The 252,844-nt window shown below is 36.9% G+C and overlaps 1 protein-coding gene and 1 pseudogene across 1 annotated transcript; both read right to left on the reverse strand.

Annotated features, from left to right (window-relative positions):
• Positions 1–4,709: 4,709 nt before the first annotated feature.
• On the reverse strand, positions 4,710–234,373 carry CAMK4 (calcium/calmodulin dependent protein kinase IV). Its single transcript, XM_021006993.2, is given in 12 exon segments — positions 4,710–6,658; positions 6,660–6,922; positions 18,894–19,046; positions 22,207–22,333; positions 26,071–26,146; positions 45,969–46,043; positions 48,047–48,137; positions 126,882–126,954; positions 154,302–154,384; positions 155,964–156,026; positions 177,021–177,099; positions 233,639–234,373. Coding segments are annotated over 12 exon segments (1,305 nt in total). The 5' UTR covers positions 233,794–234,373; the 3' UTR covers positions 4,710–6,591.
• LOC110223739 (actin-related protein 2/3 complex subunit 5 pseudogene) lies at positions 96,224–98,177 on the reverse strand (annotated as a pseudogene).
• Positions 234,374–252,844: the final 18,471 nt, after the last annotated feature.

Consider the following 252,844-nt stretch of genomic DNA (forward strand, 5'->3'; position numbering starts at 1 on the left):
TGAGATGAAGAGGAAATGCATTCAAAGCAGGAAGGACAGTTTATGGAAACAGGAGGTGGTATGTCAAGTATGGGGAAAATCTAGTAGTACAGTTTGGTTGGAATGTAGAGTATATGAAAGTGAGTAATGTAATCTAAGGTTAGAAAGGAAGGTGGGTGTCATACTGTGGAGGGAGGGTCTTAAGTGCCAGACTAAATTTCTATCTGAAACACAGATTGTTTTATCCTGAGCATTAGAGCAGCTGCATGGCATGGTCAGACCTGTCCCTTGGGAATACTATTTTGGCAGTTACGTGGAAGATGAGTTGGGGTGACGGAATGAGATATCATTTAAGAGACTATTACCATAGCCTAGGCAAGAGAAATAAACCAGGGCATCATTTGGGTGGAGAGAGGGGAATGGATTTGAGAGATTTTAGAGAGGTAGAAGCAACAGGATTTGACTCGATGTGGGGAATGAAGGAGAGGGAAGAGTTAAGGATGAGACTACAAACCTGAATAAATGGGAGGATGGTAGTAACCTTGGCAAAAAGGGAATTTTGGAAGAGGAGCAGATGTAGAGGGAAAAGGTAATCATTTCTGTTGAACGAATTGGGTTTGAGATGTTTATGGGATATGAAGGAGAAGTCCAGGAGGAGACTGATTCAGGAATTTAAACATGAATTTAAAAATAGAATTCAGGAAATTAAATATGAGAACCTAGATTTAGGAGTCATCTGCATGTTTTTGTGCAGGCAGTTGTTTCAGTCATATCTGATCCTTTGAGACGCTGTTTGGGATTTTCTGGGTAAAGATACTGGAGTGGTTTGCCATTTCCTTCTCCAATTCATGTTACAGATGAGGAAACTGAGGCAACAGGGTTAAGTGAATTCCCCAGGGCCAAACAAATAGTGTCTGAGGCCAGATTTGAACTCCTGACTCCAGGCCCAGTACTCTATCTATTGTGCCATCTAGCTGCACCCAAGAAGTAACCGAAGAAGGATTAATCCAATTTACACAGGGGTGGGTACCAGAGAAATGACATACAACCCACCCACCACCATCCTCACTGATATATACACACACATGCATACATATACATATATAAACATATATGCATACATGTATATGTAGATATACACATATCCACATGTGCACAAATATATCCATATACATGCATATCTATATATCAGACTACCCTGTAGCACAATTACCTAACAATGGTGAGATCTTTGGTCTGATTAATGGTTTTATAAATAGGATGACAGATTTATGTAGGGATAGAAGGGACATCAGAGGCCATGTAATACAATCCTCTTGTTTTATATATGATAAAACTGAGGCACAGAGAGGTTAAATAACTTGCTCAATGTTATATATAGGTAATGAACAACAAAGGAAATAATGTGCTAGTTGATGTATGAGTGAGTACCTACCATCTTCTGGATAGCCAATTGAATTTTCTAGTCACCTTTGAGGACATTGAACCTTATCACAAGTCTGTGTGAGAAAAATTCCTTACGTTTTTCTGATAGAAAAAACATATAATACATTTCTGTCTTTGACAAGGCTATTAATATAACAATGTAGCTGATCCTCCACATACATGAATACTTTCTTTAAAAAAATTGATGTCATCTCATAATATCTAATCTGCAAACGTACACTATTTTCAATTTCTCCCTATCTACTGGCTCATTCCCTACATGCCTACATCTTTCCCAACCAAAAAACATCCTCATTTGCTTCCATCTCTGCTAACTATCCTCCTATGTATCTTGTACCTTTTATAGCTAAATTCCCTGAAAAGATCAACTACAATAGGTGCCTCCACTTTTCTCCTTTTCTTCTTACCCCCCTTAGAATCTGGCTTCTGACCTTATTATTCCACCAAAACTGCTCTCTCTAGATTTACTAATGATCTGTTAGTCAACAAATCTGATGGCATTTTCTCAGCCTTCATTCTTGACCTCTCTGCAGCCTTTGACACTGTTGACCAGTATCTCCTCCTTGATAGCTCTCTTCTGTCTAGGTTTTGGGGATACCACTCTGTCCTGGTTCTCCTCTTATCTATTTAAACTGTCTTCTTTGCTGGATACTCTCCCAAATCACACCCTCTAGCCTTCTAACTGTAGATGTCCCTCAAGATTCTGCCCTAGGCCCTCTTCTTTTTTCCTTTCACTTGGTGAGTTCATTACTCCTATAGATTTAATTACCACCTTTATGCTGATGATTCTCAGAGCTACTTATTCTGCTCCAAGCTCTCTGCTGACCTCCAATCTAGGATCTCCAATTGCTTTTCAGACATCTCAAGCTGGATAGATATCCAGTAAAATCTTAAATTCAATGTCTAAAATATTATCTTTCCCCCTGAGCCTCCCCACCTCTGGCCCTGCCCAGCTACCTTCCCTATTACTGTAACAACACCATCTTCCCAGTTCCTCAGGCTCACAGCCTAGTCATCCTGGATTCCTCTCTGTCTCTCATCTCACCATATCCAATCTATTGCCAAGGCCTGTCAGTTTCACCTTCGCAAAATCTTTCCAATATGCCCTTTTCCCTCCTCTGACATCGCTACCTCTCTAACGGAGAGCCCAGCAATTCACACCTAGATCATTGCATCAACTTGCTGGTGAGTCTGCCTGCTTCAACTCCCTCCCTCCTCTAATCCATCTTTCATTTAGCCATGAAAATGATTTTCCTAAAGCACAAGTCTAATCCTGTCAGACCCTGCTACTCAATAAATTCCAGTGGCTCTCTGTTGCTTCTAGGATAAAATACAAAATGCTCTGTTTGGCATTCAAAACCCTCCACAATCTATCCCCCTCCTAACTTTCCAGTCTTCTTACACCTCACTCCCCAACAGGTACTCTTTGATCCAATAATACTGGCCTCTTGGCCAGTTTTCACGAACATTCCACTTAGTTTCTCAGCTCTGGGCATTTTCTCTGGCTGTCCCCCATACCGGGAATGCTTTCCCTCCTTTTCTCGTTTTAAGTCCCAAATAAAAACCCATCTTTTCCTGGAAGCCTTCTCCAACTGCTCTTGATTCTAGTGCTTTCCCTCTGTTAATTATTTCCTGTTTATCCAGCATATAACTTGCTTTATCTATACTTATTTGCATGGTGTCTCACTCTTAAGACAACTCCTTGAGTAAAGGGACTGGTTTTTGGTCTCTCTCTCTCTCTTTTTTTTTAATCTCTAATGCTTAGCACAGTGCCACATAGCAGGCACCTAATAATTCTTTATTGATTGGTTGATTATAAATCTTTTGCACCACAAGTTTTGTTTGTAATCCATGTCCTTTGGCAGCATTAACTGACATCTACAAATTCTGACAATACACTAACAGATTAACTCCTGGTTTAGCAAGAATGAATAACCTAGTAAATATTTGAACTCTACCAAATTGAATAATTTTCATTCTTCAGCATGTGTAGGAGTTGTCAATAAGAAATAAAGTGCACAATTTTTACCTAAATTAAGATTACTGACTGAATAGTCAGATATTATTTGGCTAAAGGATACTCTGAGAGAAATATAGATATCTAGTAAATTATGATTTGAAATTATAAAATATTATATATTTAAGGGGCTTAAAGAAACTTTGTTGGTTACATTCATTCTCATATGTTAAAAAAATTCCTTCTAAACAAGGTTGCATTTATATAGTTTCATCACCAACCATTTTGGCTGAATTTATACATTTTTTTCTGAATTGACTGACATTGGCTATTTCAGAATTATTTAGATACTGTCTTGGGAAAACATTGTAAATGGGAAAGAGGCTAAATTAAAACCATAATTGATAAACTACATAATTGATAAATTAATAGTAGAGTATACTATTAATGACAATTACATATATATGTGTATATTTATATATATATATATATATATATATATATATACGCACACATACACACACATATATACATACTTGTGTGTATGTGTAGATTTTAAAAAAAGTAGATCACTAGGGATTAATCCAATAGCTATAATTCTTGTCTTGCAATTTTTGTTCAATCTCACATTAAACTACACATAAGGTGAATACTATGGGTCAATTATAATAAACTCCAGTATGTTTAAGGCTAAGATGGAAAGGGAGTAAAGGGGCAACATGTATTTGGGCATGGCTGCCTCAGGATGATGTACTAATAGTGATTAAGGTAATGAATGGCGGTGATTCCAGTAGGCTAATATATTGGCGTATAGCTTGATGCTCTAAGTGTCCATTGCTCCTTGAATGTAGGATAGATATGACATTTCTGTTAGATAACTTTATTCAGAACAAACCATTAGAAAGACATTTTCCAGATGATATTTAGTCTTTCTAAAATAAGTGTTTTTCTTATTGCCCAGTGATGATGACTACTACTATTCACCCAGTTTAGAAAATAGTGAGCTTCTATGTCATGAGGGAAAAAAAGATGGAATACAAGAAGTACCATTCATAAATCATTGCTGCCACACTTGTGTAAAGAACTCATCCAGCTTACCTCGGTCAAATCAAATTAAATCAAGAAGCAGTAAATAGAACTATTTTCACCTACAACATATACCATCTCTCTCTCTCTCTCTCTCTCTCTCTCTCTCTCTCTCTCTCTCTCTCTCTCTCTCTCTCTCTCTCTCTCTCTCTCTGTTTACCAATAGGCACCTTTTTCTTCAGAGTGGAAAAAGAAAGAAAGAAAGGAAGAACTTGGAAACATACCTTCAATAAAACTCTAGTGACCTTCAGAAAGTGAAGTGCTTTTATTTTCCAATGTAGAGGAAGGGGCCAAAAGAAATGAAAATTACGTACATCAGAAAACTTATTTGAACATTCAACAAGGATTTTAAAGTTGTACTTAAAGCCAAAATTTAGATAAGAAAGGTATGTAGCCATTTGAGGTGAAATATGAAGTAAGGGGCACTTTTAGTATTACTTTTTACAAATACACATATTCTTAATGCCATAAAATTCTGCTCTTCATGTGGGGATTTACTTCATAGTAATATGTATTATTAACAAAAAGACTCAAAGCTGCTAGTGAATGGTAGTAATGCAGTAAGCAGGGGTAACAATTTCTAAACCATCCTTTGAAAACACAAATATTTCATTACAGCTCTAGTTGTAGTCAATTGATTTTTCAGTTTTACAAGAAAGATAATAGATTATAATAAATAAACTTATAAAATATATAAGCATTTGACTTGATAGAAAATTTAATTTGAACTTAAAAAATTATACACATGTTTATTAGCCTGATTTATGTGAATCACTGGGGTCTATGTTAAAAAGGAAAAATGTACTTTTAAACCCAAAAAAGAGTTTATTTTAAAATGAAAACAATCAATAAAGGAATATTGAGATCTCAATTCTCTAATTTAAGATCAGTGTTTCAATAAAAAAGTAAAATAATGTATTGTCACATATCTTTAACATAGACACTTTAAAAATACTTTGTTGTGAAATTTAGGAACTACTAGTTTGGAGCATAAAAATGCACAAAATACCTTTGTTGAAGATACTTTAGTTTATAAATGTTATATCTGTTTAACAAACAAGGGAAAATGACTTTTAATGGCCAAAAAAAAAGGTTTCATAAGCTATAGCAAAGTTGATAATGACCCTTATTTTTGAAAAATTACTTTCATAAGATTTAGCCTTGGAAGATTTTTCTAAGTATTTAAAACTTGGTAATTATAGATTTTATCCATAAAAATCAGTGCTTTTCTTTAGCTACATAGTTTTATAAACTACTGGACAAGTATAATTATATCTTTAAAAAATGACAAGAATCCTACTATTTTTTGCTACTCTACACAGGCTTAATTCTCATTACCCTCTGAAGAGTTTTTCTTCAAAAGGTTTCTTATGAAAGAGAAAGTGAGATTCAGAAGGGAATAGGGACCAACCCAGTTGTATTGAAAATTTGCCAGGATAATGAAATGGCAGAATTCTATGAAAGAGTTTTTTGGTTATTAGTAATATAGAGTATATAAACAGTTAAAGGTATAGTAAGGCATTCGCAACACAAGCTGGAGGGGCATATAGCTTCATGGCCCTTGAAAGTAATGCTTCAATTTCTTACCAGAATTTATGGAACGTTTTTGCATATACTGTACATCTATTTGCTATCGTCTTGTAAACAGTTTTTACACATGAATAAAAAACCATTTAAAGAGTTTTATGATGACATGTAGCAGATAATCAATATGCCAATAGAAATAACTACCATTCAGAAGAAATTAGGTATCTCCCTTAGAAGGCTAAGTTTTGCAAACAGAAAATATAAATATGATTCACTTCAAACATTAACTTTTGCCCTCTGCAAATATACATGAAGTTTAAGTGTTATGCTGTGTTTGCTCACTATCAAATTTCACTTGTTATTAGATAACATTACATGTAATCCATTACATGCCTTTAGAGGACACTACTATTCATAAACAGTCACATGCATTACAGTTAGGGTCACCAGCTGATGCATTATTACACACTGTTTTGCACCTCAAAATTAGAACCACTACAGTGAGAGTCACGCTTACAAATCTTCCTGGCTGAAGGAAAAATTAGCCCATGCATGAAAGTGACTAGCTTCAGCCCTCTATTGGGAAAGGGGTGATTTTAGGACTCTTGCAGCCCTTCCCCTTCTTGCGCACTGACTCCCGGGGTTTCTCCTTCTCCAGGTAGGGGCTTCTGCTGCAGCCTCAGGTTCTGTTTGGGGTTCCTCTTTGTTACTCATTTCTACTTCATCTTGAGCTTCTATTACTGCAATTACTACCTCAGTTGAGCTTTGTTCTTGACCTTCTGTTTCCTTCTGAGGTGCATTTTCTTTCTCCTCATTGTCTTCATTGGACATTGGAGTAATGTTGGACTGACAGCTTTCCTGAAGATAGTTACTGTGGCTGCTGGCACTGCCCAGTCGGCTGGAGGCCACCACTGCTTTCACTGCAGCCTGATGGAAAAGAGAAAAAGCAAGAGTTTTAGCTTGCTTTGAAAATGGATCAGTAAAGATAAGTCTGTTGTTAGGGAATGATGCTAGGGGTAAATATTCATTCGTTCTTTCAAGAAGTATTCCAGACATGAATCCAAATGAGTTTTTAAATATCATTTTGAAAATGAAAAAGTTAAGTAAGAATAATAACTTATATTTATGTTATCTTAAAAAGTGATCTGTTCGCAGCAACCCTTTGGAGTAGTTAAATGTTATCTCTGTTTAAAAGACGAGGATACTGTGGCTTAGAGAGGTGAAATGAATTGTCAAAACCTCCTTAAATAGCTAGGAAGTGTCAGGCTGCCTTTTCTTTAAAAAATCGTGAAAAGTTTTATTTTGCACATAACGAACAAGTAAAATGACCACCTCTCTATATAAGGTAGAATTAGAATAAAGAGAAGATTTAACATAAAACCACAAATCTCTATTTCTAACAGCTTGCTTTTCTTTTCAGAATATAATTAATTCAGCATGTGACTTTCAAAGTTGTCCTGATTTTCTGTATTTCCCTCTGACTTTCTTCCTGTTCTCTTCTGTAAATTTTTGGGAGAAAAATGTTTTAATGACTCTTTTTTGGCAATGCCATCTGTCCCAAGATCCTTCTCTTCCCAACTCCTCTCCCTACCCTTGCTGAACAAAACCAAACAAAACCTTTGAAACAAATACGTGCAGTTCAAGCAAAACAAATGCTAACATTTTCAATGCCCAAAAATATGTATCTAATTCTGAATTATGAGACCTTAAGTCATTCACAGTTGTTTTTCTTTACAATATTATTTTTGAATGAATGAGTGAAAAAGAATTTAAGTGCATTTTTAATTAACAAATTATGTGCACAGTTTCTGCTTTCAGAGAGCTCACATTCTAATGGAGGAGACAGTTAGAAAGGTACCATGGTCCTTAGGGCTCAGCAGCAAAGCAGATGGTAATGTGTCATCTTTAATGTTATTTAATATGATTTATTGATAAGATCATATTAGTCTCTGATATTGAATCTTTTGGCAGTGCCAAGGACTTTGCAGGTAAGAATTTTCTTTTCTGGAAGAAAGTTGCTGGTTCAGGAAGAAGTTGCTAGTCCATATCTCCATCAGGGTTACTTCCCTGAGCAATGGCTGTGTGGGGCTAGGCTAGAAGCAAGGGCAGGGATAGGAGTAATGGGTTGGGGAGGGTGACCACTACTCCTAGGGATTTTGGACTTACCTTGCTATCAGCGAGGTCTTGGTGGTGGCAAGAAATATAGTCCCCTCTCCATAGTGATTCATAGCCTCATGATGGAAACAGGACCTTCAAGGCTAGAGGTCACTACCATTCACAAGGTTCTTGGTTTCAGGGTTCTGGTCTATGTCTATCAGGGTATGAGGACAGGTAGTATTCAAGATAGTGGCTGAGGTAGCAGTAGTAGTGTGACCTATCTGGCACAAGCTGCCTCCTGTCTCTCCCTGAGGGTGCCCTATTGTGCAACTAGACTGGCTTTCCTGCCCCATAGGTGGCAGTTTATATTTTTGTATAAACCTCTAGGTTCACTCTGCATCAGTTCATACAAGTCTTTCTAGGTTTCTCTGAAACTGTCTATTTTATCATTTCATACTTCGTAAATCTGTTATGTTGACATGCTTTAATTTGGTTCAGCTATTCTTCAATTTATAGCCATCTCTTAGCCTTCCATTTCCTTTCTATAGCAAAAACTGTGTATTTTCCTTTTTCTTTTATGTCTTTAGCTATTTTAAATAGAATTTCTCTGTCTTCCTACTGAGTTTTGTTGACATTGTATAGAAAGGCCAATGATTTGTGTGTGTATGGGTATTTTATGTCCTACACCTTTGCTAAAGATTTTTATTGTTTCAATTAATTTTAGTTGGCTCTCTAAGGTTCTCTAATCAGCTCATCTATATAAATAGCTTTGTTTCCTCTCTGCCTATGCTTACTCCCTCAATTTCTTTTGTGCATGTGTGTTATTGCTATAGCAAGTATTTCTAGTACTATGTTAAATAATAGTGATTATTCTGGACATAAATTAGAAAAGTCTTTAGTCTTTTTACATGATATATAATATTGGGCCTTGGATTTAGATAAAGACTATTTATCATAGTACAGAAAGGATAATCTATTTGCTTTTTGGAGTTTTTAACAGAAACCATTTTGAATTTTATAAAAAGCTTTTTCAATATCAGTTGATATATACATGTAATTTTTGTTATTGTTATTAATATTTTCTAGTATGAATATAGTTTTTATGTATAACCAAATATGAATTGCTTTTATAAATACAACTTGACCATAATACATACCCCACACCCAAACACACACACACACAGACACACACACACACACATGCACACACACACACACACAATCTTTCAGGTATATCATTGTGATCTCTATATTAGTACTTTTATTTTGTTTGCATTGATGTTGACTAGGTCTATAGTATTTTTTTTTTGTATTTTCCTTCTCTCTGATTTAGGCATCAATACCTTATTTGTACAATAGTGTTTTGCACAACTCCTTATTTTTGCATTTTATGTAATATTGGAATAATTATTCTTTGAATGTTTGAAGGAATTAACTTATAAATCTATCTGGTTCTCCCTTTTTTCCGAGGGAATTTATGGATTGTTTTTTTCTCAAATTGAATCAAAATGTCTATTTCTCATTCTATAGACCTAGTATTTTATATTTTCTAAGTATCCATCCATTTCATTTCATTTTTCAGCTTTATTCTCATATAATAGGCAAAATAATTTTTAATAGTTTCCTTTATTTTATCTTTTATCTTTGTAAATTCTTTTTTTTTCATTTTGATAGCATCAATGTAGCTTTCATTATCCTTAGCTAACTAATTTTAGTTTCTTTAAAGCTTCTAGTTTTATCAATTCATTTCTTTACTTTCAGTCTTATTAATCCCTTATTTGATATTTAGAATTTCAAATTTAATTTTTAGATGCTTTGCTTTTCTAGTTTATCTTCAGTTGAATTGATCTGTTCTTTTTCTTTATTTTTTTTTGTGTTAATAAAGGCATTTAGAGATATAAATGCTTCCTAGGAACTATTTTAAAATTTTTTGTATGCTATCTAATTATTGTCATTTTATTTGCTGACATTTTCTAATGCTTTGTTTTTGTTTCTAATGCTGTTTTGTTTTTGACCCAGAAATTTTGTAGTATTAAGGTATTTGGTGTCCAATTAAAATTTTAATCCTCTTTTCAAAGGCATCTTTGAACAGAATTTTTTGTGTGTGTGGTTAGTAAAAGATTTTTTTGGTGAAGCAGTTGAGGTTAAGTGACTTGCCCAGGGTCACACAGCTAGTATCAAGTGCCTGAGGCTGGATTTGAACTCAGGTCCTCCTGACTCTACAGCTAGTGCTCTATCCACTGTGCCACCTAGCTGCCCCACATTAAAGGAATTTTTAAAATGTTTCTGCTATATTCGTTTTTGAAGTTCTTAATGCTCTAATAATTGTTAATTGAGTAACAAAGTGCAACAATGCATAACTAAGAAATATGTATAATCCTTTATTTGCCAGAGCTCTATCATATTTAACTTTTCTAAAATTTTATTCAAGTCCTTAATGATTTTTGATGATCATCTCATAAGATTTGTCTAGGTAAGAAAGGGATACATTGAGATCCTCACTATGATAGTTTTGTTGTGTATTTCTTTCTGTAATTCAATCAATTTTTGTCTTTAAGTATTTGGATATTATCCTATTCCATGTCTATCTATTAATTATTGATTTTGATTCATTACAATGTGGTCTCCATTTATATCTTTTGTATTAATTTGTACTTTTGCCTTATGTGAGATCATTGGTTGCTAGACCCGCTTTTTTGAGTTCACCCTTCTGTATTACATTCTGCTCCAGCACCTTATCTTAACTCTGTCAATATTTATATTTTAAGTGTTTATGTTATAAATGACGTATTGTTGGGTTCTGCTTTTTATCTGTTCTGTGATCCTCTGTCATTTCATGGGTGAGTTCATTACATTTATGTTCATAGCTCTGACTGTTAATTGTGTTTGTTCCTTTATGCTATCTTACTACATTTTTCCCTATATTGCACCCTGTATCCTTTAATGATAAAGAAGAATAAGATGGTGAAAGAGGATTATGCTTAATACTAATGATCTCTAATTGAGATGGCCTGTTTCTATACTGCTACTCTTCTCTTCAGCTCAACCTCCCCTCAATCACTGGTTTTTACTATTTTTTTCATGATTTAAAATTCCCCCTTCAAGGTCTAACCTCACAGTGGAATTTGTTTTGCTCATAATGAAATTCGTCATGAATTTTCCTTTCCCTCTTAACTCCCTCTCCCCTATCCCTGTGCTTTCCTATTTTCCTTCTGAGTTTAATGTATTTTTAAACCAAACATCTGTATGTATGTGTGTATGTATGTATATGCATGTGTAACCATATGTTGTGTGTTCAAGTTTTTGTGTGGTTCAGAAAAAGTCAGGCTGATGTGATGCCCATTCCCCACACTTCTTCCTCCATGTTTATATGCTCTTTATTTAGTGTACAGGTGTGAAACTTCCTCCTTCTTTCTTCCTTGCTCTCCCTTTTCTTTCTTCTCTTTGGACCATCAGAACAGAATAAAACCACCTTAGACCCTCCATTTGCCTTATGATTCTTGAAGAGATTGGTGCCCTGAAGGCACATTTATTTCTTCTCTTTATTAAAATGTAATTAGTTTATCACTAAATAGGTTCTTCCAAATCAATATGTGTTTCTATCTGGTCTTTTCATTAGGAATGCTTGAAATTCTATTACATTAAAGGTTACTTTTTTCCCCCTGTAGGATTATACTCAATTTTGTAAGATGTTATTCTTTTTTGTAAGCTATTGCCTTTTGGAGTGTAATATTTTAAGATCTCTTCTCTTTTATACAGTGATAGCTGCAAAAAATGTGTGATCCTGACTGTATTTCCTTTGTCCTTGAATTCTTTCTTTTTGAGTGGTTGTTGCACCTTTCCTTTTATGTGGAAGCTCTCAAATTTGGTATAACATTATTGGGAGTTTTCATTTGGGGCTTTCTTTCAAGAGGTAGCCAGTAGATTAATTTCTATTTTTACCTTGCTTTCTGGTTCTGATAGAATAGCTCCAGAAAAATTTTGTTCATTATTTTTTAAACTATATTATCCAAGATTTTATTTTTTTGGGGGGGTGTCTATTTTTAGTTAGTTGATAGTTCTCATATTATCTCCCTTTGACCCATTTTCCAGGTTAGTTGTTTTTGATAATATATACCTTATATTTTCTTCTGTCTTTTCAATCTTTTGATTTTCTTTGAATATTTCTTCTTGTCTCATGAAGTCCATGCTTTCTATCTAACTCATTATAACTTTCAATGTATAGATTTTTAGGGATAAGATTAACTTCCCGTTCTAAACTGTTAATTTTCCTTTCCTTTCCTTCCTACAAAGCTATCTTTTTGTTTAAAATCACATTAAAAAAAAACACCTCTTGCTTTTTTTCTTCCAAGCAGTCTTGTAGTCCTTATAGTCAAGTCAGTCTTTTCTCTAAGGCACCACTTGGACTTAGTCTATAGCTCTGAGTTTTCCTCTAGGGTTTCTCTCAATTGAAAGTACTCATTGTGCTTAGTGGCTTATTTGTTTGTTTTGTTTACTCATTTGAAGCCTCAGTTTCTGGGTTAGAGCCCTGGGTCTGGGTCAGACTCTGCTCTATACTCTCTGATAATTGGGGTAGGCCTGGCTTAATCCCGGGTGTGGTGCTTAAGCCTAGGCCTTGCCTTCTGCAGGAATTCCTATATTTTGGTTGGCTCAGTCGCCTGGTGGCTTAACTTGAGTTTTGGCCACAGCCTTTCCTCTCTCTCCTTTTTTCAGAATCACCAACTCGAAGTTGGCTTTGCTCCTTACTGTGATGCTGACAGGTCCCAACTAATTTTATTGATAACAGGTCTTTCGTAGTACCCCTGCTGCTGTACTGGCCCTTTCTCTTGCCGTGACTGAACGCTAGGCTGTCCAGGTGCCCTGTCTTCTTAGTTGTCTCAGGTATGGCCTGCCTGGATGCTGGATTAGGTTGCTTAAGTCCTGGTCTGCCCTGTCTCCTGCTACGGGTCAGATTCTGTGTTGAACACTAGTCTGTCCTAGTCTCCTGATGTCCCATCTGTCTACTTTAGAATATCTCTACTCAGAGTCTCTGAAGCTTTCTGACAAACCTAACAATCTTGCGCAGTCCTAGACTTGATGATGAAGCTTATAGCTATTTCTCTTTAGGTTTCTTCATTATTTTCCCTCCTGGTGAATTTCTAGAGCTTTGCTCAGATGTTTATGGGGGATTTGAGGTTTTCTAGGTCCTATTACACCACCATTTTAGCAGTAAGTCCATTAGAACGCCCTTTCAATATCATTCACACATATTTCTTGGCAATTTAAGAAAATGGTTTTTAAAACTGATCTAATAAAAAAATTCATTTAAAAAAAACCTACACAAGACTTAATTCATTCAAGTAAATTTTCCTTTGTATTATAATGATACTGAGATCTTAGTCTCTGTGAATCATAGTTTGCTCATCTAAAAGTAAGGGAGTTAGGCCAGATGATTTCTAAAATTCTTTCTAACTCTATGGCCCTTGCAACACAAGTCTTTCAGTGGTGTTAATGATGGAACAAGGAAGGCTTCGTGATGGCATTTGAGCTATGGTGTCTTGAGGGAGGGAAGAATTTTGGAAGGTGTAGCTGAGGAAGGAGTGCATTCCAGGAATAGGGGATGGTCTACAAAAATGCATGGAAGAAGTCAATGAAGCAGGAGAGAGCATGTGAAATTCAGATAATACATTTTGGATGGAATATAAAATGTATGGAGGAGAGTGAATGTGAAATAAGGTTGGGAAGATAGGTTGGGGCCATATTGTAAAGAGCCTCTAAGGCCAGACTAAGATGATTGTTTGTCCCATTGGAAAGAGGAAGCCACTGAAGGTTTTAGAATAGTGTAACGTCATTGTTAGACCCACAAACTAGCAACTGTGTGAAATGTAGGTTAGAAAAGGAAGAGAGAAGAAGCAGATGGATTAGAAGCCTGTTACCCTAGTCTGTGAAAGAAGTATTGAGGAACTAAACTATTACGATGATGGTTGTTTGAGTGAACAAAAAGGGATAAATTTGTGAGAGTTCATGGTTGTAGAACTGATAGGACTCTGTAACTGGTTACATATGAGAAATAATGGAGAGAAGAAGCAAAGATGACTTCAAGGTTATAGTATGTACCTGGGAGATTAGAAGATTATATAGATCAATAGAAATATGGAAGTTGGGAGGAAAGGCCAGTTTTGGAGGGATACTTGAATTAAGTGATATTTAATTTAAGTGATTTCTCATATGTTTAATTCTTTAAAAATTAGTGATCCGAAGAACACTAGTTTTTTTTTCAATTAGAATATGAAAAAAGTCATTTGACACTGAAACCATATTAAATATAATTTAATTTGGAGTACTGTTATAGTAGGAATATTGCTAGATTTTAAGTCAGAAAAAGTGGATTTGATGTCCATCTCTGCTCCTTCTATGACCTTAAGCAAATCACTCACTTTGCCTTTCCAGGTTTTAATTTTCTTATCTGTAAGAATGAAGGGATAGACTAGTGAACACTCAATGTTCTAAATCTATGATCTTATAATCCTAACCTTTCCCTAAAGAATCAGAAGGCACTTAAGGATCTTGGAAGTCCTCAGAATTATCATTCTGAACATCAATAATCATTTCATGGCATTGTTAGTGGTTAAAAAAAGTATAGGAGACTGAACTGAAGCTATACTGACCCAGTAACATACTCTAAAAATTGATATTTTCAATACATCTCAGGTAAACAGGCTTACTGATCTTTTTATATTTTTTCCATAAAAGTAGAATACAGTAAAATAGCTGCTTATCTGAATATTTTGATTATTTGTATTCTGGATAGATAGGAATTTATGTTCTTTTTAAAAAAAATACCTACTTTCTTTTATGTAAAAAAAAGAAAGCAGTGATGTGAGTACAACTGTTAGAATGAAAGACAAAGATTACCAGTGCCACCACAGCCCTCTAATCTTTGAATTAAGCTCTAAGATAATTTTCATCAACACTGGGAACATGATGGGAATTGAAATGAATTTTCTCACCTAAAAGCAAATAACAGTCTCCCCACTTGGTGGTGGTGGGGGCACTGAAGCAGAAAAAAAGTATTTCAAAAAATAGATGATTTTTTTGCTGGTTGACTGAATGCAGGTGTGGGTTTGATTCAGAAAAGAGACAAAATAAATTATTTGCTCGGGATTATCTCAGAGATGCACTTTGTCCCTTACTCTTTGGGAAAGGGGTAATGAATCAGCTGAAAATGGCATTTTATGGAGCAGACATCACAGTAGATAATACTAAAAACTTGTAGCTCAGAAAAGAAATCATCTCAGCAGATGACTTCAATAGATCATACTGGTAGAATATGATAGAGTTTATCAAAAGAAATGTAGGAAGCAGCAAGTAGGAGCTTTGGAAACAAGGAAATGTTCTATGTGGGCTATAGCCTGAGGAGCATGAATTGTTCAGATTGCGCACATTCTCTCTCTCATTTGGTTTCTTCTGGCTGTGTGTATTCCCTTCACAAGTTCCCTCTTCTTTCTCTGATCCTTGGCTATGTACATTCCCTTTCTAAGTAGAGGCATAAGAATATTTATAATGTGCCTAATGGTGTGTGTGTGTGTGTGTGTGTGTAGGGCAGCAAAATAATTTTCCTTTCCATTTCTTTTCTTGTTCTGTTTTAATTATATGCCTTTTGCTTTGAAGAAATATGTACTTTGGTTTAGTTTAGTTTAAAAAAGAGAAACACTAGATGAGGGTCTGTGAACTATGCTTTTGAAAATGTATGGAATAAAGAATCAGTCAGTCATTAAACAATTATTAAGCATCTATTACGTGCCAGACTTGATACTAAGTGCTGAAAATACAACAAAAAGTAAAAAAGAAAGACAGACTTTGTCCTCAAGGAACTTACAGTCTAATAAGGAAGTACAAATGGAAGCTAAAGAAATCACCTTAATTTCTGAATATTTTTCATCCTTCCCGACCAAGTAAGTCACTTCTTCTGACAAAGATTTTTTTAAGAGTTCAATAAAAAAAAAATTCAATACATCAATTGTGTTGATGCAATAATCCATACCCATAATCTTCCACTTCTGCAAAGAAGAGAGGGAAGGGCATTTTTCTCAACTTCTCTCTAGGATCAAGCTTCACCCATAATATTAAAAAAAATTCAGGGTTGTTTTGATATGCTTTTTCTATTAGTAATTTAGAACATTACATATGGTTTTTAGTGCTTTGTAATTCTTTTGACAAGTGTTTAAATATATCTTTTGACCATAGGGAATGGATTTGGGTTTTATATTTCTGTCCCTTGTCTATTGGATAGAAAATTCTTATCTAAGAAAGGTGATACAGATTTCCTCCCTCCTCCCCCAACCCAATTCAATCACTTCCCTTCTTATGCTACATTTTTAATGCAAGAGCTTAATGTAGGAGTTTGTATAGAAACTTTTTAATTTCATATAATCAAAATTAGCTATTTTATCTGGTGTGGGAAAATTTTATTGTGTTATTTGAACCTAGCTCTGCATGACTGAAATCAAAATTGTTTCTTAGAGACCAGATAAGTTTAATGCTTAACTGAGGAGCTGGGTTACACTGACCAGAAACTTAGATCCAAAGACTAATACAAAGGAATGTGAGTAGTTTTCTCCCTTTATACATCTCAAGCAACACATGTCTTATCTAGAAACTGTTTCTGTGCTGGCCAGTCAGATACTATTTCCTTGTTCCTTTGTTTGAATCCTATATAATGTGTAACTTACAGACATTGGGGGGAGAGGTGGGCCACCCCTTTTTCAGGTCTCTTGAAAAAGATGACTTAAATTTGCTTCTCAGTTACTTTAGTACCGGATTTTGTTCTCAACTAACACTGATTAAAAATATGTTTCCTCCTCACTGCTGTGAAAGGTACATGATCTACTTTTCTTCTAATTTTTTAAATGATGTGATCTTTAATATTCAGTTTATGTGTCCATCTTGAACTCATTGTGGAATATAGTGTAAGGTATTAGTCTATGCCTAATTTCTTCCATATTGCTTACTAGTTTTCCTAGCAATTCTTGTCAAAGGGAGTTCTTTCCTCAGTAATTTATATTTTCAGATTTATTGAATCCTAGTTTCAAGATCTGAATTTTTATTAACTTCCAAGTCTCTGAAAGGCTAACTGTCAAAATGTTATGCATAACCTTAGAGATCCAGATTAGAAGAATTTCCCTGAAATACATACATACACACATATATTTGTATATGTGTGTATGTTGTCCATTTTATATATAATAAGTATATTTAAGGTGGACAATTCTGTGTTCTTTGGCAATTCTGGACAGGGAAGGTCCTGGTCCAAGTTCCACTTTATGGTAACTCAGAACTCTGGAAATGCTTTGAAATAGAGCTGGCTTCCTCTGGTCAACCACAATACCTTTTTCACTATAGTTGTGCTGCTTACACTTAAATAAAAGATACACACCTATAAAAGATTTTTCTTACAAATGCATTTCTTTACTTTGCCTTGGAAGCCTTTAAGAATTTTCTCAGTCAAAAGAATGAAACTCTATCTAAAACTCTATTATCTATCAGCTATATCTACAATATGGGGAAATAAACCAAGAGAAATATATATACATATGTGTGTATACACACACACACACACACACACACACACACACACACACACACATATATACACACACACATATATGCACACACACACACAGTCATCCTTCCACATGGTGACTTTCCCCATCGAATTTTCACTCTATTGTGGGTCAGCATAAGAAATTAAATGGGAATTTTGGGGGAGTTTTGCAGAAGCCACAGACGACACGTAAAGGCCAGCAGACAGACAACACAGAGCCTATGATTAAATACATCATCCAAATATCAAAATAAGGAAATGTAAACACCCCATAAAAGAAAAAGAAAAACATCAGAATATTGCTCTGGTATTAAAGGAAGGCTAAAAACTTTTAAGTGGATTATCCAGATCACAAGGGTGCCACACCCCTAACACCTATGATGTGGAAGGAATAACTATGTATGCATGTGTATGTGTGTGTGTGTGTGTGTGTGTGTGTGTGTGTGTGTGTGTATGAATAGGCAGTATTTGAGTTACGGCTGTCTCTTCAACATTCTGACAATTCCTCATCAACTTCTTGGTTAACAAATCATTTCTAAAATTATTTTGTGATTAATGAATACATGAAGCTATTATCTTAAGAGTCAGTGAAATCTGGGGAGTGATTGTCCATAAAGTGTTTTATAATATTTTAGTTACAATGAAGTGGAATAATCATTTAATTTCATTTGCTTAGCAAGACACATTTGCTTCATTTATACACATCCCCCAAAATGACTGTAAAATTATGTATAAGTATTATTTAACTAAATGTTGATGTTTGAACCATTCTCCTTAATTTTTGGTAGGTGAAAAATAGAAATAATCTGCTTAGGTTTTTTATGTAATTTATCCTCAGTAGAATGAATGTAGGAAAAATTTCTCATTTTTAATAAGCAATGTCAGAGGTGTAGCAGAGCTCTAAGAGAAAGGATTAGCATCCTAAACCAACTTGAGTTTTCAGAATTTCAAATCAGTTTGTACCGTGGTGGAAGCTGGGACCAGAAATTTTCATATTACCTTGATCAAGTCACTTCCTTTCTCCGAACCTCAGTTTCCTCAAATATAAAATGAGCGGATTAGATAAGATGGCGTCTAATTCCCTTCTAGCTCTGATGTATTATAAAATGCTTAATACATAATATTTGATGAGGAATGCTGAAACTTTAGCATTTTTACTTATTAGAAGATTTCTGAATTTCCTAGTAAAATGAGTCACTTCCCCCAGTGATTTCTTACCTTAAGCTTTCTCCTTGCATTGAATTCTTGGAGTTTCTTTTGGGCAGTGTCCATATGTACAAAATTAGCTGCCTTCCCTGTGACCCAAGGGTGCTGCAGAGCTTGGAATGTGGTCAAACGCTTCTTAGGATCCAAAACAATCAGTTTCCTCACCTATAGCAACAGAGCATGATAGGCTCCTTAGTGGGGATATTAATTTCAAAATAAACATGAGGACAGACAGAACCCTATTTACAAAAACTCTATGATGTCAAAATGGGCACTGGCATGCCGCCTGGCCTGCAAATACCAAAGGCCTGTCCATTACTTCTGGCTATACCTCTAAGAGAATACACACACACACACACACACACACACACAAAAGGATAATGTGATAGAATGAAAAGAGCTAGATTTGAATTGTGGGTTGGCCACTACTACCTACGTGACCTGGGACAAGTCACTTTATCGCTCAAGGTTTCAGGTCCTTCATCTGTAAAATAAAAGGATATGCTCTCAAGTATCTAGATAAAGAAAGAGAAAAAAAATTTTAAGCACTTAAAGGTCATAAAAGACAAATGACCTCTTGTGGCAACAGTCATAGGGTCAAGGAAGGCAAGTATGAATACCATCTAGGGCTGTAGCACTCTTGTTTGTTTCCCATCTAGGGGTCAAAGAAACAGGTCCTGGTTATATTATCATTGAAATTATATTAATGTAGATTAATTATATCATAATGCTATGTTATATGATGTAATGTGATGTGTGATATGGTACAGTTACGTCATGTCGCTATGTTGTTATATCATTTCAGGTCTTATCTCATATCATGTCATTTCATGTCCTATTATATTATAGTCCTTCAAGTCAAAGATGATGCTTATGTAGTTCTCTTCTATGCCTATCTAAATAACCATACATATTGATAAATTTTTAAATATATTTTTAAAATAATGAGCCTACTAATAGTTCAGAAGAAATACAGCTGTGGGTAGAGTCACTTCACTATTCTGGGTCTCAGTTTCATTTGCAAAATGAGAAGTTTAGATGAATTTAAGGACTCTTCTAGTTCTAATTTCTGGTCTCTAACAAGTGCTACATACTTTCCTATGAGGAAAAAAATCCATTGAAATCAAAAGAAATGTTGTTAGTAAATGGGCTAGGATTAGCTTTAATTACAGGAATGTCCTTCATCCCTGGGGCTTCGGCATTATTTAGGAGGAGTGAGCAGTCACTAAAATGTAGATAATCTGGATGAATTCCAACAAGCTTGATGGGCAGTAGTTGTCCTTGGTCACTACAGAAGCAGCTTTGAGCCATGAAAAAAAAAAGCATTTCACTAGAAGTACTGGGTTCTAGCTTTGTGACTTCCAGAAAATTACGACTGAATCATCTGTAAAGTAACTTCCAACTCTAACATTCTACAGCTAATTCTACAAGAAGCCTTGATTATTCTTACGTGTTGCTGTTTCTTTCAGAAATGGCTCATGGGGAAACTTTTCAATATCACGCTATTATCTCTGTTTTATTTAGAACGCCTGAACCATCTTTCCAGCTATTAGTTGAGGTGTTTATTTAATGAATTCAAATGCATTTTATACTAAACTAAGCAAAATATAATCAATAAAAATTATATAATCCATTGTAAATAGGAGGGAGCCTTTTTTCTGAGGTTGCTGTAATATATGACTGATAAAATTAGTGACCTTTCATATTCCATTATTCTTTAATTTCATAAAAAGTCATTCTTAAATTATGATAATAGCATCCTAATTGTCCTTCTTTCCAGTTCCCCTCTCTCCAGTCCATCTTTTATGAAATTGCCAAATTGAAATCCACAAAGCATAGGTCTGATTACATCACTACCCTACTTAAGAAACTCTAAAAGGCTTCCTCTTACATCTCAGATAAAATGTAAATTTAGGCTTTTAATGCTTCCCCCAATCTAGTTCTAGCCCCAGTGTAGGTTTATTGTATATTGCTCTCCTTCACCAACTCCATGTTCCAGCTATGGTGGCCTCCATACTGCTCCTCACTTGTGGTGATCTATCCTTTATCTCTGTGCTCATTCCCAGAATACTCTCTCTCTCCTCACTTCAACCTCCTACAATGCCTAGCTTCCTTTAGACTCAGTGGAGATGCTACTTCTTTCAAGAGGCCTGCCCTTATTCCTCAAGGGGCTCATCTCTCACACTGGAAATCATTTTGTATATATTTGTATTTACCTACCTGTGTTCAAGTTGTTTACCTTCCAGATAACGTAAACCCCTTGAAGGCAGTGACCATTTCATTTGTGTGTTTGGATCCCCAGTGCCTGGCACAGGGCGAGCACTTAATAAATGCTTGCTGAATGAAGGAAGTAATTCTGTTTCTACAAACATTATTTGTATGACTTAAAATATAGCTGAATAGTGAAAATTAATGACTTGCTATTTAAAATGCAAAGCCCTTCATAATAATCTCGTAGTAGGATTATCCTCTTTTTCATAATAAGAAACAGGCCCTGAACATTTAAGTGGCTTGTCCAGACTCACAGAGCAGAACCAGAATCTAACTGAATTCTAGAAGAAACTTTAGCTCTGATGGAATGTGTTCACAGCCGCATCTTTCTCTTAGTATGGAGAGTGGAGAATTGAGTACTTTAAGGAATTTATGAAAATTCAGATGAGGCTTTTTCTTACCTAAGATGAAAAGGTTTCTTATAGCAAATTAGCTGTCCTCAGAGAATAATGCAGTTATGAAAAAGAAGCCTTAAGAACCCTGAAGCACTTTGTAGAAAAATTCATTTGAATATGTTAGCTAAATATAATTCCTTGTCCATTGATTAAAGGACCTTTGTTAGCATTGAGTTATTACTGAATGTCCTTGAAAGTAATAAAACTGAATTTACTTAAACACTCTATAATCTATGCTTTTTACTTATTTAGACTGCTGTTCATTTTCAGAATTATTTACATTTTAAAATAATAAATGTTGGAAGAGACTCTGAGAAGCATCTTGTACCCTGCTTTACAGATGGAGAAATGAAAACACAAAGATGTTGGGAGCTGGGGAGTGGGAACTTGCCCAAAATAACAGTTAATGGCTGAGCCTGAATGAGAAAAACAGATCTCCTGCAGTTCAATGCTCTTTCTACTATTGCCTCTTTAAATTCTTGCAGTCAAATGACAAATGGATAAGAATGTTATTAACTCACACTAAAATTGCTTAACTGAAGAAAAAACATACATGAATACATACGAATGCGAACTTAAACCATGACTGACAAATAATATGTTATTTTCTTCCTTAATCTTATTTTTAAAAAAGAGATTTTTTTTTTGTTTCACCTTACCAAATCCTTGGCATTCAAAGACACATCATCCCACCAGGGGGAGACAAAACGATAGTGACAGTTCAGAATTCTCTTAAACATGTACTGATCTCCCCTTTCATCATAGAATGGTTCAAATCCACAAAGTCTGAGGAGGAAAGAGATAATGAACAACTTTACTAAATAATTAAGCACATTTTGCTCCTGAAGAAATGCTCATCCTTCTCTGTTAATGGTGTTTTCCTCACAGTAAGCAAACTCCTAATGGGCAAAATATCGTTTTGTTAAACTTTTCTTTAACTTCATAACAGAAATTTATAACAGAAATTTGATGTTCTTATGAAATAAGAGTAGGAATTCAAGCACACAGATTGCTATAATAGCTATTCTTATGCTCCTCAGGAAATGAGAAAAAAAAGGAGAGAGAATTCAGTATATTTCCTGATATACAGGGTATGTATGCCGAATGCAAGAAAATGAAGATGCTTTTGAAAAGAAATTTGATCAATGGGAAAGTGAAACTTTTTCCAACATTTTCATTCATCCCAATCTCCAAATTTTAGAGATGCTAATCAGTTAAAATATCATCATCCACACAAAGTTACAACTCCATTTCAAAAACCACTGAAAGAATAAAGACCTAGAAAAATGAAAAATGGCATGGAAGGTGATTGAAAGGAGAAACAAAATAACCAATGCCAAGATTTATGTGACTTTTCCAAAATCATGTAAATTATGTTTTGGGAGGCTGAGATTTTTTTGCTGGCTACAGCAGTTGTACTTTACTGCTAATGTGGGCTACTGAAAATGGAAATCAAAGCCTTCTGTTACAGAAAACTAATAGGTTGAGATATTCATGATCTGCTCTGGTTTAACAGGTAAATGAATTAAACAGTGAGGGAAAATCATCAACAATGCCTAAATCCATAAAAACTAAAATTAGGCAGCTAAAAGATTCTCATTTTGCTTAATTCTTTCCCAGAATGCTGTAGCATGTTGTCTACATTCTTACAATAAGAATTAAACTTTTTTTTTGGTAGAACTTTAAGGCTTCCAATATCTTTTATAATCCACTGTTCTATTTGATGCTAATAATAATGCTATGAGGCAATATAGTTATTATAATCTCCATTTTCATATGTGAAAATGAAGCCTCGAAGAGATTGAAACATATAAGTCCAGGATCACAGTATCGAAGATGAAATTTGAACTGAGGTCCTTCTTGACTGTAATATGACATTCTTTTCACTATATCACACTGGTTGGGGCGACCACATACTGTAGAGGTAGAAAAAAAAAGATCTCTGTCCACTAGGGGCATGAGAAAACAGAGTAAATGTTTTCTCTTATACTTCAGAAGTATTCTGGAGCATAGCCTGCAAAGGAAATGAATGGCTTGTGGGTATTAAGGATAGGATGGAGGGGAGTCATCTGCAGGATGGCTGAGGACATTATGTCAACATGCCCTTTGTACTCTTGTTAGAGCAGCCTGCATGCACTAAGGTCACTGCTGCTTACCTGGCATTCTGAATGTAGACCTGGGCAGGAGCAATGGAGAAGGAAGGAAGGGACAGAGAATTCCCTTTATTCAAGACCAAGCAACAAATTTATACTCTATAGTTAATGAAAGAAACATCCAGTACATAACTGTGTATTCAAAAGAAAAAGAAAGGACTTTGAAGGAGGAGTGATAATAATGTCACCTCAATTCAAAATTTCTTAAATTTTACTAGATTTGCTTTGCCAAGCAGCATAAATAAAAATGTATTTAGTCCTCATCAATCAGCCTTTACTGGGTGAATTCTCTTCATGGTCTGTGGGAAGGAAGGTGCTTCTCTAGTAAAATAGGTGTTGTTATCCACTGGCAGAATTATCACTCAATGAGTTCATTAATGTTTTATGCTTTTATTTTGACACAAGCATGAATCTGTCAAGATGATTAATTGGTTCAATCTATGTTGCTTCCTAGCTGCTAAAATATGAAAGGGAAAATAACAAATAAAGTAGTTATGCTGTTTGAATGCCTCCTCCCTATCTCCAGTTGTGTCAGGCTCTTAGTATTAGTTGGGACAGAGATAAAACATAAAATTGATAGGGGGACAGAGAGGCAATAAAGCAATCAGATGCTACAGGCAATCAGAAAATTATAATGTTGGAAGGAATCAGATGTGCAGCAGTAGGATTCTGTCATTAAAACAACTAGAAAAAGTAAGAATCCCCCCAGACATTTTAATGTTAAAATATTAACCCTTTGCCTGGTCCCCTGAAGGTAAAAGTCCAAGATGCTAATGCTAATGATAGTAGTTGGTTCGTGTGCAGAACTGTTAGGTCATTCCAGAGTTGGAGATTTTCCATCTCTAACAAATTCATGATTCTGATTGGCATGGAAGGCAAAAAGAAAATTAGCCTGTATTGTCTGCCCTGACTCCTTGAACTAGGAATAGTTTGGCTCTTACCACCGACCTTCCACTGTGCTAGAGGGATGCACAGAATAAAGCATTGCTGTAGGAACAGACTTTTAAAAGGAGGATGGTGGGAAGAAGGGCTAAAAGCAATGAAATAACATGAAAGGTGAAGTAGAAAGTCCACAGGTGTGGGACATACATATGTTTTCAAATTTTAATATATTGATTGTTTTTGCTGATTGCTTTTTCCTATTTCTCCTGTTTCTGAAAAAGTTTTTGTTATAAGGAAAGGGGGATAAAGAGGAATCCAAGAAGAAATTTAGATAACTTAAAAACAAAAAGCATCAATAAGATGTATTTTTTTAAAAAGAAAGTGAATCAAGCTATAGAATAACATGAATATAACTTCTGTAGGTATTTTTATTCAGAGAAAAGGTAACAAAAATAAAAATAAGCATCTAAAGTCTAATAATTGGAATGAGTAGAAGAGAAAGTGCTTTCAATGAATGGCCACAACTTAGTATAACTTTAAAATGTCTGAAATGCTACTAGATTTATTCTCACAGAGTATAAAAGAAAAAAAAAAGTTATATTCTGCCTTATCAGCCAGAAATTATTGAGCTCACGGGGTAGTATAAAATGGTGGAAAGGACACTGTATTTGTAGTCAGGAAGATTCAGGTTCAGATCCTGCCTTAGACATTTACTAGTTGGGTGACCCTGAATAAGTCACTTAATCTCTTAGTTTCTTCATCTTAAAAAAAAAAAAAACTGGGGGTAGTGAAAGGGTTTTGAATTTGGCTTCAAAGGTCCTTTCTAGCCCTCTATGCTCCTAACATCTTCCTCCTCAGGATGTCATTCTATTAGAATCCAGTGCTTTGCAAACATTTTTATAAGATAGGAATAATGGAGGCAAAGAAGAGATAGGCAATGTGCTTTAGGAAAATTTGAAGAGAAAAATAATTCTTGAACCTGGGGATATTAGGACTTCATGGAGGAAGTGGTAGTTGAACTAAGCCTAGAAAGAAGAAAGGGATTTTGACAGGTAGAAATGAGGAGAAGATAAATTGCAGGCACGGAAGCCAGTCTAACTAATCAATTAATTTAGTAAAAGTAAAACGTAAAAGTAAAGCAGTATTAGGGTAAAAAACCAATTTGACTTTAATTTTAATTATCTTCAGTACTAAATGATTACTCCCAAAAGTGAAAAATATTGAACAGGAAGAAGAACAAACAAGAGGAGCAGTGCCTTTACTCCTCAGGAAATTACAAAGACTGTCTGTATTTTCTTGGTCTGTTGTTCAATACTGATTAAATTTGAGGTATCATTTGGATTTGCAGAAAATCCTCTCCTTGAGTATGCTTAGGGAGTAATGAATGTGTCACAAGAGGCTACTTTGTGGGATGGCAGACCAAAAAGGATGGGGCCTAGGGTCTCATAAAATGCTGTAGCCCAATGCACTTTCGCTTTCTTTACTTACAAGATATAGGTGATTACTCCCAGGGACCACATATCCACTTCAGGTCCATAGGCACATCCTCTAAGAATTTCAGGTGCTGCAGAGATGATAATACATTATTTCAAACAAGAAGTTCATTTGTAAGTCACATTTTAGATACAATGAATTAAAAAGAAAAGAACATGTCTCCCACCACATAAACTGAAACAGCTTCGTACCAAGTTTTCAGATAATAACTAAATTGCTAAGCCAAGAGCATAATGACATAAGTTCCTGAATTAATTTGAGAGAGAGTAAAAGGAGAGAAAGTGTGTTAGGGGTATATAAAAGTAAATACTCTAGACATAGCACAATATAGTGGAATGTAACTTCATCATCTAGTCTGAACTTTTCATTTTACAGATGCAGAAACTGGTCCAGAGTTGGAAAGCAATTGGCCAGAGGTGAACTATTGATAAAGGTAGGGCTGCCATCCACTTTGCTTTTTTCTACTTCTTTTCCACTGTGCCTTTAATCTTAGAAATTATGGTATTGCCAATATCATGTAACAATTATGAGAGAGAGAGTACTGAATCCAACATTTACTAATCGAGATATCACTGGTAAATAACATTACCCCTCTGACATTCGATTTTCTCATCTGTAAAAAGGGGATAATACTCACACTACCTACCTGATGAGGTTATTATAGGTAAAGTGCTTTGTAAACCTTAGGGAACTATATAAATGTGAGTTATAATTATTATCTTCTCATATTTTTCAATGGAGTTCAGACAGAGTTCAAGGAAAAGTCATTCTCATGCTATTATTGTTTTATATTTAATGTTCTATGGTACAGGTGGATAAGAAGATTGCTTTTTGTAAATTTGAAGTGCTATGTTATTGGATCATCTGTAGTCTCATTGAGAGCATCGTCAGGACAAGAATACTAGACAGGATGACATACGTCTCATTTTGTTCTTATTTAGTTTTGATTCTTTCCACTCAAGTGCTGTATTTTGAAAGCTTTTATTTCATACGATTTGGAGAGTACAAATGTTCAAAATACTGACATCTATTAAAAACAATGTTGTTAAATGTTCATAAATCAATCTTATGTACAGGACACTTTAGCAGGCAACAGCATTGTCTGTAGTAATGCTTGAGAACCAGTGTGTTGTATTAGTTATCCATTCTTCTCATTTTTTACGACATTCAGATAGAGACATTCTTGAGACAAGTTTATATTCTATTATTCTTTTATAGTTTGAGGTTCTATGAATTATTGCTTATTATTTCCATGTTTGTATGGAAATATTTCCAAATTTCAAAGTATGTTTTGTGATTCAAGGAAGAAACAATAAAATGGGAAAACAGCTTTCTAAAAAAGAAATAAAAATATTTCCTATAACATAGGACAGGAGACCTTCTATAAGAACAGCAAATAGCTCAATTTAACAGAATTCTAAAGTGCTAAGAAATTATTCTTTCAAGAAATTCATACAGAGCCCAGGAAATTAATCAACTCTAAATTAGCCATGTGAATCTTACATTTAAATTTTTAGTATCACAATTACAAAGAGTTTGTGAGAGAATTCAATGTTGACAAAATTCACTTAACTTTGAAAATTTGCTCTTGAAACCTGCAGCTCCTTATAACAAAACCTCTAATTATTGCCCTAAAATAGTAAAAACGTAAAAGTCCAAAGTAAATTCTGGTGCATGGGGCAAAGGGAAGAATTCTATATAAAAATGTAGAGTGGAGAAGCTAGATTCATGTTTAGCTCTTTCTGAGTTATGTCTTTATATCATGGTTTCCCTAACTGCTTGAAGGATTATGAATTCCAAAAACATTACACTTATTCTTACTGAAATCTAAGTGCAAAACTATATTCCAAAGCCAAATATCACAAATATTATTTTTTACCTCTTCAAAAGAACATAGACCTTGGCTACATTATACCGTATCTGGCCTACTTAGCCCACATTATAGTAATGGTGATAATGTTAACTAATAAAAATAGCAAAAACAACAAAAACAAGAATAATAAAGTTATAACAATGAATTTCAATAATAAGAACAATAATTTCTAAGATGGATAAAACAAAAAGCTTTTACAATATAGAGATCTAGCAAAAGAAATAAAAATAACATTGAAATAGGATCATGACCATTGTTCTGTTTGCAACTGAAGCTGTATTACAAAAAGCCCTATTATTTTCTCTCTTATCAACCCATTGTAATAATCCATAGAACACTAAATATAAAATAGCAGTGTAATTACTTATCACTAGACTGTTTCTGCCTGAACTTTATCACTCAAGATGAGAAGAATGAATTTTCAATAAAAGTAAGCATTGCAACAACAACAATAATAATAATTTTCAAAAAGGTGAGAATGAATTTTTTTTCTATCAGCAGTAGAATCACAAGGCTTTTGCCTCAGCTTCATGCTCATGGCTTATTCAGATATTTCAAATATATAAAATATGCACAAGTATAGTGAGTATGCTAGAGGATATTGTAATGTCAACACAGAAAACTGTTTTCTATTTAAAATATATGATCAGTACAATAACGTCAAAAGCAATTGATATAAAATGTGGCATTTTCAAGTGATAGTTTAAACTTATTATGGTTCTTTCTAGACCAGGGGTGGGGAACCTAGGGCCTCGAGGCTTCCCCTCCCCTAGCCTAGTCTAATTCTTCATTATCTCCCCATAATAGAAATAAATATGGTTTCTAAATTCAAGAGGGAATCAAATTAAAACATCTTATTAATCACTGGTTCTATGTAGATGGCATCAAGCTTTTAACTCCACCAAAAAATACCTTGAATAGCTCTTCCATCTTGTAGAATCTTTCTCCAGCGACATCAAAATGTCATTTTGACTCAATAAACATGATATCTTAATGTAGACCAAGGAAAGATAGAGACTAAAGGCATCCAATTTGGAAACAAAAGTCAAATTGAGCAAATAGACAAAGCTAACACAAGAGTTAAAGATGATACTTGGTCTCCTTCATTCAAGACACATTGAGGAGTGAAGGAAGGAGAAAGCTGTGGCTAGAAATATTAAAAGACTTACTGTCACCTGAAATCAAAGTTCAATGGGAAGAGGATATTTAAAATAGTTAACACCTATGCAATGCCAGCCTTAATATATACTTTCAGAACTGTAAAATGAACCATAATCAGTTTAGAAATCATCCCAACAAAAACCTGCGCAAGAGTAACAAAAAACAGGACTTCCTTGCCAAAAAGGTGTCAGAAGACAGACATTCTGACAGACTATGATCAATAAGTTAAAAACCTACAGAAATACTTTTGGAATAAGCAGACATCATTTCACTAAGCTACAATAAATGCTAACTGCAGGAGTACCCTACTGGATTGGTATATTGAAGAAAATGTACCTCCAGATGGAGCCTGTGAAATGACTGAGGATCTGAGGGTAGAATCAAAAGGTCCTCCATGAGTAGTATCTGTGAGGACTTAGCCAACAATATGTCAATAGGGAGGCATAAACCAAATGACTGTCAGAACAGTTATGGAAATTGAAGGGTTTGGGGCACCAAACAGAAAGATTATCCTTAAGAAGCCCACATTTAGTAATGCAACTGTGCAGGAACTGTGCAACACCATTTCAGGCTGCAAAAATTTAGCACCTACTGAATATTGAGTAAGGAATGATTTGTTTTTTCATGGACCAACATGACAAGTCCTCATTCTACAAATACAGACCTCGAAATATCCTTAAGAGCTCAATGACTAAACTTTACTGGAATAAAAGCATTACCACAGTTTCAGCTGTTGCCCATGAGTACCTGGATATAACACTGATGCATAAACATTTAATAAGATTTTAAATAAATGTACGTATACCGAATATTCACAATATCCATGTTGCATTGAATGAAAAACTTTCAAGATACAGAAACTTAGCAGAAGAAATTAAAATCATGTGGCACCAATATACTTCTATATAAATATGTACATATGACATATTCATATCATCCTTATCGTTTTGTCTGTTATTGGAGTTGTACCAAGGATTCTTTCAGTTAGCCTACAGAGAATGTTTGTATCCTTTTATTTAACTACAAAAAGAAGTAATTTTATCTACTTATGAAGTAGTCCCTAGAACATTAAATATAAAAAAAGAATAGCAAAACAGTGATTTGTCCCAAGGACTGTTTCCATCCGACTGAAAATGATTTTCTTTAATAATACTCCTTATATGTTACATACCCCATTTAACATTTTCACACATTAGCTTATTAGATCTTCAGAATAATCCTCAGAACAAGATGATCAGCTGTTATCTCTATTTTCTAGTAAAGCAACTGAAGCACAGACAGGTTAAGTGACTTGCTGAAGTTCACACAGTAGGTCTCTGAGGCAACATTTCAACTCATATTCCATTTCATAAGATCAATACTCAATCCCTTCAATATGTTGTCTTATCCTTCTTTCCTACTCCAGGGTCTCAAGAATAATTATCAAGTTGGAATACTCCTTATGCTATGGCATAAACTATGGCCAAGAACCCCAAGATTTGTGTTTACATGGAAAAGGTTCTGAGAGGAGGGATATGCCTCCCAAATCATAGTTCTTTGACTCATTTTGTATCCCTTCCCCACTCAACTTTCTTCTAGGAACTTTAGAATAAATCTTGTCTAGTTTTTCCCTGGTATGAGTGAAAAGGGTCCCAGTTTTTGTGCAAGAATAATAACAGTGTTGTGGTCACTATCCCAATAATATAACACAATATGTGGGGTAGCTAGGATGTCTCTTCAATGTCACTCCTCACACCGGGTGTGTAGACACCAACTCACTCTTTGGGTTAATTCTTTGGGTCATTCCAACCTGTTCTTCTATGGTAGGACTAAGTTTCCAGAGAGAGGACTACCACAATTATAATCAGATTCTCTCAGGGGCTGAAGGGTTACTGTTGAAGGGAAATATACCACCACCACCCCCTCTACTCAGTACTCTAACTTTAGAATCCCTATTGATGTGTTCCTATTTATAAAACCAGCCATTCAAACTGTAACACACTATACTGGGACACAGTGGATATCCTATAACCCATGTACTGAGTGTTACATTTGCACAAACCAGTCACTCACAATAATGACACTTTTGTATCGTAAATATACTTTAGTAATAAGGCAAAATTAATAAGTATAATACAATAGCTATTTGTATATCGAAGCAAGTACAGAAACAATCAAATACATCACAAACCACATATAAACCTGGGTCATACTCTCCCATCAATTCACTCAGTATCTGATGGAGATGGGGGAATGGGACAGGGAGCAGGTACACCTTACCAGCACCAGGAAGAGGAGCACTCCAGGAAGAAAAATACATGTTCTGAGTGAATTCTTCCCACACAGATCTTATAACCCTGTTCTACAGACATCAGTCCTGAAAATCCAGGAAAATGTGAACTGAACTTGGAATCAGGAAAACCTGAGTTTAAATTCTGCCCAGACACTTACCAGTTGTGTGACCTTGGGTAAGTCATTTCCTCATATAAAATGAGGGGCTGAACTTGATAGTCTCTAAGATTGCTTCCAGTTCTGTTTATGATCCTATGATCTATACCACATGAAACTGCTTCTTTACTATCTGCTTGTCCATTGGCTGTCATTGCTCTCCAGTTGGGCAAAGCCTCTTCTCTTATTTTCTTGAGCATGACATTTACAAGTTCTTTCAACTTGCAACTTACCTTTAAATGGGAGTTTACAAAGTATTACCTCTTAATGAGAACAGCAGTTCCCTTTATGCTGAAGAACGGCAAAGCTTACCAGGTTTGAGAACTCTGGGCCATATAGGCCAGACCAACCCATTATTCACTCATTAGGATGCTGTGTGGCCAATTAGAATAGATCTCACACCAACCAGCTCAGGTTGACTCTGAACCAGGCAAATCAGCCTAGCCAGTTCTTCTTATACAGCAAAAGGAGCTGCAAGGCATTGTTTGGGCCTGATTGACTCAGAATGAATGCAAATGGCAATTGTTTCTGTTTGTGCCAGAAACTCTGAGAGTCTTCCTCATCCTAGACTGATTTTTTTTGGCTAGGTATAGAGGCCATTCTCTGCCTCATTTCCTATTAAGCCTTAACTGCTGAATGGTTTATTGCCTCAGTCAAACAGAAACCTGTTAAATAAAGACCTTAGCTTGAAAAGGCCAAGGTCTCCCACTGCATCCTGGGCCATCTCCTGTCATCCTGATCTATATCGCTCCACTGGATCTAGATGGCTCCAGAGGACAGAGTGAGAATGGAGACCTTACACAGCCGTTCCCTCACTTAAATCCAATACATTTGCATGTCATGGCATCATCTCCTCCAAGAATGAAGGACAAACAATAACAACAGCCATAAATAGTCTTGCCCCCATCAGCTTTTCCTTCTCAAACCAGAGGGGGCAGAAAAGGGCAACTTAGATTTGTGAGAAGCTTCTCCTCTCTAAACTTCATTCAGGGAGGACGGAGCCAAGATGGCAGAGTGAAAGCAGTGACTTGATTGAGCTCTCCCCCAAACCCCTCCAAATGCACATAAAAAAATGGCTCCAAACAAATTCTGAAGCAGCAGAACCCACAAAAAGACAGAGTGAAACAAATTTCCAGTCCAAGACAACCTGGACAATTGATCAGAAAGGTGTATCGCACCAGGCTGGGAGCGCAGTCCAGCAGGGCGTGGGTGCCCAGGCTGCAGTAAACCTGGAGCAGGCCTCGAGGACTGAATCGTGGGCAGCTGTGGAGGTTTCCAGACTCCTCAATCCACCAATGCCAAAGACAACTTAGAAGGTCAGTGGGAAAAGTCTGTTTCTGCCGGTGCTCAGAGAGGAAGGTAGGGTTTCAGCTCCATTCCCCAAGAGCGTGGCCCTGGTGGGGGGCAGCTGCTTCCTGAGCTTCTGGCCCACAGACTGAGGGGGAATCTGATGGCTGATCAGAGAGGGACTGCAGGGATCTCTTTGCCAGTGCTGAGGCAGGAATCTCTTGCTTTGCCTGTGTTTGCATCTAGGCCACAATTCTGGGCAGCGGTGAGGAGGAGCGCTGGCATGGTGGCATGGTGGAGCTTGGAGTGGCTGTGGAGAGGAACCCCTCCTCACAGTTACAGGACAGAAAGGAGTACTTGTGGTCACAGGCCAGGAAAGGAGTAAACACCTCGCCCCTTATCATACCACCTTGGAAGAACTGAAAATTTACAGGTCCCTACAAGTATCTCTGAAAACAGCTACACAAACCCCTGAAGCTTGGGACAGTACACTCTCCACATTGGAAGCAGACTCTTACCTTAGCAAGGAGTTTAAAACTCAAGTAATTGGCTGGGATCATGAGCAAGCAGCGCAAAAAGAGTCAGACCATAGAATCTTACTTTGGTGACAAAGAAGATCAAAATATACAACCAGAAGAAGACAACAAAGTCAAAGCTCCTACATCCAAAGCCTCCAAGAAAAATATGAATCAGTCCCAGGCCTTGGAAGAGCTCAAAAGGGATTTTGAGAAGCAAGTAAGGGAAGTAGAGGAAAAACTGGGAAGAGAAATGAGAGTGATGCAAGAAAATCATGAAAAACAAGTCAACAGCTTGCTAAAGGAGACCCAAAAAAATACTGAAGAAAATAACACCTTAAAAAATAGCCTAACCCAAATGGCAAAAGAGGTCCAAAAAGCCAATGAGGAGAAAAGCCCTAAAAAGCAAAATTGGCCAAATGGAAAAGGAAGTCCAAAAGATTACTGAAGAAAATACTTCCTTAAAAATTAGAATAGAGCAATTGGAAGACAGTGACTTTATGAGAAATCAAGACACTGTAAAACAAATCCAAAAGAATGAAAAATTAGAAAACAATGTGAAATATCTCATTGGAAAAACAACTGACCTGGAAAATAGATCCAGGAGAGAGAATTTAAAAATTATTGGACTATCTGAAAGCCATGATCAAAAAAAGAGCCTAGACATCATCTTTCAAGAAATTATCAAGGAAAACTGCCCTGATATAGTAGAACCAGAGGGCAAAATAGAAATTGAAAGAATCCACAGATCTCCTCCTGAAAGAGATCCCCAAAGGAAAACTCCTAGGAATATTGTAGCCAAATTCCAGAGTTCCCAGGTCAAGGAGAAAATATTACAAGCTGCCAGAAGGAAACAATTCAAGTACTGTGGAAACACAATCAGGATAACACAAGATTTAGCAGCTTCTACATTAAAGGACCGCAGGGCATATTCCAGAGGGCAAAGGAGATAGGATTACAACCAAGAATCACCTACCCAGCAAAACTGAGTATAATCCTTCAGAGGAAAAAATGGTCATTCAGTGAAATAGAGGACTTTCAAGCATTCCTGTTGAAAAGACCAGAGCTAAACAGAAAATTTGACTTTCAAATACAGGACTCAAGTGGAACATGAAGAGGTAAACAGGAAAGAGAAATCATAAGAGACTTATTAAGATTGAACTGTTTACATTCCTGCATGGAAAGATAATATTTGTAACTCATGAGAACTTTGTCAGTATTAGGGTAGTTGAAGGAAAAAAATTGTCTGTATGTATATATAGATAGATATATAGCACACAGTGAGTTGAAGATTAAGGGGTCATATTTGGAGAATAAAATTAAGGGATGAGAGAGGATTATACTCAGAGAAGAAAGGAAGAGGTAGAATGGGGTAAATTATCTCACAAAACAAAAACAGAAAAGAAAAGTCTCTCACAGTGGAGGGGAAACAGGGGAAGGTGAGAGGGAATGAGGGAATCTTATTCTCATAGGATTTGGCTTAAGGAGAGAATAACATACACATTCAATTGGGTATGGAAATCTGTCTTACCCTACAGGAAAATAGGGGGAGAAGGGGACAAGAGAGCAGGGGGGTGATAGAGAGGAGGGCAGATTGGGAAAGAGGGTAATCAGAAGTAAATACTTCTGAGGAGGGACAGGGTCAAAAGAAAGAATAGAATAAATGGGAGGGCAGGATAGGATTAAGGGAAATAGAGTTAGTTTTTCACAACATGTCTACTAAGGAAGTGTTTTGCATAACTGCACATGTACAACCTATATTGAGTTGCTTGCCTTTTCAATGAGGGTGGGTGGGGAGGGAGGAAGGGAGAAAATTTGGAACTCAAAGTTTTAAAAACATATGTTTTAAAAAAATGTTTTCACATGCAACTGGGAAATAAGAAATACAGGAAATGAGGTACAGAAGTCTATCCTGCTCTACAGGAAAATAGAAAGGGAAGGGGATAAGAGAAGGAGGGGGGAGAGAGAAGGCAGACCAGGGGAAGGGGTATTCAGAATGCATGCCATCTTGGGGTGGGGGGAGGGGTGAGAAATTTAGAACTCAAAAACTTGTGGAAGTGAATATTGAAAACTAAAAATAAATAAATTTATATTGAATAGCAAAAAATTAAAAAATTTTAAAAAATAAAAATATATTGGTAGTGTAAAGGGTTTAGAAAGTGAAAAGTAGATGCCAAGGCTCATGTTCTCCTATTAGATAAAATTATTTTAAAATAAAATACTATTTAAGCTTTCAAACCAAAAAAATAAAATAAAATAAACTTCATTCAGCCAATCAATAATCATGTAGCTGAAGTCATCTGCTCCTTTTTCGTTCTCTTCAAACTGTGCCAGAAAGTGGCTTTTCAAATCTCGTTGTTGCTCTTCTGCTATTCTTTGGTTTTCAATCTGATCCTCTTATATACCTACTCTAACTCCTATATTCCTATATCTTTCTTTCTCTCTCTTTTGAAAAAGGATTTATTTAACCTGATAAAAATTGCAAGGCACAAAGAATTCCCACTTGAGCCCATAAAAACTCAGACTGTTTCCTTTGGCCCCACCTCCCCCACACTTACAGAACTACCTAAGTTTACTTAAGTACTAAGCCGAATTCCTCACCACTTAGAGGAGAAGTACTTGAGATTAGAGAGTTCACTCTGTTTACTCACTGACATGCAAACAGTCTAGGTAATTTATGTTATCAACGAATCAATAAAGGTCCAGGTTTCACTCTCCACATTGTACAAAGCTGGGCCCGAATTATAAATTTTGAACCATAAATGATCATCTGATCTAATTCCTTTACTAGAAAATTGTGGTCCAGGGAAGTGACTTATCCAAATCACTTGCCTATCCTTGGCTCCAATTCCCACTTTGTTCAGTAATTCCTATTTTTGGTCCATTTACTTTGCCACTGGGTTCAGGAAACTTGGTCCAGAAACTCCTCAAAACTCTTCTACTGCTGCCATTTGTTATCTCTGACGCCAGGCAGATATGAAGATTAATCCCCATTAGACTCTTCTAATAACTGAGTGCTTTTACTTGTTAAAGTCAAAAGTCAGAGGAGGACAAGATGATCATCTGGTTCAACTGGTATCTAGAAAAGAATGTTCTCTACAGCATTTCTTCCTGAATGGCAGGGAACATTTTCCTTTGGGGTTGGATAATGGGGAATACAGGAATTTTCAAGTGCTTTGTGGTCCAGTAGTATCACTGAAGTTACGGTTTTACCAGGGCTTTAGTGTCGTGGTATGTAAAGTATTTCTGCGACACTGCAGGACTTCCGGACTGCTTTTTGTGTCTTTCCTGGTTTTCCTGAGTCTTAATTTCTCTTAAGGAGAAAGAGCTTATCAGAAAAAAAGACCTTTATTTATTAAAATTTATCTCTTCTCTGTCATTTGGAGGCATGTCTGGTAAAGAAAAGGTCTTCTGAGATGATGTAGTTGACCTTCTTTGAGGAAGAGGAAGAAGAGTAGGAGGAGGAAGAAGAGGGAAGGATTGCCTCCCAGCTGATTCATGACAGTCTCCGCTGCCTCCTTCAATACCATCCATGGTAGATGTCCTTTCATAATCACCAATAAGCTCATTCTCTGATATATCTGGATCATGATTCTTTTAGGATGGAAGGGCTGCAAACAAGGCCCTTCAGATGAAGTTCTGTACACTTTTCTTTGATGATGCTCAGTGGTCTTGGATGAGAAAGCTGTAGTCACTGGTGTTGCCTGCAGAGGAAGGTCTCTGAGATCAAGAAGATTCTCTTCTGCTTGGCTTTGGGCAGCCTGAACCATGTGGGCAGGGCCCCGAGGCTGAGCACCTATGCTTGCCTTTCATCTTTATCAAGCAACAGAGAGCTGTGGGAGGATGACCTTAACATTGTCCAATGAAGCAGAGATAAAGTATCCTTATAGCTTTCAATGGCTTAAATCAGAGGCCAGCTCTCAGAGACTCACTTAACTATCTGAAGTGTATATGAGTTATCATTTTTTAAAAAATTGACCTCCTTAATCATTAGCAATCATATGCAAATTAGATCAGGAGCCATAATGCCTTGCAGCTCTAAAGTCTTCAAGGTGAACTGCCAACTCATTTTGTGACTTTGAACAACTTCTTTTGCTCCTATCTTTCTGGGTTTTAGTAAATGAAAGTTTTCTCTTTCCCTTTAAACCACCAAACTATTAACACATATGAGGCATCACACTTCTTTGTCCACAAGGTAATTTGAGTTTTTATATTTACATCAAGGTTCATTTAACCCCTCCCCCCCAAATTGTTCAAATAAAACTAAAAGTCATTTCTTCATACACATATTTTAAGTTTCTATTAAAGCAAAGTTCTTTTCCCACTTTTATCAAGCATCAAAATGTTCACCTAGACAAGGAAAATATCTTACATTCTTTGAGTCCATATAACTTTTTTATGTAAAAATACTATTTCTGTCCTTTTTCCTTTTAAACTATTTCATATGAACAGAATAATGTCTTAAAGAGACATTACATTACAAAAAAATGCAACTCCTTCATGCAGTTTCCCTTTCCGTGGCTGTCAACTTTTAGGCTAAGAGGTTCAGCCATTGCTTCTTCATAGCTATGTCCAGGAACTCAGGGAAAAGAACTCTTGCTACCCCATTACTGTTCCTAGAAACTACAATCTCTTGGGTTAAGAAACTCTGCAATCCTCTTTTCAGGGATGCCAGAATAGGGGAACAGGGTCCTGTTATTTAGAAGCTTTGCTTTACCTCCTCTTCCTCCTGTCCCCCAAACTCCAGGGACCAAAGTTTGGTCTCATTTTTTTTCACTAAAGGGCTCCTACAGTTGTATGTCTTTTATAGGCCCAATGCAAATGGGAATCTTAGATCTACAACAGTGTGAGCTATCATTCCCAATGCCATCATTTAATTGCTAATCCTCAGATATCCCAGGACCAGGAAATGTCCTTATCTAGGTATTAATGAACATGTCCACACTGTCCTCAGGTGGATGTAGTCAGCATTCCAAATAATACCCTCATCCTTGTAACTTCATCAATCAGATCATGCTCTCCTGAGCAATTTCTCTATAACTCATGCTACCCTAATTTTAGAAGCATATTTGTTATTTGTTATTCTGCCAAAATCTAAGCTTATAGAACAAAAGTTCTTGGCACCTTTAAGTGGCTCAGTATTGAAAACGGATATGAGATTTTTTTTTTAATTAATGGAAATTACTTCTGCCTTGTTGCCCACTAAGGACAACTGTACCTTTTGATCTTTATATTTACTTTGTCTCTCTTTATTAGAAAGTAAGCACCCTGAGAACTTTTCTACTTGTGTCCCTAGTGCTTAGTACAGTTCTTTGTACACAGTAAACATTTAATGAATGCATTCAAAGAACAGTACTTTTTAATTTTAAATCTATCATTGCTCGCCTCAGTAAGCAGTGGAAGATAAAATGGTGACTCCTCTTGTGGCAGATACAGGATTGACCATCATTCTTCCTCTATTTTGCTCTTCTCTTCATTCCCTCATAAGAATTGGGAAGTTTATATGACCTCAAGTCAAGGTTAGCCAAATTAGGCCCAGGAAAGGCCATACTACTTTCAGTAATAATTGTGTGCCTTATATTTTGTTGCTGAATCATTGATTATTGTTGAATAGTATATTATTATGTGACTCATTTTTCTAGATTATCTGTTACGAATTTCCATTAATAGCCCATGTACTTAATTCTACCCACTAAATCTCTCTCTCTCTGTCTGTCTCACATATACGCACACATACGCATGCACACATGCACGCATGCATACACACACACATGCGTGTGTACACACACAGAAATTGTATTCATCTCATGGGCTGCAGTTCACCAGTTGCTCTAGTGGTTTCTAGTTGAAAAGAGGTAAAATAAGTGCTGGCCTTTAATTGATTTGAGGTGCTGTAGCCCCACCAACAGATAATGGATAGAAAAATGGAGAAAGTCAATGACAAGTTGAAAAAAACCTAGAAGCCTGTTAACATACTTGAAGAGAGAATTAAACCCTGTAAGAGACCTTGTGCTTCTGTAAGATGAAACATATGTACATGATATTTATATATATATATACTATATAATATGTATGTGTATAAATATACATGTACATATAGACATGCATATATGATTATACTATGTGTATGTAGTATACTATAAAATTATACTATTATTATATTTTTAACTAAAATTATACTATTTTAGCCTCTCCTGAGAATGTCTTTGTTTCATGTGATGCAATGATTCTATTATTTCTTTGAACTCTTCTCATCTAGTGGTAGTGACTGTTCCCTCAAAGTTCATTCAAATTGTGTCTTTCCCAAGGAAAAAGACAGTTGAACTGAGAGAGAATCCAGTGCCTTAGTGAAATCAAAACCTAGTATCAAGTTGTCTTTAGTTGAGCAAATACTTTTTTATGAATTGGATAGACAGTTCAAATGTTATACTAGTGCCCACAAAATATTGAAAGAACATGAGGAAAATAACTGATACATTCAGTAAATTGCTCAAGAAGACTTTGTGGAAGAACACGGACATGGGCTAAGAAAACATAAGGTGAGTTGTCATTTGTGCCTGTTGTTGGAGTACCCACCTCCATCAAAGAATCAGAGTGGTTTATGATGAAGAACAATTCTGAGCAAAATAACCCAGTATTAAATATGTGAAAACCTGAAATAACCCAATATCAGGAAAAGAAATTAGACCAACCATAAATAAGCTCCCAAAAAGGTAGAGGACAGTGGGGGGGGGGAAGGGCAAGAAGACAAAGACAAAATGGATTTACAAATGAATTCTATCAAACATTAAAAGAACAATTAAATCTAATGCTACATAAACTTTTCCATAAAAGAAGATGCCCTTCTAATCTCTTTCTATAATACAAATGTAGTCTTGATATCAAATCTAGGGAGAAAAAAATCAGAAAGAACTATAGATCGTTGTCACTAATGAACATTGATGAAAAAAATTTTAAACAAAATATTAGGAAGTAAGTTTAAAAAGCATATTAGAAGGAGTATGCAATATGACAGTATGTATTTATACCATGAATTCAGGATTGGGTCAACTTAAGGAAGACCACAAATACAATAAATTATGTCAATAATATAAATAATATAAAAACTATATTATTGTATCAATGGATTGTTTAAAAAGGCTTTTGACAAAACTTAAAATGTATTTTTTTATTTAAAAACCTAGGAAATATATGAAATCCTTAATAGTGTAAATAAATTCAAAATATAGAAAATAATATCTATCTAAATCTAAAAGCAAATGGGTTATAAAGTGGAGAAAATCAGGTAACAAGAAAAGTCTTTTCAGCAAGTTTCATTGATAAAAATCTAATTTTCAAACTAATAAGAACAAAATTTATCCTTCAATAGATCAATGGTCAAAGTATTTGAACAGGAAGTTTTCAAGGGAAGAAATCCAAGTTATCAAATAATCATATAAAATACTTTAAATCATTAATAGAGAAATGCAAATTAAGGCATCTTTGAAATTGTACCTCATACTCATTAGACTGGAAAAGATGAAAAAAGAGGAAAGTAGATGTTGGAAGGGCTGGGGGGAAAACAGGCACACTGATACACTGTTTTGGAGTTGTGGATTGGTCTAGTCATTCTGAAAAGTAATTTGGTCCTATGACCCATGCGCATGTGCTTTGACCCGGCTATACCACTATTAGGCCTATGTACCGAAGACATTAAGAAAAAAAAGAAGGGGACCTATATGTGTAAAAACACTTAGAGCAGCTCTTTTTTTACTAGCCAAAAATTGGAAACTAAGGAGTTATCTACCTATTGGAGAATGGCTAAACAAATTATAATGTGAATGTAATGGAATACTATTGTGCCATAAGAAATGATGAAATACACAATTTCAGAAGAAACCAGGAAGATCTCTCAGATCTTATGAAGAATGGAGTGACCTGAACTAGAACAATTTATACAATGTCAACACCATAGAGAAAAATAATTACATAGAGTGTAGAAGAATGGTGGTAGGGCAGGGAATTTTATTCTGGGAATGATGAATTGAGCCATAGGGGAATATAATTGGTAATCAGAACAGCATACTCCCACAAGGTAAGACACAAGAAATATGATTGGGAGGGTGCAGTGGCAGCAGAAGTAATGGCAGAGTGGTATGGAAGGAAAATGATAGTAAACTTGGTCAGATAGATAGGGCTGAATAGATAGGGTGAACTCTTACTAATCAGGCCAGCATGACCCAGGGGTAGCTTATAGAGGTGACAGTGGCAAGGCAGCACTATACCTCACTCCTCTCATAAGAGGGAGGGATTATGGGTGTGGAATATTTCATATACTATCAGATGAGATCAATACATTTGTTATATAACCATTATACTCTGTTCTCACTCTCTAAGAGCAAGGCATACTACATTTCCTTTTCAGGCTTCAAGGTTTTGAGTGGTTTGTTCCTACTATCTGGATTCCCCCAATGGTAAGCATCACTGTTAGAACCTCATTTTCATTTAACCACTTGATATGAATTAACTTTTATAAAAGGGGTATTTATTTCAAAGATATGGCAAGAACAGAAATAGAAACAATTCTGCCTAACACTTTAGGGCCATACTTTCTCCTATCTCCCTTAGATTTTAGCGGGGGAAAGTGGGATCACTCTTGGAAAAGTTTATTGGTCCCCCCAAGTTCATATTCAGATGTAATATGACTGCCAGATGAGTTATCATCTCTGCTACCCTAGGCTAGGTCCTGAGAGTCACTCCTTGCTCTTCAGCATATTAATGGTAAAATGGCTACAAAAACCCAGACTCAGTATGCCTGAATGCTATTCTCCCTTAACCTCAAATGAAAGAACAAAGTTAGAGGCAGGCAAAGAACCACCTCAGGGCCACTTGGCAGCCTCAGTGATGAGGGTATAAGACCTCTCCCCTTATAGTGTTGTCTGCAAAAGGAGTCCAAAAGATAAAAGAGTAGCCAAAGAGACATAGCCAAAGAAACTAGGCTGAGGCAGACTCAAACCTTTCTGAAGTTGTTCCCATTTCTGACAATGCAGCCAATCAAATAAACAAACAAAAAAATTAATGAATAAAGGCTTCTCTTAATCACATGGTTAACAGACCAAAAACAGGAACAGAATTTATACCCATGCTCCACAGTCTCTCCAAGACACTTCCATTCCACATCTAAGTGCTTATAAAGCATTTTAAGGTTTGCAAAGTGCTCTACAAATGTTATCTCATTTGATAGCCTGTGAGGTAGGTGCTATTATTACCCCCCACCTACAGATGAGGAATCTGAATCAGACAAAAGTTACATGACTTACCCAAATAGCTAGGTAGTGTCTGAGTCAGGATTTGAACTCTGGTCTTTCTGATGCCAGATCCAGCATCTGTTCCACCAGCTAGCTACCTTATTATATCATCACAACTCTCCTGGAAGCAGGCTCCTCATACTTTCTACCTCTATTACAATTAGTTTTGCTGAAATTTTTTTCTACTTTAAAAATCATTGTTATAGGGGCAGTTAGTTGGCGCAGTGGATAAAGCACCAGCCCTGGACTCAGGAGGACCTGAGTTCAAATCTGACCCCAGACATAAAACACTCACTAGCTGTGTGACCCTGGGCAAGTCACTTACCCCCATTGCCTAGCCCCCCCCCCAAAAAAAAATAATTGTTACAAGAGATGGTTCATTGGAGAAAGAGGTGGAGAAGAATATATTTGGAAATGAATGCCAATTGATAAATAATCAAAAGACATGATAAAATAATTTTTCAGAACTACAAACTATATGGGAAAAACTTTATGGGAAAAAATGCTCTAAATCACTACTATTCTTAATGCAAATTTAAAGAACTCTGAGGTGCCACCTCACACCCATCAGATTGGCAAAGTTGACAAAAAAAAAAGGAAAATGACAATTGCTGGACAGGCTAAGGAAAAACAGGTACATTAATGCACTGTTGAAGAAGCTGTGAATAGGCTCAACTATTTTGTAAGAGGATTTGGAACTACGACCAAAAAGCTTTCAAACTGTGCATAAGATTGGAGACACCACTGCTAAGTATATACCCCAAAGAAATAAAAGAAAGAGGAAAAAATCATATATACAGAAATATTTATAACAGTGTGTGTGAGTGACTCTGGGAAAGTCACTTAACCCCATTGCCTAGCCAAAAAAAAAAGGAAGAAGCAGTGTGTGGGTGTGGGTGGGTGTGCGCACACGCACAAAGAATTGGAAACTGAGGGGTGTCTATCAATCTGGGAATGGCTGAACAAGCCATGATATATGGATGTGATGGAATCCTACTTTGCTGTAAGAAATTATGAAGGGTATGGTTTCAGAGGAATCTGGTAAGTCTCGTATGAACCGATACAGAGTGAAATGAACAAGCCAAGAAAACAATTTATACAGTAACAGCAACATTGTAAAGACAAACAATTTTAAGAGACTTAGGAATTCAGATCAACATAGTGACCAACCACTATTCCAAAAGATTCACGATTAAACATGCTCCCTACTTCCTGATAGAGAGGTGATGAACTCACAGTGCAGATTGAGACATGCACACACACACACACACACACACACACACACCATGCACACACATACGTGTATATATGAAATGATCAGTGCAGGAATTTGTTTTGCTTGACTATACTTGCTTGTAACAGGGTTTTTTTTTTCTTTTTCATAGAGGGGAAAAAGGGAGATAGGTGGAGAGAATGTGGATCTGGAAAAAATTGAATTTAAAAGTAAATAGATGCCTTTATGTCAGTGGAAACAAGGGCACCAGTCAAAACAAGGATTCATTTTAAAAATTCTGATTTTTCCAAATCTTTCCAAAAAGAATTTCCCAAAATTGGAAAATATTGACTGTTTTTTCTATTTTAACAAACTGCATTTTTCACTCCTAGAGAATCATAGAATTCAAAGCTGAAAGGGATCAGAGCTTAAAGAGGATCTCCTCTACCTCACATCAGACAAGTGATAATCCAGAGTTTATTTGAAGATGTCCAATTATTTGGAACTCATCACTTCTCAAGGCTATCCTTTCCACTTCTAGATACCCCCAATTGCTAAGAAATTTTTCCTTCCATAAAACCTAAATTTGCTACTTTATAATTTATACTTATCTTCTATTTCTGCCCTCTGACCATAAACAGAACAAATCAAATGCCTCTATTTTGTGGTAGACCTTTAAATACTTGAAGAAAGTTAAAATATCTCCTCAAGTCTTCTCTTCTTTAGACAAAATACCCCCAATTCCTTCCACTAACATTCATATGACCTAAATTTGAAGCTTTTCTCCACCCTTCTTGCCTTGTTTAAGATCATCTGTAGCTTAGCAATATTTTTCCGAAAATACAGTTCCCAGGAGTGAACATGGTACTCCAGACATACTTTGGCCAAGGCAGAGTACCGAATGAAAATCACTTCCTTATTACTGGAAACTCTGAGACCGTATTAATGGATCCCAAAATTTCATTTGCTTTTTTGACTGATACATTATTACTGCTGACTCATATTGAATTTGTATTCCATGATTCTCCCTATCAATTTTTTCAAATTGTTGTTTAACTATGTTTCTCCAAACTTATACTTGTGAAGCTGAATTGTGAACCTTGGTGTAATAGCACTGAGGTAACAAATGTAGACATGTGCTCACTCACATTGCCCAAGAAAGGAATTCCATGGACAGTGTTCCCAAATGGCCAGTGTCCTGTGTAGAAAATATGGAGGTGGGATTGATCATGAAAGAGATTTGATCCTGATATCTAGTCTTCTAGCAGAAGAAGAAGGATATTTTGGACATTGCTAGCCCTAGACTGTCTCAAGTGTAACCCCAAGTCTGAGATTTCAAGGATCAAAATTTCTGGGAAAGAGAAAGGATATTTCTTGAGTAGTGTACCTCCTGGAAAGAGAAGAGGAACATCCACAAAGTCCCTGTAGCCAAAGCAACAGGTAAGATATGTAGCCACATCATGGAGAAACAAGAGATCAGGACTTTGCTTCCTGTCCCCTACTATTACAGTGAGTATTTTTAAATAATGCTGGTCTGATGTGATGAGGATTGCCTGTCAACCAGTTAGAAAGTGTGTGCTTTCGGGGATCCCAAACCCAGAGGGCTTTGTAAATCTCAAATGAACTGTGTAGGACCTTGTGGAAGGGCTAGGAATTCACTAGAATTTGGAATGTTGCCCCAGTAGAAACTTCATCAGATTTATTTGCTACTGTGAATCTTCTTCATTTTTGGCTCTATTACCCACATTTATGGAAAACTAGCTTCTAGGATATTTGGAGATTTTCTTGGAGGTAAAATCTTGGTGGGAACAGAAAGCCAAAGAGAATATGACTACTTTTGGCTAGGGCAATGTTTATTTTATGGTGATACTACCCCTTTGGCCAAAATGTCTAGCCTAAGCTTACTTTCCCACCATCTCATTTCTATCACTTTCTCCACCTTGAATTTTCTCTACTGATCTTGAAGAAAGGATATCTAAGACACTGGCCTTTCTTCCTCCCAGTAAAGCCCTCTCCTTCAGAGGTAAGATGGAGAAACTGAGAGAAAGTGATGTTGTATCCTCTAGATTTAATTCTTTCTCTCCCCTGTGCCTGTCTTATCAGCCCCTAATCAGTAAGAGAGAACATACCACAGTATCCTGGTGTTCCACAAACAGTCTTCATGGTAACTTGATCCTCCACAATTTTAGAAAGCCCAAAATCAGCTGTTAAAATAAAGGGAGCAAATCACAAAACAATTCAAAATTTTCACATCTGCTGTGCAATGGCAGACTATTCTTCTGTACACATGACCCTCAATAAAATACTTTTTTTGTCAGTGGAAGGCTGAGGGCAAAAAAAAAAAGTTATAGGGAGAAAAGTTTGAAGCTTTTAATAATAGAGAAAATTTTAAAAAGTAATCTTATGATCATCTTCTCATCAATCCATGCCAGAAGATCTTAATCTTTTTGGGGTCATAGATCCTTTTGGCAGTCTGGTGAAGACAGCTTCTCAGAATAATTTTAAAGTAGTTCACATGTCAACAATCAAATGAGTTAAACATGTCAAGGGTTTTGTAACCCTTAAAGTGATATATAAATGCTAGCTATTTTTATTTTTATGATCACTGTTTTAAGTGTATAAAAAATATATAGAGAATTTCAACAGAAACCAATTATGTTCAAATACAGTTATCGAAGTATTAAAAAAAAGTTCATGGACCCCAGGTTAAGAATCCCCAATCTATGCCAATGTATTAAATACTTCTTTCAATGAAATAGACAAGCAAAATAAAATAATATCGGGTTACCAGTCCTGACCTTAGTGAAATGCACAATTATTGACAAGAATAGTGTCGATAAATAGAACAATTCGGAACTTCTGAATTATTTAATGAGAATGAAATGCAAAACAAAAAAACTTCATAACAAAGTTTGGAGAAAATGGTCATTAATGAACAGAAATATGAAATATCTGTATTCTGCCAGAATATAGACAGCAAATTGCTAGTAGATATTTTGGGGACAATAATCAATTGCTATCAAAAAAGAAAGAAAAATAGTTTTTCAAACAAAAAAAACTTCAGTCAAATATTTCATTTGAGCTAAGCATTGCTTAAAGTTGTTATCATTTTGAGCCATTTGTCAAGCTAGAATCATCTGACTCAGGAAACACATGAAGCACTTTGTTGGAAATATTTTATTTCTAGAACCCGGAGTGAAATTTTTGGCATTTTAACTTTAACAATTTAACTACATTCCCATTAAAGGTGACTATGAGTTGGAAGTATTTCAAAATGCAAAGTTCTATTGCATAAATTATTATCTATTAATCTATCATCAGATAAACTTCCTTTAGGATAACATTTCCAAAAGAGAGGTCAAGGAAAATGAGATCTTTCCTCAGGTCCGTTGCCTTTTGTGTGGTTTTTCTAATGGCTGTCCACAGCAAATTCTAGATGACTTTCACCATTTTCAAAAGAATTTCTTTTTAGTGACTACATTCATGAAACGGACCTTACCATATGTATGAGCTCATTTTCAGTGGCCAGAGATAAATACATAGATTAAGGACACAGAAGGTACCACATGCTCATTACAAAATGAAGTGGTATTTAGGGAATGTATTGACATTTTTATGATATATAGTCTACTCTTGGTTAGCTGGAACTTAATTTAAAAGAAGTTGAATCATTCTGGTTTTTTGTTCTTCGTGTTTCTCCTTTCTCCCTTTTATCATAGGACCACATCTATTTGGGGGGCAGCAAATGATAATTGTGTTAAAAATAATCCCTTCTACAGTAAGAGAAAAAACAAAACCAAGAGATGTTCAGTGACTAACAAGTAATAAGAATTTGCTTCAAGATTCATGGAAGAATAATTCCAAACACCTTTACACTGTCCAGCTGTTTTTTTTTTTTTAAACAGAGTACCATTTGGAAAACTACCAATATCGGGAGATGGACAATTCACTCCTTTTGGACCAGGCTGAGTAATCTTGGGCTAAATTCTTGTTTGCTTAAAATCAAGTCTTTACTATAGCAATCACTTTTCTATATTTAATAGCACAATACATGGCACAATCTCTTGAGACAAAATGCATTTTTCATTCCTTTTAAGCTTCAAAATAATCCAGGAACTACCAGAAAGAAGAAATATTTTACATCCTACTAAAAACATTTATCCACCTATAAAAAGAGGAGTGGGTAAGTCATTAGGTTGTTTCTTACCTATTTTGAGTGGTGCATCTGGTTCTGGAGTTGCATAGAGAAGATTCTCAGGTTTAAGATCACGATGGACAATTCCATTTTCATGTAGGTACTAAATAGGAAAAATCATGTCAGGAAATTCAGAAAATTGTATTTATTGTATGCTCTTATGATATATATGCATATGTATATATGATGAGAAATTTTACTATTTGCATATAACATGAATAAAGAAGTTAACCTAAAAAACAAAATTTTTTTCAAACTAAGAGTAATCAAATTATCGACTATAATGGTTATCTGAATGTGAAAGGCAGTTTCAATGGCGTGGCATCAAGTGGGTAGACTTAGATAATACCTATTAAGAAGCAGTATTGGCTATTCTACTTATATATGCAGCTATAATAATTTAATTATTATTACTTAACATCTTCAAAGAAAAGAGAGTAAGGAATTCAGTGGCCACAAAAGAATATACATATGACTTGGTTATCATTTTAATAGCATAATAACTATATCAAATCATGAAAACTCATGATAAAACAGAGCATATACCATTAAATGTCCCAATTTTCAAAAAAAAAAAAAGAAGAGAATGGAGTCTACACCATTATAGACCAGAGAGTTTGATTTTGATTCCTAGTAAAATCCTAAAATGTGTTATTAAAAGGATAGTAGTGAAATATAGTTCAACTAAATTGATTTTTTTAAATAATGAACTTGCCAAATGTCAATAAACATGGACATTGCCACATAGAACTGTAGATATTCACATGGATTTTTCTTGCCAGAAAGGAAAAAATTCTGAAGCCTAACTGAACTCTGGAAATTGGATTCTTGTAGTGTTTCCTACTACCACTGAGGAGAAAGGTAGCAATGATGGTGATCAAAGAGAACAGACTAGATTTTATGTACTGTAGGCTTGAATCCTACAATGAATGCTCCACTAAGGAGAAAATAATAAAAAATATTGGGAGATATAGGGAAACTGTAACATTCTGATAGATGCTAAAGGTGATCACTCACTGAAGATCAAGACAAGAACCTTAACTCTGCTCCCATGTGCCTCTTGCCACTGGTACTTTATTTCTTTAAACTGTTTCTATTGCCTGAATTTTTGTCTTCTCTAAAGAATGACCAATCATAAAGAATCTGTGCTTCATGTCTATTAATGAATTGTGTGTAAGGGGTAGTGCAGTAAAAGAGGCTAGTGACTACCTAGAAATACCGGAACTAATATAGGACAGTGGTTTGAACCACTGTCTAAAGTAGTCAGTATTTCAACTTTGTCATTTCTTATTGCATGATAGTAACCCATTATCCCTGGCTCAAGGAGTCACTTGCATTTGATTCTCCTTTTTGGTGGAAATTGATTACTCAATGCTCCATGCCTGCTTGAGGGGTGGAGTTGGTGAGAGCTAAAGAGAAGAGACAACCTCATCTTCTTGCTTCCAGCTATGAGAGAGAAGACACATGATTCCAGACTTTCTTAAGATACTTGAAGGGAGAGAAAGACTCTGGGTTGAAGCCAAGATGCAGAGTAGCTGGCAAATTCAGTCATTTCCCTATCCCCAGCTTACTATACTACTGATTCCTTGGATGAGATCTGAGACTCTCCCTCTTCATTGATCTGTTGTCTTGCTCCCAATGGGAAAACTCATTTACTGTGTATTTTCTAGTATGTATTCTCATGTATTTTTTTTTCTAGTTTCTGTTTGCAATTTATTTGATATAAGTTGGCTTATTTACTGTTTGCTATGTATGTTCATTATAGAACTGGCATCTCATAAGAAGGGTCAAGCCTTGGATAATACAATTTGTGGAATTCCTTTCCCATAGTAATAGTAATCAGGACTATAGTTTGAACTGAAAAATTATTTGCCCTAGATTCATAATATTTAAAGGAGCATATATCTATGTCTAATCTATATCTGGGGCTAGACCATACATATATGCACATATATGAATGAAAGTGAAGTATGTATGTGCTATATATATATATATATATATGTATGTATTTCTATACATTTATATATTTCCATAAATATTTCTGGGCAGTTATGTAGTGCACTGGAAAGAGTGCTGAGCCTAAAGTCAGGACGACTCATCTTCCTGAGATCAAATCAGACTTTAATAGTTGTGTGACCATGGGCAAGTCACTTAAACCTGTTTGCCTCACTTTCTCATTTGTAAAATGAGCTGGAGAAGGTAATGGCAAACCACTCCAGTATCTTTGCCAAGAAAACCCCAAAGCGGGTCACAAAAAGTGGGACATGACTAAAATAACTGAACAACAACAATATAAATATTTCTATAAAATTCTATATGTATAATCTTAGTCCAGTATTCCCTCTCTCTCTGAAAAAATAAGTGGTCTTCCTCTGGCCCCTACCTCCAGTTTTACCTTCTCTTAGGAATCAAAGTTTCTCTTGGAAAAGGGGAAAGGAAGGAGACTCTAGACACACCTATTCTTGCCTCCCTGTGACACATATCTACACAGACCCATTTGGACACACATGACCTTGGACCAAAAACACAACATGCTCATGCATGACCTGCATGAGACTCTGTTTGCAAGAATATCACTAAAACTCTTGGTTATTATTTTTTTTGCAAAAATAAAGTGTTTTTTTAAACTAGTCCCCCCCCCAAAAAAAAGCCGTGGAAATTGTTCTTTTACTATCCTGTAGTTCTCCAGTATTTTTCCTCAAGAGCAGTCCATTGTTTTCTGAATGGAGTACTAAGTACAGCTTTTTCACTCAAATCACTTCTGGTTTGTATTGAGTATTCAATTTTATGAGGCCCGTGTTTTTAGGTTCGTTTATACTTTTGCTGGCTTGGAATGAGTTTAAATAGAAATTATTTTCTACAAACCACCTGGTTTATTTACAGTTTAAATTTCCATATTAGCTGATATTTTATTTTTGGTTTTTGATAGCAATTTCCCAGAAAAGATTATCCCCAAATGATTTTTTTTTTGCTGGTTAATCCTGAGGGAATCTCCTTTGACTCAATGAATCATTTTTTTTTTTACCCAGCCTTTCAGGCAAGCAATTTGGGTGATGGGAGACTTTTTTTGATTTAGAAAGATTTTGGCAAAAATTTCTGTGGCCATCTTTCTTTTTTTGTCTCAGAAGGACATTTTGGCTTTCCATACTGGAAAAAAATCATTTTGTTTTCTTTTCTCTTCATAGGAAGCAGATTTTCTTTAGATTCATACATAATTTCATTTCATCCTTGTGGCATCCTGGAATTATTTTTTAATGTAATTTTAATTTTGGTCTTATTGGGTTTTTTTGGAAGTGTAACAAGTTTATCTAAACTGGCTTGGTTTCATCCTAACATGATGTTAACATAAAAATACTGCTGTACATTTCTTGAATTTGTTGATATTGTGTATCTCTTAAAAGCCTGAATGCTACTGTAAGCACAATTAATTGCTTTATGTTGATATATGAAAGTCATTGGCACACTTTTTACAATTTTAATTGGTCTTGTTTTTACTATTGTATTGTTTAAGCACAGTATATTAATCCAATAGACCATTGTTGCAATACATTTATTAATTGTATTAATATTTGTGCATTAATATGGACACACATGGAGCAATCTTTAGAAACAATGAGAGCCAAGGCAATTGAGAAGCACTGTCTTACTTTTATAGTTGAAAAGCATAGATGTTTCCTAATAGTAGAAGTAGACTTAGACCTTCAGAAGGAGTTGGACAGAAAAGTAGAAGGATTGGAAGAGAGTACAACGAAGGCCACTGATGTTAAGGCAGGTGAGACAACTCAGGAAGCTTTTCTAGTCCTGCCCAAGAATTTAGATCATGGAGATATATATATATATATATATATATATATATACATACATACACATATACATACATATACATATGTACACACATATATGTATGCATATATGCATATATACATACATATACATATATGTATGCATATATGCATATATGCATACATATACATATATGCATACATATATATGTATATAGGTGTATATGTATATATACATATATGTGTGTATGTGTGTATATGTATATATACATATGTGTATGTGTGTATATGTATATATACATATATGTATATGTATATGTATATGTATGTATGTATACATACTGACAGCAGGGAGTTATTGGTGGGAATTTTAGTCCACCCTCTGAGGATGGGGAGTTGCCAATCTAATTAAAGGAGGCATTTTTGAATGTAATAATTAAATCTAGGAATTCTACTTCATCTATGAGTAAGGTTGAGGCCACATATCCTATGTTGTCATTATTTAGTCATGTCCAACCCTGTGTGATTGTTGGGGTTTTCTTGGCAAAAATACTCTAGTGCTTTGCCTTTTCCTTCTCCAGCTCATCTTACAGATGAGTAACCAAGACAAATAGGATTAAGTGACTTGCCCAAAGTCACACAGCTAGTAAGTGTTTGAGATCAGATTTGAACTCATAAAAATGAGTCTTCCTAACTCCAGTCCTGGAACTTTATCTACCGTGCCACCTAGCTGTCTAATATATCCTATAATAGACAGATACTGTAAGCCTAAAGTTTGCATTTTCTTTAGACATGTGTCATGTCTGTAAGAACAATACTGGGAAATTTGCATTGGATAGTCAAGAAAATGCCTGGAATGGAAGGTCCTTAAACCAGACAAAGTGATGAGACTGACAGATAGCCTAGGAGGGGGTAACTGCAATAACAGGGAACTCCTAGAGTAAGGCTCGCTGTTTCTTGGCATTAATCTATGCACAAACTTTCGCTTAGATGTTTGAGGGGTAGATCATAAGATATCTGTGATAATTTTGTCAGTCAATAACTATTTATTAAGGGCTTACAATATCAGGAACTGTGTTAAGAGCTGGGGATGCAAAAAAAGAGGCAAAAGACAGTCCCTGCCCTCAAGGAGTTCACATATCATGTGGCCGGCGCAGACAAGAAGCAAACACGTATATACACACAAGCTATATACAGGATAAGTAGGAAATAATTAAGAGAGAGAAGGCACTAGAATTAAGAGGGACTGGGAATGATTTCCTATATGAGGATGGGATTTTAGTTGGAACTTTAGTTGGGAAATAAGAGAAGCCAGGAGACAGAGATGAGGAGAGCATTCCAGGCATAAGAGACAGCCAGAGAAAATCCCCAGAGCCAAGAGATGGACTATCTTGTTTTTGGAACAGCAACAAGGCCAGGTAGGGGAGCCATGTGTAAGAAGACTGAAAAAGTGTGTGTGTGCTTGTGACTGGCTGGTTAGGTTAATGAAATCTTTGAACATCAAACATAGGATTTTGTATTTAACAGGGATTCATTGGAGTTTACTGGGGGTGTAGGGAGATGAAATGGTCACACCTGCGGTTTAGGGGAATCACTTTGGCAGCTGAATGGAGGACATATTGGAGTAGGGAGAAACTTAAGGCAGGCAGACCAACCAGAAGCCTATTGCAATAGCCCAAGCATGAGATGATGAGGACCAACCTGGATTAGGGTGGTGGCAATATCAGAGGAGGGAAGGAGGTATATTGGAGAGATGCTGCAAAGGTAAGATTGACATGCCTTGACAACAGATTGGAGGGAGCTGGGTTAGATATAATGAGGAGTTGAGGATGATACTTAGGTTATGATCCTGGGGAACTGGAAGGATGATATTGCTCTGGATAGTAATAGGGAAGTTTGAAGGTGGGGAGGGTTTAGGGGAAAAGGCAAAAGAGTTCACTTTTGACTGTTACATTTAAGATACTTTAATACTATACAGCACAAAGGAGAAAAGCCTGCTCAGTTCCTCCTCTAGATGGAGTAACAAGTATAAAGGCTTTTACAGGCAAGCATTGTGGTTCCTGAGAACGCAGGTAAAATTGCGTAACAGAGATTGAGCCAGGGCTTTGTACATGATTCTCATATATTTAATGTCAACAGAACCATGCACACACAGAAACCACTGCCAATGGTGTCCAAAGTGAGAACAGGTGGTCCTGAGTTTTGAGGATCAATATAGTCACCCTAACTGATATAGTCAGCCTAAGAGCAGATAAACAAAACTATAATGATCCTGATGCTAAACCCACAAAGAATACTAAGTCAGGCGTAGGAGTCAAGAGATCAACCAGTGACAAGAACTAAGCCCGTCAGACCAGTCACTAGGCCAACTTATTTCAGGTAAGCTTTAAAAATATACATGTATCTAGGCAACAATACTGGTATCATAGAAGAAGACTAAAGTTTACTTCCCTGGAGCGTGATTCCTGATTATATCCCAGCATTGCTTCAAGAATCTAGAGGCAGATATCAGAGCAGAAACCATGATATTTCTGGAATATTTATCCAAGGCAGAGTCACCCAGAAAATTCCAGTAAAATAAGAAAACAGTTTGATTCTACAGTATTCTGAGGTTTTTTTTTTACTCTATTTAAAAGGATTATGAGATAAATTCAGCTTTTTTGGGAACTATTCAGTAGATTCAAATTTCTAGAGACAACTCACACCTTGGATTGTTTCTGGAAACAGACTATCTCTTACTTCTATCCCAGGTCCAATGTACATTCTTAGGATGACCCTAAAAGTCCTGGAAGTTCTGAATCTTCCTGCTTTCTCTCTCTCTGAGGAGGTCTCAGAGCTCATTGTCCTTGATTAATTATTTAGCTATATCATGGAAAAAAGAGGAAAACCATTCACAGTACTTAGTTGCAACCAATTGCAGCATGCCTTCAGCTTTATTCTGGAAATTACAAATTTACTCCAGACAATTTTTGGTTGTGCCTACAAAAAAGCATCTAAAAAAAAAGATATGTACCAATTTGTAGCAGTATCCCCAGTGGTCTCAATACCAGTGACCCAGCATTTCTACTTTATTCTTTAATACCTCTTTGAGTCCTCCAAACTGTCCAAAGAAAATGAGGTACTATCTTGCTATGCTGTATTTACCACCAATATTTTTTCCCTCATCATGATCTCTTGAGAGTATTTGAGAATAGATCCAGATGTGAAACAGATCCAAAATTGTAGAAGTGTAAAGAATAAGCATGGAATCAAATAAGGTATCTAGTGACAATAATACATGGTTTGGAGATAATGCCTTTGATAATTCATAAATCTATGGTATGGAAGACTTTAAAGAACTAAAAAGTCTGGAAGGTTTTCTGTGGTAGGAAAATAAATTCATTCTATTGTGTTCATTATCTCTAAAACTATCAGCATCATGTTACATAATAGGTAGCTATTTATGAAAGAAATCAGGTAAGAGCTGATGGAGTAAAACTCAATACCTTTCCTAAAACAAAAATATTGTAAGTAAATCAGATACATAATTATCTTATGATTTGATCAGTGGAACTTCCTGTCTAAAGAATGGATATATGTCCATTTAACCTACTTTCAATATTAATAACTTTCTAAACAAATAATATTATGTAATAGTTTAGAAATTAAATGAACAGTATTTTGCCTACATGCATTACAAGTTTAGATATAAGGGATACCATGACAAAGTCACAAAGTAATTACTTTTCCATTTATGTGGCAAGTAATTTTTTAAAGCAAATTTTATTTTGTTTTCAGATGAAGATATACCTTCTCTTCCTCCCACCTCTCTTCCTCAACCATACAACACCCCTCCCATCAGAAGGCAAGAAAAACAAAACCTTTGTCACAAACATGTCAAGTAAACAAAATTTCTGCATTCTTCTTGTTGTTGAGTCATTTCAGTCATGTCCAACTTTTTGTGACCCCACTTGAGGTTTTCTTAGCAAAGAGAGTGGAGTGGTTTGTTATTTCCTTCTCCAGCTCATTTTACAGATAAGGAACTGAAGCAAATAGGGTCAATTAAGTCTTACTCAGGGTCATACAGCTAATAAGTGTCTGAGGTCAGATTTGATATCAGGAAGATCAGTCTTCCTGACTTCAGGCTTGGCACTCTATCCACTACATTACACAGCTTCAATTCCTATGTTGGCCATGTCTCACACACACACACACACACACACACACACACACACACACAGAGAAGGTGGGCAAAATGTTTCTTTATGAGTCCTCTGCAATTGTCAGTCCATCAGTCAGTCAATAAATATTTATTAAGCACCTAACTGTGCTAAGCACTAGAGATACAAAGAAAGCAAAAGATTGCCCTTGTACTCAAGGAGCTCACAATCTAATGGGGTAAGAAAATATAAAAAGCTGAAAAGGGGAATAGGGCTAGGGTATCTGACTACTGGGGCATGATGAAGTGCTGCAGCCAAGTGGGAAGTGATGAGGCGGCTCCCTAGGTCCCCTTCTTAAATAGAGGATCTTGGAGAAGCCCACTGATGTCCACCCTCTACCCTTTCCAATTAGAGGGAAGGAGGAGCCCAAAGGACAGGGAGTCCTTTGGTGTGAGTTGTAGAGCTGATTTGATCTTTCAGGAGGATGAGCTTCTAGAGACAATGGTGAATTTCAAGTGAATAGCCAGGTGGGACATGTATTGTGGTTGTTTATTGGGTTAATCAGAGTTTCCATGTCTTTCAAAGTTGTTTGTCTTTACAATATTGTTATTATTATATGATTTTTCTCCTGGTTCTTTCAGCTTCACTCTGCATCAGTTCATATGTCTTCCCGGGTTTCTCTGAAACCATCCCCTTCATCTTTTCTTGTAGTAAAATAGTAATCTATCATTTTATATACCATAACTTATTAAACGGGTCTCCAATTGATAGGCATCCCTTCAGTTTCCAAATCTTTGATGTGGCAAGGCATTAAATAAATGCATCATTGTGTGCTTCTGTGACACTTGGCACAAAGAGGCAAGAGGATATTTTCAAAAATGAAGTTTGAGGTTAATGTTTGTATATAGGATCTATGATTCTAAAATTTCTAAGCAGAACAACTCCTACATAATTTACCATCTATTAAAAGCCAAAAGGTATGGAAGTTGAAGGTATATTCAGCCTTAGTAAAAATCATTTTAGATTGTACAAATTCTAGGTAACTGAGAGATCCCAATAAGAATTAGTGAATGAGAGAACATTACAGTTCCTAGAAAACATGATTTTAAAAAGTGATTCCAACAGTAAATTTCAGTTCAGTTCAGTAGAACTTAGTGATATTTAGTTTTTTAAAACTGCATATATCCAATAACTTTTAAGATCCAAAATAATTCTCTCCTGAATTTCAAGATAGCCCGAATCTACTTTGCCTCTGTGTTCCTTATTCTTTCCTCTGATGGTCTCTATGGTTTCTACTTTTACCTTTGGTCTATTTCACTCTGGTCTAAATAGTTTGAAGTAAACTCACAAGTCAATTAATGGGATTATACAGTCCCAATGAAGTAGGTGCTTAACCCCATCTAGGACATACACATGTCTTTCCCTGCCTCATTAAGCATTATGAATGAGACAGTATGTCCACTGAACCAGGAAGAGTAGTCCATTCAGTAGATCTTAATAAAGCATGGTTCTTACCTCTCTCCTCTCTCTTCCCATATATTGAGCTTGTGGGGTCTCTGAGATTTTTGGACTTCCTACGGAGGTGAGTAGCTCCTTTCTTCTCCCTCCTCCAGCAGCTATGGTGGCTGCTCAAACACAGTAGGGAGAACACATGTGCTGACCTAGATGGATCTGAAACTGCACCTGCAGTTTCCAACTTCTGCTTAGTTTTTATTTCCCTGAACATAAACAATGATAGAAGATGGACTTGTAGAGGTGTGGCGGGGGGGGGGGGCTATTTTGGAAGTTTTAGAGTTCCTGGATTCTTTAGTTAGAGTTGACAAACAGCTGGAGGAATTTTCTACAACTACACCCTTCTCAGAGAAGTTGACCACTGCCAGGAAGATGAGCCCAAACCATGACCTAGCTTGCCAAAAAACATAGATGTTAAGGGAGCAGAGCTTGGTGTAAGGTGAAATGGCTGTTCAACAGTCTCATTGTTTCATGTCTTAGTTTTTTTTTTTTACATAGCAACCACCCAGGGAAGGGAAGTTTGTATTCACATATCGTGTTTTAAAATCTTTCCAGTGGAAAATGGGAAAATATTTTATAACAAGTTTCTCTGCTAAAGATCTCATCTCTCAAATATATAGAGAACTGAGTCAAATTTGTGGAAATATGAGTCATTCCCCAATTGATAAATGGTCAAAGGATACGAATGAGGAGTTTTCAGAAGAAAAAATCAAAGCTACCTATAGTCATATGAAAAAAAATAATCTAAATCAAAATATGGAAGAGAAATTAAAATTAAAACAGCTCTGAGGTGCCACTCCACATCTACCAGTTTGGCTAATATGACAGAAAAGGAAAATGACAGATGTTGGGGAGGCTGTGTAAAAATTGGGACACTAATGTTCTATTGGTGGAGTTGTGAACTGATCTAACCACTCTGGAGAGCAATTTTGAACTATGCCCAAAGGGCTATAAAACTGTGCATACTTAGAGAATGTTATGAAATTCAAAATGGATAATTTTGATTACCTTAAAATGAAAAGTTTTTGCACAAACAAAGCCAATGCAACCAAGATTAGGAAGGAAACAGAAAACTGGGAAAGAATTTTTACAACCAGTGTGTCTGATAAGGGCCTCATTTCTAAAATATATAGAGAACTAAGTCAAATTTATAAGAATACAAGTCACTCACCAATTGATAAATGGTCAAAGGATATGAACAGGCAGTTTTCAGATGAAGAAATCAAAGCTGTTTATAGCTATATGAAAAATGCTCTAAATCACTAGTGATTAGAGAAATGCAAATCAAAACAACTCTGAGGTACCACAACACACCTATCAGATTGGCTAACATGACAAAAACAGGAAAATGATAAATTTTGGAGAAGATGTGGGAAAGATTGGAACATTAATGCATTGTTGGTGGAGTTGTGAACTGATCCAACCATTCTGGAGTGCAATTTGGAACTATGCCCAAAGGGCTATAAAAGTGTGCATGCCCTTTGGCCTAGCAATACCACTTCCAAGGCTGTATCCCAAAGAGATCATAAAAATGGGAAAAGGACCCACATGTACAAAAATATTTATAGCAGCTCTTTCTGTGGTGGCAAAGAATTAGAAACTGAGGGGATGCCCATCAATTGGGGAATGGCTTAACAAGTGTGGTATATGAATGTAATGGAATACTATTATGCTATAAGAAAAAGATGAGCAAGGAGACTTCAGAAAAACCTGGAAAGACTTGTATGAACTGATACTGAGTGAAGTGAGCAGAACCAGGAGAATGTTGTACACAGCCATGTTCTGCAATGACTAACTTTAACAGACTTAGTTCTTCTCAGCAATGCAAGGATCTAAGACATCTCCAAAAGTCTTATGATGGAAAATGCTATCCACATCCAGAAAAAGAACTATGGAGCTTGAATGCATATTGAAGCATACTATTTGCTTTTTTTTCTTCTGTTTTGTTTTGTTTCTTCTTTCTTATATTTCCTACTATTGGTTCTAATTCTTCTTTACAAATGAGAATGTGAAAATATGTTTAATAGGTATATATATAGAGCCTATCTATGTCAGATTGCATGCTGTCTTAGGGAGGAAGGTGGGGAGGGAGGGGGAGAAAATGTAAAACTCAAAAGTTTGCGGAAGTGAACATTGAAAACTAAAAATAAATTAATTAATTTTAAAAACTGTGCATACCCAGCAATAACACTACTAACCAGGTCTATATCTCAAAGAGATTGCTTACCTTTTCAACAGGTAGGGGAGGGATGGAAGAAAAGGAGAGAGTTTGGAACTCAAATTTTTAAAAAATGAACACTAAAAATAAATTAAAATATTTTTTTAAAGAAAGAAGGTTATTTTCATAACCTATCTGGAAACAATGGGCATTGCTTCTGATGATGTCAATGGGAATAAAGATAAAGGAACAAATGTAAGAGACAATGTGGAAATAGGACCATCGGTAATTGGCAAGTGATTGACCATAGGGGCAAGGGATAAGAAAACTCAAAAATAAGGTTTCAAGACTGGGTGATTGGAAGGATATTGTTCCCATGAATTGAAAGAAAGTAGTCAGGAAATCAAACAAGTTTGGGGACGGTAATGATGAGCTTGGTTCAGGACATGGTGAATTTGTTATGTTATCATTTTATGCCTTTTCTTTGCCCATTTCAAAACTTTCCTGACTTTTGGACTGCTAAGTTCTTGTCTAACACATTATGCCTGATACCTCAGTTCACTAACAGTCATAAGCCTAAATGATCTAGCCCAGTCACCAGAGTGGACCACTTATAGGTTCTCTTAAGAACTTATCATCACTCAGGTACTCCTCCCCAATTGTGACTCAAGGAGCAACCTTTGGAATCATATCAGCAGTTTTAGAATATGAAAATATTTTTATGTTCAGTATAAATAGAAAACATACTTTCTACTAGAGAAAGAGGAGTTACTCTATGCAATATTTATTATATTAAACAGTGACAAGACTTAAAAGTTACCATTTCCTTTAATTTGTTAAGGGACAGTGACTTGTATCCCAATTCCATTTAATGACTTAATATAGATGGATTTTACATAGAAATATTTTATTTACTTCACAAGCATAGTGGGGACAAATGGATGAACATTTTTCCAATTCCCTATATCACCTCAGTCTCTTAGAAGAGTAGGTTCAAAACAGGTCAGTTCCTATATAGCATCAGACCCAAGAAGTCCATGTCCAGATGCAGCACAACGTTGGATGGATTGCTCAGCTGAGCTAGAGTCCCAAAGGTCACTCCTAAAGAATGTTCCTTATCCCTCAGGGTATTGAGGTCGGGCTGGCTACAACATTCCACTTAGATTCCAACTCCTGGATTCTTGTGACCTGTTCTCCCATAGTCAGAGACTACACTCCTTGTATCTAGAGTGGACAAGAATGAACAAAAAGGCTAAGGAAGACCTATTTCTCTGAATCCTTAGAGAAGGCCCCAGATGTGGCAGCTGATGGGGCTTCAGAGCAAGAAGGCACAACACCCCTTCCTCTCATAGCATGGTTTCTCACTAGACGCCATCACACCATCCGAGCGCAGCTGAAGGCAATGAGGTAAAGCAACTGCTGAAGCTAACTCAGGCCTTTTGGAAGATGCTAAGTTCCAGCTACACAGTCACATGGTTCCTAACCAGAGCCAGTTACCACATGTCTACACAGCTTATATCGTCTCTCCAAAGCACTTCCTTTACATATTTTTATAATTCTCCTGGAAGAGCTCCCTAGTCTCCTCAACCTGAAGAACTGCCATTTGCAGTTCCTCAATATGCCATTTGCATATTGCATATTGAGATGATGCCATCTGAAGCACCCTACATGTGCTCCCATTACATACTCCTTGTTGACAAAATTTGTCATCCTCAGCATTGATCATCCTTTCGCAGCAGGGTGCATCTTGAATACAGTGTCCATTTCCCCAATCTAAAATTGTCCTTTGGGGTCTCTGTAGAGGTAAAAGCATCGTCCTTTCACATTTCTCTAGTGTCATATGGGATAAATACTTAGGACCAACGAGTTGGGAGTTGTGATAGAACTATTATCTACCAGCATTTCCCCACAACATGGGTAGGTCTACTTCTCCTCTTTCTCTTCTGAAACAAGGATTAATTTTCCCTAAAAGGAGACAAAGTAGCTCCAGAAGCTGATTGGCCTCTATTTCCCTAATGCAGCTTCCTGGTCACTTAAATGCATAAAAACTCCCATCCATATATAGTCAGGTTCCCCTCCAATTTGATGGATTTCTGAAGACCATGAGTTACCATGTCCATCACCACATCCTGCCCTGGTGACTAGATGCATTTGTGAGAGGGGCTGCATCTAAAGAAGCCAAATGCTGCCATTATATCCTTTTTTGCATATTCTTGCTATGTTAGGGCAAAGTAAACCTCCCTTTGTTAGTTGTTCAATGGTTTAAGTGTCAATTTATTCCAATGTTGAATTTGAATTAAGAGAATGCCAATGTTAGAGCCACCTCCAACAGACAATATCTCAGAATCCATCTTGCCCAAAGCATACATAGGAAGGAAGCAACAATAAAAAAACAATTTATTAAGTACCTATTGTGCTTACTGTGTGCAGAGATCTGTACTAAGTACTGAAGGCGATATAATATTTAGGTAAATCATTTTCTCAACCCTCCTAAAGCTCACAATATGGCTTAATAGGGAGAAAAGACCTAAAAACAGATGGCTATAATACACAATATTACATAATAAGTTGCATGACCTTTGGTAAGTCACTGAAACTCTCAGCCTCAGTTTACTAACCTAAAAAATGGGGATATTTATAATATGTACCTTACAGGGCTGTTTGTGAGAAAACACAAATCCTAAAGTGCTATAGAAATGTGAGTCATTCTTTGTTGTGGGCAGGACACTTATATACATCCTGAGCAGCTTGATTTGGTTCCACCCACCCACCCAGCGTTATCGTGAATTGGCACTGTGAAACAGACCTGAGCACATTTTGAGTTAATGTGACTTCCAGGTGGATTGACTTGAAATCCAGCTGTGAGCTCTTTGCCAAGGAATATATAAATCCAATTCTATGGATTCAGTGACAGGCTCCTAAAACCCCATCTATGATGCTTTTACATCCTTTTTTGTCTACTTTTATGTGGGGGTCACAAAGTATGTCTTACGGAAAGTGGAAGAAAGCTGTGTTCATTTGTACGTCTCTTTAGTAAAAAGTTTATCTTTTTATTTGCTTATTTATTTATTTTAGTTTTCAACATTCACTTTTATAAGATTTTGAATTCCAAATTCTTTTCTCTCTCCCTCCCTCCCTCCTCGCATCCTCCCTAAGATGGCAAACAATCTGATATAGGCTATACATGCATCATCATATAAAACATATTTCCACATTAGTCATGTTATGAAAGAAGAATCAGAACAAAAGGGAAAAAACATAAGAAAGAAAAAAGAGAGAGAGAGAAAATAGTATGCTTTGATCTGCATTCAGACTCCATAGTTCTTTCTCTAGATGTGGATAGATCATGAGTCTTTTGGAATTGTCTTATATCATTGTATTACTGAGAAGAACTAAGTCTATCAAATTGGTTATGGCACAATGTTGCTGTTCCTGTGTACACTGTTCTCCTGGTTCTGCTCAGTTCATTCAACATTAGTTCATGAAAGTCTTTCCAGGTTTTTCTAAAATATGTCTGTTTAGAAATGATTGTTTATCTTAACCTTTAGGCTCCAAGCGGTCCATTGCACCAAATGAGAAAACCCTTCCAGGACAGTAGCGGTTGTGGTGGTGGGGATGGCAGTGACAGTTGTCTTATCATTCTCGTGATAGTCATCTTCATAGTAGTCATAGCAGTGCCCAGGTATGGGGGTGGTGTACATTGACAGGGAGGGAGGGATTAGGAAAATTTCACAGAGGAGGTAGCATTTGAATTGGAGTGAGTAGGTACCACATTTTCAGGTAGAAATGAAAGTGAGAAATATAGAAGGCAAAGTCAGGAAGGTAGAAAATTAGAGGGTGTGTTCAGGGACAAAGAGTAGCCTCATTTACTGCAGTATAGAGTTTATCAAGGGGATAATATGAATGAAAGCAAAAAAGGTTGGGTAGTGCCAAATTGTTGAGGAACTTGAATCCCAGACAAAAAAATCTTAACTTTACTAGGGAGTCATCCAATAGCCACTGACAACTTTTGAGCTGGAGTGATATAATCAAACTTAGTCGAAATGGAGACAAATTTGGTTGGATTGGAGCCTGAGTGAGCTGCCTGAAGATGGGCAGTTTGGGAAAAAGGAAATGTTTGGAATAGTCCTGTTTCAGACAAGTTGTTAATCAACTCTGCTTGAAGACCGCCTGATGATGATGATTAACTTAATACCTATTAAGGAAATCCATTTCACTTTTGTAAAGTTCCATTCATTTTTCATTTTATTGTGGTAAACTCTTATCTGCATTTAGCAGTTAAGTAAAAAAAAGTCTAATCCCTCTTTCAGGGTAGCTAAGTGGCAAAGTGAGAGAGATAACTGGGTCTGGAGCCAGGAAGACTCATCTCTCTGAGTTCAAATCTGGCTTCACTTATGAGCTGTGTGGATATAGAATACAAGTGCAATTTAACCCCATTTGTCTAAATTTATTCATCTGTAAAATGATCTGGAGAAGGAAATGGCAAGCCACTCTGTCAAAAAACAAAAAAACAACCAAATGGGGTCAATGAAGAGTTCGACGTGATTGAAACAACTGAACGACAACAATCCCTCGTTCACATTAAAGACTTGTAAATACTTGATAATAGCTCCATCTAGTGTCTTCTTCAAGCTAAAAAATTCCCAATTACTCATAACTGTGTATTCCTACTTCTTCACGTGATTACCTTTGTTAGATATGAACACATTGCTTATTTTAAGGGATGGCTCTCTCTCTCAGCAAGGGAAAGTGGAGGAATATATTGGGAAATAAAAGTTATAGGAAAAGGTGTCAATAAAAAGTGAAGTGATAATAATTAGAGCTATCCCAAAGTGGAACAGGCGCCCTCAGAAATTAGCACATTTTTCCTCATCAGAGGCTGTTAACCAAAAAACAACAAATACTTGCATTGTAGTGGGTATTCTTTTGGGGTATGAGTTGGATTAGATGGCCAATGAAGTCCTTTACAATTTTGAAATTCTATAATTCTACATCCTTTTTCTTTCTTAAAAGATTTATAAGTATTTCAGGCAGAAACAGAAAGAACAATTTGAGGTCAGGATTCCAGGAAACTACTATTTCTTGTGTGTATGTGTGTTTAATAAACTTTTAATGAACAAGTAATGTTATAAAGAACTTTTTTATGATCCTTCACAGAGAAAACAAAATTCCATAAGCAGGTAGCCATTTAGCTGGCCCTTTTTACGTTAATAGTCTTCCCGTGGTAATAGTCTATCCACAGAACTGATGAAGCATCTACATAGCAGCTACTCTGAAGTTCGGTAACAAGAGTTGACATCTATATGGCATTTTCTTTAATTTTTGGCTCCTAATAAATGTTAATCAAGTTGAAATGAGTGGAATTGAATTCCTTTTGAGTATCATAACAATTTTGTTAGGTAGGGATTATGAATATTATTATCCCCATACAACAAAGAAACTCATAGAACTTCAGAGAGGTTATTAAGTGACTTGCCCAGGGTCTCATACCTAGTAAGTGTTGGAAACAAGATTTGAACCCAAATCTCTTCTGACTCCAAGTGAAAGACTATGATAATATCAGAGCCTGGTACATGTCCCATCAGTATTTCTGCTATAATATTCTGGTTACTTACTTACCAGGGTAATAAGCAAGAATTTGTCTAAATGAGAGAACTTTCAAACTCATTTCTCTGGAATTATGGAATCAGAACTGGATAGAACATTGGAGACCATTGAGTTCAATCCCATTCCATAATTTTACAGAAAAGATAACTGAGGTAAGAAAGATTTTTTTTCAGGATTACCTTGGCTTCCTTTAATTCCCAAATAAAATCCTACCTTCTACAGGAAGACTTTCCCAGCCCCTCTTAATTCCAGGGCCTTCTCGCTGTTAATTATTTCCAACTTATCCTGTATATACCTTGAGATATATATATATATATATATATATATATATATATATACACACACACACATACACACACACATATTTCTTGCACGCTGTCTCCCTCATTAGATTATAAGCTCCTTTAGGGCAGGGACAGTCTTTTGTCTCTTTTTGTATCCCAAGTGCTCAGCACAATTCCTAGTACATAGTACATGCTTTATAAATTTTATTGATTGATTAATAAATATCTCAAACAGAATTTGAAAGTAGGTCTTTATGACTTCACTTCATTATTCACTAAGCCACCCTGCCTCTCAGCTAAACTTCCAAGACGAGGACAAAAGTCATCAATGCCAACTCACCCCCTGATTCTCTATGATTTTCTGCTCAGATTGGCTCAAGATGGGCAATTAATGACAAAATAACACACACTGGAGGGGCAGAGCTAAGATAGTGGAGTAAAAGCAATGACTTCCTTGAGCTTTTCCCTAAACCCCTCCAAATCCCTATAAAAAATGGCTCTAAACAAATTCAGTTTAGAACCTACAATAGAACCCACAAAAAGTCAGAGTGAAAGAACTTTCCAGCCCAAGACAACCTGGATGGTTGATAGGAAAGGTCTGTTGTGCTGGACTGGGAGGGGAGAGCAGTTCAGCATGGGCCTTGCAGGCAAAGACCAGGCCTCAGCGAACCTAGAGCAGGCCTCAGGAGACTGAATTACAGGAAACTTTGGTGGTTTTCAGACTTCTCAACCCACAAATGCCAAAGACAACCTAGAAGGCCAATGGGAAAGTTCGGTCAGACCTGGGTGAAAGAGAAGTGTGGTCCAGTGTTGGCTCTAGCACAGCCCCATGGGAACAGCCACAGTGGCAGTGGTTGCTTCTGGAGCTCTTGGCCCACAGATGCTGGGGGGATCGAGTGGCTGATCAGAGGAGGATTGCAGGGATCTCTTTGCTGGCACTGAGGCAGGATTCTCTTGCTTTGCCCATGCTTGGATCTGGGTCACAGTTCTGGGTGGGCAATCTTGGGGCAAGGAGGAGCACTGGTGTGGTAGAACTTGTAATGGCAGTGGTGAGGAAATCCTCCTCACAGTCCCAAGGCAGAAAACAGTGCTTGTGGTCACTCATAGAGCAGAGCACAGGCCAGGAAAGGAGTAAATACCTCGCCCTTGATCATACCACCTTGGAAGAATTGAAAATTTACAGGTCCCTAGAAGTATCTCTGAAAACAGCTACACAAAACCCCCAAAGCTTAGGACAGTACATTCTACACACTGGAAGCAGACCCCTACCTTAACAAAGAATTTGAAACTAAAGTAATTGTCTGGGATCATGTGCAAACAGAAGCAAAAAACTCAGACTGTAGAATCTTACTTTGCTGACAAAGAAGATCAAAATATGTAACCAGAAAAGGCAACAAAGTCAAAGCTCCCACATCCAAAGCCTCCAAGAAAAAATATGACTTTGTCTCAGGCCATGGAAGAGCTCAAAAAAGATTTTGAAAATCAAGGAAGAGAAGTAGAGGGAAAATTGGGAAGAGAAATGAGAGTGATGCAAGAAAATCATGAAAAACAAGTCAACAGCTTGCTAAAGGAGACCCCCCAAAATATACGGAAGAAAATAACACCTTAAAAAATAGACTTACCCAAATGGGAAAAGAAGTCCAAAAAGCCAATGAGGAGAAGAATGCCTTAAAAATGGAAATGGAAAAATGGAAAAAGAGGTCCAAAAGTTCACTAAAGAAAATAATTCTTTAGAAATTAGAATGGAGCAAATGGAAGCTAATGACTCTATGAGAAATCAAGAAATTATAAAACAAAATCAAACAAATGAAAAAATAGAAGACAATGTGAAATATCTCATTAGAAAAATAACTGACCTGGAAAACAGATCCAGGAGAGATAATTTAAAAATTATTGGACTACCTGAAACCCATGATCAAAAAAAGAGCCTAGACATCATCTTTCAAAATATTATCAAGGAAAACTACCCTGATATTCTAGAACCAGAGGGTAAAATAGAAATGGAAAGAATCCACCAATCACCTCCTGAAAGAGATTCCCAAAGGAAAACTCCTAGGAATGTTGTAGCCAAATTCCAGAGTTCCCACATCAAGGAGAAAATATTGCAAGCAGCCAGAAAGAAACAATTCAAGTTTTGTGGAAACACAATCAGGATAACACAAGATTTAGCAGCTTCTACACTAAGGGACCAAAGGGCTTGCAATATGATATTCCAGAGGGCAAAGGAGATAGGATTATAGCCAAGAATCAACTACCCAGCAAAACTGAGTATAATCCTTCAGGGGGAAAAATGGATATTCAATGAAATAGAGGACTTTCAAGCATTCTTGATAAAAAGGCCAGAGCTGAATAGAAAATTTGACTTTCAAATGCAAGACTCTAGAGAAGCATGAAAAGGTAAATAGGGAAGAGGAAATCATAAGGAACTTGTTGGGGATCTGTAAGGATGTAGAGGGCCACAGGCTGTTCATGAGGTCTCACTGATGGGCGGAGGCCCCTCTCGGGTGCTGATCTATGAGCAAAGGTCACCTGGTTTGGTGCTCCATTATATGGATCTTTAACAATCTTTAACTCCCCTAGTTATTGTATGGGCATTAGCAGTTTATCTGTGATTGGAGTCAGATAAGTGCACAGGATGTGCATGCACTGTCCTTAGAACAGCATGGGCTCTACATCATTGTAACTTGAGAAGAAGTTCCTCTTACTTTACTACTTAAGTGAATGCTTTGTTAAAATTAAACGGAGTTGCTTCCATCTTGTCTTCCGCTTCATCAATGCGCATTCGAGATAGAAGGTTAAGCTGGCCTTATCCCTTCAGAGTTAGTATAGGATCCTTGCTCTTGTGGTGAGCTGAGTTAGCTGTGCACAACAGGAACTTATTAAAGTTGCACTGTTTACAATCCTACATGGAAAGATGATGTTTGTAACTCATGAGACCTTTTTCAGTATTAGGGTAGTTGGAGGGAATATACATTTATATACATAATATATGTTACACACACACACACACACACACACATACACATATATATACATCTATACATACATACATAACACATACATATACATATATATGTGTGTGTATGCATATATATATGCATATATGTGTGTATATGCATATATACATACATATATATGTGTGTGTGTGTATATATACACAGAGGAGACAGGGTGAGTTGAATAGGAAGGGATGATATCTAAAAAATAAAATTAAGGGGTGAGAAAGGATTATACTGGGAGAAGGAGAAAGGGAGAGGTAGAATGGGGTAAATTATCTCACATAAAAAAGGCAAGAAAAAGCTTTTACAGTGGAGGGGAAGAGGGGGGAGGTGAAAGGGAATGAGTGAACTTTACTCTCATCAGATTTGGCTTAAGGAAGGAATAACATGCACACTCAATTGGGTATGGAAATCTATCTTACCCTACAGGAAAATAGTGGGTAAGGGGATAAGAGGGGTGGATGATAGAAGGGAGGACAGATTGTGGGTGAGGGTAATCAGAATCAAACACTTTTGAGGCAGGACAGGGTCAAAGGAGAGAATAGAATAAATAAGGGGTGGGATAGGATGGAGGGAAATACAGTTAGTCTTTCACAACATGACTATTATGGAAGTGTTTTGCATGATTACACATAATTACCTATATCGAATTGCTTGCTTTCTCAATGGAGGGAGGTGGAGAGGAAGGGAGAGAATTTGGAACTCAAAGTTTTAAAAACCAATGCTAAAAATGTTTTTTACATGCAACGGGGAAATAAGATATAAGACAAAGGGGTATAGAAATCTATCCTGCCCTACAGGAAAATAGAAGGAGAAGAGGATAAGGGGGTAGGGGTGATAGAAGGGAGAGTATTTAGAATGCACACCATCTTGGAGTGGGGGGAGGAAAGAGATGGGGAGAAAATTTGGAACTCAATCTTATGGAAGTGAATATTGAAAACTAAAAATTAATTAATTAAAAAAGAAAAGAAATTAACACACACTGGAAGTGTGGAATAATTCCTAATGTCCTAGTATCTCTGCTTTGGACCACTCACTCCTATTTGGCTCTGTCATAACTACCAGTTCTTTCACAAAGGAAATTCTTGCGTGAACCCTTCTTTATATTATCCTATGCTATCCATTCATATTAAATGTGTAGGGGAGAAAAGGCTCTTGGGATTTTGGAATCCAGATTTTATGGAAATGGAAAGATCTTAGAGGGTGGAATCAAGATGGTGGATTAGGGTCAGCAACCCATCTGAACTCTCTCAATATTCTCCTCCAAACAACTTTAAAATAATGCCTAAAATCAAATTTAGAGGCACCAGAGTCAGCAAAAAAAGTCGAGGTGAGACACCTTTCCAGCCTAAGAAAACTTAGGAGATGAGTAGGAGAGGCTTGTGACACCAGGGTGAAGGCTGGTCCAGAGGGTATGCCAGAGCAGTAACAGTGACAGTAGTAGCAGCAGTTTTGGTAGCTCTCAGCTTAGAAATGTTAAGGGGGTCAGACAATTTTTAAGTTTCTAATTAATTTTTAATTTTTAATCTGTTCCTATTCAGATTTCTTCAGAAATCTATCATATCTGACTCTTCTAGAATTTTATTCACCTCCTTAACTTTTTTCTTGTTTATTTTTTGGTTAGATTTATCTAGTTGTGAAAGGAGAAAACTAATATAGTTTTACCATCTATTTCCTCCTATAATTCATTTAGCTTCTCATTTAGAAATGTGAATGCTATACTATTGATGCACATATATTTAGTATTTATGTTACTTCATTGTCTACGGTATCTTTCAGCAAGATACAGTTTTTATAGATCTATTTTTGCTTTTGCTTTGTCTGAAATCATGAGTGCTACCTCTGCTTTTTTTTAATTTCAGCAGAAACATAATAGATTCTGATTCAACCCCTTACTTTTACTCTGTGTGTGTCTCTATGCTTCAAATGTGTTTCTTGTAAACAGCATATTATAGGATTCTGGTTTTCAATCCATACTGCTATCTGCTTTCATTTTATGGGTTGACTTCAGCCCATTCACATTTATAGTTATGATTACTAATTATGTATTTCCTTCCATCCATTTCCCCCCATTTATCCTTCTCTCTCTCACCTTTCACCTTGTCTCTCCTCACAAGTATTTTACTTCTGACTACCCATCTTCCCCCTTCACTTATCCTCATCCCTTCCTACTTCTCTTTAGGAGAAGACAGATTTCTATACCCCAACTGAGTGTGTATGTTATTCCCTCTTTGAGCCAATAAGGTTAAAGCATTTCCTGCCACCCTCTTTTCACATTTCCCTCCACAGCAATGTCTCTTTCATGCCTCTTTTATGTGAAATATTTTACCCCATTCTTTGTTAATTTGGATCACTCCATCATAGTCAACTTATACCTGCACTCTCTGTGTATATTTTTTCTAACTGCCCTAATAGTGATAAAGTGTTAAAGAAGTACCAGTATCATTTTCCCATGCAGGAATATAAACAGTTCAACCTTATTTGATCCTTACATTTTTCCTTTCCTCTTTACCTTTTTATGCTTCTCTTGGGTGTTGTATTTGAAGGTCAAATTTTCTGTTCAGCTCTTGTCAGAATGCCTGAAAGTCTTCTATTTCATTAAATATCTAGTTTTCCCCCTGAAGGATAATACTCAGTATCACTGGGTAAATGATTGTTGGTTGTAATCCTAGCTCCTTCTTCTTTTAGAACACCATATTCCAAGCCCTCCAATGCTTTAATGTAGAAGCTGCCAAGTCTTATGTAATCTTGACTGTGGCTCTATGATATTTGAAATTTCTCTTTTTGGATGTTTGCAATATTTTCTCCTTGACTTGGTAGCTCTGGAATTTGGCTCTAATATTCCTATGAGTTTTCATTTGCGGGTCTCTTTTAGGAGGTGATCAATGTATTCTTTAAATTTCTATTTTATTCTCTGGTTCTAGGATATCACAGCAGTTTTCCTTGGTAATTTCTTGAAATATTATGTCCAGACTCTTTTTTGATCATGGCTTTCAGGTAGTCCACTAATTCTTAAATATCTCTCCTCAATCTATTTTCCAGGTCAGTTGTTTTTAATTTCACATTTTCTTCAATTTTTTTTTCATTCTTTTGGTTTCATTTTGTCATTTGTTGATGTCTCATGGAGCTTCCACTTGCCCAATTCTAATTTTTTAAGGAATTATTTTCTGCAGTGAGCTCTTGTGCCTTTTTTTCCATTTGGCCAATTCTACTTTTTGAGAAGTTGTTTTCTTCAGTGAATTTTTGTCTTCTTTTTACATTTTTTATGCTTCCTTTACCAAACTGTTGACTCTTTTTTTCATGATTCTCTTGCATTACTCTCATTTCTTTTCCCAAATTTTCTTCTACCTTTCTTATTTGATTTTTCAAATCTTTTTTGAGCTCTTCCCAGAATTCCTTTTTGGGCCCAAGACCAATTCATACTTTTTTTTGAGGCTTTGAATGTAGCCATTTTAACATTATTGTCCTTTTCTAAGTTTGTGCCTTGATCCTCCATGTCACCACAGCAACTTTCTGTGATCATGTTTTTTTGTTTTTTGTTTCCAGCCTATTTCATGGCTTTTCACTTTACAGTACTTTAATGGAACAACTCTGCTCCTGGAGTGGAGATGCAAATGCACAATTAAGGGAAACCTGTTGTCTTACTAACAGGTCTTGCATACCCATGTTCAATTAAGGAAGATCTAATATCTCACTAACAAGCCTTGCAAAATGCAGGTGCCAGAAACTCTGTTATCTCTGTTCCACTAACAAGACAGACTTACAGATTGACTCCATAAATCAATCAGCATTCCTTGACAACAAGGGGTTGTCACTAGCCTCACATTCTGGATGTCTGGCCAATTATGTTGTCTCCCACATCTATGATTCTACTAATCACATTGTTTTCTTTAGGCTTTGTAACCAATCATAACTTGTTTCCTGGCTATGAAGTCTCACTTATGAAGTCCTATTCTTTGTTCTGTGTTTCCCAGAAAAAGGTTAACCTGCCTCACCTTGTGGTCTCAGATTTTCTAAGGAAGCTAAGATCCTATTTATTGGTAAATTCATGATTCACCAATAACTCTAACATGATCAGAGCTTTGTACCTCAGTTGACCTTAATTTCAACCACAACAATTGGCAAGTTAAATATGAGGTGGGAGAGGGAGCCTGGTCCCAAGGCAACCTCTTCAGGAGTTTCCCTCACTCAGTGAAATTTTCATTGAGGGAGGAGACTTCTCCACAGATGGCTGTGGCAGAGACCCGAGTTTTCCCTTGATCCCAACTTCTCCTACATTGGGGAAAAGTTGTAATTTTGTTTATCTTGGTTTTATTGTGTTTAGTGTGTTTGGAAATAATTAGGAAAGAAACCCAGGAAATCCCTTAAGGGACTCAAACTTTAGGAGAATTTTTTTCTTTCTTTAAGAGAGGATCTTGGTACATGCTAAGAGGGATTATCAATGTCCTTTCAGGGAAATCTAATCCCTTGGATATTTTTTTCTCTCTTTAAAGGAGGATCCTGGTTCTATCTAGGAGGGATACTAAGCCCTTGAATTATTTTTCTTTCTTCAATGGAGGCCCTCAGAATAAGCTGGGAGGGGTATCTACCATTCAAGAAGGAGTTCCGGAAACTGGTCTTCTCAGTCAGATAAATTTGGTCTAAATCAGCTAAGGATTCAGCTAATAATTTTTGGCCTGAATTTGGTACCTAAATTTGGCCTAAATTTACTCGTTAATTAAAGGATTTAAGGCTAGTCATATATAAACATCAAAGCCAGATAGAATTTTGGTTTAGCTGGTGTGCCCTAAGGGCATATGCCCAACAGCCCCCAGAAGCACTTTCTTTCTGCCCTGTATTGCCAGTATCTCTTCTTGCTTCTCTACCTTTCCCCAGTTCTTTATCTCTTCCTGCTCCTCTGCAATCCCTTTCAGCTACTTCTTCCTCTGTTGCTATAGTCTTGCATTCCCCACCAGATACTCCTTCTCCCCTTCCTCTTCATTCACCACCTCTTTATTCTGCACACCCATCTTATTCTCCTTCTAAATCAAATGATAACTTAGTTCCTTCTAAAAGTGAGGAACAACTTACTGGTATGTTACCACTCTAAGAAAGGTTAGTTATGACACCATGGGACACATAGTTATTCACAGATACCATCAGCCTTTCTGTCCCTTTGATCTCTCTATCTGGAGAAAGGATGCCCTCAAATTTGATGAAGATCCTTGGGCTGTTATTTCCCAATTTAAGGCTACTTTAGAGATTACAACTCCCTTGGGGAAATGTTGCTGACCTTATGGAGATTTACTTTCCCCTGGAGAAAGAATTGCCATCATAGAGGTGACAAATAGAATCCCTTTTATTGGAGGGGACCCTCAAGGCCCTGTAGGTCTTCCCAATTGGACACTACACGATCTCTGTTGGGAATGCTAATTTTCAGGCTCATTGTACTAGATCGTTGCAGACTAGGAATACCTTAAATGTGGGCATGAAGGTTTGTGCCACCAGATCTGAAAACTGGAGTAAATTCCAAGAGAGTTCAGGAGGAGAAAGACACCCCTAAGCATTTCTATAATAGATTATGTAAAAGTGCTGAATGATATGCAAGATTAGACCCACTTAACCCATGAGATGCATACATCATTATCACATATTCAGCTAATCATTCAGTGTCAGAAATATGAAAACATAAAGATGGAGGGCATGAATGGCATGGCTAGCATGAAATGCCTGGAGGCCAACTTAAGAGCATTGCCTATACATTTATGAAGGAATGGACAAGGAATAAAGGACAAGTAAAAGGGGAAACCTAAGGAACAAGCCATCCTTACTCCTATACTGGCTGTTTCAGGGGCCACATGAAAAAATTTGCAAATCTCACGAATGTTTTTATTGCAGAAAGAAGGGCCACATTGTCCATAATGGTAGAAAGAAACAATGTTGTTGAGGGCCAGCTCTGATGAGTCAGAAGATTCAGGCCAGTCCAGGATTTCCCTGTTGATTTCCTCTATCTGATGGCTGCCTAAGTCAGGAATGTTGGATCTCCAACCCCCCTTGCTCTGTCTTTCTTGAGAACAGAAGGACCTTGAAGATTACAGGGAGGCGAGGAAATGGTTCAGGGGGGACTCCCCCTGGTTACTGTTCCCATGAGAAAAATAATTGTTGATACTTTGCCTTTGCTACTCTGGGTGCTGTTCCCATGAGTGAAGTATAAAAACCCTAGCCCTCAGATTAATAAATGGACTGTTCTCTACACCTCCCACCTGGCCCGCATGTCTTTTATCTCTTCATATTCGACCATCACTTAAACACAGCCATGGATGCAGGCACCCGTGGCAAGTGGCCCACAAACAGGGACCCTAATGGGAACCAGAAACTGGGTCCCTATCAGGGGCAGGGAACTTGAAAGAGAGCCTTCCCCCAGAGAGTAGCCCTGGGACAAAGTGGGCTATTTGGCCATCAGCCCTAACAAGGAGCACTCCAGCCGTCTGAAACAAGATGGTAAACAAGAGGTCACCTGAAAGAAGATGACTCCAGCTGTTTGAAAGAAGATGGCAAACAAGGTAAGGGTGGTAATTTCTTCTTATGTAGTTTTAGTTCACTGGGGTTAGCGGGGAGGGACTGCCATTTTTTAGTGTCTCCAACTTAAAGTGAAAATAAACTGCACAGGCAGAGCAGTGTTCTAGAAAATAGTTAAACAATAATAAGAACAAGAATAAATAAAATATAATCAGTTGAGAAGGGGCAGAGCTCATCAGCTGAAAAAACAGAGAGTATTATTTAAAAGTGTTAAAATCATTAGTAAAAGACAGGGGATTATTGATCCCTTCTGGACAGCTGGTCGAATTTTTAGAAACAGTGGAACAACGCTGTCCGTGGTTTCCCAGAAAGGGACAACAGATATGGAAACATAGGAAATAGTAGGTAAACAATTAAGTGAATATTCAGGGATGACCAGATCCTTGGATGGGAAAGCTATTCTGCTCTCCTTTAAAATGAGTCAGATTCAGTTTAAAAATAGAAAGCAACACCTTCAAGATTTCTTTCCTTTCATTTGGTTAAAGTGTGTTCTCCCTGAAGAAGACTCATTCTCCAAGACCTTAAGAAAAATTTTGCCTGCTTTTCATAACATCTGGAAAACCATGAAAAGAAAACATAAAAATAAAAATAAATATTATTTGATTTGTGTAAGGAATTTCTAGCAAACCCCTCTGGGCTTTTGGATTTTCCCTGTCATTGTCGTGTTATCTGTTCTGTGTGTGTCCGTGTGGTATGAGTAATGTGTCCGTGCATGTAATCTGATAACCTTTACAACCAAGCAGTAAGGATAGCATTCCAGGGGAATGCCGTTTTCTATCTCCCCTTCTCCTTCCCTAATACCAGCCACCTCCCGGGAGAGGGTGGATGGGAGAGAGAAGGAGAGAAAAATATTTCATTGTTTAGGTTATATGATTGGTAAAAGGCAAGAAAGTTTAAGCATGCAGGAATGAGAGGAGTAAGGGTAAAGAAAAGCATAATCTGTTTGCATGAACAGTGTGAACAGAGGGTTTGAGAGTAAAAGATTTGGAAACTTTAGCAGAATTGATAGGAAGAAATTCTCTTTCTTTTTACATTCTGAACTCTGGCCAAAGTTTTGAATGTAGATTGAAAGATTACAAAAGATAAGTTGTTGGAAAATATTCTCTTCCTTTCTCTTGCATTCCAACCTTGGCCAAGTTGGGGTGCGGGAGGAAAACTGAGAAAAAGGAAAGGAGAGTGAATTTTTTCCCCTCAGATCAAAAAGAAAGTTTTTATGTATTGGAACATAACCAAAGGATAATTTAGTTCATTCAAACTGGTAATGCGTTTGTTTCAAATTTTTAAAATCTAGTATTGTTTCAAATTGGTAAACTTTTGTATTGTTATATCAAACAATTTTTAATAATTTGGATGTTATTAAAATGTGAACTAAAAGAAACTGAAGGACAGTGGGGAATTGTGTAAAACCAGTTAAATTATTTTATCAAGCCTGTTAATCTTGTTTTATAATGTTTTATAACTGTCAATTAGAAAATCAGGTATTTCCATCTTTACCTGTAATTAAAAAACAGCTAAAAGTTAAAACAATTTGACTATCACTTATGAAAATTACCAGATTGTTAATCAATTTATTTGAAGTTACTGTTTTAATGTTAAAACCTAGAATTTTTAATTACTTATGAGTGAAAAGGAGGGGCACAAGGCAATTCCCTTTACTTTGTAAACTTGCCAAGGCTCCTAGAAACCATCTGTGTGCGCAAGGTCATCTGCCCTGAGAAAAGAACTTGTTAGGATTATGCAGTTCCTAAACAATTAATTTGGCTTGCTGAGAAGTTGCAAGTTTATGTACAGTAGATAGAAATGAGTTCTAATGATTGGCTTTTGAACAGGACAAGTTTAAATTTGAGAAAGGAAGATGTTAAGTGAAATCTCTTATATGTGTGAGTCCTGGTAAATTTTTATTGCTTATTACATCCATGAGAATAAAATTAACTGTATCTGGTTTTAAGCTGTGATTAGTGAAACTTACTGTTTGAGGTAAAAGATTCTTAGGACTATAATTAATTTTAAGTTTGAATTTGAGTATAGTTGTCTCCATTAAATCAGTATGTGAAGTTTCCCTATTATGTTCCTTTAAGAAGGAATGTTTCATACCATGTGTCAAAATTTTGTTCATAACACTATCAAACCTGTTAGGCAGAGACATTCCCGGGCAAAAAGAATTCAATATATGGATGATATATTTTGCAGTTATTCTACTACTAGTGAACTCTCCTTATTAATGTCTGAGCTTTAACAAGCCCTTCAGTCTCATAGATGTATAATTGCCCCTGAAAAGGTACAAAAGAAATCACTGTTTGCTTACTTTAGGCATATCGCTTCACAGTCTACAATTAGACCCCCCCCCCAATATTACAAATTAGGCAAGATTCCTTAAAAATTTTTAATAATTTTCAAAAAATTTCTTAAAGATATTTATTAGCTTCAGCCTGCTGTCCTTCCTCAAGGCATGAAAACTGCCTTACAGTGTATCAACATTTTGTTAATAAAGCTATACAACCAATTAGGAAAAAAATTGTTCCCAATGCAAAAATAATACACTATATGGATGACATCCTTTGTAGCTGTTCCACTAAAAATGAACTCACACATTTATTACCTCAGTTTTAATTAGCTTTACAGGAATAGAGGTTTATTATTGCCCTAGAGATAGTCAAGAAAAATCTCCATTTTCCTACCTGGATCACACTGTCACTGAAACAACAGTGAAGCAACAATAAGTACACTTATGCTTTAATTCTTTAAAAATGTTTTATGATTTTCAAAAACTTTTAGGGGATGTTAATTGGCTTCGACCAACACTACAAATTACTACAGAACAATCGGCTAATTTCTTTTTAACACTTAGAGGAGATCCTGATCTAAATTCCCCTAGGACATTAACTCCTAAGGCAAAAAAGGAACTTCAATTAGTCAAACAGAAAATTTCCGAAGCTCAACTCACCCATATTTCTTTAAATGAAGAGGTACCAGGTGCTATTCTTAGTATTCCAGTGTCCTCTACAGGAGTTTTATTTCAATCCCAATTCTATAACTCCTTATCCTACAATGGTAGCTTATCTAATAATAAAACTTCATAAAAGATATCTTCAACTTACAGGAAATTTACTTTCAGTTATTCATCAACATTATAATAAAAATCAAACAGACACTCCTGTTTCCTCTCCAGAGTATTGGCAAAATGCTATTACTATTTCTTCTGGCTGTATTGATAATCACTTACCATCTCTTAAGATATTAACCTTTTTTTACTAATTATTCATGGGTATTTCCAAAAATTGTTAGATCTAACCCCATTCTTTCAGCACCCACAGCGTTCACCGATGGGTCAAGCACAGGTATGGTAGGATGTTATATCTTGCCAACTCAAAGAAATTAAAATCAGATGCCTTACTCTTCTGCACAAAAGGCTGAATTAACAGCTCTCATATTATTACTTCAGAATTTTACTGAGCCTATTAATGTTGCTTCTGATAGCAAATACTCTGTTTATGTCTTTCAAAATATAGAGACTGCAAAGTTAAAATATATTCCTAATACACAATTATATACTCTTTTTCAACTTCAAACCTCACTTTGTTCACATTATTACCTTATCTACATTACCCACATACAAGCACATTTTAATTTGTCCGGACTTCTTACTGAAAGTAATGCCATTATTGATTCTTAACTACAATTCTATCCAACCCTTTTAACCCCTACCATAAAACAAGCTATTAATTCTCACTTCCAGTTTCACCAAAATGCTAACATTTAACTTTTTATTAAGCTTTTATTGAGCCTTTTATTAACTATATTCTACCAATGCAACAACCTTAACTGTAGAGAGGATAACATTTTGTGAGTATTTTTGAATAAACTCCTGCAGTATTAGAAACATAGTATGAAAACTATAATTAACCCTCTTTCTTTTGCCATTAATCCCAGAGGCTTTTCTCCCAAACATTTTTGACAAATAGATGTAACTCATATGCCTGTTTTTGAAAAGCTTTCTTATATTCATGTTATAGCTGATATTTTTTTCTTCTTTCATTTTTGCCACTTTACAAACAAGTGGAACAACTAAACATGTGATCAATCATGTTTTACAAGCCTTCGTAATTATGAATGTACTTACACAAATTAAAACAGATAATGCTTCAGCAAAACATTTTCTTCCTTTTATGCTTTTTATAACATTTTTCTGATCACAAGCATTTTATATAATTGATATCAAAGATATTAAAACTATTCTTCTTAAATAAAAATGGGGTATCTGGGCTATTACCCCTCATCAACAATTGACTATTAATTTTTGACAATTGGCTATTAATTTTTTAAATATTAACAAAGATAGGTACAATGTAGTTGAAAAACATCTTGAGAAAAATAAACATTCAGAGGCCTGGATCCGAAGCCCAGATCCATTACTAACGATGGGAAGAGGGTATGCTTGTATTTTTTTAGAAAACTTTGATAAATCTGTCCGGATACTGGAGAAAAATGTCGGAGCGTGTACCACAACTCACAGCTCGAATACAGAGTATGAGGATTTGGGAAAGTGCAGAAAAAGCCGATCTACAGTGACGAGTCGCCTTCCCACATGGGGTCAAGTGAAATCTCCCTCTCATCAAGCAATGGAAGACTCCTGAACTTGTATTTTTAGTAATAGTAGCTTTTCTTTCTGCTCAAGTGTGTAAAGTACAGAGTGCTCAGCACTGGACTTATTTTCCTTTTCCATCCTGGTTACAACCCATCACATATATGGACAAATTGGGGACTATATATATACCAATAACATCCTTATATTTGGAAGACAAGAATATCCCTTTCTCCAGAACAGAGCCAATGTTACAATTACCCTCAGATCTTTAGCATCCAGGATACCTATATGTTTTTCAAAATTTAGTAACAACATTGAACCTTGTCTTTTTCTTGTTATATCATTTTTTAATACCAGTTTGTCTAATGGATATGTAAATTTTATTCAATCTAATACTATTTTTGAATAGAATGTTACTTGTGTTAATTGTACTCTCAAACAATATATTGATAATAATGACTACATTGTACTTTTGGTAGAACAATCATCATTTGCTATTTTCCCTACTAACATCTCACATGAATAGTTCCAGAACTCTGGTGAACATGCTCCTCAAATTATTACTTCCTCCTTAAGTCAATCAAAACAATTTATTGGTCTCCTTATTACTGGTTTAATCATCGTTGCTTCTCTTATTGTATCTACTACTGTTTCATCTATTGTGCTACAATCTGAAATTTAAACTGCATAATTTGTATATGATTTAACAAAAAATATATGTTTAGCACTTAAAGCACAAGAAGCTATTGATATTGATATATTGATATATATAATGAGTAAAAGTGATTCAGTTATAATGAGTAAACATATATGGATATGTACCTCTGTTGGGTCTTTAAATGGTGTTGGGATCTCAGGAAAACCTCAGAATATTCTTAGGTTGTCTCACTACATGGTATTTGTTGGCCCCCTGCCTGTTGAACACTCTTTCTTCCTCGTGCCCAAATCCCTTATACATCTATTGGTGAGAGATCTCCTATGCAAACTTATAACTACTATTTCCTGGTCTCCAGATGGTACTCTGTCCTTACAGATACCCAAGGACTCTTTCTCCTTATTTACCATCCTCATTTAGAACAATCCAGAGAAAGTCAGGGATGCATTTAGCATCCCATCTGATATCCCAGCCACCCTATGGGCCTCTACATCTTCAGAGTGGGACTTCTGAAATCTGTCAACCCTATTATCACCAGAGTTAGGGGAAGCCTTCTACCATCTATTTCTCAGTACCCTCTACCTAGGGGGCTATTGAGGGCATTTCATTCATCATTGACTCTTTAAGGGATCAAGATATTTATGTGCCTTGAAAATCATCTTGCAATACATGTTTTCTGTTAAGAAGCCTAAACCAGATGTCAAGCCTGCTTATTGCTTTGTAAAGATTTACATGCTATCAAGGCTTATGTTAACCCCAGGTATCCAGGGGTGCCCAATCCTGCTACTATCATTTTCTCAATTCCTTGCTATTTTATGGTGATAGATCTTCGCTCAGTATTTTTTACAATCCCCATTCACTCAGATGCCTAATATCTATTTGCCTTCACCTAGAAAAACACATAAGGGGCCAGGGCTTGTCCATCACAAGAGTATGTAGAGTCCCAGTTTATTCTCTTAAATTTTACAACAGGACTTAGCTTCTATCACTTTCAAGAGCTTATCTCTGATCCAATATGTTGACAACTTCCTGCTAGAGTGCCCAGTGCTGAAATGGTTGTCATCCCCTGTTACAGCTTCACTAGAGGGGTCATAAAGTCTCTAAGTCAAAAGTCCAGCGATGCCTTCCACAGGTGGAATATTTGGGAATTATTTTGGCTGCTGGGACTCATTCCGGCTTTCCAAAAAGCATTCAGGTTGCCAGCAGCTCAGTGCATCCACCACTGAGTGGCAGTTGCGTACTATCTTGGAACAGTCAGGTACTGCCCTCAATGGATTCCTTCAGTTGTCCAAATAACTAAACCTCTTGTCTCTCTGACTAAAGACTCTGTCCAGAACTTTTGTGGCTTCCTTATCAGTACCTTTACATCAGCACCTGCACTGGGACTCCCAGTTTACAGTAAGTCCGTCTCATTTTTTTGGTACACGAACAAAGAGGAGTAGCTTCTGGTGTCCTTACCCAAACATCTGACCCACTCCATACCCAGTAGCTTATTATTCTGCTTAGCCTGCTTCTGGGGACAGCTGGAGTTATCGCCCTATATCCAGGCTGCAGCTCCTACCCTTTTGGTAGAGAAAGCTTGTGATTTCCTTTTGGTTGCCTTCGTGAGGTTGAGGCCCTCTTACTTCATTACTGAACTCAAGCCTTTCTTGTAAAATCCTGACTTTGTTTTGTTAATGAGAGATGGTGCTTACTACACTGACGCCACTGTTGTTTCTGACTGTGACGCTGTCTGGGCTGCTTCACTGTCCTCCTGTCTCAGCGCCTAGGCTGCTGAGCTCATGGCCCTTCCCCAGGCATGTCAGCTAGCCAAAACCACGTTCTATACTGACTCACGTTATGCATTTGGTATCTTCCATAGCTAGAATACTTTGGCTACAGAGAGATGTTTTTCACGTCTGCCAGTAAAGTCATTGCTATTGTGAATTTTATCAAAGATCTCTCTTCTGCTCTGAAACTTGCTGCTGCCCTGGCTGTTGTCCATTGTCCTGCCCACACTAGTGGAACTGACCCTTTGTCAAGTGGGAACAACTGTGCTGATGCAGTTACCAAGCTTGTTGCCGCTGAAGGCTCTGCACATGTTTTTAATCTCTCTCCTTTTTATGATGATAAAGTCTCTTTTTCCAACAAGGAGGGGTCTTACTAGCCCCACCTGTTATCTTACTAATGAGCATACCCATCTACAATTAAGGGAGATCTGTTAACAAGCCTTGCAAGATGCAGGTGGGTGCCAGAAAGTCTGTTTATCTGTTTTCCACTAACAAGCCCTGCAGGATACAGATGGGCTCTATAAATCAATCAGCATTCCTTAACAACAAGGAGGGGTTGTTACTAGCCCCACATTCCCAATTTCTAACCAATCATGTTGTCCCCCACATCTATGATACTACCATTCATACTGTTTTCTTTAGGCTTTTTAATTAATCATACCTCATTTCACGCCTATGAAGTCCTGGTTTTTTTTTGTTGTTGTTTTTTGTTCCGTGCTTCCAGAGAAAAACCGTAAAATGTCTAGCTCACCTCACGTCATGGTCTTAGCTTTTCTGAGGAAGCTAAAGATCCTTTTTATTGGTAAGCTCATGCTTTCTTAGATCGTGCTTGAAGTTTTGTGCCTTGGTTTACCTTAATTTTGACTGCAAAAATGGCTAACACAGTTGCTATTCTTGACACCCTCATACTTTACAGAATCACTAGTACTTTACTACCAGATAAAGCAACCTAGACAATTTCCTTCATACTTGTTATTGCCCTCATTTCTATCCAAAAAAGAAGTCCCCAAAGTGTCATTATATAAGCAAATACAATTGGTGTATATTGTACAATTATACAACTCTGTTGTACAACTGTATAATTGATCCACAATCCAGAAAATGACATAGTGTTACACTTCGGATTTGACTTATGTCATAATTATGAGCATGAACCAAATACAGAATTGAATACTGTATAGATCCTCCTCCCTGTTTTCTTACTATTAACTTTTCTGAATCAACTTTAGGTGCCTTTGGTCCTTTCACAAATGAACTGTGGTGCAGTAACAATCTAGAAGTTATAACTATAAAGCTATTGCTCTTTTCTCCTCCCCTTTTCCTAAAAATGAATATGCTAAAAACCATTCCTGTAATCTTTATTTACTTGACACAGATTCCATTTTGAGTTTTATGGCATTTCACCACATAATCACCATCACATAATCATTGCACCCAGTTTTTTCAGTCTAAGAATTGTTTTATAACCTCATTGTGTAATCATCACACAGTAAAATTCTATTTGTCCTGCCTCTTAACAGGTAAACAGAGCAGCAATGTGTTCACTAGTGGCACCTGGATACACATTTATCTCTCAAGCATTGCAAGTACAGGCCTAGAATTCTCAGCATAGGGGCATTGTCAGTATATTTCCAAAAGCTGACTTGCATGGTTTGTTTAGAGAGCTTTTAGTACTTATGGTTTTGTCACTCAATGCAATGAAGAGCTGTAGGCACAAGGTGAGCTCGTAGGTAGGCAGGAAAAGCTGCCATGAGTAAGTCACGTGATATGTTCAGACTCGCATCTTCCCAATTTTAACATGTATTTCCATGCATCCTAATCTTGCACCAAAGAGAGCTTAGTATTAAACGATTTTTAAGCAATACCGGTACATTTTTAAAGTTTCACATAATGGTTGCACCCCACTTTTTTTGCAAAAAAATTTGGCCTAAAATCTGCAACAATTATACAGTGAAATACAGTATTTATTTTGATGGTATTAGCATTACCTTTCTAGCTGGTAAAAAAAAAATAGCTTCCAAGGACTGAACTTAAAGTGTGGGAGAAAAACATGCCCACAAAGAGAAATGTACCTGCATGGTATTTAAAGGTGACATTCAGAAAGTATAAAACTTTCTACCCTGTGTTATGTTTTTTGGAACTTTTAAAGTAGGTACCCCTAAAGAAAGCAAAATTGACCTTTCAGCCAACACCCAGTTATAGGATTGATTATAGATTAAGAGTTGGAAAGGACACCCTCATTTTACAGATGAGGAAGGTGAGGCCCAAAGAGGTTAAGTGACTTACTTAAGGTTACACGAGTGGAATTTGAACCCAGGCCCTCTAACTCCAAAGCCAACACTTTTTGCGATGTACCATAATTTATAATCACCTCTTAATGACAAAGATATCTTTAGTGTATGTATTACCAATAGCTATGTTGACTCTGTAGTATCCACCTCTGACACTTAACTCCAAGCAGCTAAGACAGAGCAGAGCAGATATAGATCTGCAGTAGGAGAGTTTCTTCACCAAGAGCTCCCTCTGCCAATGAAATCACAGGTTTGGGGCCAAATTCCAAATACTCTGAAGGGTAATGTGAGGCAGCTAATTTTTCTCTTTCTTTCTCTCTCTCTCTCTCTCTCTCTCTCTCTCTCTCTCTCTCTCTCTCTCTCTCTCTCTCTCTCTCTCATACCCCATGCTTAGCCAAAGAGCCCTCTTCAGCAAGAGCAATGACAGCCCATAACTGCCAGAAATGTCTCCTCTTTGACTCCCTCAGGGCCTCACCTTTGAGGTTGGTCACCTCTCATTGAGACTCAACCTTCACCTATGATGACCACTCCAAATATACTTCCCAGACTCCAGTTGGATTTTGTGAGTGAGTAGGGATAATAAAGTTATTGAAGCATTCTACGTCTTAAGGCAAATTCATTGTCTTTCTGGCATTTTCATATGCAGTTGAGCTAGTTAAATTTCAGACCTAAAATCTGAAGCCCTTTCTGAGGTCTTCTTAAATCTCTGAAATGCTTCTGTCATCAGGCTTTACATATGTGAATCACCTAAGACAATGTGGGGGATGGCAGAGACCTGCTTCTGGAAGAAGACATCCTGCATTCCCTGACCACATGGGTAGGAGTAGCTTCCTTCCATTGGTTTTGTAGCTGGAACTGGCTGCATCTTTAAAACTACCGCACTGTCTCTAGCCCCTAGACTCTCTGATCTCACTCCATCTTGTCAGCTGTGTCCAGAGGGCAAAGATCCTGTTCATCCACTGAATGGTCATAATGAACCCATATGGTGAGAAGGGTTACCTCCTCCTTGCCCTCCTTTAGGTTCTTTGGCCATGTTCAATAAGCTTGGGGTTTTGTTCTGGGGTTTGTTTGGGGGTTGGGTTGTTTTGGGGTTTTTTTTTTTGCCTTTTTGGGTCTATATAGAGTCTCCAGACCCAGAAGCTCAAGCCACAGAAACCTTGGACCAGCCCAGCAGGGAAGCCTGGAGAAGTCTGGGTCCTGGGACAAAAGCCCAGAGGTGACTCAGACTTAGAACTTGGTGGACCATGCTACATGAGAACGAAGTTAAGATGTGAACCTAATTCTCCTCCTCTTCCAGAGCCTGAAGTGGTCTAACAGTGGGATTATTCTGTCTAAATTTTTTTGGAGAGGGGTGTTTTTTGTATGTTTGTTCTTGCTATACTTTAAAGTAAATATTCTTTTGTAAAAGCCAATCTGTTAAGTGGTAAAATGGAACTAGGGTGAAGGGAACCCCTAAAAATTCAAAGAACACAATGAATTGGGGCTTGATTAAATGGCAAAGAGACTAGATAACCCTCAGATCCCTTAAGGGTTCAACAGTACCTTGAAGGAGGAATAATATGTAACATACTTGGTCCTCAGACAGTAGGAGCTGGAGAAATCACTCTTATACTTCCCTTTGATGTTTTGATGCCTTTGTTTTTGACTCTTACAACTTTTAACCTTAAGGTCTGAAAGGGATATAGTCGATGGGTAAGGAGCCTGCAGCCTTGAGGCCACATGTGGCCTTCTGGGTCCTTGGGTTCAGCCTTTTAACTGAGTCCAAGCTTTACAGAACAAATCCTTTTATTAAGGGGATTTGTTCTGTGAAGTTTGGATTCAGTCAAGAGGCCACACCTGAGGACCTAGAGGGCCACATGTGGCCTCAAGGACACAGGTTTCCCACCCCAGGGATATACCTTCACATAATATTAAAAGGATGATAAACGAAATGGTGACCCAAAGAGTTAGCATGACTTCATCAAAACTAGCTCAGAACAGATTAACTTTATTTCCTTTTTTGGATATATTGACAGATAAAGGGAATTCTGTAGTTAGCTAGATTTTTGTGATATTTGACAGCCATGAAATAGCATTACTTGTAAGAAAAAATAGATGTGGTCAAATGATAGAGAAATGAGGTGGATTCAGAGCTAGTTCAATCATGAATGGTTATATGTCAATGTAGAAGTGGGTCTCCAGTAAAGTGAATGCTTAGCCTTGTGTTCTTTAACATTATACTCAATGAATTGAATATAAGATTAGATGAAATATGTATTTACAGATTAGGCAAAGCTAGGAGGCATAGCTGATGACAAAGTTAGGTTCCAAGAATAGTTTAATAGGCCAGAACATGGGGATGACTCTAATAGGCTGAAGAATAAATATAAAATTATAATGGCATACAGAACTGGAAGGGACCTTAGACTTCATTTAGGACAACTAATTTTACAGATGAAGAAACTGAGGCCTAGAAAGATAAAGTATCAAAATCACCCAGGAAATAAAAGGCAGAGCTGGTTTTGAAATCGGGTCTCATTGTTCCAAGTTCAGCATTTTGTTTTGTTTTTTCCAATAAGTCATTTCAAAAAATCAACTTCAGAAGTACAAGATTGGGGAGGTATTGTTAGACAACTGGCTGTCTCAAAAAGATATGGGAGGCAAGCCCAAAATAAATCAACATCTAAGCGGATGGATGTGATACCATTTGGTGCATACATTTTTAGTACTGATATTCATTGTCAGCATATGTTTCAGTTTCCCTATTTATCTCTTTTAGTCAATTATTTTTTGTTCATGCCTTGTCTGTGATCAAGATTTCTGTGTCTATATTTTTTGTTTTAAATACTTCATCTGAAATTTGATAGATTTTGTTTTAACTGTGTGAATATGTTCCAGGATATGTTTCCTGTAAAAAAACAAAAACAAAAGCAAAACCAAACCCAAACACATGGGATTCTGTTTTCTAATCTATTCCACTATCCTTTTCCCTTTTATGGGTGAGTTCATCCCACTCACTTTCACAATTATAATAATTATATGATTCCCTCCAACCCATTCTCTTATACTTTTCTTCTCTTTGTTTCCTATCCCTCTTTATAAAGAAGGTAGTAAGCACCAATGCTCACCTGCCCCTTTTCTCTTCCTGTTACTCACAGTTCAATTACAGATTCTCACCCTTTCTATTCTCCTTTTAAATCCTGCTTCACAATGTACCCTCTGTAGTCAGAATTTGTTTGGCTTATGACCAGTCTCCCTCCTGAATTTATCACCTTTCTAATTTCTCCCCTCTTATCTCTGTCTCCCCCCTTTTTCTTCTGTTTCCCTGTTGAGTGAATGTATTTCTACAGCAAACTTTGTGTGTATTCTCTTCTTTGACGGCTTCAGATAAAAGTGAAGTTAAGGTGTCAGCCACTCCTCCCATATCTTTTTCTTTGATTATAGTCTTCTACTTACATATGAGATTTATTTGAGATAATTTCCCTCATTTTTCCTTTTCCTTCCCCCTCACAATATATTCCTTTTTCAATTTCCTTTCTTCTTTTAAGATCATCAAAACATAATAAAACCACTCCTAGGCCATCTATCTCATTTAATTCCTTCTATGATTCCTGACATTATTGGCATTCTGAGGAGACACTAGTATCATCTCTCCCTATTAGCATGTAAATACCACATGGTTGTTTAGTCCCTTATGATGGCTTACTCCTATTTACCTGCTTATGATTCTTCTGACTCCAATGTTTATATTTCAAAGTTTCTATTCAGTTCTGTTCTTGGCATGAGGAATGCTTGGAAATCCTCTTTTTCATTAAAGATCCATATATTTCAATGTAAGATTATACTCAGTTTTGCTGAATAAAAATATTCTTGGTTGTAAACCTCTATCTTTTCCCCTAAGGAATATCATGTTACAATCTCTCCATTCCTTCATACATGTGGCTACTAAATTTTGCATGATCCTGACTGTGATTCCTCAGTATATAAATTCTTTATTTCTGGCTGTTTGCAGTATTTTTTCTTTGACCTGAAAGCTCTAGATATTGGTTATGACATTTCTTTGAGTTTCCATTCTGTAGTTTCTTAAAGGATGTTATCAGAGGATTCTTTCTATTTTTATTTTGTCCTCTAGTTGTAAGATATTTAGGCAGTTTTGTTTCTTTTCTTGGGTCATGATTTTCAGGTAATCCAGTGGTTCCTAAACTACCTCTCTTCGATCCATTTTCCAAGTCAGTTATTTTTCAGATTCTCCAGGTTCCAAGAGACAGAGCTGCAGATTGTCCTTTGGCCTCAGTTTCCTGGCCTGGTTATTCAACAGAAGATTTAAGACTGGGTTAGGTTTTGCTTCCTTCTACTCTGCCTGTTGGCTAGTCTCCCAAGCTAATGCAATCTGGGCTGCATCAAAAGAGGCATGGTGTCCAACATTAGGAAAGTGATAGACTTGCTATATTCTGCTCGGATTTTACCACATATGGAATATTATTTTTAGCTTTGGAAGCTACATTTTAAGAAGTACATTGATGCACTGGAGATGATGATGAAGAATGATGAAGAGCCTTGTGATCATACCATAAGATGACTAGAGATATTTAGTCTAAACAGGAGAAGATTGGGGAGATATGATGTCTTTCTTCAATCATTTGTAGAAATAAGGATCTATTTGACCCCAGACAGAGAACAATGGGTTGAAATTTCAAAACCACAAATTCAAATTTGATACAAGGGAAGTTCCTAATAATTTGAGCTTTCCAAAATAGAATGGGCTGCATTAGGAGGTAACTCGGGACCTTTAGGCCTTTCGATTTTGGGGGGTGGGGTATGCTGTGGAGGAGGATCTTTGTCATGTATCAGTAGAACTGATAGCTTTGGCAAACCCTTCCAACTGAGATTCTGAGGACATAATTAATAATATGCTTCTATAGTGCTATGGGCAGTGAATTTTTCTGTATAATTGTGTATAACTGCCTACAAATGAAATCTTTCAGGGCTCCGGCTCCATTTTAATACTGGAAATATCATTGACAATGAAAATAACTAAAGAAATTGTCTCTGTGGAAATTTAAAATTCTCCCATTCATTTTAAAATATAAAGCCAGCTTTGTTTGACACTGTTATCCTCAGTTATCAAGGATTAGAAGTATGCTTAAACATTCATGGAGATCTTATCATCCCTGCATGTATGCAGTGCCTCTCTAAAAGGACCACATGTCCATTAGAATTATTTTTCCTATTTTTAGAACAAATAAAATGAGATTTCACCATTTCCCTACATGGGAGAAGTAAACAAAGACATGAACTCCTGACACTGACTTCAGCTACTTAATTTTCAGGAGCCAAAGTACACAACTGCCACAGCTGGTGTCCTTCAGTGTCTCATTCTCACCTCTTAATAGAACCTTATCAGCGTAATTAAAATTATGCCCGGATCATTTAGTAACTGATTCTGCTCTGTAATTGATGCCATTACTCTTTTTGTCAAACCCCCCCCACACAAACACAACAAAGCCACACTAACATAGAGTACAATTCACACAAGGATGGGGCTGCATTAGGGAGCACAGAGACATGGGTCCATTGGGGTATGCTTTGGAATGGATATGTACTGCAAAATGCCCTTCTGAGAGTGGGATACTTATACTCTGATTTTAGTGGCCACCTGCAACTGGCTGTTTTGTATGTCAAGATTCAGGGCACATAGAGAATTTGGGGGAAAACATAGGTGAAAGGAGAAAAACAAGCTAATTGTTGGAAAGATGTTATTTGGGGGCACATAGCCACACTAACCTCAAAAATATTATTGCCAATTTTTTTATGAATAGATTTTATAAGCTATAGCTTCCCTTAGGGGGAGATTGTCTTGGTGGTCTCAAGACCACCAGGCTTAATCTTATAACCCACTGTGTCAGTGGTGTCAAATTCAAATAGAAAAAGAACTCTGCCAGATGTATATTGACTGAGAAAACCACATATTAACATTATTGATGTTGCATTGTATTTTTATTTTGTTAAACATTTCCTAATTAGATTTAATCTGCCAGCCTCACTCAATAGTTTTGCTAGTCCAATGCCCAGTTTGATACCTCTGCCCTAAATAGTCCATTCCAGTGATGAATAACTTTTTTTTAAAGACAGTTCTTCCCTTTATCTAACCTGAATCTTATGCTGCAATTTAGGCCTCTTTCCTCTTGACTTAGTGGAGATAGAAAATAGCTTCCCACCATCCTCTTGTCAATCGTACTTCAGGGTATTAAGATAAGATGCAGGGAAGGAATGCTCTTTGAATGTGTGTCTCCATTCTTTGATGACTGATTGATTTCATGGCGCCTTTCCTAATGCCACAGGCTTAATACCTACTGTAGTTCTCTTCCCAAAATAGACTCTCCTTGGCTTTTGGTAAAGTTCCATTAGCACCTTAGCTGACTTCATTCTTTGTCCTTTATATTGCTACTCATTGTTCTTAGATATGAGGTTTCAGTTTCCTAATTTTGTTCTTAACTAAGTCCCTCAGTGGATGCCAGAGAGTTAACCAGGTAGTATTAGCATGGCCCACAATGTTAAAAAAAAAAAACTTTTCACTACAATCTGGGTACAAAGTTAAGTTCTGTTTATAGAAAAAGGAGGAAGTAAAACAATACAAAATTAAACATATCTGATGTTAGCCTTGCTCTCTGTACATAAGAAATATTCTAGGAGGGCAGAGCCAAGATAGTAGAGTAAAAGTGGTGATTTGCTTGAGCTCTCCCCCAAACACCTCCAAATACCTGTAAAAATGACTCTAAAATTCTAGAGCAGCAGAACCCACAAAAAGACAGAATAATACAAATTTACAGCCCAAGACAACCTGGACGGTTGATTGGAAAGGTCTATTGTGCTAGGCTGGGAGAGGAACACAGTTCCTTGTGGGCACACAGGCAAAGACCAGGCCTCAGTGAACCTGGAGCAGGCCTTACGGGATGGAATCACAGGCAGCTGTGCTGGTTTCTAGACTTCTTAACCCACAAATGCCAAAGACAATTTAGAAGGTCAGTAGGAAAGGTCTGTTGGACCTGGGTGAGAGAGAAGCTTGGTTCCAGCCCCAGTCCCAGTGTGGCCCCATGTAAGGTAAACTGAGGAGATTCTCCCCAGCCCCTGAGAAGATCCTCCCCAGCCCCAGGGTGTAACTGCCTCATGACCTGACATAAAGATAAATTGGAGTTATGCATGGCCGAGTGTACCAAGGAGACTGGAACATTAAGTAACAAACAAACAATGTTACCCTGGAAAGCAATTCATCTCAAGGAACATTTTTCTTGAGAAAAGAGGGTAACTGTCAAGGAACTGATCACTTCTTGGAGATTCACACAACAAACAGGTATTCCCCAGCCTTTGTTAGAATGTGTACCTGTCCTGGACCTGAGCTCACCAAGGATATGTACACAAAACAAAATATCAAGATTGTTTTCCCTGGTTTACGTAGATATAAAAGGGGTCATTTGGAAGGGGATTTTTGGAGTACTTTGATGTCAGCAATAGGGACATCAAATCTCTGTTGATCAGAAGTGGATCATGTGCATGGCTTTTGTTGAGTCAGAGCAGGACGCTGCCCCATTACCCCCTTGACAAGACCTCTTGGCTGTTCTTCAGTCTCCCCGGTCCAGAAGGTATATTTGAGCTTGCCTGGTCAGTGAGTGTGTATCCTTTCTTTTCTTATTCCCCCTTTTTTTAGTTTGATTATTACTTATTGTATTGAATGTTATTCTCATCTTCGTGTGTGTTTTGCCTTAATCATTGTTAATCATTGTAAAATAAATGTGATAATTTGTTAAGTTTACCCTGAGTACATGTCGTTATATCTTGCAATCTAAACCTAAATTGAAATTACTGCGCAGTCTGTAATCCTTTCGGTTATATCCCAGGGGTGGTGGCTGCTTCCTGAGCTGTCGGCCTACAGACTGAGGTAGAATTGACTGGCTGATCAGAGGGGGATTGCAGGGATCTCTTTGCTGGTGGTGAGGCAGGATTCTCTTGCTTTTACCCATGGTTGGATCTGGGTCACAGTTCTGGGTGGTGATCCTGAGGCAAGGAGGAGTGCTGATGTGGTGGAACTTATAATGGAATCCTCCTCACAGTTCCAAGGCAGAAACGAGTGCTTGTTGTCACTCACAGACCAGAGAATAGGCCAGGAAAGGAGTAAACACCTTGTCCTTGATCATATCACCTTGGAAGAAGTGAAAATATACAAGTCCCTAGAAGTATCTCTGAAAACAGCTATACAAAATCCCTGAAGCTTGGAACATTATATTCTCCACACTGGAAGCAGACCCCTATCTTAACAAAGAGTTTATAACTCAAATAATTGGCTGAGATCATGAAAAACTGTGCAAAAAGAGTCAGACCATAGAAAGCTTCTTTGGTGACAAAGAAGATCAAAACATACAACCAGAAGAAGGCAACAAAGTCAAAACTCCTACATCCAAAGCTTCTAAGAAAAATATGAATCAGTCCCAGGCCATGGAAGAGCTCAAAAAGATTTTGAGAAGCAAGTAAGTGAAATTGAGGAAAAACTGGGAAGAGAAATGAGAGTGATGCAAGAAAATCATGAAAAATAAGTCAACAGCTTGCTAAAGGAGACCCTAAAAAATACTTAAGAAAATAACACCTTAAAAATAGACTGACCCAAATGAGAAAAGAAGTCCAAAAAGTCAATGAGGAGAAGAATGCTTTAAAAAGCAGAATTGGCCAAATGGAAAAGGAAGTCCAAAAGATTACTGAAGAAAATACTTCCTTAAAAATTAGAATACAGCAATTGGAAGACAGTGACTTTATGAGAAATCAAGACACTGTAAAACAAATCCAAAAGAATGAAAAATTAGAAAACAATGTGAAATATCTCGTTGGAAAAACAACTGACCAGGAAAATAGATCCAGGAGAAATAATTTAAAAATTATTGGACTATCTGAAAGCCGTGATCAAAGAAAGAGCCTAGACATCATCTTTCAAAATATTATCAAGGAAAACTACCCTGATATTCTAGAACCAGAAGGCAAAATAGAAATGGAAAGAATCTACCAATCACCTCCTGAAAGAGATCCCCAAAGGAAAACCCCTAGGAATATTATAGCCAAATCTCAGAGTTCCCAGGTCAAGGAGAAAATATTGCAAGCATCCAGAAAGAAACATTTCAAGTATTGTGGAAACACAATCAGGATAACACAGGATTTAGCACCTTCTATATTAAGGGACCACAGAGCTTGGAATATGCTATTCCAGAGGGCAAAGGAAGTAGGATTACAGCCAAGAATCACCTACCCAGAAAAACTGAGTATAATCCTTCAGGGGAAAAAATGGTTATTCAGTGAAATAGAGGACTTTCAAGTATTCTTGATGAAAAGATCAGAGTTGAATAGAAAATTTGACTTTCAAATACAAGACTCAATCGAAGTATGAAGAGGTAAACAGGAAAGAGAAATCATAAGGGACTTATTAAGGTTGAACTCTTTACATTCCTGAGTGGAAAGATGATATTTGTAATTCATGAGACCTTTGTCAGTATTAGAGTAGTTGGGGAGAAAAAAAATTGTATGGATAGATAGATAGATAGGTAGGTAGATAGACAGAGGACACAGGGTGAGTTGAAGATGAATGGGTGATATCTGGAGAATAAAATTAAGGAGTGAGAGAGTATTATACTAGTAGAAGGAGAATGGGAGAGGTAGAATGGGGTAAATTAACTCATAAAACAGACAAGAAAAGGCTTTTAGAGTAAAGGGGAACTGGGGGAAGGTGAGAGGGAATGAATGAATCTTATTCTCATCGGATTTGGCTTAAAGAAGGAATAACATACACACTCAATTGGGTATGGAAATCTATCTTACCCTACAGGAAAATAGGGAGAAGGGGATAAGAGAGCCAGGGAGGTGGGGCTGATAGAGGTGAGGGCAGATTGGAGGAGGATGAGGAGATATGAGGAGGGCAGGGTCAAAAGAGAGAATAGAATAAACAAGGGGTGGGATATGATGAAGGGAAATACAGTTAGTTTTCCACAATATGACTACTATGGAAGTGTTTTGCATGACTACACATGTATAACCTGTATCAAATTGCTTGCCTCCTCAATGAGGGTGGGTGGGGAGGAAGGAAGGGAGAAAATTTGGAACCCAAAGTTTAAAAAACAAATGTTAAACGTTGTTTTCACATGCAACTGGGAAATAAGATATATAGGCAATGGGGCATAGAAATCTAACCTGCTCTACAAGAAAACAGAAGGGGAAGAGGATAAGAGAAGGGAGGGGAGGATAGAAGGGAAGGTAGATTAGGGGAAGGGGTATTCAGAATGCATGCCATCTTGGGGTGGGAAGAGGGACAAGATGGGGAGAAAATTTGGAACTCAAAATCTTGTGGAAGTGAATGTTGAAAATTAAAAACAAATAAATTAATACAGAGCAAAAAAAATATTCTATACTCATGTTTATCAGTGTTAAAAAAATTCTCCAGATATGAATCTATTTCCCTGTTTTGTTACTTAAGGGTTTCTATACCATATTTAGAATTATAAACAAGGCTATCATTGATATGCCTTTGAAAAATAAAATATTTTATAAAACTTATAGTTTTCAAAATGTTTGTTGCATTTTACATTTCTAGTGCCCCCTTTAATTCTGATTTGATTTATATTTTTTGTTTAAAAACAACATCAACATAAAAGGGTTGATATGGATAGAAGGCCAGTTGGAATCAGAAGCCCCGACTAACAGATACTAATTGTATAGCTATGAAGAAGGTCATTTGAACTCTCAGGTCCCCTCTAAGATTCTTAGTTGTAGATGAATTTCTAAGCTGTAAGGATTGATGTTTCTACACCAGACAATCCTTATACTAATGATATAATGAGCCTGGACCAAAAATACGAATAGACCACTTTAATGCCTGTGGAGTCATAGGTAGCTTTTATTTTTTATAAGAAAGTTACATTTTTCTAGTGCAAAAAACAAAGCAAGAAAGACTTAAATTTTATGTTGAAGAATATATCACCCATTGGAATTCAGTGTCTCAGAAAAAGTGGCTGAGTGGACCTTTTTAGAGCTTCAGAGATATCTATAGCAAGATACAGAGCAAGTAGGGGACAGAAAAATTGAACAATTCATACACAAGAGACAGTCTAGACCAAATGATAGTCTAAAGTAGAGAAGGAAGGAAACACCATCCTACTAGGAAATGCCTTGAGATTATCACCTGCTTCCAATATATATTGGTTTTCTTGATTCTTTTAAAAAATATTCAACAATGATAATTTACCTTCAGAATATTATTTTAAAGAAAAAGCAAGTTTCAAAAACAGCAAAAATTTCCTGAAATTCTGTACCAGTTTTCATAGAAGTTACTAATATGTGACCTGGTATTGGATGTAAATATTAGGCACAGGCTGGTTTCCCTCCTGTTCATATTTATTCAGATGGTCCTAGGATTTTTGTTCTAAAGCACCTATCATTTTTGAAAGAATCAATTTGGTTTATCTAATTTTTTTCTATGTGGCCATTTCTCTCTATAGTGTACATATATATGTGTATATATATGTGTGTGTGTGTGTGTGTGTGTGTGTGTGTACATATATGTATATATATAAATATAGTTGTATATACATAGGCATGTGTATATATAATATATGTGTGTATATGTATTTGTGTGTATATATACTATATATATATATACACACACACATACACACACACACATATATATATATATATATAAAATCACTAAAATGGTTTTTGGGAGCATCAAATATACCTGTTAAAACTTTTATATTGTATTTTAATTCATATCAATTTATTTTATTAATTCATATTTTTAAAACCATTAAAACTGTTAAAACTTTTATATTACCCCAATTTTTAACTAAAGGAAAACTGATAAGCTTTTTTTCTTCTTCATATATGTGAAAAAGAAGGCATGAAAGCAAAGCTGAAACACACAGATACTACCCACAGAGAAACAGTGGTATTTGGCTGTTGTGATCTTTATACCAGCAATTTTACACATGGCAGATGTCCACTTCTTGCTGAACTAAACCATTTCCTTGGCAATTAAGATATGAATGATGGACTCCACTCCTTCAGCATCAAGTACCATTTCATGCCACTGCAATAACACAGCACTGCTGTTTTCAGAGGGACTTTCAAAGCCTTTATAAACATATTTTGTTAGAGGAGCCACATGTCAAGAGACTAAACTGCTTTTTCAATAATCTGAGCTTTAAAAGAGATGAGTGCCTTCCAGATAATGCTGTCTGCTCCATCCTTAACCACCTGACCCCTGATGTTGATCGTAGGATTTTTCAGAGCTGCTTGTAATATCATTCTAGTTGGGTCCAGTGTAGCCCTTGCCCTCATTCTTTTCGTCGATGAAATTGTCCTCTTCATATTTATCCACATCCACCTTCCAGAACCAGGCCATCAACACCTTGTGCTGTGACATTCCCAAGCCAAACTAGATTGGAATAACCACTCCCTCCCATCTTCCTGCTGTTGTCATTTGTGTAGTCATCATTGTTACTGTTGTCAAACAGTGGCCCTGCCACCTCTGTGGTGTAATGCCTTACCCCAGATGCCCACCTGTCCTGACCTCTGGCTCTGCTTCTAGCTCCTCTGGATTTCTAAACATCATTTAAGGTATACTGGGGTAGAAAAATGACCAATGACCTATTCTTTTCCCATCCCCTGACTCACTCTCTTCTTTGAAATAGGAAATGATTCATTTTATTTTCACTTGGACGTGCACCACATTGCTTCCATAGAAATTCCACTTTTTGAATCTCATTGTATCTACAAATTTTTTTTCTTTCATAAAACAAAAAGCTTGATAAGGAGCAACTCAGAAAAGGAATGGAAAAAAAGAGAGGTTCAAAGGTAAACTAATAAGGGGGAAAGGAGCCGTAGTAGGGAAGGAGAAAGTGAAGTAGGAAAGAACAAACATGGGGTGGAGAGTGTATTTCTGTCTTAGCGTAGTCCCCTATGGTGGTGAAAGGTGGACAGCAGCAAGCTACCAAGTACTAGTCCCATTCACTAATCAGGGAACAGAACTTAAGGCAGGGGTGGGGAATCTGTGGCCTCAAGGCCTCATGTGGCCCTAGTCTAGGCCCTCAAGTGTGGCACCTTGACTGAATCCAAACTTCACGGAACAAATCCCCTTAATAAAAGAATTTGTATATCTCCCCTTAAATAAAAGGATTTCTTCCATGAAGTGTGCATTCAGTCAAAGGGCCATACTTCAGGGCCTAGATGGCCACACGTGGACTCAAGGCTGCAGGTTTCCCAGCCCTGGATTAGTGGTAGGGGAGGGCCCCTCCCATGGGGCAGAATCCTCTCTGACAGCACAATAATTGACACTGTACTGGGAATGAGGCATGATGGAAAAGAGTAATCTACAGAGAAAACTCTACAAGTCAATGACAGAAAATGCCTAGAGGGGAGAGTCAGGAATGGGTAGGTTGGAAGCTTTGATTGCCTGAAGAATACAGAGAAGAGAGAGACCAGATAATTTATAGGGTCATGAATCAGAGACTAAAGGTCTCAAATAAAAAGAAAGAGAAGATGGATAATCAAGAGTGAGAGAAATTCTTTTTTTGGAAAGGGGTGCAAAAAAATTTTTTTTAAACTAATGAACATGACTAAGTGAAGGGGAGGAGATGAAGGAAGAATCCACTTCACTAACAGAGGAAAAAAGGAGAAGAAATATGTAACTAGATAAAAGCAGGAAAGGAAAAGGAACTAATAAACAAAAACCTAAATGGAAAGGAGTAATAAATGAAAAGAGGGAATCAGAGGTGAAGGAAAAAAAGCCAGTGAAAACAGGGCCACCTTAAAAAAAAAAGATTAAAGTAACCGAAGGAAGATAATACTGTGTTCACAGCAGAAGAGGGGGAGATTATAACTTTAAAAAATTAATTTTAAAAACAGATGGAGGAAAATATAAATTTAACTCATAACTTTAAATGTGAATAGATTAAACAGTCCAATAAGATAAAAAAGAGTGACATATTGAGTAAGAAAACAAGGCCCTACAATCTGTTGTTTACAAGTAACATTAAAAAAAAAGCCTACTCAATATAAAAGTGAGGGGATGGAAAAAAGTGTATTATACATTAAATGTATCCCAAAAAGAAGGATATGCAATAATGACTAAGCAAAACAAACATTACTGTGATGCTTGTGATGAATACAGAGAAGCATAGAAAGAGTTGTATCAACTGAAGCATAGAGAGGTAAGGAAAGCCAGGAAAACAATATACACAGCAGCAATGGAAAGAACAGCACACCAAAAAAATCAAAGGAACTCTAACAAAATTATAAAGATCGAGTGGGACTTGAGTGAAGATATATGAGAAGCCACCCCCAACCTGCCCCTTTGTAGAAGTGGGAGGTCCACAGGTGTCACACTTTGCATGTTTTCAGACTTTTTCAATGTATTGATCAGTTGTGCCTTTTTCTCCTCTCCAAAAAATGCTATTTGTTTTATGGTGTGGTTCTCTGGGAGGGGGAGGGAAAAGGATATATGGGATATTATAGTGATGTAAGAAACAGAAAATGTTAATAAAAATTTATACTAAAAAAGAGGAAATAGCTATAAGAGATATATATATATATATATGTGTATGTATGTTATGTATTACTCTAATCATGTCATAAAAGTGGGGGGAGGGAGGGAAGGAGAAAAGCATGACCCCAAGGAGTATTTTATTGACCAATAAAAGGTTAGAAAGACAAGTCACATCCAACCCTTCCCAGGACAGCCAACCAAGGGGCTCTTAAAGTCAACCATACTTACCATCCACTCACTGGACACTCAGTACTCCTTTACTTTTCCCCCTCCCACTACTATGTAAGCTCCCAAAATCTTCCTTTTTAATAGATATTGAGCATTGGCCCTTCAAGGCAACATAACATAACCATACCAGTTACCCATATGTGTAGTGTAAACTACACAGGTGCCATTGGGAATTCTTTCCCTCACAGAATTCCCACATTATGTCATACTGCTACAGCATAATTAACCATATCAATAGGAAAATAAGCAAAAATCATATGATTATCTCAATAAATGCAGAAAAACTTTTGACAAAATGAAACACATTTCTATTAAAAACACTAGAAATCATAGTAATGAATGGAGCTTTCCTTAAAATAAGTAACATCTATCTAAAAACCAACAGTAGGCATTATCTGTGATTGGGATAAGTCTTTCCAATAGTGAAAGCAAAGGTGAAGCAAGGATGCCTGTTATCACCACTCATATTTAATAGTATATTAGAAATGCTAGTTAATAACAATAAAACAAGAAGAAATTGAAGAAATTAGAATAGGCAATGAGGAAACAAAACTCACTCTTGTAGATAATATGATGGTATACTTAGAGAATTCTAGAGAATCAACTAAAAAAACAGATGAAATGATTAACATCTCCAGCAAAGTTGCAGGATGTAAAATAAATGCACATAAATCATTAGCATTTCTATATATTACCAACAAAATCCAGCAGGAAGAGATAGAAATAACTGCAGACAATATAAAGTGCTTGAAAGTCTACTTGTCAATACAAACCCAGGAACTATATAAGCACAATTACAAAATACTTTTCACACAAATAAAGTCAGATCTAAACAAGTGGAGAAATATTCATTGCTTATGGGTAGGCTGAGCCAATATGATAAAAATGACAATTCTACCTAAAGTAATTTACTTATTCAGTGCCATATCAATTAAATTACAAAAAATATATATCTTATTGAGCTAGAAATAATAAAATTCATCTGGAAGAACAAAAAGTGAAGAATATCAAGTGAATCAATTTTAAAAAATGAAGGTAGGTGGCTTGGCAGTACGAGATCTCAAACTTCATTGCAAAGCAGTAATCATTAAAACAATCTAGTACTGGCTAAGAAATGAATGGTAGATCAGTGGCGTAGATACCATATGACCGTAGCAATTTAGTGTTTGACAAACCCAAAGATATAAGATTTTGGTATAAGAAATCACTGACAAAAATTGTTGGGAAAATTGGAAAGCAGTTTGGCAGAAACTAGATATAGACCAATATTTCATACTGTATACTGAGATAAGGTCAAAATGGGTACAGGACATAGACATAAAGGTTGATGGTATACACAAATTAGGAGAGTATGGAATATGTTCCATGTCAGATTTGTGGAGAAGGGAAGAATTTATGACCAAGAAGAGATCAAGAGCTTTGCAGGTTGTAAAATGGGTAATTTTGACTATATCAAATTAAAAAGGTTTTGCAGAAACAAACCAATGCAGTCAGGATTAGAAGGAAAGCAAGAAAATGGGAAAAATTTTACAGCAAGCTTCTCTGATAAAGCCTCATTTCTCAAATATAGAGAAAATTAAGTAAAATTTATAAGAATACAAGTCATTTCCCAATTGATAAACAGTCAAAATATATTAACAGGCAGTTTTCAAACAAAGAAATCAACACTATCTATAACCATATTGAAAGTGCTCTTAATCACTATTGCTTAGAGAAATGCAAATTTAAAAAAAACTCTAAGGTGTTGGCTAATCAGATTGGCTAATGTGACAGAAAAGGAAAATGACAAATGTTGAAAGAGATGTGGAAAAATTGGGATATTAACGCATTGTTGGTAGAGTTGTGAGCTGAGAACAGCTCTTGGTTGTGTTGGTTGTGGTGGTGGGGTGGGGAGGAAGAAAATTCAAAAGTGCTGGATGTATGTTGTCAAGTGAGCAAGTGATATCACTACCCTAATTTTAGAAATGAGGAAACCGCGGCTTGAAAGAAGCTAAGTGACTTCCTCAGGGTTGTGGTGCCAGTGTCTGAGGCAGGATCTGAACTCATATCTTTCTGTCTCCAAGTATAGCCCTCTATTTCCTAGTTCCTTCCTCTTTTGGAAAGAATACATTAGACCAGAGGTGTCAAATTTGAGACCCAAAGGGGGCCTGCTAAGCTCCTGAGAGCTGGTTGAACCATATCAAAAAGTAATTAAGAAACACTTAATAAAATAAATTAAAAAATACAATAGAAAATAGGTGTTCATTTGTGGTTTTCTAAGTCAATATGTAGCTAGCAATTGGATTTTGACATCAATTCCACTAGACAGTAACCTCTGTGAGGACAGGAATTATATCTTAATGATTTTTGTCTCCACAGCAACAAGCGTAATGTCATGACTGTGACAGAAAGATAATCCTTATGTTTTATATAAAGAAATGAATGGTCAGATTTCTCTTCCTGTTAGAAATAGAATCTGCATAGCTGTCTTTGGGTTTGGTTAGTAGACTCCTAAGAAGCCTATATACAAATCCTCTCTTTGCCTTTTCTCTGTCAGACAGAAGATTAAATAAAACTCATTTTTATCCATGTCTAACATCTATCTTACAAGAACATTAGTAAGGCAACAGTCACTTAGGTGGTAGGTCATACTACATCCATCCCAATTTATGAGTGTCTGGAACCAAAAAACAAGGTATTCCATCAACCACCTGCAGCTTACACACTTTTAATGTTAAGGGTTCCTTCACCTGAGAAATCCAGCATGGTAAGAAAACTTATCAAAATGAAGAGCCATTAGAACAAACACCTGTTTATATTTCCCCAAGAATTAAGGAACCTTGGAAAGTTAAGCAGTGGATTATAGAAAGAAAAAGTAGAGGCTTCCAAAGAAATGGGCAGCTAAGTGGTGCAGTGCACAGAGAGTCAGCCCTGTAGTCAGGACAACCTAAGATCAAACCCAGCCCCAGATACTTAGTTATGTGACACTAGGTAAGCCACCCAAACTTATTTGCCTCAGCAAAAAAAAGGTTCTTAGGGGCAGCTAGGTGACGCAGTGAATAGAGCACTGGCCCTGAAGTCAGGAGGACCTGAGTTCAAATCCAGCCTCAGACCAAACACTTGACACTTAATAACTGTGTGACCCTGGGCAAGTCACTTACCTCCCAGTTGCCTAAAAAAAAAAAGGTTCTTAAAAAACAACATTGCTGTTACTGTATGCAATGGTTCTGCTCATTTTGCTCTTCATTATTTCATGCAAGTCTTTCCTTGTTTTTCTAAGATCATTAAGCTCATCATTTCTTATAGCATACTAGTATTCCATCACAATCATATACCACAACTTTTTCAGCCATTCTTATCTGATTGGGTCTTGAGGCTTTTGACAAATGAAAGGTTCTATCTGATTAGCAGAAATAGTTCAGTTTCCCCTTCATTAGCACATTCTTTCCCCCAGGGAAAATTTCAAGGTGGTACATACAACTTCTTTCTAAAAAGGTTTCGAAAGACTACGAGGTGAATTATTGGCGGGAGGTGGTAGGAGAAGGGTAGCAGGGGTGTATTCCTTTTTTAAAACATAGACGAGGTAAAGTTATCTCTTATAGTCATAGTGAATGAGAATTCACTTGGAATAAAGGATATTCTTTAGCTGTCTTGACAATAATATAAGTTCCTGGAAGAAGAATTAAGGGGAGTTTTCATCTAATTACAACAGAAAGAGGTAGTAGATGCCTCTAAAGGGGCCAAAATTTGGTATCTAGATGGGCTTCTTGGGGAGAAGGCTTTGGCTGATGCATTGGGGAAAACTGGTTTTTGTTGATTTATAGCACAGGGTGAATCACAGCATTACCTCAAATCTGGTGTAGATTACACGCAAACAGCCTATGACCACTTAGATACCTTGCTACAAATGACCTGGATCTGTGATGGAACCCAATGATGCTGTTGGAGCTACTATCATCTGAGCCATGAATCTGACATTCCTGCTTCTACTCCTTCTCATTATAGTTGTTTCTATATCAGGAAATCTCCTGTGAACTGCTTCCGACACTACTACTACTTTGCAGAGTTACTTTTAAAAGAACCTTTTGTATTATTTTATTCTTTGATTACTTGTATCAGGTTCCTCCACCAGTGCTGTTTATGAGTTATTTTAAGACTATTTTCATGGTGGAAGGTCTCCTAGAAAATTTACCAAAGATTGGTAAATAGTTGAAGTGTTAACTTGTCTTTTAAAGGAATGAAAAGGCCATTTAGCTTTCTTATTTCCTAAGGAATAAAAGGCCTAGCCTATGATGAGCTGGTGTTACAGATTTTAGCAAAATTCCCATCACCCTTCTGACTTACTGTGTCCCAGTTGCTATGGTAAATATGGAGGTAGAGGGGAGTAGTGTTTTACCTGAGTCAGCATTATTTGGTTTTTTTGTTTGTTTTTTTTATTTTTACTTTAAGAATTGTCTCAGGGCAGCTAGGTGGCACAGTGGATAGAGCACCTGCCCTGGAGTTAGGAGGACTTGAGTTTAAATGTGACCTCAGACACAAAACATTCACTAGCTGTATGACCCTGGGCAAGTCACTTAACCCCATTGCCTAGCCAAAAAAAAAAAAAAAAGAATCGTCTCCTTTTAAATTATTCTAAGTAAAGCTGTTTTTACTGCATTTTACGGCTCACAAGTGTCTCATTGCATTCTTTTTTTGTTCAATTTTTTACAGTTTTATTTTTAATTTATGGAATAAAACAAGCATTTCCATAACATGGTACGATAAAAAAAGACAATTGCACATGAAACCGCAAATCGACCATGCACAACTTGCTATTCCTTTCAAATATACAATAAAATTATTATGTAAATTTCTTCTCTTTCTTTCCTCTCCCCTCCCCACCACTGTAGAGATGGCTATTATTAGACACAAACAGATATATATACATAAAATTATTCTATACATGTGTCTATTTATCAGTTCTTTCTCTGGATGCAGATAGCATCTTTCTTCACATGTCTTTTATAATTCATTTGGGTATTTATAATAGTCAAAATAACTTATTCACTCAAAGTCATTCTTAAAACAATATTGCTGTTGTTATATGCAATGTTGACTTGTTTCTGCCAATTTCACTCTTCATTATTTCATTCAAGTCTTTCCATGTTTTTCTAAAATCACTGAGCTCATCGTTTCTTATAGCACAGTAGTATGCCACCACAATCATATAACACAACTTGTTCACTTTTCCCCAAATGATGGGCGTCCCTCCAATTTCCAGTTCTTTGCCATAACAAAGAGAGCTGCTGTAATCATTTTAGAACACAGAGGTTCTTTTATCTTTTTCCCTAATTGTCTTAGAAAATAGATAAGTAGTGGTATTTCTGGGTCAAAGAGTATAGGTATTTTAATAATTCTTTGGACATAATTCAAGATTGCTCTCCAAAATGGTTGGATCAGTTCACAATTCCACCCACAATGAATTAGTGTTCCAATTTTTCCACATCCCCTCCAACATTTATCACATTCCCCTTCAATCATTTTAGCTAATCGGGTAGTTTTAAAATGATATCTCAAGGTTGTTTTTATTTGCATGTCTCTAATCAAAAATGATTTAGAGTATTTTTTCATATGACTGTAAACTGTTTTGATTTCTTCTTCAGAAAACTGTCGTTCATATCCTTTGACCATTTATCAATTAGAGAATGATTCATATTGTTACAGATTTGACAAAGCTTTTTATTTTCAATATGAGACCTTTATCTAATAAACTGTCCATAGAAACTTTTTTCCAAATTTTCTGCTTTCCTTCTAATCTTGGCTATGTTTATTTTATTTGTACAAGACAATTTTAATTTAATGTAATCGAAATTATCCATTTTACACCTAACTTTGCTCTCTATTTCTTGATTATTCATTAATTGTTCGCCTATCCATCAGTGTCATAGCATTCTAACCCTGATGCTAAATCACTGGACAGGCCAGAGTCAGACCTGGTCCAAAATGCAGGGTTCAACAGGACATGAACACTGGCCTTTCTGGCTCCAAAGCCAACATTCTGTCTACTATATGACACTGTCTCTTTGTTAGTGACAAATGAACCCCAAATCTATGAAAAAAATTAATTTACATGGTTCTGGCTAAATTCAGTACAAGTTATATGGTCCTTACTCTACAAAGATTTTATAAATAAGACAATATATAATACAAATGATAGTCATTGATGAAAAGATAGGAGGAAAACCTAACATTCCTTTAGTATAAAGTTCAAAGGTAGAGGAATTGGGTAAGGGTGAATTTTAAGAAAATTATAATGCCAAGGCATTCTTTTAAAAATAAGGGAAAGGCTCTGGGGAAGGGAAAAAACATTTACATAGTGCCTCCTACGGGCCAGGCACTGTGCCAAGTGCTTTTTGTTGTTGTTGTTTTACAATTATTATTTTATTTGATTCTTACAATAACTTTTTGAGGTAGTAATAATAATAATAATGATAGTTAATATTTATAAAGCATGTACTATGTTCCAGGTACTTGTGCTAATCACTTTAAAAATATTTTATCATTTGATCTTTACAACAATCCTGGGAGGTAGGTGCTATTATTATTCTCATTTTACAGTAGAGGAAACTGTGGCAAACAAAGCTAAGTGACTTGTCCAGGGTCCCAAACTGACCCGAGGTCAGATTTAACTCGGGTCTTCCTGACTTCAAGGCCAGTCTCTCTTCAGCAAAGAGCAGCCACAATGTGGTTAGATGTGTGATTCCAAGTCATATCTTTCATTTTTACTTGAAATTCCTAAAATAAGAAGAAGAAAAAAGGCTTTTCCATCTCTGGTGTCTTTTGTTTCTTGTCTTTTTCTGAGGCTGAACTTGTCCTCTGTCTCTGTCTCTATCTGACTGCAGCCCTCTGTGTATACCCAAGTGCAGGGGTACAGACATGGCAGATAAAATATAAGGCTATTTTGTATTGTAAGATGTCTGGCTTCTTTAAATTGTTAAGAATCCCTTAAACATAGCTTTGAATGATCCACATAACCTCTATCCAAATTATAATCTTCTCTTTTCAATCATCAATATGTATATGCTTCAGCACCTTTAGGAAAACCCTTGAAAAGTGGCTATTGCGGTAAGTAATTTATTAATGAGATAATGCCAGTGCATTTCAGAGGAAGTAAAGCAGATAAATTTTTAATTCTCCTAAGTCTGTGAATTGTCCAGGAAATAAGTGTCTTTCAGAAAACCAAAGTCCATAAAAGCTTTACAGTTTATAAAGCACCTTCCAGGTAGGTAGTACAAGTGACTTGCCACAGTTTTACAGATTAGGCAACTCAGAGAGGTCAAGTGATTTGTCCGATTGCACAAATATGAAACAGCAGCGGCTAGGATTCAAGCCCATGTCTTTTCTATGGTCAGAGTTCTTTCCACTGTATAGGAGCTAGAGCTACAGAATGGCTAAAACATAACAAGTGATTTCTGTGTCTGGGCCAACTTTGCTCTATGGTAAAGGAAACAAGATGTTAAAGCAACTCAGAATAAATGTCACTTCCTCACCAAGGACAGGCAGTTCATGCCTTTTGAATATGTGGGTCAATTCACTCCACTGGGTCCCTGGCCACTGCTGCCTGCAGGAATAACAGATGCTGCCATGCTAGGATGAAGTCCAATTCCTGTTCTCCCACTGACACCTTGGGAGCCTTGCCTGGACCCTCATCCAAAAATCTTTCCTTTATCTCCTATCTTAGAGCTAGGCAAATGGGGTGGGGTGGAAAGAGAGGTGGCGAGCAAGTGAATATGATGTGTTCCTAGCATCTACAATAGGAATCTGGAACGAATTTTCCCACAGAAACATAATCAAAAATACATTTAGATTAAATTGACTTTTGCTGGCCTATGAATCTAGCACTCAAATATAACATTGTTTCTATGAGGAAATGAATTTCAAATTCTAAATAACAAAAATATATCCCAAAATCAACCCATATTCTGTAATACTGGTTATACTATGCTATGACAAACTGCCTGTATTTAGTTTAGTGTGGCAATAGAAAGAGTATTAGAACCTGAGTCAAAGGACCTGAGGTTTGAATCTCATCTCTGCTGCTTGTTAGATATGTGATCTTGGATAAGTCACCTCATCTCCCCGGCTTTCAGTTTTCCCATCTCTAAAAAGAAGAGAATTGAACTTGAATATCTCTAAAATCCTTTAGGGCAGAAGTTGTATCGTTCTTCCTTGTACACTTCCTGTCACATACAGCAAATGTTGGTTCATATGAATTATGACTGGATAGAAAACATCCTAGAGCAAAAAAAAAAAGATGCAGGGTAGAGCTAGCAGTGACACAATCTCTCATTCTCCTCATTGTATATGTTCTTGAAGATAAAAGTCACAAATTATGCCTTCTGATTTCTACATATATGGTCTGTGAAAATTCTGCTGTCATACCATGACCTTTCAAACTGCATTTTAGTCTGGCTACGATATTTTGTAACTAGAAAAATCTGAGCTAAGACTACCTAAACACAAGCTTCTTGACAGAAACTAGAACCACTGCTGTGGACAAGACTGGATAGGGAGTCTGTCTAGGTCCTAGAATGGCAGGAAGTTCACCTGCAAGGGTAATAGAGAGGGAAACATAAATGAGAAGTACAAATGAAGAAGCAAAAGAGAAGTCTGAGCCTTTTGCTAGGATTTAATCCTTACATCATGAATGAGTGAATACAGTTATGACAGGTCAGTACTAGAGTTGGATTCAGAGGACATAGATTTGACTCTTACCTCTGCCACTTTTCTGTCTATGTGACCCTGAGCAAATTACTTAATTTCTTTGGATCTTGGTTTCCTCATCTGTAAAACAAAAGGATTAGGCTAAAGCACCTATAAGGTGATCTAAACTCCAAATCTCTGATTCTGATTCTGAGGAAGACAACAGGTCAGTTTACCAATTTGCCAGGCTTTGGTCAAGGAACCAATGAACCAGAATCAGAAGGCAGTCTGAAAAGTAAGAGCAGTGGAAAAGAGGGAGTGAGTTATAATGGAAAAAACAACAACAACAACAAGCATGCTGGATTTGAAAGGATATGGGTTTAAATCCCACCTCTGACATCAATTACATGATATGGGCCTCAGTTTACTACTTTATAAAACGGAGATCATAATACTTACAATACCTACCTCACAAGTCTATTGGGGGAATCAAATGAGATAATTCATGTTGAGTGCTCTGTAGACTAAAGTGCTATAAATATGAACTATCATCATTAGGTTTTATTGAGTGTCTGCTTTTTCATCCTACTACATCCAAAGACTGACACTTACAGAAAGCAAAGACCATGTTGTATAACTTTGTGTCTGCCATAATCTCTCATGTAATAGCCTAATAATGCTATGGAAATGTAAGCTGTGATTGTTATTAATATAATTTAGTAACTATAAAACAAGCAAACACACTTTTGGCTTATAATGGCTCATAGAGGAATTCTGTTCAGAAAGACTACTAATCACCACTTTAGCAGCAAAACACAAAACAAAATGAAATCATCTGGTTACGTACTCTATAATATTAGACTCTTCATAATTATAGAAACATAGAGGGCTAGTGTTCAGTATCTTAGAGATGCTCAAGTTCAATTTTCTTCTTTTTACATGATGGGGAAAGTAAAAGCTAGGGAGATGAGGTGATTTATCCAAGGTCACACAGCTAATGAACAGCAGAGATAAAATTCAAACGCCAGTCTTTTGACTGCTCTTTCCATTACCATGTTAAACTAAATTACAAACAAGTTGTTTGTCATGGCTTAGCAAGACTGCTGTTATGAAATATGGCAGTTTTGGCTGATAATTTGATTATTCAATTACTATTAAGCCACAACAATATGTCAACAACTGACCCTTCACAATGGGGGCCATATAAATATGGGAGATGCTCTTATTGATAACTATTGAGTTGCTTATTCCTATGTATTCATTCTATAGTTGCTAATTAAAAGTATTGAAGGGCAGGCCTTTCAGTTTAGTTATGCAGCATTCAGATTAATGTACTTGGTCACTGCACATGCTAAAACAAAGTTACAAATATTCTGAAATAATTTTAATTTCTCTTCTCTGCATTATGTGTGTAAAATTACTGATTGGCTTAATTGCCAACATCTGCTAATCTAAATGCAGTTTTTTTTTAAAAATCAGTATTTACTGTTATCCAAATCTCCATTTTAGAAAGGAAGACCACCCAGAATACAAACATGTTAAGCATATATTTAAGACTTTTCCTTGGGGGAAAAAAGAGATGTGTTCCAATCTGTGATTCCTGATATTCTGCCATATTTGGTGTGTTGCTATGTTACTTTTATTTCTGTGGAGAAAAACTTCCTTGAAAAAAAATGAACAGATTGCCCAAGCTATGTCAGTTCTGTGCAAAATAAAAACTAGTAGGAATCTCATATATCAGAACCATAAAAAATTATAATGGACAAATTGGAATATCAAATAACTACATATCTAAAATGCATTAGGATTCCACTGCTAATTCATCCATGACCTAAAAATTAGTTGACAGGTACAAGATGTTAAATAATGTAGAAAATACAAAAATACAGAAGAATGGTAAGGACAAATGCTGTACTAAGGCCAAGGAGGGTGTTCATTACTCTGCTTTGGTAGAGTAACACTTTTTAGTATGTTATTGATCACTTATATGACCCAGAGTGGGAGTCAAATCAAGCAAAAAAAAAAAGATTTCTTATTTTTTGTATTAGTGCATAGATCTAGAGCTGAAAGAGATCTCAGGGTCCAAATGATCTAACACTCTCATTTTACAGATCAGGAAACTGAGGCCCAGAAATGACTTGTCCTAAGTCACATAAGCAGCAAATGTCAGATGGGGAATTTAAATCCAAAGTCTTTGAGTCCAGAGTCAGTGTTCTTTCTACCATACCATGATGCTATGCTATAGAACTTTAAGGTTTAAAAAGCATTTTCCCCACAATAACACTAAGGGGGAATTCAAGTAGAATTACCACATCTTATAGATGAGGATACTACTACTAAGGCTCAGAGGAGCTAAAAGACTTTTCCATGTCCACATGTCTAGTAATTGTCACAGAAAAGATTTGAACCCAGGTCTTCTTAGCTCAAGCCCAGTACACTTTCCATTACACCATGTTGACTCTCATTAAAAATCATACACATTAACAATGCTCAGCATGATGGAGATATTGGCTAATGAGGGCACAGCCCTTAAGGTATAAGTAATATGCTCTGTCTTGTAAAAAACCCAGATAAAGGTTAATGAGCCTCCTTCCAGGAATACATTATAGAAGGGCCTTTTCCATTCCTACTTGAGAACATGTAAAGGCATGCTCTATTTCCTATCAGTTTATTGAGCAGGAAAGAGAAGCCTTTTAACTGGATATTTAGCTGGAACAGGGGAGAGAGAGAGAGAGAGAGAGAGAGAGAGAGAGAGAGAGAGAGAGAGAGAGAGAGAGAAGAGAGAGAGACAGAGAGACAGAGAGACAGAGAGACAGAGAGACAGAGACAGAGACAGAGATAGTTCTAGCAGCTAAATTCTCTTCTCTGGCAGCTTTCACATATGGAGGCATAAAGGCAACTTCCTCTGGCTTGGGGGAAGTGGATGGCCACCCCTCTGTCATGCGTCTGTGAATGTATATACTTGGTTTCTTTTTTGTTTTTTATTTTGTTTTGGTTTTACTCTTGTGTGCAGTTTTTGGTTTTTAATTTTTAATTTTTTTTTATCCTAAGTAACAGTATTTAGAGAAGGAATCAAATAAGTTATGACTTTGTGAGCTTCAAAAATTCAGAAAATCACTCAGAGATCCAGCATCCATGGCAAAGTCTGCCAGTAGACAAAGCAGCTAAGTCCAAGTAAAAGGCCAGTCCAGTAGCCTACAGACTTGCTTGATCCACCCCAGCAAGAAGCCAGCCCAGCTGAGTAAGGGAGTGACTTGTCCATCAACCATGCCACACCTCAAAGGGAGAAAGACTCCACAGGCCAAGAAGTAGCCTGCCCTTCCCTACTTGACAGACAGATGTTTTGTACCAACACCTTTAATTTTAAGTCCACTGTCCCCAGGGATCAAGTGGATATATGCAGAAGAGAGAGTGTACCTGTCAGTTTGGTTTTTGTACTTCAGTTCTTACTATACCTTCTCAGTAAATATCCTCTTGTAAAAGCAAATTGATGTTGATCGGTTATTTGATAATGGAATGATATCAACTTCTTAAATGATATTGGGAAGGACACATGGAATAGAGGCTTGTAAGCAGTAGCATTAGAATCCCTACTCCCTCAGTGTTACCCATAGAACCTTAAGGGGGGGAAGTAGTAGCTACCCTCTGGGGACAGAGAATTCCAGTGGGAATAGGGATTATAGAAATTCAGTGGTGAGATGTGATGGGGAGAGTATAATTGTTTTCCCCCAAAGAGTCCTCTAGTTAGATCTAAGAATGTGGGCAGAATTATCCTGAAGCATATAAAAAATCACCATGACAAAGTAATAATTAAAAACTCATAACTGTATAATATACAGTTGGCACTTAGCCAGGCTCATTGTGGGCCTTCTTCTTCTGAGACAATCATGGTTAAGTGACTTGCCCAGGATCACACAGCTAGTTAGTATCTGAGGTCAAATTTGAACTCAGGTCCCGCTGACTCCAAGGCCTGTGCTCTATCCACTGTATCACCTAGCTGCCAGGAGGTGGGGTGGGGTGGGGGGTTGGGAATGGGGCACAGCTTCTTTATACTCCCTTTCTATACTACTCTTTCAGAACCTTCATCCACACTCATCAGATCTTAATAATTTCACTACAGATGACTATGCAAATGACTCCCAAATATATCTATCAAGCCCTAATTGCATTCCTGAGCTCTAGTTATGAATCTCCAATCATTTATTGAATGTTTCCAACTTGATCTCCCCTAGGCACCTTAAAATCAACATGTTCAAAACTGAACTCATTATTTTTGTCTCCAATCCCTCTCTAATTCTGAATTTCCTTGGTTCTGTGTCAAACATTGCCATTCTTCCAGGTCCCCAGGTTTGCAAGTTTTTCATTATTCTTGACTCCTCTGTCTCTTTTACCCCACACATACATTCACTTATGAAATCTTGTAATTTCTTCATCACCGTTCTCTCACATTCATCCTTGTCCTCTCTTCACAAAGCTGCCTCCCTAGTTCAGGCTTCATCTTCTCTTGCTTGGCCTATTGCAATGGGCCTCTTAGTTGCTCTCACTCTAGCGGGGGACTGATCTCATCACTCCAGTATGTAATAAACTTTAATGGCTCCGTATTGCCCCTAGCAATGTAAGCTCCTCTGTTTAGCTTTCCCAGGCCTCAAAAGCCTGATCCCAAACCTGCCTTTCCCAACTTACACATTACTCCCCCATGCCATTCTACAGGCCAAAATGGCTTTATTACTGTTCCTCACACAGAATATTCCATCTCCTATCCTTATACATAGCTGTGTGTCTGGAATGCACTCCCATCTCAACTCTAGCTCTTAAAATTCATCGGTTCTTTCAAGACTCTGCTCAAGTAACATCTTCAACCTGAAGCCTTTGTTATTTCCCAAACTTCTAGTGCTCTTCTTCCTCCCCTGAAATTAGCCATATAATATATGTATACTTGTGTATATGAATATTTATATGCATTTATACACATCTGTATATGTGCACACATATCTACACTGTACACACATATTGTATACACAGATATTGTATTGTATACATTTACAATATGCATAGACAGGGCAGCTAAGTGGCACAGTGGGTAGAGTGTTGGGCCTGCAATCAGGAAGACCTGAGTTCAAATCCAGCCTCAGATGTGTGTGACCTGGTCAAGTCACTTAACCCTGTTTGCCTCAGCTTCCTCGTCTGTAAAATGAGCTGGAGAAGGACATGGCAAACCACTCCAGTATCTCTGCCAAGAAAACCCCAAATGGAGTCAAGAAGAGTCAGGCATGACTGAACAAGAATATACACATATAAAAATGCATAAATGTGTGTACATATGAATATACATGTGTGTATAAGACCATACACATATGTACACAAACACATATATCATAGGGTTTATATATATTACAGTTATTCAACATACATGCACATACATGTATGTTTGTATATATGTATACATACAGGTATAGATGTCTCTGTTATTTCTGCCAATCGAATGTAAACTTCCTGAGAGCAGGAATTGTTTTATTTTTGTCTTTGTATTCCTAGAGACTAGACTAGTACCTGATATATAGGAGGTGCTTAATAAGTACGTGTTGATTGATGGATTGATCTTTAGGAAGAGACCCTTTAGGAACTGTTGCAATTGCATCTTCAGATAACAATCAAAAATCAGCTTAAGCATTCAGAGTAAGATTGAGGTAGCAAGGCTAACACCATATTAATATTGTAGAGGTCCTGAACAGATTCTCCTTGAATACAAACATCTCACAAATCTCTAGTGACTATTTCAGGCTATTAACCTTTTTAAGCCTACATATGAGTTAACTAAAACAAAAATAAATATTCTATAAGTCAAAAGCTGCAGACTTAGCAGGGTCATATTACTAAATACAGTACAAAATGAAATTTAATTCCTCTAAAACAGGAAATGCTTCAATAATTCAGGCAGCTGGTTATTAATGTGCATAAATGAAAGTAATCTCAAAGTGTCTTCCTATGGCTAATTATTGAAATAATCGTATAGGAGACATATGTGACCATCACAATTTGATTGTCTTTCTTCAGGGTCCACACAAAGAAGTGGCTCCGCTCTTGAGCTAGGCTAGCCGATGTCTCTCCCGCTAGACTGTGTTAGTGAGATGCTCTGCCAATGGCCAGCAAACTGGGCAGGCCACCCTACCACAATACTCTTCTCAGGGTGCAGAGTGTTAATCTGTTGGTCACCTAGGATCATTCCTTAATGGACAGCTATGAACTTTTTTAAACCTTCAGCGCTGGCTGAGCGGAGGGCTACTGCACTCTCTTCATCAAGAGGGTTACTACTCTTTTTTTAGCCAGAGTGCTACAAAAGCTCTTTCTTCCAGGGCAGTCACTCTTAGCTGAGAATCAGGAGAAGCTTCTTTACTTTGACTCCCTCAGAACCTCAGCTCTAAGGTAGTTAGTTACCTCAAGGCAGGAAATAGAAGACTCACCTCTCCTTTTCAACATATTCTTCCTGCTCAAAAGCTCCTTCTATTGGTATTTTTCACATCCAATATTGCTTTGGGAATCTTATGCAGGTAAATGCTAAGGACAATTGTATTCATTTAGTTTATACCCTGAAGGTGTTGTCATTGTCTTTTTGACCTCTTCATACACAATTAAGGTATCCAAACCTTCTACCCTTTCTAAAGTGGGGAATGTCTATTTCCTATCTGAAAGCTTTCTCCCTTATCTTTCAAAGTCTCTTAAGCCACTTCAGACAGTCAGCTTTTGCTAAAGTCTTACATGTGAGAAGTCTCACCTATTTTTGAATATATATGATACATATATTTATATCAATATGTACCATAACAAGTATCTTTTAAATATGAGTTGGAAACCTCATATAGTTTTATTCTCCATATTGGTATCCTAGGAGGCAGAAGAAAGATGATCATATATGAAGAACCTCAGTCGATATTTAATTAAATAAATGTTTAGTAAGTACCTACCGTGTATATGACACTATATTAGATAGAGGTGATACAATGAGCAAAACAGTCTCTACCTTCAGAGAGCTTACATTCTATTGGGGAGATACAACATGTACTTTTAAGGTTATACGAGGGAATATGAGAAGGGAGAGAGCACTAACAACTATATGGATTAGGGAGGGAGGAATATCACTTCATAGAGGAAGTGATATTTGAGTTGATAGAGGCAGAGGTAATACATTCCTCATCCCATACAAGTATGGGAAATGGAAAATCACATTTGGGACACAACTAGTTGTATAATTTAGCATAAAATACTTGAAGGAACAATGTGGAATAAGACTAGAAAGGAAAGATGAAGCACAGAATCTTAAATCCAAAGTTGAAGAATTCGTATTTTATTGGAAAGGTACCAGGGACCCACTGAAGATTTTTGCTTAGGGAAATGATATTTTCAGATCTTTGCCTTAAGGTGTTTTTGTTTGGGGGGGGGGGAGGTTGGCAACTGGAGAAGAATGGGACTAGAAATGGGAGTGGGGGAGAGGAAGGAGGCTATTGCACTAAGTCCAGACAATTGGTTATGAAAACCTAAACTAAATTGAGATGTGGTTGCAGAAAAGGACAGATATGAGAGATGTTCTAAAAACTGAATTGATAAAGAATTTGACAATTGATTGTATATTATAATTGCTCAGCATGTGAACATTAAAAAAGCAAATCTAATACTATTGTCTTTATGAATTGGACCTTAGGCCCTGCTATTTGCCCAATATCAGTGGATTGTTGAATATTGTTTTTCCCTCAAAATTTTCCTGATTATATCCTAATGCTATAAATGAGAACTTGTCGTCTACTATATCCTCTTAGTATATAACAGTTCAATGACTTTGCATTATTGTTTTTCATCATCTCCAGTTAACATGTTTAATAGGAATGCATATGTATAGCCTACAACAGATTGTGCGCCATCTTGGAGAGGGTGGTGGGGAGGAAGGGGGAGAAAAATTTTAAACTCAAAAGAGTTTGGAAGTGATTGCTGATGAATCACCAGAAAGAGGAAACAAAATTCAACAGAAGCAGATATGTTCTTAAGGAAAATCAATTTAGCAGTAGGATAGACTGGAGACAAGGCAGGGAAACCACTTAAGAGACCATGCAATAATCTAGGTAAGAGATAATAAGGGCTTCAACTAATGTAAGTTGTACGAATACAAAGAATGGTTCAGATTTGACAGATGACAACGTCTGTAGGTAGAAATGGTGAGATTTGTAAACTGACCGGATGGATATGTAGGGTGAGGAGTTGAGTATAATGCCAAGGTTACAAACCTGAAAAATTAGAAGAATGGTGTTACTTTTAATGGAAGTACTATTTTGTAATTTTTCTAATTGCATTATAAATGTGTGTGTGTGTGTGTGTGTGTGTGTGATTTTTTATCAGCAGAAATGAATTTAAAGAGGAGGCATTAATGACTGTTTGAAAACATGGAATTTTTCCATCTGACTTACAGCTGAAACCTACCATATGTGTTATCTCTCCCATTAAAATGTGAGCTTCCTTGAGATTAGGGACTGCCTTTCTTTTCTATTAAGCACTTAATAAATTCTTCATTCATTAATTGTTCTTTATTGTCAAAAGAGTTAAATTCAGAAACTAGAGTTTCAAGTTTGTCTAGTGTTATGGAAATTGAATGCCTTTTTTTTTTCTGGAGAATTTTGTCTCTTGTTATTTGAATTTGAATTTATTCCTATGGTGTGATACGGAGTTAGGATTTTGAAATTTTTTAAAAAAAATATAATAATAATTGTACAAGTTAAAAAAATGACTTATGGTATCTTGTTCCAAAGAACATATCTGATCGTGTAACTACCCTACACAATCAATTCAGTGACTCCCCATTGCCTTGAGGATAAAATATAAACTCCTCTCTTTAGTTCTTACAGCCTTTCATAACCTTTCCCCAAACTATCTTTCCAGCTTCATTGGACATTATTCTTCTTCTTGCATTCCAAATCTAGCCAAACCAGCTTTTCCTCTGTCCCTCACACATAACATGCCATCTCTTACCTCTGTGCCTTTGTACCAGCCATCCCACATGTCTGAAATGTTCACCTATACTCATGTCTGCCTCATAGAATCTTCCTCTTCCTTCAAGACACAGCCCAAACATTATTGTGTTAGTATTAGATTTGCTTTTTTAATGTTCATATGCTGAACAATTATAATATACAATCAGTTGTCAAACTCTTTATCAATTCAGTTTTTAGAACATCTCTCATATCTGTCCTTTTCTGCAACCACATTGGTTTTCATCACCAATTGTCTGGATTTAGTGCAATAGCCTCCTTCCTCTCCCCCCCTCCCATTTCTAATCCCATTCTTCTCCAGTTGCCAACCCTCCCCCCCAAAAAAAAAAAACACCTTAAGGCAAAGATCTGAAAATGTCATTTCCTTAAGCAAAAATCCTCAGTGGGTACCTGGTAGAAAAAGGCAGAGTGAGTTTAGGGAAGGGTAAGTAGTTTACTATGGTTAGATTACAGATTATCTGAAGGGGAAAATTGTGAGAAAAGGCAGAAAAAGTAAATTAGAGACATTAAGATACTGCTACTAAATTTGATAGGCATAGAGGAGTTACTGAAGACTTTTGAATGTGGAAGTGATATGATCATAACTAAGAATTATGAGTATTACTATAGCGATGTGTGGTGTAAAGAATGGATTTTAGACTAGTCATAAAGCTATTTCAATAGTCCAGTCACAAGTAAATAAGAGCCTGAACCAGCCTGTGGAGTAAAAATGAAAAAAGAGAAAGGCAATGGAGATATTAAAGACAATGCAACTTGACAACTGATTACATGAAATTAAAATTGAAAGAGAAATTTAGGGAATAATAAAAGATAAAGAAGAAGCAAAATTATCACTTTTTGGAGATCAAAATGATGGTGTACATGAACCCCAATGAATCAACTGAGAGAAATGATTATTTATCTCTCATATTAATAATCAATTATTGAGTTAGGACCAGGATTTTTTCAGAAGATTGTAGGTTGTTCAGTCTCTGAAGGATATTGCTCAGAATGAGACTGAATTGAGGAATTCTCAATCTTGTTCAGATAGCACCCAGGTGGGGAAGCCTGTGGTGCTCTACATAGATTTGGGTGAGGATAAGTTCTTTGGTTAGATTGCCCAAGGCTGGGCAATTTGGAAGTAAATGACATGATCAAAGTTATAACTCCCAGCCCCTCATTAGAATAGGTCCATCTTTCATTGTATTATTCATTTTTCTCATTAATTGTTAACCAATCAGAGTTGATTGCCACTCTCAGGAACACCCACTCTTCCAAGGGCATATAAACTGTGAGCCCACTGACATGATTCATCTTTGGTATTCAAGAGTGTCACTGTCCCATTTTATTGGTAATATGCAAGCATTATTAATAAAATGACTAATTAATCAGAAATTATGTCTCTCAAACTTTTTAAGTGTCATACAACTAAAAAAATAATTGAAGCATTTAATGACTTCATCAAATTTGCAGTATATAAAATAAACTCACACAAATCAATGACATTTCTATATAATACCAATAAAACCAAGGAGAAAAAAAATCATTGAAAATAATTATAGAATGTATAGCATATCAGAGATTCTACTAACCAGGATATACAAGAATTATACAAATAGACAACTACAAAATATTGTTTGCAGAAATATAGATGGACCTAAATATTGGGAAAATATTAATTGTTCATGACTAAGACAAGTCAATATTATAAAAACAATACTACTTCATTTACTTCTTTAATCAAATTACAAAAGATTGCTTTTCAGAGCTAAAAAAATAATAATGATGAAATTCACATGGTGGCAAAAAAAAAGGTCAAGTTTCTCAAAGGAAATAATGAAAAGAAGCGGGAATGAAGTGGGACCTAGCAATGCCAAATCTCAAACTAAACTACAAAGGAGTAATTCTCAAAACAATTTGATACAAGTTAAAAAAAAATAGAGAACAGATTAGGTTCATAATACATAGAAGAAAATGGATCTGTATTTGTACCTAATAGCCACAATACCCACAAATCCAGCTACTGGGGTATTTGACAACACTATAGGGAAAAATAGAAAAAAATGGAAGATTTAGACCAATACCTCATACATTATACCAAGATAAACACAATATTAATACATGGCCTAAATATAAAAGCTTACATCATAAACAAATTAGAGAAAATGGGGGGGGGAAATTGTCTATATTACCCATGTATAGAAGAAAAGTTCATTACCCAACAAGAGGTAGAGGGGGTCATGGAAGATAAAATTGATAATTTTGATTACATAAATTGAAAAGCTTTTGCACAGAGCCAATAAAGATAAGATTAAAAGAGAAAAGACTGGGGAAATTTTTTGCTAATTTCTCTGATAAAAGTCTCATTTCCAAGATAAATAATGAACTAATTCAAATTTGTATGAATAATAGCTACTAGGGGCAGAGGTGGCACAGTGGATAGAGCACCAGCCCTGGAGTCAGGAGGACCTGAGTTCAAGTCCCACCTCAGACACATAACACTCACTAGCTGGGTGATTCTGAACAAGTCACTTAACCTCAATTGCCTCACCAAAAAATAAAAAAGAATAATAGCTACTCCCCAGTGGATAAGTGGTCAAAGGATATGAACAGGCAGCAATCAAGAGAAGATACCCTGACTATCTATAGCCATATGAAAAAAAGTTGCTCGAAATCATCACTATTTAGAGAAATACAAATAAAGCAATTCTGAGCTTTTACCTCACACACATCAGATTAACAAGGATGACAAAAAAGGAAAATTATAATTGCTGGAGTGGCTGTGGAAAAGCAGGAGCATTGATGCACTACTGGTAGACGTGAACAGATACAAGCATATTGAAAAACAATTTGGAATCACAAAGGAAAAGTAACTAACTAGTTATACAACTACTAGGACTATACCCAAAAGAGATCAAAGAAATAGGAAAAGGCCCTATGTGCAGAAAAATATCCATATCATCTTTTTTTGTTGTTGTTGTATGGAAAAGGCCCTGGAAATTGAAAGGATATTGATCAATTGAGGAATGGCTGAATAAGATGTGGCACTATCATGCTATAAGAAATGCCGAAAGGAATGGTTTCAGAAAAACCTGGGAAGACTTGTACAAACTGATGAAAGGTGAAGTAAGCAAGATCAGAAAACAATTTATATTATAAATTTTATAAACTGCTTGAGAATGAAATTAGCAGACCTGAGGGAACAATTTATAGAATGTCAAAATCATAAAGACAAACGACTTTGAAAATTATAAAAACTATTATCAATGCAATGACTTTCCATGATTCCAGAGGACCAAGGATGAAACATACTATCCAACTCCTCATATAAAGGTGGCAGATTCAGAGTGCAGAATAAGATATTTTTGTATACACCTAAGAGCATTTTTTTATTTGAATATGAATAGTTGTTACAAAGAATTTGCTGGCGGGGTAGATAGAGCATTTGGCCCTGGAGTCAGGAGAAGCCGAGTTCAAATCGTGGTCTCAGACCAGACACTTGACACTTACTAGCTATGTGGTCCTGGGCAAATCATTTAACCCCATTGCCTAGCAAAAACAAACAAGCAAAAAAGATACAAGGAATTTGCTTTGCTTTTCTCTTTTTTAAAATGTGAGGGAGAGAAAATAGATTTCTATGAGTTAATATGCAATTAGAGATAGAGGTGGGGATACTAATGATGTGGAATATTGTATGCATTTTAGACTGTCTCTACATTGTTAGTTTTAATTGTTTTACTTTGCTACAAGACAGTGCTCACAGTGGGAGTAATTTGTGAATGTATGTAATATAAAAACAAAGCTAATGAATAACACTTAGGAAAACCTCACTATGTGACTCTGAGGTGGGTGACTAGCAGCATGAAAGTGCCATTAATAGATGTCGTGTCGAGAAAGAAGAATGGAGGATTTGGGGAGAAAGATGACAACATAGAAGTGCTGACAGGACATCCAGGGGCAGATGTCTAGTAGATCATTTAAAACATAGATCTGAAGCTTAGAAAGGAAATAAATGTTAGAGATACAGATATTGTATGTATTTTCTAATAGAGAAAGATAGCTAAATTATAGGATTACCATGTGAAAAGTGTAGAAAAAGAAGAGAAAAGGGCTGTAAGCAGAATAGGAGGGAACATCTATACTCATGAAATACGTGGTGGAAGAAGAGTCCATAGGAGAGAAAAAGATCAGAAAGGTGGAAAAATAGTCACAAAAATGCAGTTATCACAAAAACTAAGGGAAGGAAGTATATAAAGAAAGTTTTCAAACTTTCTCAAATGCTATAAAGAAATCAAGGAGAATAAAGGCAAGGCAATTTTGGAATCAGGTGACTTGGGGACTTTAAAGAGAATAGTTTCATGAAAGTGCAATACAGAAGCAATAGGTTATGAAATAAGCAGACGTTAAAAAAAGTGGATGAAATGAGTATAAATGACTCTTTCAAGAATTTTGGCACTGACAGTAAGAAAAGAAGTTAGCATGAGGAAGCAGCAAGGTTAGCAGAGGGTTTTTTAACATAAGGGAAACGTGAGTTGTTTTTATTGTTATTGTTGTTTGTTTGTTTGTTTTTTGAGGCAGAGACCAAAACTGTGGTTCCTTTGTATATGGAATTCTCAGATGAGGAAATTGCCTCTGCCTATGCTTGTCGGCAAATTCTCTGGGAACTTATAGAATCAGAGTTGTCTAGAGCACCAAGAAGTTAATTGAGCTGTCCAGGGTCCCATAGCCAGTGTGTATCAGAGGCAAGACTTGAACTCAGGGCTTCTTGGCTCCAAAGTCAGCTCTTCAGCCACTAACACAATCCTGTTTCTCTTTTTAATAGGGAAGAGAAAGGGACTAGTGGAAAGGAGAAGACTGAAAACATAGGAGAGCAATATAACTGAAAGGGGGTGGGAGTGGATTGATTAGGAAAAAAGAAGTACGGAATGATTAAATCTAAATTTTGGTCTGCATCTTTTTGCTTTTATGTTCTGTATTAATTATAATTTTTATTTGTTATGGTCTATTATATGTCTAAAAGACATGGAACACAACAATTTTCAAAGAATTGAAAATAAGAATCACATAAGGGCAAGGGGAAGGCAAATACTGAGAGTGAACAGACTATAACATATAACCAATAAGGAAATTAAAAGAAAAATTGAAGGGAAAGATACCATCAGAGAAATGTGTGATAAGGAGAGACTACAGGTTAGTCATGAGGAGTGGATAATGGGTGATGACTATCAGACATCCTGAGTGTTCCACTGGTATATTTGTGATTCATGAAAAAGAGAGGCAGGATTCCAGTGTGTTGTATGGACCCACTGTGTACAACTTGTGGGATGACATGAAGAAGCATACCAAAAAATGAGCAAACATGGATGGTTTGTCCTTTTCAATATGTGCCTACTACGTGCCAGGCACTGTGCCAAGCACTGGCGATACAAAAAAAAGAAAAGAAAAAGAAAGACAGTCCCTGCCCTCAGCGAGCTTACAATCTGGGGGCGGAGACAATACACAAAAAGAACCTGAAAGGTATCTGCTGCACGATTATGCTGTTCATGAAGTCAAAACAAAGCAGAACAGCTGAAGGCAAATGAAGAGCTGGCTGAAAAATTCTGAGCTCTTTATAAAGGGAGGTTTGGGGAGCAGTTTTTTGTTCCACCCTACATTCCTTCAATCAGAGGGGAGAGGCAACTGAGAGTCCTGAAGAGTTGTTGAGGAACAAAACTGAAGTAATCTCCATGATGATGAGATTCCTGGTGATGAGTTTATCCAGGCGAAAGCATGATGTTCTTGGAATCCAAACCAAACAGAGCATCTGCATTGTTCAAGAGAACATCTAAATTTACAAGACCACAGATCCACTTGAGTATTTGAACATAGTCTGTGAAAAAAATGTGTTTCATACATTTGCCTTTTTATATTCATTAATTTCTATTTAAAGTCTATTTAAAGGTATAATTGATGCTGAGAAAATGATATATTCTTTAATGTTCCCATTAGAAATCTTTCAAAACCAGCTTCTCAGATGGCCTCCATGTTCCTTTTTGTTGATCTTTTTGTTAGACTTATCCAGCTGGGAGGAAGGAAGAGTATTATTTTCTATAATAATTGTGGCATTCTATTTCTTTATAGCAATTTATTTAGGTTTTCCTATGTAAATTTTATTTGCTATGCCATTTCATGAATGCATATTTAATAATAATAGTGTTTCATTGTTTATGGTAACTTCAAGCATAAAGCAGGTCCATATTTCTCTTTTTTAACATTCTGTATGTTTTTGAGGCATTGTATGGCAGCATGATTATGACTGATGATTTTTTAAAACCTCCCAATAATGCAGTTTTAGTTATATTTCTTTTTGTATGCATCTTTAGTAAATGTATTTCTTTTATGCAGTGAATTATTCCTTTCTTTTTTTTATTCATTATGTCACTATTTCATTTAATTGGATGGTTTAATCCATTCACATTTAAAGTCACGATTCTTAACCTTGCTTTCACCATTTATTTCTTTTGTATTTATTTTGCCTTACTTCCTATTTTAATTCAGCACTTCATCCATAAAATTAGTTTAAGTAAAGGGTTTTTCTCTGGCCACAATCTGTGAATTTGATCAATCAGCATTTTTTTTTCATATTTGAAAGTTCTAGGCAATATTTCTTGTTTCCTGCAGTACTATGGTCAGATTTTTTATTTTATCTTTTTTTTTTTTTGGTTTTTTGTTTGTTTTTAGGAGGTGGAAGAGAGCTTTGATCCCTTATTTATATATCTTGTTTTCAAGGTCCGCCACATTGAATTATAGAAAATTCATATGTTCCTTCAAAGTTGTTTTTTGCTTCTCTTCTGTATAATTTTCTTTTATTTCTGAATTTTTAAACTCTATATGTTCCATTCTCTTTTGCATGACTTCTGCTATTTTAAGAGATTTTCTGTTGTGAGTTCTTGTCTTAGTAAAATATGCCTTGAGAGTTCTGCTTTCTGGCATATTTCCCATTCTACTTCTTTTAAAAGTTTTATTTCTCTTTTGAACTATTTTGTAGGATTTTTTCCTCTTCTTCCGTGATCTCTAAGCAGTCTAAAATTTCAATGGGTTTTTTTTTTTTTTGGCTTATTTCCCTGCATAGAATATTCGTTATTCATTGTGGATTTTTTAAAAATTGTTTATTTTTTCTTCACTGGTAAGTGGAGGGAGGGATGTCACACTAATTTATTTCCTTGTAATCTAGACTTATACCCAGCCCATCTCTCTCATACTTTTTGTTTTTCAGTCTTTCTCCTTCACAGATTCCTAAGGCTAAGGATACTCAGCATCCTTGAATCTGGAGTGTAGGGGCCCAGATGGTTTCCTCCCTAAAGCATATATATCTTCAGAAGAAAGGCCTGGCTAGATTTCTTCTATCCTCTCTCTTAGGTATGAAAGTTCCTTGTTTTCTAGCCAGCCATGAAAGCTTCAACTTCTGCACTCCTCCCCAATATACATACATTCAGATGTACTTCACCTTCACAGAGGTAGACAGAATTATTGACTTCTGCCTTTCATTTGGTGTGGGTTGCATAGACTGGGTCATTGCCTAGCAGAAACTGGTTAGAGGCCACCACAACTGAACCCCAAATTTCAATAAGATGAGATTATGCTGGGTGGATAGGTTGGGAGTGAGAAGGCTGAGTAGGATTTTTAAGTATTTAACTTCTCTGGTGTTATTTAATGGCACTTTTACCTTTGGGCAGGATTGGTCTTTTTGTCATGTTGATTCAACTGGAATTACTATTGATTTTGTGCATATTTCCTTCTTTTGATGCTATTAGGTTAGAGAAGATAATGCTGAAAATAACTCTGCAGTCATCTTGCCAATTATAAAACCAAGTCACAGAATTCTAATACTTTTTACCTTTGGGAAGTCTTAAAGAAAAACTTCATTTTTCTTACAGGTTTGTTCTGCTAAAATAAAACCAACAACGATAATTCTGGTTTGTCTGTTTGTTTTTTCAGTCTATCTTCAAATTGGATTTTGTTTGCCATGACAGTCAATTTTGCCAGGCACAAAGTTTTGGTCTAAGAATTATTTTTTCTAAAGATACATAATTGGGACATCAAGCAATCCATTTATCATGCCTTGAAGAGAGTTCTGGACACTTGGCTCCCTACATACTTTGCAGAGACATCCTTGCTTAAGTGCAGTTTCACCATATAAATAAAGTTTTGTTAACCAGAATACTTACTGGCCCATGACAGAATCATAGAAATAAAGTAACTTAGACAATTACTTGAAGTGTTACATGGCAGAATATCCATATCTAAGTGATGACTGGATGAAGAAAAACCAAACTGGTTTGCTCTAAAATTGACATTCTGAAGAAAGCGATTTTTTAATCAAATTTTAGGAGAGGAGACAGGTAGAGAGGAGGAGGTGGGAAGGAAATTATTGGCAGAAGAAAATAGTTCATTTACAGTTATGAATATAGGATTAAAAAGCAGGTTGGGGCACAGCAGGCCATTTTATTTGACTGAAGTAGAATCTATATTGTGGAGCAACGAGAAGCTAAGACGGGAGATCCTTCAGTGAACAGAATAGTGACATGATATTTAAGATAGTTTGGATTAAAGCAGGGAGACACAGAAGGTAGGGAAACTTGGGTAGGAGGCTATATTGCAGTTTTTGAAGTAAAAAATAATAGGGACCTGAACGAGGTTCATGCTTATAAAAAGAAAGTATCATTAAAAAAAAACTGACAAAAATTTGGTGATGGATATGTTATGGACAAAGGAAAGATATAAATGAAAAATGACTTTGAGGTTACAAGCCTAGGGAATACATAAGGTGGTGATGTCATAGACAATGATGGTGAAATTGGGGTGACTGGGTGGGGGAGGAGGGAACAGTAACTACACTTTTCAACATTTTAAGCCAAATATTCAGGAGCCATATCATGAAAAAATTATTAAAAGCAAGTATGTGGGATTTTCCCATAGTTATTCCTCTCATCCTCCTCCCTCCAAAAAACCCTCCAACAACAAAATATAAATTTGGCAGGATGAATCTATAAACCCAATTAAAGCTAAATGCAATGTTTAGTTAGAATACAGTTTTACTATTCCTATCAGCTCTTTGCACAGATTGTGAAGGGGTTTTTTTTTCTTTCTTTGATTTCAAAATTGTAGTTTTGGACACAGAGAACTACTTTCTTTTAAGTGGGTTTGATAGTGTATTTGGTTGTCAGGCCAGTGTATGCTTGTCAGCCAAGCCTGGTTTCTCAGTGTACTGAGTAGCTAACTGTTAAATTTATAAATGATAGTAAGTAATAGACTACGCTTTAATCCTGGACACATTTTATGAATTTTCCTTTTGACCGCTTATGTTAAGCATCTTCCCTTGAGATCTATCCTACTTATTTGGAGAATAATTTGTTCTGAGTTTATACTCTAACTGAATCAATCATGTATATTTTACCAGCTATCACCCTCCTGAACACATTTGAAAGGTTTTAACTAGTAAAGTCTTAACAACTGTGGCATTACTTCTAATTCTTTTTATCCAAATAAGCTTCTCAAGAGGGAATGTTTTATAGCAAACTTTTATCAGCATATTTTTTGCCTCTGCTAATGCTCTGGCTTGAAATGTTATGCATTCAGAATTGTTGTTTCCTTTCCAAAGCTAAAATTGCAAAGTTTTGTATCCATTTTGGTTCTGCTGGCCCAATAAGAGTGGGGGGAAGTCAATAAATCAGTTTAAAAGTGCCAGGATATATATATTTATCATGGTGGGGGAGGGGGGAACAGATCGAAAAAAAACAAAAAACCAAGGATGAAAGGGGGAGGTGCTGCAAAAGTAAAACCCAGTTGTTTAACTAGAAAACATTTGGCTAATGAAAGAATTCATTTTAGTGAATATTTTTGCCACTCAGGACCGTTTGTATCAATAAAAAAAGGAAGAAATCGATAAGAAAATAACATTTTCAGATGATTTCCTATAACAATGATACAGTTATAACCATTTTATTGTTAAGAATTACTCTGAGAAGGGTAAAGACTAGTTAGTGATGAGTCTTAATACTTAATTAATACTTACAGCAACTGCCTCCAGGATTTGTTTAACTGCCTGTGCTGCATCACGCTCACTGTAATAGCCTTTTTCCACAATTCTAAAAGAATTAAGGAAATAGATAGATTCAGATAGGAAGATATAGTCTGATGAACAGTTAACCAAAATATGTAACATTCAAATAGTTAGACTGGGTTATCATTTTCCCTGTGAATTAAGGAGTTTAAGCATAGAAATGTCTTTAGATCCCTGCTTACTTCAGGGGAATTGAAAATATTTCTTTTGCTTTGTCTTGGACTGTCAACCTGCTATTAAAAGCGCTTGGTGCTACAAACTTGCCTTTTATTTTCAGTCTTACTTGAGGTTTGTGTCATAGAGATACTACTGCTGCTGTTGCTGCTACTACTACTACTATTTTGGTAGATCCATATCATCAATACGGACACTTCATCCAATGGCAGACACTTGTCTATGTTTTTCAGTAAGTCTACAGGCAGTCTGCCTAATGTGCTTAGAGACAAAACTACTCTTACTGCTGCTGCTGCTACTACTACTTCCTCAAATTTCAAGTCTCTTTGATTTTTCAATGTAGGCATTTCTTTAATCAGTGTTAATTGAAACCATAGTTCTGGAGAGTAGCTGTGGTTGAGAAATCTGTTACCCTGAAACTAACCAATCTTATAATCAACTTCTTTAACACACGTAGAATTATTCTTGGGGAACAGACATCACCAGAGAGGAAAATAATTAGAAATATAATGGCTAGTACTAAATAATACATGAAGAGACCTATAGAATGAGCTATCAATATCCACAAAACTAATTCTGGATATCTATCTAGCTATCTCTACATCTACATATATATTTTATAATATTTAAAATTCAATTATTTTCTTTGGCCAATTTAACAACATTTAAAACATGGATAAAAGCCACAAAATAAACTATTTCAAAGAGTCAAGTGTATAAAATCACCTCTTATGTTCTTTTGGCTCAAGGTCAAATTCTGATACACCAAGGTCAAGTTCATTAGGGAAGGACATACATTGAATTGATTTTTGTAGTTTCCAAAAATCAACTAAATTCTTTTGTTTCACTTAAAAGACCATAGGCCACAGACTTTTCCAATTCCTGATAAATCTTAAGAGGGAGATTAATAAAGCATGAAATTAAAATGATCATACTGTGCATTCACTATAAATTATAAAACCAAAGAAACAAAATGTCGGGAAAAGGGAAAGATAAGGAAGATTTATTAGGTTAGAATGAGCTAAGCAATTCAACAACTGGAATATTGGGTGGAAGCATATTTTGCTCAAAGTTTTTAAATATATATATTTTAATGATGCCCTTTGCTTTTACATCATGGTCATTTCACCACCCCCACTGAATCTTCTCTGTGACGAACAAAAACAATAAAATAAAAATATCTGATAGTCTGTATCCGACAATGTAAATACTGTTCTGTCCTAGTCCACAACTTGCTGCCTTGAGGAGTTAATTGTGTTTCATTTTCTTCTCTAGGGAATCTTCACAGGTTTTTTTAATTACTCAGAGTTCAACTTCCTTTTAGTGATCTTTTTATTTACATTGTTGTAATTATTGTGTATACTGTTCTCTTTGTTCTGGTAATTTTGCCTTGTATCATTTCATATGTAGCATCCCATGTTTCTCCAAATTTCTCGGAGAAGTAAGTAGAACATTTTACAATTCAATCAAGAGAGCATCAGTATGCCTATTGTCCCAAAGTCCCTGCAAAACTCTTTTGTATCTTTTGTTCTTTGCTAATTTGTAAGGTATGAAATAGAAATCTGAATTTTCTTTTATATTTCTTTCACTATGACTAATTTGGAGTATACTCTCATATGGTAATTTATAGTTTGTAATTCTTTTTTTGAAAACTTCATATTCTCTTCATATTCTTATCTTTTGGGCAATGACATTTGTTGTTATATATAAATAGGAGTTTGATCAATGATTAACTGTTGGTTGATACTTGCTTCAATTCCTTGTGTATTTGTGTTATCCAACTTTTGTCAGTAATACTTGATGTAAATATTTACCCACTTTACTCTTTCTCTTCTAATTTTATCTTCATTGATTTTATTACTGTAAAAGCTTCTAAATTAATGTAGTCAAAATTGTCTATTATATGTTTGATGATGTCCTCTTTCTTTCGTTTAGTCAAGAATTCTCTCCTTAACCATAGTTGTGAAAGGTACCTGATCTTATTCTCTAATATTTTTTGTGTTTTGACTTCTTATTCTTGCATATTCATTTTGAGTTTATTATAGTTTAAAGGGTAAGCTCATAGTTTAAACTTAGCTTTGGTTAAAGTATTCAATCACTTATTGTCAAAAAATAAAAAATAAAGGACTCCTTTTCCCCAGTAATTTATGTTCTTGGATTTATCAAACACTGAGCTCTTAGATTCCATTGTTTTTTTAATTCTTGTTTATCTAGTCTTCTACAATGATCTACTCTTTTTTTTAACTGCCACGAAATCATTTTTGTAATATACCTTGATATCTTGTAAACGTGATGAACTGTTCACTCCTACTTTTTCTGATTTACTTTTTTTACATTTTAGGAATTTTTTCTTCCAAAAGAATTTGATTTTTTAAAAATTCTCCATGGGTGAGATCAGGGACTTCTGGTTGGGCTGACATATTTTGCACTCAGTGGGAAAGCTCATTCTCTCTGAGAATTGTCTGGTTTATATAAATGGATTTATCTGCTGTTCATTATTTGTAATGGGTTTTTTGGATGTGATATGCGTCAAGGCTTCAGATATGACTCTGAAGTACTTCTAGCAACCAGAAAATCAGTTTAAACCTAATGAAATAATTTCCCCTAGGGAAAATAGATATAATTCTAGTTTAATATTTCCATTCTTAGGAGAGCAGGGTGGCTAGTTTTGTAGTCACTTCTCCAGCTCCCCTTGATGCAGGAATCAAATTCTCCCTTGGAGAGCCACACATTTAGTCAAACTCAGGTGATATCTATATATATATACACACACATATATATACATATATGTATATATGTATATATATGTGTGTGTATACATATATACACACATATATATGTATAGATATATATCCCCTACACTTATAAATGAATCAAGTTTTTTTCATTGTTTTTTGGTTTTGCTTTAATAGTTCATTTATGACATTTCAGTATCTTTTTCTAACTAAGACAGTTTGTGGTTCCTTTATTAAGCCTCTTCCTGAACATTTCATTCCAAGATTATCTCACTCTTCTGCACTTTTTTCACCTTTTTTTTTAACTTCTCCTTGTTATTTAATCATATATTGCCTTGAACTGATGTCTTAAATAGGTATTTCCTCCAAGTGGAGTGCTAGGCTCATTACATCTCTTCCAACAGTAGATAATGCAATACAACATTCTTCTAATCTTCTTGGAACTAATGAACAGCACAGATATTCCCAGTTAATAGCCACAAGCATCTTGCATAAACACATTATACAAGAAAGAGGGGATGTGTCATGGTGAGAAAGAGAAATAAATAACTGGGGACAACCAGGCTTCAGAGGAGGTCCTTAAAAAAAAAAGATCTCTAAGAAGTGCAGTTAAAATGGCAGAGTACAGGCAGCTGAACTCTGTCAACATTTCCCTCCAAACAACTTTAAAATAATGTCTCAAATAAAATTTTGGAGTGACAGAGCCAACAAAAGATAAGGGGGAGACATTTTTCCAGCCTACCACAACTTAGGAGGTGGGCAGGAGAGGACTGTGAAGCCAGAGTGCAGGCTGGCCTGGTATGCTGCAGCAGCAGCGGTGAACCTTGACGGTGGCCATAAGAGCAGCAACAACAGCAGCAGCATTCAGGAGCTCTCAGCCCAGAAATGGTAAGGATGTAAGACAACTGGTCAGAAAGAAATTGTAAGACACCCTTTGCTGGCACTGGGTGCAGCTGATGCTGATTGACAACTCTATTGCCCATACGTAGTTCTGGGTCACATTTCCAGGGTGGAGAGAGGCACGTCTGGTTGGTGGCAAGGGCCCTGGTCACAGCTTAAAGGCAGAGAAGAATGCTAGAACTTATGGCTGCAGGAGAGCAGGGGACCTGCTCACAGTTCCAGGGTCAAGAGAAGTGCCAGCACTTGTGGCTACAGGGAAGCAAAGGGCCTTCCTGGGTAAAAACTAGAGCAACCACTCCTCTCCCCTGATCATACCACCTTGAAAGCACTGAAAACTTGCAGACCCCCAGAATTAGCTATGAAAACAGCAACATGAAAAAGCCTGAAGCCTGGGACAGTGCATCCCCACCCTCAGGTGAGCAGAACCTAACTTTAATGTGAAGCTCAAAATCAAGAAATAGACTTGGAAAATGAGCAAACAACAAAAAAAGAATTTGATCATTAAAAAGTCACTATGATAGCAGGGAAGACCAAGACATAAACTCAGAAAAAGACAACAATATGAAATCAGCTACAAGCAAAGATTCAAAGAAAAAATGCTAATTGGACCCAAGAACAACAAAAATTCCTGGAAGGATTTTGTTGTTGTAGTTGTAGTTGCTTTGTTTTTTTAGAGAAAGAAAGAGATGAATAGTAGAGGGGAAAAAATGGGGAAATAAATGAGAGAGATGCAGAAAAATTATGAAAAGAGAGTCAACAACATGGTAAAAAGGTACCAAAAATGCGGAAGAAAATAATACTTTAAAAAATAGAATCTCAAAAAAAAAAATGGAGTGAGAAAGCACTGGGAGGAGAAAAGAAGAGGTAGAAAGGAGGAAAGGAGAGGAAATTTATCTCGTATAAAAGAGGCGTACAAAGAAGAGCTTTAAAATGGAGAGGGGAGGGGCAGCTAGGTGGTGCAGTGGATAGAGCACCAGCCCTGAAATCAGGAGGACCTAAGTTCAAATCCGGCCTCAGGTCAAACACTTGACACTTACAAGCTGTGTGACCCTGGGCAAGTCACTTAACCCCAAATGCCTAAAAAGTAATAAATAAACAAACAAATAAAATAAAACAAAATAAAAACTATACTTGAATCTCACTCTCATTGGAATTGGTTTAAAGAAGGAAGAATATATATACATACTCATTTGGGTATAGAAATATATCTTACCCAATAGGGAAATAAGAGATGAAATGGATAATAAATACAGGGCCTAAGGGGAATGGTAAAAGGGAGGACAAATTAAGGAAGATAGCAGTCAGAGGTAAAATAGATTTTTGAGGAGGGACAGGATAAAAAGAGAAAGAGAAGGATAAACAGAAGAAAATAGGTTGGAGGAAGATATAGAAAAATCACAACTGTGAATGTGAATGGGATAAGCTCCCTCCATAAATTAGAAGCAGATAGTAGAATGGGTTAGAAGCCAGAATACAGCAACATATTGTTTACAAGAGATATATCTGAAACAAAAGGACACACATAGCCTTAAAGTAAAAGGCTGGAGCAGAATCTATTATGTATCAGTCGATGTATAAAAGGCAGGGGTAGTAATCATGATGTCAGACAAAGCAAGAGCAAAAATAGACCTAATTAAAAGAGATAATCAGGTAAACTACATTTAGCTAGTAGGTACCATGGCCAATGAAGTAATATCAAAAATTTTTATAGCAAATTTATCTGATGAAGGACTCATTTCTCAAATATATAGAGGACTGACTCAAATTTATAAAAATAATAGTAATTTCCCAATTGATAAATGGCCAAAGAATATGAATAGGTAGTTTTCAGAAGAAATTAAAACTATCTATAATCACATAAAAAATGCTCTAAATCACTATTGACTAGAGAAATGCAAATTAAAACCACTCTGAGGTACCACTTTACACGTATCAGAAATAACAAATGCTGGAGGGGATGGGGAAAATATAGATACACTGATGGACTATTGGTGGAGTTGTGGACTGTTCTGGCCATCCTGGAGAACAATTTAGAACTATTCCTATAGGGCTAAAAAAAAAAAGTGTGCATACCCTTTGATCCAGTAATACGAGACCTGTACTCCAAAGAGATTAAAGAAAAAGAAAAAGGACCTATATGTACAAAAATACTTATAGCAGCTCTTTTTGTGGTGGCAAAGAATTGGAAATTGACATTAATTAACTGAGTTTTCATTCATACCCTTTGACTTTTTAAAATATGACCATTTTATAAAATATTTTAAATTGAACTATTCCCCTAGTTCTATAATACCATGGTAAAAAGCAAAAACAAAAATAGCAACAAATTTCTTATCTCTCTAAGACTTAGTTAAAGGTTTTAGTATTTGAATTATATTCAAAGATATTCTTGACGAAAGAGATCATATGCAGGGAAACTGAGAATGTTAAGAGATGAGGCTAGAAAGATACATAAGACATTCCCTTGCAGAACATGAATGTCTTTAGAGAAAACAAATTTTTGCTTACTGTACACACTGTAGGACCCCAGTTCTCCTTGGGGGCAGGCACTCTAATAAATTTTTGTCTTTGTATCACCAGTGCCTGCCACAGGATCTTATAGGCATTTAATAAATGTTGAATTTAATACTTTCAGCTTTTTATTACTACTACAGGTTTGTTTTGTCAATGACTGGTCTCATGCCTTAGGCAAGTCAGCTCTTTGTGCCTCAGTTTTCTCATCTGTAACATGAGGTTGTTGGAGTAGATAACCTCTAAGATTTCTCTAAGGTCTTATTTGATGATTCAGTGTTTTGAGTTCTAAGTTAGGGAGAAAGAAAAACACACAGACCAATATGACTAACTAACCCAGATATTATAGTTCTATATTATTACATAGTTAGCTAAATTAGTCTCAGATTTTAAATACAATAATTATAATGATTTCATTTTTGAACATGCTGAGTTTGGGATGCCTTAAGGACACTGAGTTGGAAATATCCAATAGGAAATTGATGTCGGACTGAGGCTCAGGGAAGAGACTGGAACTTTATATAAAGATCTGAGACATTTGCACAGAAATGATTTGGGGATCTGATAAGGTCACCACGAGAAAATGTAGAGCAGAAGAGAAAAGGCCTAGGAAAGAACTTTGGAAAACAACTACAATCAGGGCTTATGATATATGTAATAAAGGAACAGCCAATTAGCCCAGTACTTTATGAGTATGCACAGTGTGCTCAGATGATGGAATCCACAAATGGAATGGTCAAACATTCTATAACTGGTCCCAGTATGCTAACCATATGGTGAAGACAAGACTTTTTAAATTGACTGTGGAGCTAGAACTGAGGTGCATTCAAAAGGCACTGCCCAGCTAGGTGAATCTCAGAGTTTCTGAGTAGGGTAGGGACATTTGTCCCTCTCTGGCCCTGGATCAGTTTGAAACACATCTCTGTTGTATCTATTTGTTCCTGCTTTTAGGTGAAAGAAATCAGAGATGAGTTTGGCCTTATGAGCTTTAGAAGACTGGCAGAGTTAGCCACCAGAAGTCTAGGGACTGGAGTCCACGCTGAGATTTGCTGCAAATCAGATGGTAAGTCCCAAGAGACTGGTTCAATCCAGTCTAAAAAGCAGCAGAGATGCAGACTCATCTATCTATAAACTATGCTACACTTGGAAATGAACTCAGTGGGGCAAATGCTATGTATAAATTGTTTCAAGGCTGAGCCTAAGGATTGAGGAAGTACAGGAAAGTGTTCCCCCAGGGGTTTGGGGAAGATATTTGTACTTCTGTTTTCATTATTTCTTTGAAGTAAATATCCCTTAAGAAGCTAATTTATATTAATTGATTAAGGGCAACTGGAGTGTAGATTACTGGCAGCTAACAGTAGACAGAACACATTAGAATGGGAGCTTGAGCCAACAACATCAGAAAAAGATACCTTCAACCTCCCAGGTCCTCAGGGCCTAGGACCCTGGGGGAAAAAATATCTGGCTTTCCTCTAAGATAGTAACTCCAAAGACTTACTAAATATGAATCAAAAGTCAGCAAAGGAAATGAAAGAATGGTCAGACAGATAAGAGTAAAACCTAGACAGAGTAAGTAGTGTCACAAAATCCAGAAAGGAAAGAGTATCTAGGAGGAGAAGGTGTTTTTGTTGTTGAGTCAGTCAGTCCTGTCAGCCTCTCTGTGCTATGAACAATGGCATGCCAGGCCTTTCTATCCTCTACTATTGCTGAAGTCTGTCCAAGTTCATGCTCGTTGTTTCCATGACACTATCTCTTTCTCTTATCCTCTGCCATCCCCTTTTCCTTTTGCCTTCAATCTTTCCTAACATCAAGGTATTTTCCAATGAGCCCTGTCTTCCCATTGTGAGTAGTTAAGCCTCAGCTTCAGTATTTGACATTCTAGTAAATAGCCTGAATTAATTTCTTTAAGTAGCGACTGATTCAATTTCCTTGCTGTCCACTGGACTCTTAAAAGTCTTCTCTAGCACCACAATTCGAAAGCACCAATTCTTCGGTGCTCAGCTTTCCTTATAGTTCAACTCTCACAAACATATGTTGCTATCGGAAAAAGCATACTGTGTCAAATGGAGCAGATATGTCCAAGAAGAAGAGGTCTAGGATTGTGAACAGGAGATTTGGCAATTAAGAGATTGCTGGAAACTTTAGAGAAAGCAGTTTCGTGTGAATGATGAGTTAGAAGCAAAATTGCAAAAGGCTGAGGAGTGAGAGGAAAAGAAATAAAGACAGTCAAATGTAGACAGTTTTTTCTAGGAATTTGATTGAGAAAGGAAGGATGGGGGATTAGTGAAGGTTTTGCTTTTAAGGTTTTATTTTTTTAGGATGGGAGATATTTTAGCATATTTGAAGGCAGTAGGCAGAAGGAAGGAACCAATAGAAGGCTGAAAGGATAATTGAGTTTATAATCATCTATAGACTGTGGAAGGGGACAGGAGCAAAGTGTATACGCAATGGGATGAGACAACATGGTATGACATATAGGGGCATGAAGGAGATTGGCCTCGATATTTACAGGAGTGTGTCATTTAACTTAGTTTTCTCATCATTAAAATGGGAGAGTTGGATTCAATGACCACTAAGACCCCTTCCAACTACTTATGAGTCTGTAGGTTGGCTTTGGTAAAGAGAAGGGCTACATCACTGTCAGAGAGGTTTTATTTTTATAGCTTTATTAGAATATAAAATGATCCAAATCTAAGAAACAGGGATAAAACTCATAAAAGAAATAGGGGCTAAGAGAGGGGAACTGTACAGTTCTATAATTTCATTAGTATAGGGAATTATCGGTAAGTAAACTAGTGCCACCAAAGCAGAGGGGCATTGCTATACAACCTATGCAGCATATTAGTCTTAGAATGTTGCTTGGGGCACTGAGAGGTTAAACTGACACTCAAAGTCGTATAATCCATATGTATCAGAGGTCCAATTTAAATCCTGGTCCTCTTGACTCTGAGATTAGCTTTCTAGGCATTATGTGACATTAGCTCTCCTAGATGAGGTTGGTATGGGGGAGGGAGTGGGGGAAGTAGAAAGGTCATAAGATTTAGAACCAGAAGGGAAATTAAAGATTATCTATTTTAATGAGATTTTTTTGCTTGTTTGTCTGTTTTTCGCTAGGCAATGGGCTTAAGTGACTTGCCCAGGGTCACACAGGCTAGTAAGTGTTATATGTCCCAGGCAGGATTTGAACTCAGGTCCTCCTGAATACAGGGCTGGTGCTTTATGCATTGTGCCACCTAGCTGCCCCACGAGCTTATTTTTTTTCAGATGAGAAAACTTAGGTTATTGTTTGTGGAATGGATAATGAAAGTTGGTTGAAGAATAAGAACTTCACTCTTCATTTACTTTCAGTGTGGTTGTACATGTGCTGTAGTAGTAGACGGTGGTTATTATAGTTTTCGATGTAAAAGTGCTATGCTGAAATCAGCACTCTATTCTACTAATTACTAGGGCTGACCTAGATTTTACTCCCCTGATAGTTTAGGAGGACAGCATATTCTCTGAACTTTTGGAAAACCCAGAGGATTACTGAGCAATATGCTATGCATCATAATAGCGTTCTACAATAGAATATCCTCAGGAAAGTAATAGTACTCATTTTCAGATTATGTGTAATTGCTACTTCACTATCTCAAATCAACTCTATTGTTCCCTTTGTCAGAGCTGAAACAAGAAATTTGACTTTTTGAATTTGAAAATTTTGAAATGTTGAAATTTTTGAAGTTTTGAAAATATTTCCATCTCTTCCTGCACAAAGTTGAAAATTTTGCCTTCTATGGCACATCTATGGGACTTCTCTCAAAAAGCAAATATATATTGTGGAGAGCAGGATTTTTTTTTTTGCAATTAGAAAAATATCCATTTAAAAAAGTAAACTAAAAAGCATTTCTCATTTTATTCAACCCATTGCATTTCCCCCTCCTCACTACTCTGCTGTATCCTGGACAATTTTGCCTATTCTTCCTCCTCTCTGTCTTCTCAGTATTGATTGATAATCTTCATAACATAGGTTTTTCAGTATAATGCTTTAAGAGGCTAGTCCCAATGTTTGCATTCTCTACTACGGGCGAAGAATTGTACTGTAGAAAGAGATGAAATATTTATGCTTACAATCATAGCTCTGAGTTTACACAAGCCAGGTTGTCTATGGCTCATGCTGCTACCCAGTGTTTTCCCTAAGAACATCAGAATTTGGTTCATACATAGGTCACTACAAAAAGAAAGAAAGAAAGAAAGAAAGAAAGAAAGAAAGAAAGAAAGAAAGAAAGAAAGAAAGAAAGAAAGAAAGAAAGAAAGAAAGAAAGAAAGAAAGAAAGAAAGAAAGGAAGAAGGAAGAAGAAAGAAGAAGAAGAAGAAGAAAGAAGAAAGAAAGAAAGAAAGAAAGAAAGAAAGAAAGAAAGAAGGAAAGAAAGAAAGAAAGAAAGAAAGAAGAAGAAAGAAAGAAGAAAGAAAGAAAGAAAGAAAGAAAGGAAGAAGAAGAAGGAAGGAAGAAGAAGAAGAAGGAAGAAGAAGAAGGAAAGAAAGAAAGAAAGAAAGAAAGAAAGAAAGAAAGAAAGAAGAAGAAAGAAAGAAAGAAAGAGAAAGAAAGAAGAAGGAAGAAAGAAAGAAGGAAAGAAGGAAAGAAGGCTCTCAGCTCTAACGCAAATACAGAATCACAGAATTCCAGAATTAGAAGGAACTGCAATAACTTATGTACTAAAACCCATACCCTGGCTGAATAAAGGACAGTTTTTATTTCACCTAATAGAACATTTGGAGGAGCCTTATCCAAGTTTATATTTCAAAGTCCCATCCACAAGAAAATGAGAGATTGATAAATGTTTTACTAAAATCTTGGCAATTACATTTCTACAGTTCCCACAATCTTTCAGTCTGGTAATCTCATTTAAAAAAGGAAATGGAACTACTTTGGCATGACCTACTCTTTTTTTAAAAAAAATTTGTTTGTTTTCACTAACAAGTATTTATTTTCTCTCTTTTCATTTTCTCCTCTCCAAATTGGATAAAAACAAGCAAAAATGTTTGTAACAAATATGAACAGTCAAGTAAAGTAAATCCTATGTTGGAATTTAGAATCCAAATTGGAATTGAAATCCAAAAATGTACAGCAACTTAGGCATCTCCAGTCTGTAACTTCTTTGTTAGAAGTAGGTAACATGTTTATCTTTATTACTCTGGAATCATGGTTTGGGCATGACTAATTCTTTTTTTTTTTTAAGGCAGTTGGGGTTAAGTGACTTGCCCAAGGTCACACAGCTAGTAAGTGTCAAGTGTTTGGTCTGAGACCGGATTTGAACTCGGGTACTCCTGACTTCAGGGCCGGTGCTCTATCAACTGTGCCACTTAGCTGCCCCAGGCATGACTAATTCTTAATGAAGGTCTTTGTGATGACAGATTTAATTTCTAGATATTCACTAATTAAATGTAATAGCATAGATTTAAAGTTAGGACCTTAGAGATCAGTTGAGTCTAAGTTCCGCATTTTACATGATTAGAATGCTGAGGCTGAGAGGTTAAGTGACTTTCTAAGTGTCTGAGGCAGTATTTGACCTGAGGTCTTTCCAACCCTTAAACCTAAAACTCTGCCCCATCTAGTTTCATGCTAATATGTTATAGAACTTTTCCAGGAATCAAAATGAAACTCAGTAGCCTATAGTTTTCAGACTCCATTCTCTTTCCTTTTTGTGAAGTACTCTTGCCAACATTTTCCTTCCACATTTTTGAGGTATTTCTGCTCTTCATGATCCTTCAAAGATTACTGCCTGTGGCACAGCAATCACATTTGCCAGTTTCTACACTATCCAAAATTTAATTAGTTTTGGCCAGGTGACTAATATAAATGCCATAAGGCAAGTTAGGTATTCTCTTATCTCCTTATTTATCTTAATAATCAAATTCCTATTAGCAATATTTGTTCAGTCCTTTACAGTCTAAAAATCATTCTTACTGACAAACAAAACAAAAACAAAATATTAATTTTGCCTTCTCTTCATCACCAGCTAAAAACAGCTTGGGTTACTAGAGAGTCAAACATCCCTTCTGGTGAGCCCTACCTTTCCCTGGAACCTAGACAATACTCCAGACAGAGTTCTGCTCTGGATGGCAAGTTCAGATTTGCTCCTTCTTGTGTTTGTTCTGTTCCCTATTGCTTCTTAGATCCTATTCTAATATGCCTAACTTTGAAACAGGTCTTTGTTTACCCAGGAGTTCCTTCATTTGATCTAGTGCATGGTAGCTAACTCTGGCCCCATGCTTTCAGAGACAGGCCTATTACATTCATCCCTCACAGGGTATTCCAATACTCTGAGGAAATTCAATAGTCTCTCTAAGTCCCCCATTTTCTATGTTCCCCATCATTTTTAGAATCCCAAGATTAACTTATACAAAAGGATATTTACTTCAAAGATATAGCAAGAAAAAATGTATAAATATTTTCCCCTAAACTTCAGGGGCATAATCTCCCCTATACCACATTGTTGTAGGTTTTTTGAAGGGGGAGGAGGAGGGATGGAAGGGGTAAAGAGGAATTAGGCTCACAGCTTAGCTCAGTTCCTACATAGCATTCGTCCCACCAAATTCAAGTCCAAAGCTGGCCATGCTGACTTCTGCTGAGTGGGCTGCAACACCAGGCCTGGATTCTTGGGCTCCTGGATCCTTGTGGCTTGAACTCCTGGGCAAATCAGACATTCCACTCCCTGGACCTAGAACAGAAAAGAACGAACGAAAAGGCCAAAGACCTAGGCCCATTTCTCAAGATTATATGGCCTAAGTGATGGGAGGGGGGAGCTCTCAGGCCCTCCCCGCCACCTTTTTCACATTGGCGGCTCCCTCAGATGGGAATGTCATAAAAGCTACACAGCTAATGAGTAATGCTGTTGTTAAAATGATGCCCATTCTAGCTATGCAGTGAATGGAAAAAGGATGTTGCCAATCTTTGGGTAGGTGGGTGCAGAATGTCACTTATGCTTCAGTCCTTGTCTCTGGTATCAGGTCTCCAGCATCTTCCATGTGGATGATGCCATATTAAGCTGTTTAGACACACAGCAAACACCCATCATATGGGACTACTTTTACTTAGCTCTCTGCTGGAGCCTCCTCTTCAGTGCTATCTTCCCTGCAGAGCATGTGGTTCTCTGACCTCAAATAGATGCCCAACCCTGTCTCCAGGGTTATGAGTCTATATGTGTCTATCCCCTCTCCTTATTCTGTCTGTCACTTTTTAGCTCTTTAGACCTATAAATCTTTGTGTATTCCAGCACCCTGCCTTTTAAAAGTCAAAACTAAGAGAGTATCTCAGGTATATCAACTAGTCCATCATCACCAAAGTGATCCTTAGTTGTCATCAGTGTGGTGTCAATGGGACAACAGATACAAAATAAAAAAGTAGTTCACCCCATTCTGATCTCTGGCCAGCCCTGATAGATCTCTGTTCAGGGAGACAAGGTCAACCTGTAAACTCCTAAAAGCAACAGAGACAGAACCAACTCAGTATCCAGATGCCAATACTAAGTGGTTTTGTAGGTAGAAATTAGGGATCAAAGTAAGTGTGTGTTGGGGTGGGATAGAGGAACACAAGAGGATACCAGCAACTCTATTCAGAATGACAATGACAGTGGCATCCAGACTACACAGGAAAACAAGGTCTACTCAACCCATCCAAGTATGCTGGAGGGGATGAACTATGGCTATGGCACAATGCCCAAATCTGAGAACTGAGTATAGAAATGACCAAACAGAACAAAACACCAAACACAATGAAAAAGCACTGTGGGTTTGGGATGCACAAGAAGTAAACCCAGAACAAGTGTTTAGCTCCATAACAAAGACAAATAGAGCATCAAGTGGAACAATTGCTTGGTCACAGGGACTAAAAGAAATAAAATAAAAGAAAATGAATGAAATTAGAATTCTAGAGCAAAAAATGGAAAGAGGATGAATAGCTTAGAACAGAAGGTGGAAACCATATCCAAGTAGTAGAATCCCTAAAAAACAGAATGAAGCAATCAAAACTCAATTATTTCATCAGATAACAATAATTAATAGAAAAAAATCAAATGGCTGAAAAATGGGAAAAAAGATAAAGTAGTTACTATAAAAAACAACTGACCCAGAAAAAAGCTTGAGGAAACATAATTCTAAAATTATCACTTCCCCAAGAAACCATGCCCAAATAAGAAACCTGGATACCATATTTCAAGAAATCGGAAAAGAAAACTGTTCAGATTTATTGGGGCCAGAGGGCAAAGTGAAAATAGAAAGAATGCACTTGAAAGAAAATACTTGAAAGAGACCCAAAACTGAAAGCACCGAAACCCAGACCTTCCAAATCAAAGGAAAAAAATATGGTCAGCAGTCAGAAAAAAATGAGTTTGGGTGCCAAAAAGTCACAGCCAGAATCACCCACCTCCTTGAGAGAGAGATGGTGGACTAATACACAGAATGAGATATACATTTTTGGACACACCCAACACAGTAATTTGCTTTGTTTGTCCATGTATAGGTATTACATAGATTCTGGTCTTCTTTCTCCCCCTCCTCCCCCCAATGGGGCAGGTGATAGAAATGAGAATAAATGCTTATAATTAAAAAAATAATTTTAATAAGTGAATGTGACTGTTATGAACTCTTTCATAAAATGAAATGGGGTAGCACAATGGATCAGAAAGTAGAATACAACATTATGCTGATTATAAGAAACATAAGTGAACAAAGATTCACACCAAGTTAAAATGAAGATGCCATGGTGCAAAGTTTGTTATGCTTCAAGTAAATTCGTAAAAGTGAAGAGAGTAATCATGATCTCAATAGATCAAGAATAAAAAGACATAACAAAAGATAATCAAAGAAGCTATGTTATACTTAAAGGCATAATAGACAATGCAGTATCAACTGAATATGTGTGAACTGAAGGGCATAGTATCTGGAGAAAAACAATAGAATTACAAGAAGAAACAGGCAGAAAGACTATTAATACCTGTGCTCCCTTTCCCAAACTAACAAACCTAACAACAAGATAAATAAGGAAGAATTTCAAGATCTGAATAGAACATATCTAGGATGGCCTGGGTGATCTGCCATTACCAGTGGTACTCTTCACCTTTTTCTCTTTCCTTTGGCCCTGGACAATCCCAAACCCATCCAGGATAGTCAGGAATGGAGATGAACTGTCACCACAGGCAGTGTCCTTCCTCCCTACCTCCTACTTTCTATTCCTACTTGGCTCTGGGCTGTCAAGAAACCATATAGACTAATTAACTGCTCACAAGGCTTGAATGAGATTAGAATCATCAACATTATTAAGGGCCACCAGACCTTATCTTCCCTGTGACTGCCTTCTAAGATCCTCCAGGACTTATCTAGCCTCTAGACACCTGGCATTTACTGATATAACCCAAGAACCCTTAGGCCTTGCAATCTGCCATGCTGGTGAACCCTTGAGATACTGGAGTGATTTGCCATTTCCTTCTCCATCTTATTTTACAAATGAGGACACTAAGGCAAACAGGGTTAAGTGACTTGTCCAGTGTCACAAAGCTACCAAGTATCTGAAGCTGGATTTAAATTCAGGTCTTCCTGATTCCAGGCCTGGCACTCTATCCAGTGTGTTCCACCTAGCTCCTATATGCATATATGGGTACGTGTGTGTGATACAGTCAATGAGAGAATTTTTGTTTTACTAAACATGTTTGATCATATAATTTTTCCCCTCAATAAATAATGAAGTGAAAGGCAGAAAATAAATTTGTTAATTAGAAGAAAGCTAAACTTTAATCTTAAAAAGAAATGCAAAGAAGAGAAAGAAAGCAATAGACCAGTGCAAAAGTATTGAATAAAATATTAGCTAAGTGGATATGGCATCGTATTAAATGACCAAGTTGGATATATTCTAGGAATATAAGGTTGTTTCAGTAGTAGTTAAATTATAAACAACAGAACATATTAATAACCAAAATAAAAATTACATGATTATATAATAGATGCAGAAAAATATTTTTTCTTACAAAGTGCAGTATCCTTTTACATTAAAAACTTTGAGAAATTTATAAATAAACAGAACATTCCTTAATAGGGTTTATAAATAGTAAAAACCAAAAGACAATATTGTCAGCAATGGAATAATTCTAGAAGCCTTTCTAATACTATAAAAGGTAAAAGCAAGGATATCCATTGCCATCACTATTATTTTATAAAGTTCTAGATATTCTAGCTATAGCAATGATTTAAAAAAGAGAGAGAAAGAAAGAAATTAAGGAAATAAGCAACAGCAAGGAACAGAATAATCTCTTTTTGGATATGATATGATAGCTGCATCTTCAGAGTTCTCTAAGTAAACCAAGTTAATTTAAATAATTAATAACTTCAATAAAGTGACAGGATATAAAATGCTCCCCCTCAAAATCATCAACCTTTCTGAACATTGCTAAGTATTGTTGAATATTGATGTCCCTTTAAGAAAGGACAGAAAAATTACTTTTGAAATAACTATAAAATGTATCAAAAATCTGGGAGTTAATCTACCGTAACACTCAGAAATTTTGTAAATGCAATTATAAGTACTTCATAGAAATAAACATACTCAAATTGGATAGATATTAATTACTTATGGTTGTGCTGCGCTATTAAAATAAAAGTGATAATACTATCTAAATTATTCTTCAGATTCAGTATCATGCCAATCAAACTAGCAAAGGGTTACTTGTAGAGCCAGAAAAAGTGAATGCGGAGAATTTCGAGGGAAGTAGCAAAAAAAAAAATGAAGAAGGAAGAGGGGCTTACTGTAATAGGGCTCAATTTAGATTACAAAGAAGTAATCCTCAAAACTACTTGGTAGTGACTTAAAAAATACAAATATCAGTACAACATATTAGTTATACAACATCCAAAAGTAACAGACCATAGAGCACAGTATTTGATAATAATAACTGGCATTTATATAATATTTTAAGGTTTCTAAAGTACTTTATATATGCTATCTCATTTGTTTCTCATAATAACCTTGTAAGGTAGGTACATTATTCTATGGGAAACTGAGGCCTAGAGAAGATGTGACTTGCCCAGATCACACAGCTAGCAAGTTCCTGAGACAAGATTTGAACCGCGTTCTTCCTGACTGGAAGCTCCACTTAGGTGCCTCAAGATAAACTCAAGATATCTAACTACTGTTGTGAGAACTCCCTATTCAACAAAACAAAACGAAACAAACCAGGAAAACTGGAAAGGTGTCTGGCAGAAATTTGGCTCTCTCACAACATATCATACCATATGCCAGAAAAAGCTCCAAATAGATAGATGACTTAGATATAATAGATCATAACATAATTAAACTAGAGGAAGAGGGATACTGATTCCTTTGACAGCTCTGGACAGAGGAAGTCTTCTCAACCAAAGAATAGAGAGGCTCATAGGAGAGTAAATAAACAATTTTAATTACATCAAACTTAAAAAGGTTTTGTACAAAATTAACGCAATTAAGATTAGAAGAGAAACAATTTATAGGAAAAAAATCTTTCCAAAAATGTTTCTGATAAAAGTATGTAAGGAATTGGTTTTTAAAAATTAATAAGAGCTATTCCCCAATAGATGACAAATAGTCAAAAGATATAAAGACAGCTCTCAAGAACAGAAATGCAAGTTATCAATGATCATCTGAAAAATTTGCCCAATCACTGATAATAAGAAAAGTACAAATTAAGGAAATTCAGAGGACTCCACTTTACCTATCAGACTGGCAAAGTGACAAAAATGGAAAAAAATCATTATTGGTCGGGATGTTAAAGGATAGGCATACCAATGTACTGTTGGTGAAACTGTTAATTGATTCAACTATTCTGGAAATTAATTTGTGATTATAGCCAAACTCAATGACACTCAAAGAGACAAAGAAAGAAAGAAAAAAAAGGATCCATACATGCAAAAATGTTTATAGCTGAACTTTTGTTGTAGTAAACCAGCAATTGAGAAACGGCTAAACAAATAATGATACAAATATGAATCTATTTCATAGTGCCAGGTACTATGTTAGACTCAAGGCATAAAAAGAAAAAAATGAATCAATCCCTACCCTCAGGTCATTTATATTGTATAAAGGGAAATAACACACACATGTAAGTATATAGAAAATATTTACAAAAAAAGTAATTTTAAAATTATTTCAGCAGGAGACATAGGGAAAAGCACTAGCAACTGAGGGGTGAGGAAGGAATCAGAATATGCCTCCTTTCCATGTCATGTATATTAGCTTCCATACAGTAAATAGTTAATAAACAGTGGGTGTATTAAATTGAATTAGAAGTAGGCTTAATTAGAAGTTTTACTTTAACTGTAATTCTTTTCTCTGTAATCAGGTCTATTCTGATTCTAATTAGGTTAAAAACTAGATTGAGCTTTTAAATCCCCAATTCAAAACCAATTCAGGAAGTTAATTTTTTACCAGACTCTTTGGCAGAAGTTCTATAACTTTAAGCAGCTGTGGCATAATGGATAGAGTACTTGGCCAGGAGTCAGGAAATACCCACGTTCAAATCTAACCTCAGGATAGAACACCAGCCCTGGATTCAGGAGGACCTGAGTTCAAATCCATCCTCAGACACATAACACTTACTAGCTGTAACCCTGGGCAAGTTACTTAACCCCCATTGTCCAACCAAAAAAAACCCAAACCAAATCTACCTGAAATAGTTGCTAGTTGTGTGACTCTAGGAAAGTCACTTAACCTCTGTTTGTGTCAGTTTCTTCATCTGTAAAATGAGGATAATAATAGCACCTACCTCCCAGAATTGATGGGGGGATCAAAAGAAATAATATTTGTAATACACTTCGCGAACTTTAAAGTTTTATGGAAATGTTAGAAATTTTGTTACTTGTTGTTGTAAAAACACATAGCAGGGTGTTTGTTACAAAGAAGACACTACACACACATACACACACACACACACACACACATACACACATATATATGCTTATTCCTTTCCATTTCCCCTTCCATATGAAACCCCCAGAAGTGAACTTGGGGGAGTTATTAGTTGTCACTTTAAGTTCGAATCTGCTTACACAGAATTGAGGCAATAAAAAATAGGCTCCTGGTTTCACAGTTTTTAGTGCATCAAGTCTTGATACAGCATTCAATTCAATTCAGCAAACATTTATTAATGACCTGCTATGTGCCAGGCACTGTGCTAAGTACTGAGAATACAACTGAGGAAAAGAAAGACATCCCCTGCCCTCAAGGAGCTTACAGTCTAATGGTGAGAGTACCCAAAAGGAAGCAGGAAAATGGAGGGGGGACGACATCACAGGGTACCCAGCATAGTTCGAACATCTTGCTCAGTGGAGATACAGGCAGAGCAGCAGATGCAGTGTGGGGTGAGCTGAAAGTTCAATTTCGTCCCTCAACAAAGCAAGACTTTGGAAAGATTTTGGCGCTCCACTCTCTATTCCTCCAGTCAGAGGGGAAACAAGGCTGAGGGAAGTGGTATCAATCAAATCACATATTAGTGATTCTTAAGCTTCTTTCGGGGAAGCTGTATTTTAGAGAGATTTAATTTAGTCACCTCCATCAGGGAATAATTAACAGTCTGTATCAATTCGTGATTATTTTTTTTCTAGTTAGGTTTACCAAAAAAGAAATTGTGTCAAGACCCTGGTGAATTACAAGATATAACACAAGTTATATAGAAACAGCTCTGCTAATAGCGAAGCCTTATCAGTTCAATGCGGTTTATAGAAAGAACACTTACTTAAGTCTAGATGCTACCTGCTCACACATGAAGATTTGTCAGAAAGGAGGGTTATCAAGTTAATTGCCATTGTGAGTTAATGTAATGATGAATGGGCAGATCATTCAGAGACATCACACTTCTGAGAGCTCAAGGAATCTGAACTTCTTTCCCTGGACCCTCCCTTCAGACATGTTGCACAGCTTGGATATCATATAAAGTGCCTTAGGAAGTGAGCAAAGACAACATCTTCAAATGTGGACAAAAAAGTTTGGGCCAGGATTTGGGAAGAGGTAGAGACGGAATGGGAAATCCTACTCTAGAGAACAGAAGCGATGGGGCACTCATCTAGGGAAATCACTGCTAGGGTTTTGGATGTTAATGTTGCCTTGAACATTTTCACCTGTCTCATACATGCAGAACAGCACTTTCTGACTTTTAGCCTTGACTCTTTTTTTTTGGAGGGGGGGGGTGGCTAGGCAATGGGGTTAAGTGACCTACCCAAGGTCACACAGCTAGTTAAGTGTTATGTGTCAGAGGCCGAATTTGAACTCACATCCTCCTGAATCCAGGGCCAGTGCTCTATCCACTGCGCCACCGAGCTGCCCCAGCCTTGAATCTTTGTGTACTTATGTCTCTGCCCTTCCCTCCCTTCCCCAGCTTCACCAAAAACTCACCCAGGTCACTCTGACTGAAGCCCTGGCTTTGGGCCTGGTAAGGTGCTTTACTGATCAGCAGTCAAACCGTCACTCATGTAAGTGTGTGTGGAAGATCAAGTCCAATCCTCGCCTAATCCCCTTCTTTTACTATACTAGACTGACTGCACTTGTTCTAAAGCTACCACTAATTATACATAATGCAATAATTTTGTTAGCCATTCAATATTTTTTAGGTAACACTGTAAGTAAAATATTAGCTATTATGAGTTGGTATATAAATGGTTATAAATGGCAACTTCCCAAGACATGTCATCCCCAGGGTAAGTATGTGCTATTTTTAAAGATGATAAAATGTTTCTGAAAAAACATTTTTAAACTTACTTTTTTGCAAAATCTTTGTAGCTTAATTTAAAAAAACTCAATTAGTGATGTTAAAATTATTAGATGAAACCAGTCAAAAAGAAATGGAGTAGAGGGCTGATAAATGTCTTCCAAGCCTCTCCTGTTTCTAGAAGTCCGTGATTTTTAAAATTGCTTCATTTTAGGAACACATAAGATTCAACATTTTGAGTCCAAAAAAGTCTTAATGATTGAACTATAATTTTTTTCATTTACATTTAGGCTGAAATAACTCACTAATCAGATTTTGCATGAATTTTTATAAATTTATAGAGCAGCTTAAGAATTGGAAGTAATTAGAAGTGAGAGTTAGAAGTTATCAAGTGCAAGCCCCTACTCACTGTAAAAAATATCCTCCATGAGATGTCATCTAACCTCTTCTTTCACACTTCCAGTGACAATGAACTCATTGCCTTATGGTACAACCTAATTGATGTTTGGACAGCTCTAATGTTAGAAAGTTCTTTCTTACCTGTCAATATGTCAAACAGCCATGATTTAATTGGTGTGGTTATTCCCTCCACTAATACAGATAACAAGTCCTCTGTGACTTGGTAGATGGTCTTCAAGAGGTGCTGTGGTTAAAAAAAACAAATTCACCACCCTTCAGCCTGGTGATAAGCCTCTCCAAATCTAGCTGAGCTACACAAGGAGACATATATTCCATCACAGGTGCCTGACTTGAAATCTTTCCAACTTGGCAAAACCTGCCAGGACATGTGGTCTACTGCTGTTTCCTTCAAGAACCTAGGATCATCTCCATGCCATTATAAGGCATCAGAGTAAGACGTTAGTGGGGGAGTATTGAGACAAAATCTGCTTCCTTACAAATTCCACCGATTGGTCCTAGTTCTGTTCTGTGGAGCCACATAGAATAAGTTTAACATTTTTCTTCCACATGACAAAACTTCAAATATTTAAAGAAAGCTATCATGAGTCTACTCTTAGACTGTAAATTCTACTGTTAGATTGTAAGTTCCATAAGGACAAGAACTTGGTCTTATCTGAACTTTGAATTATCCCCAAAATCTAGCATAGTGCCCTGCATAAAGTAGGTACTTAATTAATGTTTGTTTAATTGAATCATCTGAACTAAATATGCTCAATTAGTTTAACTGCTACTCTTATGGCATGATTTTTAATCCCTCTTCATTATGCTCATCCTCTCATGGAAGTCTGCTGGTTCGGTGGTATCAAACTCAAATAGAAATAGATCCCTGTTGGGGGTATATTGACTTAGAAAACCACAAATGAGCATTACTATGTTGTGTTGTATTTTTATTTCTTTTGCTGAACATTTCCCAATTACATTTTAATCTGGTTCAGCAGCATGCAAGTTTTGCAGGCAGCATGACTCCACCAGGAGAGTTTGACACCTCTGCTCTAGTTTATCAATGCCTCCTTATCCTCTCAAAATATTCTGCATAGGATCTGACCAGCAGAGAATGAAATGGATAAATAGATCATGTTCTTTGTTTTGGATGCTACACTTCTACGCAGCCTATGTGTTAGCTAACTCATACCAATGACTCCAGTCAACTAAAACCCCTCCACCTGTTTTCATACAAGTGGCTGTTAGGCAATGGGTCCCCGAGCCTATACTTCGTAAGCGTAGGCTCTTGTACTTAACTTTATTGAATACCATCCTATTGTATTAGCACTCTAATTCCAGCCTGTTGAGATATTTTTGGACCCTAATTCTGTCACACAGCCCATTAGCATTTGCTTCTGCCTTTGTTATTTAGATTAGATTCCAAATGAATCAGCCAAAAATTTTGGCTGACAGTTTTAGTGACTCGGCAGCTTTTGCATGACCTTCGCGATATGCAGTCCAGGAAAGTCACACATCTGTCTGACCATGACACCTAGAGATGGCCACATCCTCAGCCTAAGAAGGGTGTCACCAACCAACTTCATGTACCTCTTCCTCTTAAAATCATCAACATATTTTTTTAATCTGTTGGTACCAGCAATGACTCCACCTTCTATTTCCATGGTATATAAAATCATATTTCTTCCTTAGAAAGTCCAGCTCTATCCTCATGAAAAGTCTCATCGTTAGCATACAGTTTTTGCTGGTCAGCATTTCAAACCCTTCCTTTTTTTTTTTTTCAGTTCTTCCAGTTAGAAAAGTTTCTTCTCATCATCTTTTTCTTCTTGACTTGCTTCTTAGTGTTTTTCATCTCTAGAAAATTTTCATTCTTTGGAAGAAATCCAATGTATAAAAAAGTATTCTATGAGTCTTTGATCATGAATATCAGCATGTTTTTAACACATGCAGAGTTGGCAACTGAAACAATTCCCTCACTTTCTATATGGTAATCATTGACATATATTTAGTGTTTTAACATTTGCAACATGCTTTCATATATACATTATTTCATTTGAGCTTCACAATAATTCTCTGAAGTAAGTGCTACAGGTGTTATTTTATGTCACTTTTCCTTTTTTTTTTTTTTTGAGACTGGGTGTCCCTATCTCACTGAGGCTGGAAATGCAGTGGCCTCTGAAGGGTGCAGTCCTATTTCTGATAAGCTCAGAAGTTTTGACCTGCTCCATTTCTGACTTGGAACAATTTGCTCTTTCTTAGTTTGCTCCTGCTAGCCCCCTGCTCCCAGGGGCCTACCATGTTGATGTCAGGGAAAGTGCTGATAGTCAATTATCTTAGCCCACTACAGCTTAGAACTCCTGTGTTGGAGCAATCTACCCATCAGCCTTTCCAGCAACAGGGATTACAGGCATTCAACAATACACTCAGCTATTGTCACTGTTTTTACAGATTAAGAAACTGAGGCTTATATGTTCAGAGACTTGTTTATTGTTACACACGCTAGTAGGTGTCAGAAGTGAGATTTGAACTCAGACCTTCCTGACTCCAAATCCAGCACTCTATCCATTATGACAGGTTATCTTTCCTGCTATAGAAAGAGAGAGGACCACAGTGCTCTGCGGACCCCTCAAAAGTTCCCATGTTAACTGAAACAACAGTCTACAGTCAAATTCCATATAATTTGGCCCTAGTCAACATCACTTCACATTAATATTATTATGTTATAACTAAACCCAATAAACCCTACTAAAAAGTTATAAAAGTAACTTCCCCCTATAAGGTTCTTTCTCCTAATGTCATATTTTCACAGAAACAATCAAATTAGGTGAGTGTATTTGCTAAAATGTGGGCAACCAGAAATTAATATTGGCATGCTACTCAGTTGGGTATCTGCCTAGACTTCTTCAGCAATTTGTTTTCATTTAAAGTATTTCTGAACAATTTTTTTCATTCATATATTAGGTTGCATCATCTTGATTATGCATAAATGTTTAATAAGGATTGATCAGGATCATTGTTAGTATAAAAATGAAGATAATCACTCTAATAGACTGGAAATTCAAATAATCATAACTTAATTCCTTTTAAAATTAAATTCAAATTGTTTTTAGATAAAATTCATTTAGATAAAATTTATTTTCAAGCTTATATCCTAATCCAAGGACAGTTTCAGCCTGAAGAAAAATTTTAAAATAACTGAGAAATTCAGGTTTTTTATGGCGGAACCAAGTCTATTTCAGTGTCAATGATTCTATTGGTACTGCTGACAAATTTTTCATTTGAAAAAAAAAATCCCACCCATAAAAACCACTGAGTTTAGAGGCTCTGTTGAATGCTTATTGGCTGTCTGCCAATCTTCAAATGTCTTTCATTAAAATATTAAGGGGTCATTCTATATGAAAAGTGATATATTTGGAAACATTGTATTTAACAAAAAACCCTTTTATTTTCCTTTTTTATGTGAAGCTTTAAACCATGCCCTAGTACAACCAGGTAGCTGTGGTCCTTTAGCATACATCAAAGCAAACATGTTCTTGAACACACAGACAGATGTATATTGTATAAATATTATGGTAGGTTAGAGCTGCCTGAGAGAGTCCAGTGGCTCAAGTACAAGACTGGAATGAAATGAGACACTTAGTATTTTACCTAACAGTTAGAAAAAGGAGGTTTACTTAGTTATAGTAGCAGAATGACATTCAGATCAGGGAAAGAAAGGATAGATGATTTAACTGGGATACAGCTTCCCAGGGTTAGTTATCCAATGGTGGTCACATTGACAATCTTACTCGTTCTAATTCTCAGGAGCCAGCTAGAGTTCTTCATGACTTTTCTATGCATAGACGGCCAGCAAGCTATGTCAAGTACTGGGTCTTAGTTCCCTGAGCCAAGTAAATCTCAAGGATAGTTTCACTTGTCTTTAAGGAAAAATTAATCTATTTACAATAGTGTGGAGTCTTAAGATATCTCTAGCCAGTCAATAAAAATATTGTTTCTATCAAAATGTTTATAGAAATGGATGAAAACGTTTATAGAAATAGCTCCATTAATGCTGGAAGACACTTTAGAGATCATCTAGTTCAACCTCTTCATTTCACAAATGAGGATATTGGGGCTCAGAGTGACCCAAGATCACATAGGTTAGTAAGCAGCAAAGCTGAAATTTGAGCTCTCTGACTCCATTTCCAATATGTTTTCCTCTTTTTACCATATTGTTATAGCTAAGAATAGGTGATAGTCATAGAAACAGATATGAGTGATTAGATAGAGAGAGAAACAGACAGACATTGATATGCAAAGAGTCTTATAGACCCAGATAATGGAGAAATAGGTAATAGATGCAAAGATAAACTTACACAACAGCTAGGTAAAGAAGTAGATGATTGCTATAGATAGAATATTATCTAAACTTCTATTCTGTTTATTCAATTCAAATTAACAAATAGTTATTAAGTGCCTATAACATGAAGGGCATTTTACTATGTACAGTAAGTACACTTCCAGAAGCTTACAATCTATCTTCTTGCTCTCAGATCTGGATTCTAAGATGTCTAAAAGACATGGACTACATAACTAGAAAAATTCAACAAGGTGAAAGCAAGATATGGTAACATAAGCATTAAATGCTAAGTTATAAAAATAACAATATCAATGCTTTAATATGTATAGACTTTCAATACATTTAATTAATACAATTGATTAATTAATTTAAATTAAAGATTAATTAAAATTAATCATTTGGCTATCTACTACATACTCAGGATTGTTATACATTTTATAAAAGAGAAAATGTGAATATGGACAGGCTTTAATAAAAATGAACAAGTGAAACAAAGGACTATGTATCTATCTATTACACATATCTATGTTATAAGGGCTCACTTGGTTCACGTGTTTAAAATACTATATAGGAGGCATAGGAAAAGCTAGAGATAATTTTATGGATTAACTAAAAAATGATAGTCAGAAAATATGTTTAATCAATGTGTAACGCTGTTTTCTCATATAGTGGCAGAGTTAAAGTTCTGCTGGCAAGATTCATGATTTCAGTAAACTAAGTTAGGTTTACATTTCTGTGGGACAATATCCACTCTCAACCCTCAGCTTCCCTGGGGGAAAAAAAGCATAACTTTACAAAGTTAGTCATTTATATAATATACTGTGATGGGCAACTTGAAGCCCCCCGAGATCAGGGCTCTGAGAAAACTGCTGCACAGAAAAATCGGGTCTTAACTGAATGATTTAAAGAAGTGCCATGTGTAGCAGAATTTCCAGCATTAGAGTTGTAATAAACATAGAATACTGGTAAATACTAGTTGTTCTCCTTATATAACATTTTTCTCATAAGATACAATTAACCTTATGTTTTCTCCTCTGAACTGCAATAACATTTGTACATAACTATAAAGCTGGTTATAATCTGCCAGTATAATTAGATGTTGTAACGTTCTCTTTAATTGCCCAAGCTCTGTAGATTTTGGTCTACTAAATCATTCTCCTAGGAGTCTTATCAACTGACAATTATTCAGTGGTATTCTTTTCCCTGTTGAGAATTTATTTCATTAGAAATATCTTCTTAAAAAAAATTTTCCTTAGAGGGATTTCCAAATAAATGATATGCAAATTAACTAAACAGTCTATATTTTTCTTACTACTACAATCTTCCCATACAAACCTCACATAAATCTTTGTTCTGCACTTCTCTAATAAGCTGATTATATATTATTGTGACTCACTACTGTGTTTGTGCCTTATCCCTCTATTAGACTTTTCAGTACATAGTTAATGTTTAATAAATATTGGACGGATGGATGAATGGATGGATGCATGGATGCATGGATGGAGGGATGGATGGAGGGATGGAGGGATGGGCATAAGAAATTCTCCCTGGATGCTTTTTTGTGGTCCAAAATATAAAATTTTCTGAGAATTGACTTCCATAGACCACTCACCTATCAAACAGTTCCCCTCCTGTGACCAATTCCAGAACCAGGCTGATTTCTGCTTGTGTTTCAAATATCTCTTTTAGTTTTATCTGCAGAGAAGCATGAAAAAGTCACAAGTTCATTATTTTCACCTTTCCTAATACTACATCCTGAGGAATTAACTGAAACTAAAGAAACATTCCATCAACACTAAAATAGTAGTAAATGACAAGTTAACAGAGGTTTTTAGTTTTATTGCAAAGAATTCATTTGCCACTCCCTTGCAATAAAGTTGGTCAAAACAGAGTCAAGCCAGTTTGACTTTTATCAGAGGCAGGAAGGTGGTAGAGTAAATATTGCTACTGGGTCTGGAATTCAAGTCTGACCTTAGATGCATACTACTTGTGTGACCTTGGGGAGGTCACTTAACCTCTAACTGCCTCAGTTTCTTCATCTGTAAAATGCAGATAATAACACATACCTCACAGAGTTGTTGTGAGAATTAAATAAGATAATATTTGAGAAGCAGTTAGCCTAGCACATAGTATGTGCTTAATAATTGCTTATTACCTTACTTCCTCTTATCTTCATAGGGAAGCTTTTACCTGGCATATTGAAGATCACAGATCTCAGATTCCCTCTTTATTTAAACAAATGATCCAGTTTCAGAACTATTCTAGAAAGATATTTCTGAACTATATTAAGCCATGTTAGTTTTAGGGAATCAAAAGTCTACTTTGAAATCAGAGAGCCTGGAGTGAATGGGGAATGGCAGTAGAAGGGAAAACACTAAACAACATCTCTGCTCACATGGTGGTCTGAAAATGTACTGAAAATGAAAAAATCAGTGGTCATACAATTGGAGACAAACTAGAATGTTTGTTAAAAAAAAATGAAAATTGACCTATTTTAAGATAATCGAATCAGTTTAAAAGAATATTTCCCCCTCCAGTTTCCTGGCTTATATCCAGAAATTAATGGATGGATAGCTCTTTGTAAATGACTAGCTCAGAACAATGACTAGCCTTTAAGCATTTAGCCATTAGTCTTAAGTATTCCACACAGGTATTCCAGGCTCCACAGCTTTCTCAGTGCATGGGAAGAAGAAATCCTTATGGCAATATTTTCAGCATATTGATGACACAAATTCTTTTTGGCCTCATGAAGATAGGCTTCCAAAAAAGCTTTTGACCAAACTGTCTAAGTCAGTGGCTTTGAATGGACATAATTTAACACAATTCTGAGACTTTTTAATGTCAGGAGATACTGGGACTCTCCCACCTCACTAGAGATGAGGGTGTCTGTTCAGGGTTTCAGGATCTATGGATCTAGAGAAATGGAGTGGTTCCTAGAAGAAGAAAACAACACACTCACTAAATGCTCAATGATTAGATGGCAACGTGTTATACATCTTGGACAATCAATTTAAGGCACGAAATTTGTGCTTGAAATGAATGAACTTCTGTAGCTGATCTGCTAGTTCGAGTCATATTTACCACCATGAATTACTATAAGTCTGTTTCAGCCATCGATTTTGTATCAGTTATAAATGTGGTCAAAAGAAAGAAAATAGGTGGACTAGGCCTCCCACAAATATATTCGTGTCCACTTCATTAACAGAAAGTACAGGACAAATCTATACTGAGGCTCTGGAAATAATTCAAGTTACAAGGGTGGAAAATCACTTACGATATTTGGATGTGAAAGGCGAAGAAGGACTCCTATTTCAGTTCGAATTATTTTTTTGTCTACCTAAAAGACAAAATAAATAAAAGTTAAAAGAAATGCCCGTCATAGAAACTTTTTACCGTATTAAAGGATCAAAGGCAACAGTGAAGCAGGCAACAGTGGGAGACATCATAGCTAGGTCTAGAAGTCCCTGTGATTTCCCTTCCCTTTGTCTTTTCCATTACCTCGTGAATTAACAGCAGTATTTTAACCCCTCTACTGAACTCTAGCCTCCAGTTTTAAAGCAAAGTCAGTTACTCATATAGCTTAGAGATGGTCAATTCTGTTTCTTCTTTACATTTTCTTTTTCTTTTTGTGTCCAGTGCTTTTTAACAACTAGAACCCAAGATCATCTCAATCCCATCCAAGGTCCAATCCAATCCAATAGACACTGTGTTAAGCACTGGGATACAATTAATAGAAAGAAACAGTCCATATCCTCAAGAAGCTTACAATCTAAAGAGAGAGAGAACATTTAAAAGGAGGAAGGAAAGTGGAAAAGGGACAGGGAGGGGGGCACCAGACAGCACCCAGAGCAGAAGCATCTTGTTCCATGAAGATGAAACCAGGAAGAGCACCACATGCAAAGTGGAGTGAATTGAAAGTCCAGTTTCTGCCCACTATAAAGGCAGACATTGGGAGGAGTTTGGTACTCCACCCACCAGCCCTCTCATCAGAGGGGAGAGAAGACTGAGGCAGGTGATTGTTAATCAAGGCTTAAGTAAGCAACATAGTGGTGAGTTTAGAAATAGAAGAAGCATCTTGTTCCCTGGAATTGAAACCAGGCAAAGCAGCAGAGGCAAAGTGGTATGACTATTAAGATAGTATCTAATAACAAAGTACACATCTCTGTAGGACATTCATATGATCTACATACTCAAGACAATATCTAATATATGTCAAAAACACTAAATTATGGTAATGATAAGGCATATAGTATTATAAGAGATTTCCTAATTCAAGCTCATGATCCTAGAGTTGTTGTGTATTGCCAATTTATTTGAAGGAATGCCAGATCAAATTCATTGGTCATTTTCACCTTAAAATATTCATAAACATTCATAAAATGTTTATATATATATAGCTTTGACTAATCTCTCTAAGAAGAAAGGAAAAGATAATATAGTCTATGGATGTTATCTAAATGGCATAGTATGAAGGGATGATGGTAGAGGATTCTTAAGAGCAGACAAGAAATTGATTTAAAAAAAGATCTTATTCAAGTTACTTGATCTTAAATTGAAGTGCTTGGTGCCTTTTCAAATTAACAGAAATAAAAGAAGAGATGAATCTATATAATTCTAATTATCTGTAAACTTTGGAGGCTGCTTCACTAATTTTGCCATGAAGCCAGTCTCAAACATGGTTTCTTTTAATCAGATCTATGGGTAGAATTTTGTGGTTACTCTCTGATTTTCCTTACCTCCCTTTTATGAAACACTTACAGAACTCCATTTATTTAGTTTCTCTGCTCCCTTACTTTCCAAAAATAATCCTTCAATCACTATCAATGAGTTTCTACTCTGAAAAAATGTACTATGTTAGGCATTCTAGAAGATATGTGAGGAGCTTAAGAATTTGTACAGTCCTTTAAGAGCTTATATGGTGAATGAGTGAAGAAAATAAGCATTTCTATAGTGCTTACTAGGTGCTCGTGCTGTGCTAAGTGCTTTTTGCAAATATATCATTAAATACAACAGTGAGAGGTAGGTGCTATTATTATCCCCATTTTATATTTGCAGAAACTGAAGTTTCTCCAAACAGAAGATTAAGTGACTTAAACAGAAGTTAAGGGACTTACTCAGTGTCAAACAGCAAGCAAGTGTCTAAGGCCATATTCTGAACTCAGGTCTTCCTGGCTCTGGGCCTGGTACTCTATCTACTGCCATACCAGCTGCCTCTAAAGGCAAGGTGAATCAAAAAAAAAGTGAGGAATGCATAATAAGTTCTATTCGAGAACTATATAATATGGGCAAGAAAGAAGGTAGTTCAAACAATGGAGAAAAAAACAATAATGGTAAAATTATTGGTCTGAAGACAAATCTTGAATTTGAGACATGAAAGCTGTGCTATAAATTTTTTGTCACTTTCCTTTTTTCTATTCCTCACAGCCAGGTCAGGGTTCCAGAAGGCTCAAATAGGTTAAGTGCTATGGAACAAGGATCTATTCCAGAAGACAGCAGATTTTCCCCAAACTCCCCACCTCAAAGAAAAAAAAAATTCTTATCCAAATAGATTTTGAAAAAACAAGAGTGACTCCTGATGACCAAATCCAAGGAAAAGTCGCTGTAATTTTTCCAGTCCAGCTCAGCATAGGAAGACAGACTAAGGGAGTCTGCATACACTAGGGACTGGGCTGCAGACCTGGGGCTAGAGTCCAGGGAGAGAGTATGAACTGGGGCAAGCAGAGGACCCATCACACACTGCACCGCTGAGCACAGGATGCAGGAAGTGGTGCCAACTGGCAGCTTTGTCACCCACTATCCAGTTCTAAGTCACAGATCCCTGGCCAACTGAGGAAGGGAACTGCACCTATGGGAGCGGTTCCACGGTAAGGAGTATCCAGTGGGCTGTGAATCTATCAAGAAACAAGTTCTGAAGCAAGTAGCGGTTGGTTTCTCAGGTCCCAAGAGTAGAGCACAGTCTCAGTTTCAGCTTCTAGCCTAGTCTGAAACATGAACAAGACAGAAGGACAGAAACCACAGACCAAAAGTGGGCTACAGTTCTATTATTCTGCACCAGTTGAGTCTTGCAGCTGAATGATAGTGGCTGAGTCTAGCAGCCATTTACTATTGTTCACACCCAAACTCAGGTCAGGATCTGGCTGAGCTCAAACCAGGGGGAAAGCAATTAAACTTTTCCCTGATTCAGACCACTTTGGGATACTGGAAGCTTTCAGGTTCTAAGCCTGAGATGTCCCTGAAATCCTAGGATGATACAACACTCAATACCTCTAGAAAGCAACAACAGGATCAGCCCAGACCTTCCCTCTAGAAGACTAGCCCTAGTATCAAGTCTGAAGTCAGGAAGTAGGCTAGAAGAATGAGCAAGCAAAAAAAAAAAAGAATCCTAACATAAAACAGAGACAGGGACAAACCCAAAAGAAAAAAAAATACTCAAAAGCAACTACAAGCAAAGCCTCAAAGAAAAACAAAGCTTGGTCACATATTCAACTAGAATTCCTGCAAGAGATGAAGCAAGAGTTTAAAATGTTTTTTATAAATAAAATGAAAGCATTAGAGGAAAAAAATGGAAAAAATGAGAGTTATGGAAGGAAGAATTGGGAAAAGAATTAATAGTTTGTCAAAAGAGTCACAAAAGTGTGCTCAAGAAACAAATTCCTAGAAAATTGGAATGGACCAAGTTTAAGCCAATGACTCCATGAGACATTCAGAAATGTTAACACAAAATCAAAAGGTCTAAAAAAGTTGAAGAAAATGTAAAATATCTCAATACCAAAAATAATTGACCTGGAAAACAGGTCAAGGAGAAAAAATTTAAGAATTGCTGAAAGCCATGACAAGAAAGAAAGAAAGAAAGAAAGAAAGAAAAGAAAGAAAGGAAGGAAAGAAGGAAGGAAAAGAAAAGAAAGAAAAGAAAAGAAAAGAAAAAATAAAACTGTCCAGATTCCTTAGAAACATAGGGTAAAGAAGGAGTGCACTGGTCATCTCCTAAAAGAAACCTCAAAACAATTACAGCCCAAATCCAGAACTTCTAGTCAAACTAAAAAAAAAATACTTCAAGCACCTGGAAAGCAAGAATTCAGATATCAAGCAGCCATAGTCAGGATCAGACATAGTTTAGCAGCCACTCCTGTAAAGGAGTAGAGAGTCTGAAACATAATATTACATAAAGCAAAGGATACAGGATTACAACCAAGAAAACTTATCCAACATACCCAAGTATAACTTACCCAGAAATACTATGGGGGAACCAAGGGGAATGAACATTTAATGAAATAGAAAAGATTTCTGATGAAAAGCATTCCTAAGGAAAATATCACGGCTGTGTCAAAACTTTGAAAAGAGTCCATTCCATAAGTTTGTCCTCTCAGGACTACAGAAGAGCATCAGGTATTCTATTGTGCTTAAGACTTCATAGGATCATAAATCTAGAGCTGAAAGAGACCCTAAAGTTCAGAATTTCTTAATCTTTTTTGTGTCATGGATCTCTTATCAGTCTATGAATCCTTTCTCAGAATAATGTTTTTAAGTGCATAAAAATGCATAAGATTATAAAGGAAATTATTTATATTGAAGTCATCAAAATTTTATCAGTTTTTTTTTTAGTTATCATAAAATTTTCCCATCCAAATTTACTGACCCCTGCTTCAGAAATCTATCCTCTGGCCCTCTTAGAATTTTGTTTGCTCCACATTTAGAATTTTTCATCTAATCCAATTCCCTCATTCCACAGACGAGAAAGCTGAGACCCAGAGTAGAGAAGGGAATTGCCTAAGATGACACAGCTAATATGTGGCAGAGCTGCAATTATAACCTAGATCTTCTGAATGCATGTGTGCAAAAAATGGCTTTCACCTTCCAACAGAAGATGATATTTTGGTTGGACTCTTACTTTTCATTTAACTTTCAGTGATGGAATGCAGAAAAGGTATACCAATGAAACTGGATCTACAGTAAGAAGACTTGGGTCTGAATTCCATCTCTGTCACAGACTTTGGGCAAGTCATGTAACAATCTTAGTTTCCTCATTTGTGAAATGAAAGGGGTGCACTCCATGACCTCTAAGGTTCCATTCAGCTCTAAATCTTATGATCTTATGTCAATCAGGTTTTAGAATTGATGTTTGGGTGGTCATTTGAAGAGAGAGAAATCTACCAATGAGCTCTGATAGAAAAATTCCAAAGAAAGCCTTGTAATAATTCCCTACCTGATAGCTAACAAGCAAATCATCAAAGTTCATAGATTTATTTCTGAAGTCATTTTTTACCACTGGCCCCTTAATGTCACCATAAGTGGTGTCTGGAAGAATATAAAGGGTAGGCTTTCTCAAGCTACCTTGACAGTAAGACAGTAAGAACAAAATCTGCCTTTATTTAAAAATCAAAAAGAGCTCTCAGACATGGCAGAGTACTGCCAGTACTCAATGATGGCTATGAACATTTAAAACTTTGAAAATGTATTTCCTTGCTCTTTGTTATTTGCAGTTAGGAACACATTCTTGAATTTTTAAGAGGAATGACTAAAAAGGATAGACCAACATTCAATAGTGGAAACACAGAGCTACTCTTTTATCACCCACAAGACAGAGTTTTTCATTCAACTTTGAATATCATTGCAACAACAACAAAAAAAACCCTTTAATTTTCCACTTGAGTTTTTATTTTCCTTAGAAAAATATAGGACCAAGAGCCAATATCAAAGAAATAATCATCATACAGTTTTAGAGCTTGGAGTATTTTTCTGTTTTTCTTTGATTTATCAACCTGGTGATTAAGGTAAGTGCAACCTCAAAGAAAAATATAGTAAGCCCCTGATGGAGCAAATGATGAAGGAAAAAATGAAAGGCATTGATCTCCACAAAGATGAAACAGCAATGATCTGATATTAAAACATTTTCAGAATTTAAGATTAGATAGCAAAGATAAACAACAGCTTATATCTATAGGGTACTTCGAAATACAAAAAACATTTTCTTCACAATAATCCTGTGAATTACATAGTATAAATATGATACTCCTCTTACAGGTGAGAAAACTGAAGAACAGATAGACTAAGTGGTTTTATCACAATCACATAGCAAGAGTTAAGTGTCACAGTTGGGTTCAAAACCCAGCTCTTCTGATTTTAAGTCCAGTACTTTTCCTACTATATCACACTACTTCTCACAATAACCTAGAGATGGAAGAGGCCTCAGAGGACATGTAGTTTGATTCCTCTTTCGAGCAGATAAATCCCTCCTACAACACACTTCAACCTTTTTTAATTCTCTGCTTCAGAATTTCCAACAATAAGAAACTCACTATATGATCAGGTCAATTCCATTTTTTATTAGTTCACATTATTACAAAGCTTTTCCTAATACATCCTTCCGTATTTTGACCTGTAATTTCCAACCATTTTTCTCAGCTTCACCTCTGAAGTCAATCGGTTATGCTCCTCTAACTTAGTGGAAATGTTAGAGGAATTATTTTAACAAAATAACGATCTTAATGAAACATTTCTCTGAATTTCTACTGCTAAATTTAAAATCCTATCTTCTCCTCCAAATCACCAATAACATGTTGGTACTAACGTTCCTAGAGAAAAGAATTCAAGTATATGTTATTTCCATTTACTTCATATCTATATATGAATACATATATATCTTATAAACAATTATTTATATGTTGTCTCCTTCATTAGAATGTAAGTTTCTACCAAGCAAGAAATACTTTAGTCATTCTTTGTATCTGCAATACTTAGCACTGTGCCTGAGGGCACATAATAAGTAATTAATAAACACTTAAGAATAAGTTAATAAACTAGGTGGCACTGTGGATAAAGTGCCAGGCCTATAGTCAGGAGGACTCATCTTCCTTAGTTCAAATGTGGCCACAGACATTTACTAGCTGTGTGACCCTGGGCAAATCACTTAACTCTGTTTGCCTCAGTTGCCTCATCTTTAAAATGAACTACAGAAGGAAATGGCAAATCACTCTAGTATCCTTGCCAATAAAACCCCAAATGGGGTCAAGAAGAGTCAGACATTACTAAAAATTACTGAAGAGAAGAAAAAGAGCAAAAATTAAATACTCAAACTCTTAAATGTATCTCATCATGTTGAATGTTGCCTCTGACAACAGAGATCACAATCTAGCCATACCTGTCCTTGGTGTAACTCTTGCCCATGTCCTCTCATAAGTTCCCTATAAGTGGCCTACCCCAGCACTTTTCAAACTGTGGGTTGTGACCCCATATGGGGTCAGGGATTGCAAGCGGAAAAAGTTTAAGAAGCCCTGGTCTACCTAATGTGCTGGAGGCTTTCTTTGCTTTTTCATGACATTATATGAATACTACTAGAGCATTTATGCTGTCATGGGCTACTCTTTATCATTTTCATGTGACCACTCCATCTTCTTTTTCTAGCATGCTGATGACATTATATCATCATTTCCTGAGCACTTCCTTTATTCCTGTTCTTCAAAGTTCCTTCTTGTTAAATATCACAGCCAGTTCACACTTATCACACATCTCTCCATTATGTTCTACATGGCATTTATTTTTAACTTTTTGGAGACTGCTGTGTTCCATGTTGTGGAGCTATATAGTACAAGCAAAATATTAGCATTAAAAATATACAGCAAATACTTGCTGATGTGTATTATGAAGAACAAGAATATTATAAACACAGAGGTAGCAAACCATAGATTAGCAATAATGACAACTTAAAAGCATTCTGTCTTTGTCATGATGTCCTAAGGTCATATTTCTCAAAATACAGCCAAGAATGACGGAAATTTGCAAATTTCAATATTTAAAAAAATGGCCCTTTGTTTCTAGAAGCTTGTGGGTTATTAAAAGAGATTTGCAGTTTCCTAAAGGCAATCTAGCACTGTCCTCTTAATTAATTCTGGACCCACCAAATATTTCATTTATACCATGTTCCAGATATATCTACTCACGAACGTATACATAAGTACATTATTACTGAACAACTTTTCAAAGTCTGGAAAATGGACATTCTTTGCCCACTTGATAGTTTCTTTGTAGATGATCAGCCAAACATTTTTTGGATCTTTTCCAAGAGGTTCTGCAATGTTGTGAAGCTTCAAGTTATCTACAAACATAGAGGATATTTCTTTATAACTTGGATTCTGTTCCATCTCAGTGAATATAGACAGCAAAATTATACACAATATTCTGCCTTATCTTTTCTTTTCTCCCTTCTTCCCTTTCTCCCTTCCTTCCTTCCTTCCTTCCTTCCTTCTTTCCTTCCTTCCTTCCTTCCTTCCTTCCTTCCTTCCTCCCTTCTTCCTTTCTTTTATAAGAGACTGAAATGATTAACTTTCCTTTTTTCCCTACCTATCCGTCATTCTTGGCTGTATTTTGAGAAATATGACCTTAGGACATCATGACAAAGACAGAATGCTTTTAAGTTGTCATTATTGCTAATCTATGGTTTGCTACCTCTGTGTTTATAATATTCTTGTTCTTCATAATACACATCAGCAAGTATATGTGAGTATCAACATGCTGGTGAGAAGATATGGCAATTATACAAAATTCAGCTTTTTTAAAAAATTGTATTAGCATAAATCCACATGGGTTTGAAAGCCCCAGGTTAAGATCTTCCAACTGAACAAGCAGAAATAAAATGCAATGCAGAGCAAAATAATAAATTTTATCTTGATAATACATGAATAACTCTGAAATTTTCAGATTTATATTTATCATAATAAATTCTCCTGATGTTAACCAAATTGGGGCTTCATTAACTGGGAGTCTTCATTAACCTCACAGATCATTTGTAACTACAATCATTATGATCTTTGTTTCAGGTCCTCATCTCTTTTCACAATACAAGTTTTACAAATAAACAAAATAAACATAGATTCTTAACATTGCCATCTTTCTCTAATGTCTCTGAAGTCTGGGGTCCTAAAGCTCATAGGACTTAAAAGTGCAAGGTACTTTAGAGGTCATCTAGCCCAGCGCCCTCATTTAGAAAATGAGGAACTTGAGGCCTAGAGACATGAACTAATTAATTCAAGTTCACCCAAGTAATACTAGCAAAACTGAGGTATATAAACCCATTAACTCTAAATTCACTGCTGTTTCCCACTATACCATGCTATCTCTTTATTAACACTAATCTCAGATTTGGAAAGTAGCTGATAAATTAATTACTATTAAGGCATGTTTACAAATAATATTAGCTAATAGTTAATGTTACTTTTAGGATACAGAAAGGATATATTTTAAGTGTGAGAAAGAAGAGAGGAAAATACCTTACTCCAAAGGAATGGATGGTAGAACATCAGGCTTCTATGACAGATCTATGAGTAAAATTATATTTTACTTCTGAATAAATAAATTTTCCTTACAACCTTCAAATCATAACACATAGGCTATCCCCTATACTGCCTATGTGACATTGTGGTTCTTGTGAAGAAATAATCTAGTCACTTTTTAAAAGAGTAACATATTATAGTGGAAAGAGTACTAGACTTAGAAGAAAGAGAACTCTGAGTTCAAGTTCCATTTCCATCACTAGCTCTATGGCACCTAATAATTCACTTAACCTCTTTAAACCTGTTTCTGTGTCTGTAAATGGGGAATAACAATACTTGCATTGCCTACATCACACGGTTGTTATGAGAGAAATGCCTTGCAAAACATAAAACACTATGAAAATAATAATAGCTGATGTGTATAGTATGTTACTTTATATATATATTTATGGTATGGGTAATTTGTTGGTATAGAGAATTCTGAGTGTTTTTTTCCTGTAGGCTTTAAGCATGTCACTTTTCCTCTCTGGGCATCAGTTTGCTCATTTACAAAATCATGGGTTGGATTAGATTAAGTGTCTTCCAAGGTCCCTTCTACTTCTATGAAATTATAAATCCCAAGTAGCAGAGCCAGAATTTGAACTGAGATTCTCTGTCTCCAAGGTCAGGTTGTAGCAGGGTAGAACACAGAAAAGGTCACAGTTTGCCTCATTGGACTCTGGGAATAGATTAGGGAGTAGACTGATCTAGCCTCGTTATATGCATAAAAGGTTTCCCCTGCCTGTTTTCCTTTTTGCCTATTCAACCATAGCTTACAGTGCTCTAACTGGAGACAAATCCTTTCTTTACACAACATTTTTTTAAAAGACTTGCAATTAGAACAACACACTAAAATGCACATGAGGCTATATCGTACCATTTCAGGAGAGCGGCCATTGACAGAAGAGAAGAGAATTAGAAGAGTGATCATAAGGAAAGATGTCAAAGAAGGGATGGGGGGAAGGGAGACAAAGAATAGATTGATTCACCATTTTAAAAATGACAAACTTCACAAGTTTAGGGACAACTCTATGAAGATAAATCAAATGTTATATATAGAAAATGGGGTAGTTGATTTCTCCAGCTCTGAGAGTCCAAGATTAATAGAGGCTCATGTGATTGCCCATTTAATCCCCAGGCATTCAAGCCTGCACTGGCTTTTTGGCATTTTATTTTATGAGCACCAATTGTTGCTGGAATGAATGTTTCCTCTCTAAGAGTTAAGGAGCTGGGCTTTTCCAGGGGCTAAAGATGTTAATAGCTTGTTGTGTATGTATCATAAATGGATTTATTTAAAGATGAATATCCTTCCAGAGCTCAAGGTGAAAATGTGACTTTACAACACAGGCTCTATGAAGAATACAGAGTGGAAGTCCAACTAGACTTACTGTCTCCCAATTAGCACATATATATTATTCCAAACTCTTTCTCCTTCCTTCCTTCTAACTCATGGCATTTCTAACACTGCCAAAAAGGAGGTCTGTTCTTACCTTACAAAATATAAAGTAAATGCTGGGAAGAAATTTCATTACAATACTGAATCTGGCTAATGTATGCCTTGTTGTATCCAAAACATAGGACAGAAGCAAATAAATGAACAAGAAAGGCTAAAGACTGGAGGAAATGAACAGCAATACCTCACTCATTTGTGCAAGAATCTTCCTTTTGGATTCAAGAGGGTTTTACTATGTGTGTTTCAATGAAGATATCAAAGAAAAAAAGGCTGTCTTACTCCTACCCCATTATGATCTACTGCACTGAGGTTTCAAAGCCAGTATGCCCAGACTTTAGACAGGAAATAAATACACATCCACAGTAATGATAGCCAAATTCATGATGGAAGATTCCCTCACCTAGATAAAGTTCCAATGTGCTCTCTCTCTTGAGGGTGATGTTATGTGATGAGGCAGCAGATGGCTCACTGGATACAGCACTGGTCCTCAAGTCAGGAAGACCTGAGTTCAAATCCAGTCTCAGACACTTCCTAGGTGTGTTTCCCTGGGCAAGTCACTTAATTTCTGATTGCCTGACAATATGGACCCCCTAGAGAGAGAAATGGCAAACCACTCTAGTATCTTTGCCAAGAAAAACCCAAATGAGGTCATGAGGGGTCAGACGACTGAATTCAACAACAACAACAAAATGTGATCAGAACTACATGTTTTACTAAGAAATATTTAATATATTATTAATTCAAAATATTTGGGTATCATTGGCTCAAGTCATAATCGAACATGACTACATTTTTTTTTGGAGAGTGAGGCATTGGTACAGATCTTTGATTTCATTATTGTAGGGAATTCTCTTTGATGAAGAATGCAGATTAGAACTGGTCTGCAGCTTATATTCTTAGAGTTGTCTAGGTCCTTTAGTAATTAGTGACTTACCCAGGGTCACACAGTCAATATGTGTCAAAGATAGGACTTGATTCTGGATTTCTCTCATTCCAGGGCCCACCTTCTATTAAGCCATGATGCTGCCTCTCATTATGGCTAGCTACTATTCTTAGAACCCAGAATCCTCTAGAGAGGGTTTGAAAACTCTTTATGATTAAAGATGTGAGTAGCAGGTCTCTACCAGCTGAAAAATAAGGTGACCTTCCCCTAAATCTACATTTTTTACTACATCTCTGCAAAGCCACCCAGAGAAGTTACCAGATCTCAACAAATATAAATATGATGAAAATATTTGGGTATCCAAAGGAGTGGTATTACAATTACTCCTTATAATTGTGGAATAACATTCTATTTCCAGTTCTCCTGAATAAGGAGGATAGGGAAACCTGAAAGTACAAAAAAAAATCAATTTAAATTCCTATCAACTTCTCCTGGAAATATTTTGTTTGCACATGATCACTTGCATACTTTCTACCCCCATTAGATTGTGAGCTCCTTGAGAACCAGGGTTATTTTTTCCCCTTTCTTTGAATCCTAGCACATAGCACCATGCTTGGTAAGAGCTTAATAAGCGCTTGCTGATGACCTGCATGTTGATTTATGCCATTTGAAACCTACCAAGTAAAACTGAAAATAACACCAACTCACATGTCCATAGCAATTTAAAATTCACAGAGGCTTTCCTCTTAGCAGCTTCATGTGGTATCCCAGTATCACAGAATCACAGTATGAGAAAGAATCTCAGAAAGGATCTAATGGTCAACCAGCTCCTGCTGGAAGGTCTTCCAGGATGGAGAATCTACTGTCGCCAAGCATGGCTTAATTCTCTAAGCACTTCTGAACAGCTCTGATTGTAGGAAGTTTTCCCCTATATTGAGCTGAAAGCCTGTCACATAATATCCTCCCTACTTTACAAAAGGCCTACATTACTTTACTCAAAGCTCAGAGAAGGGAGTCACTGGAGGGTGTGAACATTTTCATTTTTGTCTTTGTATCACCAAAGCCTAGCACAGAACCTGGCACAGTGTAGGATCTTAATGAATACTTATTGAGTCATTGTTCATGATGCCACATATTCCAAATCAGGTTATGAATCTAGTATTTTATGACTCCAATGTTTTTTGCCAACCTTTTCAATGACATTTCACCTATGTTTTCAACACTATAATGAAGATGAACTTGAGACAGGAGTTACCTTACTTTAAACTTCAGTGAAAAGTTAAATATGCTATTCCTTCTTGTTGTCAGTCAACACACCCAAGGCTCAGACCTTAGATTTTATCACTGACCTCCAAAAATGTTACTAGTTTACAAAAAAGGACCTAGGAAAAAATTAATAATTATACTCCATTACCTTTTGGCATTTTTTATGTCTATGAAAAAATTTAGAGAATTACTATACTTCTGTTTTCTTAGACTAGTTTGATGCAATAGGACAGAACAACAGGGGAGCAATAGGACAGATGGCTGAATAGATGGGAAAGGAATAGGATGATCAGCACAATGAAAATTTTGTAAATATTTAAATGCTTTTGAAATTGTCTAGAGCACAGCCAAGACAGCAGAGTAAAGGCACGGACTAACATGAGCTTTCTCAAATTCTCCTTCAAATAACTTTAAAGTAGCACTTCAAATCAAATTCCGGAGCAGCAGAACCAAAAAAAAGGTCAAGATGAAAGAATTTTCCAGCTCAGGGCAACTTAGGAGGTCAGCAGGAAAGGTCTGTCTCAGTGGATAAACCTGGAACCCAGCACAGACCATGAAGGGCAGGCCACGCCAGGCTGGCAGCAGCAGACCTTGGAGGCAGTTCAGTAGCAGCAGCCACAGCTTTGGGAAATTTCAACTCACAGACAATAAGGGGATGGGACAACTGGTCAGAAGGAGATTACAGGGGACCCTTTGCTGGCACTGTCATATTGCCCAAATGCAGTTCTAGGTCACAGTCCCAGGGTTAGGAGGAGCACTGGATGATTAGCGCTTCTGGCCTCAGGGGTGCAGGGGCCCTGGTCATAGTTTCCTGATGAAGAAGAATGCTTGTGGTCCCTCACAGAACAGAGCATAGGCCAGGAGAGCAGTGACCACAACTCTCCTCAGATCATACTGCTTTGGAGGAACCGAAAACCTACAGATCCTTAGAGCTAGCTCTGAAAAATAGCAGTACAAAAAAACCTGAAGCTTGGGACAATGCCACCTCCATCCAGGAGTAAAGCCCAACTTTAACATAAAGTTATAAGTCAAGAAATAGGCTGGGAAAAGGAGCAAACAACAACAAAAGAACCTGACCATAGAAAATTACTATAGTGACAAGGAAGATCAAGACACAAACTCAGAGGACAATCAAAAATCTACATGCAAAGCCTCAAAGAAAAATGTGAATTGTCACACACTCCCAAAAAAGACTTCCTTGAAGAACTCAAAAAGGATTTCTTAAATCAAATAATAGAAGTAGAGGAAAAATAAGGAAAATAAATGATAGTGATGCTGGAAAATTATGAAAAGACAGTCAACAGCTTGGTAGAGGTACAAAAAATGCCAAAGAAAATAATACCTTAAAAACAGAATTAGCAAAATGGAAAAAGAGAGACAAAAATTCATTAAAGAAAAGACTTCCTTAAAAATTAGAATTGGCTAAGAAATTAGAATTAGGCAAGTGGAAGCTCATGACACCATGAGACATTGAGAAACAAGTTACATACTGCTTATGTAACCAAAATATATATTAGGTTGCTGAAACTGATGCTCGGGGCTTATTGACTTTTGTATACACTGAAGCCTGCCTTGTGAACATAACTGTGGTTCCCCCTCCCCATCTCTGTCATTGATTGTATGATTTGCAGCAGTACCTAATCAATGGATCCTCAGACATTTCTTTCACAGTTACTGGCACCCCAAATGTAACAGTCTAGGTCAGATCAAAATCAAGTTTTTCATCCCAATAACTCTCCAGCACCCACAAGGTAGATGTAACTTAGGGATATTTATGAGTAGGAAAAATGGATTGACCAGTGAAGTTGAAATACTACCTAGGAAATTGCAGAGACAGGTCAGTTTTGTATATTTGTCTGTCTTGTCTATCTCTTGTACCTGAACAACCTATAAGACAGAAACTATAGAACTCTGAGGAATCAGTCAAGCAGCAGCATTAATATAGTGAGGAGCATGGTGCTGTGACTCAGAATTCAAAAGCAAGGGTTTGGTTGAGAACTTAGTGTTTTAACTGGAGGGCATTACCTTTTTCTAGGTGAATACTTGAGCTAGAACTGATTCATCTGAACCCTATGCCCTTTTGCTTTATTTCTTATGGGGAAATAAGCAAAAGACCTCTATGTCTGATTGTCTGTAATTTATATTGTCTTGTCTACCCTTCCTGTCTGAATTTCTGAGTAGTTCCTGTCAGGTCTGGTCTAATGTAAATCTTGAGTAGGGTCCCTGTCACTATTGATATACATCTCACGTTTCAATTCTGCCTTGCATAGCCAAAGATCATTATGGAATCCCTCAGTTTCTGGTAATTCTGGGTCTGGCTATAATTTTTGTTTATGGCAATTTATAGATTCAGAAGCTAAATTATTCCTGATCCTGCTCTTTTCTGCAGACATCCCTCTGTCTAGTTGGAAGAAAATTCCTTTCTAAAAATTCAGTTTGTCTAAAACTTGGTTTGACATCTTTGTGAAAATGTCTGGACCAGGGTAATTTCTAAAACTCGACATCCTTGATGCCAGGGAGGATCTTTTGAATTTGAAATGTTGTGCAAACTTATATTAACTGTTGAAGTTTCATACCCAAATCAGCTCTCTGTATGTGTAATTACTGAAATTTTGATGTTAAACTTGTCTTCCCAAATAACAGCAACTTCCCCTGACCCTTTGATTAAACTTTCACTGTGAGATAAGTTTTAAAAGCAGACAGAAAAAACTAGGAACTTTTTCTATATAAAGTTTCAAAGCTTGTAAAAAGATATGATCTCATTTTTGTGTTCTTAATTCCAGTCAGGTTGAAAATGCAAAGATGAAAAGAATGAGACGAGAGGGAAATTATCTTCCCTCTATGCAGAAATTTATAGCATGCACATTAGAGGCTAAATTTGTGAACTGAGAGGAAATCTGTTTACCATGCGTTCCTCCAAATTATGATGAAAATGTGGTTTTAGTGTTTTAATAAATGCTGATATATCCAAATAGGTTTTCAGGTGCTGACTCTTTCCCACACACAGACAGCACATACCTCTATCACTCTCTCTCTCTCTTCCCTGAGAGGTGACAGGTTTGTTGAAAAAAGCTAATTGGAATAACAGGCAAGTTTGGCCATGGAGCACAAAATGAAGCAGGGCAGAGACAAACAGAACTTTGTCAAGATAACTTGCTGGTCACAGCAAAAACATTTTTTTTTCAACAACCCGAAAGGCAACTTTACACATGGACATCACCAGATAGTCATTATTGAAATCAGATTGATTACATACTTTGCAGCCAAAAGTGGAGAAACTCTATAAAGTCCAATAAAAATAAGACCAGGGGGCAGCTAGGTGGTGCAGTGGATAAAGCACTGGCCTCGGATTCAGGAGGACATGAGTTCAAATCCAGCCTCAGACACATAACACTTACTAGCTGTGTGACCCTGGGCAAGTCACTTAACCCCATTGCCTATCCTAAAAATAAATAAATAAATAAAAATAAGACCCGGAGGTGAGTGTGGATCAGATCATGAGCTTCTTACTGCAAAATTTAGAATTAAATTGAAGAAAACCATCAGGCCATATAGTTATGACCTAAGTAACATCCCTTATAAATGTGAAGTGGAAGTGATGAATAGATTTAAGAGATTAGATTTAAGTACCTAAAGAACTATGGACAGAGATGTGCAATATTGTACGGGAAACAACAAAATATATCTAAAGAAAAAGAAGAGCAAGAAAGCAAAAAACTATTTGATGAGGCTTTACAAATATCTGAGGAAAGAAGGAAAGCAAAAGGGAAAGATATACTGAACTGAATGTAGAATTGCAGAAAATAGCAAGGAGAGATAAGAAGCTTTCCTTAAATGAGCAATGCAAACAAATAGAAGAAAACCAAAGAATTGTAAAGACAAGGGAGCTCTTCAGTAAAATTAGATATATCAAGGCAATGCTTTATGCAAAAAAAAAATGGCATGATAAAAGATAAAACTGGTAGGGACTTAACAGAAGTAGAAAAGATTAAAAAGAGGTGGCAAGAATATACAGAAGAACTATACAAGAAAGATTTTGATATCACCAATAACCATGAAGGTGTGGTTACTGATCTAGAGCCAGATATCCTGGAAAATGAAGTCTAGTGGGCCTTAGGAAACATTGCTAGCAATAAAGCCAATGGAAGTGATGGAATTCTAGCTGAGCTATTTAAAATCCTAAAAGATGGCGCTGTTAAAGTGCAGCACTCAAAATGCCAGCAAATTTGGAAAACTCAACCATGGTCATTGGATTGGAAAAGATCAGTTTGTATCCTGATCCTAAAGAAGGGCAACATCAAGGAATGTTCAAATTACCAAACAATTATGATCATTTCACACATTAGCAAGGTTATGCTTAAGATTCTGCATGTTAGGATTCTGCAATATGTGAACCAAGAATTACCAGAAGAGCCAGCTGTTCTTTGAAGAGGCAGAGGAATTACAGGCCAAATTGCCAACATTTGCCGAGTTATGGAGAAAGCAAGGGAGTTTCAGGGAAAAAATTACCGTCTGCTTCATTGTCTACAATAAAGTCTTTGACTGTGTGGATCACAACAAAATGTAGCAAGTCCTCAAAGAGATGGCAGTGTCTCCTGAGGAACCTGCATGGCAGGAGGTGGGTGAAGGAGGGTCGAGAAGCAACAGTTAGAACTGAACATGGAACAATTGATTGGTTTAACATTTGAAAAGAAGTACAACAAGGCTATATATTGTCATCTAATTTATTCAACTTATATGCAGAATATATCATGCAAAATTCCAGGCTGGATGAATTAAAAGCTGGAATTAAGGCTGCAGGGAGAAATAACAATCTCAGATATGCAGGTAATACCACTCCTATGGCAGAAAGTGAAGAATTAAGAAGCTTCTTGATGAGAGTGAAAGAAGACAATATAAAAGCTGTCCTTAAGCTTAATATAAAAAAAAATTAAGATCATGACAATTGGTCCCATCACCTCCTGGCAGAGGGAGAAAAAAAATGGAAGCAGTGTCAGATTTTGTATTCTTGGGCTGAAAGATCACTGCAGTTAGTGACTTCAGCCATGAAATTAAAAGATGCTTGCTCCTTGAAAGGAAAACTATGGAAAATCTGGACAGCATGCTAAAAAACAGAGGCATCGCCTTAACAACAAAAGTTTGTATAGTCAAAGCTATAGTTTTTCTAGTAGTCACGTATGGCCATTAAGGGCTGAACTATAACGAAACTGAACATCACAGAAGGTATGCTTCTGAATTGTGGTGCTGAATAAGGTTTTTGAGAGTCCTTCCAAGGAGATCACATCAGTCAACTTATACTTAAATAAATTAATTCAGATGATTCATTAGAAGGTCAAATACTGAAGCTGAAGCTTAATTAAATACTTTGGCCACATAATGAGAAGATGGGAGACCTTGGAAAAAATCATGATGTTGAGAAAGATTGAAGGCAAACGGAGAAGGGGACAGCAGAGGGTAAGATGGATAGATAGCATCATGGAAGCAACGAACGTGAACTTGGGCAGACTTCAGGAAATAATAGAGGATAGAAGGGCCTGGCATTGTGTAGTCCATGGGGTCATGAAGAGTAGTACACGACTGAATGACTGAATAGCAATAACTCTCTCTTCTATTAGGAATGCTTGAAAGTCTTATTGAAGAAGGCCTATTTTTCCCCTAAAGGATTATACTCACTTTTTCTGGGTAAGTTATTCTTGATTATGAGCCTATGTCTTTGCCTTTTGCAATACTATAATCCTTGCTTTTCTCCTCTTTAAAGTGGTAGCTGCTAAATTTTGTGTGAGCCTGAGTATGGTTCCTCAATTCTTGAACATTTTCTTTCTGGCAGCTTGAAGTGTTTTTTCTTTGACCTAAAAGCTCTGGATTTTGGTTATGATGTTGCTGGGAGTTTTCATTTTAGGATTTTTGTTTTTTCAGAGGATGACTGCTGTATTCTATTTTCATTTTGCCTCTCTCCTAACTCTATCTATCCCTTATCCCTCATTTCTAATAGATGTGGGCAGTTCTCTTTCACTGAAATATGTCTAGATTATTTTTTTTTTGCCTTAGCTTTCAGGTAGTCCAACCATTTTTTGGAGTAGTTATTGAGAGAACTAAGCTATGCTATTTCCTCCACTTTGATATCCTGACTTGTCTCTGCTACTACTGCTTCCTTATAGAGTCTTTAGACTAATTTCTCATATCAAGTTGCATCTATTCTTGGCTCCCAGCGCAGACACTGTATCAGCTGTTCTGGAAGCACTGCTAGGAGTAGGATGCTAATGAAAAAGTCTACTACTTCCAGGACTATGTCCAAAGATGATTAGGGGAAAAAGGAAAGAACCTATATGTTCTAAAATGTATATAGTAGGTCTCTTTGTGGTGGCAAAGAACTGGAAATTGCAGGGATGCTCATCAGTTGGGGAATGGCTGAACAAGTTGTGGTATACAATTGTGATGGAATCCTACTGTGCTATAAGAAATGATGAGGGGGCAGCTAGGTGGTGCAGTGGATAGAGTACCCATTGTGGAATCAGGAAGACCTAAGTTCAAATCTGGCCTCAGATACAAAACACTCACTAGCTGTATGACTCTGGGGAAGTCACTTAACCCCAATTGTCTCACCAAAAAAAAAAAGGAAAGAAAAAAATGATGAGCTTGATGATCTTAGAAAAACATGGAAAGACTTGCACAAAATAATGAAGAGTGAAATGAGCAGGACCAAGAGAACATTGTATACAGTAACAGCAATATTGTTTTAAGAATGACTTTGAACAAATAAGCTATTTTGACTATTACATATTCCCAAATTAATTATAAGGGCCATATGAAGAAAGACATTATCTGTACCCAGAGAAAGAAATGATAAATAGAAGTATGTGTAGAACAATTTTACATATATATATATATATATATATATATATATATATATATATATATATATATATATATATATATATACCTATATGTGTCTAATGGTAGCCATCTCTAGGGTGGGGGGGGAAGGGAAGAAAATGTAAAAACAAATTTGCATAATAACTTTGTTGTATATTTAAAAGGAATAGCAAGTTGTACATAGTAGATTCGCAGTTTCGTGTGCAATTATCTTTTTTATTATACCATGTTATGGAAATGCTTGTTTTATTCCATACATTAAATATAAATAAAACTTAAAAGAAAAAAGAAAAAGTCTAATTCTATGGTGCTGTGACGTTCACCAGGTACTCTGCTGGCAAAGGGAGAAGGAAGGAAGCCAAAGGTAAGGTCCAGGTCCTATATTCTTCTTTTAGCCCTACACACACACACACACACACACACACACACAATTACTAACTACTTCTCAGGGGCTTAGTCAGAACTACAATATCTCCTGGCTTAAATTTCTGGGGTTAAATCTCTTAGTTCTAGAACTGGCTCAATATTTTATACATGACCATCAAGGCATGACCAGATTTCCTCAGCCCATCAGAGCATGCCTTCTGGGCAAAATCACTCCAGTGGCTTTCAGATCCAACGGCTTTCAAAGACTTCGCATTTAGTCTAACATCTTACATTGTTGATTTTTTTTAATTAAGGTATCTTCTCACCTGTTTCAGGTATTTGTGTATGGGTGTTGTATCTTATCACATTATTTAGTTGGAGTGGGCTATTTCTGTAGACTGCCTCAACATTCCACATACAACTTTTCAAGATCATAACTATTAAGTGTAATGGGGACTGCCCAATGACAGACCAGTTCTCATGAGTATGTGCAGCATGCTCAGCTTGAAGCAATCCCCCACATGAATTTTGAAACATGCACAAATATTCTGTGATTATTTGCCCCACTGGCCTGTAGTAAGGAAAGGACCTTTTCGATTGGCTACTGAGTCAGAACAGAGCATAAATACAAAAGACTTCCAGGGGAATAACTCAAGTCTCTTTTTTTTTCCTGGATGCAAGTTGTCCCCATCAGAGTATTCTGTATGCACTTCTATTTTCGGTTCAACAGTTAAATTAAAAATCCATTTCTTTGCTGCATGTCACATTCAGACTATGTCTACTGCATGCTAAGCATATGTAGATTATATGTCATCATGAAATTCCAGCAGCAGGCTCACTGAGCCTCCCCATGTGCTTTGCCAGCAGGCAGAACACATTGTGCATATTCTGAGGATGGAGCTCCAATAGGCCCATCCCCCATTACATCCACAAAGCTGCTTTTTCTATACCCCAAAATTATGAACATCATTTTAGGCAAAACAGGATAACACCACAAATTTCTTTGAGAGATCCATGAAATTTCTATCAGATAAAATTTTCATTGTTTTTTCAATATGACTAATATTCAAACGGTCATTCACGGGTAAGATTTTCTTTTCCCATGATCCTTTTAAGTCCCCATCTCAGAATTCTCTAGTCCCTGCAGTCTCTTGGAAATGCAGATATATACTTAAATACACTTACTGTTTTCTTTAGCACTTTGAGAGCATAAGGCTTCTGTGTCCCCTTCTGGATACATCTGTACACAACTGATGTAGCACCCCTTAAGGAGAGAGGAAGAATAAACAGAAAAAAAACCTGTGAACTTTTTTGATAGTGTACCCCATCATTAAAAAAATTTTGAACACATACTCCCAATATGTATATTACTTATTTGTAAGCTACATATGTGTGTATGTACTACTGTGATAATGATTATGTTCATTATAAGATACACCAAAAAATGAAAATCAAAAAGAAATGTGATGAAGGTTAAATAATATTTTATTCTAGAGCCTAGAAGGGAGCCTTTAGAGTTTATTTAATTGACATTATTACCAGAGTTTCATGCACTCACAATGGTTTTCCCCATTTTGGTGAAGGTGCTTGGGACCTGCTTCTGGGAGACAAGAGAACTGGTACATAAGTGGACAAACATCTTGTGTTGGCCTACCATGTAGATGGAAGCAGCCTCCTTCCTTGGTCTGCATAGTATGAACTGTCTTTGTCTTTAAATCTACCAGAGTAAGTTCAGTCACATTTGAGTATTCATATACAGAGGTGAAGGACTCATTCCCTCTCAGCAGATGACACCATACAGTAAGGGGAGAAGGGGCTGAGGGCCACCTTCCCCTCTACAGTTAGGCCATTGGCACCATGAAATGATCATAGTTTTGTTCTGTTTTGTTTGTCCTCCGTTCTGGGTGCATGGAGTGGTGTCCTCAACCTGAGTGTTCAAGCCATGGGGATGTTGGAGCCCAGGATTCCAGGTCTGATGTTGCAGCCAGCCCAGAAGAGAAGCCTTGAAAAGCAATGGTCTGGAACACCAATCAAAGTATGACTTCAGATTTGAACTTGGTGAGTCTAATGCAAAGAAGGAATTGAGTTAAGCCTGCGAACCTAATTCCTTCCACTTGCCAGCTAGGGAGAGGATGCCTCAGAGGCATTAAGGGGAAATGTTTATACATTTGTTCTTGCTATATCTTTGAAATAAATACTCCTTTGCAAAAACTAATCCAATGCTAAGTGGTTAAACAGAAGTGGGGTGCTAGTCACTGAGCCCCTAAAATTGGGGAAATACAAATCATTAGGGATTCTGGACAATGGCAGAAGTGAGAGAAACTGCAACCCCCTCAGGATACTGAAGAACCCTGGAAGAGATGAGAAATGTAAAAGACCTGATCCTAAAGTGGGGCCAAAACAAGTTCATGTCATCCAGCTGAGTCAGGGTGTTGTCACCAACACCAAAGGAATGTTGCTGGTAGAAAAGAGAGACTCCTCAAAGACACCATCCAAAAAATTAATGGAAAGGGGCGGGTGGAGAGGGGAGGAAAGCAGGGGAAGGGAGGACACTCAGAAGGAGAGTAGGGAATTCACCTGCCTGAAAATCAATACCTTCATTAATAAATACCAGCAAAACATAGATGACCATAGGGCATGTTGTATGTCCTGCCTCTACATCCGTGGGGTAGAACTCGTGCTTAATTGCAGGGAAATTAAACATCTACCCGATCCTGAGCAAATGCCTTGAGACGCTGATTCCCTGAAAACTCAGCTTCACTAACTAGCATATCTATAGGGCACCCTCCTGTGTCTTCTTAGGTAGGTTACAAATGTAGGAAAGGCCTTAGTTGCACTTGAATGCAACACCAGTCACATCCAAAGTCTATACTCAGCTCAGCCCAATCGCTTTTATCACGGAGGAAGCCTCCCCTCTCCCCCCACCACCACCACAGTAGGGAGAAGGGAGGTGGGGAGAGCTACAAGCAAGAGGGCCATACTCCGTGTTCCCTTTTGACTGGCCATTTCAGGGCCTAGATGTCCCTTCTTGGCTGATATCAGGCAAATCCAAAAGAGCTGAAAGTTAATTTCACTAACAGAAAAAAGGTCATACCTAGTGCCCCTCTCGTTCTGAAGAGATAACTAACCTCCAGCCCTACAGGTTAGGGACTCAGCTGAGGTACTATGCATGTGACATTTTCCTGTGTGCTGCCTCAGATGATGCCCTGGCCAAAAACTGTGGAGGAGATAGACCATGAGTTTTAAGGACGTAACCTTAGAAATCAAAGAAATAGAGCTACAGGACAATGTAAATGCACGTAGACCCTCGAGCTATATTTTACTCAACAACAGGATGGTTCTATTCAGAAGGAGGGCTCCACTGTCTTAGAGATCTCCAGCACTAAGGTATGCTGATAAGACTAACCTCAGAGAAAACTGTTTTCCAACTGGAACACCTGATCTTTGGCATCTCCTGAAACCTCAAGGTTAACATGTTTTCTCCTTAAAGTTAACATTGTTATGGGAATTTTTTATTTCCTTTTATTATGTGGCACTTGGGCCATTCATCCTGCAAATTTTAGTTAATATTAACTTCAAATGATCAAAACCTATCCCATGGGATGTGAAATTTTACTTAGAACTTCAAACATTCTTTAGACAAGAAGCCAGAGGAAGAATTTCTACTGTCTTTGACTTCTTGGAGACATGTAAATCCTCCTCCTCAATCAATCCATTTGTGAACCCTCTAAACATAGTTTAGACTGACTTAGTTTACCTATTGAGTTTATTTGGGGTTTATTTTTTTAAGGGATGCATAAGATTATGACCGACTTTATTTAACTAAATTTGTTCAACTTTTATTTTATTATGTTCAACTCTGAAGGAAGTATAGATTATTTATCACCTCTTTAACTTTTATGACCTAAGAGGAACGTGCAAAATTGTAATGTGTAAATGAATTATTTCTCTGTTACTCTGACATAATTTTGTCTATAACAAGCCTGGTCAGAATCCTCATGGTTGTTCAGGTTTTCTCTGAGGCCTGAACCTATGCTTGAGTATAATAATAAAAACTAGGTTTTAACCTCCATAATTTATGCATTTTGGTGTATATATATTTCCAGCAGTTACCCACCACATAACTCAGAGAACAGATATTTCTCCCAAAGCAACATCCTGTCCCAATTACCTAACATCCTCCAAATCACCTAACATCCTGTCCCTTATTATCCATCCTCCCAAATAAGGAAAGTGTCTGAGCAGCTTCACCTGATAGGCTGGCTCATTTTGCCACCCATAATGTCATCCTAAGGCTGTGTAAAACCTTATATGTGTGTGTATGTATCTCCCTTTGCTTCCTACCTGGCAATCGCCCATCAGCTGCTGCAGTTAGTTAAACTTTTTATCTTTTAGCCTTGCCTCTTAATTTATTGACCTACCATCAAACTGACACCAAGGTGGAGTAATTACTGTCTGGAAGGATCCTAGCACCTTTGGGTTGAGGAATTCCTCAACAAAACTCACCACTTCTGTACCCATTTGAGCAATAAGAGCTAGGCAGTGGACTCATACAGTCACCTCACATCTGTGAAGAGAATAAGTGGCTGGCTGAACAACTGTTAGTACCATCAAATTTGCCAAAGCTGGAGGAGAAGACAGGGTCTGAATTGTCATTGACTTCAGGACAAGAGGCTAAGAGTTTTGCCTTCTGCTCTGGCATCTGAGATAAAAAGTAACTTTATAGTAAAGAGAAGAGCTTTGGAGTTTCCTTAACACTAAAGACTTTGCAAAGTACATCTACACTCAAAGTTAACCCTTCCTTCTTAGGTTTACAGGGTCTGGCTCAAAAAACTCTGAAGGTTTTTTTTTATCTGTGCTTACTTACTTTTACTGTAAATGGCTTAGGAGAGCAGTTTACTAACATCAGCGAAGAACTGCCGAGAAAAATCATACCATCCCTTTAATCTTCTACAAAGATGCCAACATCAAACAGGAGCACAGTCTCCAACAAAGTCACTAGGGATCACCCACACCCCACACTCCCATTGTTACCATTACCCAACCTAACACTGAGACTGCTAGGACAATGACACCATGACACCATAATTCATCAACTGGCAGAGGTGGGAGTGTGTGTCGGGGAGGGAGGGAATGTGGGTGTGGGTGTGTCTCATATATAAGGTTCCTGGGTTAATAGGAGGGAAAGTTAGCAGGCATATAGAATCCCCTAAAGAACTGGAAACAAGCCTTCAGTAATATCACAATAAAAATCTCATCTCTGAGTCTCTTTCATCCCTCATATCCAATTTGTTGTCAGGTCTTGTCAACCAATCATTAAATCAACATACTTTTATTAAGTGCCAATGACAGGCACTGTGCTTTGTACTATGGGGACAAATTAAAATATGGAAATAATTCTTCCCCTCTAAGAACTTACATTCTACTCCATAACGTTTCTCATATCTGTCCCCTTCCCGCCATTCACATCAATGATTCCATGCTTTATCACCTCTCCTGGACTGTTGCACTAACCTCATGCATGAATTCATTCATTCATTCATTCATTCATTTAATAAGCATTTGTTAATTGATCTCCTTGCCTCCAGTCTCTTCACTCTTCAATCAGTCCTTCACACCAAATCGATATTCCTAAAGCACATGTCATTCCCTTGTTCAAAAAGTCCAGTAGTCCCCTATTGGTTCCAGGATAAAATACAAATTCTTCTTTAGCTTTTAAAGACCTTCACAATATGATTCCAGCCTATCTTTCAAGACTTATTACATTATTACTGTTGTTGTTATTATTTCCCCACACTAAATTCCAGCCAATTTTTTTAAACTACCACATGCTGCCAATGAAAAGAGCTAATACAAATATTTTTTAACACATAGATCCTCTCTCTCTCTCTCTCTCTCTCTCTCTCTCTCTCTCTCTCTCTCTCTCTCTTCTCTCTCTCTCTTCTCTCTCTCTCTTTCTCTTTCTCTCTCTCACTCTTTTTCTCTCGTATAGGCCTAATAGAAGTATAACTGGGTCAAAGGGAATATACAATTTGGTAACTTTCTGGACTTAGTTCCAAACTGCTTTCTAGAAAAACTGGACCAGTTCCTAGCTCCACCAACAGTTTCTGATAAAGTGCCAATGTGCATTAGTAGGCATTGATAGCTTCCCATCCAGGAATTCCATATATCAATGAAACCACATGTCCAGGCTCCATCTCTGTGGTTTAGGGAAAGTGGAGTGGGCTTAATAAACTTAAACAGAATAAGACGTCAGACACAACTTAAACAAAAGTAAAATATTAACTTAATAACATTAGGCTAAATTCTAAACCCAATGCCTTTAAGCAAAAAATTCCTAAAGACCTTCCAACTCTTCATCGCAAAATAAGCAGCTCTCCATTCATCATGACACACAGAGGCCATTTGGACAGTGTTTAAAGTCAGTACAGATGGATGTAAATGAATTCATGAATAATTCTGACAATTTTCTTTAGAGCTAGCATGTTTTAAAAGAATATTTAAACTTAGCGCAGTTGGTAAAAATCACACTTTCCTTCTTAGCCACAAAATAAAGGAGAGACATGGATGTATTGATCTAGTGAAGGTTCTTTAAGGATAGGGGAGACATGGGCATGTTTGTAGTCAGTAGGAAGGAGCCAGTAGATAGAAATGGAAGAAAAGAAAGAAGAATGGTGATGCTAGAGAGGGTAATCTGTTAGGGAAGACAGAACCCTCCAACTCCCAACTCTGAATGTTCTCATTGACAGTCTCCTATGCTTAGAAACATTCTCCCTCCTCATCTCCACCTCCTAGCTTCCCTGGACTCCTTCAAGTCTCACCTAAAATCCTACTTTCTGCAAGAAGCCTTCCCTAGTCCTCTTTAATCTTGGTGTCTTATCTTGAGATTATCTTTAATTAATCATGTATACAGAGGTGTTTTGATAAATGTTTAAAAACTGGCTTTCTGAGAAAAAATGCACACAGGACACATTTTAAAGTTTAGTCTGAATTATTAACATTTTCTCCATCACTTTCTTAAGCAATCAACAAAACAATAAATCAAGTCCTAGTTGTAGCATTTGCCAATTTCCAAGGTATAAATACTCACACTGAAATTTTAATGATGGAGCAAGAGCTGGCATGAGATGGTTCCAGCAAATCCCTGCCTGTATATATCTTGTCTGTACAGAGTTGTTTGCTTGTGTCTCCCGGAGCAGGGACTATTTTTTGTCTTTCTTCATATCCCCAGTGTTTAGCAAACAGTAGGCTAGTTGATTGGTTGATTAATTGAATATCTCAGAATTGCTAGTTAGGAAAATTATTAACATTTAAACAGTGGTTTGGTTCCTTGCCCTAATTAAAATTTTTTGTGTATTTACAACTAAGTTTTGGCCTCTCTATATATGAGGCAAGATCAAGATACAGTAAATATTTAATCAGAAAGTAGTGTTTAAGCCACATCTTAGAGAAAGAGAGAGTCTTTAGGAAGCAGAGGTAAGGAACCGGAGTGAGGGTGGGGATGACCAGTTACAAAGGCCCAGACATGGGATATTGACTGTCCTGTGTAAAGAAAAGGAAGAAGGCTAATTTGGCTGGATCACAGAATGAAGGAGGGAAACTAATTCCAGCGATGCTGAAAAGATAATGTGGGGTTAGATTATTTGGAGCTTTAGAAGCTGAACAGAGGAGTTCATATTTTATCCTGGATGCAATAGGAATCCACCAGAATTGAATCAATAGGGAAGTTATATGGAGAGTTCTGCACTTAAGGAAAATTATTTGGCAGCAATGCATCCTGCATAAGGCCTTGTTTGTACATAGTTGTTTTTCACATTGTCTGCTTCATTAAACTGTGAGATCCTCAAGAGGAGAGACTATCTTTTCCCTTTCTTTGCATCTCAAGGCTCAATGCTGGGCAGTAAGCAGGCTGGAGTGGTAAAGGACTTAGGTCAGAGAGGCCAGTTAGAAAACCATTGCAATATATGAAGGTGAAAAGTGATCAGAGCCTGAACTAAGGTGATAGCACTGGAGTCAGATGTGAAGGGATACAAATATAATAATGGTAGAAATGGTGAGATTTGACAACTGACTGGATCTTTGAGGTTAAGAATATATTATAATGTCAAGATTATACCTGAGAGACTTGGAGTATAGGTGCTTTTGACAGACATGGGGAAGTTTAGAAGGGGGTTAGGGAACCATAGGTAAAGATTATGAGTTCAGTTTTAGACATGCTGAATGGAGACTATTCAACATGTCTTTAGGATGTCCAGTTTGGAATGTCTAATACTAAATTGGTGATGTGGGACTTAAAGCTCGTGGGAAAGACTGGGGCTGGATATATAGATCTGGGAGTCATCTGCACAAAGATGACAGTTAAACACATCAGGGTTGATGATATTATCAAAAGTATAGAATGAGATGAAAAGAGTGTCCAGGACAGAAACATAGGGAATATCTACAATTTAGGGGTATGATATGGATGATGAACCAGTAAAGGAAACTAAAAGGGAGAAGTTAGACAGGTAGAAGGAAAACCAGGATAGAGTAGTGTCACAAAAAACCGAGAAAGGAGAGACTATGCTAGAGGAGAGGGTGCTTAATAGTGTCAAAAGCACTAGACAGTTTGTGAAGGAACAGGTCTGAAAAAAGATCATCAGATTTGGTAATTAAGAGATCTTGGGTAACTTTGGAGAGAACACTTTCAGTTGAATGATGAGGTCAGAAGCCAGACCACAGAAGGTTGAGGAGAGGGAGAAGAGGGAGGAGAGGAAGAGGAGGCATCAAGTGTAGATGATTTTTTTCAAGGAGTTTGGCTCAAAATGATAGGGAAGATGCAGGCAATAGCTTGAGGAGATGGTAGAGCTAGTGAAAAAAAATTACTTTTGTAAAGGATGGCTAAGATTTGTGTTGCCCAGCAGAGGTTATTATGGCTGACTCAGATATGATGCTCTCATTAGAGCAAACAAACTAAAACACCCAGGTACAAAGGCATCAGTTGGCTGAGAAATAATGAGGTTAGCTCCTGGGAATTTTAGGACAAAGGTTCCACTTCCTCCCAGATTCACTACTGTCCAAGTGGCAGAGAGAAGCCAAAATTCAGTTACTCTCTGCTAGATTCTCCTAATAAGCCTAGCTGTGAGTCAGGGAAGGGAAAACACTCAGAGGCTTCCAAGTCTCCTGAGAAGTCATCCATCTGTTCATGCTAGTCTCCAACTCTCTTCTTGTCCTCCAGAGAGCTTTTTAAAACTCTAGATATCTGGAATCTCCATGCTTTGGTCCTGATCCTGCCATGATTCTTCTTTTGGAAGAAAGAAAACTTCTAGGTATTCAGAGACATATGCCTCATTGTAGGCAAGTAGTCCAATCTTGCCAAAAAAGCTGTTACATTTGGACATATTTCAAGTCAATAGGAAAGAAATTAACTTGGGAAAGGTTGAAGATTTGAGAGTGGGAGAGTGATTGAGGATACAATGTGCTGGAGAAGACAGGAGGTCAGTGTACATATAGAGAGAGGGTCTTGTTCATGTTTGCTGGTGTTTATCACATAATTTTAAAAATCAGGCAAGGCATAAAAGATAAATTTAATCAAATCTTATCAACCAAAAAATGTTAAGATGCCATTAAGACAATATATGAAGGAAAACTACAAATATCTTAGATAGCTTACTATCTTAGATAGCCTAAGAAGAACATTAATAGTCTTCAATATTCTAAGGAAGACTTTCAATATCTTGGGTGGTGCCTTTGTGAAGTTGTATAAGAACAAGACTCACATAGGATAAAACAGTGTTGAGACACTAAGATCTGCTCAGTGGAGGAAATACACATGTTGATAAAAGCAAAGATCTTTCAAAATACATAACTGAGCTTGACTGCACCTCACTGCTGAATATCTCAACACTTTCATAGACATTTAAAATTATGGTTCTATGTGAAAACTCACTGCAAATCAAATTCCAGGCAACTTTGTGAAATAAGAAAGGAAATGAGAATAAAATGATTTGATGTTTATTGAAATAACAATGAATGATAGCTAAATAAGATGTTATTTTCCATCCTAGAAAATCAGCTCTTGGGAACCTCTTTGATTTATTACATGCCTGAGGCTTCATGATGTGCTCTGCCCACATAGAACTGTTATTTCAATGAACCAAAGGTTACAAGTATAAGCCAAGGACTATTTCCAGCCACTACCACACTCTAGTATTCGGACACAAGAGCAAGCAGCTCTAAGGAACAAATAATGGCCCCTCATGATGATTAATACATTGTAGCTATATAGTCTAGGAAACTAAAAATCCATTTGTTTAAAAAATGAAAAATTAAATTTGTAAGAGATATAAATCTCAAAAAGTCTAATTTGAAGACATGCCTACAACTGCTGAAAAATGGGTATATGCATTGCCTTTAACCTGATACAAGATTAAAAATCCAAATTTTTCAAAAAAAAGTGGTCATTGCTGCATAAGCTGTCATCAGAAACAATTGATTTTAATCTACTATGGAAACTAAAATTATTTAATAGACTCAATTAATAATGAGATGCACATTAGATTTTAAGGTAGAGTCTACTCCATAGATTCCTTGGCTTGCAAGTGACCAAATCCTGTCTTTAAAGAAGTAACACATATAAGCCATACCAAACAGATGAACATCTATCTTATCAGAATTCCAGGGAAGGATGGCCCATAACATTATACAGTTATCAACCATAATGATCAGAAAGCCATTACTTTTTATCTAACTCAAATTTTCACAGAAATTTACCTAACATATCTGACTTCTAAAGAAAACAAAGTCACTATTATTCATAAATTAAACCTTTGAATATCTTAAAATTGATAGTCATCCCTCTTCTTCAGGGTAAGCAGAACACACCATTTTTACTTTTTCTGTTAAGATTTTCTGCTAATCTGTGTGTGTGTGTGTGTGCGTGTGTGTGTGTGTATAACTTTTCCAGGTTGTCCATACCCTATCTTAAATTCTAGAAGGCCTAAAATGAACCCAGGACTAAGTTTAACACCCTGATTACATTGCTCAAAAGACTTCCTATTAAATGAAGGTCAAAACTTTAATAACCCTCTAGAGAAGAAATTCTAATTACTTAGGTAATACATGAGTGCATCAGTGTGAAAATAGTCTATGAGCTATAAATAATTGGACACAATTTGATAACTTTCCCTAGTGGGGGAAAAGAGAGTTAGCACTAGTGGCCTACTCTTGCTCCCTGAGTTGACACAGAGCCAGGAGACACTGTTCTGATGTTTCTTCCATCCCTGTTGTGTCTAGTCTTTCTTGTTTGAGGTGAAGAAATATTGTATATAGAATAGAGTAGGCTGAAACCTTGTAAGCTTCAAAAGGCAAGGAAGAAGCTAACAGAGGTCTGGAAGATTGAATTCATGCCAGAGTTTAGGTCTGTCCATATAGTGCCAAAGAGTAGAAGAGACAGGACCTGGCCCAATAGTGAATTGACCCCAAGCCAGTATTCCAGGTCCTACAATAAAGAGTGACAATGCCACATTCAGAAGTGAATTCAGTGTAAGATGGTCTAGTAAAGGCAGGGACTCACCTGAGCTCTCCCAAGTTCTCCTCCAAACAACTTTAAAATAAGGCCTCAAAACTAATTCGGGAGTAGTAGAACCAGCCAGATGGTAAGGGGGTCAGACAACTGTTCAGAAGATTACAGGAGAGATGGGGCATCGCGCATCCCCAAGAGGAAGGCTGGTGCTCCTGCTCCAGCTCTGGCTCCGGCTCAGAGACATGCTGGAGCCATTGGAGGCGTCTGTGGACCCAGCCCCACAGCCTCCGACAGAGGCCCGAAAGAGGGCCTGCCGAGAAAGCTTTCACCAAGAGCAAGGACGGCTGGCCAAAGGAAAGGGGATGGCCTATTTTGCCAAAGAATTTGAACTTACTAAAAAACATGAGGAAATACTAGCACAAAGATTACTGTTACTTGAAGAAATGGAGAATGATCATGGTGGCCAGAAGACTGAAAAAAAGGCATCTTACATGAAAGCAGCTAAGCTAGCCAATAAAAGGAATCAGAGCCTTTAAAGGATATAAGAACACTAGAAGAGAAACTTGAAAAAAAGGTCCATTTATGGTCACATCCTGAAATGGTTAGTCTTCAGACTTTCTACTGGGCATCAGTAGAAGAACAGGCCCCCAAGTGGGAGCAGTTTCTTTTAAGAAGAACACAATATCCCATTGGTGTTAGATATCAAAATCCATCAGGAAATGACATCAAAGATGCTACAGAGAGATAACCACAAGAAAGATGTCATTTTTCCTTGGGGCTCTGATTCAGAACATCTGCTCAGGAAAGCATAACTTAACTGGACATTGCATAAATCCAAAGGAATTTGGTCATCTAAGGGAATATATTAATGTATATTCTGTTACCTATCTCTTTGACAGTAGGTAGAATTTTTAAATTTACTGGAAATTTTTTACTGGAAATTTTGTCAAACCAAGATTGAAATACAGGAATGATAAGAATTGTTTTTACTTTTAATCTGTCATTTCATCAAACTTTTAAGAGTGTAAAAGAAAATTTTGAAAGATGAACTGAATTAAATAAATGGTTAAAATGTGAAAAAAAAAAAGATTACAGCAGACCTTTTGCTTTCATGGAATGCAGGACTCTGCTGCATTGTCCATACAAGGTTCCATGTCGAGATCCCAAAGTTAAGGAGCAGGGACCTGGTCACAGTTTCAGGGCAGAAAAGAATGCTTGTGGTTGCTCACAGGCCACAAGAGCAATGACCACACCTCGCCTCAGATCATACCATCCTTGGAAAAACTGCAAACTTACAAACCTCTAGAACTAAAACTATGATGGGATGATATCTACAAAAGTAAAACTTAGGGGTGACTATGATTAAAATGATTAAATTAAAATTATAATAAATTAAAAATTATTAAATTTAAATGAAATGATTAAAATTAAGAGGTGACTATGATGGGATAGTATCTAAAAAATAAGTGATGAGAAAGAGGGATGAACTGGGAGAAGAGGAAGGGATAGCTAGAATAGGGGAAATTATTTCACATAAAAGAGCTGTGAAAGCTTTTTTAGTGGAAGGGAAGATGGCAGTTGGGTTGGTGGGCAAGACTTGAACCTTAATCTCATCAAAATTGGGTCAAAGAAGGCATAACATACACACTAAGTTGGGTATAGAAATCTATCTTACCCTACAGGGAAGTAGGAAGAAAAGGGGATAAGAGAAGTCGGAGCAGGGGGGCTTGATATAAGAGAGGGCGGATTGGGGGAGATGGTGGTCAGAAGTAAAACATTTTTGAGGAGATCGGGGCAAAAGGAGAGAGAAGATAAACAGAGAATATAGGATGAAGGGAAATAAACAGTAATCATTACTGTGGGAAAAAAAATTTTACAGTAAGTTTCTCTGATACAAGCCTCATTTCTCAAATATATAGAGAACTGAATCAAATTTATATGAATACAATTCATTCCCCAATTGATAAATGTTCAAAGGATATGAACAGGCAGTTTCAAATGAAGAAATCAAAGCTATCTATATTCATATGCAAAAATGTTCTAAATCACTATTGATCAGAGAAATACATATTAAAGCAACTCTGAAGTATCACCTCACATCTATCAGATTGACAGAAAAAAAATGACAAATGTTGAGGTGTGGGAAAACTGGGACATTAAACCACTATTGCTGGAGTTGTGAACAGAAGTATGATTAAAGGACTATAAAACTGTATATACCCTTTGATATCACTAGTATGTCAGTATCCCAAAGAAATCAAAGAAAAAGGAAAATGACCTATATGTACAAGGTTGGAAATTGAGGAGATACCCATCATTTGGGAAATGGCTGAACAATATGTTTGTGATGGAATACTATCGTGTCATAAGAAATGATGAGCATCAGATGCTTTCAGAAAGAATCTGGAAAGACTCACATAACTGAGGCAAAGTGAAATTAACAGAACCAGGAGAACATTGTACACAGTAGCAGCAATACTGTACAATGTCTAATTGTGAATGACTTAGCTCTTCTCAGCAACACAGAGATTCAATATAATTCTGAAGGTCTTATGATGAAAAATGTTATCCACCTCCTTACCGTGCTATAAGAAATGACAAGGTGGATGGTTTCAGAAAAACCTAGGAAGACCTTTATGAACTGATGTAAAGTGAAATGAGAAGAACCAGGATCATTATACACAGAAATACTGTAAAGACATTCACCTGTGGAAAACTTAGCTATTCTGATCAATACAATGATCCAAGACAGTTTGGAAGGACTCATGATGAAAATTGCTACCCATCTTCGGAAAGAGAACTGATGAACTCTGAGTGCAAATTAAAGTGTAATTTTCTCACTTTGTTTTTCTTTATTTTTTTTGCAACATGGCTAATATGGAAATATGTTTTACATGATTTCATATGTATAAAGAATATCATATTGCTTGCCTTCTCAGTGGGCTGGGGAAAATTTGAAGGGAGGAGGAGAATTTGGAATTCAAGGTTTTTTAATATTTAAAATAAATAAATCATAAAAACAAAACAAAAACCAAATTATGTTGGAGCCTTAATTGCTGAAGGGCAATGTCTATATTAGAAAGACACTCCAAACCCTTCAGTGGTACCACTATAGTGCTAAAGCCCTGAGGAACAAGATTACTTGGGGTTGTAAAAGATTAGGGGCCCTTCCAGGGTAAGGACCATAGCACAGACCAAGAGAGAAGTAGTACCACGATAACTCTATAACCACTATAGATGTAACCAAACTTGTCAGTGCAAGTAAGAACTGGAATAAGGACTCTCTTGAGTCTAAACAGGCTACACATTTAAACATGATTTCAAATTCAGAAGCTATAGAATCCTTGGAAAATGTCCCATGGCTCTGTGAAAGTGCTGTGGAGTTACTTTTTTTCTTTTTACCTTAAAATACTTTTTCTATAAGCATTCTATTTTTAATTGCACCAAATTAGTTTTGCAACAGCATCATGAAAATTTTGGAAAATAACATAAAATATTTATAACAACTTGAAAAAGTTATTATCATAACTGAAAATAACTGCTAATATATCATTTTAATGAAACACCCCCTAAGCGATTTAAGTGATAGAGTTCCATAGAACATGGCCTGAAAAATTGACTTATATTCTGTATTGCCTAGATGTATCGAATCCATATTTGTAAATCTTTTTGTGACTTGGTATAAAAATGTAAGCTATTTTTCTTGCCTTTGGTAGATCACATCTCAAAAATGTATTGTTCATTTTGGGTTCAGTGCAAAAAAAGAGTAAATAACTGCCAAGATGGGCAATAATAAAAAGCTAGAAAGGAAGTCATTAGCTGCTAAAATGACTAAATGTAAAATATGCATTGACTCAGACAAGAATTGTTGACAGAATCTGGCCAATGTGCAAAACTAGAAACCCAAAAGGTTAAAAGAGGCTTTGTTTCCTTTCCACCACACTTCTGTGGAGTTCCTCACCCCATGTAAATGACCTGTGGTTAGGGTTCCATTAAATAATGAAAATCTTTGCATCTAAATCAGTAGTAGGGAAGGATGCCAAGGAAAATAGGGCAATAGAATCAGTGTAACCCTCTGTCTTTGTGGAAATGGACAAAACATAGAACAGTAGGAAATTTGTAGAATTTGTAAATTCAGGGCAATAGGGCAGAGTAGAGGAAGCACTATAGTTGAGCTCTCCCAACACTCCCATCTAAACAACTTTAAATTAATTCCTCAAATCAAATTCTGGAGCTACAGAGCCAACAAAAGGTCCTGCAGGGTGAGACAATTTTTCCAGCCCAGGACAACTTAGGATGTCAGAAGAAGAGGTCTATAACACTGGATTGGGGGCTGACCAAGAGTAAACAGCGTAGCAACACAAGCTGTGGGACATGATGGCTGCTGCTGCAGCAGCAGCAGCTTTGGGAGTTCTCAACCCAGAGATATTAAGGAGACTGGGAAACTGGTTAGAAAGAGATTACAGGGGACCCATGTGCTAGCACTGGAAGCAGGACAGGGTGATGTTTGGCAGCTCTACTGTCCATACCCACTTCAGAGTCACAGTTTCAAGGAAGTAAAAGGCACTTTGTCACAGCTGGAGCCCTGAGGAACAAGAGCACTTGGAGTTGTGAGAGATCAGGGGCCCTTCCAGGGTAAGGACCACAGCACAGACCAGAAGAGCAGTGACCACACCTCTCCCCAGATCACAATACCTTGGAAGCGCCAAAAACTTACAAACCCCCAGAACTAGTTGTGAAAACAGTGCTCCCCCACAAATCCATGGGCAGAGCCCAACTTTAACACAAAGATCAAAGTCAAGAAAAAGGCTGGAAAAATGAGAAAAAAAAAACTTGACCATTAAAAGCTACTATGATGACCGGGAAAATCAAGACACAAACTCAGAAGAAGACAACACTATGAAAATAGCTACAAGCAAAACCTCAAAAAAAGATTCAATTTGGACAAAGAGCCAACAAAAATTCCTGGTAGAGCAAAACATAAGCAAAAACAGAAAAAAAAGCAAACTTATTTTAAAAATCAAATTACAGTGGTCAAGGAAAAATTGGGGAAAAAATGAGTGATGCAAGAAGGTTATGAAAGGAGAAGTAAAGCTTGGTAAAAGAGGCACAAAAAATGCTGGAAAAAAATTACAACTTAAAAAACAGTATTGACCAAATGATAAAAAGAGATACAAAACCTCACTGAAGAAAAGAATTCCTTAAAAAGCAGAATTTGCCAAATGGCAAAAGAGCTACAAAAATTCGTTGAAGAAAATAATGCCTTAAAAATTAAAATCATGTCCCTAGATTATTAAAACTTTTTTTTTCATTCTACTAAAGACAGGTATCTAATTAAAGATTTCTCACCATTTTTCTAGGCCCTTTCCAGCTGGTTTTGAAAACCCACTTCTTATCCTAGTTATAACTTGTAATAACTGCTGGGATAACAAGATAGCCCCACCTCTATGGCTGCTCAGAGGGGATCTGAGCTTTCCGAAGACTGTGAGATGATATGCACCTCCTAGAATGAAACCTGAGACAAAAAGTGAGAAGTCTCTGCTAGCACAGACACCTTTGTCCAACTGTGAAAAAGCCACCAGTGTGTACCTAGGCTGAGTTTGACAAATGTTACCTGGTGGGATAGGGAGGGTGCACTACTATGTTGAAAGGTATTTTTGTTTGTTTTTGTGAAGCAATCAGGGTTGGGTGACTTGCCCAGAGTCACACAGCTGGTGGGTGTTAAGTGTCTGAGGTCACATTAGAACTCGGATCCTCCTGAGTCCAGGGCTGGTGCTTTGTCCACTGCACCACCTAGCTGCCCAAGAGTTTTTAACAAAGGTCTAATGCTAAAAAAGATGATCTAGATGGTCTGTTTATGGCCCAAACTAAAGCCTTTGCTTAACATCGTAATGGGTGCCTCTAGTTGTTCCTAATGTCTTATGCATACTAATTAGGGATTCAGACACCAGTAACCCTGAAATGTCTTGGGGAATTTAGACAAAGAATGTCTATTCCAAATATTATCTGCCTACAAATATCTTAATTCAGGTAAAACAAGGTAGTAGGAAAATTACAATGAAAAAGCAGTTATAAGATTTTACTGTAATCAATGAATGCAAACAATTGGGATAACATCATTTTGTCTATCAACTTTTTTAACATTTACACAATAAATTGTTTTATTTAAAAAAATAGAATCATGCAAATGGAAGTTAATAACTACAAAATACATCAAGAAATAATTAAAGTCAAAAGAATGAAAAAACAGAAGAAAATGTGAACTATCTCATAGAAAAAATAACTGACCTGGAAAATAGATTGAGGAAAAATAACTTAAGAATTATTGGGTTATCTGAAAGTGATGATCAAATATAGAACCTAAACAGCATATTTCAATAGTGATAAAGGAAAACTGCCCTAATATTTTAGAAACAGAGGGTAAAATAGAAATTGAAAGAATTTACCAATCACCTCTTGAAAGAGATCCCAGAATGAAAACTCTCAGGAATATTATAGTCAAATTCCAGAGCACCCATGTCAAAGAGAAAATACTGCAAGAAGCCATTCAGAAACCATGCAAATACATTAGAGCCACAGTCAGAATCACATAGGATTTAGAACTCCCAAGTTAAAAAAGCACAGGGCTTGGAATATGATATTCCAGAAGGCAAAGGAGGTAGGATTACAACCAAAATGACATATCCAGCAAACACAGAGTATAATCCTTCAGAGAGAAAAATGAGCATCTAATGAAATGGAGGACTTTTGAGTGTTCTTGATTAAAAGACCAGAGCTGAATAAAAAATTTGACTTTCAAACATAAGACTTAAGAAAAGCATAAAAAGGTAAACATAAAAGAGAAATCATAAGGGACTCAATTAGGTCACTCCTAAGAACTTCATCATTTTTAGGGTGGTAAGAAGTCTACATAGACAGAGGGTAGTGGTGTGAATTGATTATGTTATAATTTTTTTTTAAATGTAAGGGTGAGAAAGAGGGATGAACTGGGAGAAGGAAAGGAGAGGGAAAATGGGGGAAATTAATCTCTCAGAAAAGAGGCATGAAAGGAAGAACTTTTACAGTGGAGGGAAAATGGGAGGGGAGACAGGCAACAGTTAAATCTCCTTGTCACCTCAACTGATTCAAAGATAGCAGAATACATGTACACACTCAGTTGGGTGTACAAATATATCTTATTCAACAGGGAAGTAGGAGGGGAAGGGGATAAGAGAAAAGTAAGAAGTTGTAAGAGGAAGGGCAGATTAAGGGAGTTAGGGAGGTAAAACAGACTATTGAGGAGGGACAGGGTAAAAAGAGAGAGATAAAAATAAACAGAAGAAAATTGGATGAGGAGAAATATGCAGTCAGTAATTATAATTGTGAATGTGAATGAAATGAACCCATAAGTGGATAGCAGAATGGATTAGAAACCAGAATCCAATAATACATTGTTTTCAAGGAACACACTTGAAACAGAAAGATACACAGAGTTAAAATAAGGGGCTCAAACATAATCTATTATGCTTCGGCTGAGGTTTAAAAAAAAGAAGGCAAGAGTAGCAATCATGATTTCAGACAAAGCAAAAGCAAGAATAGACCTAACTAAACAAGATAAACAGGAAACTACATCCTGCTAAAAGGTACCACAAAAGTGATAAAAATACTAAACATATATGCACCAAATGCCGTAGCATTTTTCTTAACAAAAAAGTTAAATGAATTATAAGAGGAAATAGACAATAAAAATATTCTAGTAGAGGATCTTAATTTCCCCCTCTTAGAATGATAACGGTAATGATAAAAATAAATAAGAAAGAGGTTAAGAAGATGAATAGAATTTTAGAATAAATGGATAAGGTAGACTTCTAGAGAAAATTGATTGGGAATGGAATAGGAATACTGTTTTCTCAGTTGTACCTGACATCTTCACAAAAATTGACCATGTATATTAGGGCATAAAAACATCACAAATAAATGCAGAAAAAAAACTATTAAACATACTCTTCTAGGAATAAAATGCAACAAAAAATCCCTCCAATAAAAGGCTTTGGGACCACAGATTAAAAATTAATTGAGGGGCAGCTAGATGGCGCAGTGGATAGAGCACCGGCCCTGAAGTCAGGAGGACCTCAGTTCAAATCTCGCCTCAGACCAAACATTTGTCATCTTACTAGCTGTGTGACCCTGAGCAAGTCACTTAACCCCAATTGCCTACAAAAACAAAATTTAATTGAAAACTCAATAATCTAATCCTAAAGAATAACTGAATCAAAGAACAAATCATGGAAGCAATCAATAATTTAATTAAAAACAATGACAACAATGAGACAACACACCAAAAATTGTGGGATGCAACCAAAACAGTACTTACAGAAAAATTTATATCCCTACATGTGTACATGTGCAAAACATTTAAAGAACAATTAATTTCAATACTATATATATATAAAATATTTGGAAAAATAGGCAGAATCCCCAAATTCCTTCTTTGGCCCAAATATGGTTTTGATACCTAAACCAGGGAAAGCAAAAACAAAGAAAGAAAATTATTGACCAATTTTTCTAACAAATATCAATGCAAAAAAAATTTAAACAAAACACTAGCAAGGAGATTACAGCAATATATCACAAGTATCATATGCTATGACCAGGTAGGATTTATGCCAAAATATAGAGCTAGTTCAATATTAGGAAAACTATCAGCATAATTGACTATGGCAATAACAAAAACAACAAAAATCATATTATTATCTTAATTCATGCAGGAAAAGCTTTTGAAAAATATAACACTTATTCTATGAAAAAAACTAGAAGCACAGGAATAAATGGAGCTTTCCTCAAAATGATAAGAAGTATCTATCTAAAACCATCAGCAAGAATTATCTATAATGGGGATAAGGTACAAGCCTTCTCAATAAGATCAGGATGATCAGATAAGCAAGAATACTCATTATCACTACTATTGTTCATTATTGCAATAGAAATGATAGCTATGGCAGTAAGAGAAGAAAAAGAAATTGAAGAAATTAGAATAGCCAATGAGGAAATAAAACTATCACTCTTTGATATGATGGAATACTTAAAGAATCCTAGACAATCAACTAAAAAACTAGTTGAAATAATTAACAAGGTTAGCAGACTTGGAGGATATAAAATACACTCACATAAATTATTATCACTTCTATATGTTACCAACAAAGTCCAAGAAGGAGAAATTCCATTTTAAATAATTGTAGACAATATTAAGTACTTTGAAGTCTACCTGCCAGGACAAACTCAAAAACTATAAGAACACAATTACAAAATGCTTTTCACACAAAGTCAGATTTGACTATTTGGAAAAATACTAATTGCTCATGGGCAGGCTAAGCCAATATAATAAAAATGACAATTCTACCTAAATTAATTTACTTATTCAGTACCGTGCCAATTAAACTACCAAAAATATTTTATAGAGCTGGGAAAAATCAAAATAAAATTCATCTCTAAGAACAAAAGATCAAGAATATCAAGGGAATTAATGGGGAGGGGAGGGGAAATTGATGGGGATGTCCATCCTTTGGGGAATGGCTGAACAAGTTGTGACATATGATTGTGATGAAATACTATTGTGCTATAAAAATAATGAGCAGGATTATTTCAGAAACATCTGGAAAGACTTACATAAACTGATTGCAAAGTGAAGTGAGCAGAACCAGAAGAACAGTGTAAACAGGAACAGCAATATTATACAATGATCAACTATGAATGACTTAGCTTTTCTCAGCAATACAAAGATTCAAAACAATCCTGAAGGACTCATAATGAAAAATGCTTACAGTAACAGGGAAGTTTGGAAGGGTGAAGATTTGGGGGAGAAAGAATGAGTTCTATTTTGGACATGTTGAGCTTAAGATTTCTATGGGTCATCCATTTCAAGATGTTCAGTAGGCAGGTGGGGATGTGAGACTGAAGGTCAGTAGAAAGTTTAGGGCCAGATTAGTAGATTGGATAATCATCTGCATAGAGATGATAATAGTAGCTGATGAAATCACCAAATGAAATAGCATAGAGGGAGATGAGAAGAGAGCCCAGAACACATTGCCGCAATTAGGTGGCATGACCTAGATGAAGATCCAGCAAAGGAGCCTGAGAAGGAATTGTCAGGGAGATAAGAGGAAAGTCAGAAAAGAGTAATATCATGAAAACTTAGAAAAGACACAAGTCGAAGAGAGCGATCAATAGTGTCAAATGCTGAAGAAAGGTCAAGAAAGCTGAGAATTGAGGAAAAACCATTAGTCCAAAGTTACTGTAGAGGTAACCATCATCCCTTCAGTCACTCAGGCTCAAAACCTGGGTATTAACTCTTCACTCTCTTCCTCTGCCCCTGCCATATCCAATCTGTTGCAAAAAGAAAAATATGATTATTTCAGCTCTATAACATCTCTTCAATATTCCTTCTTCTCTACTCTGACATTGTAAGTGCAAATCTTCATCTTCTCCTTTCTGGACTATTACAATAGACTGATGATTAGTGTGCCTGTCTCAAATCACTCCCCCACTGCCATTCATCCTCCAGCCTGCAATCAAAATGATCTTCATGCAGGTCTGATCATGTTAGACACACACACACACACACACACACACACATACACACACACACACTTAATTCTAGTGGCACTGTACATAGGGATAAAGACAAACAAGATAAAAGAGAGTAAATAGGGTAAGTATTCATGGTAACATATTTCTGTGAGGTTTTGAGCAATCTGATCTCTCTGTACTTCATTTATTACTAGGACTTTCATTTTTTTCACATTTGAAGTAGAAACAATACTTGCCACACTTCTCAAATTACTGTTTCAAAGATTAATGGCACAAATCATAAATTCAAAAGACTGAGACGTCTCTTAGTTGACCTTGAATGTTTTCAAAGGGAGCTGTCCACATTTTTCAAATTCTTGAGAACATTACACAACTTCTTTGTGCATGCATTCCAGTGCCTTACAACCATATTATAATTTCAATATACTGGTAGCATGCGACCTGTTCATGTTATTCTTCCATTGTTATGGCACATCTCATTCTCTGACATATCATCATGCTTATTGATGTTATTACTAATACATCTGTTATATACCATATAAATTAGAATTTATTATAAGATTAATATAAAAAATATGCTGGTATATCATCAGAAGGGATCATTTTATTACAGACTTTGATTTTTCACAGGCTAAAAGTCAATTTTCAAACCTTAACTTGCACTTGCTTAAAAACAGATGTTAGTGTGACTTCAATTTTTATTTGAAAATTCTAAGATATATGAAGAACACTGAGATTCCCAGGTGTAAGGATATGCTTAAGGATGATACAACTGAGCATATTTTACCTTAATCAGTCAATTAATTAATCAATAAAAATTTATTAAGCTTCTTCTACATGATAGGTGCTGGAGATATAAAAGAAAAGTGAAATAGTCCTAGTCCTAGTTTATATTCTATCAAAGGAGACAAAATATACAGACATAAGTAGACATAAAATGAATAGAAAGCATATGAATTTTGCTACAAGTGTCATAAATGATTTTACAACAAGATACAGGCAAATTCCAAATAATGTTGTCTCAAAATGTCATTTTGCTATAATGGTATAGATAGATTATAATTCAACTTCATTGTAACGTCACAAAATCCCATTGCAATGTTATTTGGCCAATTTCCCAGGATGATACTGGATGCCTGGTTGAAATCCAATGTAACACTTGCTCTTCAAGTACCTTTAACTCGCTAAAGCTTTTGGTCTATTTATCCCATTAATAACATTGTTCTTTTGAAACCAACTGTCCCTTGTAATGCTGTTTCGCTTAACCTCATGTTTTCAAGGAATAACCATGTTGGGAGAGTTCTGTCGCCACATCAAGGAATTAATTTGTAAATTCTCAAAATCTTGTATGAGAAGAGAGAAATGGAGACACAGAAACAGAAAGAAAGAATGACAGACACAAAAATGGAAACACAGAAAGATTATGTGATTAAAGAAAAATTTTTTAAAAATAAAATGGAAGTTTATGCTGTCATTGTTGCTGAATGTATTTTTAAATCAACCTACTCAGTGTCCAAATAATATTGTTTATTGTTGTTGTTTTTGAATGCCATGGCTAAAAATTAGCTCATGATAAGAAATAATATCATATTACATAAAACATATCAATAGCTATCTTTCAAATATTATATGATTGATTGACTATATTTGAAATAATCTCAAAAATTTCTGTGTATGCAAACACAAATATAGACAAGACTACTATAAGAACATGTTTACTTGATTATACATGTTTGTAATAGACTTTGTTTTTCTTTTTCTTTTTTCTCAATAGAAAGAGGAGGTGGGAGGGAGAGGATGTAGACCTGAAAATAAAATAAAGTTGAATTTAAAATGAATAAATATTTTTTGAAATTATAGGGGGACCTTATTTTCCTTCTAAATACTTCTTCCAATTGCACACCAATGTTTATAATTGTACAATTAGAGAGCTTCTTTACACAGACTTAAGGCTTCTTGTCTCCTTTTAAAATGTAAATATCCTTGGGAGTAGTGACAGATTAAGTATTCAGTCTTTTATATCTTTAATAAGAAAGAATAGATTGAACTGGAGGAAAAGGAAGAGGAGAAAAAAAAGAGAGCCTGAGCCAGCCAGACACTGTAGCAGGGGATGACTGTGAGAATAGTATGTAGAATAGGAAAGGAGAGCCTGGGGGGTCCTGGATGGCAAATTGTGCCTACTTTACAATTTTGCATAGGGTCGGCCCTGTCTTTGTACTAGTAACTTTGCTTATAACTGGGCAGAAAGTTGTGAATGGAGGAATATAAGCTACTTCTCCACAGTACACTTGTATTTTTAAAAGAGACAAAAAGCCTTAAATCAATGGACCTAGAAAGGGAAGGGACCTTAAAAATCATGTAATCTAATTTCCTTATTTTGCAGATGAGGAAACCAAGGCTCAAAGAAATAAGAGGACTTCAAGCCTGGTGCTCTTTCCACTCTGTCACATTCACTGCCTTTTGGAAATGATGTCTGAACAGAAAATACCACATTAAAAAAAGGTTAGTTCCCTTGAGCTAGCCGAAAAGTTCTATTACACTATTTGGCACACTATTGGCAGATATAATAACAATCTTTATTCAGAAACAATTAAAGCACATTCATTTGGAAAACTATTAACTTTTTTTTGAGAAAAAGGTTTTTGTTTGTTTGTTTCTTTTCCCTGTCAGGATTTTATCTGAAATTTTAAAATGGATACTCATTAATGCTTTTAGTCAACAGTTCTCCTGTTTTACCTCCTGTGTCTTATTCATCCCTAGTTTAGGTATTAAGGCTACATTAGTCCCACAAAAAAATCTGGTAGGATTCTTTATTTCTCAGATGTTAAGAATAATTGGTATACTGTGGGTATTAATTGTTCTTTATAAGTCTGATACAATTCTTCTGTGAATCCATTAGGACCAGAAGGGGTTTTTGTTTTGTTTTGCTTTGTTTTCCCCTCATTTTGGTAGTTCCTTTATAGCTAGCTCAATTTCCTTTTCTGAAATTGGCTTATCTAAGATTTCTATTTGGTCTTCTGTTATCCTTAATCCAATCTCATCCTCAAAAATCAAGAACATTTCTATATAAATAATGAGAAAATCCAAGAGGAAAGAAAATCTCATTCCAAATAACTACAACATGCATAAAACATCTAGTGATAATTCTACTAAAATATTTTCTATCAAAAAATCTATACCTGTATAGATTAAGTTACAAAATGCTCCTAAAAGAAATAAAGAATAACTTAGACAATTGCAGGCATATTCAATGCTCATGATGAGGCCATGCCAATATAATAAAAATGACAATACTTCCAAAGTTAACTTACACTTTTAATCCTACATCAATCTAATTACTAAAGAGATACTTTAAAAAACTTGATAAAATACTAATAAAATTCATTTAGAAAAACAAAAGATCTAGAATACCAAATGAAATTACGAAAAGTAGTGAAGGAAGAATAGCACTTCCAGATTTCAAACTATACTATAAAGCAGTAGCCATAAAAGCCATCTGGTATTGGTTTAAAAAACAGATAAATCAATGAAACAGGTTAGATGAGGAAAATAAGAAACAATGAAGCTCAATAACCCATTCTTTGATAGACTGGAAAATATAAATTACCTAGGAAAGAACCAATTATTGATGACTTAAAAAAAACTGCTGGGAAAACTTGAAAGCATTGTGGTAAAATTAGATTAGACTTAGACTAAGACAATTACCTTATTCTACAATTCATTCTAAATAGACATGTCTTTAATATTAAAGATTATGCTATAATTGCTAATAGCCATTCCCCAGTAGATAAGTGATCAAAGGTTATGAACAAAAAAAGAATTGCAAAGTATTAACCAGCCACATGAAAACCACATCACTAATAATAAGAGCAAGTCCAAATCACTAATAAGAGAAATGCACATCAAAAGAACACTGAGGTTTTACTTCACACCTTGAAAATTGGCAAAGATTATCCAAAAAAATGGCAATAATCAATGTTGGAGGAATTGTGGGGTGATAGGTACATTATTGGTGGAGATGTGAAATGATACAACCATTTTGTAAAGCAGTTTGGAATTATGTAAATAAAGTGACTAAAATGTCCATACTTTTTGAACCAGAGAGTCCATCACTCATACCCCAAGGAAGCCACTGATAAGTAGAAAATTCCCATATACACAAAAGTAGTTTATAGGAACATTTTTTTATGATAGCTAAGAATTAGAAATAAAGGGGCAGCTAGGTGGCACAGTGGATAGAGCACCAACCCTGGGTCAGGAGGACCTGAGTTCAAATCCGGCCTCAGACACATGATACTCACTAGCTGTGTGACCCTGGGCAAGTCACTTAACCCCAATTGCCTCATCTAAATAGATAGATAGATAAATAAATAAATATTAGCAATTGGAAACAAAGTAGATGTTCAGCAACTGGGGAATAGCTAAGCAAATTGTAGTGCATGAATGTAAGGGTATATTACTGTGCTATAAGAAATTATATATGTGATGAAAACAGAAAAGCATGGAAAGACTTCCATGATCCAATACTGAATGAAGTAAGTAGAGCGAAGAAAACAGCATATACAATGATTACAACAATATAAATGGGAAGAACAAATCCCCTCCCCCCAAAAAAGGGAATGTAACAAAATTATAAAGATCAAACATCGCTTAATGAAGAGATGTAAGAGGCTACCTATAACCATTTCTAGATGTGGGAGCACATTGCTCATTTTGGCTTTTTTTCAGGTTTTCAATGTATTATCAGTTGTACTGATTTTTTCCCTCTTTTTTTGCCTTTCAAATTTTTTTGTTATATGCAATGGCTCTCTAGGAAGGAGAGGAAGAGGGATACTAGGAAAAACTATGATTATTTTAAAAACAGAAGATGTCAATAAAAACGTATTTTTTAAAAAACAGAAATTAGTAATGAGCTAGAAGAAAAGTAGTGAACTTGTTTAATTTTGTACATGTTTAATTTTGGCCATTTGTGGGGCATGCAAGTAGAAAAGGTATAATGAAAAAAAAAGACAGAAAAGAGTGCAAGTCAAGAATTAGAATTAAGAATTATTAAATCTCCTAATGGAAAAAAAAAGGATAGATTTTAAAGTTGACTTTTCAGTTCATTTGGAGGGACAAGTAGGAAGCAGAGAAGGAATATTTGGAATCTTATAAGCAGAATTTGGATTTACAGAAGGTGATACATATACTGGTGAGGCAATTAGGGTTAAGTGACTTGCCCAGAGTCATAGCTAGTGAGTGTTATGTGTCTGAGGCTGGATTTGAACTCAGGTCCTCCTGACTCCAGTGTTCTATCTACTGCACCACCTCGCCGCCCCCAAAATGTGATATTTTAAAATGCGTTGAAAATAAGTTATCACTAATCAAAAATCTTAATTTATTTCATCCTTGCCTCCAATAGGTCCCTTTATTTGCAAAATGCCTTTATATGGTGTCTTTTTTTACTTCATCAGATTTGAAACCTGACATGATAATAATATTAGTCATTTTGAACATTTCAGTGTTAACATTTCAGTGTTAACATTTCAGTGCTGTGGGGTTTCTTCCTAAGAAATGACACACGAAGAAGGTCCTATGTCTTGCAATCACTGACTTATTTCAGCTATAAGCCTCTGGACCCTATCTTTCTCCAGCCAACACCTCCTCTCCTCTGGCCCAAGATGCCAGCAATCCAGTTTCACTGATTCCTATCCTCACTTGGAAATCATTACATTCTAGGCCAGAAAATGTGTTTTCACTTGCCAGGGGCCAGGGAAAGGTGAAGAGGAAAAATAGCCTTGTGAAGGAAAAGTGCTAGTCAAGGAAATGAACAATAAAAAACGTGTGGTGGAGTGAGGAAGGAAAGATATCTCAAGCTGAGCAACAAGAGATTATACTCATAACTTCTGCTTCCAGAAATAGTTTTGCATATATTTTGGAATAGAGATGCTTTTTCAGTCCTTCTGGTCCTTTCTGTGGCATTTTCAGCACAGAGGTTATGAGAAGCTAAAGTTTTTATGCAGATTACAAAATTGAAAATGACAGCTTACATGGATATAATTTCAGCCTATGTAAGTTGCATTAATTGTGTAAAAATCAATGGCACAAGCAACTGACTTTAATACAGTTGGAATGAGAATAGATATATTCCACATGAAACATTTTGCTGCACTATTTCTCTATTAATCAGTGAAAGCTCTGAAAAATTTCTTATGTATAGGTTTGAGGAGACTTCTGTACCAAACCAATTTGGTTTGGAATAATGACCAAGACTTGCATTTCCAGAATCCCAAATGTAGTCAAAGAACCAATGTCTCAAATCCCTTAGTTATACGTGTATATTTTCCATTGATAGGTGGCTCCTTTAACAAAGGTGAATTGGGCTTTCCCTATGACATGGAAAATATGAGATAGGAGGGGGAAATTTTCTAAAATCCCATACTCAACACATTTGAGATCATAGAATCTTAGAAGAAAGCATAAAGACCATTAGAGAAGCCAAATGATGTAGTAGAAAGAGTAATAGATTTGGAGTCAGAACACCCAGTTTTGAATTCTAAATCTCTATTGCTTATCTGTATGACCCTGGGCAATTCACTTAACCCAACAAGAAATGATTCTACCAAGAGAAACCAATTCCCATGCTGAAAGATCTACACAGTCATTTTTACCTTTCTAATATCTCACTCATCACCAACAGAAAAAATAAGCATCACTTCCCCTCTCCCCAGCTTTTCTTTGCTCTTTTCTAAGAATTAACTATAGGAAGTTAATAGATATAATCCTTGCCTTCTGAGATCTTAAGGTCCAAAAACAATATCAGACATTAGCATCTGTGAAGGAAATTCAGCTACTATTATAATAAAAAAAAATCCGTGAATTTAAGTGGGAAAAGCATTAGAGTAGATTCAGGAAAACCTGGGTGAGAATCCTGACTTTGATCATTAGTTCCTCCTTGTGTGACTAGGGCCACTCAACTTCTATAAGCCTCAGTTTAATCAGACACATAGTGAGGATAACAATACCTCTACTTCATAGAGTGGTTCTAAGGACAAGTTTGTTGTAAGTCTAAAATCACCAAGTAAATGTGAGTTATTATTTTCACTCGTATTTTTGAAGGCTACTGAACTTATCACCATGAGCCATTCTAGAAAATGCATCTAGAAACCTGAGGAAACCACATTGCCACAGAAAAAGTGCCAAGTTGTTGTTTTTGTCATAGCAGAACCTTCAAGTTGGCACCAAAAAAATTTCATGACAGATGACAAGGAAGTAATAAGCTGTGAGTTGCCAAGCAGTGACATTTTTCAAGACAACAGGTAATGCAGTATTGTAATGTACAAAGGTGTGAATATGGGGAAGGTATGAGAGAAGAAATTGAACCTATAGATTAATCACACTGAGTATAGAAAATATTGAGGAGCCAGTGGGACAAAACACCATCTTATGAATAATAGAACCACGCAGATCTAATTCTATACATATACAAAGTAGGTCACCTATACAGAATATTCTGAAGAACATTGAATGTCCAAACACAGTTCCCCCATGTGCCATCCTTGGCACTACCCTTCTCTTTTCTTGGCCTGAAAATAAAGCCAATAATCACTACCCTGGACTTTGCCCAAAAAAGACAGAATTGTGTTTGAAAGCTGTTATTAAAAGTAGACTGGCTGCCAGATTCTACTCAAACCCTCTCTTTTAGCCACATAGCAGAGATTCATTGCATTCACCTTGGAAGGCATAGAGAACAGGGACAAATAGTATGGGATACAGGACAAGGACATATCAGTCTTTGGAAGGGGAGGAACAGGGAAAGGTTAAGAGCATAGGAGCCCCAGGCCTTAGGAGAGCTGGTTCAAGTGGGGTACTATAGTGTGGTATTCTGACAGCACAGGGGAAAGGATTAGGTTATTAGGCCAAGAATCATAGGGTTTAGAATACGATTTTGGAAATTATCTAATTAGAGCTTCTCCTTTTACAGATAAGGAAATTCAGGTCCAGAGAAGTAGCATGATTTGCCTAAGGGCACACCAAGTAGCAGAAAGGGGATTGGTATACCTCACTTCTGACTCCAAATCCATTTCCTTTTCAGCTGCTAGAATCAAATGAGATATTTGTTAAGTGCTTATCCTGGCACATAGTAGCCACTTAATAAATGTTAATGACTAACACTACGCCATGCTGCCTCAGAGTTTAAAGAGTTGGGTAGCTATAAGGCAGGACCTAGGAGAATAAGACATACAGCAGGTACTTTTTTTACCCTCACTATTCCTTTCTTTGGTCTTCCTCTCCTTTCTTTTATCTTTTCTTTTCCCCTTTTCTAGGTCTTCTAAATAAATAATCATGATATAGTGCTTGAAGATTTGCACAGAATTTTAAATACATTATCTAATTTGATTCTCATAACTTTTGAAGTAGATGCACTTATTATCATCCTAATTTTACATATGAGGAATGCAAAGGTTAAATGGCTTTCCCATAACCATACAGCTAATATGTTTCAGAAGTGGAACCTGAACTCAGTTCCATCAGTCTTTTCACTATACTGCCTGCCTCTCCATTCCCAAAGAATTTCTTAAAATGGTATGAAAAATAATTAAAAACACCTAAAAACTTTAAAAAATATCCGTAAATTCAATATCTAGTCATACTAGCTCTGAAGAAAGTCAAGGAGGTTTTTCTTTTTTAAATCAAAAAACAAACACCCTGTTAGATGTATACTAATAGTAATATTAGTATATTTTTATTTTTATTCCTATGCCACGTCTCTTTCTCTCTTTTCCTTCTATATTTCTCCCTTTTGCTCTTTCCCTTCTCTCTCATTATTCTCTTCTCCTCTGGAGGTGAGGGGCGGGGTAGTAGAGAAGGAAAAGCAAGGGATAGGTACAGAAAACAAGACATGGGTGTTGGGAGAAATGAGGAAAGGAAAACTAAGAGTAGGAGCTAGGATACAGTGCAAGGTAAAGTTGGTACAATTTATTTGTACATTATTAATTAAAATTTGAAAAATGCAAATAAAGCTCTTATGAAAAATTTTTAAATAGTGATATAAAGGAAAAGAGCAAGGGTAGGCTTTTATATAGTAAACCATATCAATCAAGCACCTACTATATGCAGAAGACTCTACGAGGCACTGAGGAAGATACAAAGATTAACGAGACATGGTCCCTGCCCTTTTATAGCAATGTGACTATTAAAACATACACAAATAATAACACCTGAAAAGTACATAAGATACAAGCGCTATGTGAAAGCCAAGGTGAGGAAGTTATTATTTACTGAAAGTAGGAGAGAATACATAGCATTTGAGTTCCACCTTTAACAATGGGTAGGATTCAACAATGTAAGAATGCATAAATTAGGGTTGACTCAAAGACATGCCTCATAATTTTTACCTGCTTCACACAACGGTATTTTCTTCATGAAGTCTTACTAATTTTTCCAGCTAAAATGGAATTTCCCGTGCTACTCTGATCTCTCCTATGAACTTTGTCATACCCCAGTTTCAATTGCAGTTATTATTAGTATGAGTCATTCCTTTCCAGGATGCACTCCTGATTCTCTTCCCAGTCTTTCTTTACCATATCCCAAAAATCTCTCCACCCTGGAAGCTCTCTCTAGCCCTGGACCATACCCTCTGTCCCTTTGGCAGGTCTCTCTGAATGACTGGTTCTTTGCAGAACGTTCAGCTTAAGGAGGACACCCAGGCTACCATATCATTCCTGACTCTCTCTGAGACTTTCTCTACAATGCCCGTGAATGGCTGTCTTCCAGCTTCTTTTTGTGTTTTCTTCACCTATAAGAAGGTAAGCTCCTTGATGCAAGGATGTGTGTCTGGCACCCAGTAAGCCTTAATAAATGCTTATTGATTTGACTACTTGTACGTGTGGTTTAATTTTCCTCCCAACCTGATCATTCGAGGCAGAGATTGTTTTTCATTTTGTCTGTGTTTCAGAAACACTAGAAACCAGTGTCCAGTACTCATTTGCTGAGCCTGGGAGGATTTAACCATTCTCCATTCCTAAGGGAGGAAAGGAGGAAAGGACTCCAACAAGAGTAGATGACTAAGAACCTGGGGAGGAGGAGATGGGGAAAACAGGAAAGTAAGGCCATTCTGCTTGTTGCTGCCGCTCCCACAACAGCCAATGAGCTTGCAGGAAAGAGACTGCCAAATGGAAAAAGATGATGGCTGAACTATGGAACAGTTGAAGAGTATCTGTAAGCCAAGAACAAAACTGGTGATATCCAAATTTTCCCCCTTTACCACTCCTACTCTCAGAGTGATGAATTCTATTCCCAATCTTTGTTCTTCAAGAACTGCTTTCTGTTTTATTTTTGCTTCTGGATTTTAAAGAAACTGGTTCCTCCAAATTAACGTGTCAACTTACTGTATTTCTGGCTTGTGTGAGTGTCTTTTGGGGTTAAATACAATTAAGGGTCAGGAAAAAAAGATGGAAAGATAAATTTTTCATTACAAAAATCTTATGAATTCATAAAACCCAACTGAATAGACCAAAAGCAATTTAGGCACAAACTGGGTTTAAAACAATCAATGCAGAAAGGGAATAAACATTTATATAGCACCTATTAAGTGGCAGGCACCCCCCCACTCCTCTGGGTCACCCCTAGAATCTGGAGGGAGGAGACAGTAGTTAGCCATTGAGGACCTAATTTGACCATATGAATGGGAATTGAGATAGAATGAGAATTAGGATAGTCATCCCAGAGAATATGCTACACGTAGATATTTGTTTAGTGATTTTTGTGCCACAAGAGTATCTCAAGAATACAGTAGTACTCTAATGTCCATCAACAAGGCATAATTTAATTTTATCCAATTCAACAAACGTTTATTAAACAGCTAGATGGCACAGCAGACAGAGTACTTGATTTGGAATTATGAAGACCTGCATTCAAATCCTCCCTCAGGCACTTATGAGCTGTATGACCCTAGACAAGTCATTTAACCTCTCACCCTTAAATCTCTCATCTGTAAAATGGGAATAACTTCTCTCCCAGGGTTCTGAGGATCAAATGTGATGACACAGGTAAAAAACATTTCACAAATCATAAAGGGATATATAAATGTCAACTCTTAGGATCATTATTATTAATCAACTCTTATGTACAAAGTACTTAGCAGGGCATTTGCAATAGAAAGAGGCAGTATGGTGTCATAATGAGGAACTTGCAAAAAGAGATTTGGGTTTTAATTCTGCCTCAAATACTTAATAGCTATATGACCCTAAGCAAGACCTTTCACTTCACAGAGTCTCAGTTTCTTCTTCAGTAAAATGGAGATAATAAAGCTCACACTATTGATATCAATGGTGACAAAGACCCTTCTTCAAGGAGCTTACAACCTAAACTATTTATTAGGGTTCAATCTATAGATTTATTAGGATAATAATTGTTTAGTTAAGTAAGATTCTGTCTAGGTATTGTCTTGGGTCCTCAAGTACCATTAATATCACATTCAAGATTACTGATTCTAACCATTTTATATACCTTGGGCTGTTTCTTTGGACATGACATTTAAAAGGCTACTAAACAGAGAAAGGGAACCAGGGATGAGATAGAGAGATAGGAAAGAGACTGCACACAAAAATTATGCAGCCAATTTTTTAAACAATTGTAATATTTTTATTTTTTCATTACATGTAAAACAATTTTAACATTATTTTTTTTAAATCTTGATATCCAAATTCTCACCCTCCCTTCCTTCCCTCCCCATGAGAAGGTAAGCAATTTGATATGTTATATATGTGCAAACATGTAAAACATATTTTCATATTAGTAATATTGTAAAAGAAAACACAAAAAATTAAGAAAGTAAAAAATAACATGCCTCAATCTTCATTCAGACTCTGTCAGTTCTTTCTCTGGAGGTGGATAGCATTTTCATCATAAGTCCTTTGGAGTTGTCTTGGATCTTTGTATTGTTGAGAACAGCTGTCATTCACAGTTCATCATGGTATAATATTGCTGGTAGTGCGTATGTTCAATGTTCTCCTGGTTCTGCTCATTTCACTTTGCATCAGTTCATGTAACTCTTTCCAGTTTTTCTGAAAACAACCTCATTCATACATCACAATTTGTACAGCCATTCCCTAATTGATGGGCATCTTCTCAATTTCTAATTCTTTGCCACCACATAAAGAGCTTATGCATCCAATTCTTCTAGAAGGGAAGCTTGTACATCTGCGAGGCCCCTACAGAGAACCATTTGGCCCCAAATATGACAGTGGATAAAGGAAATTATGTGAAGTAGAAAGCTCCTAGACAAGGCCAAATTTCTGACCTGGGTTTCCTACAGAGAAGAAGTGAAGTTTCTGGACAAAACTGAGTTTCTGGACCAAATGAAGGAATTCTAGCACCAAGCAAAAGCCAGAGACATGGAGCGATACAGGACAAATCCACTATGTACAGGAGCAAATCTGGACCTCACTCTCCACTAATACAGTGAGCAACACAGACCATGCAGGTTCAATGGAAAGGGATTTGCTCTCTTTGGAGATGCTCAGTTCTGAATCCCAGGGTAGGGTTATAAGTCTGGAAAACAGGCTCAGTCCCTGGAGGAGGCAGAGTTTGATACGGGGTTGGTCCAGTAACCTCCAGTTCTTCCTCCTTTCAAATTTCAACCTTTGCATAGTACTATAAATATGGAGGATTAAAGCCAAGAACCACAGCACAGCACCATGTCTTAATGTAACTTTGATGTGGTAATAGTGGGCCAGGCTAGAAGGGTTTACTCAATTAAGGAAAGGATCTTCACTACCAGAGCAAAGATCAAATGTATGGGCACAATAAGGAACTGGTACAATGTCTGGGAAACCAAATCCTCTACTATTATCTGAAAATACATTCAGTGAGACTGGGATCCTCATAGAAAATACAATATTCTGTGCTTTTTACATATAATATTTGTTGACAAACAAATTACTTGTTGACAAACAGTAATTACTTGAAAGTCAGGAGGACTGATTTCAAACCAACTGATTACTGCTAATAATGGTATGACCCAGATTAGTTAATTTGGTAATTAATAATAAAAAAAAAAGTCCCTATCCTCACAGGGTTTATAATCTAATAGGGCCAGACAACACACAAAAAGAAGCAGGAAAGTAGAGGGGAAACCAATCAGAAGAAGGCAGCTAGGTGGCTCAGTGAATCGAGCACAGGGCCTGAAGTCAAAAAGACATGAGTTCAAATCCAGCCTCAGACATTTACTAGCTGTGTAACCCTGAGCATGTCAACCTCTGACTTAATCCACTAGAGAAGGAAATGGCCAACCACTCCAGTATTCTTGCCAAGAAAATAACCAATCAGAAGGGAGAAGAAGCTAAAGGAGGTGGTGTCAGTCAAGGTTTGAGTTAGCAGCATGGCATTATTATTAGAGGTAACGAGCTTAACCTGAAAGGGAGATCTTGTTCAGTGCAGTTGAATCCTGACAGAGTAGCACATGCAGACCAGGGTGATGACAGAATTGTATACCCAAGGTTTGTTCTAGGTCAAAATTCTGATTTAACATCATAGGAACACATTGGTACGTATAAAGTCAGTTAAGCGGTGTAGTGGATAAAGCACTAAGCCTGGAGACAGGAAGACCCGAGTTGAAATCCAGCCTCTGACAGTTATTGAATAACAACCCTGAACAAGTCACTTAACCAGTCTGCTTCAGCTTCCTCAACAACGGGGATAATAATAGCACCTACCTCCCAGGGTTATTGTATGGAACAAATGAGATATTTGCAAAACATTTACTCTAAGGTCAGGCATGTAGTAGGTACATGTAGTAGGTAAGTGCTTATTCCTTTCCAATTTAAACAGGGAAAAAAAGAAAATTTATGGGCCTTCAGAATACATATTAGTCACACACATAAAAACATAAAGCATCTAACATACACCTACCACACTGAACTCAACTTTGCCACTAAAAGAAGCAAAGACATCCTATTCAAGATTACCACTGAATCAGTGCTAAAATATTAACATTTTTGTATGCATGCAATAAAAGCAACTGAAAGAAAAAGTAGTAAATGGAGCTGGTCACTAGGACACCTAGATTGAACACTGTAACAAAGTAAGTTAAAAAAATAGTTATGAGATTTACCAGTCAAAGCTAAAAATCTAGAAAGTAGCTGGATGCACAAATTAAAAAAGAATGATGCAGGGGCAGCTAGAAAGATAGAGCTCCAGCCCTGGAGTCAGGAGGACCTGAGTTCAAATGTGGCCTCAGACACTTACCAGTTGTGTGACTCTGGGCAAGTCACTTAACCCGAGTGCCTCGAAGAAAAAAATGATGCTATCTGTATTAACAATATAAAAAATGGGAATTGAGGTAATAAGCTTAACATTAAGGTTTCAAAAATTCTTTAATCTGAAACTCCTAAATAGACAGAAGTGTTATTCCACCTCGAATTATCTACAGAATCACCTAAACTTTGTTCTTCACTTTATCCATGTATATACAACATGGGAATGCTCCTAGAAATACAATCTATTCTCAGTTTCTGGGGTATAGGGTGTGTTCAGGGAAGACTAGCACCTCTGGTGTGAGGGATGCCGAGTCCTTTTCAGGACTGCTTTCCACCTTTAGTGCCCACCTGATCCACCTAACTCTCACCTGTGGCTCCAAAGTTGTAGCGTGCACAGTAGCCACACCCCAGTAAACCATTTTGGCAGATGGGCTAACCCAGGTTGATAGTAACCAAGCAGTTTGAAACCCATCAGTGAATTAGCATGTGAAGCACATGAAGACTTCCCCTGGTGGAATGGGCAGATGAGAACAATTTGTTCTGCCAGGAAGGCAGCTGAAGCAGGCACTGTGGAATGCTTGGAGTTTGGTTAGACATTAAAGATGTCAAGGTCACCCAGTGCATCTCAAGCCATCACCAGTTGTGCTGACTCTGTCCTGCCACTGGACTGTGATGACTCTGGAAGAGTGAAGCTGATGACTGTGCAACTCTGCCTCACTTAAATCCAATTTACACATGAATCAAAAGACAGCACCCATACCATTGTAACATTTTTACCTGTCTCAAAGTCCTGTGGTGACAGGCAAGTGACAAAGTAGTAGGTGCAGATTCACTGGGGGCTATACTCACAAGCAAGCACAAAGACTACCAAGGCCATAAGGTCTTCTCACTGGAAGGAGCAGTGGGATTCAGCAGCTCCATAGGTGTCTGAGCAGCCCTTTAAGGATCATACTGCTCACTGTCTGGTGTGAGGAAAGGACTAGAAAAGGTGTCCTAAAAATTGTTCCTTACCCAACCTGGGCCTGATTACTGCAGCAGGCAGGGATCCCACTGTGTAGTCAAAACACAAAAAAATGTACAAAAACTTCTGCAAAGATGATTCCACTCACTATCAGTACATAGAATGTGCACATACTTATAGACAACACAAAATCCAGTAGACTTGAAAAATAAATAGCTCTTGTAAGAGAACTCAGCAGGTATCACATCCAAATAGCCAGCTTACTGAAGTCGGAGCTAGATACACATTTTTCTGGAGTGGCTGCAGTGAAGGGGAGTGCCATGAAGCTGGAATAGGTTTTGCAATCAAAACTAATCTAGTCAACAAGCTTGTATACTTACCAAAAGAAGTGAATGACAAGCTCATGACAATATTATTGCCACTTGTAGGAAAATGCCATGCCACCATCATCACTGCCCATGCTCCCATCATGACAAACCCTGACGAGGTCAAAGAAAAATTTTATGAAGACCTGGAAACCCCTCTCATAATTCTGCCAAAAGAGGACAAGCTTATAATTCTGGGTGACTTTAATGCTAGAGTAGGCTCAGAATAAAAGACCTGGCAGGGAGTCCTTGGGAGGTATAGAGTTGGAAACAGCAACAGCAATGGTCACTTACTACTAAACACTTGTGCATCTCATGATCTTCTCATCACCAACACTGGCTTCTGTTTACCTAAATGCAATAAAGTTTCATGGATGTACCCTCAAAGCAAACACTGGCATTTAATAAACTATGTGATTGTAAGAAGAGATAGACAGGATGTGAGAGTGACAAAGGCAATGTGCAGAGCAGAGTGCTGGACTGATCATAGACTTATCCTCTCCAAGCTAAATATTCACATTCAACAAAAGTGGTGGCCTCAAGGCAAAATAACTACCAGAAGAATTAATGTCAACAGATTATGGTGCTTATCTGAGCTGGAACAGTTCATTGATAACTTGGAGGGAAAGTCGAGCCAACACACAGTTGGCGACAGTGGAGTGGAAAAGGAGTTGGCAGCTTTCAGAGATTTGGTGTACAATACTGCATCTGCTCATCTGGGTCAGAAGACTCACAAACATCAAGACTGGTTTGATGAAAATTACGGGGAAATTCAGAAGCTGCTAAATGAAAAACAAGAACTCTATCAGGTTTACCAAAAGGATACTTCATCCATCTCTGAGAAGGCAGCATTTAATTCCATCAAAAATAAAGTACAAGTGAAACTTGGAGAGATGCAGTATTCATGGCTCAGTAAGAAGGCAGATGAAATTTAGTTTTATGCTGATAGCAACAATCCAAAGCACTTTTATGATCCCCAAAGGCTATTTATGGGCCAAAGACCTATGGTGCATCTCAACTACTCAGTGCTCATGAAGCCACATTGATTAGTGATAAGGACATGATCCTAGAGAGATTGGCGGAACACTTCCATAGTGCTCTTAACAGATTATCATCAATCCATGCTAAAGCCATTGACTGTTTACCTCAGGTTGAAGTCAATCCCTCCCTAGCTGAAGTTCCAACTGAAGAAGAGGTTTTTAATGTCATTAGGTTCTTTTCATATGGTAAAGCACCTACTGCTGATTCTATTCCACCTGAGATTTACAAGGCAAGGGGTCCATTGTTCATACAAAAGCTGACTGAAATTTTCCAGGTTACATGGCAAGAGGAGGTTATCCCCCAGGAGTTCAAGGATGCCTCCATCGTCCATCTCTATAAAGAGAAAGGAAACAGATTGTCCTATGACAATCACAGGGAGGTCTCTCTCTTAGTCATTGCTGGCAAGATTCTTGCCAGAGTCCTCCTTAACAGGCTGATCCTTCACCTAGAAGATGGTTATTACCTGAGAGCCAGTGTGGCTTCAGAAAGGGCCACAGAATGGTGTATATGGTGTCTGCTGCCCAACAACTCCAGGAGAAATGCCAGGAGCAGAACAGAGGTCTGTACACAATACTGGTAGATTGGACCAAGGTCTTTGATAATGTCAGTCACAAGGGCTTACAGAAAATTATATCAAAATTTGGTTGCCCAGATACGTTCATCAGTATTGCATGTCAATTTCATAATGGCATGCTTGCCTGGGTTCTGGATAGTTGGACGATGCTTTTGTACTTTCCCAGTCACGAATGAAGTGAAACAAGACTGTATGCTTTGCTCCCATGCTTTTTACCATGATGTTTTTCAGCCACGTTGTCAAATACCTTCAATGAGGACGAACATGGCATCAAAGTCAACTACTGCACTGGTGGTAAATTCTTCAAATTGAAAAGGCTACAAGCCTTCAAGCCCTGGAGGGAATGTTGGTGCATTTTTGGGGGCAGATGATTGTGCACTCAATGCAGCCTCTGAAACTGAGATGCAACAAAGTATGGATTGAGTCTCTGTTGCTTGTGTTAATTTTGGCCTAACAATTAACACCAAAAAAACACTGGTGCTCCATCAGCCAGCATCACACCATCCATATGTGGAACCATCAGTTACAGCAAATGAAGAAGTTTTGAATACTGTGGATAAGTTCATTTATCTCGACAGTATACTTTCTAGGGATATATACACTGATAATGAGGCTGACACTTGCATTGCCAGAGCTGGCTCAGTGTTTTGGAGGCTCCAAAAGAGAGTGTGGGATAGAAGAGGTATTAGACTGACTACGAGACTGAAGATCTACAGAGCTATTGTGCTGTCCTCATTGTTGTATGCCTGTGAAACCTGGACAGTATACCAATACCATGCCAGGAAACTAAAACACTTCCATTTAAATTGTCTTAGCAAGATTCTGAAGATCACCTGGCAGGATAAGATACCAGACACTGAGGTCCTTTCTCAAACTAAATTACCAAGCATTCAAATTCTACCACAGAGAGCACAACTCTGCTAGGCTGTTCGAATGCCAAACGTACATTTGCCAAAAAGATTTTTTATGGAGAACTCACACATGGCAAGAGCTCACTTGGTGGTCAGAAAAAGTGATACAAGGGCACTCTCAAGGTCTCTCTTAAGAACTTTGGAATTGATTGTGTGACATAGGAGACACTGGCACTGGACCACCCAGCATAGTGGACCTTAATCAGTAAAAGGTGCTGTGCTCTATGAGCAAAGCAGAATTGAAGGAACTCAAAAGAAACTCAAGATGTACAAATTTAGAGAATCCACTCCAAATGTTCACCTGGACTATTTGTACGTGACCTGTGGTAGAGCATTCCGAGCTCATGTTGTTCTAATCAGCCACAGTCGGACACACTGTGACTTAACTCTAACATAATGGTGTCATTTTGACCTTCTTCGAGAACAAAGGACAACAGCCATTCTCAGTTACCAATATGTGGTTTATTAAGGGGTCACATCCTCTCTCCAAGGCTCAGCTGGTTCTTTCTCTCAAACGATGGGCTTTTCCAATTTTCTTACAGCTTTCTCTTTCCTGCACCAGCCTCATGCAGCCTGACTTTCTTGTATGATGACTTTCTTTCTTTCAAAGCCCACTGAGCCTGTAGTCAGACCTCAGCACTGCCACTTGTTGCAATCTCTGTGACTTTACACAAGTCACTTCACTTCTACGAACCTCAGGTTCCTCAGCCATAAAATATGTACAAAAATGCTTGAATTGCTTCACAGAATTGTTTTGAGATTAGTTGGCTATAAACTGGAAAGTCCAATAAAAAATTTATCTTTATTTCCATTGTGTGATTTGCCAGTTAGAAAAAGATAGGATATGAAGGGCTAAGCAGCACAGATAGAGGGTAAATGATCATTTTTGTACAATCTTCTTTATTTAGTATATTCCAAATATTAATATATTTAGTATATTTTTGTATATTCTTCCAAATTGCTTTCCAGAATGGTTGTACTTATTCATGGGTCCACCAACAGTACATCATTATATTTCCCATAGCTCCTCCAACATCTATCATTTTCTATTTTTTATCATCTTTGCAATCTGATGGTTATGAGGTAAAACTTCAAAATTGCTTTAATTTGAACTCCTCTAATTATTTGTAATTTGGAGTACTTTTTCATATGGTTATTGATAGTCTGGGTTTTTTGTGATATCAGTATCTTCATATACTTAGATCACTTATCAATTAATTAGAGAATGTCCCTTATGTTGAATCAAGTCTTTATGTAGCTTGGAAATGAAATCTTTATCAAAGAGACTTGATACAAAGATTTTTCCCCAGTTGTTTCTCTTTTAATCCTAGCTTTATTGTATTTGTGCAAAAACTCTTTAAAAATTTTAGGTTAGGAGCTGCTAGGTGGCGCAGTGGATAGAGCACCTGCCCTGAAGTCAGGACAACCTGAGTTCAAATCCAGCCTCAGACCAAACACTTGACACTTACTAGCTACATGACCTTGGGCAAGTCACTTCGTCCAATTGCCTAAAAATGAAAAATAAAAAATTTATGTTATCAAAATTATTTTATCTTCTGTGATCTTCTCTATCCCTTGTTTGGTCATGAACTTTTTCACCCATAAAGCTCATGAGTAATTTCTTTCCATATTTCTCTAATTTGTTTATGATGTCACCTTTTATGTCATGTATATGTTATGTATTGGTCTAAATCTAATTTCTTCTGTATTTGCTGTCCAATTTCCCAGCAATCTTTATCAGATAGTGGGTCCTCATCCCAGTAGTTGAGGTGGTTGTCTTTATGAAACATTAGGCTACCTGATTAATTTACTTCTGTATGTTTTTAACCAGTAACAAATTGTTTTGAGAATGCCGTTTGACTCTGCTATACCACTGTTAGGTTTATCTTCTAAAGAGACCAAAGTGGAAAGGTCTAACTGAACAAAAATATTTACAGCATCTTTTTTTAATGTAGTGGCAAAAAATTGGAAATTTATGTCCATCAGCTGGGAAATAGCTGAAGAAATTGTGACATATGAATGTGATGGAGTGCTATTCTGTTGTAAGAAATGGGGAAATAGATGATTTCAAAGAGATTTGTATGAACAAACACAAGAATGTAAGGAAAGGTAATTTTAAAATCTGTAAGGACTCTGATCAACACAATAACTATCCATGATTCTAGAGGACTGATGATGAAATATGTTATGCACCTCCTGACAGAGATGTGATGGATTCAGAGCGCAAAATGAGACATACCTATCTCTATAAATACATACATACATACATACATACATACATGCAGAGAAAAAGAGACAGAGAGAGAGAAAGAGAGTGAGAGAGCGAGAGAGAGAGAGAGAGAGAGAGAAGAGAGAGAGAGAGAGAGAGAGAGAGAGAGAGAGAGAGAAAATACAGGCAATGAAAGAATTTGTTTTACTTTACTATGTATATTTCTTATGAGGAATTTGTTGGGGGGGAGGGTTTTCCAGTGGGGTAGGGGTAGAAGGGAGAGAAAAGATTCGTGTAATTTTTTTTAAAACCTTCTCTAGTTCTCTTTAAGACATAGACCTAGTTCCTTTTTTTTTAACCCCAAATGGGTTTTTGATATGCCAATTAAGTTCATTTTTTCAATTCAATTTAAAATTTATTAAGCATACTACTGTTTGAGCCTGAGAATGCAAAGATATTTAATTCGAAAAGTCTTAGTTTTATTATTTTTTTTTATTTTTAACACTATTTTATTTTTCCATAATTATATGTTAAAGCAATTTTTAAGGCTTTTTTTAAGTTTTGAGTTTTAAATTCTGCTCTCCCTCCTTCCCCCGTCCCCACAATAGTGAGCAATATGGTAGAGATATACATGTGCAATCATGTAAAACATTTCCATGTTAGTCATTTTGTACAAGAAGATTCAAACAAAAAAAAAAAAACAAAAGTGGAAAATTGTATGATTCAGTCTGTATTCAGACAATATCAGTTCCTTCTCTAAAGGCAGATAGCATGTTTCATCATGAGTCCTTTGGGATTGTCTTGGATCTTTGTATTACTGAGAATAGCTAAGTCATTCTTAGTTCATCACATAGCATTACTGTTACTGTGTACAACATTCTCCTAGTTCCGCTCACTTCACTTTGAGTCAGTTCATGTAAGTCCTTCCAGGTATTTTTGGAAATCATTCTGCTTGTCATTTCTTATAGCACAATAATATTCAATCACAATCATATACCATAACTTGTTCAACCATTCCCCAATTGATAGGCATCTCCTCGATTTCCAAGTCTTAGCCACCACAAAAAAAAAAGCTACCATAAATATTTTTGTACAAGTAGGTCCTTTTATCATCTCTCTCTTTCTCTGTCTCTCTCTCTGTCTGTCTGTCTCTCTGTCTCTCTCTTTCTCTTATCTCTTTGGAATATAGAGCTAGCAGTAGTATTGCTGGATCAAAAGGATCTCCAGAATGGTTGGATCAGTTCACAACTCCACCAACATTGCATTAATGTCGTAGTTTTCCCACATCCCCTCCAATATTTATCATTTTCCTTTTTTTGTCATATTAGTCAAAGACAATTTTTTTAAAAACAGTCTCTACCCTCAAGGAGCTCACTTTTTACTGGAAGGATACTTTAGTACACAAATAACAGTAAATAAGAGAGTACTAACAACAGGAGAATCAGGAAAGACTCCCCAGTGAAGACGACACTAAATGGAGCCCTGAAGGAAGCCAATGGAATTCTCTTGTATGAAGCTGTAGTGTTTGGGGGAAGTTAGTGTCATTTTTAAAATGGGGTCATTTTAACTGCAAATGGATGTGAAACAATGCAAAACAAATCTGGGGAGGTTGTTCAGGACCATACTGTGGACATCCTTAAATGCCATGTTGAGGAATTTAATTTTTAGGCTATAATCAATAAGAAGCCACTGAAGATTTTTGAGTTAGAGGTCTAACAGGTTGCTAACCGACACTGGAAAAGAACAGAAACAAAAAAAAAGAAAGAAAAAGAAAAAGAAAGAACAGAAAAAAGAGTCTATTTAGAAGATAAACATCAAGGGGGAAGTATTAATATCATCAGACCATAGATGACTACAGTTGCATCATAACTTCTCTAAGACTGCTTCTTTCTCTAATTATTTAATCTTTGTCTTAGACAATACTATGACAGGAAGTTAAGACCCAATCAAGTTTCTTGTGATTTAATATTACCCACACTACTAGTTTTCTCCATTAGCATTCATGAGTAAGAGAACAGTTTTATTAGATTCCATATAAATGTGTGCACATATAGGTATTATATATATGCATGTATGTATATAAATGTTAATAATGAACTACAACTATTTAAATCTAATTTACAAAGTGGAATTTTAAATTTTTATTTTTGAGTTATAATCCTTTTGGTTATTTCTACACAAACATAGAGATAAGAAAATTATACATAATTATTGCAAAAAAATGCTCTTAGCATCTATCAGTTCCAGGTAAATGTGATTTGGGCTTCAATTTTGTGAATAATTGACTAAATTCCCTTTTGTAACTTTTGTAAGTCTAATGTTGAAAAAAAAATAAAATACAGTGTTATATTTTTAGATATATTAGAAGGGAATGAAAAAGAATCACAAAAAATAGCAGCAGAATTTGTTCATCTGCCTACCACCCACAACTTTATTCTTAATCTGGGTTCTGTAGATACATAGTCCACACAGCTAGCTTTGTGGGTAGTGTTTATGAGAATAAAGTGCTATGAAGCTGCCTTGTGGTTAGTGTGGAGGATGTTTTTTCAAAGAAAAAGGAAAGTTCCTTAGAAGCAGCATATCAGGCAGCACCTGGATCTGTTTTCATTTGAGATTATTTTTAACTTAATAATACTTAAGTATAGGAAAAGAGTGTGTTTCAACAAAACACTGATGCTATAACAGACTTATGGACTTTAAAAACTCCTTTGCATGGAGTTTGTTTCCAAATTACATTTATTTTGTAGTTAACATTACATAGTGGTAGAGCCCAAGGGCACTTCACACATTCAATTTTAACATATATCTCATCCCCAATTCTGAATTGTTTCTGTGGTAAAATGATGGTGAAACTAAATAATTATAGAATATCTCCTGTCTCAAAGTCACAATATAGTTGGCCAACATAAACACTCTCATTCTTTTCAACACCTGCAAGACAGAGAGGTAGTAGTTATGATAGGTCCTAATGCAAAGATGGGGAAACAAAGGGTTAGTTTATCAAGGCTTGTGGACATATGTTTATAGAGAAGCTAGGAAGAGATTCCTACTTTTCTCATTTCCCAGCAGCTACTGTAACTTTGTCATCTTGAGAAGGTGTCTGCCTACTAGGACAAAAGGAAATAATCTTTCTTTCCACATAGTCCTAATTCCTTTTGGTTCCAATCCCTTTTGCAGTGGACAAATAAATTCTCCCTCCCAATTCTCTAAGTAACAATCCATTTTCAGTCAGCTTGCAACAAGGAGAGAATCAAGGTAGACATAAAAGCACAGAGGCAAATGTGTGCTTTCAGTTCCTGGCTAGAGGCCCTCATCAAAAGAACTGCCAAAAGGAAACTCATGCTTGCGATATTAGGCAGAATCTGAGCATAAAAAGTAGATAACGTAGGTACATCATAGCAAACTATCACACCATGAGTCGTTTTTATTTCAGGAGAAGCTCTGCAGGTTGTTAGGGTGCAATGGGTAAATGTAGTCATGCTAAAATTATCTCCACATAGCATACCAAGTGAAAGTTCTGTTATTCCAAGACACTGAGCAAAGTTTCCAGGGAAGGAACGTTACTTCATCAATTGAAAAAGCATAAAAATACATAAGAAGAAATAGGTCACTGGGAAAATGACTATCTGTCCTCTAGAGTAATACAAGCCTGAATAAAATCTAGGTCAACATATATTCTTAAACAGAATGGAATGTATTAAAGGCTAATGATAGTTGTAAACTATTTACAAACGTACATGGCCTTTATCATATATTCAAATCATATTTTAATGAGATTCCTTCTACCTATGTGATTGCTCCTTCTTAGTCTCCTTCAAGGATTTTTATCTAGGTCATCCCCGTTAGCCGTGAGTGATCTCCAAATCTCTGTACTGGCGCCCTCTCTTCTTCTATACTACCTAGACTGATCTCATCAGCTCTCATGAGCTCAATTATCATCCCTATATAGATGATCCTCAGATCTGTAAACCCAGTTCTCTCCAGAAATCCAGTCTGCACCCCCAATTGTCTTTTGCACATCTGATACTGGATGTCCTGTTGTCATGTCAAATTCAACATGTCCAAAACATACAATAGCCAGAGCTTATAGCTATTAGGCTTACAAAGCATTTTACAAATATCATCTCATTTTGTCCTCATAACAATCCTAAAAGTTAGGCGTTATTATCCCCATTTTACAGATGAGTCAACTGAGGCAGACACAGCCTAAGTGATTTGCCTAGGGTCACTCAGCTAGTGTCTGAGGTCAGATTTGTACTCTGGGTCTTCCTAACTTCAGGTCTAGTGCTCTACCACCTAGCAGATCCATATATCATTATCTTTCTCCTCACCTCACCCTACCCCAAGCCTTCCCTTCTTCCCAACTTTCCTATGGTCCAGGGCACCAACATCCTTAGTCACCCAGGATCACAACCTCAACGTATCCTTAACTACTCACTCTGTCTCCATATATCCAAGTTGTTGTTAATATCACTAATTCTACCTTCACAACATCTTTAGCATAGTGCCTCTTCACTCCACTCACAGCCACTACTGGTGCAGGTAGTCATCACCTCATGCCTAGGCCATTGCAATGGCCTGCTAGCTAGTATTCCTACTTCAAATCTCTCCTCACTCCAATCCATCTCTACCCAGTTGTCACAGTGATTTCCCTAAAGTGAAGATCTGAATATACTACTCCCCCTTCGACTCAACAATCTCCAGTTGGTCTCTAGATGTAGTAGTGGTCTGGCATATGTGCAGCCTCAAATGGTATCTTCACATGGAGGAAGCTAGAGAGAAGATGGCATCTCTCTCCAGGTAGAGGATACTAGGGAGCTGATTCTATGGGAATCATGATATATTAAGGGACTTCATGAGACATATTGTGGGGAGAATATGCAGACATTCTATAACTGGCTAGCTAACCACATGTTGAGGAGGAAACGCCTTAATTGGCTGCAGAGGCTTTCAAACAGACCTGTCAACTTCAACTACTGAATATTTGCCTCATTTGTTTCTGCGGGAACTCAGTGACTTTTTGTTCATGGCATCTGATGAAGGAAATGGAGTCTCTCCAATCTCAGGAACTTCAAAAAATCAAGCTTCAAGGAGATCAAGCTATAAGAACCCAAGAAGCAGATACCAAGTAGGGTTTCTTAGCTAGCACAGCATCAATGCCCAAGGGAGTAAAAAGAGAACTTTGGGAGGACCATTTGGGTTTCTCATCAAGCAGAAGTGCCAAAAGAGAGGCCAATGCTAAGGAAGACCTGAGCTAAGTTGAGCCCTACTGTACTCCCAACTCCTATCAGATCTACTTGGAGGAATTGGGGGAAATGTTCATGTTTGTTGTGGCTATATATCCTTTTGTAAAAGACTGATCAATGTTAAGTGGTTAAATAAAACTGAGATGTTTGCCACCAATTCCCCCAATAATGGCATAACTAGACCAGTGGGAGCTTGAATTGTTGACAGTAGAGAAAAGAGCCACACACAAGCATCTCAAGATACCCTGGTACCCTGAGGAAAATGTAGCCTGCCTGACTCTGGGAGAGAGGGCTAGAGAACACTCACTACATACAAAATTCTGTTTAGCATTTAAAGCCCTTCACAACCTTGACCCTTTCTATCTTTCCAGTTTTCATACTCTTTATTGCCCTCCATGTACTTTATAATGCAGCAATATCTGTCTTCTTGCTGTTCCTTAAACACAATACTCCAGCTTCAGGCCTTTTCACTGGTTGGATGCCATTCCTGGAAAGCTCTCCCTTCTCACTTGGATTGCCTTACTTCCTCTCCCCACCTTCTACAGGAGGCCTTTCCTTTTCCCCTTTTTTCTTCCCCCTACCCCTAGTGTTTTTCCTCTGAAACTACCTTCATTGTATATATTTTGTGCATACACAGTTATTAGCACATTGCTTCACCTATTAAATTGTGAGCTCCTCAAGGGCAGGAACTATGTTTTTGTCTTTCCTTGTAATCCCAGTTCACAGCACAGTACCTGTCATGTACTGTCTTTTTTTAATACTCATTTCTCCTTTTTCTTTGCTACTCCTGAGTTCCCAGCTGCTTCCCTCCTTCTCAACCCCAACATACAACACAGACATACATGTGAAACTACACAATACATAGCTCCATACAACAGTTCCCTCTCTGGAGGTGAACAGCATCCTCCTTCACAGGTTCCCTGTAGTCAACTTGAACATCCATACAACTCAGAAAAGCCCAATCATCCAATCCACTTCTCGAACAATACTGCTGCCATTGCAAACAACATTCTCTTGGTTCTTGGTTCATTTCACTCCTCACCACTTATGCAAGTCCTTCCATGCTTTTCCAAAATCAACCTGTGCATCATTTCCCACAGCATGACAACCTAGACGGCCATTCCCCAATGGATGAGCAGTTCTCCACCACCACAAAGAGAGCTGCTACAAATATTTCAGAACATATAGGCTCCTCTCCTCCCTCCCTAATCACCCTGAATAATGAACACATGGCTTTACAGCTCCATGCGTACAACTCTAGCTTGGTCTCCAAAGTGATCAGATCAGTTCACAGCTCCACCTATGATGTATCAGTGTCCCAATCTCTCCACATTCTCTCCAACACCATCACCCTCCTCTTTCATCATTTCAGCCAATCTGATAGTCATGAGATGGCATCTCAAAGCTGTATCAATTTGCACCTCTTTAATCAATAATGATCTGGAAAACTTTCTAGAATATGACCACACATAGCCCTGATTTCCTCCTCCAAAAACTGCCTGTCCATATCCCCATCCAGTGACTCACAGTCCCATAAATTCAACAAAGTTCTCCATGTACCTGAGACATGAGGCCTTCATCCAAGAAACTGTCCACAAAAGGTTTTTTTCTTAATTTTCTCTCCTCCCTGCAATCCTGGTCACATTGGTTTTATTTGTACAAAAACTTTTCAGTTCAATGCAATCAAAACCATCCTTTCCACATTCCATAATGCTCTCCATTTCCTGCTCACTCATACATTCCTTTCCTATCTATAAATCCAACAGGGAATATGTTCCACGCTCCTTTAATTCACCCATGAAATCCCCCTCCACATCTAGGTCATGTATCCACCCCAACTCTATCCTGGCAAATGGTACAATGAACTGGTCTACACCCAGTTTCTGGCAGACTGTTCACCTTCACCAAACAGTGAATTACCATCCCCAAAACCCAAATCTTCACATTCATCAAACACAAAATTACTATAATCCTTCACCACTGTTCACTGTATATTCATTCCACTCCACTCATCCACCATTCTACCTCCTGGCCAACACCAAATAGTTTTGACAATCACTAACCCAAAATACAGTGCAAAATTTAGCACTGATAACCTCCTTCCCCCACATTTCCCCTTATCAATTTCCCCAACAATCCTGACCCCCTGCTCTTCCAAAGGAGCTTTGCCACTACCTTTTCCAGCTCAGCAAAATTACCTCTTGACAATTCAATTGGGATGGAAGGCATTCTACACTGTCCACAGTTACCTCAAATGAACCATCTCCCACTATCTCCTCCTGAAGAGGCTTCTCTGGTGATATATAGAAATGCTGATGATTCATGTGGGTCCACTTCATATCCTGCTACCCTGCTAAAATTACTAATTGTTTCAACTAGCTTTCTAGTTGAATCTCTAGGATTTTCCAAATATACCATCACATTATCTGCAAAAAGAGATAGCTTCACTACCCCATTGCCCATTCTGATTCTCTCAATCTCCCTTTCCTCTCTCATTGCTTTTGTCAGCATTTCCAGCACAACATCGAACAATACTGGTAATAATGGGCATCTCTGTCTCACTCCCAATCCCACTGGGAAGACCTCTAACCCATCCCCACCACAGACAATACTCACTGATGTCTCTAAGCAGATGCCTCCCATCATTGCAAGTAAAAATCCATCTATACCCATTCCCTCAAGTGTTTTCAACAGGAACAAGTGTTGCATTCTGTCAAAAGCCCTCTCTACATCCATTGACACAATCATGTGATCCTTGTTTACCCATCACTGATATAATCAACTATGTCAATAGTTTTCCCCACATTGAATCAGCCCTGCACTCCTGGTACCAATCTCATCTGGTCATAATGTACAATCCTTGTGATAGTGTTGTAGTCCCCCAGCTAATATTCTACCTAGAATCCTTGCATTAATATTAATCAGTGAAAATGGTCCACAATTTTCCCTCTCTGCTCTTGCTTCTCCTGGCCAAGGCATTGGCACCACACTTGCCTCAAAAAAAAAAAAGTCTGGTAGGACTCCCTTTCCACCCACCATTCCAAATAATCTATTTAATATTTGAATTAGCTGATCCTCAAATGTTTGATTGAACTTAGCTGCAAATCCATCTGGTCCTGCTGCTTTCTTCCTAGGAAGCTCATCTATGGCCTGTCGAATTTCCCTCTCTAAAATAAGTTTATTTAAAAATTCCACCTCTTCTTCTGTTAATCTGGGCAGTCCAAGTTTCTGCAAGCATTCTTCCCATATCACCCAAATTATCAAATTTATTGGCATGCAACTAGGCAAAACAACTCCTATTAATTACTCCAATTTTATCTTCATCAGTGGTACATTTACCCCCCTCATCTCCAACACCAATGATTTGTTTCTCTTTTCTCCTCCCTCTACTCATACTAATCAATGATTTATCCACTCCACTAGTTATATCACAAAACCAACTCCTAGCTTCAATCATAAACTCAACAACTTTCTTACATTCAGTTTCATTAATTCCCACCTTTAACTTCCAGGACCTACAACCTGGTTTTCAGCTGAGGACTCCTAATCTGTTCCCCTTCCAGTCTTTCCAACTGCACCCTCAATTCATTGATCTGCTCTCTCTCTACCCCAGCAATGTAAGCATTTAGACACAAATTCTCCCCCATCATTGCACCCCTCAAGCCCTGACATGCTGTCTTATCACCACCATTCTCTTCAATAAAATCATTTATTGTTTCCATGACTTGTTCTTGAAGCCATTCATTCTTTAAAACTAAGTTATTTAGTCTCCAATTAATTTTTAGTCTGTGGTTCCATGGTTCTTTATTAAATATAATTTTTATTGCATTATGATCTGGGAAAGGATATATTTAATATTCCTGGTTTTCTGCATTTAACTATAAAGTTTTTAGGGCCTGCTAAGGTCAATTTTTGCAAAGATGCCATGTACTACTGAGAAAAAGGTGTATTCCTTTCTATCCCCATTCAGTTCTCACCAAATATTTATCATACATAGCTTCCAGATAAATCTAACCAAAAATAAGTAAGAAAGAAGTCAAGGAGACTAATATAATATAATATGCTAAATAAATAAATATAAATTAATTAATATAATATAATAAGATTATATTAGTATCCTTGACTTTTTTCTTATTTATTTTTTGGTTAGATTTATCTAGTTCTGAGAGGGGAAAGTTGAAATCCCTTACTATTATAGTTCTGCTATCAATTTCCACCTGTAATTCATTTACCTTTTCTTTTAAATATTTGAATGCTATAGCATTTTGTGCATATAAGTTTAGTATTGATATTACTTCATTATCTATAATACCTTTTAACATAATATAGCTTACCCTGCTTATCTCTTTTAATTAAATCTATTTTAACTTTAACTTTGTCTGAGATCTTGATTGCTACACCTAATTTTTAAAAATAATCTGAAGCACAATAAATTCTATTCCAGCACTTTTTTTTTTATTCTATGGGTGTCTCTTATTTTTAAATGTGTTTCTTGTAAAAACAAATTGTCAGATGTGAGGGGTTTTTTAATCTATCCTGCTATCTGTTTTCATTTATAGATGAGTTCATCCTATTCACATTCAAAGTTATGATTACTAGTTGTGTATTTCCCTCCATCCTATTTTTCCTCACTGTTTATCCTTCTCTTTCTCTTTTTACCCTATCCCTCCTCAGAATTCTAATTACTTCTAACTACTGCCTCCCTAATCCACATATCCTTCTAAAAGTCTCTCCTTTATCCTCTACCCTTGCTCACCTATTTCTCTGTAAGTTAAGAAAAATTTTATGGCCTACTAAATATATATGATATTCTCTCTTTAACAGTCCTGATGAGAATAAGGTTATAGCACTATCTGCCTTCCATCCTATCCTCCCCTCTACTGTAACAATTCTTCCATTGATGCCTCTTTTGTATTAGCTAATTTGCTCCATGTTATCTCTCTCTGCTCAATTTTATTTTTTAGGATAATCCCATCATAATCAACCCCAAGCCTTCTAGCTATACTCTTTTAAACTACCCTAGTAATCATAACATTCTTAAGAGTGACAAATATCATTTTCCCACATAAGAAGTAAACAGTTTAACCTCATTAAATCCCTTATAATTAGTTCTCTCATGTTTACCTTTTTATGTTTCTCCTGATTCTTATAAGTCAAATTTTCTATTCAGTTCTTGTCTTTTCCTAAAGAATACCTGAGAGTCCTTTAATTCACTAAATATCCATCTTTCCTCTTGCAGGATTACACTCAGCTTTGCTAGATAGGTTATTCTTGACTGCAAACCCAACTCCTTTGCTCTTCAGAATATTATATTCCACATTTAATGTAGAAGCTGCTAAATCTTATGTCATTCTCACTGTACCTTCACAGTATTTAAATTGTTTCTATTTGCTTGTAATACTTTCTCCTTTACCTGGGAACTTTTAAACTTAGCTATCACATTCTCATAAGTTTTCATTTTGTGATCTCTTTCAGGCAGTGATCAGTGGATTTTTTCAATTTCTATTTTACCTTCTAGTTCTAGAGCTTCAGAGCAATTTCCTTAATAATTTCCTTCAGTATGCTGTAGACTCTTTTTAAAATTATAACTTTCAAGTAGTCTAACAATTCTTATATGATCTTTGCTTGATCTGTTTTCCAGGCAGTTGTTTTTATGATGAGATGTTTCATGTTCTCTTCTATTTTTTCATTCTTTTAATTTTATTTTATTATTTTTTGGTATCTTATGAAGTTATTAGCTTCCTCTTGTCCAATTCTAATTTTTAAGGACTTATTTTCTTCCATAAGTTTTTGGATCTCTTTTTTCAATTGGTTGACCTTTTTATAATTCTTACTTTTCTTGCATTACTCATTTCTTTTCCCAATTTTTCTTCAACCTATCTTATCTGATTCTTAAAGATCTTTTAAGCTCTCCCAAGAACTCTTTTCAGTCTTGTTACCATTTTACATTTTCTTTGAAGCTTTTTAAGAAGCTGTTTTCTCTTTTTCTGAATTTGAACTCTGATATTCTCTGTCACCATAGCAACTATCTATGGTCAGGTTCTTTCTTTTTTTTAATTCATTTTTGAAAGGACTATTTCTTGGTTATTAACCTTATGTTAGAGTCATGCTCTGCTCCCAGGGTGTGAGAGATAATGTCTCAGGCTTCAGGCTTTTCATGCTGTTGTTTTCTGAGCTCTATCTGGGGCCTTTGACCTCTTGTTTCTTCTAATGTTCTATAATCCAGGGCTAGCTGTGATCACTATTCCTCTAGTTCACACCTTGCTTTAGAAGTGACCTCAGGTGCTCGTCTCTGCCTCTGAGCCTTGACTAGGGACCCCAGTACCACTGTCACCAAAAACACTTTTGCTCCTTTCAGTCACTCAGATAAACTTACAAGCATCAGTTCACCCCTTTGTCCTGGAACTGAAATCTGACACAATGCTTTCCTCCAAGTGACCACACTCACAAGTATTTCCTCACTCCTCCTCACTGCAGCCATAGCCTGGGACCCCATCTGGTCAGAGCCTGGGACCCCATTCAGCACTAGTGGAGGGCACCACAATCTTCCCCTGATCAGCTGCCCAACCCTGAAACTGTCTGTGGCGGGAAAGCATCCCAGACACAGCTGCCCCCAGGCCTTGCTATATGTTGACTCCTGGTATCTACCTGGTATCTGAACTTCAATCAAACCAGAACCTCCCCTGGAGGTCAAGTCTTTCCTAATGTCCACCAAGTTGTCAGACTGGACAGCTGACTCATTCTGATTTTTTATTATTTCTGCAGCTCCGAAATTTACTTTAAGGCATTATCTTAAGGTATTAGTGGGGGAATTTGGGAGAGTTAGGTAATTAATTTCCTGCCCTGTTCTACCATCTTCCCACAATTTCCTCCATACTAAGTCTTAATAAATGCTTGCTGACTTAACTAGGTAAAGTAACACTTCTTTAAAAGAGAAAAGAAGCTTCATTATCACTTCATGTTTGTATGACTTCAAGCAAATTACAGAGCTACTAGTTCTCTTCTTTTGTTGCCACACCCTAGGTCATAGAGTATACAGCAAGGAAGTGGGGAGTTCTAGATTGATGTTGCAAATGCAACCTCCAAAAAATCAGCTTCCCCTAATTTCCTGTACCTTTCCTTATAGTGAGTTCTCTTAATAAGAACATATATTCAAAACAGTTTTGGGTTTTTTTGGGGGTGGGGATGCATTCAATAAGAACTACTTTATAATAAAGACCATATGTTACAGGATAATTATAAGTTATATTTAATTAACCCTAAGTTAACTTTTTTCTCTTTGTCATCCAAAAGGTAGAATCATACTTTGGAACTGTATAATGTCAGGCAATATCATAGTGGTCCATGAACAATCAATTGGCTCAGTTTTGTGTTATTAGTTTTATTTGTTGAAGTCACATAGTTATGACCAAAAAGTTAGAGCAAAGACTTGAAACTGGTTGATTCAGCTTCAATTTTCTAAATTTTCAAATCATCATATAATTAAAAGGAACTTTGTCCCATGAACAAGTATAGCATCATTACAATCTTTTGCTCTTAAAAAAAACTATATTAATTGCTTTAAAGACATATATGGACAGAAAGCATTTTTAAATGCTACAAAATTAAAGTTTTCCATTTATTTATGAGAAAAAGACTTTGATTAGGAAATTAGTTTTTAAATTATGAGGAGACATAAAATACACAATCTACAGATAATTAATGTTTTAGATTTTTACTGATGAGCACAGTTCATAATTTTAAACCTTTAGATCTTAATATAGTTCAATCCTGAGTGAAGTATCTATGGCATTAACATATGTTTAAGAGAACTAAGTATAATATGCTTAACAAGCTATTTAGACAGAATGGGATAGTGATTGAACTATTATAAGAAGTTCCTTAGCAGGAACTTCCTCGATAGTGCAGTTTGGCATCTTTTCTGCAATTTATAGTCTGAAAGAGTTTCCCAGAGCACTGAGAGGTTAAGTGAATTGCATAGGTATAAACAGTCACTATATGTCAGAAGCTGACCTTGAACCCACATCTTTCTGGCTCTGAGATCAGTTCTCTTAGCCACTACTCCATGCTTTCTCAAGCTACAACTAATGTACTAGAAAGTTATTCTATAAATATGCAATCAATATGGTCTCTTTTTTTTTTACTTGTAAATTTCAATATAACTTTCAAAATTCCTATATTTTCCGTATTAGACTTAGATATTTTTAGACATGCTTATACACCTCAATTCAAAGTATATTCATGACAAATTTAAGATAAACAATATTTAGAAAAGCAGGTGAGTTTACTACCAGGAATGGCCCCTGACTTGATTATAAGAATTTCCTTAGTGATACAACAATTTCTAAGATGCCAAACAAAAAAATTTAAGTAGACTGTTTAATTAAAAGTTTAATCCTCTGCACAGCAACACAGCCTATCATTCTGTTTACAAAATTATGTTGTTCTATTTACCATTACAGGAATGCAGATTTTATATACATTTTTCAATTTTTTTGGTGGAGGAAGAGTCCTGGGATTTCATTGGTAGAGGAAGAGTCTCTACCTGCAATTTCTTCACAGAAGAAACTCCCAATGTGGAAGCTCCCCTATCTGTAAGTCTTAAAAGAGTTGCCTAGAGCACATAGATGTTCAGTGACTTGGTTACACAATTATGTGTCAGAGTTAAGAACCCTACACTACCCTAATACAAATTCTCTATCTACTTCACCTTTCTACCTTTCATATGAGTGATTATTTTTAAAATTCGCTCAATGACCTGGATGTTTCATTTGTATAATATTGAACATCTGGAAACATTTGATAACTGACAATTATCCCTTTGAATTCAAATGTTTTGCATCTTAGAATCATATAATACAGCTGCTCAACCCAATTAGATTTGAGGTAAAAGAGAAGGGAGAAAGAATGAAAGAGAAGCAATGAAAGAAAAGGTCCTCTGAATCTTTGCACACAGCGTTCAAATTACAAAATCTAATTTAGAACTTTTACCAGCAGAAAAAAAAAAGAAATCTCTATTAGCTAAACTCCTTGCCCTCCTCCACCTCACCTCCAGTGGAATTTCCTAGCATCAGTGAGCTTGAAAACTGAAAGGAACCAGCAACTTTTTACTTTTAGGTTCTCCCACAATAAAGTATCTGAAGCTTAAATGAGTAAAAAGAGAGCCCAGAACGTAAAAATACAATAGCATATGGCACCAGTCCCAAAGCAAAAATCTTAGGCCACTGTAAACATCAGATCAGAAGAGATAATTCTGCAGCCCTGGGGAGATTGCATAGTACATAATTTAAACAAGTAACTACAGTACATGAAAGAAGAATAGGGAGGACCCTCCTCACTAATGATCACTCATCTAGACCCGTTTAACTGTTTTTTTTTTCTTCAGAGCATCACTAGATTATTACTCTGCCATAAACTCTTGTAAGTGATTCATTCTCCTACCTACTCCTGAACAGCCACTGCAAGGAAAATGGTATTTAAGTTTAATTTCCAATGTCACTTAATTTAGGGAGCAAGACGGGGTTGAGGGGGAAATCAAATTTTAACGTTTTTGTCATATTTCTGCTCTTCCCATTCCCAAGACAAAAGGATGCTCAGGTAGGTTGTAGCCCTGGATTGACTGAAGTAGGGTGGATGACAAAGTGGGGTTCAAAAGTGGAGGAGAAAGCTACCTGAAAAGAGGCCGGGGCTGGAGGTTGCTGGGGAGAACAGGGATGGCGTAGAGATAGAATACGGCTCTACACTATTACAGCAACCCTAAATTTCCTGGGCAGGAAGAAATCCTTGACCGAGAAGTGTCCACTACAAATTTAGTTAATTCTACTGAGGGAATAAATTGAAATCATGATGATGATGATGACGATGATGATGATGATAATGGAGGAAGGAAAGGGAAAGTCAATGTCTCCGAAAACCAGAGGCTGGGGAGGCTCCCTTCAGCTTGTGACCCCCAGAACTACACACGCACACTCCCTTCTTTCCATTTGTTTACCTACACACAGCCGGGAGCGGCTTGTCTGGTTTTGCTAAGCTACGGCAGGCAGAGAAGCCAACAGAGACTGAGGGACAGAATACCCGATATTCTGCAGCCGGCCAGCTCTCCCGCCTCTGCACCCCCAGCTCCTCACCACCATCACCCCCCCCCACACACACACACACGCTCCATCTCCTCCTCTTCCTCCTCTTACCTTCCCAGCTCCGTCTCCACCTCGAAGAAATCATCCAAAGAGTCTTTATTGGACCCATCGATCCAATAGTCGGGAGTGGCCGAGGAGCTCCCAGTCAAGGTAGACGAGTTAGAACTGGAGGAGGAAGTAGAGGTGGGAGCGGTGACTTTCAGCATCTTCCTAGCAGAACTCCTCTTACTGCGGCTCACCGGGTCTCCTTGTGCTCCCTCGCCAACTGCAAGAGGAAGAACGAGAAGCGAGTCCGTGTCCTTCCACACACCCACACCCACCACGGCCACCTCTTCCTTCTGTTCTCCCACACACTCCTCTCTTACAGCAGCTCCTCTCTAGTGTGCAAGGGTGCAGAGGGAACGAGGGGAGGGAGAGCGGGAAGGAGGGGGGTGAGGAGGAGGAGGAGAAGGAGCAGGAGGAGGAAGAGGAGGAGGAGGAGGAGGAGGAGGAGTGAAACAAAAAGCGCAGAGAGAAGAGAGCGGAGAGACCAGGAAGAGGGAGAAAAAGAAGAGGTGTTATATCTTCTTTCCCCCCTATTTCTTCCTTCCCTCCTTCCTTTCTCCTTCCTTCTCCTCCCTCCGTTTCTCCACAAAAGACAGTGGTGGCAGTGACTTGCATGAACCCCAGGTCCAGACACTTGGAAAAGGGAGCTGCCACTCTCCTGTAACAATTGAAAAGAAATAAGACACTGAAGGGGTGGCACCGCAGTTACTGAAGAAACCAGAATGGCGTTCGAGACACAACATGGGAGAGTGGAACCCTCTGGTGCTGATGCTGTGACCCAGGGACTCACTCCTTTCCTCTACAGCTTCTTCTCCCAGGGCTCCTGCAGTGGATCCCTCCCACTAGTTACCCGCAAACATCATTCTATTTCTCCCGTTTCAGCTAACTAAATATTTGCCTGGAGGTTCGGAAGGGTAGTGGAGACTCCCCATCCCAAAGCGCAGTGCTCCTCTTCCCCTCACCCAAGTCCCAGGGAGTACCTTAGATCAAGGTGACCTGACTCACCTGTAGTTAGATACTCTAATAGGTATTGTTGCAGCTGCTGTTACTTTCTTCTCTGGGTTCTTCTAGGGCCTCTCCTTAAGTTGTGTGTTTCCCATCCCTAGAAGGCCTGCAGAAGTGGCTAAGAATCACAGGGCTAGATGCAACCTTGAGAAGTCATCTCCTCAACTCCTAGGCTTCAAGCAGATCTACTCATAACCTGCCACAGATAAAGAAGAATCCAGTATATGAAGTCCTTCAGAGAAAATATTCCACTGAAACCTATTCCAAAGTCTATTCCAAAGGTTACTTCCCAATCAGGAAATTCTTCCATATACTTGTTGAACCTAAATCTCTGATACTTCAGCTTAAAACCATTCCTTCTTTTGGGTATAGTGAGAATAGCTAGTTAATACAGAAGAGAATTATTGAATGACTCCCTGCCCAGCCTGTTTTTCTCCTGGATAAAAAATTTCAATCCTTTTTTTCCCCCTCAGAGATTTTATTCTCTTTCTGTGACTTTCCTTTGAACCCTCTCTAGTCTTCATATTGTCAAATTCTCTACTCCCCTCTGAAAATATCAGTGATACAAACTTAGTTCATTCCCCCAGTCTTTGGCTTATACTTTCTTTGAGAGGTTTCCTGCTCCACTGGTAAGAATAGTTTTATTTTTTGGTCTTTTGATAAATTTATTCTAATTATGGAGTGGCATGAGTATAAGGGATAATTAACTGGAATATCATTCTTATATTTATTTTTAAATCTGGAGTGGTTTGATGAAGATTACTGTGCAATGAATAGTGGATTCACATATTCAGCCATACCATGTTTTACATTCATTTGTGTTTTGGATTACTTTCTAAGAATAGACACTAGAGATTATGAAATGCTGTGTTATTTAACCAAACTCTGGTTCCCTGACCTATAGATTAAGGACTGAAGATCACATTAATTTGTGAAGAGAAATCATCTGTGCATTTAGTCAAATCAAATCCTTGTCTTTATTGAAGTCGATCAATCAATAAACATTTATTAAGCAGCTTCTATGTGTCAGGCACTGTGCTAAGCACTGGGGATACAAAAAGAAAAGTAAAGGCAGTCCCTGCCCTCAAGAAGCTTAATCTAATGAGGGAAACAGCATGCAAACAAATATATGTGTCTGTGTACATATATATATATATACACACACACATATATATACACACATATACATATACATTTGTGTATTTATGTATATATATGTGCATACATACATCCACACACATACATCTATATACAGGCAAACTATGTACAGGATAAATAGGAATTAATTAACAAAGGGAAGGCGCTAGTAATAAGAGGGTTTGAGGAAAGTTTCCAGTAAAATATGGGATTTTAGATGGGACCGAAAGAAAGCCAGAGAAGTCAATAGGCAGAGATGAGGAGGGAGAGCATTCCAGGCATGAGGGACAGCAGAGAAAATGTTCAGAAAAGTACATGATGGAGAGTAAGGTATAAGAAGATTGGAAAGGTAGAAAAGGCTAGGTTTTGAAGGGTTGTGAAGCCAGACAGGATTTTGTATTTGATCCTGGAGGCAATAGAGAACCACTGACATTTATCGAGTAAGTATGGACAAGGGCGGGGGGAGGGAAGGTAATGGGACCTATGCTTAGGAAAATCACTTTAGTGCCTGTATGGAGGATGGATTGTAGTGGGGAGAGAGACTTGAAGCAACCAGACCCATTAGCAGGCTCTTACAGTAGTCCAGATGTGAAGTGATGAGGACCTGAAATAGGATGGTGGCAGTGTCAGAGAAGGGAAGAAGTGTTGCAAGAGACATTGCAAAGGTGAAATAAATAGGCCTTAGCCACAGACTGGATGTAAGTGGGGTGCTGAAAGATAGTAAGGAACCAAGATGACTCCTAGGTTTCAAGGGACTGAGAGGGTTATTGCTCTTTACAGTAATAGGGAGAATGGAGAGGGAAGGGAGGGAATGATTTGGACATATTGAGTTTAAGATGTCAATAGACCATCCAGTTCAAGATGTCTGAAAGGCAGTTGGAGATGAGAGATTAGAAGTCAGCAGAGATATTGGGGCAGGATAGACAGATTTGAGAATCATCAGCATGGAGATGATATGGAAGCTGATGAGATCACCCAGCTAGAATTGATCTAGAAGGGAATCCAGCAAAGGAGGCAGAAAAAGAATGGTCAGTTAGGAGAACCAGGAGAGAGTGGTGTCCCAAAAACCTAGAAAGAAGAGAGGATCAAGGAATAGAGAGTACTCAATAATATCAAAGGCTGCAGAAAAGTCACGAAGAATGGGGATAGAGAAAAGGCCATTGGATCTGGCAACTAAGAGATCACTAGTAACTTTGAAGAGAGAAGTTTCAGTGGAATGTGTGGGAAGCCAGATTGTAAGAGGTTAAGAATAGAGAAAGTGGAGGCAACTGTTTACTCTGCCTTTTCAAGGAGTTTAGCTATTAAGGGTGGAACAGATCTAGAATGATAGTTCATGGGAAAGGACGGATCAAATGAGGGTTTTTTCGGGATGTAGAGACATGGGCGTGTTTGTAGGCAGTAAGGAGTGAGACAGAAAGCAGGGAATGATTTAAAAGAAGTGTAAATAATTTAAAATAAAGTAAGGATGACAGCGAGGGCAATCTGTGGAAGAGATAGGATAGAATTGGATCCCTTCAGCAGTTAGAGGGGTTAGCCTTGGTAGGGAGTAAGGCCACCTCATTACGTGAGACAGGGGTGAAGGAGAAGAAAGTGGCAGAAGGCATCTGAGTGATAGGAACTGAGGAAGAGGAGAGAAGTAGGAGTTCATGGCAAATAGCCTCAATTTTTTCCGTAAAATATGAGGCAAGTTTCTCAGCTGACAGAGTGAAGGGAAGGGAAGTCATGTGATGTTTGAGGAAAAGTGAAAAGTTGTAGAAAAACTACTGTGAAAAGTAGAATAGTGGGTTAAAAAGAGATGTATGGTAGGATTGAGGGCCCAATTGAGGTTATATAACATAAATCTGTAGTGGACCCAGTCAGAATGATTGAGTGGGTTTTCTCCACTTTTATTCAGCTGCATGTGTGTAAGGTGATAAATGGTAGGAGTGACCCAAGATTGGGGTTTTTCTGGGCCTATCAGTGTTATGACAGAGGGACTAGAAATTTAAGAGAGGACAGTGTAGAGTTGAATTGGTTCACCAAGGGGAGAAGATGGAGAGGAGAGAGTGATTAGTTCAGGAGAGATGGCCTTGGAGATAATTGAGGACTCAAGGGACTGGAGGTCACAGTACAGATGAAGAGTAGAGTTTTGTAAGGAAAGGGAGAGAGGAGAAAACCCAATAGATTTGGGGCAATTAGGGGATTTCAGAATTCTTGAACATACAGGTAGCACATTTATGGGTAATAGCAAGATTGACAGTATGACTATCTTTGTGTGTGGCTAAGGTGGGGTAGAGTAGCATATGGAAAATGAGTAGTTTCAGACACTGAGTGGTTAAAGAATTTGAGGGAGAAGCAATATGCATATTGAAGTTTCCTGATATGAAGGCAGGAATTAAGGAGGAGAGAAAAATTGTGAGCCAGGTACCAAACTCACTGAGGAAGGAAGGGGAGTAACTTGGGGGTCTGTAGACAATTACCAGGATTTTAATTGGGTGGTAGATATGAATAAGTAGCATGAACCTCAAAGTAAGAACCTTAAAGTTACTGAGTGATGGAAGTAGGAAGAGAACCTGGAAGTGGTGATTAGGAATGAGAAGTATTGCTCTTCTCTCTTGGCCCTTGAGCCAAGGAAAATGAGTGAAAGTGCAGTCAGTACTGGAAAGAGTGGCCAGCAAGGCGATGTCATCAGGGGGAAGACGGCTTTCATTAGGAGCTAGTAGATGGCAAGAGTAGGATAAGAAAATATTTAAGGCAAAGGGAAGTTTATTGCCCATAGAACGGACACACCGTAGGGTACAGTGGAAGGCCTGGGTGGTGTTTAATAGGAACTTTTGGGTGGCAAGATTGAGAGGCTAGGAATAAAGAATTACAGTAGCAGGGGATGAGAAACGGTGTTTGGATGATGATGCATAGGATCACCGGCACATGGAGAGTATGACCAGGCGTGAGAATGTTCATCATTGAGGGAAGCTGGAGATCAGGCTGGAGGCAAGTGCAGTACGAGATTGGAAGGCATACGGTCACATGGTCAGATGGGAGGAGTAGGCAGGAAAACCATGCAGCAGGAGGTAGAAGGCCTCATGTCAAAGGCTAGGTTGCTCTTCTTTGCACAAGAGGTTCTTCATGTCCCCAGTGGCAGAATGGGCAGGCAGCAGGAGGCTCCACCTTCCAGTTGCCTTCTGCTGGCAGAAATGGAAGACATTGCTTTAAGCAAATAGTGGGTGAATTCTCTGAATACAACTTTTACTCTCATTCTGTATGGAAAACAGAACACAAAGGAACAATAATCCCCCACTCTGATTCTCCAGTTGGTGGAACGATGTTACCTAATTACTTGTTACATCATTTCTGCATGCAGCTGTTGAGAGGCATGCACAAGAATGTTGGTTGCTCCATACAGACACCTAGTTAAGCAATTTTCTGCCTATATCTGACATACATTTTTAACAAGGAGATCATATGAAAGAAGTTTTGAGGAAAGTCTTTTTCCCTTCTGACACAGAAGACATCCTTTCTTTAATGCATAAATGAGGGCAGACCTTATTCCAGTTTACAGTTCGAATCTGGTGAAAGCATGAGTGACTTTCTCTAAAATTTCCTTTAGAAAGTTCCCTTTGTATTTTCAATTAGCTGTTCTTATAAATCCAGTATGTATTTTATTAAAGTAGGATTTCAAAATAATTACTTTTATTTTTAAGAAAAGACATATAAGCTACATGTTTCTATAATGGTGAACATACTTAGACATCTGAGTAGCTGACTAAAACTAGATGCTTTGTGAAATAATGCATATGGAGCACTTTAAAAAGTTTGAAAGTGCTTACAAGTGCTGTTATTACTTCTCTAAAGTCCTCTTCTACAAGTGCTTCATTATGCCACGAGAGGGGCTTTGTGTTCTAAAAGGTTATGACAGCAAACAGTAAACTCTAAAGATACTATCTGGCTCAAAAAGACCAATGTTAGTCATTGCAGTTGTGTCCTATGAATAGAATGTGCTCACTCCTCATCTCTGCCTTTTTAGAATCCTTGTCTTTCTTTGAGGTAGACCAGGTACCATCTTCTCTATAAAACCATTTTTGATTCCTCTCCACCCCCATTTTTAAATTTTCTTTCTATCCTGAAATTACGTTGTATTTTACTCATCTATGAACATGTTGTATCCCAAGTAGAATGTAAATTCCTTCAGGGTAAAGACTTTTTTGTTTGCTTCCAGAGGGTCTCTAACACATTGTAAGTGCTTAATAAATGCTTATTGATTGCTTGACAAGCTGAAGTATTGGAAAAATTGATTTACCAGAAGGTTAATCCACAAGGTGATGGTTATTTTTGTCAACAGCAACTCATACAATGAACTACTGAGGCTTTGTGAGGATGCGTGTGCCTGTGTATGTGTATGTGTGTGTGTGTTTGGAAGTGGAAGGAGTTGTGGTGGTGGTACTTGCATTTAGTGGAGGAAATATCCTTACCAATTAAATCATTCATCTTTAGAAGTACTGAAGTATTATCATCCTCCTCCTCCTTCTCCTCCTCCTCATTATTACTTAGACCATGGCAAGCCAAAATTTTATCCGAAGATACATATTCTTCAAGGGAAAAAGTTTTTAGTCAACTCATCTCTTTCCTTGTGCAGGAAAGGAAGATAAATATTCACCTTCATGAGTGTAGAGCAGTGGTTCTCAAATTGTGGTCCAGGTACCCCTGGGCATTCTTGAGGTCCCTGAAATCCTTTTAGGGATTCCTTGAGGTCAAAACTTTTCATAATAATACTAAGATATTTTAATTTCTAATATGATAAATATCAATATATTTAATTAGCATACAAAAAAGCTCTTGGGGGCAAGAGGGTCACATAATTTTTCAGAAGTATAAAGAAGTCCTAGAACCGAAAACTACTGATATAGAGGATGAAGTAACCTTTCTCTATCACTCTTACATCCTATAGAATAGTGAACATTTTCCTGGCTACATTGAAGAATCATCTAAGTGCTCCAGAAGCTGCACTTCTAACTATGGAATAGGGCACTAAAAGACCCTAAGTTGTATAGCTGACTTTAGCAGCAGATGAGAGGATTCTGAAGAGCACTTGAACAAATTACTCTTTGACTTAGTCATTATTCATCGAGGTCTTGTACCCATTCCAGATGTGTGAAAAAACATTCTCAGAGCTACTTGTGTAAAAGGAAGACATTCTATGTTCCTCTACCTTCATCCTACTACAGTAATTGTTAATCCACTCATACTCAGGGATACTTTAACTCACTCATACACAGACATGATGAGAAGCACAGTGATGGACTTTCCAATACAAAATATGCTGTCTTTTTAAAAAATTCATTTATTTTTGGTTTTCAGCATTCACTTCCATAAGATTTTGAGTTTTACATTTTTTCCTCCTCTCATTTCTTCTCCTTCCACCCCCCCTTCCCAACAACAGTGTACAATCCAATATAGGCTCTACATACACATTCATGTTAAGCAAAAATAGTCTTGTTGGAATGTATGTTATAGACAAAATTATGCCAAGAGTTAGCTATTTTCAGATGAATTTTAACTGGCCATTGAGCTGATATATATAAATCATGAGACTAGACCTTGAGGCCTTGGTGAGTTTTCAACAATTCAATCATTGTTTCTTAATAACCTCCTAAAACCTAATCTGAACACCTAGTATTAAGCCTATTTGACATAAGATCTATCCTCACCAGACTACAATTTCTAAACATGTAGTTTAGTTTTCTACTTAGATTTACCAGCTAAATGTAAACTTTCTTCTTTTTAATCTGACTTCCGGCAGGCATTTCCTTAGTGTTATATTTACATCCCCTTATTTTTCTATACCAGTATAATCTCTTACTCTTTTCACCGCATTAAAATATTTCCTGTTTCTTTATTCTATTTTGTTTTTTTGCTTCTTGTTCTTATTGTCTTACTCTAACATCTCAGGTTAATATAATAAACATAAAATATTCTTATCTTTTTTGATTCTATAAGCTTAGGTAGAGTTTAGTTTTAGTTTCATCTTTAAAACAAAAGAGTTTTAATTGCAGAGGGGGAAACAGTCTGGCTAAAAAAATTTGAAAGAGGGAGAAATTCTTAATTATTGAACATTTTTTACCAAGGAAAATTCAAATTTTGAGATTTAAAATACTTTAGATTAAACTTTTTCATAAAGCACAAAGATTTAATCTTATTAAAATCAGGTTTAAAACTATTGCACATTAATAGCAAGTAATCCATCATTTTAAGTCCAAGCTCACAGTTATATGTCTTGGGTAAAATAAGTCTCAACATGGCCAAGATACTTGTTTTAGTGATTTTTGTGATTCATATTGATCAACAAAGTCAAATACACGGAGATCTTTCAGGTGGCAGAAGCAAATTAATAAGGCCAAGCTACTCCATTCATTTCATGCATATAAAAATGTGACCCAATTTTCACAAAAATCCAAGGGAATAATAAGCACCAGATTTCTTCCTGGGTTTCACTCACCAAGGATGGCACTTCAGGATCCTTACTTTTTTAGGCACATGCTTTCTTGCCTTTCCAAATGCTTATTATTTTCTCATTGTAGAATTAAGAATTTTCCTGCCTGGAACTTCTGGTTGCTAAGCAACATTTCCTTTTTCTTCTCCATGAAACCTTGTTACCTGACTGGCACATCATCCTCTTCATCATAATCATCAGCAAAGAGCACCTTCTTAGAGAAGTGGGTATTGTTTACTTAAATATATTAAGTGCAGATCTCTGCCTTCTGGGAATTTAGCATCACAGGAAATAAACAGTCATCTGGACATACATTTAAAGTGACAAGAGAGGCTCTACCCTTTCTGCCACTTAACTGATTATTTGTTTGAAAGTGAAAGGTATTAGTGTGGCATAATAAATACATTTGACATTAGGAAGGTCTGGGTTCTTTGACTCTAGGCAAATCACTTAACCTTTCAGTGAGTGCTTCATGCAAATCTCAACTCTGAGTGCCATTTTGATAATCATTCCCCTTGCTGGGGAGGATTCCTTAGACTAGACACAATGGGTCTTAACTTTTTTGTGTGTGATGGACCCTTTTAGCAGGCTGGTGAACCCTTTTAAGAATAATGTGTTTAAATTTATAAAATAAAATATACAGGATTACAAAGGAAATCAATTGTGTTGGAAAATAGGATTATGAAAATAATTATATTTTGGAAAAGTTCATAAGTCTCAGGTTAAGAACCCCTAAACTAGGGCCAAAAATGGAATTATTCTTCAAAATCTGAGGTGGGAGGGCAATTGAAACAATGTGGAACCTAATTGTCCTATTGAGAAGACAGTTGACAAACCTAGGACAAACCTTAAGGGCAGGTCAAGGACAGAGACTGGCAAAGGTTATCAGTCTCTGTAGCCTCAGCCAAGCAGTTCCTGGATAACCTCTGTGCTACATAAGGAAAAACAGTTGTACAAAAATGGAATGAACTGACAACATTGTAGGATTCCACTCACTGGTGGACATCAAATTAACTGAGCACATGACGGCTTCGCATGAGAAAGACAATAAAGACAAAATCTTTATCCAAGCAAATGAATTAAAAGATGATTTATAGGTATTTGTCACAATTTTTTACCTTATATTTAAGGCCCAGGCCAGAACAAGACTTAGCATCATAGATCTAAGGCTTGACTCTATTACCAGGCAAGTGTGATCTCAAGGAAATGTACTGTTGGCGTGAGGCTATTATACAGCCCAACAATGAGCTCAGCCTTTGCTAAAATGAATGGAGATGAGCAGTCCCTTCTAATTCTGAATTTTTATCTGCAGGGGAAAATGTTTTGCTTCCTGTCAATACAGCAATAAATACAGAAATAAAACCAAGGCACACACAGTCATGCGTCACTAGTTTATTTTACTTCATCACCTCAAGAATACACACCCACAGTGACTGGTTCCTGAAATGTTATTACTCTTCAATTCATGCTTCTCCTAATCTTTCCAGAGGCATATTTCTCAGTCCTATGTCCTTAAAAGCCCAAAGCATCTATAAGGGACTTCATTATTCACCATCATTGTTCATGATAGCTTGGTTTTTGTGACTTTAGCCTTCAGGAGACATGGCTCAGTATGTGTGGGAGAGGTAGGGGATACAGTAGTTTTTATCCTTCCCTTTGTTATGGGAGAAATATCTCCTCTCTGAGTTCATGTGCTGGGTAACTGCTGTCAAATACTTATTTACCACAATGCAGAAATTATGGAGGTGAAAACCTATGTTCTATTATTATGCTCAAGCATAGGTTCAGGCGTCAGAGAAAACCTGAACCTTCATGAGGAACATTACATCAAAGTAACAGAGAAATAATTATTTTATATATTGCAATCTTATACATTCCTCTTAGGCTAGAGAAGTTGGAGAATATAGATGCATAATCCCATACTTCCTTCAATGTCATAAAAGCTCAACAAACTTAGTTAAACAGAGTGATAATCTCATACATTCCATGAAGAAACAAACCTCATCAAACAAATTCTACAGGCAAACTAAATCAGGTTACAGATTAAACTACAGTTAGAGGATTCACAAATAGACTGATTGAGGAGGAGGATTTATGTGTTGCCAAGGAGTCAGAGAGAGTTGAGAATCTTCCTCTGAGTTCTGAATAATAAAAGGAAATCAAGAATTCCTTAACACCTTCAAGATCTATACCTTGGGCCTTTGGATATTACAATTGACCAAGGGGATCCTGCTTCTTTAAGATCTCTGCCTCAGACACTTTGAGCATCATAGTTGGTTAAGGAACATCAAAAAGAGGGCTGGCTCAATTGATGACTGGCCACACTAAAGTATCATGTCCTGCAAAATATGGGACCCCACTTAACTCTGCAGTAGTTATCATGTTATTTTTTCTATTAAGAAGGGAGGCCTGGACAGCAGTTGCTCACAAAATTCACCTATCTAGTCCAGGACTTCACAAGAAGATATCCAGAAACTTGCCAGTGCTCTGATTGAGGATATATCAGAATTGCCTGAAGTCAGTTTGGTCTCTAGTCAACAGGGACTGAGGCCAACAGGATCTCATCCCTGGCCTACTGGGGCCACATTAGGGGATGGAGCCAGCCGCTCATAGGGTCTGTTGGTAGTTCTCAGGGAGATGAAACTAAGCTCTTGTGTGCATATCTTCAGGCTCTTGAAAAAGCCTGAGATAAGTAGCAGATGGGTTCAGTGAATGCCCATAGAGGCAGGGACATAGTCCCCAGGAAGTCCCCAGGGACTTCTAGAAAGCTGAAGACAGGTGCAAAGCCTAATATGTGAGGGCTTCAGGAGAAGTATAACCCTAATCCTACCCTAAGCCAAGGGCAGTTTCTTTTCTTTTCTTTAACATTTTTATTTAAAATTTTCAGTTCCAAATTCTATCCCTTCTTCCTTCCCTCCTTTACCCCCTCCTGAGATGGTAAACAATCAAATAGAGGTTATACATGTCCAGTTATGTAAAACATTTCCATAGTAGTCATTTTGTACAAGAAGACCCAAACAAAAGGGGGGAAAATGAAAGAAAGTGAAAAATAGCATGCTTCAGTCTGTATTCAATCAATAGCAGTTCTTTCTCTGGAGGCAGGTAGTATGTTATATCATTAGTCCTTTGGGATTGCCTGGGATCATTCTATTGTTGAGAATAGCTAAGCCATTCGCAATTCTTCATTGTACGATATTACTGTTACTGTATACAACATTCTCCTGGTTCTGTTCACTTCACTATGCATCAGTTCTTGTAAGTCTTCCCAGGTTTTTCTGAAATCATCCTGCTTGTAATTTCTCATAGCACAATAATATTCCATTACAATCATATACCACAGCCGGTTTAGCCACTCCTCAATTGATGGGCATCCCTTCCATTTCCAATTCTTAACCACCACAAAAACAGCTGCTATAAATACTTTTGTACAAATAGGTCCTTTTCCCTTTTTTAGGATGTCTTTGGGATAGAGACCTAGCAGTGGTTTTGGTGGACCAAAGGGATGCATAGTTTTATAACCCTTTAGGCGTAATTCTAAGTTGCTCTCCAGAGTGGCTGGATCAGTTCACAACTCCACCAACAGTGCATTAGTGTCCCGGTTTTCCCACATACCCTCCAACTTCCAACATTTTCCTTCTTCATCTTATTAGTCACTCTGATAGCTGTGAGGTAGCTTTAAGAGTTTGAGAGGCAAGGCAGAGAGCCATACTTAGACTTTTGAATGGGAGATAACAGATCTCCCCAAGACTGAAGATGTGTGGGAAATCTGGACACCAACACATTCCTTGATTCCCCACTGCCTGCAACCCCAGAGACTGCTGAAAGTGAACTCCTTACACCCCACTCCCTGCCTTGTTTTTGCTTCTTCTCAAAGAGCCCATTTATATTCAAAGAGCTCATATATTTATTCTTCTGCTCAAATCTGTGTAATGTTTACTGTTTAGTGCCTACTATTAACCCTGATAAAGAGATTTACTAGCTATCTTTATAACTAGGCTTTGGTGCTAAACTCCACCTCCCACCCCCAGGTAAAATGGCAGAGTAAGAGGCTATCTATCTATCTATTGCCTCTCACTCTTTATATATACACACACATATGTGAGTATGTATATATTGTGTATACACACACACACACACACACACACATATACACACATACATGTCAGAAGGAACTACGTGGCACAGTAGATAGTAGAGTGCCAGGCCTGAAGTCAGGAAGACTCATGTTCTTGAGTTCAAATCTGGCCTCAGATACTTACTAGCTGGTGTGACCCTGGGCAAGTCACTTAACCCTGTTTGCCTCAGTTTCCTCATCTGTAAAATGAGCTGGAGATGGATATGGCAAACCACTCCAGTATCTTTGCTAAGAAAACCCCAAATGGGGTCACAAAGAGTCAGACATGATTGAAAATGAGAAAACAACATCATAATGCCATCTTCAACAATTGCTGACCCACTGCCTCCTCCTACAAAATAAGACTAGGTAAAGCAGAAGCAACCCTGAGGGAGACAAGAGACAGCATGTTCCAAGTGAATCAAACCCTTGCCTTCACCTTGACTACCACCTTCACTCAGACCCTGATGGAGATAGTCCAGGGCCCTAGCTCAAGAACCCTAGCAAGCACCTTCCAGATCACTGTCCCTGTGTCTGGCCATGTCCCCATAGCCATCATCCAGAAAAGTAATCCCTGTAGAGATGAGACCTGGAAACTACTTCTAAAGGTGCTGAAGCCCTACCTCCTGAGCAATTCTAGCTACTGAAGAAACATAAAAGGAGGTTGTGGAGACCAAAGCCCTTGAAGCTGTAAATGGTTCAATATCAGAAATGGATAAGCTTTATTAGAGGAAATGACATTAAAGAAAATTCATTACTATCTGCTTTGTCACTATATCCCAAAGACAATGCAACTTTTCCCTGTGAACTGAACCTAAAACCCGCTATATGTGTTGTGTTCCCCTATTAGCGTTGAGTCCCTAAATCAAGGACTGCCTCAATTTTATCTATTTGAATTCTCAGTGCTTTTTGGAGTACTTTACACATAGTACATGCTTGATAAATGATTTTTCATTCATTCATTCATTTATTCTATGCACTCTCCTCAATTATCTCTTCTACCTATGTTTATTTGCACTGTCTGAGATCATGATTGCTAACCTTAATTTTTAAAATTCCCTTGAGGTATAATAAATTCTGCTTCAGCCTCTCATTTTACTCTCTGATAATCTTTATGCTTCAAATATGTTTTCTGTAAATCACATATTGTTGGATTCTGCTTTCAAGTACATATTACTTTACTTTTTGGGTTTATGGTTGAATTTATCTGATTCACTTTCATGGTTATGATTGTTAATTATGTTTCCCCCTCTAATATTCTTCTTCTAATTATTATTCTTCTGGTACCTCTATCACCCTCTTTATAAAAAAGAAAAAGGCAGAGGAGTGGAGGCAGGGCAAGGAATGGAATGAAAATAATCACTGTAATCCATAATTTAAGTGATCTGATTCCATTCCTTTCTCTCTTCTCTTCACCCAGTCCACACTGATATTGTTGGTTCTTGTAATCTCCACTTATGATTTATTATCTGAAATTGAAGTCTATTTTACTTGTGACTATGTCTATTCTGTCCTCTCTTTTCTCCCTGATCCCACTTCACTGTTGAGTTTAAGGTACTTCTATACTGAACTCCGTTTGTGTTCAACCCTTCTTTTCTTGATTCAGATTAAGTGATGAGGTAGGTTGGCCTTATTGGGTCCTATCTCTATTGTAGTCTGGATGACATTTCCACTGCCCATTTGTAGTTTTGGATGTAATGATTGGCCTTGCTCTCTGCTGCCATCTCTGGTTTTTGTCTCCTTTTCCTATGGGCCCACAGTGTTTGATGGGCTCCAAACATCTCCCCTTCATGTGCAATTAGCTACTGGGAGTTGGTTCTATTTCCTCTAGTCAGATTTTGGCCTTACATCCTAACCTACATGTATTGTAGATGTGTCTAACATAGAGATGGCTGGCTCAAAAGTGATTGGTGTGGGAAGGGGGAAAGGAGAAAAATCTTCCACTGAGATCATACAACATATACCCAATGAAACGAGCAAAATATAACAATTAAAATGAAAACTTGACCTTGGACAAGTCACTTAACTTTCTAGAGACTCAATTTCTTCATTTGTAAAATGAGCAAGCTGGACTGAATGTCTTCTGAAATCCCTTCCAGCCCTAAATCTGTGACTGTATGGGAGTCAGAAGACCCAGAATCTGGTGCTAGCTTTGCAGTTTGTTAGCCATATAACCCAGGCAAATCTTTGAACCTCTATTAGTTTGTTGCCTCATCTGAAAAATGGACATTACTATCCATCCTGTCTACTTCTCAGCATACACGTCAGAACTCCTGAGCTCCAGTGATCCATTAATCTTGGCCTCTCCAGGAGTAAGATTTACAAGAGTGTACCACCACACTTAGTACATGTGTACCTTCTATGTTTCCCTTAGCACCTGCAGTTTCATTTCCAAATATCTAATCAGTTCTGACTCTTTCATCAGAATGCTTGAAAATCTCCTATTATATATATTTAAAAGGAATAGCAAGCTGTACATAATATATTTGCAGTTTCATGTGCAATCATCTTTTTTTGTATTTTACTGTTATGGAAATGCTTGCTTTATTTCTTAAGTTGAGAATAAAATAAATAAAATAAAATAAAATAAAATACATTTTTAAAAAAGAAAGAAAATCCACTTTTCCCCTGTAGGATTATACTTAGTTTTGCAGGATAAGTCATCCTGGATTGTACATTTTTATCCTTCGCCTTTTAGAATAACATAATACAAGTTCTCATCTTCTTAATAGTGACAACAGCTCAGCCTTGTGTGATCTTTATTGTGATTCCCTTCAAACTTCTTTTTAGCTACTTGTAGCATTTTCATTTTGACCCAGAATCTCTGGATTTTGGCTATGATGTTCCAGGAAGTTTTCATTTGGAGATTTCTTTCCAGAGATGACCTATATTCTTGCTATTTTTACTTTGCCCTCTGGTTTTAGATGTTCTGAGCAGGTTTCACTTATTTCTTGAAATATTATATGCAAACTTTGTTTCTGATCATGGTTTTTCAGGTAATCCAATAATTCTTAGATTATTTTCATTTTCTGATTTTCCCCCATCTTTTAGTTTCATTTTAATATTTTTTGTTGTCTTACTGAATCATTGTTTTCCACCTGGATCAAATTTTCAGGGCATTTGGTTTGTGAGTAAAGTTGCTAAAGTGCTTTAAATTTGCTTTGCCATTTTTTTCTCCATTTTCCATTTCTCCAAGTACTCCTTCAGCCCTTGTGATCAGGATATTTTTTCTCTGAGGTTTCATCTGGACTTGTGTGGTTGTTATCCTCAGGGTTTACTCCATAGGGGTCTCCCAAGCCAAGTTTATTTTCTTATGATGTTTGGAATCCTCCTTTGTTTATTAATCTCATCCCCCTTAGTATCTACATTGAGGAGTCTGCCCTTCCAAATCCTGAGTATAATGGTCCAAACTAGGCTCTTCCTTCATGGGACCCTGGAGCTGCTCTTCTGCCATGCTCTGCCTTGATGCTCCCTCTTGTGACAAAACTCCAGGACTTCTAGACTTTACTGCCATAAGGATATTATCTAATGGTCTCACTCACCCATTCACTTACACTTCCATGACAATTCGTAAGAAATGTCATCGAAATGTTTTAGTTTACCTAAAATCACTGAGACACTTCTGGAACTCTTTTCATGATAAAAATCAGTATCCCTCTACTAAATAAATGATGAACATCTGAACTTATTTAAATATAAGCATCCATTAACATAAGTACGCTATCCAGGAATGTATCCATAGATGATGAGGTTGACCTAGACATTGCCAGAGCTAGCTCAGTGTATGGGAGGCTCTGACAGAAAGTGTGGAAGAGAAGAGGTGTTAGGCTGCCTACCAAACTGAGTCTATGGACTCATGGTGCTGACCTAATTGTTGGATGACTGTGAAACCTGGACAGTATACAGTGCCATGCCAGAAAATCAAACTGCTTCTATTTGAATTGTCTTAGAAAGACTCTGAAGATCACCTAGTAAGATAAGGCACCAGACACTGAGGTCCTTTCTTGGACTGAACTGCCAAGCATTCAAACTCTACTGCAGGGAGTGCAACTCTTGATGGGCTGGCCACATTGTTCGAATGCCATATGTATGTTTGCCTAAAAGACTATTTCACAGAGAATTCACATAATCCAAGTGCTCATATAGAGGTCAAAAGAAAAAATACAAGGATACTCTCACATTCTCTCTAAAGAACTTTGGAAATGATTGTGAAACATGGGAAGTACAGGACATCCCAGCATGGCACACTCACATCAAAGAAGGTACTGCGCTCTGTGAGCAAAACAGAATTGGAGCAGCTCAAAAGAAACATGAGATGAGGAAATTTAAAGACATCTCCACACTAAATGTTCATGTGGACTATTTGTGCCTGACCTGTGGTAGAGCCTTCTGAGCTAATATTGGTCTGATCAGCCATGGTTGGACCCACTTCACCTCAACATACTGACATCATTTTGGTCCTCTTCAAGAATGAAGGACAATAACCAACTTGGTAATTCAACAATTACAGACATGGTAAAGTAGATTTAAAAAAAAATTTCTATATTAGCACTGCACTGGACATGGAATCAGGAAGTTAAGAAGACCTGAGTTCAAATTCTATCTCTTTAAGTGTATAACCCTGGGCAAGTTACTTACCCTCTCTGAACCTCAGTTTCTACATCTGTAAAATAATAATAGCAGATTTTTGTGAGGATAAAATGAGGTCATGTACATAAAGTACTTTGCAAACCTAAAAGTGTTGTATGAATTTTGGTTATAATAATATTATTATTGCTATTACTATTGCAATTGCACTTAGAGGCAACATTTAGTTAGAATATAAAAGGGCTATAACTATGGCAGTTACCATGCTGGTGCCCTTGACTCTGTTGCTTCTGAGCAGATTTAGCTATTAGTGAAGAGAAGGTAAAGGGCGGTGATATTTGCTAGGCTCCTGGGGAAATTTACTATATCTAGATGTATTTATGAGGAGTGATTACAAAGAGCCAGCATGGCCTCATCAAGAATAGGACCTACCACATTAATCTTATTTCCATTTTTTTTGAAAGTTACTATACTGGTAGATGAGAGATATGTTGTAGATATAGTTTACCTAGATTTTAGCAAAGCATTTCATCAAGTATTTCATACTTTCTTGTGAAAAAGATGTATTTTGAACTGGTTGAATGGCCTAACACAGAGAGTGGTTCAGGGGCAACTTGGCAGGAAGTTTCCAGTGGATTGTCCCAGGGATCTTTTGTTGACCCTGAACTGCTTTATAACATTTTCATCAATGAGTTGAATAAGTCATAGATGGTCCAATTTCCAGATCTACAGACAGCCCATAGCCCAAAGTCCATAGGACAACTAACACACTTGATGACAGATGACAGAGTCAAGATCTGAAAAAGATCATGATATGCTAGATCAGTGGTGTCAAACTCAAATAGAAATGGATCCCTTCAGGTGCCATATTGACTTAGAAAGCCACAAATTAACAGTCTATGTTATGCTGTATTTTTCTCTTGTTAAAACTTCCCAGTTACATTTTAAGCTGTTTCTGGCTGTACTAGGGAGTGTTGCTGGCCACAAATTAGACACATCTGAGCTACATCATTGAACTGTATGTAATTAGATAATATTAAATATTGATAAATGTAAAGTCTTACTTTGGGGCTAAATATATCCATTTCAAAAATATAAGATATGGGAGACATGCTGATTGGACAGTGGCTTGTCTGGAAAAGATATGAGGGTTTTGTTGAACTACAATTCAATGTGTCAGCAAGGGAATGTGTCAGCCAAAAAAGCTCATTCCTTCTGGGGCCCAGTAGGAGAGGCAGAGCACTCAGGAATAAGAATTCAATAGTGCTACTAAGGTCTACCCAGTTCAGAACTCATCTGTAGTTTAATTTTTCAGGCCTGGGCATACTACTTTAAAGGAGACTTTATCAAAGAGAGAATTCCAGAGTTGGGTTACCATAGTGTTAAGGGCATTGAGTCTACTGTCACATGAGGACTGGTTGAAAGAATTGGGGACATTTAGCCTAGAGAAGAGAAAGCTTAGATAAAACACAGCCCTGTCATAAAGTACTTGAAAAGAAGCATTGTCCTGCTTGGACACAGAGGACAAAAAATGAAAGAATGAATGGAAATTGTAAAGAAGCAAATATAGACTTGATGTCAGGAAAACAACAACTTCCTAATAAGCCATTCAAAAGTGGAACAGGTTGTCCCTCAAAGTTCTCTTTCAACAGAGGTTATCATGCAGGGATGTTGGAGCAGGGATGACTTTTTAAGTATTAACTCAGACTTGAGAGATTCTGTGGTCCCTTCCCAGTCTAAAATTTTGTAATTCTGTGATTGCACGACAACAAAACTTTTTTCTTCCTTAGTATCCCTAGAGATTAGCATGGTGCCTGGCAGACAGTAGGTTCTTAGTAAGTGCTTTTTGACTAATAAATAACATTAATGTTTGCAGGACTATTTGTCTCTGAAATAGTCTTAT

This window comes from Phascolarctos cinereus, unplaced genomic scaffold, assembly GCF_003287225.1.
Source record: "Phascolarctos cinereus isolate Bilbo 61053 unplaced genomic scaffold, phaCin_HiC Scaffold_4;HRSCAF=312, whole genome shotgun sequence".
NCBI classification, from domain to species: domain Eukaryota; kingdom Metazoa; phylum Chordata; class Mammalia; order Diprotodontia; family Phascolarctidae; genus Phascolarctos; species Phascolarctos cinereus.